Genomic DNA, 288358 nt, shown 5'->3' with positions numbered 1-288358 from the left:
ACATCTGCTAGAATGGTCAACATCCAGCACACTGACACCACCAAATGCTGACAAGAACGTGGAGCAACAGGAGAAACACTCATTCGCTTCTGGTGGGAATGCAAAATTACCCTAGTTTGGAAGACAGTTTTGGCAGTTTCTAGTAATACTCATAAAATCTAGCAATTGCGCTTTTTGGTATTTACCTAAAGGAGTAGAAACTTATGCACACAAAATATGCCTATGGATGTTTATAACAGCTTTACTCATAATTGACAAAACTTGGAAGCAATTAATGTGTTTTTGAATAGACAGACAAAAATCCTTAAATAATGTTAGTAAATTAAGTCTAACAACACATAAAAAGGATAAGACATCATGATCAAATAGAAATTTTCCCAGGAATGCAAGATTGACTAATATTAAAAAATAAATCAATAAAATTCACTATATTAATGGAAAAAATATCCCTTAATACATGCAGAAGAGGTATTTGACAATATTCAACCTACATTCATGATAGTCTCGCAAACTAGGCATGGTAGAGAGCTTTCTTAAATGAATAAAGGGTATCAACAAAAAAGCCTACAGCTAACATTGTATTTAATGATGAAAAATTGAATTATTTTTCTTGGCACTGGGGCAAATCAATATTTCTTGCCTTTATCACTCTGTTCAATGTTGAACTAAGAAGCTAGCCATTGAAAAAAGAGAGAATAAAGAAATGAAAGGCATAAAAAGAAGAAAAAATGTAAAACTCTCCCTATTTACAGATGCTTTATTTATGTAGAAAATTACTAGAAGTAACAAATTTTTTAGCAGTGTCACAGAATATGAGGTTCATGTACAAAAGTTAATTGTATTCTTATACACTTGCAGCAAAACTTGAAAACCAAAATTTTAAAAATCTACAAATCTGTTCTGAGTATCATCCCCCTTCAAAATAAACCCCATAAAATATCTGGGAATAAACATAAAAGAAAATATTCAAGACTACTACAACCATTTCTGAGGGAAATTAAAGAAATGCTACACAAATGAAGAGATATAATGAAGACTCAACATTCTTAACATGACTAATATCCTTAAGATCCCCAAATTGATCAGTAGAATCAATGCAATCCCCATAAAACTTGCAGTATGGTGCGTAGTAGAAATTGACATACTTTTCTTAAAGCTTCCGTGGACATGCAGAAGATCTAGTATAAACAAAGCAATTATAATAAATTAAACAATAAAGTTGAAAGATTTATTCTACTAAATTTTAAGACTTACTATTACAGTATCCTATTGGTGATAAAGTGAAAGATCTATAGAACTAAACAAGATGTCTAGAAACACAGGTATATATACACAATCAGTAGATTTATGACAAAGGTGCAAAGGCAATTCAGTGGGAAAGTCTTTTCTTTTCTTCTTCTTTTTTTTTTAGATTTTATTTATTTATTTGACGGAGAGAGAGAGATCACAAGTAGGCAGAGAAGCAGGCAGAGAGAGAGGGGAGAAGCAGGCTTCCCGCTGAGCAGAGAGCCTGATGTGGGGCTCGATCCCAGGACCCTGAGATCATGACCTGAGCCGAAGGCAGAGGCTTAACCCACTGAGCCACCCAGGCGCCCTGGGAAAGTCTTTTCAACTAATGGTGCTGGATTGTCTGAATGGGAAAAAAATAATCAACCTTACTATATACATCATACATAAATATTAGTTCAAAATCAATCTAAATATAAAATCTAAAATGATAAAATTTCTAGAAGAAAACATAGGAGAAAATGTGGACGATGCAAAAAAAATTTTTAGAAGATTTTATTTATTTATTGACACAGAGAGAGCAACACAAGCAGGGGGAGCAGCAGAGGGAAAGAGAGAATCAGGCTCTTTGCTGAGCAGGGAGGGGGCTCAGTCCCAGGACCCTGGGATCATGACCTGAGCCAAAGGAAGATGCTTAACCCACTGAGCCACCCACACACCCCAAGACAAATCTTTCTTTATTAAAACACAAGAACATAGCGCACATGGGTGGCTCAGTGGGTTGAACCTCTGCCTTCAGCTCAGGTTATGATCTCAGGGTCCTGGAATTGAGCCCCACATCGGGCTCTTTGCTCAGCGGGGAGCCTGCTCCCCTTACCCCTGCCTCCGCCCGCCTACTTGTGATCTCTCTCTGTGGAATAAATAAATAAAATCTTTAACAACAACAATAAAAAGAACACAAGAACTCGAGTCATAAAGGAAAAAAAATTGATACATTGGGCTTAATCACAATTCAAAACTTGCTCTTCAAAACACACAATTAAGAAAATCAAAAAGCAAACTATAAGCTAAATTAGAAATGCTAGGAATTATTGCCACACATATCAGATAAGAATTGTAATCAGCATATACAAAGAAATTTCACAAGTAAATAATGAAACAGCCTAACTGAAGATGGAAGAATGCTCGAAGTTATTAGTCATTACAGAAATGCAAATTAAAACCACAATGAGATACCACAGCCCACATATTAGAATGTCTAATGTTTAAAAACGGACTACATTAAGTGTTGGAAGGGTATGGGTCAACTGAAGTTCTCATCTACTTCAGCGGAGGGTGTAAAATGGTACAACCACTGAAACTGTTTGGCACTTTCCTTAAATGAACATAAACATGCCATATGACCTGGTTATTTGTTTGTTTGTTTGTATGTTTGTTTGTTTGTTTTAAAAGATTTTATTTCTTTATTTGACAGAGAGAGACACAGCGAGAAAGGAAACACCAGCAGGGGGAATGGGAGAGGGAGAAGCGGGCTCCCTGCTTGGCACCCCTGACTGACCTGGTCTTCTAATTCCTAAGACTACACTCAATAAAAAAGGAAGCATATGTCCATATAAAAACTTTTCCATAACTGTTCATAGCAACTTTATCTGTAAATACCCCAAACTGGAAATAACCTAAATGTTCATCAAAAGAATGGGTCCTTCTCTCTCTCTTTCTTGCTCGCTCACTCTCTCAAATAAATAAATAAAATCTTTTAGAAAAGGGGGGTGGTGCCTAGGTGGCTCAGCCAGTTAAGTGTCTGCCTTTTGGCTCAGGTCATGATCCCAGGGTCAGACACCACACACACCACTTTTATCTTTGCAATAAACGAAAAAGAACCATTAACATTTGCGTCTCTATCTTCCATTGGCCTTACAGTGGCAGTAATAGGCTCTTAATGCCTTTTTATAAAAACATTTTTTATTAGACTATAAAATCGTTGGGCGGATTACCCGTCTTTTCTGTTTAAGCTCTGTTGAAGGTTGCTTCAAAGAGTGAACATACTTAAAACACATTCTAAGATAATGTAGTTTTAAGCATTTAATGAGGAATTACCCAGAAACACCAATAAAACAAAAATATATCTCTGCTAAGAAGACCAAGAGTATAGAACATGAACTTATAAAAGCCTTTCAACTGAAACACACAGACACATGCACACAGACACACATAGACACACACACCCCACTTTTATCTTTGCAATAAACGAAAAAGAGAATCATAAATTGGCACCCCCTCACACTGTATTTAAAAGAAGCCTACAATTAGCTTTAGAACAAGTTACTTTATCCAGACTAACTGAAGGGTAAAAGCTTTGAAAAAACTCAGCTGTTCCAGTCAGTGCTTTCCTGCTCTTAAGTAATGGGACATGCTTCGAGATGCTCTATTTCCTGCCCTACCCCAAGAAAACCTGGTTATGCTGCTACCTGAAACCATCCCCCTACCCTCAGCGTATTTACCGAATTTGAATTCTAGTTGAGGCTCTCTGTGTCACTTGAAATTTTCCCCTAGATTTTTTTTTATTTTTTGGCTGATGGTTTGCATTTGGAAATACATCTAATCCTGAAGAAACCTTGTGGCAGAATAATTTCCTTTTAACGCTGACTCTGGAGAAATTTTCCCTGTTGGTTGTTTTCTAACTCCTCTGCGTGGCAATGGACTGACTGAAGCTACTGGGTTTGTCTCAAAACAGAGGGTATTTGTGTTTAGTTTTTATGGTACACAATACATCAGACACTTCACATTCCAAAGTGTTGTTATAATTTTTAAATAATACATTACTGAAATTTGGTCGTAGTGTAGAACATTCCAGTCCTCCACAAACATTTATGAGCTCCATTTTTTCCCGCTTATTAAACAGCCGTCTTCCTGGCAATACATAGTAATGTGCATCCTAGCCAAATAAACTACTGTCAGATGAAACTGGTTAAACTTAGTGCATAGTTCATGCAAGGTTGCAAACAACTTTAATACGCTCTTTCTGCAAATAAGATCATTTCATGTTAGCATGTGAAGTTTTGGTCATCTTGAATTTTTGAGTGGATTTGTAGATTTGTTAAGGTATTGTGCATTTGGATTGCCATGAGGTCTAGTGATATGATACACAGAGCCTTTTTTTTTTGCAGCTGTGGAAAGGATTACCAAGAATTTTCCCTGCCAACCGTTACCACTCTGAAAGAGCATGAAATACTGTAGTTCATTGCTCTGTGTGAACACAATCATGTTATACTGAGCTGCCTTGTAAAGAACTGTGATCTTTGAACTTTGGGAGTCACTCAGACTCTGCAGAAATGAAAGAGCAGTTAAAAGGGAAAGTTTTAAAATCAGCATTTTGAAATAATTTTTCTAAAATAATTACACTGAAAGAGAAAAAAGGGAGGAGGGGCATCCTTCCCATTCAATTCTCATTCTTTTGAGACTCCAAGAATGGGATGATACAATTAAAAACTTAATTTTTCTATCAAACTCTAAGCATCTGGGTTGGAGTTATTAACAGAGCTCTTGCTCATACTTTCTGTTTTCTTGGCTCCTCTCATTCATGTAGAAAGGATGCGTAAAGACAAGTAGTACGCTTGTGGATTTGCTGCCAAGCAGCTTCTGTGAACCAGAACAGAGAACTTTTGCGTCTCCAGCGAGGTCTCCTAGGTATCCGCATCATCTCCTGAAAATACACACTTTATATTCTGTGGAGTCCCAAGCTCACCTCGGAAATTCAGCTTAGTTACTAGAAGACGTTCTTATCTGCCGATGGGAAAATACCACCTCAGTTAGAATACTTGGAAGACGACAAGCCTGGCAGAAATTTGTCCGTTAAATCGATCTCATTTGTTCATAAAGAAGTAGTCTATTTATGCAAATCAAACAGTTCGAGACTATTTCATCCCGCTCCTCCCCTCCTTCTCCTTTAGATGCCTCCTGTTTCTGTTCATTTCCTTCATTTAAACCCCACTTTCATTTTTTATTTTGAAGTCATTTTCACGATGAATTACAGAACAAAGGATGTTCGAGTTGGAAGAGATCTTAAAGATCATCTAATCCAATATTCTCATTTCATAGTTGAAGAAATGAGGGTTCAAGACACGAGGTAACTCATCTATTATTACTACACCCTGTCAGAAACCAGGACTAGCTCTCAGTCTCCAACTTGTAGTTTAATGCTCGTTCTTTCATATACTACTTGCTCTCAAGACACATGACTTCCTCCTTTTTTTCTCTTTCTTCTTCTTCTTCTTCTTCTTCTTCTTTTTTTTTTTTTAATTTGAGCTAGCTCTTTACATAGGCAGTCTTATGTGATATAATTGAAAGTCCTCAGTAATCTTGCTTGAAGCAACATTTCTACACTGCTGGCCAGGATGCAGGGAATTTCCACCATTAGATCATCAAAAGAGAAGGTCTACTGTTACTTATGAATGGACACTGAGTCCAAAACAAAGGTTTGCCCTATTTGAAACTCCTACACTGATTTTGGCCAATGGATATTCCACCCCTTGATACTAACCCTCTGGCATTCCTTAATCCCAACTCATCTCATCAGATAGAAGGAAAATCGCAGTCACACTTTCTGAGGATACTAGTTGCCAATTTTGAAGAATGCACAAGGGAATTTCTTATATTATACTTCCTGAGTATGTAGATTACACAATGGTTCCAACAAAGAGATATTTATGGGATACTATTATTTATGGTTTAGAAATAATTACAGGGAAGGAAGAAAGGAAGGAAGGGAGGGAGGGAGGAAGGAAGGGGGAAGATGAAAAAGGAAGGAAGAACATTGCAGAAGAAGGAAGAACAAGAGAATAAGAAACCAAGTCTGAATACCATGAAATGTTATAGGCTTGAGTTTTTCCTAACCTATTATATAGCCAAGATGACAAGTTCTATGGGCAGATAGAGCCATATAAGATTTATCTGAACTAATACTTGAGCTCAGAACTGGAATGAAGGTTCATTAGATTATCAAATGTGACTCTCCTGAATCCATAAGGATAAAAGGACTGAAATAGGAGTTTTTCTAAAATAAGAATAATCACACAGAGTGAGTAGTGAATTTATGAGGCTTAATCTTTGCTAGAGGGTATGTTTATCTGGTCCATGGGTGTCTTTTGGTCATAGATGGTTTTATGATCCCGCATTATTCCACCTCTTTATGACAGGTTGAGTGACAGGCATAGATTCCTTTTAGGGCAATATTTACATAGGATGAAACCCTATGGAAGGATGTCTTTATTAATGCAAGTACTTTAAGACTGACTTCCTTTCCCCTAAACTGTACAGAGATAGACTCTGCTCATTTTCTCCTGAGACTTTCATCTTTAAACAGTGTCATGATTGATCAATCTTCCTTCAGTTTCATAAATTTCTTTTGCTTAATATAATTCAATGTAGTGCTTCTCTGTCTTCAAAATGTGGTAGAATCACTGAGAGATCTTGTTAAAAATAAACTGCATTGCATTATGTCTGTGTGGGAGCCCTAGATTCTGCATTTCTAACAAGCTTCCAGTTATGTCAGTAGAGCTGGTCCAGAGACCACTCTTTGAGTAACAATAAATGTAATACATTTAATCAGGTTACCCTTATCTCTGGTAGGCTAGGAGCCAGTTTATCTATTTGAAGTATGTGTAAATATCACTTTGATCTGGGACTAAATAAAAAGAATGTTAGGTTTTTCTAATCCCACCCACTTAATTCTCCCCTGATGCTTCCCCAACACCACCAAAGTTAAAGGTCAAAGACAGTCCAGAAAAATAGGTTATTGGCTATGACTGGAGATAGGCTCAAGATCTGGGACTGGATTTGGACATATCTATTGTGAACAATGGAAGTTTGATAAAAATACAAAATTATCTCTGCTTGGCAGGGAGCCTACTTCCTCCTCTCTCTCTCTCTCTGCCTGCCTCTCTGCCTACTTGTGATCTCTCTCTGTCAAATTAAAAAAAAAATCTTTAAAAAAAATACAGAATTAACAACTCTAGAATTACATCAATGCTATCATGAAGTGCACACTACCTACATTTTGAGTGTTGAAGAAGTAGATAACACATGCAGAGTCCACTCTAACAAGGTAAAATTTTGTAGATATACAACGAACTTTGTTGGGGGAAACTGCATGGCTCAGTCAGTTAAGAGGCTGCCTTCAGGGGCACCTGGGTTGCTCAGTGGATTAAACCTCTGCTTTGGCTCAGGTCATGATCCCAGGGTCCTGGGATTGAGCCCCGCATCAGGCTCTCTACTCATTGGGGAGCCTGCTTCCCCCTCTCTCTCTGTCTCTGTCTGCCTCTCTGCCTACTTGTGATCTCTCTCTGTCAAAAAAAAAAAAAAAAAAAAAAAAAGGCTGCTTTCAGTTTAGGTCATGATCCCAGGGTCCTGAGATCAAGCCCCACATCAGGTTCTCTGCTTAGTGGGGAGTCTCCTTCTCCCTCTCCCTCTGTTGCTCCCCCTGCTTGTGCTCTCTCTCTCTCTTTCTCTCTGTCAAATACATAGATAAAATCTTTAAAAATAATTTTAAAAAAGGACGAAGTTTGTTGGTGTTAACTGCTTTTTTTCTGTTTTCTCTAGATTGTGTACCATCTGGCAGATCTAAAACTCCATTGAATGTAGTAGATAAATCTGACTTTATGATGCTGGAAAAATAGAGTACACATGCCCAAACACCCTCTTCTGTCCATCACCCTTTACTCCTTGCACTCTGTAGTAATTTTTTGCTCAGCCAGAGAAACCAGAAGAAGCTGAAATCCATAGCCAAAGGATCCGTCTGATAAAATACATCTCTGACTTATAGTAAATAGAGCAAAAGTGTTTAGTGTAGATTAGATCAATGTCATTCTGTGATGCAGCAAGTCTCTTATCTGTGATGCAGCAAGTCTCTTATCAAAAATATGGACTGGTGGGTGTGAAAGTGTGCTAAAGAAATGACATATGAAATGTTAAAAACCCATGTTAGAGCTATTAAGTACATTGATGAATCGGGTGATCAAGCAGTGAAGAAATATTTTTGAAAGTGTACTGAGCCTCTACCTAGTACTTCCTGTGATCTAGGGCTCCCATGGTGCATGTATTCAAGGAGATAACTAATGAGATAGTCGTGAGATCGATAGGAAAAGAACTAGATGACCAGAATTGATGATGTCAGGAGAGGTGAAGAAGAGGAGGAAACCAGGTTCTCCAGTTTTGCTCCTGATAACTGGGTGGATGGTGATGACATTCACTAGACAGAGTACACTAAAGGAAAAGCATATGGGGAGAAGGATTCATTCAGATTTGGAGATGTTAAGTAGGACAGTTGTGGGAGATTTAGCACACATATGGGTCTGGAGCTCAAGTGAGGAGACTGGGTTGAAAATATAGATTTGGAGATCATTCATCTATTGATACATCTGGAATCATGAAAAAAGAAGCTACTCCCCATGGAGAGTATGAGGTTGAGAATTAATGAGGACTGAAGGCCGAAATCCAGAATACCTACATTAATGGGCTTGCCAGAGAAAAATGTGCATTTTATTTCTATAGCGATTTATTTTACATGTTTCACATGTTGAATCACAAAATATTGTAATTGGATATGGTTCATATACCCCTTGCTCCTGCATACTTTGATTCTTTTAAAACTAATGTGCTCTTAAATTAACACCAAGTGACTCCTGTTCTGTAAGTATATACAGCAGGAGTTTTACAAACAACAGAATCAAAGTTGGAAGGGCTAGACAGGGTGAACCTGGTTTGTCTCCCACCCCAGACTGGTGACATGTGTGGGCTGCTATCCCATTAGCCTTCACAACATTTCTGTAGCAGGTGTCAAAGCAGCAATCAGGCAAGTTGATATTTTTTACTCAAGCACTTGGGACTTACTCATTCTTCTTTCATTCTCCATTGATGCTTCTGTGTTTTCAAAAACTTAACAAAAATATTTTAAGGACATAAAACATTTGTAAGAAGTTACCAGCTCATATTTATTGACCAACAGCAACAATCAATGTTAAAAGTAATGAGGATGCCTATGAGTTAAAGCAACAATGCTCTTTCAGGGAATGTTAATGATGGAGAGAAACCGAGCTAGTATTAAATTCTTATGGGCAGTTTGTTTACAATAATTCAGAAGATAACGGAGAAATGGGGAAATGATAGGGAAAGTAGTTTAAAAGAGCTAGGAGTAAGAAAAGTTGCATTGTGTCAGCCATCAATTAATATGTGATTATACCCTGAGAGTTAAAATAAATTTTATTTTTCTCATGTTTTAGAAATACTTTTAGTGTGTGTTTGCTCTGTAAATTTAATGCAGTGGTAGAGGGCGGGTCTCTGCTATTGTTCTGGAAGCATGCCCACAAAACAGGATGTGATTTTAGGATTAGAAAGACATCTTGTTACCTATTTTACTTCCAAATTGGGAAGAATTACGCTGTAGCCTCTTACTCTCACAGACTGAGGATCATTGCCATACACAGAATTATAACCATTCACATCAATGTGGCAGATCTTAGGACAACTAAAGCAAAAGACATTCTTTCAAATTGGAAGCAAAAGTGAACAGTGTCCGCTAAATAAGCCCATGCCCCATATTTAATCTAAAAACTAAGTACTAGTTAATTCTGGATCCACTGGATAAGCAAATCATAGTCAACTTCATAAAATTTCTGTGGCTGGACAGCTCTTCACAATCTTTGGTAATAGCACGGCCAGTTTGAAAGTAATCCAGGCCATTTCCTCTTGTTCATGGCGTGACAGCTGCACCCCGTGTACCTCAAGCAAAGAGCAAAAGACTGAAAGAAAAGAGAACCGACTTCCTCACAAATGTCATGTTTTAAAGCTTAAGGGTTAGGACACAGTTGTACCAAACTTGCCATAGACCCATATGAATAATGGCACACACAACAATGCTCTATATTCCTTATGACATTGCCAGGATGACACTTCTGTCTCTCTTTTTTTTTTTTTTTTTAAGTTGGGATAAGTTTTCCTTTTATATCTCAGGATACCTAGTATGACCAGAACTTTTTATCTTCAAAGAAATTTTCTTTTCTTTTCAGAGAGGATTTATAATTATCAAATAATTGTTTTAAAAATTACTTACCTTGTTTCTTCAGTGTCAAGTGGGTCATTGTTGACTACTCTGAAACACTGAAAAATGTTTACCACTTTGAATGATTGCAAAATGGATATTCTCTGGAAATAAAACATTTTCTGCATGAATAAACCAGTCTTATCTAAAATGGTTTCAGTATGTATACTTTAATACTCAACTGTGAAAGAGAAATTGTAGATATAAATAAATACTGATAGTATCTTTAGTTCTGAACTTGAAGTACCTTCTCAGAGAATTTTGTTACTTTTTAAGTTGGGCAGATTTTTTCTGCAGTTACACTGTTACAGTCTGGCTAGCGCCAAGTGATTCCATCCATTTTACTGCACTGCCCAGAGCTCCTTGATGAGGAAGCAGCTGTTCTGCCCTAAGCTGGCGTGAGTAGCATTCTGGGGCCAAGCCATCCATGTTTTAAAGGAGATACAATGTGGTCTATTAAAAAAAAAAAAAAGAAAAGAAAAGAAAAGCTTTTTGTACTTGATACGATGTCTCTGTAAAGAGAAGATCCTCATTCACTCCTCTCTGAAATTCTGGGAGTATGTATATGGCACACTGAACATTCTTTTCCAAATCTTCTATGTGAACAAATGAAGAAGACATCCTCCATCATCCATGATTTGAGCTATTTGTCTATTATTTTAAATTCCACTCCATTTGGCATAGTATTTTTAGAACTACCTTATTGGTGTGTTTGGAAGATATAGGACTTGTTTAGCAAATCAGCTGAAATAAAAATGACTTTAGGGATATCTTGACTTTATGATTTAAAACAGAGACTGGTTATTTGCTTTAAAAATTGGCCATCACTCTATGGTGACATTATGCGTGCTTTCAGAATTAATTCTAACAAAGCTCTGCTTGGCTGTTCTTGCATATACAGATTGTTTTAGTTTTAAACACACCTGTAAACTCTATGCACATCAGAGCAATGGTGTGATGTGATTTGAAGAAATTATTAATTTGTCTTTGTGTCCTTTGTATGAAATACAAAAGAAGAAATGGTTTTACATTTAATGAAAAAAAAAAAAAGGAAATATAGATGTCCATAATCCAGGAGAAATCATATAAGGAAAACTGGGATTCCTAGTCATCATCTTCTCCTCCTCCCCTCTTCCCACTTTCTTTTTCTTTTTTTTTTTTTCTTTAACAATCTAATTGCCTTTTTAAGTGATACCTGAATAGGGCAACATCCCATCTAGCAAGTAGAACGGAGCTCAGCAGAGTTGTATAGAATAGAAGGTTTTTATAGGGAACAGGGTGGAGTAAGAATTTTATTAGCAAAAGAAAAGATAGGATTGTTCCAGGCAAGGTCACCTTCCCTTAGGCGGAAGGGCAGAGGGTTTTATCAGGTGTATTACCTCGTATTCCTTTGAGGGATGGAGGGGGCCCATATGACAGATTACCTGATTGGTGCTGATCAGAACATTTCTGGCTGACCAGTTAAGACTTAATCTCTGGGGGAGGCTAAAACTGCAATTGAGTTAGGTGTTGAGTTTGGTGGCTTGGGCTAAGCAATGCTGTTTTGGACCTGTAGTTTTCTTCTTAACAATTCCGCCCCTTTTGATCAGACTCTCAGCTTAACTGAGAGATGTAATACAAATCTAAGGCATTACTGTCACTCTCAGCTACCCTGTGGTTCTTGTAGCTTTTACTGGGTAGTCACGGGCCAAGATGGTTTTTTGTTAATCCCTGTTGATACACATCAGCCGTAACTTAAGGCCACAATCCTGTCAGTCTTTCCTGTTATTTCTCCTCTGTTCCAGTCTCAGGGAGATCATCAGCTTGGTAGTTAGTGGCTTCAAATCTGCATTTAAAGCTTTTGAGAGGATACAATGTAAGGGCCTATTTAGCCAGAGCGATTCCATCTCGGTTAAACAGTGATTTTGTTGTTTATGCAGTAAAATTTAAACTGACCCTTCCCCCCCCCCCCCCCCCCCCCCGGGAACTTACTTAAAAGCAAGTCCGGGAAGCCAGTAAAATATGGTTGATTAGTCCCTGATAACAGAGCCGAGAATACAAGGACAAGTCAGGGCAGGTGGAGACATCCAATCAGTAAAGCACACATACTATCACCCTAACTACCAAAGAATGTGGGCCCTGCCTTTTGGGCACCAATTCTGACCAAGGTGATAGGCTAGTTCAAATAGCTACTATAGGGTGAATTGTACAATTCAATTGGCCACCGTGTGTGACCTAGCATGACTATACAACTTTCTCTGTGTGTTACAATCTCATTGGCCACCTGTGTGTGGCCAGGCTCAACCACATGGCCTTTGCTCTATAAAAGTTAGTCTGTGAGGCTGGGAGGGGTGGCTCTCTCTGTAAGAGGTGGCCCCGACCGGTCGGGTTGATTCTCGATGCTTGGTGAGAAATAAAGCTTTGCTTGACCTTTGCTTTGTATCAGTCTCACTCCTTTGATCACGGAGCCTATCAACAACATACCAGGGATATTATTATGATAATTATAAGCAGGATAATTCCCAAAGTTTTAATGCACTTTAGAGCCATGGTCCCCAAGACCCAAACCAATCAAAGAAAGACTCCATTGAAGGAGTCACCCTTTCAAGCCAAACGTCTTGCTTAATGATTTTATGTAACTGAGTTTCAGCTTCTCCAGAAGTGTTAATCCAGATACGGCAGATGGTGTTAGCCACAACAGACTCCCCGCTTTTCTGCTAAAAGATAATCGAAGGCTGTTCTATTATAAAGAAACTTGGCCAGAGTCTAAGGAGTTTTATGGGGCAGCTATTGCTTTCCCAGTGGGTTCTGCAAATTTCAGGAATTAAGGAATTTCTGATCTTAGCCTCATTTATATTTATCCCTTACCAGGGTGGCAGGGACCTGCCAAAAGGCCTTCACCCCGAAGCCTGAAAGCCTCCTTGGTAGGTTTTTTGGGCGTTTTTTCCTAACTCAACAGGGTAAATTCAAGGGAGTCAACCAATGAGATCTCTTAGTTTTCTTGTGAAAAGTTAGAGGCACAGTTAGGTTTTTCTCTTAGCCAGAAACTAAAGGCTAATTTCCAGAGGCTCCTTCCAACCCCACCTTAGCAATGGTCCTAGACATGTAGATAAGGGTGTTATTTTTCCAGGCCAATTTCAGAATAAAAGAAATGAAAGAAAAAGGGTTTCCTGGTTAGTTAAAGTATGAAGTCTTAATTCACGGTCTTGGGAAGAAGCAGTTTATTGTCTATAGTCTATTTGGCTATTTCTTCTCTTCCTCATCAATTTGTTTTGGAGGTTTCCAGCATCTGTACAGGACCAGGTATGAGCTTTGATATGTGTATCCAAGCTTTTGTCATTTAATGAAAGAAAACAACTGAAACATAGATGTCCATAATCCAGGGGAAATCATATACAGAAAACTGGGATTCACAGTCTTCTTGATCCTACCTTTGTGTTGCCCTTCTGGACATGGCAAATATTACCCACCTTCTGATCTGTCGTAGTGTCCCAAGAGGGGACAACTAAATGACCCCTTTCTCATTTCCTTTTCCCTTTAGTATCTTTTTACTTCTATGTTAATTTTCTGTTTATATGTTCCAGATTATAATTATACTATAAAAGTATTTTGCCTAAATTGGGCAGCATAAATCTATAAAGAACAATATATGAAGTGTCTGTAAGCATCTTATTTTTGCTGTTTGTACCGGTGGGTAATTTAATTGTAAGAAACATCCTTCAAATATGAAGAACGATGGGTCCAAGGACATTCTGCATCTTACTTCCATCTGTACCCATGTACAAAAACTAAATCCCTGTTTCTCATCAGATATTCTTAATCATATTACCAGCTTTATAACCATATGAAATTATCTCACTTATTTTTGGTTTATTCTTTGTCTCCTATCATGACTATGTAAATTCCAGGAGAGTAGGAACTTCTGATGGTCTTGTCGATGATTATATCCCAAGAGGCTGTATCTCTAGCACCTGATACAGACAGAATAAATAGATATAAATATCATAAAAATAAGTATAAATAATAGCAAAGTTCAGTTGAATGGATACATAACAAGGAAATGAATGAGTCAAAGAGTGAATAATATCTAGATATCTAGATCGTCCTTACAACCATTTCATTTTATACTTGGGGAAGTGAAGTCTGAAGGAGGTAAAATAGTTCACAGCAAGCTACTTGGGTTATTAACAGTACAACTGGGACTAAAATACGGTCTCCTAATTCCTGGTCTAGTGTACTTTCAGATGTAATTCCATTAGTGATTTTTGATTTGGAGATGGTAGAAATTCCTTCTCACCTCATTGGTCTGACTAGAGATCCTAATGAGAATACATTAGAGTCATCGGCAATGACTGTGCATGAATATAAGTACACTGAGAAATAGTGAATAAAAATACAAGTTCGAATGTACAGACTAATAACAACTACATGCAATGTATTTATGACAATCAGTAGAAGCCAATGGATGTAAATAGTTTTAAGTTGAAATAGATTTGATTTTTTCTATAAAACTGAAATTAATAAAAGCTTATTCTGATTTTAACTCTCAGAAATCCTGACATTGGAATTTGAAAAATTCATGATCTCCTTTGCTCCTTTTCCTCCCTGCTTGGTAACATCCTGAAAATCAATATACTTAAGACTTGTATTCCTTCCTTCAATCCTCTTGCTTCTTTTTTGAGAGTGTTAGTTTCTGGGGTTGTTTTAAATATTATTGGGGATTATTTGTTATATATTCAAATATGTTGCATCACAACATAAACCTCCACATACAAATTTTCTTCTGCCATGTTCTAATGAATCAGTCCCTGGCCTCTCTGAAATTGTGAGTCCTTGTTTCTTCCGTCTTTTCTGTGCAGATGCTCCCCCTCATGCCAAAGAAATCTATTGTTCTTATACATTTTAAAATATTTATTTATATTTTTATAGGACTGAATCATTAAAAATGTTGTTTTATAGATAGCTTATAATTACTGATGAGGAATAAGCTGGAAGAAGATTCCTGAATCTTTTAGGTGTAAATCTCTCCACAGTATAATGGCAGAGAAAGAGAACCTTCATCCAGAAGGTGTATTCCATTCTGAGCTTACTCCCAGACTTCTATCAGCTAAAATTTCTTGACTTTGTACCTTTGTTACGTAGTTCCTTAGCAGATCTTTTTAATAGGCTCCAAATTGTTTGGAAACCTAGTATAATATTGTGGTGCCCAGGCTAAAATTCAAGAAGAGACATACACAGGAAAACATCCATTCTATACCATTTCATTTGATTTTCACTTTTTGAATTTTTGACCCAAGCCAATATTTGGAAAATAAATCCTTTAGAGGGTTCTGTTCGGAGAGGACAAACTCCAAATTCTTCCAAATGCCTTTCCAAGTTTACCTGGTGTGTTTGTTTGCTTCTGTTGCTAACGCCTCCACCCCAGGGCATCGTTTGTCTGAACATAGCGCATCTCATGGTCTTTCAGCTCCCCTGATACTGCTCATCGTGTTTTCTCTGCTTAAAATCCTCTTTGACTATTTCTGTCTGAGCCACTCTTTTAATACTCAATGAAAATATCACCTCCACAATACCGTTATTTTCTAATTTCTTTCTTTCTCTTCCATACAGAATATGTATTACTTCCTTTCTTACCATACAGTATTTTGTGTTTACTTCTGATCCCATTGTATGGTGATTGAAAAAATGTATGCCTGCCCCCGCAGTAGATTTAATAAATCTGTTAGAATCAGAAACTAAGACAAGTTTTTCCTCTATTTTTTTTTTTAAGATTTTACTTATTTATTTGAGAGAGAGAGAGAGAACAAGCAGTGGGAAGGGGCAGAAGGAGAGAGAAGCAGATTCCCAGCTGAGGAGGGAGCCTAATGCGGGACTCCATCCGAGGACCCTGAATCATGACCTGAGCCAAAAGTGGACGCTGAACTAACTGAGCCACCCAGAGCCTCCTAGAGACTTGTTTCTCTTTAGCCAGGGTCTAGAACAATACTTGGCACACAGTAGGATCTCAGCAATTATTTGGTGAGTAATGGGCACAATAGGGAATTCATTAGCAATATGGGTCAAATGATTTATTATTTGTATTAATTTGCTAAATTAGAAAAACATGGTAAATACAGAGATTCACCCCCTACTGAAATAGCCCTCTTTAGGAAAACAATAAAAAACATTTGGAGCATATGAAATGTCAGGAAAAATTAACATCCTTTCAACTTTGTGTGTTTAAGCGTAATAAACACATGTTATGATTTAACAGCTTAAAATAAGGTGAAAAATTAGACAATACAAGACCATATGTTCTTCCAAGAACCTCTGGAAAATTGTTAGAACTCACTATCCTCAAAAGCTTTAGAATTGTGTTTATAGTAGAAATAAGGGTCAAGGGCAGTTGATTTCAGTTTACTTGATGTCATATAGACTTTCTAAAATATCTGCTGGTAGATTCGAAATTGGGCTATGAATGAGATTTTGCAACAGTTAATTTAATGAGAGTGTCTGTTTTACTTCATGAACTTTTCTTCACCCAATATCTCTCTGCCTCTTTCACTCCATTTCCCATTTCTATATAGATGAGTCTCTTTCTTTCACATATGTGCTCAATATGGAAAGAGTAATTATTTTCTCCTGATGTAAGTAACAGATAATATATAAGGTTATGTATTCATACTCACATGGATGTTTGTACACATCCATGTTCACATATGTGTGAATCGAGTTTTATGAATAATATATAATGATAGCTTCTATTTACTGGATACTTAATATATGCTAAGTATGTGCCACAGGAACATTGTATTAAATGTCATTCATTTTTTTGAAATAGCCTTTTAAGAAAGGTATTACCCCAGTTTCACAAACTGAGGCTCAGAGAGGCTAATGAACCTCTGTGGGGAGGTGCATTGTGTAGGCAATAAAATGTCTGGTTGAACTTTTCAACTTATTCAATTAGAGAAGGATTCTTTAAAAGTCACACTTTTCTCTATCCAGAGGTGGGACTGTCAGTTCACTGGTGGAAGAGATTTTGGTTGGTGATGGATGCTGTGGGAATCACCAGAAGTGGAGCTTAAGTTTTGCCAGTGTAGGATAAATACTGATCTATTGTTTTTGGAGAAAACCATGACACAGCCATGAATTTGAAAGCAAATGCTTCAGATGAGATGTTAGAGGTTCTATTTAGTGATATATATTTGGTAATTTTTAGCAGGATCATCCAACACTGAAGACACAAACTCTCTCTTCCCCAAACCAAGTCTGATTTCAAGCTGCCAAATGTCTAAAAGCATTGATTATTCTTGGGAGGTGTGTGTGTGAGAGAGAGAGGAAAGAGAGAAGAGAGAGAGAATTTTCTTTTTGTCTAAACATCAGTGTTAGACAGTCGTGAGACTAGATAGCAGCAGGAAAAAAGTCAGACCTGATTGTTTCATCTTACTACAGGAAAAGCTAACAAAATAACCGGGCTACACATTGCACAAGATAACTTGATTTCATCTTGGCATCTCACAAGGGGTGTTATTTAAGACTCATTCCGCTGGTTTTGGAAATGTCTTAGGTTGACCACTGTTATTTATTTTGTTGTCTGGACCATGGGGCCCAAACCACACTTGACAGGTGCAGGGGGATATTTTCTCCCTGAAGGAATGTGTGTTCCCACTGTCATGTTCCCTTGGTGGCTTGGAGGAAGGAGCAGACATAGGCAGATATAGAAGCTGGATGTGGAGCTATGTGGAGGTAGGAATTTGAAATCTTCCTCCTTTCTCTAGACCAATGGGTGGCTGTTCTAGAAACTGAAGGTGACATTGACACCTAGTGTTTCCTGTTGGTGGGTGGAAGTAAAAGGAAGTGTGTTGACCTGGCCACTTCTTTTTTTCTTTTCTTTTTTTTTTTTTAGCACATTTATTTTTTTTTAAAGATTTTATTTATTTATTTGTCTCAGAGAGAGAGAGATGGAGAGAGCGAGCACAGGCAGACAAAGTGGCAGAGGGAGAAGCAGGCTCCCTGCGGAGCAAGGAGCCCGATGTGGGACTCGATCCCAGGACACTGGGATCATGACCTGAGCCGAAGGCAGCCGCTTAACCAACTGAGCCACCCAGGCGTCCCGGCCTGGCCACTTCTAGTGCTGTGTCCTACTTCCACCGCTCCCAGGTGTCCACAGTTTTAGTGGAGACTTAGCTATGCCTACCCTCCAAGTGGAAACAAGGTGATGTGAGTACTTTGCCCCCAACCTGGAAACATTCTGCACAGCTTTGCAGCAGGGGGGATCCTGAGTGAAGGGCAAACACAAATTTGCAGAGCATGTAAGTGTTACTTAATATGGTTGTTTATATTGTATCAACTCAGCTAATCAAAAGCTACATCTCCCAGATTTCCCCTTTCTGTACAGTTCTAGGTTACAATTGACAAAGGACAGATTTATGGGAGATTCGGGAGACATAAGTAAAGCAGCAGCAACTATGATCTGAAGGTCGAAGAGTTTCAGGCACCTTTGAAGTTTGGGTACATTGTAGCCAATCTGCTGGCCCAGTTTGTTGGGGCCTCCAGCTCCCCCATGTCTTCCTGCAGCTTCTTTAGGGTCCTGAGCAAGGCAAGTATGCTGCCCTATGGAGAAAAGATGACTCTTTTCTTCAGGTCATCTGCATCTCAAATTTGGAGATCCTGAGAGACAGATGCGGGGTCAAGTGTATTCATGGCTTTTGGTACCAGTTTGTCCTCAGACATCCCCTCTTCATGTGCAGATCACCAGAACCTTGACCTATAGTGACTTCGGGCCCACCACCAGAGGCAGAACCAATGGTCTTCTATTCTTTTTCATTAACTCCCAAAATATCATAAGGCCTAATCCCTATGATAGTTTACTTATTACAATTATTAATAGTGTTTCCTCTTCCCTGATCAAATTTAACTGATAAACTTGGGGAAACTGGAAGACCAGAGAGAGGCAGCTGGGTTGCACATGCCTCCAATAAAAATGTTTGAGGATGCCATGACTGTAATTAGAAAGAATGATTAATCAATTTATGAACTGTGTTTCTATTATTGTTCCCTTTGAAGGGTAATCATTTATCATCTTAAATAAGACTATGTATTACATGTGTGAGTCATGTCCAATGATAAAGTAGGGACATACTGCAAATTCAAATGACATTATAGCATAATTCTCAAGTTCAAATTCAGATATTATAATTTAGGGGGTCACTAATCACTCTGAAGATTTTAGTTCAAACCATAGATGAGGGTTCTGGTCTATTCAGTATTTTTAACACATTCTCTATCTAGTATAGAGAGGCACTGTGTCAGACGCTAAGAACGTAATTGTAGGTAAAAAAAGACAAATCCCCTGCCCCTAGGATGTTCACTCCCTGGAGGTATTGACTCCTCACAACCCTTTACACTTGCCAGCTTGGCGTTCCATCATTGTGACTGGCAGCTGAAAGTCAGACTCAGACTTGACACCTGTTGAGCTCATTTCCCCAGGCCTCTCTCTGGTTCTCAACTTCCAGGATTTCAAATCCGTGCCTTTACTCTCTGGATTCCAAACCTGTTTCTGCGACTTCCATCTCTGTAGAGGAGCTTTGATTCTCACCTTTTTGGATTTCAACTTTTCATTGAGCTTTGTTCCTTCTTTGCCCCGGACACCTTCTGAAGCCATTCCCAGTTCTGGTCTAAGGAATTCAAGGGGCAGGTCAGCCCCAGCCTCTCTCCTTGCTGAGAAGTGAGATTTAGGTAAGTGAGGAGACGGAGGTGAAATGCAGAATTGTGATGGAATGAAACAAGTGTTCTGCCATTCATGTATGAAGTGTTACACATTCATAGATGGTGATGTAAGCAGTACTGTAAAGTGTGCCCTCCCTCACCTTCCTGCCCTTATAGCTACATATCTATATCTGCACGCTGTTATTCTTCCATTCATCCTGCAAATATTTGTTATGCAACCACCCTGAGCCACCCATGCTTGTAGCTTTCCCTCCATATTACAGATGCCTCTTCTGCTGTTTCAGGCTACCACCCACGCTTTGGAGAAGCAAGATACAGCAGTGATTAAGCAAGTGGGGGTGATTTTCCTGGGTTCAAACCTTGACTCACACTGCTGAATGCTTTAGTTTCTTCATCCATAAAATGAGAATAATCGCAACACTCAAACACCTAAGAGTGTTGTTAAGGTTAATGCAAATAATGCATCAAAGCCTGACCCCAGTGCCTGGAACAGAGAGGTAAATACTTGCTGTGTGTGGTTTATTATCATTAGTGATCTCATCTTTTCAACTGCTCTCAGACCAATTTTTCATTTTACCATATTTTCAATCCCCCCCCTTCTTTTTTACTGGTTTCTTCCACATCATTTTCCGCAAAAATATGCTCATGTCTTATACATCGTTAAACATCCTAATTCTCAGTATCTCTTGACTTCTACCCTGATGATTCTTTTCTTTATATTTAGAATTAGTAATATTGACATTCACTATTTTTTATTTCCTTTCATCCAATTTCACTTTCTAGACCTTCTAATCATGCTGCTGCCCCTAAGAGCCCTGTTAATTTCCAAGTCCAAAGATCATGTTGGCCCTCATTTATTAGACTTCAACATTCCTGAGATTCCCCCCCCTTTGGCTTGGTATTCTGCTCTTTCTGGTTCTTCTTCCACATATTGAACCGTTTCTTCCTAGTTAATTTTGCAGATTCCTCCCATCGATATACAATTGGTTTTAGAGTTTCGTCATTTCTAAGTTCTTAACATACGTTATATCTTTCCTATCCAGTCTTCAGACCACAGTTGCCTTAGCTCAGATCTTTATTGTATCTTATCTGAATCATCGCAGACATCTTTAAGTTGGTTGTGCTGCTTGGTTTAGTGGCCTCACTCCCTATATTCTCTGCCATAGTGATCTTTCCAAAATACAAATGTAATACATTATACATTTCCCAGGCCAAGGCAGTGAGGAGGTAAAAATGGGCATAACTTCAATATCAAAATAGTGCCTCTCCTCCCCCAAACTTACAATGCAGTCTCATCAAATGAAAAACCCCAGAGAGAACCCACCTACTCTATTGGTGGGAATGCAAGCTGGTGCAGCCACTCTAGAAAACAACATGGAGGTTCCTCAAAAAAGTTGAGAAAAGCAGCAATGTCTGCAATAGCCAAATTATGGGAAGAGCCCAGATGTCCATTAACAGATGAATGGATAAAGAAGATGTGAGATATATACACAATGGAACACTACTCAGCCATCAAAAAATGAAATCTTGCCATTTGCAAAGACGTGGATAGAACTAGAGGGTATTATGCCAAATGAAATAGGTCAATCAGAGAAAGACAGTTATCATATAATCTCACTGATATGTGGAATTTAAGAAACAAAACAGTGGATCATAGAGGAAGAGAGGAAAAAATAAAACAAGAGGAAACCAAGAAGGAGACAGAATATAAGAGATTCTTAACTCTAGAAAAGAAACTGAGGGTTGCTGGAGGGACGAACGAAGGTGGAGGAATTGGCTAGTAAGGAGGGCATGTGATGTAATGAGCACTGGGTGTTATATAAGACTGATGAATCACTGATCTCTACCTCTGAAACCAATAATACATAATATGTTAATTAATTGAATTTAAATTTAAAAAATATTTTATTTTTTTAATTTTATATATTTATTTTTTAAAATATTTTATTTATTTATTTGACACAGAGACAGAGAGATCACAAGTAGGCAGAGAGGCAGGCAGACAGAGAGGGGGAAGCAGGCCCCCCGCCGAACAGGGAGCCCGATGTGGTGCTCGATCCCAGGACCCTGAGACCATGATCCGAGCCGAAGACAGAGGCCCAACCCTCTGAGCCACCCAGGCGCCCCTAAAAAATATTTTAAAAAACAAGAAAAAAATTTAAAAAGCAAGTTAAAAAAAAAAAAAAGAAAAGAAAAACCTCAGAGAATTCCAATAGCGGGGAATCCTACAATATACTTGGCCAGTCCTCCTTCAAACTATCAAGGTCATTGAAAATAAGGGAAGTCTGAGGAAATTCACAGCCAAGAGACCAAGGACACATGACAATTAAATGTAATGTGGTCTCCTGAGTGGAATCTTAGAGCAGAAAAAAGGACACTAGATAAATACTAAGGATATCCGAATAAACTATAGCATATATCATATTAATATTGTTTTGTTAATTATAAACAGATATGCCACAGTAACATAAGATATCAATTATCTTGGAAACTGCAGGGAGTGGGCATCTGGGAACATTGTACTATCTACTCAATTTTTCTGTAAGTCTAAACTAGTCTAAAGAATAAAGTTTAATAAAAAGTAGCATTACTCTTTTTTTTAATCTCCCTCCCCCACAATCCTGATCAAAGAAACTCTAGTTTCCTCAAATTCTCCTCCAGATTTGGGCACCTAGGGGGCCAGTGATGTTTCATGTGTGCTCTAAAGTAGTTCTGTTTTGTTTCTAGATTTTTGTTTTGCTGTCATTGTCGTCCACTATTTTTCTTCTCTCTTGTTCTAGCTCCTAAAAAAAAAAAAAAAAAAAAAGAAAGAAAGAAAGAAAAGAAAAGAGTAATGCCTACTGGAAGATCTGGAGTCCTTACCAGGGTGCTGTTGCCAATGCTGGTGTCCAGTATTTAAGATGCCAATGTCCTTGCAAAGCAGCCAGTACCTTTCTTCCTGCCAAATCTACTGACCACACTGCTGTTGATTTGATGGTATTGTCTTGGGATCTGAGTCCCATGGGAACCTTGTGAAATAGTCCTTTTAGATTCCCTGCTTATGACTGCAGTTCTTTCTTCTTGGGGCTCAAATATAAATCCGCAGAGGCTGGAATGAAGGCTAATCAGAGTGGCAGATACTGCACTGCTGCGTTTAGAATGACTTTTCATCTCTCACTGACTCTAAGGGTCCTAGGAATCCTTGTTTCTTGCCGATTGACTCATTTCCCAGGATATTCCTTGACGACTCACGTGAGCCAGTTACTGAGGGCCTGGGCCACTGGCCCTGAAAACCTGCCCAGACATGTCTGAATCTGAGGGTGAAAACAGCACAGGCGCAGGTTACATAAATATGATCATGTTTTTGTACTGTTTAGAAATCTTTAATGACTTCTTTTTGCCCCTTAACGTGGCCTTACAAGGCACTCTCCTATCCTGCTTTAGGACATCTTTCCAGGCCCAGCCAGAGACAAACCCTCCTCCAACTTTCTAGTTTAGCCACATTGAGTTATTTTATTTTATTTTTAAGATTTTATTTATTTATTTGACAGAGATCACAAGCAGGCAGAGACGCAGAAAGAGAAAGCAAGAAAGTGGGCTGGGGGGGAAGGGGAAGCAGACTCTCCGCAGAGCAGAAAGCCCGATGTGGGACTCAATCCCAGGACCATGAGATCATGACCTGAGCTGAAGGCAGAGGCCTAACCCACTGAGCCACCCAGGTACCCCTCACACTGAGTTATTTTAAATACCTGTATTTCATGAATTCGTCAAACTTCTGAAGTCTCCATGCTTTACCATGATGTTCAGATTGGGTTAGCCATCCATGCCTCACCACCTCCCCAAAGTATCACACTATCTTCGCATATTTTTATCACTGCCATACTCTATTATATGAGTTATCTATTGATGTTTAACAAGTTACTGTGAAACCCAGTGCCTTAAAATGACAAATATTTATTATTAGTTTTCTTATTAACATATAATGCATTATTTGTTTCAGGCGTACAAGTCTGTCATTCATCAGTTTTATATTTTACCCAGTGCTCATTACAACATATACCCTCAACAATGTCTGTCATCCAGCCATCCTATCCCTCCCACCCCTCTCCACTCCAGAAACCCTCAGTTTGTTTCCCGAGATTAAGAGTCTCTTATGGTTTGTCTCCCTCTCTGATTTCATCTTATTTCGTTTTTCCCTCCCTTCCCCTGTGATGCTATCTCTTGTGTCTCAAGTTCCTCTATCATTGAGATCATATGATAATTGTCTTTCTCTAATTGACTTATTTTCCTTAACATAATACCCTCTAGTTCCATCCACATCATTGCAAATGGCAAGATTTCATGTTTTTTGATGGCTGCATAATATTCCATTTTATATATATACCACATCTTCTTTATCCATTCATTTGCTGATAGACATCTAGGTTCGTTCTATAGTTTGGCTATTGCCGACATGATAAACATTTATTAAATCACACTTTATGTGGACCAGAAATCCAGGCATAGCTTAACTGGGTCCTTTATTTCAGGTATTTTTTACACGGTTACAATCAAGTTGCTGGTCAAAGCAGTGGTCTCATCTGAAGGTTCGACTGTGAGACTGTCCATTTCAGAACTCACTGACATTGCTGTTGGCAGGTTCAGTTTCATATAGGCTGGTGTCCTGAGGGCCTCTGTTCCTCCTTGACCATTGACCACAGGCCTCCCTCAGTTGCTTGATATGTGGACTTCCTAGGGTGACTCAAAACATCGTAGCTGGTTTCCATCAGACTGAGAAAGACAGCAATATAGCACAAGCAAGGAAGAAACCAGAGTCTTTGTAATCTAAATGCACAGGATTACTTTACTCCTATTACTTAAAAGTGATAGGATACGTCACTTTTGGTATATTCTATTTGTCATGCTCAGCCCACATTCAAATGGAGGGGATTACACAAGAACATAAACACCAGGAGGCTAGGATCCTTGGGGTTATTTTGTAGTTGCCCCGTGGAGGACAATAAACCCCTGCTCGCAACTGGTTCATGTGTTAAGACAGATGACACCACACATGCACCAAGATGGTTTATAAATATTTATTACTCACATAATAGGTCTTTCTGAAGAAAGTAGGGCAGGCACAAAAGCCAGTCTGGAATGTCTTGAAAGAAGAGAGAAGAAGACAGTGTCTTTGGTTTTTCTTGTGGTAGAGAGTGGAACCTTAGTGAGGATTCCCATAGGAATGGATTTAGGATGGTTTGAACTTTTCCATGAGAACTAATGATAGAGCCAGGGCTTCTTAGATCCTTGCCCTGTTATGGAGCAAAAGGGAAGGGAGGAGGTCAGGGCATGAAAGCTGTCAGGAATCAAGTATTGAATGAATTTGGAGTCATTCTCCCTATCACAGGGGGCTGTTTTAGAGGCTGTCTACCAAATTCTTTGTGATATAGTTGCTTATTTACTTGTTTGTCTTTCATAAGATAAAGAGTTATTTTATCTTTATGTTTTCAGTACCTAGTGCAGTGCCTGATATATCATGGTCACAAGAAATGCTGGTTGAATGGGTAACTGGATGAGTGAATAGACTCTTGATCATTGTTTATCCTCTGGACTTAGTGTTCTTTCAAAATTCAGCGCAAATATTATCTCCTCTTTGATGCCTTTCTTGATCCATTTCCCCTCCTCTCTGATAGAACTCACCACTCTTTTGTTTGTGCTCAATTGCACTGAGTTCTGTCTTAGAACTGACAAAAGTAACATTTATTTCTTTACAGATTGTATTCTTTACTAGTCTGCTCACTGAGGCTCAGATACTCAGATACTCAGAACTTGCCTCATGATAAATGTTTGTACTCTCAGTATCTGGTATGATATCACATGCACATATTTAGTTAATGTCTCACAGAGGATTCAATCAATTCTGTTATGGAAAAAGGAGTAGAGAAAGCTAAATATAGGAGGGGTGTTTAATCTGGATCTTGAAGAATAAATAAAAGCTTGACAGGAGAGGATACAGGGGTGAGGAGGCTTTGAAGACAGAATATTCTAGACACAATAAGTAGCACCACAAAAACATCATGGTGCATTCAAGTAATAGTGAGATTCAGCTGGTTGGAGATGAGGCTTAAAAAGTCAGGTTCATATTCACCTTGTAAAACTTTGTAGGCTGGTAATTGAAGATTAAAAAAAAAAACTTGGGTGCTGTTATTAATAGAAGTAAATCTATTCTAGAGAAACAGTTCTGATGGCAGAATAGAATAGAGTTGAGTAGGGAGTGGATTGGAATCAAGCGGGGATGGGAAAGGGGTGGTTTGGGACAATAGGAACTCTATCTGGAAGAAACCAGAATGTAGAGAGTAGGTAAGCTTTAGCATTCTGAACACTGCTGAGAGGGGTCCAGAGCTCTGAGATTTGGGAGCCACGGAAACCTGAGAAAAGTCCACCAAGCGGGTGATGAGGATATATAGACAATAGAGATAAAGACAGAAGATGAACAGACCAAAGAAAGAATTATCAATTATCTTAATAATTAACAGTTGCTATCCCTGATAAGGACTTTAGCCCACTTGGCAATTTGGGAGACATTTATTTTAATATAAGACTAATGAAAGAAAAAAAAGGGAAGAGAAAACCCATCATGTCTAAAGGATCACAATAGATACAGAAAATAGCTTTTCCTGTCTTTTTGGGACTAACTTTGTAGAAGTATTTTATTTCCCCAATACTTTTTTTTTTTTTAATTCTGAAAGAATAGAAATTTTTCATGTGGCCTCTCTAAACTATTTTCTAATATGGAATTTCACAGCTGAAGTTTTGCATTCAAAGAAGAACATTGGGGATATTATAGGCTAGACTATCTCCATGGGTAATTCTGGGGAAGAGAAAGAGACATGTTTCAAGGTCTTTGGTGTGCCTAGCTTAAGTTGGAGTCTGAAGGCATTCTGGTTAGAATCCATACTCCTACATGGTAATGGTCCCCATTGGCTAGTGAGGCAGAAAATGGGCCATGGAACAGAGAGGGGCCCACTAGCTCTATTTTAAAATTTCTATAGCCCTTCTATAATTTTGCATGGAATTTGTTTTCCAGGGATTTTTAGAATTTTAGAGGTGGCGATAATCTCAGATGTCACCAAACATTTTAGGGGGACTAGCTCCCATAATACCAGTTGTGATTTTACTATTGGATGATTAATAAAAATGCAAAGTAACGAAATGCTTTTCTGAATTTAGTAAGCTCTTTAAATGAACTTGTATTTTACTCACAGCGGTAGTACCTGCACACATTTGAAGACAGTGTGTTTGTGTGATAGTAGTATATACTCCATTATACATTTGATTTATCTGACCCTTTTTAGCAACTTCATGGCACTGAAGGGGTTTTTGACCCATAGGCTAGAAACTGATTTGGCCCAACTTCCTTATTTTACAAATGAGGGAACAAGGGATTTGGAACAGGTCATTTACATGAATTGCTCAAGGTCACCCAGATTCTAAGGATAAAGTAGAGCCCAGATCTTCTGGCCTATAGACCAATTAATACAATCCCCAAATAGCCAAAAGCATTAGACCTGCTAACACACAATCAAATGATAATCCTCATGCTAAACGGGGTGGTGTATCAGTGCTATGCTCCAGAAGGTACTCTCAGACTTGGAATTTTCTGGCATCTTGGCATATCCTGAGGCCTTCTATTGCTGCTGACAGTTAATCATTATTTGATAGTCATTATTTGAAGCAAACAATACAGAGAGTTTCCAGTCTGTGTATGCTAGATTCTCCTTGCTAGCCCGCACGCCCACGCACTCAGTACCGTGGTTCAGTTTCTTTCATATTAATTTTCTTTCTCTGAGAGTCAGAAAGATGCAAGGAGAATAAAAGCCAGAAGAGTGTGGCATGCAGGAAGAGGAACTAAGGAAGGGTCAGAAGGGTAGACGTTTGCGAGGCTGAACCTATGCGCGGATGGCTCTGTTCCTCCCATCTAGACCAAAGAGTGTATTTGAAGTGGCATAATAATTAGGCTCAAACGTTTACCCTCAGTGTGCCCTTCAAAGAAAAAGTTTGGGTTGAACCTTGGGGCAATTCATTTCAATGATTTTTAGACTTCTATAGAATACAGCTGCAGATGAGAAATCTCAAGAGGACTAGTTTTTTTTCCCCCTTTGAGAGCTAATACCACATATTTTCTGATTAATCACAGTGTGCGTGAGAGCAACCTTCTTAAAATTTCCTATCAGTTTTACTTATTCTTTGTGATTAGATGAGAACTTTCAAAACGGCAGGATAAAATGATAATTAGGCCTTTTTTTCCTGAACTTATATATTTTTTGATATTTTAAGATATACTGCCTGTAGACAGAAATTTTAACTTATCATACATAGATTCTAAATTTGGCATGCTGTTTGTTTCAAACAATGAAAACCAGGAAAAAGACAATCACACTGCAGAATTAAAATGTAGATAGTTGTTGCCTTTTTCATTAAATACATCAAGTATTTTTCTTTCCTTGATTTGTGCGTGAGTTTTACAGTTAATGTGAGTTTGATTCAGGTGAAATAAAAGTTTGGATACTATTCTTTGAGAACAAAGTTAACATATAATCTTATACATAACAGACACTCTGTATTGTCAATCGAAAAGACCTTAAATATTTTTAAGGGAGATGGGTTTAAACAAACAGCCATTTGCTGACACTTAAGATAAGCACTTTAGAAGTACATGAGAGAGTGTAATGTTATGTTCTGGCATGAAGCCAGAATGTTTTATTTTCTTACCAACATTTTATTTTCCTGAACTCTAAAAGAAGTGACAGGTTATTTTGTCTGTAATGGTGGTTATTTTCAACTTCAAAAACCTTTCTGTGATCTTAAAACCTTATAATTTGTTCACAGTTACAAGTTAATACAGGCACTGAGCAGCATCTGTATGTAATTTTAGCTGAGAGATATAGTGGGAACTTTTAGTCCTTCCAAACTTATTTTATTAGACATGCATTGTCTAGAACAAGTCTGCTGCACGCGTGGTACCTACCAAGTTAACTGAACTCCAATCTGTTGTTGGAAATGTGGACATTTATGCATCTTTTGGGGTCTGAGTGGCATCCCACGTCAGTCTTTTTCTCTGTTCCACGGAGAACCAGCAAGGAAGAGAGGAAGGAAGGAAATACTTGTACAAAACTTGGTGTGCCAGGCTCCGTAGTAGTGCTTTCTCATGTTATATCGCTTGAGTCTGAAGAACATTCCCCTCTTCTTTGACACGACACCTCTTAGTTATTCCTTTGCTGGGTGTTGCCACGATAGTTCCTTTCCTAGGCAGTCACTGGCCCGCTCCAGCTTTTCTCCTCCTCCTCTCTCTTTCAGGAATTTCCCTGCAGCATGACTGTGGCTTTCTAGAGATGTGGGACTTCATACAAACGAGTCTGAGGAGAAGAAAAATAAGCATGTGGGCAGGGCTTCTCCTCAGAACTCTTCAAATCACAGAGACTAGGACAGCCTTCACATCAGAAATAAATCCTATTTATGCGTACTGTTAAAGTGAGGGGTAGAAAATTAAAGACAAAAACAAAAAAACAAAGGAAGAGTGTCTCTGAAAGAGCATTTAATTTGTTTTTTTTTTGTTCATGTTGCAATTATTTAAAAAATGTATGGACTTATAAGGTATCAAACTTCGAAATGAAGTTAAAGTTGCAGAGAGTCTATCATTTCTGTGATCTTAGCCTAACTGTGGGCAATGTCAATGTAAAGATTTTAAGTTGAAGAAAAATCATGGGAATTTTATACATTTTCCAAAACTATCTACCTTACTATATCTAGTCTTTATATTTGCAATTATGCCTAACTGGGCTGGGGGGGGGCGCAGATAAAAGCAAGTCTTACCTGGTACATTATTACACAAATGGATTAGTTACAACTTAAATGGAATGTCTTCTTTGTAGAAACCTTAAGGTGTGTCTGTCGCTGAAAAATAAAACCAGGGACTCTGCTTGTTATTTTCCATGCAAGGTTCTTGCTGACTGGCAATGGGGACAGAGACTGGGGTGCTTTGTGGTGGCAGCAGAGGGCTAGAAGTGAAAAATATATAACAGTGCCTCTGTTATCTGTTTCCAATTCTTGCAGCATAGTGCTGGAATCCAGAAAATTTGCCGCCTTGAATAATTCAACTTTCAAATCTGTTGGTGTTTCATGACAATTTTGATTCGCTTTTCTTTAACATTTGAGACTTAGCTCAGTTTTCAACCACAGTTTTTCCCCCTCTGCCTTATGTTCTTTGATTTTAAGAATCCATGTGGTGATCGCCTTTAGAAATACTAAACAAGACCATCTAGTCAGAAACAGGATACACAGAGAAAGATATATGAGAAAAATCAAAAACAACTTCTAAAATAAGGAGAAGTCAGCCTGCATGTTACAAAGCTTTATGATTTTATAATGACTCTCTTACCCCATTCTAATAGGCTAAGGGAGCTTTGAGCTCACTTCTTGCCCAGAATCCCCTTTGTAGATAACAAGCTTGGCATGCTTTAAATATTTATGGGGGACTCCGGAGTGTTACAGAAAACAATGCAGCTCCTAGCACAGAGACTATGAAGCAAGAGTCTTCATTAGTGTCACACACGGTGACAGAGTTGAAACAAACAATCTCAAATAGGCAAGCCTGGTGAGGCTGAATCAGCTCCATGCTGATAGACATTCACATGTGTCTTCCCAGTATGTATTCTATTAGGTGTGTTTGTGTTTTCTCTTGATTTGTGAAAATAATTTTTGTCTAAACAGCATGAAAATGCTAATAAACAAAATTTAAACTGAAAAATGTAATTACTCCCTTCCTCATGAAACTTTTGTGCTTTTTCTCTCTCTCTCTGTCTGTCTCTCGCGCGAGTGTGAACACACACACGTAACCCTAAGCTGGTCTTTGCTGGCTTCCATTCTCCCCTTCAAACTGGCTTTCCCCACGTGACCGTGAACATGGCTGGTAGCCTCAGCTCTCAGGCTGAAAACATGATAGCTTCATGACTCCAAGGAAAGACAGGCTTCTTCTCTTCTGCTTCCGTATGTAACACTTCTGTGGAATAATGCTGATTAACCAGGTTTGAGTCTTGTGCCAATCCTTTGCACAATCCTCGTTGCTAAAACAATGGGACCCTTTGAATGCTGAGGCTGGTTCATGTGCCTGCGACCGGCAGCCTCGCTGATGTCAAAAAGTTTAAGCAGGGGAGGACCAGTTTCGCAAAAGAGGTTACATTTGCTGAAAGAAGGGAAACGAGGCATGTTTAGCAGAGGAAGATATAGATGTCTATTATACCAAAAAAGATGGAAAAAACAATTAGGAATGTAGTGAGAATTGCCAGACATGCAGTTTTGCAAGGACTGGTAATGAGAGACTCTGCAGATGCCAGTGTGTTAATTATTTATTCAACAGGCATTTATTAAGTGTCTCTAACCCTTGACATGCAGTTTCTCCTAGGCTGGGTTATAGGAGTGATAAGGAGCCAAAAGTAAAATCCAAACCCCTTTCCCTGATGAAGTGACTTACATATATGCTTCTTGTGGCTTTTAGAGTGTTTTCCGGCAGCCCCAAGAGGTAGTTTCTATAGTTCCTAATTAATTCTGGGATTCATCCAAGGCCACTGCTCAGGCTGACACTTCATAACATCACAGGCCGTCTGCCTTACTGATTTCGCTTCCTCTGTGCCTGTGCACACACTGATCCCACACGCTTCATTGTTTGGCCTCTCATCTCACTTCTGAACTACAGGTGGACCCCAAGCAGTCATTTTCTTTTCTTTCTTTCTTTCTTTTTTTTTTTTTTAGAGGGAGAGAGAGTGATGTGCAGGGTGGGGTAGAGGGAGAGGAAGAGAGAGAATCTTGAGCTGGCTCCATGCCAAGTGCTGAGCCTGACACAGGGCTCGATCTCATGACCCTGAGATCATGACCTGAGCCAAAATCAAGATTCGGACCCTGAACCGGCTGAGCCACCCAGGCGTTTCCCCAAACAATTTTTTCCTGCTGGGTCTTCTTCCTCCATCAGACAACTTTCTCAGGCAGGGGTTAGGTAGATGACTCTCCTAGGCTAAAATCTGACTTACTTCAATGACATTTGCTTGGCCCATCAGTACTCTGTGCAACTAAATTCTGCAAAATTCTGGAAGTGCAAGCTGGCCACTTCCACAACTGCCCTCTTTTCTCTACTCACTTAGCAGACAAATGCAACTGTAGCCACGCACCACCTCCACGCTGCTCCAGGCAAGAGTCAGATTCGTAGATTCTGCCCTCCGAAATCCAGGAGTTCATTTGATGTCTGTCCTCAGGGGCTTTCATATTTCATTCCTGTATTAGCCTAGGATGAGCCAGGGAATTTATGCAGTTGGGGAAGCATCTAGTCTGGCAATGAGATGCCAGTTGACTTTCCCTATGAATATGGCACCCCACAATTCTTTTTTTTTTAAAAGATTTTATTTATTTATTTGACAGACAGAGATCACAAGCAGGCAGAGAGGCAGGCAGAGAGAGAGGGAGAAGCAGGCTCCCCATGGAGCAGACAGCCTGATGTGGGGCTCGATCCCAGGACCCTGGGATCATGACCTGAGCCGAAGGCAGAGGCTTTAACCCACTGAGCCACCCAGGTGCCCCGGCACCCCACAATTATATCTAAAGATTTCTCCTTGCCTTCTATCACTAGGGAATCATCCTACAAATTGCCCTGGAAGGAATGTCTCTCTAATAAATCTCTAGCTTTATCTTCCATAGATTGTTCAAGAGGTGACAGTTTCTGGAACAGTTCGAAAACCTATCAATAAGTCCTGTGATGACGTATCCTTTAGATCGTAGAAGTGGCACTTTTTATCCACTAACCTCGGATCTGGGGCCTCAGCTGAAATTTAAAAAAAAAAAAAACACCTAGAAAAGTCCTATTTAACATTCTTTTATATTTGTAAATGGGAATATAAAGGAGAAGGTTCTCAGCAGGAGTGTGGGCGTGGATCTAGGAAGCCAAGATCCAAATACAGAGTCTGCCGCTTCCTAACTGCGTGAGAGGACCTCTCTGTACTTCATGTTTCCCAGCTGGAAAATGTGGATGCTAATTGTACCCATTTTCTGTGGTATGATTCTGTGAGTGTTAGATGAATTAATAAATTTGAAGGGCTTAGGTTAATGCTTTATCATAGTCATATTTAGCTACTATCGTTTTTTTCTATTTTGAGGATTCTCCCAAAAGCTTCTTATAGTGGCCTTTGCTTCTTGCTCCTTTTATATCACAGTGAGGGTGAATAGTGAGGGGTATTAAGACAAAATTTTTCTCAAATATTTTAATTGAAAATATATTCTCTATGTAATCAATGAATTAAAATAGATTCATTTCAGTTTGGTCAGAAGCGTTAGATGGACAGTGGATCCAGTCGCTTAACTGCATGAATTTGGTTCATTAAGTCAGTGGATTGCAGTGAAGTTTCAAATACTAGGAATTTATGTATCAGGACTTAGAGTTTTCAAGAATAGATAAGAGATTGTTGGGCTGCGGATGAACACATCCATGTTCAATTTATGGTTTGACAATTAAGAAAGTATACGGATACCCACGTTATTCCCTGGGCCTCTGTACCCACATTGGGCAAATGAAGGCGTTGCACTGGATGGGAGGACAGTGTGGAAAAGAGAGTGGATTCTGGTGACAGAGAACTGGAGTTATATCAGCTCTGCCACTAATGTGATCTGCTATCTCCAGCAAGTTGTTCCCCCTCTCCAAGAATCCTTCCCCCTTATGTGCAAACAGAGTACATGAGTAGGAGCTGCCTCTAAGGGTTGTTGTGAGGATTAGAAAATTCATCTAAGTGCTGATCCCTGAACATGGCACATAGTAAGCATCCCAGAATGTTACTGTTGATGTTAAATAACTACTCTCATTTCTTGTTTTATGACGAAGTTCATGGACCGTCAATGAAGACTGTGAAATTTGTACTTGGGTTCACTGCTTTACCTGAACTCAGCCCTCTGTTTGGCTACTAACTCCTTCTGCTGCTTACGAGATACATTAATTAACTACAATGATCTCCTTTTCATAGGTATACTGGGGTCTTATCTTAAAGCCTGGCAAAAGCTATGTAATTTCCATTAAGTGGCATGATCTCAGGAATCCTTAGAAGCACCGTTTTATTTTTCTCAATATCTTTTTTTATGGGGTGGTGGGGTTCTGTTGAGGAAAATGGCCTAAACAGCAGTCTAGTACCACTTCAAACTTCTCCAACCTTAGGAGACTTCTCCATACTTCCAGGCCATCCTTTAACATTTCCCTCTCTCTCTCCATCGGTGGCCTTAGCAGGACCAAAAGACCCTTCAAACCTTCTCAACTTACCCCAAACTTCTTACCCGCGTCCTGCCCTTCCTTTTTAGAAGGTAACTAGTTACTTACATCACAGGGAAACTTGAAGTCTAAGCGTAGAATTCCCTCAATTGCCTGCCTCCACACTGATGTATTTATTGAATTCTAACCCACCCTCCTACCAGCTGGTTATGTCTTCCTTCCCTAGGCCAAACCATCCACCACTTCCCAGAATCCCTTCCTTGGTCCCCTTTCTCCTCTCAGTCCTAACTACCTGCTCTCTAGCGGCTTCATCCCTCCAGGTGTTAAATAGTCTCATGACAATCTTAAATTTAAAAAGTTTAGAAAACACGAGCCCTTCTTCAACCGCGTACTTCTCAGAGACCATTCTCTCTTCATAATGCAGTGACTTGAAAGTACGTCTGAGGTCACTGTCTGTGCCTCCTCAGCCTCTATTCCACTTTCATCCACTCCAGTTTCATACCAATGGCCCTAGCGAGGTCATCAGTGATTTCCTTGTCATGAACGCTGATAACATATTTATCATTCCTCATTGTATTTGGCCCTCCCTCTTAGTTGACTACTCTCGTTCTTCTGGAGATACTTTGGCTCATAAATTTCAATTTTCTGTCCTAATTCTTTAAAACACTATCTTAAAATGAACCACCCTAAAACTTGTTTCCAATCCCAGTTGTAATAAACTAATCCCCAAAAGAGAGGATTTAAATAAGTTCACATGTGGGGCTTTATAATAATAATTGCAGACTCATGCCTACCAGTTCTCACTGATTGGCCATAGATGTGGTTTCCATGATGATTTCACACATAGCTCAGGGTCCCCACCCTGTTCCTCCTACCTTCATTGTAGTTTGCATTAAATGAGACAAAGAGCTAATAAGAATTATTAATAAATACTTCAATGTTATAAATTCTGATACAGATCCTGGAAAACCATTGTCAAAAATAGATAATTGGGGCACCTGGGTAGCTTGGTCAGTTGTGTCAAATTCTTGATTTCACCTCAGGTCATGATCTCAGAGTCATGAGATTCAGCCCTGCATCAGGCTTGGCACTAGGCATGGAGCCTACTCACGATTCTCTCTCCCTCCCCCTCTGCCCCTCCCCCACTCTCACTCAGGCACGCACTCTCTCTCTGTTTCTGAAAAAAGAAAAAAGGTAATTAGCCTACCATTTCTTATTTTCTATTTCTTCAAGGAAATGAATATCCAGGTATTTTCAAAGTTCCAAGTCCATAGGGTGCAGCTTTGTGCACTTACTAGAATTTTTGTTTCCTTCAAGAAGAATGGAGAAAGATGATGTTAAGAGATGATAATATATTACTTGCATTTCAGCAATGTTTCTAATTGGGTTTCACAATCTTTGTGTATTCTTAGCATCATCTCATAGGGAAGAGAAACTTAGGGTAGGACTTATGTGTATTTCTCTAAAACCATGTGAGTGAAGAAAGATTCCCGAGAGTTTGCTTAATTAGCTACGTCAGACTGAAAATCATTTCATCTTTTAATCATACACGTTGAATAATTTTGGTCAAGCAGATTATGTGATATATAGAGATATAGATAATAGATTATGTTCATAGTTTCAAAAAAGTGTATAATATTAATTCAACAAAACTACATTTTGTTTTTACTATGCTATGTGAAAGGGACCCTTGTTTTTCCTGAAAACAGTTTGAAATTTTCTTACAGAATATTAGCAAAACATTTTAAGATCCTCAATAGAGGCCTTGAGGTATTTTAAGTTTTGAATATATTCACTACTCAGTTGAAATTAAGTATGCAAATTGGGCAATGGGTTAAAAAATATGTGGTAATACAGTAGATAATGTGACTTACTGACACTGCTCATAATTGGGCTCTGAAATGTACACTTTTCCAACCATTTTTCCTGCACTTTTAAATAGAATTAGGAAAAAGCAAACAATTGGAAAACTCTACAGAATTATACTTATTTCATAAGATGTTTTTCTTACTTTAGCTTTCTGTAAAATTACACACCTTGACATGAAATGTATTATTGGTCTCAGTTTGCTTGTGTGCATAAATGAAGTCATGAAGACATTGTGTTTCTGTTAAGAGTTCATTTCAGTTTTCATCACCTTAATACTTTAAAAATTCTTTCTATCAGGGCACCTGGGTGGCTCAGTGGGTTAAGCCTCTGCCTTCAGTTCAGGTGATGCTCTCAGGGTCCTGGGATTGAGCCCCGCATTGGCTCTCTGCTCAGCAGGGAGCCTGCTTCCCTCTCTCTCTGTCTGCTGCTCTGCCTACTTGTGATCTCTCTGTCAAATAAATGAATAAAATCTTAAAAAAAAATTCTTTCTATATTTATATGCAGTGTAAAAGGATGGAACTGAATAAATTTTGTTTCTATAGAACATCTAAAAAAAAACTGTTCAATGCATATTTTTCTCTCTACCCTGTTTATGGAACTTGGTTGACTACATGTAATTCATCTGAGCTTCACTGGTCTCCTTTGGATGCAGGACTATTTATTTCAGCTTCTGACTCCCAATCATATCTTGTTTCATTAAAGAATAAAAAATTTCTTCAAGTTTCTGTATTATATCCCAAAGTGCAACATCTATTTTTACTACCTTCCCACTATAATGAAGAGTCAGTATTTACATTGACCTTCTTCTGCCCCACCGTTTCCTCCATTCTCGGGTGTATCTTGGCTATTTTATACTTTATCTTAAATTATAGAATTACAGACAAGTAAAATGTTAGGCTTGTAAATGGTTACAGAAGCTATCCAGTACAGTCTTGCAGTAACTAGGTAAGAAAACACTTTGAGACCTCAAGACTAAAATATTTGATGTACTTGTTCTTTGATGTGACAGTGTCCTTGAGCATCACTCTAAGCAGTCTGTAGTTTTAGAAAATACATGATTATATTTTTTTGAGAAATGAGGTAATATATATTGAAATGAAAAAGCCTGGATGAATTTTGCTTGGTGTCATATTCTCCTGAGTGCAGACATTTACTTGGCTCTTTGCAGACACCACGAGTCTTATATTTAAACCACTCAGTCATCATCATGTTAGTCTGATGGCTTTCCAGGCACCTCCCCAGCTAGAACATTGCTGTATTATTAGCTCCTCCCATTGCTTCCAGAGGTTTGTAATTCAAGCTGGACCTTGGAGAGAGCACTCCTTTCTTCTTTAGCCCTGGGAGTGATGCCACCCTTTCCTTCATTGGAATGCTAAAGGCTCCTTGCCTTATTTTCACCTCATATTGGTGATATTCCATTTTTATTTGGCAGTCAATCATGTCAAAGGAGTCAGCTTCAAGACTGGCTCCTGTGTTTTCTGATCTAACATTTATTTTTTCTTGGCAAAAAAATTCTCCGGGTTAAATGCCGTAGTGTCTATTTTCAATTTAACACCTTCTTAAAGTTATTTTTGTTTTTCCTAAATATAGCATATCTTTGCTTTAACATAGAATTTTAAAAAATGGTAATAATTCTTTTGACCTTTTTTTTATCCCTAATAGATTTCTAGAATTGTATCTTGTTAACAAAATGATATGCAAAATATATTCCGTATTAAGTACTTGCCTAGAAGGAAACATTTTATTAATATGGATTTTAGACCATAAACTATCAAGAACTTGTTTTCAAGAGTATTTGGCCAAAAGACCAATTTTCAGAATCAAGACACCTCAGTTTATTCTAATATAAAGACTTTTTAAGCAGATAAAAATTGTGTCAGTGTTTAGAAAAACTTATTTTCCTTTAGAGCAGTTGACTCTTAAAAACTCATTTTCTTTTAGAGCAGTTGACTCTTCCAATTATATTTCATCTTCATGAAATATTAACATCTGAATAGAAAGTCAATTGACGTATTCAATGAGAATCCACTGTGTCAGAAGAATACTTCTATCAAGGAATCCTATAATATTTGTAACAGCCAACAGGCTATGGACCTTAACATGCAGTATAATAGGAAAGGTCAAGAAGTTACAAATAAAACGTAAAATGATGATTAAATTCATCAGAATTATACATTCTCCTGAGTAGACTTAGCACTACATAGTTCAAAAGAAAACCAATGAATTATTCATGAATCCCTTAAAATCAAGAAAAATGTATTGAATTCTATTCCCCTCCCTTCCCTTCTTTTCCCATCCTTTCTTTTCTTCTTTTTCTAACTTGTGAGCTAAATATCATGTAGTTAGCAAGGTATTTTAATTAAATACAAGTATGTTCTTTGGATGAAAATATATACCTCTTTCTTTCCTTTTTTATTTTTATTTTTATCATTTTTTAAAGACTTATTTTTTTGAGAGAAAGAGAGAGAGAGAGAGAGAGAGCAGGCCAGAGGAGGAGGGGCAGAGAGTGGGGGGAGAGAATCTCAGGCAAACAGTACCCCCCTCCCAAGCACAGAGCCCAAAGTAGGGCTTGACCTTGCCACCCTGAGATCATGACCTGAGCCAAAATCAAGAGTCAGTCACTTATCCATCCGAGTCACCCAGGCACCCCTTTCCTTTTTTATTTTTAAAAGAAAAATTCAATATGTGGTTAAGTGACAGAAAATAGCCATGGAAGATACTTATTGTCAGAATTTTCCTGGTATTTTTGGCTCATGAGATTCTAGTTATAGGCTCTGGTTATTCGATTAATGTGGGTCTGGGTGGGGGAATTAAATATTTACTTCAAAAGATTATTTTAATATTTAATTACCTGAAATTCTTTTAAAGTTTTTCTACATAGGTTTTCTCTACAGTAAAATATTTTAATTAAAATGTTTAATATAGTATTATACATATACATATATATCAGATAAATGATACATAGCATTATGATATGAAAATATACATCATAAGAGTGCAGATATATGAACTTTCACAAACCAAATCTACCTGTACAACTAGAACCCAGGTCAAAAAACAGAATTTTACCAGCATCTTAGAAGTCCATTCATGTTTATTTCAATCTCTATTCTCTCCACCCTAAGGGTTAGGCACTATTTTGACTTCTAACGGCATTGAATAGTTTTGCCTGCTCTTGTATATTACATAGAGATCAAATCATGCAGTATGTACTCTTTTTGAGGGTGTGGCAGGGGATCTGGGTCTTTCTATAAAAATTATTTTTATGAGATTCATTTGTGTTGTTGCATGTTGTTGTAAGATTGTATATTCTCATTCTGGTTGGAATTCCATTGTGTACATATACCACAATTCACTGATCTGTTGTACTATTGATTGGCTTTTGGGTAGTTTCCAGGTTTTGGCTATTACGGAGATCGTGCTTCTGTGAACATTCTGGTACATCTCTCTCTCCAAACTTATGGATGCATTTCTTGTGGGGATATGCTCAGGAGTTGTACAGTATTTATATACTTAGCTGTTTCCAGAGTGGTGGTAGCTCTTTGTACCCCCACCTGCAATGTCTGGGAGCTCCAGTTACACCCAGTCCTTGTCACCATCTGAGAGTTTCTGTTCATTTTTTCCCTGTATCTTTAAGTGTATTTTCCTGGTGTGTGATAGCACTCACTGTGTTTTCTATTTGCATTTCCTTCTCAATCAATCATGTTGAACGCATTTTCCTGTGTGGGCTATTTTGAAATTTTCCTTTATCAAATATATTTTTAAGTCTTTTGACTCTTTTTCTGTTTGGTCATCTGTCTTTTCCTGATTTGATGGAGGATTTTCTAATGTGCTCCAGATACAAATTTTTTTCAGATAAATGTATGACAAATAATTTTCCTCACACTTCCTACTCTCTTCATTGTGTCTTCAAAAGTTCTTAATTTTACCATCATTCCAAGATGATTCTTATTTAGAAACTAGTCCTTTGATATATATGTATGACTTCCAAATAATTTTTTCTTATTTTTTATTTAAAAATTTTTAAAATTATGTTCAGTTAGCCACCATATAGTAAGTACATCACTAGTTTTTGATGTAGTGTTCAGCGATTCATTAGTCGCGTCTAACACCCAGTGCTCATCATCACATGTGCCCTCCTTAATACCCATCGCCCAGTGACCCCATCTCCCAACCCCTTCCCTTCTGAAACCCAGCAAATAATTTCTTCCACATTTTTTATTCTTCTAATAAATAACAAATAATAATAATGTCTTTTGATGAACAGAAGTTCCTAATGTTACTACAATCCAGTTTATCATTTTTGGTTGACATGTATTCTTCTAAAGAAAGTTTTACCTACTCCAAGGCCATAGATATGTTATCCTGTTTTCTTTAAAAGCACAATTGCTTTAGCTTTTACATTTAGATTTGCAATCCATCTGGAACTGATTTTTAGGTATGTTGTAAGGTAGGAAATCACATTTTAATTATTCTTACTTAAGGCATATGTGCTCATTGTAGAGAAACATGGAGAATAGACATTAGCTGTGATCTACTATCCAAGGATACCATCACTGTTACTGTGATGCATCTTTTCACACACAGCTTTTGTTATTATTTATTAATTTCATTACTTTTTGGTCTATCATAAAGCTTGCTGTTCATGTTTTTATTCCTTTCAGTTATATAAACTGAAAATAAGATGTCTAGTTCTTTTTATTGTAAATTCACTCTTATCACCCATGATGAAAAATGAAACAAATCACAAAAGTTTGTCCTTAGGATAATGTGAATATCTTTTTTGTTTTCAGCTTCACATATTACAGGTAAACTTCTCAAATGGACTTTAAATCTTCCTCCTCCTGTGGCAAATTTTCCCACCAAGGTAAGTTAAACATACTATCTTTAGTGTAATTTTAAGGCCTATAGGTTGTTTTCTAACTCTTTCATTTCTGTCAGTATCTTCATTAATTCCTTTATTCTGCTATCTTTTACTCTTTTGCCAATATTTGAATTATTTGAATTATTAATTTTTCATTCCTTTTTAAAAGTGATCTAAAATTTCTATCTCTATCCCATATGTTCAGATATATAGCTTTTTATTATTGATGATTTTTTTAAATTTTTATTTATTTATTTGAGAGAGAGAGATGACAAGAGAGGCAGGCAGAGAGAGAGGGGGAAGCAGGCTCCCCACTGAGCAGAGAGCCCGATGCGGGGCTTGATGCGGGGCTCGATTCCAGGACCCTGAGATCATGACCTGGGCCGAAGGCAGAGGCTTAACCCACTGAGCCACCCAGGCGCCCCTATTGATGATTTTCTAAACCAATTTTTCAATGTTTCCATTTTTCTACTTGACCCAAGTCTTTTAAAACTTTCTCTATAACAAACTTTGATTTTTCTGCTTTTGTATTTTTTATTTTTATTAAACTGTGATCAGAGAATGTTGTCTGACTACTTTTATTTTTTGGAATTTATGAATGTTAGACACTTATACAAAAGGTATATTTTCAAGACAGGACTATTTTATTAGTTATATTATATAGGTCTTCTGTATTCTCACTTAGGTTCTCGCCCTTTTACTCTGTTGTGAACTGATAGATGTGAATTAAAAACTCTTACTACTGAACTGTTCTTTCCTGTCTTCTTAGAATACTCAGTTTGTGCTACATGAGGCAGTTGCTGTGATATATAGTTACATATTTGTAACTGCCACTTATTTTTCTTTCTTTTTCATTTTACTCTAAATATTTGCATCCCATTCTGTTATTCAACATTTATATCAGTCTTAGTTCTAAGTTAAAATTATTCAAAGCTCATTTTCCATTATTTTGCCATAATTCACCCGTTCTTTGGCTGGCTGCATTTTGGTCACCAGAAAAATATTCTCTGAGTTCTTGCATATTCAAAACAATTTGTTTATAGTATGTACTTAAAGGACAGCTTGGCTGGATACACTCCTTGTCTCAAATTTTCTTTCCTTGAGTATATCTATCAAGAATTTCCTTTCTTTATCATTTGATGTAAAATGTTGCAGTGGAGAAATGTAAATAAAACGTACTTATTTTATGCCGATAAATAACATTTATTTTGCTTCACTGGGAAAAAAATGAAAACAAAAACTTCATTTAAAGCACAATAGCTTTACTAGGAAATGTCTTGATGTTGACCATTCTCAGTCAATTCTTTGTACTTATTGTGTCTTTATAATACACAGATTTAAGTCTTTAATTTCAACAAAGTCACTCTTGAATTATGACTTTAAAACATGTTCTGTTTATTTGTTCGATTCTTTTTTCTTCACAGGCTATTCCAAATATGTGTATGTGGCTCTCTCATGCATATCTTTTCTACTTTTTTCTCCCAAATCCACCTACCCTTCTTCCCTCCCTCCTTCCCGTCCTTCCTTTCTTCCTCCCATCCTTCCTCCATCCTTCCTTCCTTCCCTCTTTCCTCTCTTTATTTCCATTTCATTGTGGTCACTTTTCCCATTTTTTCCATATTCCCTCCCCCTACACACACACTGTCCATTCTCTCTAATGCTGTTTTCAATTTGGTTAAGATGCTTTTCCTCCTCTATTTCTTTTTTGGATTCTGCTAAATCATATTTCATTTCTTCCTTTGCCTTCCTGTATCTTCCCTGGGTTCCTATACTTCTGATTTAGGTCTGACTTCAAAAGTAATCTTTTCATTTTTTTTAAATAATCTATAACAAAATGTTTGGTCACACTTTTTATATGCTCCATTGCAAGATTTTTCTGGTGTGTTTTCTTCACCTGTAGATAAGTTTGATGCTCTTTCCCAATTTCTTTCTTATAATATACTGGATTTATTGTGTATAATCCTTTACAGAAAGAAACAAGAATCCACCTCATCCTTGAATTCACTTTATTTTCCTGGACCAGCTATTTGTCGGTCTGAGATGTAGAGTAGCCTTCTAGCTACTCTCTTTCTCTGCTGTCACAGAGACAGGATGCTTCCTCTAGCTCTGGCTCCTCTTTGCTATTATTTGCATGGCCTACTTCCTCTGTTTCTCTGGACCAAACATGGTCCAGGAGGACTTCTGCTAATGGACCTGCTCATGTACACAACCTTTGATGTTCCACACAAGGACTACTGTTTTTACAAAACAGAGTGACCCCTCACCTTCAGAAAGTTAGTTTTTTTTCTTTTCCTGTGTTACTTGACATGTGTCCCTGCTAAGCTCTCTTGCTCCTTTCTGAGTATTTTCTTTACTTCCTTTATGTGGCTTCTACCTTACTTGATTATCATGTTCAGTATATGACCTGGGAGTTATCATTCTCTTTTCTTAAAAGAAATTTCCAGGAGGAGGTGGTAAACCATCTTGATGTGTGCAGCAATATTTACCTTTTAAGTTGATTTTCTCACTATACTCTAATAATATGAAATAGTTCAGCCTTAAAATTAGTGCACATACATGTGAAAACATTCCACAAGAATAGGGAAAGAATCACCCAATGGAATTAGAAGTAACACTGCCTCTGGCTCTTACAGGAATGGGATTCATGCCCATTTCCACTAACCAGACTGGAAAATCTCTCCAATAATGAGCATTGGGTAAGGTACATAGAGCAGCCTTCCTTGGTAGTGGGGAATAATTATGCTTAGACTGACATTGCTTCATTCTTGCTTAATAAATTTTAAAAGAAAGATCAGGAAAGATCTATTTCCAAGAAATCTAACTGCATCTCAGCCCAAAACTCAAGAGGATTTGTAGGAACACAAATCTATCCAGCACCCACAAAGGTAAAATTCATCCAATCTAAAATTACCAGGCTTTAAAAGCAGTAAAGTATGACCAATACTGACGGGGAAAAAAATCAGTTAATCAAAATTGACCAAGAACTGACTTATATTTTATTTTATTTTTTAAAAAGATTTTATTTATTTATTTCACAGAGATCACAAGTAGGCGGAGAGGCAGGCAGAGAGAAAGAGAGAGAGAGAGAGAGAGAGGAGGAGGAGGAGGAAGCAGGCTCCCTGCAGAGCAGAGAGCCCAATGTGGGGCTCGATCCCAGGACCCTGGGATCATGACCTGAGCTGAAGGCAGAGGCTTTAACCCATGGAGCCACCCAGGTGCCCCTGACCTATATTTTAGAATAGACATCAAAAGAATGATTATAACTGCATTCCATATGTTCAAAAATTAAGTAGAGGCATGTAAGATACAAAAAGTCCCAAACTGAAGTTTTAGACATAAAAATGACAGTGTGTGACATGAAAGATACCATGAATACGATTAATTACAAATTAGGTATTGCAGTAGAAAAGAATAATGAATTTGAAGATGTCAATAAAAATTACCCATTTGAGACACAGAAAGGAAGAAGAGAATTTAAAGCAATAACAGAGCTTCAGAGAGTTGTGGGACAACTGTGTGCTGTCTCATGTATGCATAACTGGAGCCTTGAAGAAGAGAGGGAACAAAAACTTATATTTGAAAAATAAAAAACATACATAATTTTTATAAAAAATAATGCATTATATATTCACTAGCATATTTAAATAAAATTTGAAAAAAAGAAAAAATAATGACCCCAAATTTTACAAATTTGATGAGAATAATAAACTCATAGTCTCCCAAACTCCATGGACTCCAAGCATAAGAAATATTTAAAAAAACACATTAAGATTTACCATAAATAAATTAAATGAAACTAGTGTAGAAAATCTTAAAAGCAGTTATGACAAAAAGATATCATATACAGAAGATGAAGACTGATTTCTTGTTATAAAAAATGCAAAAGACAGTAGACCAACAGCTTTCAAAATGTAAAAAGAAAATAACCCTTTCAACCTAGAATTCTATACCCAGAAAAAATAGTTTTCAAAAATAAACTTGAAATAGGGAGGTGGGGAGATGGGTATCTGGGTAATGGACATTAAGGAGGGCATGTGATATAATGAGCACTTGGTATTATGTAAAACTGATGAATCACTAAACTCTACCTCTGAAACTAATAACATACTATGTTAATTAATTGAATTTAAATTAGAAAAATACAAAAAAATTAAAAAGAAAAGAAGCATGGTCAAGAAAGAAAGAAAGAAAGAAAGACAGAAAGAAAGAAAGAACTCATCTCCAGTAGAACCTGCACTACAAGAAATGTTAAAGAAAGCCTTTCAGGCAGAACAAAAATGATACCAGATGGAAATAGCTGTTTAAATAAAAATAACATCAATGCAAAGTGGGATTTGTAATATATGCAGAAGTTGAATGTATAATGACAACAACAGCACCAAAGTTGGGAGGGATGGAATTGAATGTGCATACTAGAAGGTAGTCAGAGATGAGTTAAAGATGTATGCTATAAATCCTAGATTAACCACCTAAATAAGGAAAGAGTTATAGCTAACACAGATTAAGTGACATGATAGAACACATTTAGTTAATCCAAAAGAAGGCAGAAAAAAGAATAGAACAATTAGAAAATAAATAGTAGGATGACAGACTTAAATATAAATGTGTTAATTATTATATTAAATTTAAATGGTATAAATATCCTAATTAAAAGCAGATGGTAAGATTGTCTGGTACTTTGGCTACTCTTTTAGGTTATATAAATTTTAGTATTAGTACTTACTTATATAATGAATAATAACTTTTTTTTCTATTCTAAGAGGACACATTTAGTGCTGGGGATACTGCCCTAAACAGCTTGTCTGTGGTCTCTCCTCACATGACCTCTACAATCTGGTGCTGAACGCAGGCGAGTACATAAAAAATTAGAACAGAGTATAATAATTGCTTGGGCAGAGGAGCTTGATTCTTCTCTGTATACCTGGAAATAACAATGCTTTAAAAATTGACATAATGAGGGCGCCTGGGTCTCTCAGTGGGTTAAGCCTCTGCCTTTGGCTCTGGTCGTGGTCTCAGAGGCCTGGGATTGAGCCCCACGTCAGGCTCTCTGCTCAACAGGGAGCCTGCTTCCCTGCCTACGTCCTGCCCCACCTGCCTCTCTGCCTACTTGTGATCTCTCTCTGTGTCAAATAAATAAAATCTTTTAAAAAAATTGACATAATGACCATAGCTTGTACTGTTTTAATTATAATGATGGATAACTTCCCATACCTGCTACAATATATAGCGTTTCTACTTAGCAACTGGCCATTTGTAATTAAGAATGGAGCAGGATCTGTGGGATTTCCTGCTAAAACCACTACTGTGCATTTGTCATTTTCCAATTCTATCCCCCTATTAGGTCAGTGGTTCTCAAGTGGGGCCAATTTTGCTCCCAGGGGATGCTGCTAAACATTCTATATTGAATAGGGCAGCTCCCCTCCCCCCATAACAAAGACCCACCTAACTCCAAAACTGCTTCTGTTGAAAAAACCTAAACTTGTGTGACCAGTTCATCCCAGTTTGCCCAGGACTTCCCAAGTTTTAGCACGGAAAGTCTTGCTTCTCAGGAAACTCCCAGTCTCAGGTACACAATGAAGACTGATTACCTACTTCCAACCTACTAGTATTAGAAAAGCAGTTTCTATTCAATTAGCTGTTCCTTTCGGTATGAACATCAGTCCCATATTATAATGTAATAAAAATCATAATCAGCATGAACATGCCAAGTGTGTAACCTGTATTATCTCTTTTAATCACCATAACAGTTGCATGAGATTACTATTTTTACCTCTATTTTACAATTGGTTTATAGAGTTTAGGTAAATTGTTGAACTTTACACAGATGGTTATGGTAGAATTAGTTATAAAAACAAGATCTATCTTGCTTATAGTGAGCATATTCCTGCTTTGCAAGATTGAAAATATTTTCTCTACACTGTGCCAACCTAACAGCGTAGCTTATATTCATAATGATGATTGTCACAATTACAAATCAAACAAAATTACATTTAATGTAACTATGGCTTTCATTTTCTGAGTTGCTGGTTACAACTGCAATACATCAGAATTGAACTGGTATGAAGAGTATAATTTTCTTATAAAAAGTATGGAATCTGAAACCAGGGGGATTTGAGTCTAACCTGATATATGATCTGGGTAAATTACTTAATTTCTGAGTTCTGTGGAGGGAATGTGTAAATTAAACAAGGACTTTCTAAAGTCCTTTGTATAGTACCTACATGTCAAAGAAATTCTGTAAGTGGTAGCTATAATTATCAATGTGAGGAAATTGTTTGACTGAAAAGGCATAGATTAGTTGACTCATGGCATTTTCATTGGCAGAGAAGGGGGAAGGAAGAGAGACAATATGAATATCGTAACAGTTAAGCCTAATATACTGAAAAGGCATTGAAACCAGAAAGGATTTGTGGAAACCCAGCTCAATTACTTAGATGCTATATGAAAATGTAACATTTATCTTCCGCAAAATGAGAGAAATAATACTCTTGACTGAGCATGGTAAAGGTTATAATACCAGGGCACCTGGGTGGCTCAGTGGGTTAAAGCCTCTGCCTTCCGCTCAGGTCATGATCCCAGGGTTCTGGGATCAAGCCCTGCATCTGGCTCCCTCCTCAGCGGGGATCCTGCTTCCCCCGCCCTTCTGCCTACTTGTGCTCTCTCTCTCTCTCTCTCTCTCTGTGTGTGTCAAATAAATAAATAAAATTTTAAAAAAGATTATAATACCATAGAATATGCACCTCATACAGCTTCCCATTTCTTTAATAAAAGGTGAAACAGTCCTATTTTTAAAACAGAATTTCCAAAAAACTAGAACAGGCTGAAAATCAAATATTCCATTGCAAAAACTACTTTGAGTGACAAATAGTAACGGAAATGAAGTATTTATTTTGCCTTCATTGTGTAGATAGCCAGTTACACAGGTGCAGCTCTATTTTCTGTTATTTTTATGAAGGAAGGCTTGGCTCCTGGTGTAAAGATACATTTAGAGCTGCAATGTAATTAAAATGACTCTAAATTACAATGTACTCAAGATAACCACTAAATAGACAGGTGTGGGTAAAGTCTGTTTTCATTTTGTTTAGAGGAACAGTATGGTTAACTGAGGGGGGAAAATTAGATACCTATAATTCTGTGATGGGTGAAATGACACTTGTGAGGAAGGGGTACAAAGGAAGAGGACTGATTGTGGAAGAGTTACCATCACGGAGCTGGGTGATTTCTAAAAGTAAAATTAAACTCTCCTTCCTCAAACAAGTTTGTTCACATCCACGGTCAACAACAATTGAACCAAATGTACCATATAAAAGTAAGGAGGCATGCCATGAGAGGTCAATTCAAAGCGAACAGAATTTTTATTGTTTAGAATTCAGAGGAGGAAGGGCAGTCAGGAACTAAATTGAGAGTCTATTCCTTTGTGTTTATGACTATTTACCCATATACTCCTTTACTTTTTCTTTCACAGTCTTTCTCCCCTTTGGTTGGATTTCAAGACAATCTGACCCCTTCCTCGTCCTTTGTTTTCATACAGGTGACAGAGAAGCAATATGGAACCTGCAAATCAAACAGGTGAATTTGAGAAATGAGAAAGTAGTTCTGGAATGACAACTGCTTTCTGCTGCTACTGAGGTTTATAGAATTTAACAGAAACCAGGTGACACAATGCGACCCAGCGCTACAATCATTGTTGAGGATGACATGGAGAATTGTGGATACATGGGGTCATTTGGATATCATAAAGAGAGGACAATTAATACTGCAAAACTGCCAGCAGAAAGTCTCATAAAATGACATGCAGATACAAGTTTTGTGGTGCTTGACGTTTCTATAATTTGGGGGTCCCTTTATACGAAAATAAGTACAAAGATGAATATTGGAAGGGAAAAAATCACAAGTACGGGAACTGTGGAGACTGAGATCCTTTTCACCTCAAATTTCCCTAGACAGCTGCCAGAAATTCAGCCCCAGAAGTGCTTGCTTGACTACAACCTCACATTCCCCTCTGCACCTACAATGCTCCTAAACTCGCAGCAACTCCTAGAACACACAGGGGCCCTCGCCAATGAGACCTGGTCATTCAGCTTCATTGGAGTCATCCCCTGCCTACAGAAACTTCCCGCTGTAGTTTATTTTAATCTAGCTTGATTGAGAAGTCTAAAATTACCGTGAAACATAAATAACAGAAACTTTCCAGCTGATGCTTTTCATTTCATTGTAAGAACTAAAAACCTCACACACCTATCACCTGTCTGGACCTCGACCTCGCACAGCTTGTAGCAGTCTTGGGTTTTCCAGGTCCCGGAATGATGTCCAGCTGGCCCTCGGACTAGACACACCACGCTGCTCTCTCAGCGCTGGAGCCGGCGGGGACCGCACTCCTCGGAGTTGGGGGCGGGCTGCACGCGCGAGGGCGAGCCCGGGCCGCGCCTCCTGCTGATTGGCCGGGTCCGGCCCTTAGAGGCGGGCTCTCCCCCGCGTTCGCCCGGCCTGGGGTGGCTATATTGGCACCGTTCCTGCTAGGTTGTGTTGCTTCCTCGCGTTGATCCGGACTTAGGGAGAAGGCGTCTGAGGGCAGTGCGGGCGCAGGAAGCGGAGCGAGGCTGCCGAGAGCGAGCCGGGAGCTGGGAGCTGTGGGGCTGCAGTGCGATGAAGCAGCGGCTCAGGGAGCGGAGGCTGGCGGTGTGGCGAGACGGTCCGGCCCGGGGCCGGGACTGCTGCTCCGGAGGCTGCTGAGGCGCCGCGGCGGCCGGCGCAGAGCACGGCGGGCGAGAGGGAGGAGAGGCTGCGGAGCGCGGGGAAGCCGGGCTGGGCGGCCGGCGGCTCGGGTTGGCCTCCCGGGTTGGGATCCCCCGGGTGGAACCATGCGGGTGGCCAAGTGGCTGACGGGGCTGCTCTACCAGCTCTCGCTTTTCATCACCAGGTCTTGGGAAATTCACTTCCATCCCAGGCAAGGTAAGGTCCCTGCGGGACGCCTCCAGCAGCGAGGTGGGGGCGAGGGGCCCGGGGTGGGGGGACAGGCGGGCGGAGTGGGGTGGGTGACTCAGCCCGGTTGTGAGGATCCTGGTCCTGCAGGGGCTCAGCCAGCCCCATGCATCCCGAGAGGTTGCGACTGCGCCGGGTTTCGAGGAATCGCGCGCGCCGGGACGAGTCTCGCTTCCCGGACCACGCGGTGGGGGCGCGTGGGGGCAGAGAGGCGCGTGCGCCAGGACCGCACCAGTTGGCGGCTGGGAAGCAAAGAGGTTTGGGAGAAAGAGGTGACTTGTTCCGGGCCGTGCGTGTCAGGGTCTTTGCTTGGGAAGGTTGGAGTAAGTCCGGGATGCGGGAAAGCAGAGCACGTGTGTGTGTATGTGTGTGCGCGCGCTCTCGCCCGCTTGTGTGCATTCGTCGTGCCCCCGGGTATATTGGGACCTGGGGCGTGTGGTTGAAGTTGGGGGTCGTGGAGTTGGAAACGCGTAGCGGGAGCTCAGTGGCCATGTTTCTCTGGTTGTAGAAGCCCTGGTTAGGACGCTGGTCTCCTACGAAGTGGTGACCCCCGCGCGGGTCAATGAGTTTGGTGAAGTGTTCCCTCAGAGCCACCACTTCAGCCGGAGGAAGCGCAGCTCGGAGGTTCTGGAGCCCGCGCCTTTCAGGACCCACTACCGGATAAGCGCCTACGGACAGCTCTTCCAGCTGAACCTGAGCGCGGACGCGGCTTTCCTGGCCGCTGGCTACACCGAGGTGCACCTGGGAGCCCCGGCGCCCGGGGCGGAGCGCGGCGTGGTGCCTCCAGATCTCCGTCACTGCTTCTATCGAGGCCAGGTCAATGCTCGGGAGGATCACACAGCGGTCTTCAGCCTCTGTGGAGGACTGGTAAGCGCCCACGGGCCCCTCGGCGTTTTTCCTTGGATCCAGTTACAGGCTGTGTTAACGGAGTTGGTCAGTTGGTTTTTTCCAAGTTGATGGTTGGTGACCCCAGAGATGGGACTGGGGTGGGGTTATCAGAGGGATTAATACCTCCATCAACCCAAGCTGGAGGCCACTCTTTCTTGCAATGGGGAGAGGGGTTTGGAGGATCCGTAGTCTACCTGCTGCAAAACAGACCCCTCTGTGCAAAGGTAGGGAGATTCCTGAAAATGTCAGATCTTGAGGGAGTGAATCAGGGCGTGGTCCTATGGGGCCTGTGCCACACGTGAAGTGTCTTTTTCAACAGGAGGTCAGTTGACTTCACTGACACACCAACTCCTGACCACTTAAGCAGACTCCCCTGAATTAAATCTGTTCCTTGAATTTAGAAGTAAATGAGTATACGTAAAACGAAAATCTCAAAAGGAAAAAGTTGGCTTTCTTGATAGTATGGGGATGGCCACAGAGACTGAATTGGCCCCTGTTCAAAAGGCACTACATCTGACAGTATCTGCAACGACCTGGTGCCAGCAAGTGAGAAATGTTCATTGGAGTGAAAGGAGTAAAAAAATGGAGATTCTGTGTAGGGGTGGGGGGGAGGGGACCTTATTGTGGAGAGAGAAAATGAAATAAAATAGTGGGTTCTTTGTGTTTTGTTCATCTCCCTTGAAGGCAGAGGTTCTAACCTTTTTTTCCCTCCTTAACCATAAACTTCTTCAGTCTGGGGAAACCTAAGACATTTTCTCAACATACTTTAAATGTGTAAAATGTTAATTTGCTTCCTGTTAAGGATTAACAGTAATCAAAATGTTACAAATACTACAACTTAAGGTTTCATTATACCCTTCATTAATGCACTAAGTGATTTGTTGGGGAGGGGTCTATTTACTGTGGTAGTGATAATGAGTATAAACTCTCCAGATAGCTATGTCACCTCTGATACAAAGGTATCTTACTGGTAACAAAGTCACAATGTCTGTGGTTTTTTACCTACAGTAATAATTGAAATCTTAAGTGTCAGAAGTTACTGAAAATAGATCTAACACTTTGCCATCCAAGATTATGAAACCCCCGGTTTTAATAGTTAAAATAGATACTTCGTTAACTCCTGATTAAGGACCTGTTCAAGAAGAAACAACTAGGTTGTTTCTGGGTTCTAACATTCAAATGCAGTGCTTCCTCTTAGGTTAATTGTTGTAGGAGGTCTTCCTGGGTGTGTTTTGGATTGTTACTAAGTACATTTGGAAGGTCTACTTGCTCTTTTTTTCATGCTACTTTGAACTATAGTTACAAGGAATGCCTTGAACAATTTCCTTCCTTTCTGCTGTGTTACATGTAGAAAGCCTGCAACACCAGAATGGCAGAAACACCATTATTTACACAGCCACTTATATCAAAGGAAAGAAAAATATTCTTTTCTAGAACCTTTCAGAATGGTTAGCTCATCTGGAAAAATCTAGATTTACTACCACAATTTGTCATGGTTAATGTTTTCTTGATTTAGTATTTCATGGCATGGAAAAACACTCCAGATGGAAAGCATTATTAGTGATATTTCTACTCATGTTGATGCATACTGCTGGTGTAGGTTAAATTATTCAGTGTCCCCTTTTTGAAATCAAGAAACAGTTGGGAATGTTTTTAGGTCTTGACTGGAGTTTATCCTCACCTGTTACTGTGACAATTTGGATATAGTTTTCTAAGGTATGCATTATTAATCTGACTCATGTATGCACTTTGCTTTCGAAAGATTTGTTGCCCTTATCAGACTGAATGTTTTGAAAACTTCTTTTATACCTGTGTGTTTTAATTTCTTTGTAAGGCTGCATTGAGGACATCCATCATTGTAGAGATAGAAAATTTCCAGTAATACAGCAAATACCAGGATCTAAGTATCTTTTAGTAGTGTGATCATGGCCAATCAGAAGTTTAAATTACTAATGAGATTAGTGACATTTCTTTGACTTTCTCACTTTTGATATTTCCACCAGAACTGATATTAGCTATATGTTTATAACTGTGTATCTTCTATCTACCGAATCAATCATTAACTTCCTTTAGAATAATGGTGTCCTCAAATAGCTGAACCTTTGCTAGGTTCTGCAGTCCATTTGTCATTATATGCAATTCTTCTCAGCCTCAGATTAGTCTTTAGATTTGGATAAAATTGTTGTACCAACAACCTGGACCAGCTGGATTGTTTGTAGATCACAGGCATCAATAATGCCTGTGAAGTTACTACTGCTAATCTTCTAGCCCTGCTCTTTCTTGCTTCCGGACTGATGTTTGACTTTGTGTATGTGACCGTGATCTAGCTTTGACCTCTGCCAGTCCATTTAACATGAAGATTGATGTTTACTGAAGGATTGTTAGAGCCAAACTTAAAATTTAGAGTAGTTCTTTTTTTGCTAGTTTCTTTTTCCCGCTCTCAGTTTGCTTTTAATTATAAATGCATATAATTGTACTTACTTTTCCTGAATATATTGAAATGAGGATGTGATTCCTCTTTTTTTTTTTTTTCCTGTTAATTGGTATTGTCCCCTACATTGCTAGATTCAAGCATATATTGACTACTGATGAAAACTGAACCCCTAGCAAGCCATGGTGTTTGTCCTGAGGTCATTGTTTGGGAGGAAGGTAGAGTGATGATCCTTCAGTTGCTCTAGCTGAATTCTAGGCTTGAGAACTTGTGGCCCCCTTTGCTCAGCTGAGGCTCCTGGACATCTGTCCTGGGATCTCACTGGTGTTGCCTCTCCCTGCGAGGTCTGGCTGCACCACCACAGCTGCTGCTGTGTTGTGCAGCCATTATCAGTTACTTTGCTTCTGCTGCTGTACCTTCACCATGCAAGGTGGTGTAGTGATGCTGTTGGTAACCTTCCAGAACCCTCTAAGGGTCTGAAACCCTCTGTGGTATTTGAAAGTCAAGGAGGACTTAGTTCTTCCCTTGACCACATTCTGCCACACCTCTATCTTTGTGGGGGTCCCTTTCAGAGGGTCCCTTCCCTGAATCCCACTTAGCATGCTGAAGCACTTTTCTTGGCAGTTCCCTTAAACTAGCATGTCTTCTGCCTCTAGGATTTTCATCCTCAGCGGAGAAGTTGGCTCATGGACATCTTGGCATCTGTTTCTTACATCTCCTGTGCCCCTTTTCTTCCGGAAATGCACCAAGTTCCCCTTCCACATCTTGTTTAGTTGATCAGTTCCTCTTCCACCTTCCACTTCAAGTAGCATCTACCTTCTCTCTGGTGGCTACTGAGGAATGTCTATGTTAGAGGAAGGGAATGAAAACCAAAATGTTTTTGAAATATCTCTATGCAACCATTTAAAAAAAAATGACACTCAACATCATTTGGATTTAGTGGAATGCTAGTGTTGCTTTAACCCTAAGTATGCAAACTTTAATTTCTATATAGTTATTTTTCCCCCCATTCTTAGAATTCTTGGTATTTACATATTTCAGTAAATCACTGAACTTTGATTATTAGCTTTCAGTGTTTTGGGCCCAAGAACCAGAAGGGGCTAAGGGTCTGCCAGAAGTCTTGTTTCATATGTGTATAACTTCTGCTTTTTTGTTTAATTTCTCATAAGTATAACATAATTCAAACAGGTCTAAACAGATTTATTCATTTTTAAAATCTACAGTAGATGTGAAATTGGAACTGAATCCTAAAGTTACCTGTAAGTCCTAACTTTTTTAGTCCATTGCTTCAACTGTCACAGAATGTATAGTTATCAGGCATTAATACCTCTATATCCAACTTTAAGCTTTGTTTTCATGGTCCTATTCTCTGTCTTCTCATAATGTTAGCACTGTTGCCAACGCAGAGGTCAGTATTTTAATGAGCTGAATTTTGGGTGTATACTTGTCAGGATGGCATGTATAAATTAGAGGCTTTTCCCCAACAGTGCCCACTAGCCCTCTTCTCCTATTACCCAGTGGGTTCTCTTCTTAGAAAGGCCCTCAGGGACTAACCCGACTGCCTAGACTGTTAACTTCACTATTTCTTGGTGGGATTTGAAGCAATGCAGTCTTTTTGGTTGAACGAAACCATTTCCAGATGTCATAAAACCAGACATTGCATCTGGCTAATACAGTGTTCTCATGCAGTCACTTGGAATGGTGCTGTGTACTTTTTTGGTTTCTCATAACCATTCTGCAGCACGTCAGGCACTGATGCTCTGATTACTGAATTGGTTTAGTGACTTCTTGTTCAGTCGCCATACGGTTATTTCCTATCTGTGTCTTTACTGGCTTTTGTCTGCTGTAGGAAAATTTTCTAAACTTCCTATTTGCCCACAACTAGCACAGCCCCAGGTCATTACATATGCCATTCTGATTCATAACTTTTTGTGGGAAAAAGTCATAAGGACCTCTTAGTTATTCATCTACTCCACCAAGTACTCTAATACGAGGGAGAATTTCTTATGTCTCTTAAAATTCTGGTCTTAGTCTAGGTCTCCAAGAAGCAGATGACAAAGATGGGATTGTGTGTGCAAGCATTTTATTTAGGAAAAGTGCCCATGACAGAGAAAATAGAGTGGTGAAATCTGAAACAGGGAGGACGAGAATGTTGGGTAGAGGCATCCAAGGCTGCTGGGGAGTCTAAGCAAGGTTCAGTAACGCTCGCTCCAAGCCAAATTGGGCTGGGAGAAGAGTCTCCTGCCTAAGGATGAGTATACCCTTAGTATTGTCACACTCCACTATTAAATGGAAGTAGCACTTGAGAGTGAGCTGGCTGGGCTGCAAACGATGGATTTCAAACCCCGATAGCTGGGGTTCTTGGCCAGTTATGCTTAGCATTCTCAAGACCACCATATACTGACACCAGGTCCACAGACATTTGAAGTCTGTTTGATGCTGTGAAGAGGAATATGGAAAATGCTGTGTGAAATTTGAGGAAGGAGTAAGGGCGTTGAGACCTGTGCTGGAAGTAGAACTTTTAACTGCACTTTTAAGGATGACTCCATGTGGATATGGGAAGTCGGGGGTTCCTTATGGTCCTGTGCAGCTGGAAAAGGGAGGGGATTGGGAGGGGAGGGTAAGGCAGACCTCACATTAAGGCGTGGACTCACTGTGAAAGAGCAAGGCTTCAGCGGGGACGGTGGGTTGGTTTCCCGTGCTGGGAGGCGCCTCCCCTAATGCAGTGCTGTGAAGGGAGTAGGGAAGGCTGAGAGTCACTGGACGGACCACTCTCTTAGTGTACCATGGGAAGGGAAGAAGAGGCCTTTGAAGTAAAGTGGTTGCAGCAGTGAAGGGGGAGAGTGGGTGCCTATGGAAGCTATGCTGCTGTAGACCAGAGGTTCTCAACTGGTGAAAGTATTGTCCCTTGGGATTCTTGGTGGTATTTGGAGACCATTTTGGGGATCACAATTGGGGGTGGGTGTGGTGGATGCTCTTAGCATATACCGGCTAGAGGAAATGGATGTTGCTAAACTTTCCCCAGTGCATAGAACAGCCAGGCCTATGCAAATAACAACATGTCGGGAGTTGAACAGCCTCATAGAAGCCTTGTAGAAAGCCCATTAGAATTTTGGACCCTAAAAGCAGATCAAAATGATTTTTGACTTACTTAAATGATTGTGTGATCCTGTGACCATTAACCAAGAAAGATAATGACAGAACAGGTGGCAAGTAAGAGCTAATTCTAGAAACATGTGTTTGGTTCCAGAATATATTATAATACTTTGGATTTATATTTACTTTGTCTAGAATGTCCTTTCTCTTAAACTCTTCATCATTCAGATGAATTTTAAGCCTTTCCTTTTTCCCTGATCTTCTCTAAACAGAGCTGACCAGGCCTGCCTTTGTTCCACTACTGGACGATTCCTTATACATCATATATTGAATTGTGGCTGCTCATACTTATATCTTATTTATAGATTTTAAGTGTGGGGATAATTGTAACACCCAATACAGAACATAGAAATGCTTGATACATGGATGAATGAGCTAAAGCAGCTTTTAATGTGCTAAGTAATTAGGCTAGTTCTTTTTATCAGTCATGCAATGCAAGAAAATTATTTTAGCAATTTCAGTTGAAATACTTGGGCATACTTTAAAAAATTGTGCATAGGTTAAATCTTAGATATCCAAGTAGTGTCATTCATATGGGGTTATATTGCACCTTGTTATCTGAAGCTTTATTGTTTGGCTCATACTTCCTGTTTTTTATAAAATATACTTAACTGCTCAATTCATACTACTATTCAGGGGAAGAAAGATTATTTTCCAACAAATACTTAGAAAGCATTTATTATATCCTAGTCACTGTTAGATACTGGTAGTACAGTAATGTCGTTATAAGAGCATTTGAATATTCATGAGCTACATGAATGCTTTATTACCACAGTAATTGCATGAAGTTATGCTGGCTCTTGACTACCTTAGTCCAAAAGTGACACACTAGTTCTATTTACATTATACTGAGGCCTGGTTCTACCCAGATGCAAAAGGCTGGAAAATGAGGCGCAAGTAATAGGACCAGGAAGAAGAGAGAATAGATAGTGTTGTTCACCACCAGTCTATACCACAGGCTGCCCTTTAATTCATGAATGTCCATTTGTTCTCTTCCCACACATCATAGTCATTTTGTCTCCGAGGAGACAACCTCACAGAGGCACTGTCTTTGTCCCCAACCCTATATACAACATGACTGCAACCCCAACCTTAAACTTCCTTTGAAAAGAGGCATCTCTTAGTAACTGATTTATAGCAACCTTGGACCTCTTCTGCAGCGGGGCTGTGGAGACCTACTGCTTTGGCAAGAGCATTCCTTGATTCCCTTCCTTGATTCCTCTTTCTGGGAAGTCCAGTCACCAAGGCCTCTGGTTTGCTCTCTGGGAGGGTCTAGCCTATCCTCCTCCATGGCTTCATCTAAGCTTCTGGGAGGATGCTCTCTGGCAGTGGGGATGGGGACAGTTTTCAGGAATGCTGAGGTAATTGAGGGTCTATGGATTATGTTACAACTAAAGCAGTCAAGGCTTCTTTAGGCCTATGGTTTCTTTGACAACTTAATACCTCAAAAACTTTGTTGACTTCTGATGGTAGATCGAGTTTTCTTAATTGCTTCAAGTTAGTTTTCTGCAGCAGTTGCCAGAGTCTAAAAGGCATTTATGTTAAATCTGAATGCTAAGAATCTCCTACTGCAAAGCAAAATAGTGGATTCTCACCTCACCGATAAGCTCAGTAGAAGTCCGGCTGTACTAAAGTAGAACAAAACCACAGTATATGCTGAACTTTAGGGAAAAATACCATGGGAGACATGAAAATGAAGAATATTTGCCTAAATAATCAAAGAGTACATATGTTAATTGTAAATTGTAAGAAACTAAAAACCATGCTGTAAATATGACATGGTCTGGCAGGTGTATGGCACATGTCCTTCTAGATGCTACATATTTTCAAGTAACCTTGACTTAGAGTATTTCAACAATAGATCATGAAAATATTTCCATTATGCACCTACAAAACTGTCCTGAATGATTCCTTTCAAGTTCTTAATTGTTATAGTGATCTTAGGTTTTATGTCTCCAGATATTTCAGTAGGAAATTGGGAGAGGGGGCGCCTGGGTGGCTCATTGTGTTAAAGCATCTGCCTTCAGCTCAGGTCATGGTCTCAGGGTCCTGGGATCGAGCCCCGCATTGGGCTCTCTGCTCAGCAGGGAGCTTGCTTCCCCCCCCCAACCCCCACCACCTGCGTCTCTTCCTTCTTGTGATCTCTATCAAATAAATAAATAAAATCTTAAAGAAATCAGGAGAGACTGTCCTGAGAACCACTCCCTACATCCCCAAGAGTGTTGACCATTCTCTCCTCTTTTAGTGAGTTCTTATAGCTTCAAAAACACCTCTCTTCCTTCAAGAAAGAGAAATATTACAGAATTTATTCCTTGTTATTGATGTTGCTGGGATACTAGTTGCATCAGACTCTCTTGGCTACCTATGGCTTAGGTGGATGACTTCACAGTCCTTTTCCTGATCCTTATGAGAAAGATTGGTGAGAGTGGTCTCTTCTGGGGGGGGGGGGGAGTATAGGCAATGCATTTTCTCTTTATTACCTCCTCTCACTTTCCTACTGGAGATCTGGAGTTGTCCTAGGGATAGGGGAATAAGGAATGCTGCTGGAGGAAAAGACTCCTCTTCTTGAAAACCTTAGAATTTTCCACTTCAGGCTTGTGGAAACAACTAGATTTTCTTCATACTGTTGATTCATTCAGTGCATGCTTACGTGTAATACACTATTTCCTAGGCTTGATCAGTGGTGTTGTAACAAACTGTCTGGGAGAAAAACCTTCTGCATCAAATGGAAAATCCCAAAGAAAAATGACTCTGCATTCCTCTTCATGATCTTTCATTACATAATAATCACAGTCTGCCTAGGGGAAAAGGGTGGTTGTCACCTCTGTGTTTTGGGGGAGAATTTTTCATCCCATTTCAAAATCATTGACATTTTAACATATTGCCTTTCTCAAGAAATTGGGTGGATTTATTTCTATTTTGTTCTACAAATCATGGAATTGAGGATCCGATGTGAAGTGACTGGCCCAAGTTTCTGTAAGTGCAAATACAGGACTCCTGTTCAGGTTCCTATTATAAATAAGATTAAACTGATTCTCAGTATATGACTAATGAATAACTACCACCATGAAGACTGAAATACTTAATTACTGGTGATCTACCCCTGAAATTAAAATCCAATTTTATTAATTGTTGAGAGTAATTTGTTACTAAAATTCTCAGTAGAGGCTCTAATTGCTTCACTCAGACATTTTTTAATGTTCTGTAGTTGCCAATATTGATGTGATAACTGTAAATGATTTGGGAAAAGCATCCAAACAGTTTATATATTTTACTTGTTTTTACTCTAATGAAATCTGAGTACATTATTGGTTGTGGTTACAGTACATGTGTTTGCCATGTATTTGGAAAAAAAGTATGTATAAATGCCACAATATGAAGTCACATTTTGGAAAAACAATTGCATATATAAAAATACTCAAAACATAAAAATTTTGACCTATGAGAATAAATTGGAACCAGTTGTATATATAATCACTTACTGCCTTTCAGTACAGCTCGGCAAATAGATCATTGCTCCAATAACTGGGAAACCCTTTCCCAAGTGAAAACTAGTTTTGCTGCTTTTAATAGTCCTCAAAAGAAAGTGTTTGGAATTTGATTGGCATTTCTCATGAATCAAATTGCAGTGGCCCTCTGCAGATAGGTTGCTAAAAATATGGCATCATCTAAATATAATTCTATGAACCACCTGTTTTAAGTCCTCGAATTTCTTACCAGGTTCCTTTCCAAGTTAAAAAAAGAAAAATGCATCCTTAAGAGCCTTTAGGCAAAGCTATAATACTTTTACTTGAACAGAAAGTCCTCTGCAACGCGGTGGATTATAGAAAAAATGATGGAAGTAACATAAGTTCTTCATTGATAAGTACAGAGGAGTCACTTTGAAGACAAATTATTCTTGAATTAAGTATTCTAAAACATAAGGTTCTTGTTGAAGAAAAGTCTTTCAGTTATAAAGGCCATATTCTTAGCAAGCTACAGTGTTCTAGCACAATGTAAAGGAGGTTCTGATAGACTCCAGATAGAGCTATTCTCACTGTCCATGTGGGAATTCAAGTTTGACCCCTGTGTAGTCTTACTGGAGTGTTATGATAGAAACCCCTCATTATTAGATTTTAATCCAAAAAGCATATAAAAATTTCCAAGATCTTCAGCATAGCGTGGGAAAAGTAGTTTTGTATTCAAAGTAGTTTTGTAGATGCATTTAGATAGGTAATAAGTTACCTCGTGTCTATCTTTTACCAAGATGCTATCACATTTCCCTTCTTCAGCATGCTTTTTTAAAAATGTAGAAAGCAATTTTTCCATGGGTTCATTTACTCAGGTTTCAAAAATGATCTCTTTGTTACTGGTAAGCATAATTGAAATTATTTTTTCTGGGAAGCCACAAGGAGGTAGAATTTCATTATATATTGAAAATAAGTGATTTTTAGTTATAGTTGGAAAACGGGAACTGGTAGTATTAGATACGCTAGAGCATAGACCACTGGAAGAGTATCCAAGAAATAATTGGAGGTCTTTTGTATACTACATGGAATGTTTATTCTTTGTAACCACAGAATAGTCTACTGCATGGCTGTATCATAGTTTATGGAAATAGACATGGTCAGTGGTCTTGGAATTGGGTCTGTCTACAGTTTTAACATTTCTGGAGTCATTTTGGTAAATCCTATTTTTACCAGAAAATTATCTCTCATAAATTCTCCCTCACTGTCTCTGTCTGTCTGCTTTCCTCAGACATTGGCATCTTGTCATCTGTCACTTCCAACAGATGTCATTGCTGTCACTATAAATCAGGTTCTGTTACCTCTCTTCAAGTTTCCAGCCTTTATCTTAGAACTGCTAGTATTTTGGGGGGGGGGCACCATCTAGAACACACAATATTACTAAATTAAACTTCCTACCTTTATAGTCTTTTTTAAAATAGTTGATCCTTAGTCTTATTCATTAATTTAGCATTTTACACCAACATCTGGTATGTGGCAGGCATGAGAGGTGTTCAGAGAAGAGTACAGGCAAAAGCTCTGCTCTCATGGAGCTTATATTTTAGTGGAGAGCATCAGACAAATATGAGGTAGTGATAAGTGCTTTGAAGAAAAATGAAACTGGGTAAAAGGGGTCTAGGAGGTGGGGTGACATTTTATATAGGGTGATGCAGAAACCTGAAGTAAGTGCTAGAGGAGCCAATGGGGAGAAGTGCCAGAGGCAGAAGTTTAAGTGCAGAGGTCCTGGGGTAGGCATTTCCTTGTCCTATCTGAGAAATATCTGAGGCATCAGGAGCTCTAGAATGAGCTAAGGCAGAAGTGGGAGAAGTCCCAGTTGTTGGTCACCTGTGTGTTTGGAGGGACAGTGGAGGAAGGGATGGGCACCTCAGGACATTATAGACTATTGTAAGGACTTTGGCTTTTACTGAATGACTTAGTCATGTTTGTTTTTTGAGTGACATGATCTAGACTTGAGAAATTACTGTGACTTCTCCATAGAGACTAGACTAGAGGGTTGTTGGTTCACACAGGAAACAGAATGTGAGGTTAGATCATGGATGCAGTAGTAAAACTTGGCAGAAGTGGTTGGATTTCAGTTTTCTTGAAGGTTGAGCCACCAGGATTTGCAGATGAACTGAATGTGGGATGTTAGTGTGGGCACAAGAGCCCATTCTTGATTTCTCTAAGATCTTTTGGCCTGAACCATTGGAATAATACTGTTGCCATTTACTGACGTAGGGACCATTGAAGAATGGGGTGGTTTGGACTGAAAATCAAGAGTTTGGCTTTGGATGTGTTCAGGTTGAGAATTCTACTAGTTGTGTAAATGGAGATGTTGAAAGGCAAGTTAGATAGTGGATTCTGGAATTCAGAAGGTAGGTCTTTGTGAAAACTCCTCACTGGCTCCTCATTGCTTCCAAATTCTAAATTGTTCACCTTTAAGATCTCTTATCTGACCCTAGACAACCTTAAGTTTTGTCTCTCATTCACCACTTTATATAGACCAAGCCAAACAGACTTTCTTATTACTAGAAGGAGCTTGATTTTTTGCCATTTTGATGTCGTTACCTATGCCATTATTTATACCTGGAATGCCAGACCTCTCAACTCTATTAGAACACTGTCTAGGCTTCATGACTCCATACCTAAGAGCATGAAAGGAATCATGGAAAGGAAATGGTCTAGTCAGTGGATGACATTTAGTGAACAGACTTCTGGAGGTCCTGCTTCTGTGTGCTCACTTTAACCTGTGGCACTGCATGCTTTCCCTTGGTGACCAAGTTAATTATTTTCTTTGTTTTCAGATGGGAACATTTAAAGCACACGATGGTGAATATTTCTTAGAACCTATAATGAAGGCAGATGGGAGCGAACATGAAGATGATCATAACAAGCCACATCTTATATACAGACAGGAATTAAAGAGCAATTATTTTCTGCAATCTCACAAGCCTTGTGAAGTTTCAGGTAAACTATGAAGTAAAAGTTTCTGGTAAAATTATATTATTTAAGTATTTCCATAAGTTATAATTTGACATATCTTCCTTAAATATTTAAGTACGCTATTTTAAACAAATTTTCTTGACCTGTAAGGACCCATTAGAAGTTAGTGTTTGTAGGCAATTTTGTAAACTAAATTCAGATCCAAAAAAGTGTGGTATGAGATTTGTAGCAAATAATCATAAACTTTTTACTTCAATCAGTTAGTCACACTAGTGTGCTTTTCCTTAGCAGAATTTTAGATAATTGGACAAGCTAAGTCACAATAACCCGTTGTTCAATTTTGTACCCTTTCATCTTTAAATGTAAAGAAACCCTTTTATAGTTGTCTCACTCTTGCTTAGCATTGTGTTTGAGGTTTACATTGGTGTGTACAGAAGTTCATTTTTCATTGCTCTGCAGCATTGAGTACATTACAGTTCATCTACCATTTTCCTATTGATCAACTTTTGGGTTATTTGTAGTTTGTCATTATTATAAACAATGCTGCTGTGAATTTTCTTGTCCCCATCCGCTGTGTTTGAGGTTCTCCCAAGTACACACATAGATAGTAGAGAATTCCACGTTGTTTTGTAAAATGGTTTTCATGAGTTTATACTTCTACCAGCACGATGTATATTTTTTATTTTTTTCCTACAAAATTCAAACTAAAGATTTATAATGGATTAGAAGGTAGGAATCCTAGGTATCTATAGAGTATAAATCTGTTGCTGGTAAAATATTTGTGCGTTGAAGTCCTAGTAAGAGTTGTGTCCATGTATGTACATGAATCTTCATATCCTTGTCATTCTCTGAAGAATGGAGAAAGGCACCTGCAGTTATCATCAAAGTACAAAATCTAGACAAAGGAGTGGGATTAGAAAGGATTTATTTGAGATTGTAGGTGTCCATAAACTATAGTTCCAAACACTGCAATGCCATCTGTTTTGGGATATAATGATATGTAGGCCTTTGAAGGTTTTCTCTGGGAATGCACTTCTTAACCTTTGCTATTATAAGAGTGCCATTTTGGAGTGGTTCTCACTGTGTCTAAGGCCGTGTTTTAAATCTATTGACATAATAGATGCCTTTCTTATGCTTTTAATATGAGCATAAGGGTTTCATTTTTATGGCTTCAAAGAAAACACAAATGGGTACAGCTTCACAATAGAATTCTACAGAAGGCAGCTTATGCTTGTTCTGATCTACCATTCGGGAGCAGCTTGTTTAATGAATTGTTTAGCTTCTTAAGAAGAAAGCCACCAAGTAGACACTCTGAATGCATAAATGTTTCACCTAATGATATGCAGGGTTTTGCATTCACACTCGGTGTTCATTATCAGAAGGAGAATGGTACAAGAAAAGCCAGAGTCTTTTGTTTAAAAAAATTTTTATACTAAAGATTTATTATAAAAAACACACAAAAAATAGAAAGCTATAGAATTTTGTTTTTTAATCACAATCTGCTTTTCCACAACATTTAATTACTGAAACATTGAAGGCAGTATCCATTCTTTTCAATTTTTAAAGTGCCTTCAATTTTAAGTATAATTAACATACATATCTTTAATCACAAAGCAATCAATTAATGGCCTAAATAATTAGCTGCTAATCATCATTTTGTTAGTAAAAATGGAGAGTTGTGAATGTAATTAGTAAAATGTTATCAAAGGCTTTTTCTTCCCCAATTCACACACTATTCAGAAATACTTGCAGGATCTTATATTCTATAGGTGAACATTCATGAGAACCTCTCCAGATGGGTTGGCTTAAAGATTTAGCATATGGACCAAAAAGGTTAAGTGGAAAAGGAAAAATCATTTTTTCCATACATCTGTTGATTGTCTTAATTCATTATGACCCTAAAATGTTGCCATTCACGGCAGTTTCAGCCTTGATGAATTAGGTTGTTTTCAACATCAGATTTCACCATGTGCCCCAAGGTCATACAAATTATATTTGGTGACCAAACCTGGCTGCTGTGGATACCAGGCTCCCAGGTAGACCTCAGACATAGTTTAAGTAAAATTGAGTAGAAATTGCAACGCACACAGAAAACCCACAAAATGAGCAAACAACCCCCACACCCCCACAACACTGCCACCATCTACCCTAACAAAACTAAAACCTCAAAATGGGGAACTTCTGAAAATGTTGACCGGAATGAAGAAATCTTCTGGATATGAAGCATAGTTCTAATGCTTATCCTTCAAAATAGAGCAGAACGGGTCTGTGTTTCTCAGACCCAGTAAGCCCTACTCCCTTTCTTCCACTGCAACTCTGTCCCTCTCGTCTCTGTGTCATGGGGTTAGGAACTTAAAACATGTGTTCTATTAAACAGGACTTGACATGAGTGAAAATGTAATGTCATTCAATGGGTTTTAGATGATGTTGGCCAGCTTTAAAGTTTCTGTGCTTTTCCTAGTTTTTTCTAAATTTATTCTTTCTTGGTCTTTGAGTCCCTAACATGTGCAAAGGATTGTACTGGGTAAGACTTGAGTGATTCTCTTCATTCAGGTTCTCAAAGCCCAGTGGGTGTAAAAGAGCACAAGAACAGAAATCACAAAACAACCAAGGCTGCCCTGTGTTAGAAGCAATATTGTATGCAGCTCAAGGGGCTGAGAACAACTGCTCTGGGTTTTTACCAAAGAGGTGATATTTAAAACCACTTAATCTCCATCCTGAAGGCTTTCTAAGCGTTTTCTAAGCAAAATAAAAAGGGTAATCATAGAGGGGAACTTGCATTAAAAAGGTACCCAGGATTTGTTTTGATCAAGGATGGAAAAGTGACAGACATGGAGATAACTGCCTTTGAAAGCATTTACTTATAATTTGCAAGCAATGGGGACATGCCCCACCACAAGCCATGGGGGGGAAGCATCTGGGTTGGTCAGGAGGCAGAAAGGAGTGTGGGGAAAGGATTAGGCAAAAGGCTTTTTTACTACAGTGGTGGGAAGTTGTTAGGTGGGCAAGGCCTCTGTTGGGCAGAAACTAAAACATACTGGGGTTTGTAGTTGGATGATTTTTAATGGTTTTAGTGTGCCTGTGAAGACGAGTGTGCTGGCAGACATAAGCACTGCGCTGTCTGGTCCTGCAGTTGAAGGTCAAATCAGGAATTATTTAATTCATAAACGTTAGAATGGGTCTGTAGAGAAGAGGCGGATGGCATGGGAATGCTCAGAGTCCTGACGGCTGTGAAGAGTGTGGGAAGTAGGGGAGATAGGGCTCTGAAGGCACACAGATGCGGAACTGAAGGGACTGTTGGATTTTGTAGGCTATCCTGCAGGCATTGAGGAGACAGTTTTAAAGCTGAGACATCTATGATCTTTTAAGGTATCGCTCAGTTGGCAGCTTTATTTTTTTTAAGATAATTTTGGATTTGAAGGAGAAGAGACCGAAGGCCAAGGGACTGAGTCACAGCAGCTGAATTGTCGACAGAGGATTTGAATGCCAAGTATAGTGCACATAAAAGGGTAAATTGAAGATAATTTCCTTAAAGCTTTTTCCTCAGCTTTGAGATGGTATAGCTTGTTCTGTGTGTAATCCATGTGGATAACATTCCTGTGAACATATGAGAATTCTTATAAATTTCATGTACATGCTGATTAAATCTTTAAATGGGAAATAATCCGTAATCGTTGGGGGGAATATGGACGTCTTTAGTGTCAGTGGGGGCCGCAGTTGACTTGGGAAGCTGGGAGTCAGGGAAAGCGTTCTTCTGGCTTTGAGACCTTACCTTTCTGGGTCTTAACCTAGGGTAGGTAGTAAATGGTTAATTTACTGTTGCAGTAAAGGTCAGATGTCTAGGTTTCTAACTTCAGTAGCTCACAGCTGTAGGGACCAGGCAGTTACAGGACATGAGTAAAGTGAGGTGTCATTAGGACACTGAGGTAGACACCAGGACACAGAGGCATGCTTCTGGCAAAAGATGCACAGGGAATGTGGAACCAGTATTAGCAGATCTTTTGTATTTTTATAATTTGAAAATCTAAGCTTTTTGTGTGGGGGGTGGGGATGGGGAAGAAACACAAGAGCTGCATTTGTGTATTGAAAAATTGCATTGATTGCATTGAAAAATGCATTGATGCATTTTTAGGGATTATTTCTCACTATTGATTGACTTTTTTAGATTTGAGAGAGTACTAAATGGGGGGAGGGGCAGAGGGAGAGACTCTCAAGCAGGTTTCCCCCTGAGCATGGAGCCTGATGTGGGTCTCAGTCTTACAACCCTGAGACCATGATGTGAGCTAAAATCTAGAGTCAGACACTCAACTGACTAAGCCACCCAGGCACCCCTATTGATCGACTCTTCATGTATTTGTCCTATACCTTTGGCTTCTCTGACCCAATTTGCTTCTACCGTGGCTTCTTTCTTCCCACATCTCTTCCTGCTGGTTACTACTCTCCCATCTTCTAAGTTAAGTAATTTTTAGCAGTGCTTTTCGTTGCCACCATCTTAGACCATTTTTAGCAGTCTTCATGATTTTTTTTTCTACTTCTCTAATTTTTCTACTTCTTTAATTAAAGGATACACCCTTTAAATGTTAACTCCAGCTTGTTAAGATTAAATCTCAGGCCTACAGTTGTCCATTCCTCCTGTTTTGTTGTCCATTCCTCCTGTTTTGTGGCACTTGGATTCAGTACATCTAAATCTTGAAGCCTCCACTCTCTTCCACCTCCCTCTCCATCTGTACCCATCCCCGCCAAAGAAGCCTTTTTTTTGGTGGTGGAGAGGTCCAAATTAATTTAAATTGAAACTCCTGCTATAATGGAAACCTAGCAAGTGTTACTTTTAAAAAAATTTTTTTAAAAAGATTTATTTATTTATTTGACACAGAGAGAGATCTCAAGTAGGCAGAGAGGCAAGCAGAGAGAGAGAGAGAGGAAGCAGGCTCCCTGCTGAGCAGAGAGCCCGATTCAGGGCTCGATCCCAGGATCCTGAGACCATGACCTGATCCGAAAGCAGAGGCTTTAACCCACTGAGCCACCCAGATGCCCTGCAAGTGTTACTTTTAAAGTCCTATTATCTAGAGAAGTAGTATATTGGGATAACAAATTATCTGCCTCAGCCATTCACATCTCCCTTTTGCTTTGTTAACTTTTGTATACCTTAGAATATTTTCTTAAGTAGTTATTCTTCAGTCTTATTAGTAATGTTCTCAAGTTTTGTCCCCAAAGAAAAATCCTGGATTATGAAATTTGACCCATTAAAGTTTTGATATTTGTGAATCTTCTGCAATATAGCTGCCTAATACGGATTATGAAAAATGCTTTTCATGGTCCTCTTATCCTCAAAGTAACTCTGAGCTACGATCATTCTTACAGATGTTTTCTCTGAGGGGGAAAACCTACTAGTGGTGTGACTATTGTTCCACGCACATAGGGTTCTTATTAGTGGACCTATTTTGCCAGTTGCATGCTCTGCCTATGTAACAAAATTTACATGTAGTAGTGTATTCCAAAAAGAAGAATTGATCTGCCATTTATGATACTTATTTTATGTTAGTCTGTGGTGGTGTCCCAGAGCTTTGAAGTTCTGTTTTGCCTGAAATCTTATATTATTCAGTATTTCTAATGAGGTGGTTAATTCCCACATCAGGTGAATTGTGTGTAATGGGTAAAGGAGGAAGGGAATCAGTATGTTAGGAACCAGAATTAGGTTCATTTTGAAAACTGAACATGGAAAGTAACTTGAATCCTTTACATTTTAGATGTAGTAACAATAGTTCTCTCTAGGAAGAACTTACCTTTCTGCTTTTTTTTTTTTTTTTTTTTAAGATTTATTTATTTGACAGAGATCACAAGTAGGCAGAGAGAGCGAGCGGGAAGCATGCTCCCTGCTGAGCAGAAAGCCCGATGCGGGACTTGATCCCAGGATCCCAAGATCATGACCTGAGCCAAAGGCAGTGGCTTAACCCACTGAGCCACCCAGGTGCCCTACCCGTCTGCTCTTAAGAATAAAGTTTTTCTAGGGGCACCTGGGTGGCTCAGTCATTAAGCATCTACCTTTGGCTCAGGTCATGATCCCAGGGTCCTGGGATTGAGCCCTACATCAGGCTCCTGCTCGGCTGGACGCCTTCTTCTCCCTCTCCCACCCCCCTGCTTGTGTTCCCTCTCTCTCTGTGTCTCTCTCTGTCAAATCAATAAAATCTGAAGAAAAACTTTTTCTAAATCTTTTCTTTATTCAAGGATTATTTATACTACATCATTAAACTAGAAAAATTGTGTAGAAATGATTCATTGTTTTGAGGGCAAGATTTTTTCCCTTGGTGATTTCTCTGTGCTAGCTTAGAAATGAATGGGAAATGGTTATGAATCTTAAGGTAAGAGGAAGCTATCCTAATTTCTGACCCTTAATTGGAGAGTAAGATCTGCCAGTGTCTTGAATATAATTGTGTCAGAGTACTTTAAATCAGTTAGAATTTTATTTCCTTCCATGGTTTGTAGAATAAGAGCTTCTCATTTGTTGCTAGTTTTAGTTCTTTTTTTTTTTATTAAAAAATTTTGGTTTTAATTCGCATATAATGTATTATTTGTTTCAGGGGTCCAGGTCTGTGAATCATCAGTCTTACACACTTCACAGCACTCACCATAGCACATACCCTCCCCAATGTCTATCACCCAGCCACCCCGTCCCTCCCATCCCCCTCTCCTCCAGCAACCCTCAGTTTCCTGATGTTAAGAGTTTCTTTAGTTTGTTTTTGTTTTGTTTTTACTCCTGTAACCTATTCTGATTCATCTGATTATCAGATCTGCTGAGGAGGGACTGAGACTATTAACCCTTTGAAATATACTGTGCATTTGTTTGTCTGTTCTACCTCCATGAAGAACTTTTCCATCTTGGCTTTAGGTTAGTGTACTTCCTCTTTTTGAAATTCCTAGGTAAGGTTTCTAGCCAACTTGGTAAAGTGCAGCTTGGTAGGTGACGTTCCTGTGAGTTTTCCCTTGACAGCAATGTAAGCCTCCCCTGCTTGAACTAGATCCATTTCCACTTACCCTCCTGGCAAGTGCTTGCCCTTCAGTGATCTACCACCTTGTATGTCCTTTGGCTTATTTCATATTTCGTCAGTTAGTCTTCAGCCAATTTTCCTTAATCTTTTCCTTCCATACCGTATCAAATTTATAAAAACAAAAAACAAAAAAACCCCTGCTTTAGTCTAAATAGTCGATTTAAATACTTAGGATGCTCTTCATTTATACAAATAAAAATGTGATTAAAAATGTGATTGGAGTCATTCATTTTTAGGTCTTTCACTAATAATGCATTCTTAGTCTCTTGCTTTATTGAAAATTGCTATTAAATTGTTTTATAATTAGCATCTTAATTATTTTCTTGTGGTTATGTATGTACCTGCTTATAATTTTGTAAGATTAAGAATGTGGTCTCTGGAATCTCGAGCTATGGAATGTCTCACAATTTAGGGGCTCTATTGTTCTGCATGTAATTAACACTGTCTTGCATTGTTCTTAAATTTGTTATATACCTCTGCTGTCCCACCTTTTTAAAGATTTTGTTTGTTCCTCAAAGTAAAAGGTGGCATTTTATTCCACTTTTTAACGTTCTTCACAGCAATTATACATTATGTATGTAATAACTGCTGCACAAACATGAGGAATTACTAGTACCCAAATAACCTTTCTGCTCAGTCAGGTGTGTAAGACGAGGTTCATTCAGAAGATGATGTGGGGTCTCATACGAAGATGTAATTCAGATGGGGAAGTCAGAGAAGGCTTACTTGAAAAAATACCTTCTTACCCGAGGCCCAAAAGTGGGCAGGAGTTGGTCAGGAGAAAGGGAGAGGGTGAAAAGTATTCCAGTTGGAAGGAACAGCATGTGAAAATGCCTGGAGAGGAGACAGTGCTTGAACCACTTAGGGAGCTAAAAGTAGTAAAGTGTGGGATGTCAGGAGATGGCAAGATGATACCCTGCTGCGAAGGGAAGGAGGAACAAGCTAATGAAGATATCTGTAAGCCTTCTTAAGGGATTTGGGTTTTAAACACAGCAATCCAGTGAGTACTGGGAGTCCTTTGACCCCAGTATTTAAAACTAAGGTCCTGGTATAGGGTCTGGTTACTTTGCTTGACCTGACTTGGCCTGGACCGTTTGCTGTTACTGGTAGCAGAGCTGTAATCAGCCGGACCTACCCTGCTTGTGGGGTCAGGACAATGCAACTGGAATCACAGGCTGAGTAGGGGGAAGGGGCAGGATTAGGTCCCCACACTGAAACTGGGGACTGTTAGAGGAATAGATGCTGGGTAGAGAAAACAAGAATGTGCACCAACAGGTGAATAGTTGTGATGATTGTTAGGAAAATTGAGCTACTTTGAGCACTACCAAAGGAGATACCTGAAACATGGGAAGTACAGAATGCAGGATATTCTTGACATCAATAGATCAACAGCTAAACTTCATTTGTGCTGAGAAGTGGAATGGATGGAGGACCGAGATATTCGTAACTAAAATATAGGCTATGTAAAAGGACCAGTAACGGTGTGAAACTGTTTAGAGTTTTACGTTAACTCACTTTTCTACTGCTGTATCCAGTAATTGTGTGTCTATTCTAGCAAATTGGGATTATTCCCTAGGCTTTTTGGGACATACATTCCTCAGCATTTTATTTGGGGGATGGGGACAACACAAACTGGAAGGCCAAGGGTAATACTCAGGTTATGGTTTTCAAAATCTGATCTTGCAACAGCAGATAGAAATTTCTGAATTCTCTTTAGTATATCCTCTACTAGTCCTGGAGCCCACAGTTCATAGCATTCAGCTGGGAAGAACATTGATGGTGTAGGGTCAACAGTCTGTCCTTTGTTTCCCACCTCCTGGTGGGCTGGGAGAAGAAGGAAAGCGAGAGGAGTGCAGTAGTAAGACATGCGCAGGTTTTCCCTGTTCCACGTGTATACGTGAAGACAGAAGCGAAGCAGAGATTCTTTTCTTGTTCTGCATTAATAACTCTGGAGGCTGAGACCTCAACCTTGCCCCAACATGGATTTGTTTATTCATTTGTTCCTTCATTTGTAAAATATTTATGGAGTATCTCCTTCACGGAAGCTCAAAGGTGCTGGGGCCTGTTCAACGTGTCCCACAACCAGTCTGTGCAAGTATGGGGGGGAGGGAGGTGGTAGGGGATGAAGTCACAGTGGTAGTGGGAGGCTAGACTGAGTAGTTAATGGGTGGATCCACGTTGTGGGGCCTGAAGACTGAACAGATGGGGGGGGGGGCGCTTTATGAAAAACTAGGAATGCAAAATCTCTAGGATTCTTTTCAAGGCCTTGGAAAGGGATTTTCTAAAGCAAGAGACCAGAAGTTTAAGCTGTTTTTGGTTCATGGTGAATCCACCCCAACACATAAGACATTGTAAATCATAACAAGGATTTTGTTCTAATACTGGAAAGATTTTGAACAGGAGAGGGACATGGATCAGCCTACATTTTAAAGGGATCACGCAGATTGGTAAATGGAGACAAGATCAGCAGAACAAGGAAAAGGCAGTGAGGGTTAGGATACTGCAGTAGTCATGCTGAGCAATGATGAGGTCTTGGATGTAGAGTGTAGCCATAAAGTTAGAAGTAGCCACATGCAGTGTACGTTTTTTTTTAATTAATTAATTTATTTTAATAAACATATGATGTATTTTTATCCCCAGGGGTACAGGTCTGTGAATCGCCAGGTTTACACATTTCACAGCACTCATCATAGCACATACGCTCCCCAATGTCCATATCCCCACCACCCTCTCCCGTCCCCCCTCCCCCCAGCAACCCTCAGTCTGTTTTTTGAGAATGAATCTTTTATGGTTTGTCTCCCTCCCAATCCCATCTTTTCATTTTTTCTTTTCCTACCTCCCCCCAACCCCCCCACATTGCATCTCCACTTCCTTATATCAAAGAGATCATATGATAGTTGTCTTTCTCCGACTGACTTATTTCACTAAGCATAATACCCTCTAGTTCCATCCACGTCATCACAAATGGCAAGATTTCATTTCTTTTGATGGCTGCATAGTATTCCATTGTGTATATATACCACGTCTTCTTTATCCATTCATCTGTTGATGGACATCTATGTTCTTTACATAGTTTGGCTATTGTGGACATTGCTGCTATAAATATTCAGGTGCAAGTGCCCCTTCGGAGCACCACGTTTGTATCTTTAGGATATATACCCAGTAGTGCAATCGCTGGGTCATAGGGTAGCTCTATTTTCAGTTTTTTGAGGAACCTCCACACCGTTTTCCAGAGTGGTTGTACCAGCTTGCATTCCCACCAACAGTGTAGGAGGGTTCCCCTCTCTCCGCATCCTCACCAGCATCTGTCATTTCTTGACTTGTTAATTTTAGCCATTCTGACTGGTGTGAGGTGGTATCTCATTGTGGTTTTGATTTGTATTTCCCTGATGCCGAGTGATGTGGAGCATTTTTTCATGTGTCTGTTGGCCATCTGGATGTCTTCTTTGCAGAAATGTCTGTTCATGTCCTCTGCCCATTTCTTGATTGGATTATTCTTTGGGTGTTGAGTTTGCTAAGCTTTTTATAGATGTTGGATACTAGCCCTTTATCTGATATGTTGTTTGCAAATATCTTCTCCCATTCTGTCAGTTGTCTTTTGGTTTTGTTAACTGTTTCCTTTGCTGTGCAAAAGCTTTTGATCTTGATGAAATCCCAATAGTTCATTTTTGCCCTTGCTTCTGTTGCCTTTGGCGATGTTCCTAGGAAGAAGTTGCTGAGGTTGAGGTCAAAGAGGTTGCTGCCTGCATTCTCCTCAAGGGATTTTGATGGATTCCTTTCTCACATTGAGGTCCTTCATCCATTTTGAGTCTATTTTCATGTGTGGCGTAAGGAAATAGTCCAATTTCATTTTTCTGCATGTGGCTGTCCAATTTTCCCAGCACCATTTGTTGAAGAGGCTGTCTTTTTTCCACTGGACATTCCTTCCTGCTTTGTCGAAGATTAGTTGACCATAGAGTTGAGAGTCTATTTCTGGGCTCTCTATTATGTTCCATTGATCTATGTGTCTGTTTTTGTGCCAGTACCATACTGTCTTGATGATGACAGCTTTGTAATAGAGCTTGAAGTCTGGAATTGTGATGCCACTGACTTTGGCTTTCTTTTTCAATATTCCTTTCGCTATTCGAGGTCTTTTCTGGTTCCATATAAATTTTAGGATTATTTGTTCTATTTCTTTAAAAAAAATGGATGGGATTTTGATAGGGATTGCATTAAACGTGTAGATTGCTTTAGGTAGAATAGACATTTTCACAATATTTGTTCTTCCAATCCATGAGCATGGAATATTTTTCCATTTCTTTGTGTCTTCCTCAATTTCTTTCATGAATACTTTATAGTTTTCTGAGTATAGATTCTTTGCCTCTTTGGTTAGATTTATTCCTAGGTATCTTATGGTTTTGGGTGCGATTGTAAATGGGACTGACTCCTCAATTTCTCTTTCTTCTGTCTTGTTGTTAGTGTAAAGAAATGCGACTGATTTCTGTGCATTGACTTTATATTCTGACACTTTACTGAATTCCTGTACAAGTTCTAGCAGTTTTGGAGTGGAGCCTTTTGGGTTTTCCACATATAGTATCATATCATCTGCAAAGAGTGATAGTTTGACTTCTTCTTTGCCAATTTGGATGCCTTTAATTTCTTTTTGTTGTCTGATTGCTGAGGCTAGGACTTCTATGTACAATGTTGAACAGCAGTGGTGATAACGGACATCCTTGCCGTGTTCCTGACCTTAGCGGAAAAGCTTTCAGTTTTTCTCCATTGAGAATGATATTTGCGGTGGGTTTTTCATAGATGGCTTTGATAATATTGAGGTATGTGCCCTCTATCCCTACACTTTGAAGAGTTTTAATCAGGAAGGGATGTTGCATTTTGTCAAATGCTTTTTCAGCATCTATCGAGAGTATCATATGGTTCTTATTCTTTCTTTTATTAATGTATTGTATCACATTGGTGGATTTGCGGATGTTGAACCAACCTTGCAGCCCTGGAATAAATCCCACTTGGTCGTGGTGAATAATCCTTTTAATGTACTGTTGGATCCTATTGGCCAGTATTTTGGTGAGAATTTTCGCATCTGTCTTTATCAAGGATATTAGTCTATGATTCTCTTTTTGGATGGGATCCTTGTCTGGTTTTGGGATCAAGGTGATGCTGGCCTCATAAAATGAGTTTGGAAGTTTTACTTCCATTTCTATTTTTTGGAACAGTTTCAGGAGAATAGGAATTAATTCTTTAAATGTTTGGTAGAATTCCCCTGGGAAGCCGTCTGGTCCTGGACTTTTGTTTGGAGATTTTTGATGACTGTTTCAATCTCCTTACTGGTTATGGGTCTGTTCAGGTTTTCTATTTCTTCCTGGTTCAGTTGTGATAGTTTATACATCTCTAGAAATGTATCCATTTCTTCCAGATTGTCAAATTTGTTGGCATAGAGTTGCTCGTACTCTGTTCTTATAATTGTTTGTATTTCTGTGGTGTTGGTTGTGATCTCTCCTCTTTCATTCATGATTTTATTTATTTGTGTCCTTTCTCTTTTCTTTTTGATAAGTCTGGCCAGTGGTTTGTCAATCTTATTAATTCTTTCAAAGAACCAGCTCCTAGTTTCGTTGATTTGTTCTATTGGTTTTTTAGTTTCTATTTCATTGATTTCTGCTCTGATCTTTATGATTTCTCTTCTTCTGCTGGGTTTAGGCTTTCTTTGTTGTTCTTTCTCCAGCTCCTTTAGGTGTAGGGTTAGGTTGCGTATTTGAGACCTTTCTTGTTTCTTGAGAAAGGCTTGTACCGCTATATATTTTCCTCTCAGGACTGCCTTTGTTGTGTCCCACAGATTTTGAACTGTTGTGTTTTCATTATCATTTGTTTCCATGAATTTTTTCAATTCTTCTTTAATTTCCTGGTTGACCCATTCATTTTTTAGAAGGATGCTGTTTAGTCTCCATGTATTTGCATTCTTTCCAAATTTCCTCTTGTGACTGAGTTCTAGCTTCAGAGCATTGTGGTCTGAAAATACCGGTTGAGACCTGATTTATGACCCAGGATGTGGTCTATTCTGGAGAATGTTCCATGTGCACTAGAGAAGAATGTATATTCTGTTGCTTTGGGATGGAATGTTCTGAATAAATCTGTGATGTCCATCTGGTCCAGTGTGTCATTTAAGGCCTTTATTTCCTTGTTGATCTTTTGCTTATATGATCTGTCCATTTCAGTGAGGGGAGTGTTAAAGTCCCCTACTATTATTGTATTACTGTCGATGTATTTCTTTGATTTTGTTATTAATTGGTTTATATAGTTGGCTGCTCCCATGTTAGGGGCATAGATATTTAAGATTGTTAGGTCTTCTTGTTGGACAGACCCTTTGAGTATGATATAGTGTCCTTCCTCATCTCTTATTCTAGTCTTTGGCTTAAAATCTAATTGATCTGATATAAGGATTGCCACCCCAGCTTTCTTCTGATGTCCATTAGCATGGTACATTGTTTTCCACCCCCTCACTTTAAATCTGGAGGTGTCTTCAGGTCTAAAATGAGTTTCTTGTAGGCAGCATATGGATGGGTTTTGTTTTTTTATCCATTCTGATACCCTGTGTCTTTTGGTTGGGGCATTTAGCCCATTAACATTCAGGGTAACTATTGAGAGATACGAATTTAGTGCCATTGTATTGCCTGTAAGGTGACTGTTACTGTATATTGTCTCTGTTTCTTTCTGATCTACTACTTTTAGGCTCTCTCTTTGCTTAGAGGACCCCTTTCAATATTTCCTGTAGAGCTGGTCTGGTGTTTGCAAATTCTTTCAGCTCTTTATCTCTCCTTCTATTTTCAACGATAGCCTAGCCGGATATTGTATTCGTGGCTGCATGTTTTTCTTGTTTAGTGCTCTGAATATATCATGCCAGTTCTTTCTGGCCTGCCGGGTCTCTGTGGATAGGTCCGCTGCCAATCTAATGTTTTTACCCTTGTATGTTACAGACTTCTTTTCCCGGGCTGCTTTCAGGATTTTCTCTTTGTCACTAAGACTTGTAAATTTTACTATCAGGTGACGAGGTGTGGACCTATTTTTATTGATTTTGAGGGGGCGTTCTTAGCATCTCCTTGATTTTGATGTTTGTTCCCTTTGCCATATTAGGGAAATTCTCTCCAATAATTGTCTCCAATATACCTTCTGCTCCCCTCTCTCTTTCTTCTTCTTCTGGAATCCCAATTATTCTAATGTTGTATCCTCTTATGGTGTCACTTATCTCTCGAATTCTCTCCTCGTGGTCCAGTATTTGTTTGTCTCTCTTTTGCTCAGCTTCTTTATTCTCTGTCATTTGGTCTTCTATGTCACTAATTCTTTCTTCTGCCTCATTTATCCTAGCCGTAAGAGCTTCCATTTTTTATTGTACCTCATTAATAGCTTTTTTGATTTCAACTTGGTTAGATTTTAGTTCTTTTATTTCTCCAGAAAAGGCTTTTATCTCTCCGGAGACGGTTTCTCTAATATTTTCTATGCCTTTTTCGAGCCCAGCTAGAACCTTGAGAATCATCATTCTGAACTCTAGATCTGTCATATTACCAATGTCTGTATTGATTAGGTCCCCAGCCTTCGGTACTGCCTCTTGCTCTTTTTTTTGTGGTGAGTTTTTCTGCCTTGTCATTTTGTCCAGATAAGATTTGCTTTCTCCTCCTCTAGAATTCCGCTGTTCTTGGTGAGTGAAGTTGGCCTTGGCTGGGTTTCTTGTTGATCTTCTGGGGGAGGGGCCTGTTGTAGTGATTCTCAAGTGTCTTTGCCGCAGGCGGAATTGCACCGCCCTTGCCAGGGGCTGGGCTAAGTAATCAGCTCGGGTTTGGTTTTGGGAGGTTTTGTTCCCTGAGCGCTTTCCGTAGAGTTCCGGAGGACGGAAATGAAGATGGCGGCCTCCCAATCTCTGGCCGGGAGGAGCCGAGAGCTTGGGGTCCCGCTCCTCAGTGCCCCCTTGGACAAAAGCGCTCAACCGCCCCGCCTCCCTGGCCTGTGGTTGCGCCTGGAGGAAAGCAGTCAATTGCTGGCACTTGGAGAAAAGCGCCTGGTCCCTTCTGTCTCCGTGGCCTCTGGCCGCGCTCTGAGCCCACCCAGCCTGCGACTGGCACAAGGTAACCCCGGGCTGAGAGGTCACTCCTCGGCTTTGTCGCTGTAGCCGGCTTCCCCACCCTATTACCTGTGAGCTCTGTGGCACTCAGACACCCCCGGTCCTTTTGTGACCCTGTGGGACCTGGGGTTACGCTGACCCTGCGTGGGCTTCCCCCCGGTTTAGCCCCTGGAGTGATGTCCCTCCATGGAGCAGACTTTTAAAAGTCCCGATTTTGTGCTCCGTTGCTCCACTGCTTGCCAGGAGCCGGCCCCTCCCCCCATGGTCTGTCTTCCCGTCTCTTTGGATTCACTTCTCCGCAGGTCCTACCTTTCAGAAAGTGATCGATTTTCTGTTTCTAGAATTGTTGCTCTTCTTCTCTTCGATTTCCCGTTGGATTTGTAGGTGTTCACAATGGTTAGATAAGCTGTCTAGCTGATCTCCTGCCACCCGATGTTGTCTCAACCTGCTACTTCTCCGCCATCTTGACTCCTCCCGCAGTGTACGTTTTGATGGTCAAGCCAACAACTGGGGTCGGGGGTGAGTGTTGAAAGTAAGAGTGGTCAGATTAAGTAGAGTTTTGGCTTTTTCTTTCTTTCTTTTTTTAAAAAATTTCTGCCTGAGCAAATGGAAGGATAGAGTTTTCATTTACTGAGAATGGGGAAGGCTGTGGGAACTACAGATTTAGGAAGGAATATGACGAGTTTTTGTTTGTTTGGTTGGTTGGTTGGTTTTTGGATATTTTGGGTTTGAGCTGCCAATTAGATGTCCAGAAGGAGACAGGGACAAGGTAAATTAGAAGGGTGGTAAGGGGGTCTGGACTTGAAAAAACAGGAATTAAGAGTGTCCTATATTCTAAGGCTAGATGAAAACATATGGGGAATAGACTAGAGTACAGAGGAGAGAGTCCAAGAACTGAACTGTGGGGCAAACCAATGTTCAGCACTTGGGGAGGGGAGTATTAAACTAGGAAAATTGAAAAGTCTAGTAAGATAGTAAGAGGACAGGAATGTGTGCCCCAAAACCATGTGAAGACTTCTCAAAAAGGTACAACAGATTAATTGGCTAAATGGTAGGAATTTAAAGAATATGAAGATTTGGAACTGATTATTGAATTTTGCAAAGTAGAGATGATTGGTGACCTCAAATGTGCTAATTGAAATGGATTCAAGAATCTTGGCATGAATTAAACTTACGTATTGTAAAGAGACTTAGATGAATTATTTTTAGTCTGCCTTTGGTGGGAACTACTCCTGTTGTGAAAACCTTCATTAAAAAAGTCACATGATAAACTTCGGGATATAGCATTAAATAAAAAGACCTATCTGAAAATAAGAGCTCAATCTGTCAATTTTTAATTTATTACTTTTGTCAAAACCTGAAAATAGTGGACTTAAAAAAAAAACTTTGAAAAGCAATAGTAAATAAAACCTTATTTTGTTAAAGTTAACAGATACTTCACAGGAACTTTAAAAATGTTTCAAATTTTTCAGAAAAGTATCCCTATATGCAGACATATTTTGGACTTCTGTTGGTCTATTCATTGTGCTACAACCATAGTATATTTAAAACAAACTCTAAGTTCTCAAATGTGGTAGAAGCAGCACTTAACGTGGTCAAGATTGTCTTGGTTATTTACCCTTTGCATTTACATATAAATTTTAGAATCAGGATGTTGTTTTCTGCAAAAGGAAAAAGAATTTTGGATTTTATTGATCAAGAGATCAGTTTGGTGAAGTGATATCTTTATAGTGTGTCTTCTAACCCATCAAAATGGTATATCCTCTGTTTCCCACATAATAGTTCATACATCTTTATAGTGGTGTTGTGTGTCTTTTTTTTTTTTTTTTAAGTTATTTATTTATTTATTTGATGGAGATCACAAGTAGGCAGAGAGGCACACAGAGAGAGAGAGAAAGGGAAGCAGGCTCCCCGCCGAGGAGAAAGCCCCATGCAGGGCTCGATGCGGGGCTCGATCCCAGGACCCTGGGATCATGACCTGAGCCGAAGGCAGAGGCTTTAACCCACTGAGCCACCCAGGCACCCCTATTGTGTGTCTTTTTGTTAGTGAGTATTGGGTGAGATTTTTTATTTTAATTGGTATAATTTTTAAAAATTCATTTTTTTCTACGTAAAAATGCAGGCAAATTTTGTTTTTAATATTCAGCAACCTTGATCATATATTCTAATAGCTTATCTGTTGACGATTTGGGTTTGTATGTGAACAATCATGTAGACAGCTATTTCTTTCCAATCTTTCAACCTTTTATTTTATTGTACTGGCTAGAATTTCTTGAACAAAGTTGACTAGATACGGCAGTTTGTTTTTACCATACTGGGTTTGGTAATTTCTTTAGAATTTTTGTATGTGTGTTCATGAGTCATTTTGGTTTGTAATTTTTCCCTTGCGCTGAAAGCAAGAAGATGGACTATTGAAAGGAATGATTAAAATGATGTATCATAGTATGTGAGCTATATAAGGATGTCATCATTTTTGTTTTGTTCACTTAATATTACAGATGTACTGACTAAAGTGAAAATAACTCAATAGACTTGTGGAGAGCAATAAATGTAAATTTTTCTATCTATAGTTTTAGATTACTAATCAACCATATAGCTCGTTTTACAGTTTTCCTTTGGTCTACCAAACACAATTTAATTGCAAATGCTTAGTAAAGTACATTTTAATCTTTGGCTCTCTACTGCTTACCCATGTGATAATTCCTCATGAAAAGGAAGTAAAGACTTTAATTATTTGCAATTAGAATCTGATTCAGTATTGCTGCCCTATTTAAAGACCTGGAGACATGAGATTGGGCTGTTCTCACAATGAGTACAAATGCAGGGGAAACTGCACAAGCATGGTCCATGCTCTTGGCCAGTCCCCGCCTGTGTTCTACTCTTTGTGAAGATCATTACTGCTGAAGTAAGATTTGGGCCCATTGCCAGGTCAGGCGACAGATACACTGTTTCATGTGGAGAATATCCAGACCTTTGGACCTACCCCAAGAAGGCTGCTTTCTTGGGCTTTTCTTTCTTGGAAGAGAGCCAGAAAACTGATGGGATAAAACTCTCTCATGGTGACCTGTTAGTCTGCAGTCTACAACTTTTTTTTGCATGTATATAAATATACCTAGATGTTAGATTAACATCCTGATATTAAGATTGACAAAAAAACCTTCTTTTTAAAATGCAATGATCGATTAAATTCTGAGATGTACCGTGAAATAAATACCTATTTGAAAATCAGAATTCAGTTTATCAATGACTTCAAAGTTTGATTTCCCCTGAACCAATGAAAATTAGCAGACTTAGTAAAAGCTGACAAAAGCTATATGAATAAAGGTTAATTCCGTAATACAGATATTAAGTACTATTATGATTAATACTTTTCAGTGACTGGCTCTAATTAGACCTAAGTTTTTTAATGTTAAAATTACTTTGAAAAATACCATTGGTATTTTCTTTTTAAAAACTCTTAAGCAAATATCAAAGATTAAAAGACTTTCACATGAGAATTCTATTTTTAGTCAAAAGCTATTTCAGTAAGGACAGATCTAGGAGGAATAAATTAAAATGGCCAGAGTAGCTGACAAGAATGAGTTAAAGTATAAAGTTAGATTACCTTTTAGATTTTTATGAGTTATAACTTTATTATAAAAAAATCAAAACAAACTAGTAGGAAATACTCAAATATTTTGAACAAGTTAGTACTAGTGTAGAAAAAAGTATTATATCAACACTTGAATTGTGGTAGAGCAAATAGAGGTTATAATATTTGCAAATGCCCACTTTAAATGCATTTTGGGAGGTATTAAAATAGTACTTAAAATGACCTCAGTGAATTTTTGGAATGATTCCACAGGCACAAGGCCGACTGTCCAATAATGTGGGAAATCTTGTAGTTCCAGAGTAACTCCTCTAAAGTTTGGACAACAGTTAATAGGTTATGTGTTAAATCATGGTAAGTAGTGGAGTGGCTAGGTGGCTCTCAGTCAGTTAAGCGTCTGACTCTTGATTTCAGCTCAGGTCATGACCTCAGGGTCATGAGGTTGAGCCCCACATTGGGCTCCATGTTGGGTGTGGATCCTACTTGGGATTCTTTCTCCCTCTTCTTCTTTACCCTCTCTCTCAGAAAAACAAAACAAAACATGGCAAGTGGATATGGGTTAGAATTGGATTGCTATGAAGGTTCATCTGAAGGTAGGAAGATAAGATTAATAAGGTAGAATTCTGTACTCTTGTCAGTCTTATTAGTGTTGTGCTATATTCTAACTTCAGCCACACTTGCGAAAAAACACACTAGAGATCAGTATTCAACGTGAGTTCTGAATAAGTGATTTTTCTTTAAGGAATGAAACATTTTATTTTATTTGCATCTTCAGATGCTAGGGTATAAATTTAACTTCCACGATATTCAAATATCCCTTCAAGAAGCCATAGGGTAGGAGTTTGGAATATCATATTGGCATGTGCATAGTTGTCCCTCTGTATTCTTACACTTGCATCATTTGGCTTATTTATCTTAGTCCCACTTGGCTTAGAATTTCTGATAAAGGACAGGATTTGAAGTTGTAGAAAAAGCACTCATAAAACGCAAAGGGTTACACAGTTTTTCTACACCATTCAAGTGTAAAGATTGGGATGCCAAAAGCTCAAAAGAGACCACTAGTGCGTGTTCCTTTCCAAGAAAAATAATCCTAAAGGTTTGGAATTTATGAATGAATGTGTACCTGTTTTCAGCTCCTGGTTCAGCTTGTTAGGGAAACCTGTCTTCTAAATCTTTGGAGTGAACTCATGGGGTGGCTTCTTGAGACTGTCGGTGAAGAAAAGGTATTTACTCTAATGCTTGACTTGTGTGCTCTTTGTCCTGTCAGCCCTCATAGCAGAAGGAACTAGAATTTCCTGGGTGTAGGATTAATAGGGAGTAGTTTGGGGGTTTCCAGTGTTCTTTTTTTCTTTCAGAGCCTCTAGAGTGAAAGGGCAGTACTGGATCTGTCACAGGTCTATGCACGGTAGAGCTGAATGACTATATTCAAATTTGACTCAGCTCTGATTCTGTAATTCAAGAAGGACTAGACCCCATATTTTCATGAATATGACTAGCTAGTTCCTCTTTTAGTTTTGTAGGAGACAGCATTTTCCATTATGACCCTGGTTACTAAATTCTTAGCATTCTACACGTATTACCACATATGACCTTTTGAAGAGACATGTGATCTGGAATTCTAATGTAATAATTGATATTGAGGAAATCTGAATTCATTTCTTTGTTATGCCACTTGATTGGTGGCTACTGAAATGGTGTGTAACCTGTGTCACATGTCTGTTTTAAAAATATGCACTGTAATAGAAACTGATTCAGGGATGCAGTGAGTCCTAGTGATGTAATGATTCTTTTATGTCTCAAGTTTCGACTGGTCATGGGCAAGTCCATAATCCGCATATTTGTTACTGGTAGGTGGGGTTCTAATTAACTGGGGAACCTCTTTGAAATAAAGCTTTATAAAATACTTTATAAGTTATGTGCTGTAATTCTATAAGGGTGGTGGTGATTTCTAAAATTGACAAATCATGGAGACTATAGATTTTCATGAGTCTTTGTATTGAAAACTAATGTTTTAAAAAATGTTTCAGAATTATATTTTATTACCTGTTACCTGGACAGTTGACTTTAACCTTCTTGTGTTCCCCTTTCTTCACATACAAAATGAGGATACTAATAGTATCTACCTTACAGAATTAATAATAAAGGGGATAACTTATGTGAAGTGTACCAGTATCTGGTACATGGTAAATTACTTCTTATTAGTGCTTACTAGGTTTATTACTGTTCATAGTTGGATTAATAACAAAACTCCATAGCATGGCACAATAGAACATATAATCCAGAAGAGTTTAAATCCTGAGGAAACAAGTTAGATTTCACAATATCTGATATGATCACTACTTAGGGCACACAGAATTATTTGAACTGGGAACCCTGTTGGCCATTGAACAAGTGGTTTAAATGCAGATAATCCAGAATAAGCTTCATTGGATTTTTATGCTCATTTTCAAAACAGTTACATGCTGTTGGAGAAGTAGAACATTTGTTCATGTGGCCAAATACAAAGCATTAGTATCAGTTCTAAGCTCTGTAGAGACCAGAGTGAATATTTCACTTGCTCTCAGGCAAATCAAAAGCAATCTCTCCATCTTTGAATTGCTGCTGTTGTACATCACAATTAGAGTTAATCATACCCTTGAATTTCTGGTCTCACAAACCTTTTGCCTCTCAGTGTGTTCCTTTCTTCCCTTTCTCTCCCAATTTTTTATCCATCCTTTTTCCTAATTTTTTTTTTCTCCATGAGCATTTGTTGACAACTTACACAAGGCATAACCTATTGCTCTGTAGTGTTCTTAGTGTTTAAAGAGCTTATAGCTTGCCGATAGTGCTGAACAACATTGTTTAGTGGCGGGCTGTGAGGAAGAGCTTGGACTTATGGTCAATGTGGATCAGTGGTAATTTGAGATAAATAGGATGCTCCTGAAAATGAATTTTTTGTATGTGAATGAAGGATAAAGGGGGTGGGACAGGGATTGAAGCTGGTGGGGCCATTTTTGGAGACTTTATTTTTGCATTCATGATTCTAATTTTTTTTTTTTTTTAATTTGACAGAGAGAGATCACAAGTAGGCAGAGGCAGGCAGAGAGAGAGGGGGAAGCAGGCTCCCCGCTGAGCAGAGAACCCAATGTGGGGCTCGATCCCAGGACCCTGAGATCATGACCTGAGCTGAAGGCAGAGGCTTAACTCACTGAGCCACCCAGGCACCCTCATGATTCTAATATTTTAAGGTGTGAAGGACCCAGAAGAGTTTAGAGACATGGACCCTGTTGACAGTAGGAACAAAACAAGGAAAATTTTGAAGGAGAAATGGCAAAGCTTGGTGACCAGATACAAAGGGTACAAGGACAAGAAGAACTCAATGGAAGGGCTTGGTTTAGCTTGAGTTGTGCATATTAGGAAGTTATTACTCATATTAATAGAGCAAACCTAGGAATAGGAAAAGAAAATGAATTATTTTATAGAATTTGAATACAAAGTGCCAGTAGGGTGTTTATGTAGAATTATGGGTTTCTAGTTACATTTCTTGTTTACTTTTAACAGTAAATTTTTTAGTAGTTTATGTTAGGGATTATTTTTAACAATTTCCTTGTATTCTACAATACACTATACTATTAAAAAAAAGTGTTATATTTACAGATATAGTTAAATATTTTATGTTCTAGTGGGCAAATAATCCATTGCATGATGTTCCTGATTTGATGGGTATGATTTGCCTTAAATTATTTTTGGGTCCTAATACACTTGCTATTAATAAAGGATGCACATCATTTTAGCATTTGACTTGGAACATAAATAAAAATAAGCATTTCCTAAAGATGATGTAATTGTCAAATGAGCTTTGGATGTTTGGAAAGGTCATTTTATCATTTGTTACACTGCTTGATTATGAATATCAAAATGTAATGAGATGAAGTGTTTTAGCCTGTAAAAGTTGTAGATGCTGTTTTTAAAACATGGTTAAAAGTTCCAGTAAAACAAGTTTATTGTAATGGTTTAATGGACACAGAGATGTGAAAGAATAAAATAATTCTATCCACCTTCTATGTTGAGGTGTTAGAAATTTGAGGTGTATAGTTACATACCTTTTTGTCTCATTATGTAAATTTGTATGGCTAAATACTTGTATCCTTGGAAGTTTCTACAAAAATAAGATTATACTGTACATATCACTGACACTTAAATTTTTTACTTAAAAACACATGGATATCCTTCTATATTAGACATGCAGAACTAATTCATTTCTTAACAGCTGAATAATGTCTCATTCAGTTATTCCTGTGTTGAGGTTAGTTTAAGAAGTCTTAAATTGAGTCTCTTGGGATTTTAGTTATACAAGCCATTTATATACTAAATAAACAGTGAAAACTTTCTTCCTAATATTCATACTGTGTATTTCATTTTATTGTCTTACTGCTTTAGGTAGCATTACCAAAACAATAGTACATGATAGTAGTGAGAGATGTTTTATTTTAATAGCTACTAGTTTGGTATATTACTATTTAAGAATTTAATTAAAAAATTGGGGTACCTGGGTGGCTCAGTCAATTGGGCATGTGCCTTTGGCTCAGGTCAGGATCCCAGGGTCCTGGGATTGAGTCCTGCATTGGGCTCCCTGGTCAGTAGGGTGTCTGCTTCTCCCTCGCCTGTTGCTCCCCCGCTTGTGCGCATACAGTCTTTATATTTTTTTAATTAAATTCTTTTTTAAAAATCTATGAATCAACATGAAATGCAGGACTTGGACAGCAACCCATATGCAGCCACATAATTCCACTCCTACCCACCCTCCCATTTTGTTCACCTGCCTCCCCTCACCTGAGGCACCCAGCATTTTAAATCCCATGTATGTCATCATCTTGCTTTCTGTATATCCATATGTATTTATAAAAGTGTATATTGAGTTTATAAGCCACCAAGAAGTAGGTTCTATTTAATTTTTCTCACTTTTTAAACTTAGTGACAAGATGCATTCATACTGTTGTGTGTTGATGGAATATGAAATTATATTTCTTCTGAATTCATTTGTTTTGACAAAGTATTAAGAATATTCCCATTTCATTTTTTTTTATTTATTTTCAGCATAATAGTATTGATTGTTTTTTCACCACACCCAGTGCTCCATGCAATCCGTGCCCTCCCTAATACCCACCACCTGGTTCCCCCAACCTTCCACCCCCCGCCCCTTCAAAACCCTCAGGTTGTTTTTCAGAGTCTGTAGTCTCTCATGGTTCACCTCCCCTTCCAATTTCCCTCAACTCCCTTCTCTTCTCCATCTCCCCTTGTCCTCTATATTATTTGTTATGCTCCACAAATAAGTGAAACCATATGATACTTGAATCTCTCTGCTTGACTTATTTCACTCAGCATAATCTCTTCCAGTCCTGTCCATGTTGCTACAAAAGTTGGGTATTCATCCTTTCTGATGGAGGCATAATACTCCATAGTGTATATGGACCACATCTTCCTTATCCATTCATCCGTTGAAGGGCATCTTGGTTCTTTCCACAGTTTGGCGACCGTGGCCATTGCTGCTATAAACATTGGGGGTACAGATGGCCCTTCTTTTCACTCCATCTGTATCTTTGGGGTAAATACCCAGTAGTGCAATTGCAGGGTCATAGGGAAGCTCTATTTTTTTTTTTTCATTTTAATTTTGTTTTTATTAAAGTTTATCGTAACTTTTTTTTCTTTCCCCGATGTGCCCGGGTAGAACAGAAGGGAGAGAAGAGGAGGTAACATAAATATACACAAACCCTCAAGCATTTGGTTAATAAAACTCTAATGGGCGGCACCACGTGGGGAGGAAGTGGCTGGAAGGCTGGGGACGACAGCAGGCTGACCAGGGCGTGCTGTGACAACACCGAAATGTGGCTGGCAGCTCGGAAGCTCCCCGTCCACCTCCAGCACACGCTTACTGCGGGGAGCTCAGGGCTTTCATTAAACAGAGAGCAAGTGCCCACGATTGTCTTATTCTCTCTTGGTTCTCAAGTGCCCGGATCCCGAAGCCATTTCTAGCTGAAGAAGTGTAAATTCACAGAGAACTAGAGAATTCTGTCAGACTCCTCTAAGCCCTTCCCATAACAATGAAATATCCGCACCCAGATCATCTGAAGACTTGCTTTCGGCCAAAACCTCTGACGTTGTGTGCCTGTGTTTTGTGAAACATCCGTAGTCTTGACTTTCTGAGTAGGAAAACTGTCCCATAAATTATGGTAAAACAGCATACGTAGGATCCTAGTTTTGCAGGCCTCCCGGCTCATTCTCCCTGTCGGGCAGTAAAGTAGGCTTGTTTCAAAGTGAATGCATTTGTCTGGCATCACCTGGGTGTGGATTGGAGACGCCACGGGCCCAGCGCTGTCTTCCCGTCCTCCGTGGCTCTGAAACTCGGCAGGAGCACGAGTGTTTGGAATCCTGGTGCTGAGACCCGCCAGGCCACGGCGTCCCTTGAGAATGATGAAATCGCATTCGCTGTTCTGTTCTCACAAAGGCTGGAAGCTTGACTCGCACACTTCAGCCGTTTTTTTAAGCAGCAGGATTAAAGCATTGTCATCTCGTTAAACCTGACTTAAGCAGGTAGTTCACTGAGCCCTAATATATACCGGTCTTGAAGTTTGGTCTGTGTTAGGGCTTTTCAGTACTTTGTCTGCTGTTTTTTATGGGGGAAATGGTTTGTTCATCAGCAGAGAAGCAGCTTTTTTAGGGACAGCAGCTATGATTCCAGTTCCTTGAACCAAGTAGAAACTGCATTGGGGGCTTCAGCCCAGCTGCTGGGTGAGCGTCCTGGCCCCTGCTAGGCAGGGCCATCAGTCATGTGGTCCATCAAAGTTCCCTTGGGATCTGGAGACCCACCAGGCTTCTGGGCTATGCCTGGCAGTGCTGGGGCTTCCATGAGGAGCTGTATTGGGTAGAAGGGGGAAGCTCTATTTTTAATTTCCTGAGGAATCTCCACACTGTTCTCCAAAGTGGCTGCACCAGTTTGCATTCCCACCAACAGTGTAAGAGGGTTCCCCTTTCTCCACATCCTCTCCAACACACGTTGTTTCCTGTCTTGCTGATTTTGGCCATTCTAACTGGTGTAAGGTGGTATCTCAATGTGGTTTTAATTTGAATCTCCCTGATGGCTAGTGATGATGAACATTTTTTCATGTGTCTGATAGCCATTTGTATGTCTTCATTGGAGAAGTGTCTGTTCATATCTTCTGCCCATTTTTTGATAGGATTATCTGTTTTGTGTGTGTTGAGTTTGAGAAGTTCTTTATAGATCCTGGATATCAACCTTTTGTCTGTACTGTCATTTGCAAATATCTTCTCCCATTCCGTGGGTTGCCTCTTTGTTTTGTTGACTGTTTCTTTTGCTGTGCAGAAGCTTTTGATCTTGATGAAGTCCCAAAAGTTCATTTTCGCTTTTGTTTCCTTCGCCTTTGGAGACATATCTTGAAAGAAGTTGCTGTGGCTGATATCAAAGAGGTTACTGCCTATGTTCTCCTCGAGGATTCTGATGGATTCCTGTCTCACGTTGAGGTCTTTTATCCATTTCGAGTTTATCTTTGTGTACGGTGTAAGAGAATGGTCGAGTTTCATTCTTCTACATATGGCTGTCCAGTTTTCCCAGCACCATTTATTGAAGAGACTGATTCCCAGCATTTGAATCCCAGATGTGCTATTTAACATACGACTGGATTTTATTGACCTAATTCTGTGAAACTTTTGTTTTTGATAGGCAAATCTAAACTGTTCACTGCTATTATGATAAATGTGCTATTATGATAAATGGTCTATTTAGTTTTGTTCCTTTTGTTTTTATTTGCAGCTCCATTGGTGATTGATTGTGGTTGTGAGTTTTTTAATCTCTATGTTGCAGATTCCTCATCTGTAATATGGAGTTAACAATACCTATCTCTTATGGTGCTGTTTAAGTGAACTAATATAAGTAAACTTACCAGAAGAGCACTTGACTGACAGTAAGCAGAAGGTGTTAGGTGTTGTTTGTGTTTCATATTGACATTCTGATTCTTTTTTCATATTTCTTTACTTACCATGGTTTTTTCCTTTTAAAATTGGAAATTCTGGTATCTGTTTCTCTTTGGTAATATGCTTATATTTAAATAGTTATATATACACTTATGTCTGATATTTAAAAGTAAACAATTTTATCTCTTTGGCACTAAGCTCTATGACCTATCCCAGTTCCCTGCTGCCCTGGGGAAATTTTTCCAAGTTGAATATGCCAATTTTCAGTGTCTTCAGCAGGATATGGGATGTTCAGGTGCCCCGCATTTTATTACCATGCCATGTCATTGCCAGTATTTTTCATTTTAGCCTTTTTGTTGGGGGGGGCATAAAATGTTTCATTGTGTTTTAATTTGTATTTTAATGAGTATCAATTTTGGGGGGCATCATTTCATATATCACCGTTGGATTTTATTTATTGTGAAGTATTTGTCTCCCTTATTTTTATTTCTTGTTGGTTTAAGATTAACTATATAATCTGTATATAAGCCCTTTGTTTACATATATTGCAAATATCTTCTTCCATAATGGTGTTTTTTAGTAAACACAAGTTCAGTCTTATCAAATGAATAGTTTTTATGCTTAGTATTGTGTGTGTCCTAAGGAATCCTTTTTAAAAATTTTAACCAAAATTATGAAGGTATTTTGTTACAGCATCTTCTAAGAACCTTATGAAGCAAATTTGGAATTGTTTTCTTTTTTGTAGTTCTTAGACTATTGGAAAAAGTAGTGCCTTTTAAAAAATATTTAGTAGTATTTAGTGATAAAGCCATTTGAGGTAGGATTTTTGGAAAAAATTGATTAGGACTCAATTTTTAAAAAAATTTTTTATTTTTCGAAGATTTTGTTTATTTGAGATAGATTGAGAGGAGAACATGATTGGTGGGGAGGGGGGGCAAAGGGAGAGGGAGAAGCAGACTCGATCCCTAGACTCTGAGATCATGACCGGAGTGGAAGACAGATGCTTAATGATTGAGCTCCCCAGGCACCCTAGGACTCAATTTTTTAAAAGTTATGTGGTTCTTTAGGCTTTTTAGTTCTTTATGGGTCAGTTTTGATAAGTTGTGTTTTTCCAAGAATTTTCTAGAAAACATTTATAAATTTGTTTCCATCAAGTTGCTTATAATAAATACTTGTTAATGTCTATGGGATCTTGATATGGGCTATTTTTTCCTTTTAAAAAAAACTCCTCCAGAATTGGATCTTTGGATTGGAAAGTTTGTAATTTTGTTGTAGGGACTCTTTTTCCCTCCCCCATTATCCTATCTTTTTCTTATTTTTGCATTTCCTATTAATAGTTGTATTGTTTCCTTTAATGTTTGCCTTCTAATTTGGAGTTGCTACTTTAGTCTACACAGAACCCTCTATGCTTGCTTACTCTCCTCCTCAGTCTGACTACTTCAGAGCACAGTGCTTCCTTAATTGGTTTGTGTTCCCATTTTACCTACTTATTGCTAGCCAGTGAAATACCTGGTTTCTTAGGTCCAAGCTTGGGCAGACTTTAGGAGATTTCTCAGGCAGTGAGAAACGGACAGGCCCTTCTAACCACCCATTCAACTTTTTATGATTTTAATTATTTTAGACCCCTCATGTAAGTAAAATCATATAGCTTTTTTTGTTTGTTTGCTCATTTTACTTAGCATAATAACATCTTCAAGATTCATCCCTATTGTAGCATGTAACAGAATTTCCTTTAAGGCTGAATAATCCATAGTATGTATATGCCACATTTCACTATCCATTTATCCATTGATGGACATTCGAGTTGCTTCTACCTTTTGGCTATTATGAATAATGCTGTAATGAACATTGGTGTGCATGTATCTCTTCATGACCCTGTTTTTTATATTTTTGAGTATATACTTAGAAGTAGTATTGCTAGATCATATGGTAGTTCTACTTGTAATCTTTTTAGGCACCTTTATATTTTCTGTAGTAGCTGTACCATTTTTATAATTCCAGCAGTAGTGTGCAGGGATTCTAATTTCTCCACATTTTTGCCAACATTTAAGTTAGAGTAGCTATCCTAATTGGTGTGGAGTGATATTTCACTATAGTTTTGATTTGAATTTTTCTAATTAGGTTGAATATACTGTCAACATGCTTATTGACTATTCATATATTATCTTTGGTGAAATATCTATTCACTTCTTTGGCCCATGTTTGAATAGGGCTCTTTTTGTGGAGTTGGAGGAGACTTTTGAAACCCCCTCCTGTGTGTATATATATATGCATATATATATTTATATCTCTACTTGTTCAGGGAGTTGGATTTATGATACCTACCATTCCTGTATTTCCAATAGAATGTAATTATCTTGCTCAGGGGAAAAAATAAAGAACAGTGGGTTCATGGAGCTTACATTTTTCAGTCCATAAATAGTATTATTTTTAAAGATTTTATTTATTTATTTGACAGACAGAGATCACAAGTAGGCAGATTCTGCTGCCAGTAATTTCCCTAATGAAAAAATGAAGGCTTTCCTGCTGGCCAAGTAGCCAAATAGGACCCTCAGCCTGAAAAAGCCTAATCAGTGCTTTCCCCTTGGGCTTCCCAAAGCATCAGCTAAGCAAATGATCTAGAACCTGGCACAGCAAGATTTATGAGAGTAGAAATATGCCTCAATAGCTACGGAAGGCCATTTGTCTTCAGTAAAAATAATAATAATAAACCCCAAAATATAATGCAGCTGCTGTTACAGATCACCATCACCCTAAAACTAAGGCTACCCATTTTATGAGATTTATCTGAAAAATTGTTTAAATCAGGGAATTATGGTACACGCAACTCAGCTCTAGGAATTGTGAAACACTTGTCAATTACTCCCCAAAAGTAGTGAGAATGAAAAACTTCGTTTTCCACTTGCTGCAGGCTTGGGTAACAATGCACTGTGATCGCCAAACAGAATCACACAGAGCTTCTGCCTCCAGAATTTCAGCCGCATCACAACACAACCGTATGAATAGGCATTTTTTAACTTTATAAACCTAGCAACAAAACAGCCAACTGTTTTTCCTAAACAAAGCAGTTACAGTCAATTTTTTAGAAGTGAACTTGAAGGGCATGTGTCCGTCAACAGCACATAATTTTTTAATATAATTAGTAATAACAAAAGTAATAACTACCATTTACTGAGTACTGATCTAGTAGCTTTCATTGGATTATCTAGTTTATTCCTTGGAAACCTTATGGTCTGTGATGGCAGAATATGCCAATCCAAGATCCATACCACTTTGGCAAAGGACTTACTTGAACTAAAAGCCCTTAAAACAGATGCAAGGAAGGCATTTTCCTTCTCCTCTTCAGGAAAAAAGGACTTTTAGATCTTTTCTCTCATTCAGTAGGTTGCCTTTTCACTCTGTTGTGTCCTTTGATACAATTTTAAAACGTGGGGTCGTCCTGTTTGTTTTGTTGACTGTGCTTTGGTGTCTTATCCAACCAAAAAATCCTTGTCAAATGTCATGAAACTGTTCTACCATGTTCTCTTTTAGGATTTATGGAGTTTGAGGTCGTTAATCCATTTGTTAGTTTTCATAAGATAAGGCTCCAATTTCATTCTTCTGCATGTGGATGTCCAGTTTTTCCGTCACCTCTTGTTGAGACCATTCTTTTCCCATAGAGTGGTCTTGGCACCCTTGCTGAAGATCATTTGACCATATATGTGGGTGTTCACTTCTGGGCTCTGTATTCTGTTCCATTGATTTATATGCCGGTCTTGCTATGCACAGTCTTATATAAATGTTTTTGTTGATGTACATTTTCCTTAGGTATGTATCTTGTAGACTTGCAGGGGTGGCATAGACATGTGTCTAACTTGGAAATTGCCAAGTAGTTTTCCAAAGTGGTTGTTCTAACACTTGGTATTATTGGTTTTTCAAATTTAAGCCATTTGGGTAGGTAGAATCACTTTTTTGCCTCTAGGTTGAATTGTTAATTCAAAGCACTTAAAATTATTCTGAAATTTATCTTTAAATATGTGTACTTGTTGTGTCTTCCTACTACAGTGTAACCTTTATGAGTTCTGTTGGCTCTTCAGTTTCTAAATGTTTAGAGTATGCATCAATGTTTACGTGAAATAGATGAACAAATCTGTATATTTACATTCTTCCTAATAACTCCGAGACTTGTATATAATTATATAACATATATATAGTATGTAATCATATATAATTATATAATTATACAATATATATAATTTATAATATACAAATTATGTCTGAGTTCTTTTCCAAGATCTATTAAGTGGTCATGGAGAAAGATTTTAGGACAAAATTTTAGGGCCATATACTCAGTTTGCCAAATTCAGAATTTCCCACTGAAGTGACTTTTAAAACCTAAGCACACAGTAATATTAAAAGGTAGGAGGGTTTGGGAATCTGTGGAAACAATGTTCTTGTTTCTTACAAGCATAGGGTCGCTGCTTACTTAAAAGGAAATTATTTTTGTAATAGTTTTTTATTTGTCTAATCTTTATAGTACAACTAAGTCTGAGTAATTTCCAGGGCCTTTGATTTTTTTCTTAACTGATTCTTTGGTGTACTCTTCCGTTGAAAATACTTCCACAAAACAGTTGTCTGAAAAAAAAGAGAAAAACGAGGAGAGGAAAAATGGAGAAGGACAAAGGACAAGCACCTATGCTGCTTATAATTTTTTTTCTAATAGCACAAATAATTAGTTTCTATGAATGCATAGGACTTAAATATCACCTCTGTAATAATCTCTAATGTTGAATAATTTGAATGCTGTATTTAAACATAAACATGTTATTGGGTATTTTATATAATCAAGTATTATAAAATTTATGTCTACATCTAACTTTCTGGATTCAAAAAGCCACCATTGTTCTATGGTTTGATTTTTCTGTCTATGGTGATATTCACTTAAGTCTAACAAAAGCTTCTCCATATTGTCTTCAAAATGTGATTACTTTGTAATGAGTTGATTTTTTTCTATGAACCCAGTGGTTAATAAATGGACTTGAACAGCCATAGCTGTTTAAAAAAAAAAAAAGACTTAGGGCACCTGGGTGGCTCAGTGCGTTAAGCTTCTGCCTTCAGCTCAGGTCATGATGTCGGGGTCCTGGGATCGAGCCCCACATCAAGCTCTCTGCTTAGCAGGGAACCTGCTTCCCCCTCTCTCTCTGCCTGCCTCTCTGCTGACTTGTGATCTCTGTCTGTCAAATAAATAAATTAAAAAAAAATTAAAAAAAAAAACTTAGAGTTTGGTTTTTCTTAGGGCAATCTATGAAAATGAACATTTTATTACTAGGAATAGTAATCCTCATGATACTGCTGCATAACACTGTTTAACTTCTTTTTATCCTTGTGTTTCACATTGGAAGCAGATGTGTATGTATTAAATTTTTGTGCAATATTTTTAGTCCCATCTAATTTAATGGCTCTGCATTATATTCTCTTTTCCCCCTAGAAAGTCAAATAAAGCAGACCACTTTACCCCTTCACAACAACAGCAACATGAACGAAGATCTTAATGTAAAGAAGGAAATGGCTCTAGGGTACCCTTCAAAAAATAAATCCTTGGAAGATGAAAGAAGTCCATTACATTCCAGGAAAAAACGTTTCTTATCCTATCCAAGATATGTGGAAGTCATGGTTACAGCTGATGCCAAAATGGTTCATCATCATGGACAGAATCTGCAGCACTATGTACTAACTCTAATGTCAATTGTAAGTAAACCTGTTGTTTAAACTTTCTAAGATGTTTAACGTTTTCTTCACATTTACTGAAAATCTCTGAAAACACTTACTGAAAACATGTGAATTATTCTTTATCACATGAATGCTTTCTATCCCTTGGTAAAGGGAAGATCCTGGTAGCACTGATCTTTTGCCCCTTGAATCTGATTTTTAAACCCTCTTATTTCTGCATAGAAGGAAGGGGATGCTATTTTGCTCCTGTTACACTTGCCAAATCAGAAATTGGGGCGAATGATACTTTGTTTTTTTAGTTTTTAATTCTGGTGTAGTTAATATAATGTTATATTAGCTTCAGGCGAATAAGTATAGTGATTCAACCATTTTATACATTGTTCAGTGTTCATTGTGATAAATGTACTCTTTGATCCCGATCCCCTGTTTCCTCCCCCTCCCCCTCTGGTAACTGTCAGTTTTCTACTGTTAAGGGTCCGTTTCTTGGTTTTTCTTTTTTTTTTTCCTTAGCTTGTTTTGTTAAATACAACATGTGAATGAGATCATATGACACATGTCTTTCTCTGACTTATTTTGCTTAGCATTATACTCTCTAGCTCCATCCATGTTGTTGTAAATGGCAAGGTTTCATTTTTTATGGCTGAGTAATTTTCCATTTGTATATGTATATATACTGCCTCTTCTTTATCCATTCGTTTATCAGTGGATTCCTGGGCTGCTTCTATAATCTGGCTATTGTAAATAATGCTTCAGTAAGCAGAGGTGCATGTATCCCTTTAAATTACTTTTTTTTTTTTTCTATTTTTGGGTAAATACCCAGTAGTGTGATTACTGCATTGTAGGGTAGTTCTATTAACATTTTGAGGAGCCTCCACACTATTTTTTACAGTGGCTACCCCAGTGTGCCTTCCCACGAACAGTGCAAGAGGGTTCCTTTTTCTCCACATCCTCACCAACGCTTATTTCTTGTGTTTTTGAGTTTAGCCATTCTGACAGGTATGAGATGATATCGCCTTGTTGTTCTGATTTGCATTTCCCTGATGATGAGTGAGGTTGAGCATCTTTTCATGTGTTGGCCATCTGGATGTCTTTGGAGAAATACTTTTCATATATTCTGCCAATTTTTAAATTGGATTATTTGTTTATAGGGTATTGAGTTGTATCAGTTCTTTATACTGAATATGCCATTTGCAGATATCTTCTCCCATTCCATAGGTTGCTTTTTAATTTTGTTGTTTCCTTTGCTATGCAGAAGCTTTGTAATTTTTTTTAGAAGCTTTGTGTTTTTTTTAGTGTGTGTGTGTGTGTGGTATATTTTTGCTTTGATTTCCCTTGCTTTAGGAGACAGCTCTAAAAAAAAACTTGTTGCTATGGCTGATGCCAGAGAAACGCTGTCTGTTTTCTAGGGTTTTTATGGTTTCAGGTCTCACGTTTAGGTCTTTAATCCATTTTGGGCTTATTTTTGTGCACGGTGTGAGAAAGTGATCCAGTTTCATTCTTTTGCATGTAGTCGTCCAGCTTTCCCAACACCATTTGTTGTAGAGACTGTTTTTTTCCCATTGGGAAAAATGGGAGAAATTCCCATTGGATATTCTTTCCTGCTTTGTTGAAGATTAATTGACCATATAGTTGTGGATGTATTTCTGGGTTTTCTATTTAGTTGATCTACATGTCTATTTTTATGCTTTAATTACTACAAGTTTGTAATATAACCTGAAGTCTGATATTGTGATGTCTTTAACTTTGCTTTTCTTTTTAAGATGCTTTGGTTATTCTTTTGTGGTTCCATGCAATTTTAGGATGCTTGTTCTAGCTCTGTGAAAAATGCCATTGGTATTTTGATAGGGATTGCATTAAATGTGTAGATTGCTTTGAGAAGTATTGACATTTTAACAATGTTCTTCCAACCCATGAGCATGGAATGCCTTGCATTTGTGTGGGTCTTCTTGAACTTTTTTCATCAATGTTTTAGTTTTTAGAGTATAAGCTTTTCACCTCTTTGGTTAAGCTTCCTAGATATTTTGTTTTTAGAACACTTATAAGTGGGATTCTTTTCTTTCTCTTTCTGCTTCTTCATTACTGGTATACAAAAATGGAACACATTTCTGTACATTGATTTTTGTATCCTGTGACTTTACTGAATTCATTTTTCAGTTCTAGTAGTATTTTGGAGTCTTTAGGGTTTTCTGTGTATAGTATCACCACATCTGCAAGTAGTGAAAGTTTTACTTCTTAACAATTTGGATGCTCATTATTTTGTTTGTTGTCTAATCAATGTGGTTAGGATTTCCAGTACTACATTGAATAAAGGGAATGAAAGTGTGATACCCTTGTCATGTTCCTGATCTTAGAGGAAAAGTTCTGTTTTTCCCATTGAGTATGATTTTGGCTGTGGGTTTTCTTTTTCTTTTTCTTTCTTTTTTTTTTTTTTTAAGATTTTATTTATTTATTTGAGAGAGAGCACACAAGCATGGGGAGGGGCAGAGAGAGAGAGATAAGTAGACTTTCCACTGAGTGGGGAGTCCAACATCGGGCTTGATCCCAGGACCCTGAGATCATGACCTGAGCTGAAGTGAGATGCTTAACCAACTGAACCACCCAGGTGTCCCAGCTGTGGGTTTTTCGTATAAGGCCTTTATTTATGTTGAGGTATGTTTTCTCTAAACCTACTTTATTAGGATGTTTTTGTGTTTTTTTTGTTGTTGTTGTTTTGTTTTTGTTATCATGAATGGATGTTTTACTTTGTCAAATGTTTTTTCTGGATGTATTCAAGTGATCATATAGTTTTTATTCTTATTAATATGGTGTATCACATTGATTGATTTGCGAATATTGAACCACCCTTGTATCCAGGGAGTAAATCCTGTTTGATTGTGGTGAATGATTTTTGTTGTTGTTGTTGGATTCCGTTTACTAGTATTTTGTTGAGGATTTTTGCATCTATGTTCATCAGAGACACTGGTCTGTAGTTCTCTTTTTGTGTGGTATCTTTATCTGGTTTTGATATCAGGATGATACTGACCTCATAGAGTGAATTTGCAAGTTTTCCTTCCTCTTCGATTTTCGGAATAGTTTGAGGAGACTAGGTATAAACTCTAAATATTTGGAATTCGCCCATGAAGCCTTCTGGTCCTGGACTTTTGTTTATTGGGAGGTGTTTTTTTTTTTTTTTTTAAGATTTTTAAAATTTATTTATTTGACAGAGATCACAAGTAGGCAGAGAGGCAGGCAGAGAGAGAGAGAAGGAAGCAGGCTCCCTGCTGAGCAGAGAGCCCCATGTGGGGCTTGATCCCAGGATCCTGGGATCATGACCTGACCTGAAGACAGAGGCTTTAACCCGCTGAGCCACCCAGGTGCCCCTATTGGGAGTTTTTTGATTACCGATTCAATTTCATTGCTGGGAATCATTCTGTTCAAAGTTTCTATTCCTGCTTCAGTTTTGGTAGGTTATATGTTTTTAGGAATTCATTTAAGTTGTCCAATTTGTTGGTATATAATTTTTTATAATCTCTTACAACTGTTAGTATTTCTGTGGTGTTGGTATTTCTTTCATTTGTGACATTTGTGACTTTGAGTCCTCTTTGTGATGAGTCTGGCTAGAGGTTTATCAATTTTGTGGATCCTTCAAAGAACTAACTCCTGGCTTCATTGATCTTTTCTGCTTTTTAAAAAAAATTTCTATACTTATGCTCTAATTTTTATTATTTCCTTCTTTCTGTTGGTTTTGGGTTTTGTTTCTTTCTCTGGCTCCTTTAGGTTTAAGGTTAGATTGTTCATTTGACATTTTTCTTGCCTCTTGAGGTAGGCCTATATTGCTATAAACTTCCCTCTTAGAACCACTTTTGCTGTATCCCAAAGTCTTTGGACCATTGTTTTCATTTTCATTGGGAGAAATGATATTTATTTATTTATTTATTTATTTAATTTCAGTGTAACAGTATTCATTGTTTTTGCACCACACCCAGTGCTCCATGCAATACGTGCCCTCCCCAATACCCACCACCTGGTTCCCCCAACCTCCCACCCCCTGCCCCTTCAAAACCCTCAGGTTGTTTTTCAGTGCCCATAGTCTCTCATGGTTCTCTTCTTCCAATTTCCCTCAACTCCCTTCTCCTTTCCATCTCCCCATGTCCTCCATGTTATTTGTTATGCTCCACAAATAAGTGAAACCTTATGATAATTCGCTCTCTCTGCTTGACTTATTTCACTCAGCATAATCTCTTCCAGTCCCGTCCACGTTGCTACAAAAGTTGGGTATTCATCCTTTCTGATGGAGGCATAATACTCCATAGTGTATATGGACCACATCTTCCTTATCCATTCGTCCGTTGAAGGGCATCTTGGTTCTTTCCACAGTTTGGCGACCGTGGCCATTGCTGCTATAAACATTGGGGTACAGATGGCCCTTCTTTTCACTAAATCTGTATCTTTGGGGTAAATACCCAGTAATGCAATTGCAGGGTCATAGGGAAGCTCTATTTTTAATTTCTTAAGGAATCTCCACACTGTTCTCCAAAGTGGCTGCACCAACTTGCATTCCCACCAACACTGTAAGAGGGTTCCCCTTTCTCCACATCCTCTCCAACACACGTTGTTTCCTGTCTTGCTAATTTTGGCCATTCTAACTGGTGTAAGGTGGTATCTCAATGTGGTTTTAATTTGAATCTCCCTAATGGCTGGTGATGATGAACATTTTTTCATGTGTCTGATAGCCATTTGTATGTCTTCATTGGAGAAGTGTCTGTTCATATCTTCTGCCCATTTTTTGATAGGATTATCAGTTTTGTGTGTGTTGAGTTTGAGAAGTTCTTTATAGATCCTGGATATCAACCTTTTGTCTGTACTGTCATTTGCAATATCTTCTCTCATTCCGTGGGTTGCCTCTTTGTTTTGTTGACTGATTCCTTTGCTGTGCAGAAGCTTTTGATCTTGATGAAGTCCCAAAAGTTCATTTTTGCTTTTGTTTCCTTTGCCTTTGGAGACATATCTTGAAAGAAGTTGCTGTGGCTGATATTTATTTTTTAAAAGATTTTATTTATTTATTTGACATAGATCACAAGTAGGCAGAGAGGCAGGCAGAGAGAGAGGGGGAAGCAGGCTCCCTGCTGAGCAGAGAGCCCGATGTGGGGCTGAATCCTGGGACCCTGGGATCATGACCTGAACTGAAGGCAGGGGCTTTAACCCACTGAGCCACCCAGGCGCCCCTGGGAGAAATGATATTTCAAGTTATAAATGTATTTATGGGGATAAAAGGATAAGGCTATTACCGAGAGAGAGCTGTTTTAGCAAATTTGGAATGTAAGATCACAGCTGTGAGAGTTACTGATCTGACATTAACATCCCTTTTGAGCAGGTGTGGTGGCAGTATCCATGGAACAGAATTCTAGACCTAGTGATGGATCTATACAAATATGTCCTATACATACACCTACTTAAATCTGTTGTCTGGTACATTTCTGGATTTAGGCCTGTTTTGGAGTAATTACTAAAAGCACCCACCTTTCATGCTCAGGAGTCTTCTGATTTAGTTAATGAATTATATAGTCACTTATTTATACAGATTTAGGGTATTGGAACACACACATTCACATGTAGGGAATTCAGGCCCACTTGATTGAACAGCTTGGCCAGCATACATCTATTGGCCATTGTAAAGTTTTCTTAGCTAGAAATGCCCACTTAAGTACATTTTGACTTGAAGACACTGAGACCCTATTGTTTTCCTTATATATAAAATATTTCACCTTAAATTCTTATGATTATATGTGCTAAGAATAAATAGCTTATGTTGCCTAAGTACAGTATTTGGTACAAAGTGGGCATTTATAGTTAATGAAAGATAGAATGAATAAGTGATTAATACTTTTTTCAGAATGCATGACATTGTAAAGTAGACCAAAAAAACAGATGATTCAAAATGATTTCTGAAATTGTACAAAATGGACACTTGTTGACTTGAAATTTTTAAAATGAAAACAGAGCTATACATAGAAATTTATCCTGATAACATGCTTTTACCTCTGAATCTGAAGTAATTAGATGTGTAATTTTCTAGATGTATAATTATCTACATGTGGGTGTGGCATGCTCGTTATGAGGAGAGTCTAATGACAGCACTGACACAGAGGATGTTCGTGAATAATGTAGGAAATTGAATCAATTATATGGAGCAGTATAGGGCAAACTTTGTAATTTTAAATGGTTAAAGGAGATATTCATTAAGAAAATTGTGGGGAGGAGGATAGAGATACTGAGGGGAAAATATTAGATTTTGTAAATGCAACAGATTATGAAGACTGGTTAATGATGGGCAACTTTGATACCTGTGCTGTGCAAATATGGACTAGAAGGAGGAAAGGAAAATAAGAATGTTCATCGGAAAAATTTTGGAAATAGCTACACGCAGTTTTGGTGACAACAGCATTCTCAGAAGAGTTTTGTTACCTGTATTTCACAGAAAAATCAATATAATTACTGTTTGGAAGATACTGTGACATAACCTGGAGATTACTGAAGTTGCCCATGGGAGTTTTAAAGCCACAATTCATCAAGGGCAAAACAGACCCTTTGACTTCATAGGAAGTAAATCAGCTTCTCAGGTTGCTTGAAACAGTAGCCCAATGTGTGCACTTTCTAGGTTCTTAGTTCCACTAGGAGAACCAATTTCAATTGAAGATTAGATGTTAATAGATCTAGTCAACTGGTTGTGTTGAGCTTTCATTCATAAGGAGACAGACCGCAGCAGGGTTAGGAAAAAGGGAGGCATTCCAAATGTAGATGGATGGGAGGAAAAATTTACTCTCTTTTGAGGTGGTTTGGGTTTTGTATATGCTTTCTTTCCTCTTCAGAGGTCAAATTTCAGATGATTTATAAATTACCGAGTTTAATGCTTTCTCCATTCTTTTTCATTAAAAGAATGTGTGGAATTTAAGAAACAAAAATAAGGATACAGATAAAGAGCCAAACCAAGGAACATTCCTGACTGTAGAGAACAAACTGCTGATTACTAGAGGGGAGGTGGGTGGAAGGATGGATGAAGCCGGTGATGGGTGTTAAGGAGGGCACTTGTGATGAGCACTGGGTATTGTATGGAAGTGTTGAATCACTATAATGTATACCTGAAACTAATATTACTATGATCACACTGTATGTGTAACTAATATTACACTGTATGATAACTACTGGAATGTAAATAAAAAGTTAAAGAATGTTCTCAGGAAAAACCATGATCACAACTATATGTGCAGATATAAACCATGCGAAAGGAAATTGTGACCGAGAGTGACAGACTCTCCTTGTATCGCCTGGGACTTTCCTAGTTTTAGTGTTAAGACTCCTGTCCCTGGAATCCCTGTAGTCCTAGGCAAACCGGGACAGTTAGGCACACCTTGTAGAGATGGTCAAATGTAGTTCAACTTGTTTTATCTCCATTCATGAGTTCCATTTCCAAAATTGCTCTGAAGAGGTAAGAGGAATGCTGTCTCCATGTAAGTATCTGCAGGTGTTTCCGGTTGAGGAAGGAGCCATTGAGATCTTGCACATTCTGTCCTGTTTTTTAAGAAAGACTTAACTGCATTTATTCAAACACACACAGGATATTGGTAATGTTCTTGGTGATAGTAATTTAGGAAAAAGACAGGAAAATGTGATTTAGACTTGAAGTATAATTGTGAACCACTTAGAGAAAAGTTCAAGGTCACAACAAAGTTTTTGTGTGTTGGCTCCAGGTAAAATAGGGAGAATAGCTGAATGCATCCCCACTGAGCCAAGTGGATTATATACACCACTTAGAGAATTACCTACTTTTAACCATCCTGTGCAAAGTACACATTTGTAGTGTCTTAAACTGTTTCTTTACTCAACAATTTAACAAAATGTATACAGTGATACAGAAATGTTGTGTGATTTAATTCACTAGAGTTGCTATACAAATAGCATAATGATCTTATTCAAAATGATTTCAGAATGAAAATTGGAAAGAATTGTGTATAGCGTATCTAATGAAATGAGTTTATGTTAGATGATCAGAGATATTGAGGTATATTCTATACAAAAGTATTTATCTCTAGAGAATTTGGGTGACAGTATTTGACTAAAATGGCATTTACATATAGTTAAACTACCAATGTATTTGTCAACTAGAGGAGTTACTTTCTTCAACAGACTTACTTTGATATTCAGTGACTTATTTAATAAACCTTGAAGATATTTACTAGATCAGAGGCTTCTATACTCCATTGGGTTCACAAAGGCTTGACTTTGTGATATTCACCTTCTTAGAGATTTAATCATGTAAATTTAAGGAGCACCATATGATCCTCAGGAATTAGCCCTGTTTATTAAAATATAGTTGCTGTTAGAGGCATTTATCAACAAAAACCCTCACTTGCATTATACTGACTTAATATACTTGCTTTCACTGATGTAATTCAGGGTAGACAATTTTCAACCACACTAAAATTAAAACTTAATAATGTACTTTTTATATTTCAGGTATGACCATTAATGTTTGCTTTTCCTTCAACTCTGTTCTAATTATTTAATTTTAATTTTTTTAATTGAAGTATAGTTGACCTATTATGTTTCAGTTTAATTCTCTGCGCATATATACTTTGAATGTAGTGGAATGTAATTTTCTAACTTTGAGCAAAAAGGTGTGTCAAGAGTAGAGATCCTTATAAACAAAATCTCTTCACTTTGTTAAAATCAGTTTTATATCAGTAATTTTGAAGGTGAAGGTGGTCAAAAGCTACAAACTTCAGTTACAAGTCCTAGGGGTGTAACACACAGCATGGTGAATGGTTGACATGGTGATTGTTTTATGTATGAAAGTTGTTTAGAGTAGGTCTGATAAGCTCTCATCACAAGAAAAAAAATTATAACTGTGTATGGTAAATGTTAACTTATTGTGGTGATCATTTCACAATACATACATTTATCAAATCATTGTTGAATATCTAAAAGTAGTATGTCTGTTATCTCAAAAATGGCTAAAATGATAAAAATGAAGATAGCCTGTAAGCGTATCATATATACATTTGCTGAAGCTCTATATACAGATTACTTCCAAATAGTTGGTCAGTTAATGGTGACAGTAACTTCATGATTTGCATGAAGTGTATTTTGCCTAGAATTTGCTTGAAACATTTAAACAATAGAATTTATACCATTTCTTCTCTACCTAATTTTAAAAAAAGATTTATTTATTTATTTGACAGACAGAGATACAAGTAGGCGGAGAGGCAGGCAGAGAGGGACAGGGGTGGGGGGAAGCAGGCTCCCTGTTGAGCAGAGAGCCCCATTCGGGACTTGATCCCAGGACCCTGGGATCATGACCTGAGCTGAAGACAGAGGCTTTAACCCACTGAGCCACCCAGGCGCCCCTCTTCTCTACCTTTTTTGATAAATGTCTGTGAATTACTGTTTTGTGAGACCTATCTGTAAAAGAAACATAAACCTGATATTCTAGGGGAACAAATGCTTAAAGAATAAAAGATTCAATACATTTTAACTAGATCAATAAAAATTCTAAAATGCAGCCCTCTAACGTGTGGTGATTATAGTTACATATATCAGTATTGCATGGCTCTGTAGAACAAGAGGTCACCTTAGATATCTGGTCTAACGTTTTCTAAGATGTAGTCTGTGGAATGGAGTCCTAGAACTGTGATATGCTCCATAGCAAGAAGGGGAAAAAATGTTCAAGCATGTGTGTGAAATAATACTTCTCAAGATGCTGAAGATACCTACTTAACTTTTTTACAAAACATTTCTCAAACTGTGGAATGATTTTTTTCCTTAAAACAAATGCTCTCCACACTCCTCCCCAAATAGCATGTGGTAAATACTAATTAAATGAGCTAGGGCCTTGTGACCAAGGGTGTTCTGTGCCTCAACATGGTTGCAGGTATTGAGACAAAAAGTAGATAGACCAAATTCCCGAGTTGAGAAGCTTCCTTGTAACTAGCAATAGAGCTAGAACTAAAACCAAGGTCTCCTGACAACCTAAGAGTTCTTTGAGGCCACGGTCAAGTGACTATAGCAGAGCAATGTCAGGAAACACATCAGGGTTCTAAAAGAAATTTTTGTACCAAGAGTTAATTAGAAGGGTTTAGGGTGGAATGCTGAAATTCCCTGAGATTCAATGGTTAGAGCTAAAGCCAATAAACTTATGAATGTATTCATGAAGAAATAGCAAACATGGTACCCTACCATTGTGGCAATCTAATACGGGGTGGTAGTTTGGGGATGAGAGAAACACGTTGTACATGCCAATTAGAAATGCCTCTGAGTAATGAAACGGGCCCCATAGTCATTCACCTGCCTGTTTCATAATTCCATTTAATTGAATAGTTACATCATTGCTTCTTAATAAATGTCCAAATATAGTAAAAGGAAAGTATATATTGAATATGAGCACATAGATGATGGTCAGCACATACAAGAAGAAATTCATACGATTAAATAGGATAACCTTAATTACTTCAGGATGCCATTTTAGTATAAAAGCAAAATATTAATCTGAGGGTTTTGGAGGGAGAAGTGTGTGTGAAGAATTAAGTTGAGCCCTCTGTATCTTCTACTTCTAGAAGAATGAGGTTTGGTTTTTTTTTAAGTTTTTATTTAAATTCCAGTTAATGTACAATGTAATATTAGTTTCAGGTGTACAATATAGTGATTCACCACTTCCGTATAACACCCAGTGCTCATTATAGCAAGTGTGCTCATTAATCCCCCCACCTACCTCCCCTCTGGATGTAGCATCAGTTTATTCTCTATGGTTAAAAGTCTGTTTCTTGGTGCCCCCACTTTGTTCCTTAAATTTCACATTTGAGGAAAACATATGGTATTTATATCTGATTGTTATATTTCACTTAGCATAATACTCTGTAGCTTCATCCATGTTATTATAAATGGCAAAATTTCATTCTTTTGTTTGGCTGAGTAATATTCCATTATAGATATATTTACTACATATTCCTTATAGATCTGTTACTTTTCAGGTGCAGTATCTGTTTCCTTCTGAAACTCAATATTTTTAAGACTATATATTTTGTAGCTGATGCTATAATATCTGGATTGTCATTTTTAGTCAACATCTTTGGGGCAATGAGTAGAGAAAGTAGCTGTGTAGATACTTCATAATACTTAAGCTTTTTTTCTATGTGGAGTAACTGGGAATGCATGGTTTCCTGTGACATAAAAGTCTTTACAACCTTCGTTTTTAAGGGGGAAAAGAGCCTTTGTGCATACCTTTGAGATGTATTATTTACTTTGTAATTTTACTTAGAAAAGCATCCACTTTTAAACTCACTGCATCAGAGGATAACTCTGTAGTTACGAGTATGTGTATATTTTGTTTTCAATGGGAGAGAAGTATTTTTTTTTAAGTAACATGGAAAATATCAGCTCAACAACTTTCCACAGCTCTCATTTTCAAGTGAGCAATACTGCAGTGTTAACAGACTTGAATGCTTGAAATTGCCAACCATTTGATTGTCCCTGTCTTAACTGACTCTCAACCCCTCTCCCAAGACCAATACTTTTGCCAAAAAATGCTATTGCCAGAGCTAAAGGCAACACTGTTGGTAAATATTTGTGGCTGTGCAGCTAAAACCACAGAAAAGGTGCTAGAATGTGTATTGAAATCCATGCTGACCCCACAGTGTCAGCATTTCTGGAGATGCTTTTGGCTCTGGTTCTGGTTGTACTCCATGTAGCAAAAGAAACAGAAACAGCAGCCGTGTATGTCACTCATTATATTGAAACCGCTTTGGCTGATGGAATGAAGGCTCCACTGCTAGTACTTCCGCAGATTTTAAGCTCCAGAAGGTCAGGGTCCGTGTCTTCTCTGAGTAGCTAGTCAACAAAGCAGGGCGTAGATGCTGAATATTTATCCAAAAGATGAGACAAGTAGGATCTCCTCAAGCAATGGCTTATCTTGGTTTGGGTAGTGGTCCAGAAGATGGTAGTCCAGGTTTCAGGAACTTTAAATTGAGGTATAGTTGACAAAGTATATAGCAGTGATTTGAGTGGTTCGACAACTCTGTGTTATGCTATGCTCTCTACCAGTTTAGCTACCTTTTGTCACCATCCAATGCTATTACAACGCCATAGACTGTATTCCCTATGCAGTACCTTTCATCCCTAGACTTCTTCTGTAACTGGAAACGTGTACCTTCTACTCTCTTTCACCCATTTTGCCCATCCCCTCTCCTCCAGCAACTACCAGTTTGTTCTTTGTATTTGAGTCTGTTAATGCTTTGTTTTGCTTTTTATATTCCATGTATAGTGAAATCATATTTGTCTCTTTTTTTTCGGTCTGACTTATTTCACTTAGCATTGTCTCTCTAGGTTTCCTCCATGTTGTCACAAATGGCAAGATCTCATTCTTATGGCTGAGTGATATTTTGTTACAAATACACTGTCTTAAGTATTCATATACCAGTGGACACTTAGATTGCTTCCGTACCTTGGCTAGTGTAAATAATGCTGTTGTAATAAATATAAGGGTGCATATAACTTTTTGAATTAGGGCTTTCTTTGGGTAAATACCCAGGAGTGGAATTACTAGATCATATGATATTCCTATTTTTATTGTTTGAGGAGCCTTCCTACTGTTTTCCATAGTGGTTGCAACCTCTTTACATTCCTATCCATGGTGCACAGGGGTTCCTTTTTCTCCACATCCTCACCAACACTTATTTCTTGTTTTTTGTTTTTTGTTTTTTGATACTAACCATTCCTGATAGGTGTAAAGTATTATCTTGTGGTTTTGGTTTGCATTTCACTGGCCAGTGATGTTGAGCAACTTTTCATATGTCTGTTGGCAAAGTGTATGTCATCTTTGGAAAGAGGTCTATTCAGGTCCTCTGCTCTATTTTAATTGGATTGTTTTTAAGAGATATATATTTTTTAAAACTTCATTTATTTTAAGTTCTTTATGTATTTTTGATACTAATCCCCATTGGATATATCGTTTGCAAATGTCTTATTTTGTAGGTTGCCTCTTATTTTTATTTTTTTTTAAGATTTTATTTATTTATTTGACAGAGAGAGATCACAAGTAGGCAGAGAAAGAGAGAGAGAGGAGGAAGCAGGCTCCCTGCTGAGCAGAGAGCACATTGTGGGACTCCATCCCAGGACTCTGGGATCATGACCTGAGCCGAAGGCAGAGGCTTAACCCACTGAGCCACCCAGGCACCCTGTAGGTTGCCTTTTAATTTTGATGTTGGTATCCTTGGTTGTGCAAAAGCTTTTTATTTTGGTGTCGTCCTTGTAGTTTAGCTTTGCTTTTTTCCCCTTGCCTGAGGATACCTATCAAGAAAGATGTTATTAAGGCCATTGTCAAAGAGACTACTGTCCATCTTTGGAAACTATTTTCATTGCACAGGTGGCCCAGGTCCTGAGGGGATTATGTCTCTGAAGGAGTGCAAGACAGAGGCATTGAATGTGGAAGAAACCACTACTGCATTGGAAACCTTTAGGATGGCCACAAGTAGGAGAGATGAATGTAGTGAATTAGCACCTTAACCAGGAATCACAAACTGAACCTATGTAGAGGGGCTCATAGAATTGCATTTTTCAGTCTTGAATAATTAAAGACCAGGTTATGACCTGTGACCTCTTTTAGGGTTCCTTATGTGATTTTGGATGAATCTGTTTCCATGGATTCCAGTAGTACTAACCATTAAAATTATAAGCACACTCAGTATTGGAAATATGCAGCCATTGTGGAAAATAGTAGGTAAAACTACCAGAAAAATAAGTAAAACTTATATATATATTTTATGGAGAATAATGGTTATGTAAATTATGGATTGTGACACAGAATGTAGTGAAATTCCTGCTGAATCATCTAAAATATTTTCCAAGCCATTAGTGTTTAGGTTACATGAGGACTTTGTTAAAATGCAGATTGATTGATTCACTAGTACAGGGTGGGGTCTGTAATTCTGCAGGTCTTTTTTTTTTTTTTTTTAGATTTTTAAATTTTAAATTTTTATTTTTTGTTATGTTCAATTAGCCAACATATAATACATTATTAGTTTTTGATGTAGTTGCAACTCTGCATTTCAGTCAGCTCTAGGGAATACGTACGCTGCTGATCCATAGACTGATCTCAGTAGGTTTAAAGATACTGGTTCTCAAAGTCAGGTTCACATTGGAATCATTAAAAAATACTGGGGAAATTTAAAAGATAATTGATGCCGAGGTCTCAACCCCAGAGATTCTGATTTAATTTATAAGAGATGTGGCTTGGGGGCACCTGGGTGGCTCAGTGGGTTAAAGCCTCTGCCTTCGGCTCAGGTCATGATCCCAGGGTTCTGGGATCGACCCCCGCATCGGGCTCTCTGCTCAGCAGGGAGCCTGCTTCCTCCTCTCTCTCTCTCTCTGCCTGCCTCTCTACTTGTGATCTCGGTCTGTCAAATAGATGAATAAAAATCTTTAAAAAAAAAAAAAAAAGAGAGATGTGGCTTGGGTGTCTGGGTTTGTGGAAAGGTCCATAAGAGATTCTGATGCACAGCTAAATCAGAAAGATGTTCTAGGACTGGTTTCAGTTTATATTTGAGAAGAAATAGCTCACTTAGGCACCTAATCCTATACTTTTTAATTAAAGTGTATATAATTAACAGTTTAAAAAAGTGATATAATTAGCAGTTACTATATCAACATTTACATTTACAACATCTAAAGGACTGTCTTAGAAAATCCTAGAACATATGTAATAAGACTTTAACACTAAGATAGAACATATTCTCTTATAACACAACATAATATTAATAATTAAGTGCAATTCTATTAAGAACTAGAAATGAACTCCGATGTTGCTTAACATTCTACAATGCAGATAATCCTACATTTTTTTCCATGCAGGTTGCAGCAATCTACAAGGACTCAAGTATTGGAAATCTCATCAACATAGTAATTGTAAAATTAGTTGTAATTCATAATGAACAGGTAAGAACTAGGCCTGAAGTTAGTAATTTTAATTGTAGTAAGCTCCTAGTAACATATATAGATACAAAATTGTTATTAAAAATGGGATACTTCTGAAATTTACATTTAAAAACTTGATTTGAAAAGGAGTGAGATTAACTTTTTATATTGTGATGGAAGTAAAAAGAAAGGCAATAATAAAAACAACTTAAAAACCTAAGGTTTAAAAACAATGAGGTTATTCCCTTTTGTAATTCTGTCATTGAAGAAATTAAAATACAGTTTTTTTAGAAGTTTTTTGATCTTCAGTATTGGGTGGTTACATTGAAAACGTCTTACTAGACCTCCTTTCGATCATGTTTTAAGTATTGCTAAAATGTTTTTGAATAAATATGAGGGAGAAATGCCACTTCACTTGCTTCTGAAAATGCTGTTTGATAAATTGCAAGGATGCTGCCCAGCTTGGAGAGAAAAAAAGGCTGTAGATGTTTTAATATAATATCGAATTGCTCTTTTTTTTTTTTTTTTGTATAGGAAGGACCAGTCATCAGTTACAATGCAGCTACCACATTGCGTAACTTCTGTTCATGGCAACAAACTCAGAATGTTCTTGATGATGCTCACCCTTCTCACCATGACACTGCTGTTCTTATCACTAGGTACAATTTTAGAAATAACCCTTCCCACTGCAGTTGTTTACCCTTTCTCTCCTGCATGATCACTGATACTTCTTGTTCACTTAATTCTTTATTGATAATACACTGTGGTGTTCTATGAGAACTTGTATTGGAAAATATACTATTGTATGAAAACATTTTTCTTGCAGACCAGAATGCTAGTTGATTCCTTAGGAAATTAGCAATGTTAGGTTGCTGAGTAATGGATTGACCCAAACAAAATAATTTCCTTATTTAGTGACAGAATTATGAAAAATAAGTGCAAAGGAACATAATTATGGAACTGAATATAAGTTATGTTCATTCCCCACTTGATATTTCAATCACTTGGAAAGAGGAGCTTTGAATGTAATTGGTTGTCCACTTTTGACTTCTTGTACTTTAAAAAAAAAATTTGTGTCTTGATGTTCAATCCATGTCTTAATTACTAGACTGCATTTACAAGGGTCTTTCTCAACCTGCTTAAGGAAAACAACTCCTGCTATTATAAAATGATTGTCCATTTTACAAGCGCCACTATATATTGTTAATTCATCCCTTCGCTTCAGCAACACTGATGGCAACCAGGATATTTAGATCTTAGGATTGGTTGGTTGACAAAAGGAAATAATTCTTCCACTTAGGGGTCAGACTCTGAATTCTCTGCTTTCTAGAACTCTGAAGTGAAACACTTAGTCCATGTAAAATAGCTGTAAAGTTTCAGAACTGAAGCAGAATTGACATAATTTTATACACCGTATTATATCATCAGTCCATGGTTCTTCCCTGGGTTGTAAGTAGAGGCCAAGCAACAAAGATTGAAGATAATGAATTAAAGATGGGAGGTAGACAAAGGAGGCTGGAAGAGGGATACCGTAAAGACAGACAAGAGAACTGTCAAATTGAATGCTTAGGGACTAAGTAATGCAGAAGAAAAAAAGAAATAAGTAATTTGGTAGTATATGAGAACATTATCTGTGATGGAGAATTATAGCTGAAGCTTATAATGATGTTGAAACATCTAGAAAAGCATAAGCTATATTACACATACAGCATAAGTAAAGGCAGAGGTGAAAAAGAGGTAAGAAAGAGTTGAAGCTTTAATCACGTTCAACAGCAAACTTTCTAAGGGTTTAGAAAGCTTCAACTCTTTTCAGCAGTCACCTTTACATAACACCTATTGCTTATTGGTATATACAAGTGGTGTGTTATCCTAGGTTTAAAATTATTGAGAGCTTAATAAGGTCTGGATTCAGAAGTGAGTTTGTGGTAATAATCACATCACAGATCAAGCTTCTTTATCTTTGTTTTGACTTGTAAAAAAATATTTTCTGAAAATGCTTCAAAATTTTTTGTTTTAAGGGAAGACATTTGTGGAGCTAGAGAGAAATGTGACACATTGGGTAAGTTACTTTGCAAATTAAATATAACTTATAGAGGTGGCACAGTTGCTTAAACATCTGACTCTTGGTTTTGGCTCAGGTTGTGATCTCAGAGTCGTGAGATAGAGCCTTCCAGCCAGCTCCAAGCTCAGCACAGATGGAGTCTGCTTACAACTTTCTCTGCCCCTCCCCCCAGCTTGTGTGTTCTTTCTCTCTCAAAGAAATCTTTAATATATAATTTACTGAATTGTTTAAAATGTTTATTTTCCTTTTACATTGTAATTATTTTGATTGTCTTGACTAATGATTGTCATTATTAGCTTTTGCTTCAATACATTTTAAAGAATAATAACTGATATTGTGCCAATTACTAGATACACATAAACTATATGCAGATTTAAGGCAAAATGATAAAATGAATAGCCATAAATCCACTACCACAGTTAAGAGCCAAAACTTAATATAGTCATATGACCTTTGCTAAGTCCTTATTCTCTCCCTTTGCATGTCGCCAAGAGGTAGCCAATGACATGAATTTTATATGTTCCAGTTCCTTTCATCCATATTGAAAAATAGTTCTATATATCTGTGTTCATAAAAGAAACTGATGTTGCTTCTTTTTGAGCATTGTAGTTATAGTTCTTGGATTTTCACTCCTATATAAAGATATTCATCTTCGATTTACATATCTATATGCTATTAGTGGATATTTAGGCCAATTCTAGGTTTTCATAATGAACTTCTCTTTAAAATCTAGGGTACAGGGGCGCCTCGGTGACTTAGTGGGTTAAAGCCTCTGCCTTCGGCTCAGGTCATGATCCCAGGGTCCTGGGATCAAGCCCCGCATTGGGCTCTCTGCTCAATGGGGAGCCTGCTTCCTCCTCTCTCTCTGCCTGCTTCTCTGCCTACTTGTGATCTCCGTCTGTCAAAAAAAAAAAAATCTAGGGTACATTCCTGCAGTTGAAATTGTTCTGTCATTAAATTTGCTGATGCTCAACTTTGGTATATCTTAAAGTAGTTTACATCTTTATCAATAATGTATAAATATAAATATTCCTTTTGATTTTGTCCTTCTCAACACAAGGTACCTTCAGATTTATCATTTTTGCCAATCTAAATGTAATGTATTTCATCACGGTAGTAATTTTCAGTTCTGTGATTGTTAATGAGTTTGAACATCTTTTCATATCTGCTGGCCGTTTATATTTCCTTTACTCTGAGGAATGAAAGAAATAGGACCTATTTTTCCACTATGGTATTTGTCATTTTCTTATTGCTTTTAATTTTTTTTAATTTTTTATTTTTTTTGTCCAAGTTTTCATTTAAATTACAGTTAACATACAGTGTAATATTAGTTGTAGGTGTAGAATTTAGTGATACAATAATTTCATACATCACCCAGTGCTCATCACAGCAAGTGCCCTTCTTAATCCCTATCAGCTGTTTAACCCAGCCCAGCCCGCCCCCCACCTCCTCTCTGCTAACCATCAGTTTGCTATCTGTAGTTAAAAATCTGTTTCTTGGTTTTCCTTCTCCCTGCCCCATGATTATTTGTTTTGTTTCTTAAATTCCACATGTGAGTGAGATAATATGGTGTTTGTCTTGCTCTGACTGATTTATTTTGTCTAGCACCATACCCTCTAGCTCCATCCATGTCATTACAAATGGCAAGATTTCATTCTTTTTATTCCATTACCTGCACACACACGCACACACACGCACACACACTACAACTTTTTTATCCACTCGTTATTCGAAGGACATTTGGGCTCTTTCCATAATTTGGCTACTGTAGATAATGCTCCTATAAACATCGGGGTACATGTATCCCTTTGAATTTGTATTTTCGTATCCTTTGGGTAAATACTTAGTAGGGCAATTGTTGGATCCTAGGATAGGTCTATTTTTAACTTTTTGAGGAACTTCCATACTGTTCTTTAGAGTAGCTGAACCAGCTTGCATTCCCACCAACAGTGCAAACGTGTTCCCCTTTTTTGTGTCTTTGCCAATACCTGTTGTTTCCTGTGTTGTTTAACTTTAGCCATTCTGACAGGTGTGAGGTGATATCTCATTGTAGTTCTGATTAGAAAAATCTTAAATAAATCTAACCTTACACCTAAAGGAGCTAGAAAAGCAATGAAGCATGGAGTTAATAGAAGAAAGTAAATACTTAGAACAGAAATAAATGATACAGAAACTAAAAAAAAACAATAGAACAGATCAGTGAAACCAGGAGCTGTTTCTTTGAAAAAATTAGTAAAATTGATAAACTCGTAGCAAGACTTACAAAAAGGACACAAATAAATCACAAATGGGAGAGGAGAAATAACACCACTACAGAAATACAGTAAGAAGATATGAAAAGCCATATGCCAACAAATTACTGCTTTTTAGATATTATTTATAACTTCATGATACTAAACCCATTTTAGTTTCTATGTATTGCAAATACCTTTCAATAATTTGTTGCTTAGTTTCATTCTATGTGAAATTGTATAAAAGAACTGAATTTATAATTATAGGCTAGCAATTTCATATTTTAAGAAACCCTTCTGTAACTCAAAGTCTAAACATATCCTGTTTCCTTATAAACATTTAAAAACTTGTCCTTTCACCTTTAAATTTCTAAATGATTTGGGATAAAACTAGATAAGTATCTAGTTTTGTTCCTTTTCTATTTTGATAACCAGTTTCCTCGGACCACACATTGAAAATTCACCTCCTTGACTTAGAATCTGCAGTGTCATAAAAAATTTGTATTTGTATGAGAGTCTGCAAATCATTCCTCCATTCCATTAGACAATTACTTTCCTAGTTAGCCCATGTATTAAGTCTACACTACCCGTTGACTTTGAACAACACACAGCTGCATAAGTCAAATTATACATAGATTATACATAGATTAATACATAGATTTTTCCCCTTCAGTACAGTATTATAAATTATTTATGATTTTTCTTAACATTTTCTCTAGCTTTATTGTACGAATACTACATATAATATATACGTAAAATGTGTTAGTAACTCTTGTCATTCTGGTAAGCAGTAGGCCATTAGTAGTTAAAGTTTTGGGAGGCAAAAATTATATGCAGATTTTCTACTGCACAGGGTTGGTGTCCCTAATTCCCATGTTCAAGAGTCCATTGTATTTTAATATTTATAGCGCTATAATAAATCCTACTAATTGGTAGAGTGTATAACTTCTTATTTTTCTCAAGAGTATTTTGACTATTCTTAGACCTTTGTTCTTTTAGATCAGCATTTCAACTCCTTATAAAACAATTCTCTGTCCATTTATGTAGGTCTTTTTCAATGTCTTTCAGTAACACATGTTTTCTTTTAGGCCAGTCATACACAAATTTTGTTATTTTTTTATTGTAAATGGCATAGAATATTGATAGAAATGCAATAGACTGTTTCATTTATTGATTTTAATTCCAGACACCTGATTGATCACTCAAAACCTCATAATTTATCTATTTTTTCAATGTGGACAATTATTATCATTTGAATTATGGCAGTTATCCTTCCTTTCAATCCTTTTTTTCTTACAAGTCAAAAACCTCTGTAAAATGGTGAAGAGATGATAGTAGTCTTTTCCCTTAGATTTTAAAGGGAATACTTACAAAGTTACACCATTAAGAATATCTGCCATGACACTTTATATGGACAACCCCAGAGACTCCACCCCCAAACTACTAGAACTCATACAGCAATTCAGTAATGTGGCAGGATACAAAGTCACTGTACAGAAATCAGTGGCTTTCTTATACATTAACAATGAAAACACAGAAAGTGAAATTAGAGAATCGATTCCATTTACTATAGCACCAAGAACCAAAAGATACCTGGGAATAAACCTAACCAAAGAGGTAAAGGATCTGTACTTGAGGAATTACAAAACATTCATGAAAGAAATTGAAGAAGACACAAAAAGATGGAAGACCGTTCCATGCTCTTGGATCGGAAGAATAAACATTGTTAAAATGTCTATACTACCTAGAGCAATCCATACTTTTAATGCCATTCCGATCAAAATTCCACCGGTATTTTTCAAAGAGCTGGAGCAAATAATCCTAAAATTTGTATGGAATCAGAAGAGACCCCGAATTGTTAGGGAAATGTTGAAAAAGAAAAACAAAACTGGGGGCATCACGTTACCTGACTTCAAGCTTTACTACAAAGCTGTGATCAGCAAGACAACATGGTACTGGCATAAAAACAGACACATAGACCAGTGGAACAGAGTAAAGAGCCCAGATATGGACCCTATGGTCAACTCTATGGTCAAACAATCTTCGACAAAGCAGGAAAAAATATACAGTGGAAAAAAGACAGTCTCTTCAAAAAAATGCTGCTCGGAAAATTGGACAGCTGTATGTAGAATAATGAAACTCGACCATTCTCTTACACCATACACAAAGATAAACTCAAAATGGATAAAAGACCTCAACGTGAGACAGGAATCCATCAGAATCCTAGAGGAGAACACAGAGAGTAACCTCTTCGATATCAGCCACAGCAACTTCTTTCAAGGTATGTCTCCAAAGGCAAAAGGAAACAAAAGCAAAAGTGAATTTTTGGGACTTCATCAAGATCAAAAGCTTCTGCACAGCAAAGGAATCAGTCAACAAAACAAAGAAGCAACCCATGGAATGGGAGAAGATATTTGCAAATGGCAGTACAGACAAAAGGCTTATATCCAGGATCTATAAAGAACTTCTCAAACTCAACACACACAAAACAGATAATCATGTCAAAAAATGGGCAGAAGACATGAACAAACAGTTCTCCAATGAAGACATACAAATGGCTATCAAACACATGAAAAAATGTTCATCATCACTAGCCCTCAGGGAGATTCAAATCAAAACCACATTGAGATACCACCTAACACCAGTTAGAATGGCCAAAATTAGCAAGACAAGAAACAACATGTGTTGGAGAGGATGTGGAGAAAGGGGAACCCTCTTACAGTGTTGGTGGGAATGCAAGTTGGTGCAGCCACTTTGGAGAACAGTGTGGAGATTCCTTAAGAAATTAAAAATAGAGCTTCCCTATGACCCTGCAATTGCACTGCTGGGTATTTACCCCAAAGATACAGATTTAGTGAAAAGAAGGGCCATCTGTACCCCAATGTTTATAGCAGCAATGGCCACGGTCGCCAAACTGTGGAAAGAACCAAGATGCCCTTCAACGGACGAATGGATAAGGAAGATGTGGTCCATATACACTATGGAGTATTATGCCTCCATCAGAAAGGATGAATACTCAACTTTTATATCACACGGACAGGACTGGAAGAGATTATGCTGAGTGAAATAAGTCAAGCAGAGAGAGCGAATTATCATAAGGTTTCACTTATTTGTGGAGCATAAGAAATAACATGGAGGACATGGGGAGATGGAGAGGAGAAGGGAGTTGAGGGAAATTGGAGGGGGAGGTGAACCATGAGAGACTATAGACTCTGGAAAACAATCTGAGGATTTTGAAGGGGTGGGGGGTGGGAAGTTGGGTGGGCCTGGTGGTGGGTATTATGGAGGGCATGTATTGCATGGAGCACTGGGTACGGTGCATAAACAATGAATTCTGGTACACTGAAAAGAAATTTAAAAAATTAAAAATTAAAAAATTAGTATGCAAAAAATAAAGGTAAATATGCTATTCTACATCTTAATCCTTGTGTAGAATTTTGGTAAACTATTTCTTTCACCACATGTTCTTTTCATAGTGAAAGCCCGTTATTTTTCTTTTTTGTATGTCTAAGCAGAATTTTAAAAGAATATCAAATACAATGCTTATGACAAGAAAAAAAATAGCTGCCATAGGTTCTTGGCAGAAACTTAATACTAGTTTTTTGAGGTCTAAAAAAATGCTTCCTTTTTTAAATTGAGTTATAATTGTCATACAATATTAGTTTTAGTTGTACACTACAGAGATTCAACATTTATGTTATGAAATGCTCACTATATAGTTGCTATACATCACCATAGTTATTACAGTTTTATTGAGTTTATTCCATATGCTGTACTTCACATTTCTGTGACTTATTTTATAAATGGAAGCTTGTACCTTTTAATGCCTTTCACCTATTTCACCCATCCCCTACCCCCAACCATCGTGGGCAACTACCAGGTTGTTCTCTGTATTTACCAGATTGGTTTGTTGATTTGTTTTATAGGTTCCACATATAGGTAAAATTAAATGGTATTTCTATTTCTCTGACTTAGTTAACATAAATATACTCTAGATTCATCTGTGTTGTCACAAATGGCAAGATTTCATTCTTCATGATCAAGTAATGTTCCATTGTATACTTACATACCATATCTTTATCCATTTGTCTATCAATGGTTTTAGCAATCAGATTGTTTCCACATCTTGGTTATTGTGAACATAGGAATGCATGTATCTTTTCAAATTAGTGTTTTTGTTTTCAGGTAAATACCCCAAAGTGGAATTGCTGGATCACATGATATTTCTATTTTTAGTTTTTTGAGGGAACCCTTCCATACTGTCTTCCATAGTGGCTGCACCAATTTACATTCTCACTGACAGTATATGAGTGTTCCCTTTTCTCTACATCTTTGTCAATACTTGTTTCTTGTCTTTTTGATATTAACCATTTCTGACTAGTGTGAGGTAATATCTCATTGTGGTTTTGATTTCCATTTCCCTAATGATTAGTGATGCTGAGCATCTTTTCATGTGTCTGGACATATGTATGTTGTCTTCGGAAAAATGTCTATTCAGGTCCTTTGCCCATTTTTTTTTTTTTTTTAGTTTTTTAAAGATTTTATTTATTTATTTGACAAAGAGATCACAAGTTGGCAGAGAGGCAGGTAGAGAGAGAGGGAGAAGCAGGCTCCCTGCTGAGCAGAGAGCCCGACGCGGGGCTCAATCCCCAGGACCCTGAGACCATGACCTGAGCCGACGGCAGAGGCTTAACCCACTGAGCCACCCAGGTGCCCCTACCCGTTCATTTTCTGAAGAACATTCAGGTTATTTCTAGTTTCAGACTATCATAAACAAGACTGTTCTGAACATTTGTATACATATACACATATATAACATATAATGTATTATTTGCTTCAGGGGTACAGGTCTGTGAATCATCAGGCTTACAAATTTCACATCACTCACCATAGCGCATACCCTCCCCAATGTCCATAACCCAGCCACCCTATCTTCCTCCAACCCCAGCAACCCTCAGCTTGTTTCCTGAGATTAAGAGTCTCTTACGGTTTGTTTCCCTCCCAATCCCAACTTGTTTCATTTTTTCCCCTCCTTAGCCCCCTGCTCTGCCTCTCAAATTCCTCATATCAGAGAGATCATATGAGAATTGTCTTTCTCTGATTAACTTATTTTTTTTTAAATTTCTTTTCAGCATAACAGTATTCATTGTTTTTGCACCACACTCAGTGCTCCATGCAATACATGCTCTCCTTAATACCCACCACCTGGCTCCCCCAACCTCCCACCCTTCAAAACCCTCAGGTTGTTTTTCAGTGTCCATAGTCTCTCATGGTTCTCCTCCCCTTCCACTTTCCCTTAACTCCTTTCTCCTCTCCATCTACCCTTGTCCTCCATATTATTTGTTATGCTCCACAAATAAGTGAAACCATATGATAATTTACTCTCTCTGCTTGACTTATTTCACTCAGCATAATCTCTTCCAGTCCCGTCCATGTTGCTACAAAAGTTGGGTATTCATCCTTTCTGATGGAGGTATAATACTCCATAGTGTATATGGACCACATCTTCCTTATCCATTCGTCCGTTGAAGGGCATCTTGGTTCTTTCCACAGTTTGGCGACCATTCCTCTGCCCATTCTTAATTGGACTGTTGTTTTGTTTGTAGGAGTTTGTTTATTTATTTTTTTATAGGAGTTTTAAAAAAATATTTTGGATATTAACCCCTTATTGATTCCACGTACTATTTGCAAATATCTTCTCCCATTCAGTAGGTTGCCTTTTCATTTTATTCATGGTGCTTTCACTATGCAAAAGCTTTGTAGTTTTGATGTAGCCCCAGTTGTTTTTGCTTTTCTTGTCTTTGCCTAAAGAGACAGATTCAAAAAAATAATGGACTGATTGATATTCCAGAATTTACTGCTTTTAGGAGTTTTATAGCTTCAGGTCTTAAACTTAGTTCTTTGTTCCATTTTGAGGTTGTATATATGGTGTGTGAAAGTGGTGTGGTTTCATTCTTTTGTGTGTAGCTGACCAGTTTTCCCAACAGCATTTATAGAAGAGACTCTCCTTTCCCATTATGTATTCTTGTCTTATTTTGTTAAAGATTGGCCATAAAAGTGTGGGTTTAATTCAGAGCTCTATGTGTCTGTTTTTGTGCCAGTACCATACTGTTTTGAATACTGTAGTTTTGGAATAGAGTTTGAAATCTGGGAGTGTGATACCTTCAGCTTTTTTTTTTTTTTTTTTCCCCTCAAGACTATTTTGGCTATTTGGGGTCTTTTGTGGTTTCATACAAATCTTAGGATTATTCTAGTTCTGTGAAAAATATTGATGTTTTGATAGGCATTGCATCAAATCTGTAGATTGTTTTGGGTAGTATGGATATCCTAACAATATTAATTTTGTCTAATCATGAGCATAGTATATGTTTCCATTTGTGTCATCTTCAATTTGTTTCATTGGTGCTTTATAGTTTTCAGAATACAGGTTTACTTGTTAAATTTCACCTCTTGGTTAAATGTATTTCTAGGTATTTTATTTTTCTTACAATTGTAGATGGGATCATTTTCTCAATTTCTCTGCTACTCTGCTAGTGTATAGAAACAAAGTAGATTTCTAGATGTTAATTTTGTATTCCACAACATTATCAAATTCAGTTAGTCTAATACTTTTTGGTGGAGTCTTTAGGGTATTCTGTGTATAACATCATGCCATCTTCAGATAGTGGCACTTTTTTTTTTTTCCTTACATTTTGGATGCCTTTTATTTCTTGAAATGACTGAGTGCTGTGGCTAGGAATTCTAGTACTGTGTTGAATAAAAGTGGACATCCTTGTCTTCTTCCTGATCTTACAGAAAAACCTTTCAGTTTTTCACCATTAAATGTAATATTAGCTGTGGATTTGTCATATGTGGCATATTTGAACATAATGCATTATGTTCCCTGTATATCCATTTGTTGAGTTTCTGTCATCAGTGCATGTTGAATTTTGCCAAATGATTTTCTGCATGTATCAAGTTGATTTTTTTTAAAAGATTTTATTTATTTATTTGACAGACAGAGATCACAAGTAGGCAGAGAGAGAGAGGAGGAAGCAGGCTCCCTGCCGAGCAGAGAGCCCAAAGTGGGGCTCGATCCCAGGATCCTGAGATCATGACCTGAGCCGAAAGCAGAGGCCCTAACCCCCTGAGCCACCCAGGCGCCCCTCAAGTTGATTTTTATCCTTTATTAAGATCAGATTGATTTGTTGATACTGAGCCATCTTTACATCTCTGGGAAAAAATCCCACTTGTGGTAAATGATCCTTTTTAATATATTGTTAAGTTTGGTTTGCTAATATTTTGTGGAGGATTTTTCCATCTATATGCATCAGGGATATTGGCCTGTAATTTATTTTTGTAGTGTCTTTGGTTTTGGTATTAGGGTAATTGTGGTCTCATAGAATGTACTTGGAAGTGTTCCTCCTTCTTCAATTTGTTCAGAATAGTTTGATAAAAGATAGGTGTTAACTTTGAATTATTTGTTTAATTTCATCTGTGAAGCGATCTGGTCCTGGTCTTCTGTTTGGGAGTTTTTTGATTACTCATTTTGTCTATTCAAATTTTCTGTTTCTTCCTGATTCAGTCTTGGTGGGTTTATTTCTAGGGATTTATACCGCTCATGCAGGTTATCAAGTTTATGGCCTATAATCTTTTTGTGGTAGTCTCTACAAGTCATTTGTATATCTGTGGTATTGATTGTAGCCTCTCTTGAATTTCTGATTGAGTCCTCTTTTTTTCTAACTGATTTCTGGCTAAAGGTTTATGAAATTTGTCTTTTCAAAGAACCAGCTCTTGGTTTCATTAACCTTTCCTATTTTTCTGTCTATTTCATTTATTTTCAGTCTGATTTTTATTTTATACCTTATAACTTTGAGCTTTGTTCTTTTCTAGTTTTTTAGGTATAAGATTGGATAGTTTGACTTCTTTGTTTTTTCATAAGGTGATAGGTCTGAATTGCTATGAAGTTCTGTTTTAGAACTGCTTTTGCTGTGTCCCAAAGAATTTCGACCATTGTGTTTTCATTTTTCTCCATGTATTTTTTACTTCCATTTTTATTTCTTTGGCCCGTTGATTATTTTGGTTGGTTAGTAGTGTGTTGATTAGCCTCCATTTTTATGTGTGTTTTTTTTTTTTAAGATTTTATTTATTTATTCATGAAAGACTGTGAAAGAAGCAGAGGCAGAGGGAGAAGCAGGCTCCCAGGACTCAAGCTCAGGACCCTGGGATCAGGACCTGAGCTGAAAGCAGGTGCTTAACTGACTGAGCTGCCCATGTGCCCCCATTTTTATGTTTTCTCCCAGATTTTTTTCTTGTAATTTAGTTCAGTAGTTCATACCATTATGCTGAGAAAAGATGCTTGATTATGATTTCAGGCTCCCTAAATTCGTTAAGACTTGTTTTGTGCCTTAGCATATGACCTATCCTGCAGAATGTGCCATGTGCACTTTAAAAGACTGTATATTCTGGTTTGGGATGTAATGTTCTGTGTATATCTGTTAGGTCCATCTGGTCTAATGTGCCATTAAAAGCTGCTTTTTACTGGTTTTTTGTCTGATCAGTCCATTGATGTAAGTAGTGGGTTGAAGTCTCCTATTAACGAATTACTGTCAGTTTCTCCCTCTAGGTCTGTTAATGTTTGCATTATGTATTAGATGTTCCCATGTTGGGTGCACAGATATTTACAAATATTATATCCTTTTGTTAGATCAACCCCTTTATCATTATGTAGTACTCTTCTTTGTCTTTTATTAGTCTTTGTTCTATTTAAATTCAGTTAGCCAATTTATAGTATGTCATTCGTTTCAGATGTATTACTCCATAATTTATCAGTTGCATATACACATCCATTGCTCACACCTCATGTGCCCTCTCCTTAATGTCCATCACCCAATTACACTATTCCCCACCTAACTCCCCTCCAGCAACCCTCAGTTTGTTTCCTATACTTAAGACTCTCTCATGGTTTTTCTTCCTCTCTGATGGCTTCCCATTCAGTTAGGCCTTGGGTTTTTTTTTTTTTTTTTTAAAGATTTTATTTATTTATTTGACAGACAGAGATCACAAGTAGGCAGAGAGGCAGAGAGAGAGGAAGGGAAGCAGGCTCCCCGCTGAGCAAAGAGTCTGATGTGGGGCTCGATCCCAGGACCCTGAGATCATGACCTGAGCTGAAGGCAGAGGCTTTAAACCACTGAGCCACCCAGGTGCCCCCAGTCAGGCCTTGTTTTAAAGTCTATTTTGTCTCATAAGTATTGCTACCCTAGCTTCCCCACACCCCCACAACTTTCAATTGCATGGAATATGTTTTTACATCTCCTCACTTTCAGTCTTATGTGTTTTTAGGTCTGAAGTGTCTTTTGTAGGCAACAAATAGATAGGTCTTATTTGTTAACCAGTCACCTGATGTCTTTGGAGCACTTAATCTATTTACATTTAAGGTAATTCTTGATAGGTATGTACTTATTGCCATTTTGTTAACTTCTTTTAGTTGTGTAGTAGTTCTTCTCTGTTCTTTTCTTGCTCTCTTCGCCTGTGATTTGATGACTTTCAGTGTTATGCTTGGATTTCTTTCTCTTTTTTGTGTGTCTGTCTAGTATAGGTTTTTGGTTTGTGGTTACTATGAGTTTTCTATATAACACCCTACATATATTTTAAGTTTTTACATATATTCTAAGTATTTTAAGTTGGTTTCTTAAATTCAAGGACATTCTAAACTCACTGCATTTTACTCCCACACACTCCATGTTTCATGTATTTGAGGTCATATTTTTTTAATCTTTCATTTTGTGTATCCCTTAACTATATATCAAGTTGATTTTACAACTTTTGTCTTTTAACCTTCAGAGCAGCTTTATAAGTGATTGCACTACTACTTTGTAAGGTCAGTTTAGTGGTGATGGACTTTTTTTGTTCTGGGTAATTGAAGGAGACTTCAATTCTAAATGATAACCTTGTTTGGTATCGGTTATTCTTGGTTGTAGATTTTTTTTCTCTTTCAGTGCTTTGACTATATCATGCTATTCCCTTCTTGACTGCAAAGTTTTTGCTGAAAAGTCAGCTGTTAATTTAATGGATGTCCCCTTGTATGTTAAGCAGTTTTTCTTTTGCTCTTCTTAAGATTCTTTAACTTTACACATTTTAATTATTTTGTGTTTGAGTGTAAACTTCTTTGGGTTCATCTTATTTGAGGCTATATGCTTCATGGACCTGGATGTGTTTCCTTCCTCAGTTAGGGAAGTTTTCTGCTATTTCTTTCAAATAAGTTTTCTGCCCCTTTCTCTTTCTGGGACTCCAAAATGCAAGCACTCGTGCACTTGATGTTTTCTTAGAGGACTCTTAACCTATCCTCAGTTTTTAAGTTCTGTTTTCTTTTACTCTTCAGCTTGGATGGTTTTCACTACCCTGTCTTCCAGATTGCTGATTCATTCTTCATCCTCTAATATGTTGAATCCCTTTACTGTATTTTTCATTTCAGTTATTCTTCAGTTTTGACTGGTTCCTTTTTATATTTTTATCTCTTTGTTGAAGTTCTGAGTTCATCTACTTTGAAGTCTGGTAACCATTACTTTGAGCTCTTTATATGGTAGATTGCTTATCTCCATTTCATTTGGTTCTTTTCCTGAGGTTTTGTCTTGTTCTCTTGCTTGGAAAATATTTTGTCTCTTCATTTTATCTGACTTTCTGTGTTTGTGTATTAGGTAGATCAGCTACATCTGCTGGTGTTAAAGGTATTGTCCCTTTGTAGAAGGCATCCTGTGCATCCCAAAAGTATAGTCCCCCTGGATAATAGAACTTGGTACTCTGGTGGTGTCCTTTGTGTGAAGTGCATGCACCCTACTGTTTAGTCTACAACTGCTGGGGGTCACCAGTGGGTGAGGCTAGCCTATAGCTTGATGGTTATAATGCCTGGTTTGGGACTGTGGGCACACAGTGGATGGGCTGGCCCCGGTATGGTTGGCTGATAGGAACCCATTGCTGTTTTGTGTGAGTCAGTATGGTTAGACCCCAGTGTGGTTGGTTCCAACTGGTGTAGGTGTGCTGTTGGAAAGGGCTGGCATCCTACATTGGCATGGGGGTCTCTTTGGAAGATCACTGGACCTTCAAGGCTGCCCACTGGGTGTGGTGGGATGGGAGCCACTTGGGGAGAGTACTTGTCAGGGTGAGTGGGTTAGGTCCACAGTGTAATGTGGGGGAGGGTGTGTGTATGTGGTATGGATGTTGCCAGCAAGATACATGGAGAGCAGAGCTGGTGCCTGCCAGGTTCAGGCTAGCTAGACTGAAGGAGGGCTATGAAATGTTGCCCACCAAAGCTTTTGTTCCTGGAGAAAGTTCCTACAGATTCCTGCCCATTTGGCACATGCTCTAAAGTTGGTAAACAAAATTTCCTTCATGTATGGCCCAGGTGCTTTTCAAACTGCTGCTTCTGTGCTGGGTCTTAGAGTGAGTAAGTGAGTTTGTGTGTGGGTCCTTTCAGAGCAGAGTCTCCATTTTCTATCACCCTATAGCTCTCCTGGAGTTAAGTCCTGCTGATTTTCAAAGCCAGACAAGGAGGCTCATCTTCCTGGTGCACATCTTCAAGGTGGGAGGGAGGGCCTGATACAGTGCTTGAAACCCTCACTCCTCAGGGAGGAGTCCTATACCTGTGATATGCCTCCTGCTTGTGGGTTGCCTTCCTAGGAATTTCGTTCCCAGTAAGCCTGTATTGATGCCCCTCCTACTCTTCTTAATGTGGCTGTTTCTTAATATCTTTGGCTTTGGAATTGCTATTTCAATAGTCTTCATTTGTTAGGGAGATCCTCTGCATGTAGCTGCAGCCTTGATGTGTCTGTGGAAGGAAATGAGCTCAGGATCTTCCTACTCCCCCTAGCCCAGGCATTTGCTTTCTTTTCTTAAATGGTTTTATTTTTGCAGACATTGATATGAATATTTACTTAAACTAGTAAGTTCCTTTTATAGATTTTCAAATGCTACACTGGTCTTGATGAGGATTTTTTTTTTTTTTTTTTTTAAACACAGTCAGGTTCCATTCCATGGATGTATTTTCAGAAGTGAAATGACCTTTTCTCATATTTATCTAATTTTGATACCAGGCTTTATTCATCTTATAGAACTGGTCAGAGTATACTATTTTTTTTAATTCTCTGGAAAACTTATGTAATATTTTAATGATCTATATCTTGAAAGCTTAAGTGATCCCACCTAGTGAACCATCTGTTTCATGGTTTTTTTGTTTTGTTTTGTGGGGTTTTTTTGGAAAATTTTTTAACTATCTGATTTTTCCAATGGTAATCAGACTATATTTTTTATCTTCTTAAATGTATTTTTTTTTTTTTTTTTAGATTTTATTTGTTTATTTGGCAGAGAACAAGCAGGGAGAGGGGCAGGCAGAGGGAGAAGCAGGCTCCCTGCTGAGCAAGGAGCTTGATGTAGGACTCGATCCCAGGACCCTGGGATCAGACCTGAGCTGAAGACAGACATTAACTACCTGAGCCACCCAGGCACCCCTTTTTGAATGTGTTTTTAAAAAGTACTACTTACTAGATATTTCACTGTTAGAGGTAAAATTTATTAGCTTGAATTTTCATACCATCAGTCCTTTATTTTTTATTGAAATATAACTGACAATGTTAGTTTCAGGTGTATAACATACTGACTTGACAATTCTATACAGTACTCAGTGCTTATCACAATAAGTGTAGTCACTGTCACCTTAAGATATTATTACAGTATTATTGACTTTATTCCCTGTACTGTGTACTTACCATCTCTGTGACTTATTTAATAACTAGAAGTTTGTACCTCTTAATCCTTCTTCATCTGTTTCACCCATTCCCTCATCTACCTCCCTTCTGGCAATTTCCGGTTTATTCTGTGTACTAAAGAGTATTTTGTTTTTCAGATTCCATATATTAGTGAAATCCTTTCATATTTCTCTTTCTCTGAGTTACTTAGCATAATACATTCTAGGTTCATCCATGTGTTTGCAAATGGCAAGATTTTATTTCTTATGACTGAGTAATATTCCATTGTGTGTATATATATATATACATATATATATCACAGCTTATTTATCCATTCACCTATCAGCAGATATGAATTGTTCCATATCTTGGTTATTGTAAATAATGCTGCAGTAAACATAGGGGTATGTATATCTTTTTGGATTAGTGTTTTTGTTTTCTTTGGGTAAATACCCAGTAATGCAATTACTAGGTCATATGGTATTTCTATTAATTTTTGGAGGACCCTCCATATTGTTTTCCACAGTCCACAGTGGTTATACTGGTTTATCTTTCCACCAGCAGTGCATGAGTGTTCCCTTTTCTTCACATTCTTGCCAACTCCTATCATTTTTTGTATTTTTGATACCAGCCATTTTGACTGAGGTGTGAGGTGATACTACATTATGGTTTTCAATTGCATTTCCCTGACGATTAGTGATGGTGAGCATATTTTCATGTATCTATTGGCCATCTTTATGTCTTCTTTGGAAGAATGTCTATTCAGGTCCTCTGCCCATTTTTTTATTGTATTGTTTTTTGAGTTAAGTTCTTTATATATTTTTGGTATTAATCCCTGTTGGATATATCATTTGCAAATATCTTATTCAGTAGGTTGCCTTTTCATTTTACTAATGGTGAGTCCATTGCTGAGCAAAAGCTTTATTTTGGTGTAGCCCCAATAGTTTACTTTCGCTTTTGTTTCCCTTGCCTCAGGAGACATGTCCATAAACATGTTGCTAAAGCCAATATTTAAGAGATTATTGCCTGTGTTTTCACTTAGAGGAGTTTTATGGTTTTCAAATCTCATATTTAGGTCTTTAATCCTTTTTGAATTTTTGTGTATAGTGTAAGGACATGGTCCAGTTTGATTCTTTTGCATGTAGCTTTCTGGTTTTCTTAGCACCATTTACTGAAGAGACTATCTTTTCCCCATTTCGTATTCTTGCCTCCTTATAGATTGCCCATAAGAGTGTGGGATTATTTCTGGGCTCTGTCCTGTTCTATTGATTTACATGTCTTGTGTGTGTGTGTGTGTGTGCATGCATGCGCATGCATGCCAATGCCATAGTTTTTTGATTACTGTGGTTTTGTAGTATAGTTTGAAATCTGGATTATGAAACCTCCAGCTTTGTTCTTCCTTTCCTGAAAGCATATCCCCCAGTCTGGGGAGGGAGAGCGAGGGAGGAGCAAAGGGAGAGAGAGAATCTTAATCAGGCACCATGCCCAGAGCAGAGCCCAACATGGGGCTTGATCTCATAACCCTGAGATCATGACCAGAGCCAAAATCAAAGTCAGGTGCTTAACTGACTGAACCACCTAGGGGCCCCATATCTCTGTTCTTTTTGATGACAGTGATTCTAACAGGTGTGGAGTGTGGTATTGATGTACATTTCCCTGATGATTAGTGATATAGAGCATTTTTTCCCTATATTTGTTGACCATTTGTATGTCTTCTTTTGAGATTTGTATCCTTAATAATATTGACGTGCCTATTAATATGTAATGTTAATGAATAATTTAACTTTTTGAAGTTAGACGCTTAACAGAGTGAGACACCCAGGCACCCCTGTAATCATTCATTAGGGTAATGATAATAGCTGACCTACCTGAGTGCTTACTGTGTATCTTACACTATTGTAAGGTTTTATGTGATTTAACTCATTTAATCTTCACAACAAACCTATAAAGTAAGAGCAACTTTAAGTTTCATAGATGAGAATAAATAATTTACCCAAGGCTGCACAACTTACATTACCACAAATATTAGTATTTTATTTTCCCTTTGAAAATCTGTAGTAAAATTACTGGGTATCTTGCTATATATTACCTCTTGTAGATATCATTGCCCAGTCTATGAGCCCTTTTTGCAAAGTATGTTGAAAAATGGTTTTCATTCTTTAAAATGGCTAGATTGGGTGTCTCTTTGCAGTTTCTTGAACTTCCAAACATAGGGAACCTGTATACTATATTCTTCTCTGACCGACCACTTGTATAGAACCCAATATCAGCTTGAGTGAATTTAGGCACAAACCATCAGTTAGCTGCCTGGTGCCATAATGTTATATATTCACTCGATTTGTTGTTCTTGCCTGTTTATGGGCGTATTTGAGTTGGGTCTCTAATCATATATAATACATATTTCCATGGATCTGTTATATGATTAAAACATTTAGCTTGGAATATATTCATCTGTAAGCATGAAACATAAAGTTTGTGTGAAAATAGAGTCAATATTTTGTTTGAAATATCTATGTGGTCCTGAAAATGAATATTTGGGAATTAAGCCATTTAACAGATTGAAAATATTAAAGAAGGCATGGGAATAGCAAGATATTTAAGAAAAATGTGTTTAGTTTAAATTCTACTAACAGAGAAATAAAAAATTGACCAAAATTGACTAAAAGATTGCACATATAAGTAGGAAGTCATACTTTAGGAAAATAATAATTCTTTCATACTTGGGACAGCATACCATTTAATAATCTTATTTTTTTCCTTGCTCCATTTTGGCCTTGATTCTAACTAAGAAAATGTTTTTTGGGAGGACCTTTGCCCAAGCCATCCCTTTGGCTGTGGGTTCAGAAAGGGAGCGGATTTTTTTTTGTTTGTTTATTTATTAGAATAAAAAAGTGTTGGTGATTGAACTTGTTAGTCTGAACTTTTCCATCATTTTTAGATTCCTCAGTTCAACATTTTTTTAAAACGCAACATTGTTAGGAAATTTACCTTAATGCTAGGAAATTGTCCATGCTTTTAAGTTCTACAAATGAAAGAATACAGGGGAGTATAGAGCTAAAGCACAGTAGTTAATACAAGTCTACTCTATATTAAGAAATTTCTAAATGCAAAAATTTTCTAGTAAGCAACTGGTTATATATGAAAAATTCTGCTTTTTTATGAAAGGAATTGTTCTAGGAGAGCAGATAATTTATAAGAAAATACTGAAGGATAATACTAACAAAAACTATGCTATTAAGGTAAATGAATGCCAACTGAGTTGATGGACTGTGGATTGTTGTAAAGAACATTTATTTTCAAAGTCTTATTCTGGATTGTTTTTAAGGACTCTATCAGCTGTAATTTTTGTCTTTGCTGTCTGGTCAGTTCATAGTATATCTTTCAGCAGCACAATGACATTGCATGACATTCTTTATATTAAAAAGTGAATAAATCTTAATAGGATACATTTTCTAAAATATTTACAAAATTATTGGGTGCCTTTATCATATCTCCCTGATATGAGTAAGTGGAGATGCAACATGGGGGACTTGGGGGGTAGGAAAAGAATAAATGAAACAAGATGGGATCGGGAGGGAGACAAACCATAAGAGACTCTTAATGTCATAAAACAAACTGAGGGTTGCCGGGGGGAGGGAGGTAGGGATGGGGTGGTTGGGTTATGGACATTGGGGAGGGTATGTGCTACGGTGAGTACTGTGAAGGTGTAAACCTGGCAATTCACAGAACTATACCCCTGAGGCTAATAATACATTATATGTTTATAAAAAAATAAAAAATATATAAAGAAATTAAATTCCAGTTAAAAAAATTATTAGGTGCCTTTAAATGTCAATCATTTTATTTAATATATATTAGATGCCAGGTGCTCTATGCAGTTAACATATAATCACTCAATTATAAGTGCATAATTATATACTGCCTCAAAACTTTATTAAAGCAAATTCATTAATTTATAGTATTCTGTGCTATTTTCTTCTATATTCTGTTACCAATTTAAACATTTATTTCCTTTTCTAGTATTCACACTAATGTTGCCTAAAATTTCATCCTTCCTATAACAAATACTTTTTTTCTCTTCCTTTTTTTAAACAATTATTCACCCCATATTTAGGGTTATTTTCTTCAGTAAAAGAATCCAAGAATTGGTAAAAAGTTTTCAACTGCAGATAAATCATTCTGTTCTTTTTTCTTTCACCTCATAAGATATTTGTGATACTAACAGCCAACTCTGCCTCTCTTTCTAAGTGGTAACACCAGTAGGAAATACTTTAAAATTTAGTTCTTTATGGATGTGGTCCATATATACAATGGAATATTACTCAGCCATCAGAAAGGATGAATACCCACCACTTACACTGACATGGATGGAACTGGAGGGGATTATGCTAAGTGAAATAAGTCAAGCAGAGAACGATAATTATCATACGGTTTCACTCATATGTGGAACATAAGGAATAAAATGGAGGACCATAGGGAAACAAAGGGAAAACTGAAGGGGAAGAGATCAGAGAGAGAGAGACAAACCATGAGAGACTCTGGACTCTGGCAAACAAATTGAGGGTTACAGAAGGGTGGTGGGTAGGGGGATGGGGTAAGGGGGTGATGGGCATTAAGGAGGGCCCGTGTGATGAGCCCTGGGTGTCATACACAACTAATGAATTGTTGAACATGACATCAGAAACGAATATGCTGGCTAACTCAACATAAATCTTAAAAATTTAGTCCTTTATGATTTGATGTTTCCCATTTTGAAATAAAATCATGAAATTTTTCAGGTTTAGCAGAATTAGGTACCCTGTGTGATCCTTTACGGAGCTGCTCTATTAGTGAAGAAAATGGACTCAGTGCTGCCTTTACCATAGCCCATGAGCTTGGGCATGTGTAAGTACCTTCTGCTGCTCAGTAATGTGCTTTCTCTTCATCGTTACCCAGAATGCCAACATTCCATCTTCAGTTGAGTAATTAGCGGCTTTATGTCTTTAAAAATACTGTTAGTGTAATTTTCATCCCTGAAATGCTAACTCTGGCTCTTTTGTGATCTATGTTAGGTCAGACAGGCTGCACAGATCAACAGACTAAGCAAAGAACTAGAACTTGGGAATTCTTTTATTTCATTTACTGTCTTGGATTACATGACAAGCACTTCTGGCCTCTGTCCCTTGTTATCCCATACATGAGCAGGTACTGTCCTCTTCCATCTTATGGGAGGGCCCGCAGGGCCTTCTGGTTCTGGGGAACTCCCGGTAATGTTTGTAATACCAGCTCACCCGTTGCTCTTACAGCTCAGAGCCCCAGCAGAGAATGTGGCATGTGGGAATTTCTTAATCATTAAAAGATTTTTTTAAAGTTATTTCTCCAGCTTCATAGTTGTTATTGTTTGGTTTGGTTTTTTTATTTTTTGTTTTTTTTTTGTTTTTTGTAAACATGAGGGGTTCTATCTGTTCCTGCATTATTAAAAATTCTACTGGGGTTCTATGCTCTAAGAATGGAGGCCATGATTCCCTGCGATAGCCTCGGAGCTCCCATGGAAAGTCAGAAACCCCTACGAACTCATCCTCTGACAGGGATTCCATATGTGTACCCCCAGCACTCCTGGGATTTCTTGTTTATATGCTAATAAGGAATTGAGGCTAGAGTTGCCTCTGTTAGTTGGACTACATTTTCTTCTCCTGGTCATGCCCTACTTCATTAAGAGCATTCAGCAGACATAATTTCAAGTGGAAATCATTCTTATGAAACTAGTGCATCTTCATTTCCCTTTGAGCATGGTTATGTTTCATGATTGTCAGCAAGGGGCACACTCAAATTGTTGACATGGGAATAGAATAGAATCAAGAGCTTACCTGAGGGCTCTAGATGCCTAGCAGCAACATCTGGAAAGCACTATTAGCTGGTTTCCAAGGCTACTAACTAATGGAAAACTGTTCTTGCAAAGACTGCCATCTTAGCCATTTATTTTCTTCCTGAAAAACTCTTTAGGTGTCTTTAGAATATGGGTAAGTAGTTTAATTAAAAGACTGATCTTTAAGTACACATCTCAGCAGAGAAAGAGCTGAGCCAGGTGGTTTCGGCGTTCCTTCTAAACACAAGTTCATACTTAGGTCCTCAAAAGAATGCATAGGCTGTGCTGCTGGCCAGCTGATTATTTAATAGCATTGCTCTTAGGAAGAGTTGGTTGCCCTTTAGGAACGTTTTTGTTATTCCAGTTCGATCAATAATCACTTACTGAGTGGAGACCAGAAACAGTCTTGAGGCTGTTTCATGTAAAACAGATGGATACTATAGAATGATAAGGAAGTAGGGATTAAAGAAGTTTTGATAGTGTAGTAAATAGTCTGTGATCTACAAACTAGTGTGGTATCACTTTTATGTAATCTACCTACACACATCTCTTAGGATACGCATGCTGAAACCTGCAAGTGTTTATGTGAACGCTGTATCTGTATCGTGATGAGGTGAGCCAGACTCCACATATTTTGGTTGGTTGGACTCACATACCAAATCAGCAGACTGTGCCACTGATCAACATTATAATCGACTGTTTCTCAGATCATGTGCTTCTAAACATGAAGATAATCTCGGCTTTATAATGCTTTATGGGAGGGATCAAGAGTATACATTTTGATGTGATTGGATTATCTGTATTTTACCTTATAAGGATAAGAGATCTGTTACTAATATATTCATATTTTCATATTCTTTAAGTGTTTATTTTTATTTTTAGATTTAACGTTCCACATGATGATAGTTTTAAATGTAAGGAAACTGGGATTAAACATCAATATCATGTAATGGCTCCAACTTTAAACTACCACACAAGTCCTTGGACCTGGTCAAAATGTAGTCAGAAATATATCACTGAATTCCTAGAGTAAGTCTTAAATTATATTACTTTAGTTAAACAATGGAACATTTATTAGACTATAGAATTTGAATTTATATGTTCTTCTAAAGTGGTTCGATTTCTGTTTAGTTTTTCTGTTTAAATGTAAGTGTACTTGATACAAATGCGTTTTTAAAAACAAGGAAAGAGTTCTATATACATGTTTACATGTTTCACTCCTAAAGTATTTTAGGAGTGAGGCAGGTCAGAGCTAGCTGTCTTTTTTCTTTTTCTCTTTCTTTCTTTCTTCCGTCCTTCCTTCCTTTCTCCCTTTCTTTCTTTTTTTTTTCCCCCCCAGTTTAGGCACTCTGTTAGGATCACTCCTTCCTGAGGGTCACCCTACTGAGATTCACAGCTTCCTTGTGTATGTTTGCATTTTTTCAGAAGATACTGGGTAATATATTGAGAGGAGTTTGAGTAGCTCATGATTAAGGTGTCTTTAAAGGACAGACAATAGCTGAAGTCAAACTATGCACATTCCAGAAAGCTCTGTACAGCCAGTGAGCAGTGGAGTCTATATGTTTACATAGACTTTTGGAGGATTTTCTTAGGTCTGAAGAAGGGAGGCAGATCCAGATTTTTCTTGCCTTGTCTCTCCATCTCCCACCAGGTTTCTTTACTTCCCACTTTTACTTAAATGGAATTTCTGTCCTCATTACTGAAAGTTGCCAAAAGGCAAGGCCAAGCTCTTTCTGGGGAATTTTTTTTTTTTTTTTGGTATTAATGTAATACTCATTTCTTTCGCATCTTATAATCTCCAATCTATGCAGTTTCTAGTTACCTCTCCTTATAAGAACTATGGGAATGAATGAAACCATTGTTTGGGATATATATTCATAAATACATCCCCAAATGATCAGTGATTACTTATCCTTCTATGGGGCATTGATTTAAAAGCATAATACACAGTTGCTGATCTATACATGACTGCATATAGCTTTGTTCAGTGGCTAACTGTGATACTGATTAACAGTATCAGTGGATGTGCTTATATTTGAAAGGGGTTAATGGGACTCTCTCCAATGGGAATTTAAAAAATATATGTTAGGGTTCTTTTAAGTTTATATGTTAATTTTTGGTCAAAACTTTATATCTTTTTAGCCAGTAAAAATTTCTAAATTTTTAAATTATGATAGTGCAACAAATTGTTCCTACTTTTTTAGAACAGTTTTTTTTTTTTTAAACCAATTGGAATGGTTGAACATTTTCAGTTTCCATACACTAGCTACTGCATTACAAACTAGGAGTAATAAACACACATTTCCCCTGCCATTTACCACTTTTCTATGTCCTTTATACATATACTCTAATAGAAACGTGCAAGGTGAATAGTATCACTGTTAATATAGATAAGGAGACTCAGGCCCAGGGAAGTTAAATTTAATATGCATCCTGGGAAGCAGAAAAACCAAAACGTAAACTCTACCTCTACCTCTTTAAAGTGGAGACAATGTAACTCTTACTGAAATTCCTTTGTTTAGTTGTTTAGAACTCATAATGTACTTTCTCAAATGATTTGAAAACTTTTTTTTTAGCATCTTGACAATTTGGGCATTAAATATAAGGCATTATTATTGGGCAACAAAATAGATCAAAAGTGTAGAGTGATTATAGGAATAGGTTTCATAAATTATATTATGATGAATTTGTCATTGTTCTTTTTAAGAATTGTATCATCAAAACAGTTGTGGGGCTCAAATGAGAACAAACACCTTAAAAGACCTTTGTGAATTGCGAGGTTTTCTTCCTGACTTTGATATGAACTGGTTTCTAAATTATGAAAAACAGTGATAACTCCTTTTGAAAGTGTAGGACACTGTAAATGTGATAAAGAATCTTACATCCACATATATTCACAATACTTTTCGGTCCTTGGTACAGTACTGGTCATGGGGAATGCCTTCTTGACAAACCAAATGGAAGAATATATGATCTGTCTTCACAACTTCCTGGATTAATATATGATGTAAACAAGCAATGTGAACTTATGTTTGGTCCTGGATCACAAGTATGTCCCTACTTGGTAAGAAAAACTGTCCCCTTTTTTTTTTTTTTTGAAAATTCTGAAGTTACAGTTAGAATATATTTCAAAAATGTACATTTATTCTCTTGAACAGAAGGTGAGCTAAATGTATCTTGGGAGTTTGTAAGTCTTAGAGAAATTTCTCTTTGCCAGAAAGGGGTTAAAAAAGGGGAAACTAAAATTTATCTAGTCTTATTATATGCCATGTACTGTGTTAGGTACTTAAAAATTATCTTCATTAACCCTCACAAAATCCTGGGTGAAGTATTCTGATTTAAAAAATAGACACCAAGAGGTTATTGAAAACTAAAAGCATTCAAATATATTCAAATAACTATTTTTTGGGTGGGGAGAGAAGATTTAAGTGTCTTGATAATGAGTTATATTAAAGGCTCCAGGAACCTAATAGAGTACACTACATTTTAATTTACATAGATTCGAATCTGTAGAAATGAAAGTTAGGGCCTGTTGTTATCACTAAACTCTTATTACTTTATAACTTTGAGGATTTTTCATAAGTTAGATACACTCCTAGGTCATGAGGATCATTGGACCAGGAGTGCAGCCTCATTCGCTCATTGAAATATGTATCCCCAGGTTTTAATTCAGGATCTGCCACAAACTAGGTGTCACAAACTAAATGCTCACTGAATGAATGAATGGATGGATGAATGAAAGTTACAAAACAGTGAGTGCAGAGATAGGCAAAGCACATTCCACATAGTAATATTGTTTTTAAAATCTTAAACTTACAATAAAAAATGTTACTAGGCTCTTAAATATCCAGTATGGAGGAGGGAAGATTTAACTTAATTTTTTTGTTAAAGATACATTTCTTTTTTACCTGACTTACCCACTAAATAAACTTTGAATTTAAATTCAGAAAGAAGAAGATAATTATCTTGGGTATAGCTCCTGTGAACCTCTGTTGGTTTTGTTTCTTGTGAAAACTAGAGAACCCTTTGTTCAAAAGTTGAAAGTATGCATTATATTCACAAAGTAGGAAACCGGTATATATTATACAGTATTTCTATGCACATTATTTATACATTCTGTCATCGTATCAAAAGAGGCTTTTGGAAACTCCTTGTGAATAACATTTAACAACAAAAAGTCCTTTAGAAAAATGTCTTGCAAAGAGAAAAAATGTCTCCCATAATTGTGAATATTTCCACTCTAATTTCTCTCTCCCATTGTTCAATGTATGATGAAAATCTAAAAAGTCTTAAAAATGAAACATTGCCATTTTATGTGTTTACGTTCTAGTTGTCAATTTACCTCTAAAGATTTTTTTTTTTTTGCCGATTATTTCTAGCTCTGACGGGAAACCATGAAATATGTAAGATGAATGTATAAACCAGTGCATTGCACTAAATCAGTTCCGTGGTCGTAGTGTTCTTTTACTCTTGTCTGCTTTCTGTTACTGTGCAGAAGCAATGCAGACGTCTCTGGTGCACAAGTGCAGAAGGAGTTCACAAGGGCTGTCGCACTCAGCACATGCCACTGGCAGATGGGACAAACTGTGGTCCTGGGATGGTAGGTTTTCCCCAAGGGTGAGTCTTGTATTAGGAGATTACCCAAGGATAAGAATTGCTCTGCATTTCAATGCTCTTCACTGTTCATCAGCTTTTGCTCTGCTAGTGAATCAATGTTGCTGTGTTGGTTTGAAGTAGTACACAGTCAAGTGAATTAAATTTTTGATTTTACCTTATTTTTTTCCCGTGAGATAGCAGGTGAATGTGTAAGTTATATAGGTAACTACATGGATAGTTATCTAAGTATATTATAGACTTGTTAACAATAAGGGTAGACATAAATGTCCTAACATTTCAGCAGTTTCCCCAAATTCAAGGATGTTACCATTGTATACATTTTTGCCCATAAAATTCAATTAAGTATAATTGATAGGTTTAAGTGGCTTCTTCAGATATTTATTGGTTGTCAGTGTCTTAAAACGTTTCCCTAAAATTGCCTGAACATCCTACATTTTCCCCATTCTAGCATTAGCCTGAATTAATCTAAATCTGCTGAGTGATAGGGTTCGCCACGATAAACGTGTAAGGGTGAAGTCAGGTTGTACTTGGTGCTTCAGGATGAAGGCAAGTTCCCTTGGTGTTGGTAGCCAGTGTTGTCTGCACTGAATAAGTTTTAGTCTGTTCGCACCTTCTCAGTTACCTCAGCACAAATGGAGCCCCTGGCTTGGGGATGGGGTGACTAGTGCTGCCTCCTTCCTTAGCTTCACAGGTAGAAACGTGAGTTGGGTTCCCTAGCTGACCTTGTGCTTCACCAGATGTTTATTGAAACATTTGTACTAGCTACTGCCCTTGTCTCTCATGCCTTCCATCAAAGTGCTTGTGTTTTCCGTGAATATAGCTTACATCACAAATTAATTGAATGGTGAAGTTGAATTTGGAACTTCAGCAATTTTTGCTGTAGCTGAAGTACTCTGAAGTGGTTGAGCACCCAAATTATTTTAGGGCCAGAATTCTAGTGGACTTCTGTTCACAGTTGGGAGCTACAACTGAATTTTAGAGTTTGATCTTTAATATGTGTATCATTTTATACATCTCGCAGACAATGTATGAAAGTTCCAGTTGCTCTGCATTTCTTGACAATTTTTGATGTTGCTAATCTTTTAACATAGTAATAGCCATTTTAGGTACAAAATGGAATATTGTTGTGGTTTTAGTTTGCATTATCCTGATTATTGTCAATCTTGAGCATCTTTTCATTTGCTCATTAGCCATTTGAATAATTCCCCAGTGAGGTGGTTTGAAGAGCTTGGATTTGTTGGAATTCAAGGTAAATGTGTTGAGATACTGGGACCTTCTTTAAAGCTTGTGTAGGTTAAAAGCAGAAATGGCATTTGGGGTAAAAACATGTGGGGATCATGATAGATATAAATTCCTTTTTTTTTTTAATTGAAAATGGTGAGCTCCTGAATTTTGAAGACTTGGCACTCCCAGAAAAGAATGTAAAATATTTCATTAGCTTTTTGTATTAGCTACATATTGAAATAATAGATGTACTGAGTTAAATAAAATTACTACAATTGAAAATAGTGAGCTCCTATGCATTAGCCATTTTCAGTATTCAATGGGCCTTTTATTCAAGAGAAATTTTAAATAAATTCCTATATTTTTTGCCTTAACACTCTCTTTTAGTCCCTTTATCTTGTGACTGTGTTACATGTAAGACTGTCTTTTAAATACTTGAAAGTGGTAGTAAATCCATTTGCATGAAAATATGATAAAACTTACCTGACACTGACTTAATTTAGTACATGGTGAACAATATAACATTATATCCTTTTCATTTGTGGATTTATCAGAAATAGTGCTCAGGGATTATTTGAAATGTTTCTGGAGGTGCCCCCAAAACTTACACGCACATAGCACATTCTATTCTGAGATTTTTCTTTTCACTTTTAATATGACTTTCTCATTTTGAATGATTTGTTCTAATGGAGGGCACAAAGCATTTTTTCTGCTAATAAACTTGGTTCTAGGATTCATTCATTCAACAAACATTTATCAAGGGCCCACTATATGTCAGACACTATTCTAAATGATGAGGACATATCAGTGAACAAAAGAGAAAAAATCCCTGCCTTCAGGAGCTTACATTTTAGGGGGAGACTACAGTATTACAAACAATATACTACTGATAAGTGCCATGAACAAGAAAAATAGAGCAAGAAAAGGACTGAAAGTTTTGTGGTAGGAGAGGGCAGATTGCAATTTAAAACATAGTGGTCAAAGTAGAGCTTACTGGAAGTTGCCTAATGAGCTGTCTTAAAGAAAATGAGGGAGCAGCTAAGGAGGATATTATGGAGTGAGCTCCAGGCAAAGGCACCAGGTAAGCTCCTAAATCCTGGGGTATTGGTGGAGTGTTCAAGGAAGACCAAGGAAAGACATTGTGGCTGGGGTGAAAAGAGATGTTCAGGAAGTAAGTGAAGGAGTATCATGTAGGGCGTTGTGAGCCAGTGTGAGAACTTTGCATTTATTCAAAGTGAAATAATTGAAGGATTTGAGCAGATGAGTCACCTAATGAGTTAATTTTTGAAATAAAAGTTGAAAAGGACCGTTTTGATAACTGTTGAGACTAAACTATAGGGGGCCAGAGTTGGAAGCAGATCTACTGAGAGAGGTATGGCAGTGATAGAGATGAAAGAAGATGATGGCTTACACCAGACTTGGGATCACTGGGGTGATGATTAAAAGTCAGTTTGTTTGTTTTTGAATGAACTAGATCACTTACTAACATATTAAATGTGAACCATTAGAAGTAGGATGACTGTTTTTAGCTAATCAAATCAACTCAGCAGAATTTTGAGGGGGAAGCAGTTTGATTTTGGGTATGATGTCTGCAATGTTTGTTAGACATAAGAAGATGCATAAGCAGCTTATGTATTGAGTCTGGAGCTCAGGAAAGGGACCTGGGCTGGGAGTGATTTTGATAGGGAAGAATAAAGGACCATGATCTGAGCCTAGGACGTTCTAGCATTAAGTGGAGCCCTAGAAACCAAGGAGTTGGGGGAAGAATGATACTGCTAAATCAAAGAAGAAGACTGAGAACTGGCCATTGGTGATGTACATAAGAGCATATAGATGGAGGGTGGGACCATGAGAGCACAGGCATTGAGCATTAGACAATGGGTACAGACAGCTCTTTCAAGGAGGAACAGGACAGTAGCTAGTGAGAAAAGTGAGATCTGAGAGTTTTGTTTTTAAAGAATGGAGATAGGGGCACTTAGGTGGCTCAGTTGGTTGAGCATCCTACTCTTGATTTCAAATCAGGTCATGATCTCAGGGTCCTGGGATAGAACCCGCACTACTTCTGTGCTTACTGGGGAGTCTGCTTGAGGATTTCTCTCCCTCTGCCCCTCCCCGTGTTTGTGCATATGCTCTCTCTCTAAATAAATATTTAAAAAATAAAGAGGGGAAATAAATATGTTTGTATATTGAGAGTGATCTAGTGGAGTACTTCTCAAATTATCTCTAGTAAAGGACCAGTCTTTTTTTCAAATTCCTAATAATTTAAGCTGATACCTTTATAAAATGTCAACAATGACTAGAAAAACAAAATGAAAAAAGACATTCAAAATGTAAGCCAAATTTTTCTATGGAAAACAGTGTGGCAGATCTTTAAATTAAAAATAGAATTATCTGATCCAGCAGTACCATGTTTGGCTGTATATCCCAAAGAACAGAAAACAGAGTCTTGAAGAGAACTCTGCACACTCCTGTTCATATCAGCATTATTCACAATAGCCAGGAGGTGGGAGACACCCAAGTGGCCATCCGAATAAACAAAACATGATCTACACATACAATGTAATATTATTCAGCCTTAAAAAGAAGGGAATTCTGACACAAGCTACAGCATGGATGAACTTTGAGGACATTACGCTGTATGCTAAGGGAAATAAGACCAAAAAAGACAAATGATGCATGATTTTATTTTTTTTAAAGATTTTATATATTTATTTGACAGAGGGAGACAGCAAAAATGGGAACACAAGCAGAGGGTGTGGCAGAGGGAGAAGCAGGCTCCCTGACAAGCAGGGAGTCCGATGCGGGGCTTGGTCCCAGGACCCTGGGATCATGACCTGAGCTGAAGGCAGACACTTAACAACTGAGCCATCCAGGTGCCCCATATGATGCATGATTTTAATTAGATATTTAGAGTAGTCCAGTACATACAAACAGAAAGTAGAATGGTGGTTTCCAGGGGCTGGGGGCCAAGGGAGGGGAGAATAGGGAGTTAATTGTTTCAAGGGTATAGAGTTTCAGTTGGAGAAGATGAAAAGTTATGTGAATGGATAGTTGTGATGGTTGGACAACAATGTGTGAATGCATTTTAATGCCACTGAACTGTACACTTAAAAACGGTTAAGATGGTACATTTTATGTTGTGTATTTTGCCACCATGAGAACAAATATAAGCCAACTTTTAAATTAATTTTGATAGGGGTGCATGGGTGGCTCAGTGGGTTGGGCCTCTGCCTTCGGCTCAGGTCATGATCTCAGGGGCCTGGGATCGAGCCCCGCATCCGGCTCTCTGCTGGGCGGAGAGCCTGCCTCCCCCTGTCTCTCTGCCTGCCTCTCTGTGATCTCTCTCTCTCTCTCTGTCAAATAAATAAATAAATAAAATCTTTAAAAAAATACATTAATTTTGATAAACATGGAATTACTGTCAAATCCTATGAACATTTTTAAGTGCTAACTTTTGACTTCTGTACTCCTTGCAATGACGGGCAACGGTGCATGGGCCACTTCTTGTTAGTTTTGATCTAGCGGAGACTGAAACAGTGATGATGTAGGAAAGATCGGAGAATTGTTGTAGTGCTGTGTTGAGCAGTGAGGGGTTGGGATTATGTGCACAGGTAGAGGGATTGACTTTCCCTAGGATCCTTGACTTTTCATGAATCCTAACAGGTGGGATGGCTGAGTACTGAGCACAGGTGCTGTTAGGTGGGGAACAGCAGGAGTACCGGGAGATTGTGAGCAGATTCTTTTGTACATTTCCATTTTCTTGATATGGATATATGAAAGCGATATATGAAAGTGATCATTGAGACTTTGGATGAGATGAAGTAAAAAGTTAGCTTAAAGAGTGGGAGAGTGGCCTATATCTTTGCACAGCAAACCAGAATCACAGATGTATATTATTCACTTAAATTTTCATTTTACTACACTTCCCCATACAACAGGTCTTCCCTTTGCCAATGGGACACAAAATCTCAAAGGCAAGGAAATTTCCTGTTCTTTCTTGATTCCACAAATCTTTTTACAGTTACTTAGCAAATATTCAGAAAATATTTATGAGGGTCAAAAGGAATCACATTTCTGGATTAATATTGTGCTTTCAGTTGTGTACATTTTCTTTATGGATATTTACGCTATTCTAATTACCGATATTCTAACTGGGTACGTACGAATCATTTTATGTTTTTGTTTTTGTTTTTAAAGCATTGCCACCATGGGCTGTGCGTAAACAAAGAAATGGAAGCACGTCCTGTAGACGGTGAATGGGGACCATGGGGACCATACAGCTCTTGTTCAAGAACATGTGGAGGTGGAATCAAGAGCACAACCAGGCTCTGTAATCGCCCCGAGTATGTCTTTTTTATGTCACTGTAAATTAAGATTATCTCAAGGCACCAGAAAGTAAACATCAGTTTCATTCACTTCTAAACTGGAGGTCAGTCTGTAAGTTTCTGAGACTTACAAAACTTCTGGAATATGTTAAACCATATTACCTTATCTCAGTAGCTTCAATCCTTGAAAAAAAAAATTAGCTAGAGTAATCTTTAGAATCTGAATTAAGATAGGATCATTTTCTTTTTTTTTAAAATCTGATTTAGTGTAAATTTGAGAAAGAGTTGTAAAGATGACAGTATTGTGATGGCATTTTTGCATTTACTGCGTTTCCGTTGGAATTCCTGGCTCCGTTAAATGTGTCTTGGCTCTTCTGCATAAAAAACGTATTTTCATTACCCATTTTTTACTGTTTTATGTAATTTGACATGTCATTGTTTCTTTCTCTGCTTCTCATGTTATAGATGCATCAGTGTGTTTAACTTGAATAAGTACTGAAACACAAAGAATGTAGGATTCCATAAGGTTTTGACATGTGTCTATTGTTATGATATATAAATTGGTAGGCAATAAAGAATTTTTAATGCATAGACAGGACACACTCTGAAATGACATAGTTCAGATCATCTAAATTATGCTTGAAGTCTTTATATTTAAAAAAATACCAGCAAGAAGAGTTTTTATTTTCCAGCATAAGTTGAAATAAGGAGATGGATGGATAGAAATTAATACCATGAAAGTCTTTGAAGTGAGTGATAAGTGGTCTATACACAACAAAGATGCCTTTATATTTCTTTAACATGGTATCATCTTCATCATCTGTGGTTCACTAGGTTTTGTTTTTGTTTTTGTTTTTAACCTCCCTGAATGAACAAACCCTAATTTGACATTTTGAAACAAAATCCCATCATTAGTTCCCTGTGAGTTAACCAAGTCATGAATAAGTTATCATTGCTGCCCTCCAGGCCACAGTGTCCACCCGAAAATGAGTATTTTTACAGTTTATTAGCCATTAAATTGCTTAAGAACCATGTAACGTACTTCTGTTAAACAAAAAGTATCAATGGGACATAGGTGGTTTTCCAGATCCTGGGACAGAACGGAACAGTTTTAGAAGTAAACGGCAGAAAGAATATTGTACTGATGTGCTTTAAAATGTAATGAATTTGACTAGGCCAAGAAACGGAGGAAAGTACTGTGTGGGCCGCAGGATGAAATTTCGATCATGTAACACTGATTCATGTCCAAAAGGCAAGCAAGACTTTCGAGAGAAGCAGTGCTCTGATTTTGATGGTAAACATTTCAACATCAACGGTCTTTCCCCTAATGTGAGGTGGCTTCCAAAATACAGTGGGAGTAAGTAGTTAGAATATTTTTTGATGTAAAAATTTCTTGAGACCTAGGAACACACAGCTGTCTTACTGTACACCCCAAATTGAACCTTTTCTTACAGTTGCCATAAAAGATCGCTGTAAACTCTATTGTCGGGTTGCCGGAACCACTAACTTCTACCAGTTGAAGGATAGGGTTGCTGATGGTACTCCTTGTGGGACCGAAACCAATGACATCTGTGTTCAAGGACTCTGTAGGGTAAGTAAACTTGTGTTTAATGTGCCTGTCAGAATAGTCTTTCTCTAACTACTTTATTACTTCTGTTACCTCAGAATCCGTGCCTGTGAATTCCAGTGCGGTACCCTTGGGGCTATCACCCTTTTGGTAGGAGTATGGTCAGGAGACCTTGTTACTAGGCAGCTCTCTGTCATCAAGAGTGATTCATGAAACATTAAAATAAATTTCTTGATTTTGTTTTGTGTACAGAGAATCAGCTTCTAAAAAAAAAATATTAGGACACAGGGTTGTAAAGTCCTTTTGACTGCTTCAAATGTGACCTTCCCTGGTGACCTCTTCCTGTTGGTTAGTGATGGTATTACCCCTTCCCTCTTTTCTTTCTTTCTCCCTCTCTCTTTTTTAAAATAACATCTATTTATTTGAGAGGGGGTAGGGAGAGGAAGAGAGAAACCTAAGCAAATGCCATGTGGAATCTGATGTTGGGCTCCATCTCGTGACCTGAGATCATGACCTGAGCTGAAACCAACAGTCAGGTGCTTAACTGACTGTGCCACCCGGGCACCCCTCCTTCCTCCCTCTTTTCATCCTTGTCTTTTACTTCCTGAGCATATTCAGACCTTCACTGAGCACCTACTGAAATGTTGGCTACTGTTCTAGTCTCCTGGATGAAAGACTGCAGCAGAGCATAAACTCCAAGGTGGTCACAGATTTGTAGGGGAGATAGACACGTGAACAATTTAAATGCAGAGCTATGGGGTCATCAGCAAGGTGGTATAGGGATAGTGAGGAAGGAGTGTTCTGTGGGGAAGTGTGTAAATGGTTCAGAGAATGCTCATGGACTGGTTGGACATAGGGACTAGTTGTTAAATGCACCTTTTTTCTGAAGTCCTGGAGGTCCCTAGAAGGATTTGGAGTTGAGTGAGAGATATGATTTGATCTGCATGTTAGAATCTTCAGAATATACTGGGTTAGGAGAGAATCAGAGATAGGTCAGCCACTTCAGATTCTAGGTGAGAAGCAGATGAGACCTGGAATTAAAGCACACACATTGCAGAAGGTGTTCTTAACAATGGTGAGTTTGAGAACTAGGATAATGAATTCTGTATAAAGAATATGAATGTAGTATTATGGACTTATTCCTTGGGTTAAGGTACCAATTTTCTCTTAGCCAAGCATCTATCTGGTGATGAAATGCTTTGCATTCAAAGGTCAATGAGGTGTTCAAAGGGAACCAGAGACTAGAAAAAGGGGACTCAGTGGCCTGAAAAATTAAAGTTTCATCTAAATTAACAGCACAAAATCCTACACAATGAAAAACAATGATTATCTGAACTTATAGATGCCTATTACTTTTGGAAAACACCTGCTTAAAATTCATTTTGGAAATATTTGCCTTGTGTATAAAAGAATGAGGCTTATGAAAGTTTCTCACCTGATCATGAAACTTCAGAGAAAGTATTTTAAAGAACTAAGAGTTACTGTAGTATATCTGCATGGAGAACTGTACTTGTTCTTTTAAACGCCTGAACCAAACAGTTCCCTGTCAACCTTTATCCAATTATTCATTCTTAACATAAACACAACTTACTTGGCTGTTTATTAGTTTTGGAGAAATAAATTTTCATATGGACTCCGTTTATTTCCAGAGTTCTAAGATCATGAGTTACAAAATCATGAAAGACATCTTTTGGAAGTTATTTTAAATGTGTTACTTACCTAATCATACTTTTTGTCTCTTTGAATTACAGTTCTTTAAAGAATGGCTTAAATAGACAGTGGACATAGCAATTGTTGTCCATGTTTGTTACAATGCAGATTCCTAGCTTTTTGTTTTTTGTTTTTTTTGAAAGATCATCTTTGAGAAAGAACACAAGAGAGCAGGGGAGGAGAGGGAGAAGCAGACTCCAAGCAGACTCCCCACTGAGCAGGGAGCCGAACTGGGGCTCGATCCGAGGACCCCAGGATCGTGACCTGAGCCAAAGGCAGAGGCTTTAACTGCCTGAGCCTCCCAGGTGTCCCAGATTCCTGGTTTTTCCTCTAAGGATTTTTAATTCAGAAAATCTGGGAACCTGCCTTTTTAAATGCCATCCCATGTGGTTTTGATGCAGGGGGGTATGTGGCTAACCCTTTGCAGAACACTTTTTTCAGCCATGTGATGAGAAGGTGTGTGAAAATGTTCATGTACAACAAAACCAGTAGATATTCTGAAAAATCCTGTTGTACGGAAGCTCCCATTAATTGAAAGAATATTTATGAAAAGTTTGTCAAAGCATCATACTTATAATTAGTCACTTTTATAATACTGATTATAATCATTGTTATTTTGAAGCAAGCTGGCTGTGATCATGTGTTAAACTCTAAGGCAAAGAGAGACAAATGTGGAGTGTGTGGTGGGGATAATTCTTCATGCAGGACAATGGCAGGTGTCTTCAATAGTGCTCATTATGGTAAGCTGTGTGTTTTCAATTTTCCCTTTTTTTGGATATCATAATAGAGTATATAATGAAGGCATAATAATGGTTTATTGTTTTTCCTTCTCTGTACCCTTAGTTCAAAATGATTAGTAAAACTTTCCTACATATAAAAATCATAAATATAAAAAACAAAATATTTTATATTCCTAAATATAAAAAAAATTATACAAGATGTATCCTTGAATTAATGAGTTCATCTGCTCAAGGCAAATCTGATTCTTGAAAATACAGTAGGTGTGTTTATTAGAGTAAATCCAGTGCTATTTAACAATGATGTTTGAATAGTCCCCCAATTAATAGTGTCTTTATTGATGTTCCTGTAATCTGAAATGTAATACTTATAATTTTTTCACGAAACTTGCTTTCAATTACTTTTCATCACTTAAACCACTTTTTACTATAAGCTGTCTTACCTGGTGTGTTTCTTATTGATATATTAAAAATGATTAAAGGTGAAGAAACCATTAATTTAAGTGTTGATTTGGGATTATTATGTTTGGTTTTTCGGGAAGTATCTGGATTATATATATAACTGATATTTGGCCATGATTTCATTTTTCTTTAAAAATTTTATGAGAATATAGTGGATATTTTCTGAGACTTTTCTAGGAAAACCTTGTGCTTTGTATGGTAACAAATGTAGTCCTTTAGAAGTTTCCTTGCAAAATGAAAAATGTATTTTTTAGTTTGAACACAGTTAAGTTAGTGTGAATTGCTTCAATTAAAGCAGTATAATTTAAAACACAAAATTTATATTTTAATCTGTATTTAAAGTATAGCACATCTTATACTCTGGTGATGCTTATGAATCTTAGTTGCTAGCCATGTCATTATTTTTGTAGTTAGGATTCATTATTTCGTGGGAGCCACACACATTTGATCTCTTGTATGTAATCAAAGTTTGGGCTCTAGTCACTGAAAACATTTTTTTCTATTTGAAGCCTCATGTGCCAAATTAGAATCAAATATATAACCTTGCCGGGGCACCTGGGTGGCTCAGTGGGTTAAAGCCTCTGCCTTCGGCTCGGGTCATGGTCTCAGGGTACTGGGATCGAGCCCCACATCGGGCTCTCTGCTCGGTGGGAGCCTGCTTCCCTTCCTCTCTCTCTCTGCCTTGCCTGCCTCTCTGCCTGCTTGTGATCTCTGTCAAATAAATAAAAATCTTAAAAAAATATATATATATATAACCTTGCCAAAATTGTATTATGAATTAATCAGTTTGCAAATGGAAAAAGATACTGAACTCATTTGTATGTAGCATTTGTCACATTTCTGCCCCCTGGTGGTGGCCTTTGTCTTTCACATTTGTGATGTCTAGGAATTGCTTTCTTCAAAAACCTTAACTGAGATGACATAAATAGGACATAGTAGGAATATTTTATTGTGAAAAAAATCACGAAATTCTTGTAGACTGATGACTTAAAACCAATGTGCATATAGTGTAGTCAGAATCAGCAGACCATGTATCACTTCATATTCAAAATGTTGATGCCTTAAATGGATATAAAGCACTCTAAAAACATACAAGGTAATCTCACATCAAAGCTACAAATGTAATCTTTTTTATAACTTCCTTTTAATTTCATTCCATATTTATCAAAGTTAGTGTACAAGAAAAACTCATGCAACTCCTTTTACTCATGTATTAAATAGAAGGAAAAACTAATAAGGAAAGGGAACAACTTAGAATACTCACTAGACCAAAATTGCAGACTTGAAAAATCAGAGTATTTGGAAAACTATGTAATGAGTGTAGTGTAGGGAAAACATTCCTTTTTTTAATATGAAGTATTTCCTCATCTTCTGAGCACCGCCAGTGTTGTTAAATTTGGTCTCATAAAATAGAAATATTGTTTTAATTTCCTTCCCATAAATGCTTAACTTTTCTCATGACAATTTGTTAGTAGACTTTTGAAAATAATGTAAAATTTTGGAATAGCTATAGGAATTCCTGCTTTCCCTGGAAACTAAAAGCTTAAAAAAATGTTACTTTCATTATTTTGCTGTTCACTGACTCTCTGTGTAAACATAGCACAATGACCAACTATTTTGGTATCTTCAGGATTGATGAATAATATTTGAAATCCTCTCTTTTTTCCCCCAGTGGAAAGTATACAATCTAAAAGTATTAGTGTGAAATTTAAAAATGAATGTGTTCTAAACATCTTGGGAACTATAATATTCACTCTGTCTCAATTCTGTTCTAGAATTTTAGAAGAAAAAATGGTTGTACCTTAAGGATCCCAAACTCTGTATTTCTTTCTTTTTTTTTTTTTTTTAAGATTTTAGTTTTTATTTATTTGACAGACAGAGATCACAAGTAGGCAGAGAGACAGGCAGAGAGAGAGGAAAGGAAGCAGGCTCCCAGCCAAGCAGAGAGCCCAATGCAGGGGCTCAATCCCAGGACCCTGGGATCATGACCTGAGCCAAAGGCAGAGGCTTTAACCCACTGAGCCACCCAGGTGCCCCCAAACTGTGTATTTTAAGACAACTATTTTTCCTTCAATCCTTAGTAATTGTGTAATGCATTGATGCAAAAAGAGTGAACACTATCATTTTTCAAAGATAAAATGAAATTAAGTCTGTGCTATTCAGTGTTTTCAGTCATCCAGCCTCTGGGCCATCAGCTTATGAAAGTTAACATGTATAAAATTATATTGCAGGTTATAATGTTGTTGTCAAGATTCCCCCAGGAGCAACAAACATTGATATTCTTCAGCACAGCTATTCTGGAAAACCAGAAGATGACAATTACCTTGGTAAACATTTCTAGTAAATGACCAATATGTGATTCGTGCAATTTCAAGGAGGTCTGTGGTTGATGTAAATTCTTAGAAGGCAAGAAGAGCCCTTTGAACAAACATGCAGTTCAGTTCATACTGAGCTTAAGTCCTCTGACTTCCTGTACATGTTTCCTCTTGAGTTATAAGCTGGATCTTCTTTTAAAAATACTAAACAAAATTCTGAAATTTTGGCTTTTCCCCATAAGAGTGTTTTAAATAACCAAAGGTTATATTCAGTTAAAGTTGCATGCATATTTAGAATAAAATTCTTTTCTTTTTATCTAAAATTAATTATAGACTTCTAAGGTATAGGCTCCATTATGTTTATTTTCAGAAATTAGCTTTTAGCCTTAAAGATGAAAAGAATGCTTTCTGTCTGGGAAATTCTGGAAAGCAGTCATTCAGGGTATGCCAATAATGACAGAGTGTCTCTCCATGAAAAAGATCCAGACATTTATATGAAGAATAGAATGGTCATTGCATGGTTCCTTAGAATATTGACCCCTAGAATTTTATAGCTTTGTATATTTGTATATTTTTTCCAAGAGAAGCAAAAATGGAATATTGCAGCTGTCTGGCTGATGTTCATTTCCTCACCATCGATGACCAGGACTGATTTAGCTGATGTGTCTTCTGGGTCTGTGACTTGTGTTTTTCCTCTTCCTATCTGTTCCTCCTGAAGCTGCAGGCCTCTTGAAAGATGACATTCTCAGAAAAGTATAGGGTAAATTTAATATCTTTAGCCGATATGCTGTAGTTTCCCTTCATATGGATTAGATCACACATGATAGTAAAATACAATTTATTTCCTCAAAAATAATTTACTTTAATTTCAGAAAAGATTTGCATTTTAAAAGTTAAAGTACTTTCTGTATTGTTGATTGTACTGTTTTATTATTTCATGAGTACTCTTCTTTTACAGCATTATCTGATACTCAAGGGAATTTTCTTTTGAATGGGAATTTTGTTGTAAGTATGTCAAAAAAAGAAATCAACATACAAGGAGCTATTTTTGAGTACAGTGGTTCAAACAGCTCAGTTGAAAGAATTAATAGTACTGATCGGCTGGAAGAAGAAGTTGTTTTGCAGGTAAATTCTCAGGAGTCATTAGTAAGACCTAGTTTTAATCCTATTCGTAAACTGATGGTTCAGGGCTTTGCATTTGTTAATCATAAAAATGATGTCTATCAAGAATATCTTTCTATGAATTAATTGTATGCTCCTGTGTATTTCTATTGAGGTTTTGTGTGTGGGTAATTTATACAACCCTGATGTACGATATTCCTTCAATATCCCTGTGGAAGAGAAGAGCGACCTATTCACATGGGATCCATATGGACCATGGCAAGATTGTACCAAGATGTGTCAAGGTACACTGGTATTAAGTAAGAGAGACTGAAGTTGGTCTGTGTGTGCTGGTATAACTTGGAGTACTTTTGGGGGTGTCTGCCTGTGGAGTCCCCCAACTGTCTACACACACACACACACACACATACACATGCATACATCACCACACCAACATACAAAGATTTCCTACCCTTTTCTTCTACTTTTCCCCCCATTCATTGTTTCTGATACTTAACAATCTCATTATTCTCTCCCCTTTTCAACATTCTCAGTTACTGCTTTTTTTTTTTTTCTCATTCTTTCTTGCATTTGGAAGAAGTTTCTCTTACTTACAATCTGTACACCCCATCCCCCAGCTTATTGGCAGGGGATACATTCCAAGACCCCCCAGTAGTTGCCTGAAACTGTGGATGCTATTGAACCTCATATGTACTGTGTTTTTTCCTATACATGTGTATTATCATTATACATTAGGCACAGGAAGAGATTAACAATAACTGATAATAAAATCAAACAATTATAACTATATACAGCTGATTCTTGAACAATACAGGAGTTAGGAGTACCAACGCCCTGCCCCTCCCCCCCCCCCCCCCCCCAATGCAGTTAAAAAATTTCACATATAGGGATGCCTGAGTGGCTCAGTCAGTTAAGTGTCTGTGTTTGGCTCAGGTCATGATCCCGGAGTCCCATATCAGGCTCCCTGCTCAGTGGGGAATCTGCTTCTCTCTCACTCTCACTCTCTCTGCTCCTCCCCCCGCTCATGCCCTCTCACTCGCTCACTCACTCAAATAAATAAATAAAAGAAATCTTTAAAAAAATTTGCATAAACTTTAAATTCCCCAAGAACTTAACTACTAATAGCCTACTGTTCACTAGAAGCCTTACCGATAATAAGCAGTTAACACATATTTTCTATGTTATATGTATTAAATGCTGTAGTTTTACAATAAAGCAAGCTCAAGGAAAAAAATAATAAAATCAGAAGACAAAATACATCTATGGTACTGTAGTTTATTTATCAGAAAACCATGTGTGGGGGCGCCTGGGTGGCTCAGTGGATAAATCCTCTGCCTTCGGCTCAGGTCATGATCTCAGTGTCCTGGGATCGAGCCCCATGTCAGGCTCTCTGCTCAGCAGGGTGCTTGCTTCCCCCTCTCTTTCTGCCTGCTGTTCTGCCTACTTGTGATCTCTCTCTCTGACAAATAAATAAATAAAATCTTAAAAAAAAAAAAAGAAAGAAAACCATGTGTGAGTGGACCTGCACAGTTCAAACCCATGTTGTTGAAGGGTCACCTGTACTTAATAAAAGGTCTGTGAGTGTGGTCTCTCTCAGTTTGTTGTCCTGTCCTCACCCTTCAAGTGGGGATATGCGCTGATAAGGATATGAGCCCACAGGGTGAGAGGAAGTGTGGTGAATTCAGTAGGCTTTGTGACAGTGTTAGGCTCTATTGACCTTCAGATGTACATTAGGGAGTGGATCATTTTCTGGACCTTGGCTGATGCAGGTAACTGAGACCACAGAAGAGGGGGTACTAAGGTATACTGTTTCCCAGTGAAATAAGTGTTCTCTCACCCACTCCCCTCCATACACCTTTCCAGTAACATAGCTCTTCCTTTCAGTGTTGGGGTATCGGACATCCTTTCATTCTTTTATGTTCCTTCTGTGACCACTAGAAAATACATTTGTCCTGTCAGCATGAATAACTGAAAGGAGTATAGTGGGAAGTGGAAAAGCAGGGAAGTTTACAGTAGAGAAAGAAAATGAAGAGACCAGAGTCTTTGGAAGAACTGTGATTATGGATACTTAATTGTGTAAGACTTTTCAGATCAGTAAGTTTGAGGGACTACTTTGTCTTGAATTAAGACCCCAATGTTGCATTCAGGTTTTAAGTTCTACTGGATAAAACCAGCAGGAATAGATTTTCTTGGCATAAGGTAGTAAGTGCAATGCTCCAGGGCTGCACAGAGAGAACCACAGAAAAGTTGGAGCAGTTTGTGAGAGATTGAATCTGAAGCTACAGAAGTTTGGTGCAATGGAAAGTAGTTCTCAGGGGGACTGGAGAAAAGTTTTGGGAATTAAGGGAGCAGTGGTCCAGAGGAGAAGGGGCTCAGGACCAAATGGAAATGAGCGAGATAAGGTGGGTAGCCAGAGGCAGTGACCATGCATGATGGGAATATGAGGGACAGACTAACAAACTGACCCCAAGGTCACAAAGAAGTTGTGGTGCCCCGTTCAGAAAACAACACGGGCTTGGTCCTGCGATGTTAGGATAGTGGTGCTCAGAATGATTGCGTGGTAACAGATGTTTTCATTGGGATGGTGTCTCTGGAGGGAGGCTGCCCTAGGTGGCGCAGGACTGACCCATAAATGCTGAAAGAAGGAGGAACAAAGCTTTGGTAATGGAGGAGAAATTCACTTGGCAGAAGGACCCTAGAGATTTGGGGAGCAGGGAGCAGTGTTCCAGCCCTGAGTGGGTACACTGGTCTGTGGCACTGGATGTGGGGAGCTGGGAACAAATCCAAACATCAGGTGAGTGAAGGAGCATGTGACAATGTGGGGAACACGCCAAGTAAAGAATAACAAGATCCAAATAGAAGGTTGGATAAGACCTGATGAAATGGTTTGGGAGTCTGAACCAGGAAGAGATGTCTTAAACAATTCTAGGCTGGAAGGGAAAAAAAACTATTAGGTCAGTTGCCACATAGTATACTCCCTCTTTGTGTGTAACTTTTTAGTTGCTCTAGAAGGAAATTCCCTCAGGAGCACCTGGGTGGCTCAGTTGGTTAAGTGTCTCAATCTTGATTTCAGCGCAGATCATGATCTCATGGGTCATGAGATCAAGCTCCAAATCAGGCTCTGCTGGGCATGAAGCCAGCTAAAAATTCTCTTTCCCTGTACCCTTCCCCATCCTGTGTGCATGCACATGTTCTCTCTCTCTCTCTAAAAAAAATTAAATAAAAAATGAAATTCCCTCAGTTTTGTTATTCTGTGTACTGAATGTAATGAGTTCCCAAACTTTGTTGTTGTTGTTTTTTAAGATTTTATTTACTTGAGAGAGGGAGAGACAGAGATACCAACAGAGAGCACAAGCAGGGAGAGAGAGAGGGAGGGGCAGGCTCCCTGCACCCTGGGGTCATGACCTGAGCCGAAGCGGATGCTTAACAGACTGAGCCACCTAGGTGCCCCATGAGTTCCCCAACTTTGTGAGAGCTATAAATTTTATCATAATATTTTCAAGCGCATTATCTATTGGTTTCAATTTTCCTTTACTTTTTAATCAGTCTTCTGTTAATATGACCCTCTTTTCTCTTGCTTTAATTTGGTTTTGTTACTTTTAGCCCTTTTACATGACTGTCATCTTGAACTTCCCCTTCATTATAGTTCTGGGGATTCTCTTCTGTGTTGGATTCCCTGTTTTTTAAATCTCATGAGTTCCTCTTTTTATTTCCCCCACTGGTGAAATATATCCCTCAGGATATTCCTGAGAAAGAAAAGTAGTTTTTTGAGACCTGTCGTATCTGAAAATGGCATTATTCTATTCTCACAGTGGATCAGTAGTTTGTAACAAATTCTAAGTTAGATAATTATGCTTTAGAGGGTTGAAAGTCTTGTTTTCTAGTTTCCTGTGTTTCCACATGACAGTTTCCATTGAGGAAGTTTTGTAGCTCCTGTCTTTAATTCTAGTGGTGTGAAATTTCAGGACAATTTGCCCTGATATTGGATATCTATTTTCCTAGGTCATTAGGATGCCATTCACATTTAGAAACAGATTCTTTGACTTGAGAAATTTTACTGTATGATTTCTTTAGTAATTTCCTCACATTGAACTTTCTTTTACCTCTTTCTGGAATTTGTATGTTTTAGACATTCAGCCTCCTGGACTGATCACTGTTTGCTAATTTCTGACTTCATATTAACATTTTTACTCCTAGCATCTTGCTTTTGTTTCATAGATGTGTAATATCTGTGTCTATGACAGTATTAATCATAGTCTTTAAATTTTCTTCTGATATAATCTGTTTCATTTTAGTTCTGTTTTGTTTTTGTTTATTTTGGTCTTGTGTTGTGTTAGTGAAGTTCCTGAAATGTCTGCTGATCCTTGGCTATTTGTTCATATTTAAGCCTAAAATGCTGATTGAAAGTTCTGTGTTGGTCAGACAAGTCAAGTAGGACCCCATTAAAGAGTAATTGGGGGCGCCTGGGTGGCTCAGGGGGTTAAAGCCTCTGCCTTCGGCTCAGGTCATGATCCTAGGGTCCTGGGATCGAGCCCCACATTGGGCTCTCTGCTCTGTGGGGAGCCTGCTTCCTCCTCTCTCTCTGCCTATCTCTCTGCCTACTTGTGATGTCTGTCTGTCAAATAAATAAATAAAATCTTTAAAAAAAAAAAAGAGTAATTGGATCATTCAGTAGCCCTTTCATGTATCATTGGAGGAGAAGCCCCACGTGTCATTGTCAGTTGATCTTTTGGGGATTAAAGAGCCTCTCAAGAAAGGAATCTTCTCATCTTCTAATGGTCATCAGGGAGACTTGGGAACCATAAAAACTAGGAGCCAGAGGGAAATGGAAAGAGAGTCCAGTAGGCCTGGTTCTCATCATTCAGAGTATGGAGACTTTTTCCTAATTCTCCTATTTTTGGAATCATGCTTCCCCAACTTCCCTGAGCTATGTCTGTGCCTTCAAGTTCAGTTTCTCTAGAGCTTTGCTGCCCAGTATGGTAGCTGCTAGCAAATATAACTAGCCCATTGAAATGTGGTATAAATGTGAAATGTACAATGGCTTTGAGAACTTGAAAAAAAAATCAATGTACAATGGTTTTGAGAACTTGAAAAAAATATCAATTTTTATATTGATATGTTCAAATGATACTTAAGGTTAAACATATTAAACAAAATACTTCATCTGTGTTTATTAACATGACTACTAGAAAATGTGAAATTATGTACATGGCTCACATTCTATTGGATAGTGCTGCTCTCAACTAGAAAGGTAAAACTCTGACGATTCTCAAGTACTTTTCAATCCATTATCCATTTTTTCAGGCCTACCCTTTACACATTCATCTCTTCATTGAACCTGGTGTTTTCAACCCTGGGATTTTCTTGGATTCTTTGGCATGAATGGTTTATTATTAACTTATTTCCTCCACAGGCTTATGTTTCAGCTTCCTTGGCTCTGTTAGTTATTTCCATCCACTTTTCATGTTCAAAATTTCCTTTTCTTGCCTACTGCGTTTCCTTTTTATTCTTTTTGTTCTTTTAGGTTTATTCCTTTTCAAAATCCCTCATGGTTTTTTCAGATGATATTTAGGAAGGAGCAAAGGTAAACATGCATGTTCATGTTTAGCTAACTGAAAGTATACAGTTGAACTTTGATGAAACAGAAACTTGATCATGTCACTGACTGCTTAAACTTTTTTCCCGTCTCCTCATTGCAGAAAGTGGAAAGTTCTGTCTGCTCTGGTCCATTATAATCACTTCTTAGTTTTACTTTCCCTATGGTTATGCTGCATATAGCCAACCAGGAAATCTCAATGGCTTTGAAAGACAAAGGTTTATTTCCTGGTCCTACTATGTTTTAGCTGCTAATTGGCTATGACTGTTCTCAGCTTGGTATCTGCATCCATGTCATTTAAAAAAAAATTAAGACTATTTTTTAGAGTAGTTTTGGATTTATAGAAAAACTGAGCAGAAGGTAGAGAAAATTCATACATTTTCTCAGTCACCCTCCCCTCCTGTTTCCCTTTTAACATCTTGAATGAGTGAGGCACATTTGTTACATTTGTTGCATTATTAACTACAGTCCATAGTTTAAGTTAGGATTCACTGTTTGTGTTATCCATCCTGTGGGTTTTGACAAATATGTAATTGCGCATATCTACTATTACAGTATCATGCAGAATACTTTCACTGCCCCAAAAAATCCCTCCCCTACCCTGCCCCCTCAAACCTGATCACCAACTATTTTCTCTGGGTCTTTTCCATTCATGATTCCAGGCTGAAAGATCAAACTCTTCTGGGAAAGGCTGTTTTAGAGATGAGGGAAAGGGAAGGTGAGGGGGACAGAAGTTTATAGTGGCTTTTAGAGCTTCTGCTTAGACATGGAAAGAGGCACACCCTTTTGGAGATGGTTGGCATAAGCCCAAAGTCAAAGAACAGGGAAAGTATATTCCCTTCAGGGGAAGTTATACATTGTAGCAAGTGGAGAGATGAACTCCTATTATGGGGAAAAGGAAAGCAAATAACAAGGAACAAATAATGTACCACGTAGCATCAGTGCCATCCCTGACCACTCAGTTCTCCACTAACGACTCCAGGCAGCTCTCATGAATTTCTTTCTATTCGCTATCTGGCCTGCCCTCCCTAAGTCTCTTTACTAAGCAGACTCCTCAGTCTTTCAGGATGCCTCTTGCTTGCTCCAGACAGTCATTCCTGACTAAATGAATATGCTAGTAGTATCCTGTATCCTGTGTTGGAATGTTTTTACTTTCTTAGCTGAATCCTTTAGGCTATTAGCAGAATTAAATAATTCTAGAACATCTACTTAAAGAACCTTCCTTTTAATTTTCATTTGACTTTGACCAAGGTCTTCACAGAAGAAAAATCACCTGCATTCGGAAGAGTGATCACATGGTAGTGTCTGATCAAAGATGTGACCACCTACCACTTCCATTGTTTGTGACTGAAAAGTGCAATACGGACTGTGAACTAAGGTAAAAGAAAAATGTATCATGTAACTAGTGTAAGTATAATGTAACCAGGTAAAAATCAGTAAGTGAGATAAGATGTAAACCATCTAGTCCAATCCCTGCTCAGATTGGACATGTAATTAATGTCTGTCCTGTGTCCCTACCAGTATAAAATTTCAGGCTCACTAATTTATTGTGAAACTTGGCAACTGACTTGAATTTTTTTTATAGTATTTGATGAATATCAGTATATAGGCCTCAAAATTTTGTGTAAGAAATGGAAACCAATCTGTAAAATATATGGGTAAACTCTAATCTTAAAATCTAAGGTTTTAAGATCTGAAACAGTAAGTTTTGTAGAATAACTGTGTAATTCCCTTTGAATTTATGAACCAATAAATTTTTGAAGTTTGAGGATTAAAGAATCAGTAGATTGGTTTCTCGATCTTATCCATATTTTGTCCATTACATTAAGAAACATCCTAGATTCTGGTACAGGGAACTATCCACTTCTAAATTTCCTGTCTTTTGGTGGGGGTCGTGTGGGGGGCGGGAATTGGTCGTAGGGCAAAGCTAAGAACAACCCTATCTAGCGAGTGATCATTAACATTCAGGGATGGCCAGAACCTGTCATTCCGCAGGGAAGATCACTTTTATATATTTATGTTGTTGTTCGAAGGCGTAGTGGGAGAGCTGCTTGAATAAGTCGCATCCACTTACTGCTATGGAGTGAAGCACAGTAAAATCCTCCAGATGCTGTTGGGAATTGAAATTGAACTCTGTGAATTCTATGCTCTGTTATACTGTTGCACTCGTGTTGTCTGATAGATTGCTACACTACAATTGGGATAATTTGGCTAAAACAAGCAGATTTTTACTTGCAGAAAAAAAAAGTTTTCTCTGAAAAGATGTCTAAAAATAGATTACAAGAGAAAATGTGATATGCTTTACAAAAACCTAGTTTGCCAACTTTTAAAACTTGGTCTTATTGATACAGTCAGATTCCCAGATATTTCCTGATCATGAAATACTTTAGTGTGGTTTTATAGAGAGAGACACTACCTGATTGTGATTCAGATATATTCAGTCTTAAATCTGCCGCTGAGTACTTAGGTAATCTTGATCTAAACCAGTTGTTTTTAAAGGCTTTTGGGAAAGCTTGGGGTTCCTTGGATACTTCCAAAAGCACCACCAGATGCCAGAGTGAAGTCGTGAGGTATAATGCTGCCTTCCCATCCCTGGCTTTAACCAGACCACCTCCATTTTTATATATTCAGAGAACAAGTTGAATTTTATTTTGGGGGGAAAACGATTTCAAACAGAAGTCAAGCATTTATATCATGTGGACACACAGATCTGGGCATCATTTTCTCATCTATAAAAATGAAAGTTTGGGCTTATGTCAGAATTTTTTATCTGATAATACATCAAGTATTTTCAAGTGGCTTGTCAATGAATTCTAACAGAATTTTCAAAATTGAATCATATGCATGAATTTCTCTGAATCCTTTTTTTTGTTTTTTTTTAATCTCATGAGTTGGTATCCCTAAGTGTAATAACATCTTTTTTTTCTAGGTGGCACATCATTGGCAAAAGTGAATGTTCATCCCATTGTGGTCAAGGATATAGGTCCTTGGATGTCCACTGCATGCGGTATTCCATTCATAAAGGACAGACTGTTCCAGTAGATGATCACTATTGTGGTGACCAACTTAAACCTACCACACGAGAGTCCTGCCATGGTGACTGTGTCTTAACAAGGTGGCATTATTCAGAATGGTCCCAGGTACAGATAACCAGTATTGCTTAAGAAAAATTGCCCCCCCTTTTTGTTAAATAATTGTTACTCTAAAGTATATTCTTGTTAAAATCTTATTTTTTTTTTCATTTGTCACCACTGGTTTTTGTTTTCGTCCTTTCAGTGTTCCAGGAGTTGTGGAGGAGGGGAACGGTCTCGAGAATCTTACTGTATAAATAACTTTGGCCACCGTCTTGCTAACAGAGAATGCCAAGAGCTTCCACGGGTGACAACTGAGAATTGCAATGAATTTTCCTGTCCCAGTTGGGCTACTAGTGAGTGGAGTGAGGTAACATTGAACAGATGAGGCTAAGAATTGTTACAGTATTTCATAGGAAAGCTTTGCAACTTAAGGCTTTAAAGAAGTCTAAAGTAATTTGTTCTTGCTTTGTAAAATAACTGTGTTATCAAGGCAATCACAAATTAATGGTTTGTTCTTCAACTGTTTATGCTGTCTGGCTATCAATAACATTGATTGTTGTTTAATCACTAACCATTTTCATAAAGTCCCCCTGTCCACAGTAGCCTGTAATACATACTTAAGGTTAGTTTTGTACCTTTGTTTCTAGGACAAATGGATGCTGCACTGGGATTTGGGCAGCAAATTGGGGTGGCTGATTTTACCTGGTGAATATCTCTGAAGGGCTGAAGGGAAAATGCTGTGAGGAATGGTCTTCCATTTAATGTGCATTTTAATGTGTGACTTGATTACTGTGTCTTTTTTTTAGGCATTTATATTGACTAATATTGAAAATAATGATCAGCTGTGTTCTTTCAGTGTCTTGTTACATGTGGAAAAGGAACAAAACAGCGGCAAGTGTGGTGTCAGCTGAACGAAGACCACTTGAGTGATGGTCTCTGTAATCCCAGTACCAAACCTGAATCTCTGAGACCATGTGAGCTTCATGCATGCGCTTCCTGGCAAGTAGGACCGTGGGGTTCTGTGAGTATATGAGAATGGTTTTCCTGATTTAATTCATCTCTATCGAATAGCACCAGAATTGCAGTGTGCTCACTCTCTTAATGGAGCCAGCTAAATTTGGGTTGTTTTTTTGGGGGGGGGGGTTCTTGAAATGTAAACTCTGATCTGTGAATTTTACCAGTGCAGCTAGTTTTGCTGTGGTAAATAGTTCAACTTTGCTTTTGAACTCATGTGTTAACCAAAATGCTGTGAATTTATTCTTCAGCTTTGTTTAAGCTATAAATGTTTTCATGGTCTTTGTCTAAATAAGCTTTATTGCATTTAGAGTAGGCATTGTTTAGAAGTTTCACCAACCAGGCAGCTAGGAATTTGTAGGATGAGCAGTGGTCAGGCTGGAGGAAGATGGACAGCATGTTAACCCATGGATGTTGCCGCTGTGGATGGGAAACCTTGTCTCATCTTCCTTTTAACTTTATGCTCTTCCTTCTTCCTCTCTTTGAAATGTACTTAGCATGTTAAACGACCTACATACACCAGGTAGATTTTGAAAAGTATTTAGTCCCTCTAAATAATGTTAGCTCCCCAAATATGAAGACTATAGTCACATTTTTACATAACTTCTTAAAGCTACGACAACTCTCATCCATTTTAACTTCGGTATTACCTGTCTACATTGGAACAAATGTATATTGATTCCATTTGCTAATTTTGTATGGAATCCAATGTAAAGAACTAATAAAAAGGTCTGAAAGTATATTAACTATATTAAGAAAATTAGGCTGGGGTGCCTGGGTGGCTCAGTGAGTTAAAGCCTCTGCCTTCAGCTCAGGTCATGATCCCAGGGTCCTGGGATTGAGTCCCACATCGGGCTCTCTGCTCAGCAGGGAACCCGCTTCCTTCTCTGCCTGCTTCTCTGCCTACTTGTGATCTCTGTCTGTCAAATAAATAAATAAAATCTTAAAAAAAAAAAAAAGAAAATTAGGCTGATACAATTTTTGAATAACGGTGTTCTATACATGCCTATACCCTTGCAGTGCACGGCCACTTGTGGACGTGGGTATCAGATGCGTGCTGTTAAATGTGTCAGTGAGCTCCTCAGTGCCGTGTTAGATGACAGAGTGTGCCGTGGGGCCAGCCGCCCAAGTGACAGGCAGGTAAGGGACACTTCTTTATGGATTAGGAACAAAAAGATTTGTTACAGGAGGATCAGTGTGTTAAACTTATTTCATACATATTTCTCCATGTTTGTGCACGTGTGTGTTGGAGAATTTACCTCTTTTAAAATGTTGCCAGCTTCACAGTTCTATTAATTTGTTTAGTCCTGCCACTGAATCACTCATTGAACTTTGCGGTTTTCATTCTTTGCACTGCAGAAGGATCGTATCTGTTGTGACTATGGTGTGATGAACTTTCTGAGGGTAGTGTTCTAGGGGACCCCCAGGATTTTTCAGCTTAGTGGTATTTTTGAAGGACTATTGCTCTGTTTCTTTTCAACCATCAGATATAATGATCCAGACCTTAGGATTCAGATCTGTACTCTCCACTTGTAGCCCTTGACAGTACCTTATACTTATGAAAAATTAAAATGCTTACATGACTAATTTGTAATTATGCAGTTCTTCTTGAGTTAGACATGTGGAAGAAATGAAGTATAGAATTTAATATAAATCAGCGTGATGAATTCATTGATGTTATGAGATGCATTTTTCTTTTGAACAGGACTGTATGGTCATACCCTGCCCTGTTATCCCTAAAATTGGGGCTACCTCATTGCCAGCAGTTCCCATAGGAAAGATTGCCCAGTGGCGACATGGTTCCTGGACCCCAGTAAGTGAATTCCTTTAAGAAATACAGTGTTTAGGGGTGCCTGGGTGGCTCAGTTGGTTAGGTGTCTGACTTCAGCTCAGGTCACGATCTTGGGGTACTGGGATTGAGCCCCACATCAGGCTCCCAACTCAACGGGGAATGTGGTTGGCCCTCTTCATCTCCCTCTGCCCATACCCACACTAGTGCCCTCTCTCCCCCAAAAAGATAAATAAAATCTTAAAAAAAAAAAAAGTACAGTGTTTGTATTATGGAGGTTTTTACATATCAACAAAATGATTGCTTCAGGTTAGCCAAATTAATGTTATGCATTCATTCCCAGGTAGCTTAACGGAGAAGTGGTATAAGGTTCAGAAATAGGTAATTTAATGGCTAAATGCTGCTCTATCCTGCTCTTACCCAGAGCTTTTTGTCTCTGGGCAAGAAATTGATGTTTTCTAGGTCTGTTTTCTCATCTATGAAATGGGGGTAATAATATTTAATCTCACAAGTGGTTATACAGAGTAGACGTGAAGTTGGGCTTTTATCAGCTTTTAATTTGGAGTATATGCTTTGCTTTGATCTTATATAGAAGCTATATTAGTAAGCTTCAGATATTCTCTGAATATTTTAATTATGGGATCATATTGACCCTATTAGATGTTTAAAGTTATTTAAAATAAGATTGTCTCACAAAGTGTTTCCTGAATCTTTTTAGCAAGTAATAATCAGTATTCCATGAAGTTGAGTAGTATCTTATTCTCATTGCAAATATACCATCTGAACTGAGTGGGGCATTCGTTGCCCTGTCTTTATTTGACTCAGAAGTGAAACCAAGTGATAGGATTTATTTATTTATTTATTTTTTAAGAAACTTCATGTTTTAGAAGAGAGAGGTGCCATATAAGACTTTGGTAAACTTTTTTTTTTTTTTTTTAAGTGCTCTGTGTCTTGTGGACAAGGCAACCAAGCGCGCTACGTAAGCTGTCGCGATGCTTACGATGCAATAGCAGATGAATCCCATTGTGCCCATTTACCCCGACCTGCAGAAGTGTCTGTTTGTTTTAACCCTTGTGGGGAGTGGCAAACTGGGAATTGGTCACCTGTAAGTATTTTTATGAGAAAAAAAAATGAAGAAGTTGAAATGTCATTGATATTTAGTATCATAATGTAACTTATTACATTATAAATGTTGGCTAAATTTGTGATCAGTGTTCAGCTTCCTGTGGCCATGGGAAAACAACGCGACAAGTTTTATGCATCAGCTACCATCAGCCAATTAATGAGAATTACTGTGACCCTGCAGTTCGCCCTTTGATAGAACAAGAATGTAACCTGGCAGCCTGCCCACCCATGTACAGTCACTTCCCAAGCTCCTCAGAGCAGCCGAGCCATTTTCCAGGCAGAAATTTTCCATTAACTCACAAACCAGAAGATCATCAAAATCAGGGGGTCCATCCGTCAATCAGAGGAAACCAGTGGAGAACAGGACCATGGGGATCAGTAAGTTGTCTTTATTGAGTTATATTAATTCTGTGATTTTGTGCGATTATAGCCTTTTAACAGATACCAAATACTTTTAATGCTAAATTTATCTGAAGATCAATAGTTTCAGTCTTAAAAGGATTAAGCGATTTTTGATGCAGATGAGAAGTCCCCAGAGTACTTATTGAAGTATACACTAATGTGATATTATGATTACAGAGGAATGCACTTAAAAACAATCTGATTAGAGCCCATTATAATCAAAACAGAAGAATTTTTTAAGAGGTTAAGAATGCAAATGTTTATAAAAAAACAAACCTAGAAATTACTATAATAGTGCAGCAAGTGGGTGTAAAACCATGAAGCTACAAAAGGTACAATTGTAGCTCTTACTTTATATAAAAGTTGAGACAAAGAAAAACAATATCAAAGTTAAGACTTCATTTTTTTTTTTTTTTAATTCTTTTCTGCTTAACCCTTAGGAGAGGGCTGCATTGGCCCTTGCAGACTTTACTGTTCCACCATTCATCAGCAAATTCTAATACACTAATGCTTGGGGCAGATTTTTCTCAACTCAGATTATTCCAGTGAGGGGAGTGTTAAAAGGAGGAGTTTTAATCTGAGTCCAGACCCTGACATTCTTCTCTATGTAATTTCATGACGCGGCACCCAGAGTTTGTGTTTTATCCTTGGCAGTGCTCTAGCAGCTGTGGTGGAGGTGTTCAGCACCGGGTTGTGGTCTGCCAGGACGAAAATGGACAGAGTGCCCGTTACTGTGATACGGCTTCCAGGCCCCCAGAGACCCGGCACTGCGACTCGGGTCCTTGTCCACGGTGGAACTACGGAAACTGGGGAGAAGTAAGTCATCATGCTTTCTAAACTTGTGGCGATGGTGAATTTCTGAAGACAAAGTTAAGTACTTCACACTGTTCCTGTGGGATAACCTTACTTCACAATACTACACAGAAGGGTTTTATTTCCAGGACAATCTTGTTCTTTTAATAGACCGTCATGGTATAAATCACTCCTATGTGGTAGGAAATACTCCAGATTTTTAAACAGAATCTAATATGCTAGCCAGTATGTCTATGGACCACTAATGCCTCTCTAAAATTAGTATATTCTTTCCTTCGAAGATTTGGTGGATATAAAGGTGGAAAATTAGATTAATATATAACCACGCTCATATCCTATTACAGAGCCACTCATGTGGTAAATTTTCTAAGCAGAGAGTTCTCAATCGGCATTCTTCTAGACTCTGGGGATTTGAAGATCATTTTTAAAGTAGTTCTCATGAATATTAATTCCACCTGTATTATGCGTGAGAAAGAATAAAAGATTTATATTGGCTTTACAGGGACAAAATAAACCAACTACTTTAGTCAAATATTTTTGTTTAATGATTTTTAGTATATATTTTCTCACAGAGCATTTGGAAATATTGTGTAAAGATACACTTCTGACCAGGTGCTAATAAATACCAAGTACATTTAAAAAGTGTTCTTTGACAATTTCTAAAATGAAAATGACATTTTTACTCCTGAGTTTAGGCATGCTCATTGTAAAAATTGAAATGATAGGAAAAATTATGAAAAGATAAGAACTTTCAACCTTTGATACATTTCCTTCCAGACTTTGGTCTTGTATGGATTCCACAAATAGATTTATATTACACAGGCTGCTTTGCCACCTGCTGCTTTCATGTAATACACACTGAACATCTTTCCCTGTTCATAAATTTAGGTTTAACTTACTAGCTTTCGTGGTTACCCAGTAATCTATTGATAGGCTATCATAAATTATGTAGTTAATACTTATTACTTAAGTGAATCAGTTTTATTCGACTTGTCTATTTTGCAGATCCTTGATATCTTACTGAAACATTCTAACCCTCAAAAATTTGTCTAGGTTTTTTGTTTTTGTTTTTTGGGTTTTTTTTTTGTTTGTTTTTTTTTTTGTTTTTTTTTATAATAGAACTAAAGCTTTTTTTACCCACGAAGAAAATTCTAGCATTAATACATTATGTGTTAAAGACTGAATAAAGCAATATAATACTGTCTTTAAAATGACATAGTTTTGAATTTTCTTATTTTTAGTGTACACAAACATGTGGAGGAGGAATAAAGTCAAGATTCGTAATATGTCAATTTCCTAATGGCCAAATGTCGCAAGAGCACAACTGTGAAATCTTAAACAAGCCACCTAGTGTGGTACAATGTCATGTGCATGCTTGCCCTGATGAGGTGACATGGCATCGGGGACCATGGAAATCGGTACGATAGTATTATTTTTTTTTGTCTGATTTGTTTTGTTTCACTGTGCCCCCTTTAATTGCTTGTTTATAAATTGTGGTACACGCTGTCTTCTGATGTTTTAAGCAGATTACTGGCCACCATGTCTTGTGGTATTAAAGTTGATAGTTTGGAAGAAGAATGCATTCAATTTCAAGTACTGTAATATAAATAATAGTTTTATATGTATTTATTTTTTATAAGGAATATTGAACCATAGCACTATTCTAATGGAAATATTTTCCTCCAGTACATCTTTGGCTTGCCCTCTAATTGTAAATGTTTGACTGTATACATATGTATATAATGTTAACATTGTGCTTGTTACAATGGCAAATTAAGGCTGTGTCTTGTTTAAGTGTATAACTATATGTGGCTTTTGTCTGTCAACGTCTAGTAACTGATCCTAAAGGAAATAACATTCTTTAAAACTTTTTTTTTACCATTGTTAAACTTAGTATTTTGTCTAGAAATGTGAAAATATTAAAAGATAGAGAAATTTAAAGTGAATTGTTTACAGTTTGTTACATACATCATGGAAAATATTTATATAGTAATTTATATGAATATTTCTTCACTGTGTGGAGTTACTTTGTTTTAGGGATGTTTTAATTTATTGTTTGGAGCCATAGACAAAATTCATAAGTATTGTTCATGACTGATTTATTTAGTATATTTCAAATATCCAGGCTTTGAAGAATAATTAATATATAAATATGTTGAAATTAGCATTTTGGTCACTTTCGGTATTATAAATCCTAAACAGCCAAGTACACTTTTTCCAGGTGAAAAATGGATGTCTAGTTATAATTTATAAGGTTAAACAGTTCTTTATTTGGAAAATAATTATAAGTCTGGCTTTATAACCAACGCTGATGCCTGCATTTGGTTTGCTTTACCCAAGTCGAAGCTTTATATTGTGATGTAAACCTAAGTTTCAAACTCTTGCTGTTTGGTGAGTAAGTCAAGTTCTAGTTCAGGCTGAAATGATCTCTATAGTCAGTGTGACTAATATAAAACAAAAGGAAATTTTAACTTTATAGGAGGATCTTAAATTGTTGCATGGCTTTGTTGGAACTAACAAAAACATACTTTGCCATAGAAAGCATTCACATATTTACTTAATAAAATATTGATCATGTATATTCTAGGCAGTGGGATACAGAAATTAAAAAAAAAAAAAAGAATTATTTCCTACTCCCATGGAGTTTACAGTCTCATTGGAGAGATTTGAGTAGGAATCAACTATAAAAAGATACCCTTTTTTTTGTTAGCCATCTTACACTGAAAATTCACTTTCTCTTTACTAGCTCTGTTACATTGTCTTGAATTTTTCTGGCTCTAGTTTGCAAGCCTAGTTCTTAATAAGGCTATGGATTGCTTTCTTGGAGTTTTGTCCCAATTAGGAAAGAAGCCTCCTGACCAGTTAATTAGAGGATTAAATTGTAATGACATTTGTTTCTGAGCACAACCAAGTTTTATTTTCCTACTCATTTGTCAATTCATTAATTCACAAAGCATTAAGCATTTGTGCTAGGTACTGAAATACCTAAAATTATTTCAATCATATTTTCTATTTCAAGGGTGAGCAGACTATGGCCCATGAACCAAATCTGGCCAATTGTCTATTTTTGTAAATAAGTTTCATTGGAACACAGTGATCCACATTTTTTTTTTAGTATTTTCTATGGCTGCTTTTGGTACAACAATTATTGCAATAGAGACTAGCTCTTAAAACCTGAAATATTTACTATTTGGCCCTTTCAGGAAAAGTTTGCTGACCCCTGTTCTATTTAATAAACATCATGATGCTTTTTAAATCTAGGATAAGATGTACTTAAAGTTATAGACTCTTAGCATTACAAATATTCATTTGGGGTCAATTTTAGGTGTTTTTAATTAATATTTTTAAACACCTTACAAGGTTTATCAACTTTCTCCAAATATTCACTAGGGTATTTAGACAATATTTTTTTCCAGTTTTGAGATATACTTGGCATGTAACATTGTGTAAGTTTAAGGTGTACAGTGTCACACAATGTTTATACATGGTGTTGGAAGATGTCTAGTACTATATTCCAATATATTTGTGTCATGCTCTTTGTATGTAAATGATATTGTAAGTGAAAAAAACCTGAATGTTCAGTAAAGTTCTGTGCATAGGTAACTTTTTCAGCCTCACAAAAACCAATAACCAAGAAAATGACCACAGTTACAAAATAGTACATAGCAGTACACAATTCTTCATTGTTTACTCATGCCTGTTCCGAAAGGAGTTCATTGAATAATTCAGTCTTTGCACTAGTGAGGAACTATAATGTCTTTTTTTTTTTTTTCATAAATTGAAGGTGAAATTTTAAAAATCACAATGTTTATATCAGAGTTTTTGCAAACTTATTTATTCACTTTTTATAGGTATAAAGTACATATATATTAAAGTGCCTGGATTTCTGTTACTATATGAAGAATTTTATTCCTTAAATTAGCCTTTTATATTAAAAGGGTTTAAGGAATCTGAATTTTTTTTTGTTTTTGTTAAAACTAGATATAACTTTTTACCTCTTTGTGTTGCTATATATTAGCCAAACTTCAGAATACCTCTTACTAACATATCAGATTAATATTCTTTTAAGGGTAACTTTAATTTCAGCAGATCCTACTTACTAGGTTAGAAAATTACAAATGTGTGTATATATGTATACATATACATATATGAACAACATGACATCTCAAACATTTCATTTTAAAGGAGAATTATAAAGTGTTACATCATTAAATGTAACTAGGAAGAAAGTTGAAAATATACATTTAAATTTTCTCCATCTTGTGGAAAATCTTGTAACAATTTATAAACATGATTAAGGAAATAAAACTTAACCTATGTCTGTTAATTTAATGACTGTATTTTTGTGATTAGTCAATGTGAAATGACTGTATTTTAACCCTTGTTTATTAATGACATGTGTTGTGGCTTTGTGCTTTGCATAATTCATATGTATGTTGTATTTTTACTACTTGGATCAATACCTAAAATGTTTTAAGTCCCTGGAAAGATACTGTATTGTAATGAATGCCTCTTTTCTCTTGGTGCTATTTTTCTTAAATTAACTAACTATTAATTTCTTATTAAACATTTAATTGCTGAATAGTGTATGTTTTCATAATTTGTGTATTTAAGCTATTATATTTTTAAATCCATTAGGAACATTGGTGATTAAAAACACAAGATCTATTGTTTAGCTATCAATTTTAAATACTAGAAAAATTTGTATTTTATAAACAATAAAAATCTATGATATAAACTTACTTATCGGTAAGGTAAAACCTCATGACCAAGATAGTCTTTAAAAGGTGAGTAAAAGTTTTATTTTTCTCTTGTCTCATATATACTATGGAACATTACTTATGTAATCAAACTGTTCTAGCAAATGCTCTTTAAGTAAATTTATAATAATTTCTCTATTTTCCCATTAAGTCTCATTTAGCTGATTCGTTTTCCTAAATACTTTTATTATCTACCTAGAATGCAATCATTTGTGTTCTGGGATTAATGATGATCCCAGAGAATTAAAGAGCATATTTTTTCTATTAAGGATTATTTTTTTCCTCCAAAAATGAGAAGATTCATTTTAAAAAATGAAAGCTTGATACTTGAATCTTCTAGATTCTAGTGCTTTCCCCCAAAGTGTTTCTTTTTAAAATGTATTTACATAGGCACTATACTAAATCTCTCACATGATACGATGGACTGCAACAAACAGAAGCTCTTTTAGCAATGAGCATGTGGTAGCAACATATACCCAGTAAATCCATAGTTTGTCACCTTCACAGTTTTGTGTAATGAAAGAACACTGAAGGGCTGAACTCGGGGGTTGGGAGCCTCCTTCCACTGTAGCTCTCACTGAGGATGAAATGCACTCAGGAAGAAACGTGATCCTGCCTCTGTTGCTCCTAACACCAGGAGTAGCCCAGGGGAAAGGTAATGTGTGGGGAAATGTTTTCAAGAAACTGTCAGTTCTTTGTGGAGAGTAGAACTCAGTGAAACTACTTATAGTCATAAATTTTCTTAAGTTTGGAAAAGTTATACATAGCCATAGTAAAAAGCTGGAAACCTATTCCTAGTTTATCATAGTTTCACATACCTTATTAGTAAGTATCAAACTCATGTTTCCATTGATCTGTTACTCTTTCTACAGTACAGTCATTGACTCTCCCAAAGGTGAGCCTTTCCTACATGTTAGGCATTGTGCCCTGGGACCTTAATGGGCTGTAATTATCCAAGAATTAGTAATGAGGATGGTACTTGACAACACAATAATTCTGCTGGTAGATTTTTCTAGAAGGGCTAAACTGGTAGAATCTATTCCATTTTAACCTAGCAAGAGATGAGTGGTGTTCTAAGTCCCTGTGCTAGAATAGTGTTGTGCATAATTACAGCATCTTCCTCCTTTGTGTAGGTGGATTTCATGTCTCACCAAAAAGAATGTGGACCAAGACATATGATGGAATGAAAATAATTTTGGAGATACAAATGGGCCTTGTAGGTTTGAAATGTAAAACCTAGGAAAAATTAAATAGATAATATACAGATGATATCCTAAAAGAGACTTGTGAGTGTGTTATATTGAATGAAGTTAGAATGTTAAATCTAAAACACTCAACATGAAATGGTGCTATGCCATGTTTTTCTTTATACATCTATATTAAAATGGACATGGTTCTATGGTAATTCTCTTTTCCCAGACATAATGCTTCATTCAGAATATGTGGTTATTCATTATTCATATTCAGGTCATCATCTGTACTCGATGATGATCCTATTTATGTAGGATATATAGGCATTATTATTAGCTCATCTAGATACCCTAGTTTTTCTGTTACCTTTCAGCAGTCTGAGAAGACCATTTTAGTTTCTATATAACCACAGGAACAGCAAAGACTTTGGCATTAAGCTTGTTAAAGAGTCTCTGACACTTTCTAGTTAGTTGATTTCTAATCCCTTGATCATAGATAACATTTCTCAGTAACATGTTTTGACCATGTCCCCTTTTTAATATTTAGACATTACAAGCTAATATATGATTTATGAAACATACAAATGTGAATTAGAATAAGAAATATTTTTAATGAATAATTTCTTACTGAACTGTGATAGTAATCTCATTTTTAAAAAGTGGTAGGATGATGGGGACCAAGGAGGGCACTTGCTGTGATGAGCACTGGGTGAGGTGTGGAAGTGTTGAATCACTATAGTGTACACCTGAAACTAATAGTACACTGTTAATTAGACTAGAATTAATTTTTTTTTAAAATTTGGGATGGTGTTTCATTCGTTTTGAAAATCTTGGTTCAACATTGTCCTAGCAGTTTACAAATCTGGTTTATCCCAGTTTGTCATTTCATTAGCTTACATAGCTGAAAAAATTACCACATGAAAATACATACCTCCATATAGGAAAATTTATCATGGGATGTTCCTATTGTAGGTTAGTAACTGATTTTTAAATCCAGTTATGAATTATGCAAAAAAATATTGAAAAATATTTTGAAAAATATTGAAAAATATTGAAACTTGTGTGACAAATTTCCATTTTCCCATGATGTTCATTTCCTGAAAATTACTAGAATAGATTCTGTATTTTCCTTTATTGCTGTATAGTTGACACACAATATTACATTAGTTTATGGTATACAACATAGTGATTCTAAAGCTCTCTACACTATGCTATGCTCTCCAGGAATATAGCTACCATCTGTCACCATACAGTGCTATTTCAGTACTACTGACTGTTACCTACTCTGTACTTATCATTCCTGTGACTTACTCATCCCATAACTGGGAGCCTCTACACCCATTTTGCACCATACACCATACAGTGCTATTTCAGTACTACTGACTGTTACCTACTCTGTACTTATCATTCCTGTGACTTACTCATCCCATCACTGGAAGCCTCTTCACCCATTTTGCCTCTCCCCACCACAGGCAACCACCAGTTTGTCCTCCATATTTATAGGTCTGTTTCTGTTAGTTCACTTTTAAGATTCCACATATAAGTGAAACCATTATTTGTCCTTGACTTATTTTACTTAGCATGATACCCATCTGGTCCCTCCATGTTGTCACAAATGGCAAGATCTCATCCTTTTTATGACTGAGTAATATTCCCTTGTGTATATATACCACCTCTTCTATATCCATCTGTCAATGGACACTTAGTTTGCTTCTACATATGGGTTATTGTAAATAACTCTGCAACAAAGATATGGGTACATATGACCTTTCAAACTAGTGTTTTCATTTTGGGGGGAATAAATATCAGTAGTGGGATAACCAGGTCCCATGGTAGTTCTCTTTTTAATTTCTTGAGGCCCCCCCAAACTGTTTCCCACAGTGGCTTCATCAGTTTACGTTCCCACCAGCAGTGGATGAGAGTTCCTTTTTCTCCATACACTTGCCAACACTTACTTCTTGTCTTTTTGATAAATGTAAGGTGATCTTTTTATTTTTTTGAAAAATGATTACTATGACTAGTGCTAGTGAACATCTTTTCATATGCCTGTTGGTCATCTGTGTGTCATCTTTGGAAAAATGTCTGTTCTGGTCCTCTGTCCATTTTTAATCAGATTATTTAGTTTTTTGGTGTTGTGTAACTTTGTATATTTATATATATATTTTAACAAATAGTGTTAAAACTCCATGAGACTTTGAAAGATTTGGAAGCCATTTAAACAAAATTTTGCCTCAAAGCTTTCAAAATACACATTTGAAAGTTTTGATAGTTGACATATTGTTGATGGTAACTAAATCACATAATACTAGAAACACTTCCAGAGTTTAAAAATGTTCTAAGAAAAAGTAGTTTCCAAAAATCATTGCTGTCCCATCCATTCTTTAGTGTCTCCTTTAATGGAGAAATTACGGGTCTGTTTTTTTTTAAAGTATTAGGTATTACACTCATAGAAAAAATCAAATTTGGAACAAACCTCCTTTTTGTAATGGAAAAGTGGAACAATTCATCTTCATGAGCTCATTTGATAATTTGAACACAACCAGCAAAACTGAGCCTAAAACTAAAAATGTTTGTTGTGTCACTCATTAGAGTATTGAGTCTATACTTACGATCCATTTATCTTCCTAAGTGGGCATGTATGAATGGCAGTTGGTACACAGAGTGGGATGGGAGAGTAATGATCTCTGTCAGGATGCCTAAGGTATGGTATGTGTCAGGTTAGCATATAAACCTCTATGGTGAAGCTTATTTTAGATAAAATATAAACAAATTCTTTTAAGAAATTTTGTTGTGCTCCCCTGAATCACCTTGCCACCTCCGAGAAAGACTTTTGAAAGACAGTGACTTAGATCCTCATAGTTTCCTATGAGGCATAAAAGTTTAGTCACCTCTCTAAAATGCCAAACAACAGTTGAGATTGGAATTACCTCATTTATTCTCATAGATACCATCTGCTTTCTGGTTATCAAGAGAACAAAGTTGAGAAAAGGGTGTTCTTAAAAGATTGTTCTTAAATTCCTGCACCAATCCTAAATCTAGTAGAATATGTTTAGGAAGGTATTTTATCACATTAGAGTGTAATATGACCATTGTAATAAGTCTCATATACTATGATATACATATATTTGTGAGAATTAAATGAAATATTGCAAAGTTTTTGGTAAATCACATAAATTCTTTACCAGTTGAATTCTAACGTGATCCTCTAAGACCATTCTGAACTTTTGATTTTCCCGGATTTTTGATATTTTGCGATTGTGACACAGGGAAACTCAGACTTTGGAAATAACTATGAAGGCAATGGTGGCCACTGAACTTCAAAAAAAAAAAAATCTTTGATCCATTCGAGATCATTAAGAGCCTATCTATATCAGGCACTGGGCTAGGAATGGTAGAAAACTAAAGATAAGAATGACATATTATCAAAAAAAAATGACATATTGCCCTCCAAGGACTCACGGTTCAGGGGAAATTAAATATACACACAAGTAATGAGGCAGAAACATGTCATGGAAAGTCCGAAAAAGTATACTTCAGTTGCCTGAACTTGAAAGGATTTATGGAGAAGGCTGCATTGGCCTTGGGACAGAACTTGAGTTGGGGTGGAAGACTATTCTGTAGCAAAGCCAGAGGCCAGAAAAAGTGGAAAAAGTGGTTCATTTTGATTAATAGATTGGTTTATGAGAGACACCGGGTGGGCATAAGGTTAGAAATATAACTTGGGCAGTCAGAGAAAGACAAATACCATATGATTTCACTCACCTGTGGAATTTAAGAAAGCGAATGAACATGGGGCAAGTGGGGAGAAAGGAAAATCAAGACACACTCTTAACTATAGAAAACAAACTGTTGGTTACCAGAGGGAAGGTGGGTAGGGGATGGGTTAAATAGGTGATGGGGATTAAGGAGGACACTTGTGATGAGCACTGGGTGTTGTAAGTGTTGAATCACTAAATTCTACACCTGAAATTAAAGTTACGCTGTATGTTAACTGAAATTTAAATAACTTGAAAAAGTTATGACAGGGTCATATCAAAGAAGATTAATAAGGATCATGCTTAAGAGTTTTTTAAAAATTTAAAAATTCTGAATATATAAACTACTAAATTTTTGAAGTGGGTGTTAAACTGAGTTTTAGGAAAATGATTAGGCAATTCTCATAAAGTATGAGCACATTGAAAATGACAGACTAGAGTTGGGGAGTCCAAAGGGGGCTCTACTTAAAAGTTAAGGGTGATGTTTTAGGGACCATTCAGTTATTTACATATTTCTAGTTACAACACAAATTATTGAGTAGAAGCAGCCAGGAGGGGTATTGATGGGACTATTTTTGGTCAAGAGGTGAAATGGCATTTGGAGATGAAAGAAAAAGATGTACAAGAGAACATCCTATCAAGAGCTTTATTGTCAAGAGAATAAAGTTGAGAAAAGTCACCATGGAAGCTTTTGAGATCAATTACATTTGCACAATGAGTCCAAAAGTTAATCTGGAGTACTAGGATTACAAACTACAATTCGATGGTGAATAAACTGATTTTACGCTAACTAGTCTCATGGAAGGGAGCATAATCTTGATTTTATCAAGAGAAATGTAAATGTAAGCTTTCACTTACCAGAAGAATTTGGAGAGAGATCATAATTCTTAAGCCTGTGTAATATACATATTAAGTTTATCCTGGATCTTGTGGTTAGGAGTAAATATTGAAGTAGAATGCCTAGGTTTGAGTTCATGGAAGGAACTTTGGCAAATTAATATTTCTAAGAATTTGTTTTCTTGAAATAAAAACAGTGACTACCTAAAGAGGATTTTTTTTTTTTTTTTTTTTTAGGGTTAAATGGAACAGTAGGTAAGGTGGTTAGCATTAGGGCCCATTATCTAGAAGCTCGATGTATTTTGCTTACTATCACTTATCCAATAATTCTCTTTCTTCAAGGAGCTAAAAACCCAAGTAGTATATAAGGCTGATAACACAGTGAACAATCGGAAACAAGATCTACTGAAGCAAATTATACTCTAGTATAAGAGAAATTAATTTGAACTGGACTTTTTTAAGTAAAATTTTTTGGAAATATGATATCCAGCCAAATAAAGTACAGTTCAGTGAATTTTCCAAAGTGAACACATCTGTGTAGTCAGCACCCAAACCAAGGCTATCAACACCCTAGAAATTCCCCATGTGCCCCATTATAGTCCTTATCCCCCTCCAAGGGTAACACCTATTCAGACATAAATATAGATGTTTGCCAGACTTTGAACTTTATATAAATAGAACTTAGATAATTTGAGAGTCACAATATTACGTCTGTGAGATTCATGTTGTAACTGTAGTTTGTCACTGCAACCTAGTGGGAACATACAATTGTATGACTTATGAGTATGCAAATATGTTTTACATGATTCTCCACTTGACAAGCATTTGGGATTGTTTTAAATTTGAAACTTAAAAATAATGCTGTTAAGAATATTTCTCACGTGTTTTTTGCATGGAGATCTTGTGGATATGTAGACAGAAGTTGAATCTTAGTGTATGCACAGGTTTGGGTTTAGTGAGTATCTGTTTTGTGAGGGTGGTTGAATGAGAATTCCAATTGTTTCACATCCTTGTCCATACTTGACATTATCAAGCTTTTGAATTTATAATCTTTGTGCATTTGTTAAACTTAGTAGATATTTACCTAGTAACTATGATGTGTTAGTGATATTTACAAAGCACTTTGTGGGACACCTGGGTGGCTCCGTTAAACATCTGCTCAGGTCATGATCCCAGAATCCTGGGATGGAGTCCCGAGCCCCACATCAGGCTCCCTGCTCAGTGGGGAGTCTGCTTCTCCTTCTGCCTGCCGTTCCCACTGCTTATGCACTCTTGTGCTCTCTCTTTCTCTCTGACAAATAAATAAATAAATAAAGTCTTAAAGCACTTGGTATGGAGAACAATAGGAATGGGTCAGGAGATAAGAAATATTACGTATTTTCAAAAAAGATTTTATATGTTGCAACTAGTAGATATGGAGGAAACTTACATGCATATTACATATGAAGCAATAGCCCCAGGAGCCAATAACCTTCCCTTGAATATTCCACCAAGCCTCTTTGTACTTCCACTCTAGCAGCTGGACTTGCCTGACATCCTGCCAGATCTGATATGTTAATACCAGGCATGGTTATTTTTTCTGATCCTTTTTACACTTCTCCTTCCTCATCTCTTCCCACAGTTGTGTAATGACTAATTCATGTGACACAGCTCGTATTTCATAATATTCATAGTGGTTTTCCTTTCTAGTTTGAAACCTTACAGATACAACATAATTTTAAAATTAGAAAAGCAAGGATATAATTAATACAAATTAAGGGTTGCAGTAGTCCCTGAAAAAGGGGGAGAAGGGTGCTATTGTGAGAGGGACATGGAAGATTTTGGACATAATATCCTCTGTCCTGACTTGAAAGGTGGATATTTTGTTTTATTGTTTTTAAAAAGCATACATTTTATATATCTTACTGCTTGCTGTTCAATATACTGATAGATGGACTGCTATTGCTTGCTATCTGGAAAAGATTTTAATGACCGAGTATGAAAGAACCAAGTATAAGCAAAAGCAATGAAAAAGCAAACAAACTAGGGGCTCCTGGGTGGCTCAGTGGGTTAAAGCCTCTGCCTTCGGCTCAGGTCATGATCCCAGGGTCCTGGGAACGAGCCCCACATCGGGCTCTCTGCTCAGCGGGGAGCCTGCTTCCTCCTCTCTCTCTCTCTCTCTCTGCCTGCCTTTCTGCCTACTTGTGATCTCTGTCTGTCAAATAAATAAAATCTTTTAAAAAAAAAGCAAACAAACTAAACGATATTAAGCAAATTGAAATTATTATTTTAGGATAAATATTGATTTTAATTGGTTCTTAATATGAAGATTTGAAATATAAATACATTTATTAACAATAATCAGTAATTACATAAGCTAAATATGAAAAAAGCCTTTGAGAATTTATTTTTTTTAAGATTTTATTTGTTTATTTGACAGACAGAGATCACAAGCCCAAATACAATATTTGATAGATAGAACCAGAAAGCATTTTCTATGATTAATAACATTCTATTTGGGATACCATCAATAATAGTGTAAGAATTAAAATGTAGATTATGCTCTGTAAATGATAATGTCCTATATTTTTAGAAGAATGAAAGAATAAAAAGTCAATTTATACAGCTACATTAATAAAAAAAGACTCCCTATTCTGCCACCAGAGAGACTCCCCATTCTTCCAACTGAGGGAAAGTTCTCTGGTGTTGATTCCTGGGCTTCTGGAGGACTTTCACACCTAGTGGTATGGAAATTAATCAGGCATGGTTCCTTCCTCACTCCCAAGCTTTTCTTTAGTGTTAGGGACCAGGCTCAAAAACGGTAGCTCATATGGGCTACTGTCTCCATGCCAGCATTACTTTGCTGAAATTGGCAAGATCTCAATTTTAGATGAATCCAGGAGGATGCCCTTGTCTCTGTTGATCCACAGGGCACCCCGTAGTATCAGAACAACAACAAAAATTTTGAAGAAAGATCTCTATTACATGAAGCTTTCCTTTCTGTGTTATTTTTGTAAAACAAAATTCACTATCTCATTCATATAAAACAGATTGCATATTTAAAAGATCTTTGTATATATTTTCTCATGTTTCATTCTACATGGCATATACTTACTTGTTCAGTAAACATAGATGTGGTTTCTGTTCTTAAGTTTAGAATTCTCATAATTCTTCAACATCTTTAATGTGTGGGTATATTTTGGTAGAAAGTCTAGCTGCTTTTCCTGCCACATAATTCATACAGGAAAATCATCCTAATATTCAATTTTGTTATGTTAAGCTATTCCCTTTATTTAGATATGGTAGAGTAAGTCATTTAAGATTATGGTTTATATATTGAGAGCTTTGGAGATTTTTTCCATTTTATGAAATTCAATATTGTCTTCAAATTTGGCACTCAAGCTATGAGAATATTTTATAGTTTGTAAGTCAAAACATGAAGAAAACTTGGGAGTAAATCTCACTTACACATTGGGAATCTTTTTATGTACTTTTCAATGCTTAGGAAAGCTCTAGAGAACTTTTTAAAAGAGAAATTGGTTGGAAAAATTTTAGCTGTGATTAAGATAATAAAAAGCAGATTCTTTGGGGGAGCCTATTTTCTCAGAAACTAAAATTTTGAAGTCCTGGTATTAACTTCAGGATTTCATTCAGGTAACTGACGTCATAATAAGAGAAGGCAATATATAAAACTGAGATGTATTCTATAATTCTAAAGAATTAAGAAATGACCTATTCGCCTTCTACCAAAGATGCCCCCATAATACAGGTATGCAGAAATTTGCATTTTCTCAGGGTGCTGGGTGACTCAGTTGAGCATCTGACTCTTGGTTTAGACTCAGGTCATAATCTCAGTGTTGTGAGATGGAGCCCCATGTCAGGCTCCCTGCTGAGCTTGGAACCTGCTTAAGATTCTCTCTCGCTCTCTCTTACTCTCTTCCTCTCTCTCCCTCTCCCTTTCCCTCTGCCCCTCTCCCCACACCCAAGCTTGCTCTCTCTTAAAAAAAAAAAAAAAAAAAAAAAAAAAGATTGTTGCATTTTCTCATTTGAGGAAACAAATAGAATTTTTTAAAGTCAACCTATTAAATACATATCTAAAGAGTTAAATTGTGATTCTTAAAATACTTGAAAAACACTGTGGTCTTTTCCTTCCTTCCTTCCTTCCTTCCTTCCTTCCTTCCTCCCTTCCTTCCTTCATCTTTTTCTTTTTTCTTTTCTCTTCTTTTCTTTCCTTTTTTCTTCTTTTCTTTTCTTTCCCTTTTCCTTCCTTCCTTCCTTCCTTCCTCTCTCTCTCTTTCTTTCTTTTCTGTATCCCATCTTTAAAATTGGGAGAGAATTTCAATTTTCATATCCTACACAAAGCATAAATTCAATTTTCTCCACTGAAGTATACAGTTTCCATGTCTAGCAAATCTTTCTGAAATTGGAGACCATACTACAGCACAATATAGCCTACTTCTTTTCAGGAAAACTATATGATTGTTCTTTGCTTTGAGCTGAAACCAGTATGTAGGAAAGATTCACCTGTAATTCTCATTCTGTACACTGAAGTAAGAATGTATTAAATTCCTCCTTCACAGGACAAATATTTAAGGACGGCTGTTCTTCTGTGTCCCTGGTTAAGTATATCTATTTTAATTCTTTAACCATCCCAATCTCCTTTGTTTTTGCTCTCAAAATGTGACATGTAGAATTTCATTTGTTAGCAAAATGGTCTAGCTGTAAAGAATATTGCAATCCTTGGTGCGAACGCTGCACCCAATATATTCAATATTGCATCAAATTTGTTTTTAGTAGTCACTCAGTTTTTCTTATACTGATCTTACCTCAGTATAAACCTAGATGTGATACTGTCATTAATCATTTTATTTATCCTTAGCAGTAGATAATATTTTTAAGCCAGCGTGTAGAATTTTGATTTCTATTCTATTTCTTTTTATTCTAGCCTCAACTCATTTACTTTTTATTCTCGTGCCTGACTTTTTTTCCTTAGTTTCAGGTTTTTATTTAGATCCCAGATGTGACTTTTACTTTTTTTTTTTTTTAAGATTTTATTTATTTATTTGACAGGCAGAGATTACAAGCAGGCAGAGAGGCAGGCAGAGAGAGAGAGAGGGAGAAGCAGGCTCCCTGCTGAGCAGAGAGCCCGATTCAGGGCTCGATCCCAGGATCCTGAGACCATGACCTGAGCCGAAGGCAGAGGCTTTAACCCACTGAGCCACCCAGGCACCCCCAGATGTGACTTTTAAATAAGTCTCTCAACTTTATGTCACAAGTAAATCAGGAAGCATACTTTACTTGCCTTCATAAAGTAGCTAATAACATCCTCCATGACAAGGTGGACCTAGGGTGGACCTAGGTGAAATATCATTGACTACAGTTTTTGAATAGTCTTATTGATGGGACACATGTACATAGTTAAGAGATGGTGCTAAAATATTGATAAAGAAAAAGCTATCTCCTGTTGGAGTCTTTCCTACCCCAGAAATAATCTTTAAATCCTTCCGTTTTCTGGTATTTGCCTCCATATTTCCAGTTAATAGGCTTTTCCTGCTATTTCTTGTTGCATCAAATAATGTTACCTATTGGCTTCATTTAATAGAGGTTGAGATTTTAATTCTCTTATGTAGGCTACTAATCCTATCTTCCAAATAAATTTCAGTTAATAGTGCTCCTTATGCCAGTGTCTATACTGTTGTGCACTGTTCCTTTCTTATACAACTCTTTAATTTTCCTGGAGTTAATAATAGCTTTGTTTAGGGATGCCTGAGTGGCTCAGTGGGTTAAACATCTGCCTTCAGCTGAGGTCATGATCCCAGGGTTCTGGGATCAAGTCCCACATCGGAATCCTTACTCAGCAGAGAGCCTGCTTCTCCCTCTCCCTCTGCCTGCCGCTCCCTCTGCTGGTGCCGCCTCTTTCTTGTTGTATCTCTCTCTGTCAAACAAATAAATAAAAAATTTTTTAAAAAAGCTTCATTTAAACTATTGCTTAGTTTTTTAAATGTCCAACCACTAGTGTTTTTCTCAGGTGCCTAAACAGGTATGTAAAATCTCCTTGAACATTTTTTCTTAAATGTCCAGATATTTCCTCTTTCCTAGACACCTGGCAGTCAGATACCCTCCTCCAAAATAAAATCTTCCTTCTCTGATCTGGCCTGGATGAACTTAACCTTGTTGTCCCATTCTCTCATCCTGTTGAAGTCTTTTTACTCATCTTCAATTTTGATGACATTTTCTTGCATCAGATAATTCTTTTTAAAATTTCCTCTCTCAAACACTTTTATGCATCTTTCTAAAAAAAGAAAAATGGGTGATAACATTTTTCCATCTTGCAAACATGGAAAGGTCTTCAATCAATCCTCGTATTTGACTAATAATTTCAATGGTTATAGAATTCTAGTTTGAGAATACTTTCCCTCAACTTTTTCCTACAATTTTTATTGAAGTATAATTAGCATACAGTGTTGTGCTAATTTCTGGTGTGCAATATAATTCAGTAATACCATACAATACTCAGTGCTCATAACAATAAGCTTTCTCTTAATCCTTTTTATCTATTTCACTCATCTCCCCACCCACTGCCCTTCTGGTAACCACCAGTTCTCTGTATTTGAGTGGGGTTTTTTGGTCTGTTTTTTCTTTCTTCATAAATTCCACATATGAGTGTAATCATATGGTATTTGTCTTTCTGTCTGACTTAATGCACTTAGCATTATACCCTCTAGGTTCATCCATGTTGCTGCAAATGCAAAATCTCATTCATTTTTATAGCTGAGTAACATTCCATTGTATAAATACACAACATCTTTATCCATTCATCTATGGATGGACACTTGGGTTGCTTCCATATCTTGGCTTGTAAATAATGCTGCAATAAACATATGAGTGCATACGTCTTTTCAAATTAGTGTGCTATACTTCTCTGTGACTTATTTTGTAATTGGAAGTTCGTACCTTTTAACCCCCTTTGTCTCTTTCACCCGTCTCCCACTCACTTCCCCTCTGGCAACTACCATTTTGTTCTGTGTATTTAAAAGTCTGGTGTGGCGGGTTTTTTCTTTGCATTTTTCTCTTTATCTTTTTTTCTTTGTTTTGTTTCTTAAATCCCACATAAGTGAAATAAAAAATTTCCCTACAATGTTTTAGACATTATCTTCCAGCATTCTGAACTACTTATTGAGAAGTCTGGTGATTCTGAATTCCGATCTGTGCTATGTGCCCATATCTTTCTCTCTATGCTGCTGAAGCTTTTGGTATCCTTATCCCTATCATTCCAATATTTCATGATGAGGCAACTTTGTGTTTAAAATTAAGTTTGCGGGGCGCCTGGGTGGCTCAGTGGGTTAAAGCCTCTGCCTTCGGCTCAGGTCATGATCCCAGGGTCCTGGGATCGAGCCCCGCATCGGGCTCTCTACTCTGTGGAGAGCCTGCTTTCTCCTCTCTCTCTGCCTGCCTCTCTGCCTACTTGTGATCTCTGTCTGTCAAATAAATAATCTTAAAAAAAAAAAATAAATAAATAAATAAATAAAATTAAGTTTGCTAGTCATTTTTTAGACCCTTTCATTAAGGAGACTTGTGTTCAGAATTTTTTTTATAATTTCTATGGAATGGTTTTCTTTACTGAATTCATTCTAGTTGGATATTGGGATTCTTGGATTGATCCTTTAATTCTCTTCATATTCTCCTATCTTTGTCATTTGGTTTTACTCAGTGGGAAACTGTCAATATCTAAACTATCTCCTGAGTTATTTTAGTTATGTTTTTAATTATCAGATGCTTTTTCTTGCCTTCTGATTGTTTTGAGGTCATAGTAACCTATTCTTATTTCATCAGACAATATTTGCTCTCATATTAATTACAGTTTTTGGAGGAGTGATTCTTGATTATCTCTTTAACTTTCATACCCTTTCTCTAAGGTGATGGTGGGCATGGTTTTCTGTTTTCCTACCAAAGATTTTCTTCAAAAGTTGATGATTTTCTGCAGCTCATTATTATTTAAAAATAAGGCACTGGAGAATTAACTGGAAACTCTGCATTTGCATAGAGTTTAGTAACTGGTTTTCCCTGTAAGTCAATACTTGAAGGTCTGTTCTTTTGGAGAACCAGTTTCTCGAGAAGGACCCTCTAATGCCTTGTGTACAAGCAAGAATAATATGGGCAGAGAGACTAAGTAAGGGTCAAGAGTTCAACGTGTGGAATTCCACAACTTTTCCTTCAGCATTCCCAATTCAAAAGCTCCCCCATGCACACATTTAATTTCTGCAGAGAATAAGCTGCTGATCTTGCTAATGTGTGGAAGAGGAGCTGTGCCCCCCCACCTTGCATCTGTTGCCGAGCCTCTTGGCTCTGCCGGTGCAAGTTTGTCTCCCTTCTCATTGGTCTTCTTCATTCCTTTTATCCTCTTTAGATCTTCCAAAGTTATTGAAATGTATTTGATTCACTCTGACTTTGTGGGATGAAAAAAGATGACGAAGAGGAAATGAATATATGTGGTCACTCTACCACTTTTAACTGAAACTGGTTAATTTTTTTAATCAGATGTCTATTTGCCTTCCCTTCCAATTTCTCTTCCTTATGCCCACTGTGACTATAATTTAAGGTGTACCCGCTGTGTTTTTCAGTATCTAGGTAAGCAGATTTTTTTTTCCCCCAGGGAGAACAAGATAGGCTTTTACTGGAATTCCACTGGGGTGATTACCCTTCTATCTCACCATTGAATGAAATCTGAATGTATGAGCCTTGCACAATCCCTATGTTCCATTCAAGCGTTTCATAGAGAAAGCCATGTCATTGACTGTATTTTCACCATTTTATATTTCCTCAGGATTAGGAAAGGAAGAAAAAGAAAGGGGAATGGAAGATTAATATGCATTTAGAGAATTGTGTCAAGCACTGTTTTAGGTTATTCATATGTTATCCTTTAATCTCACAACTACCTGAGGTAGGTCTTATTATTGCCAGTCTCTGATGACATAACTGAAGATCAGCAAGGTTAAGCACATAGGCCAAGGTTGCTCAACTAATGACAGCGGAGATTAAAATGCGGGTGCCCGATTCCAAACCCTGTGCTCTTTTATTCTGTCCTCTACTTCCAAAAATAAAAACCGTGAAACCCCACCTGCAACTTGACCCAAAGAATTCATTTTTAATCTAATTAAGATACTTCTGAAATCAGCTTAACTTCATTGAAATTAATCCCTAAAATATTCTTGCATCACACCTTTTATTACAGATAATAAGTAGACATAACACGTTCAATGGATGCTGTTCTTTTGATTTCAACTCTGACTTTGTCTTATGAAAGCATTCATAGATCTCATTTTTTACTTCTCATCTGAGAATTCTCTTTGTATATTCCTTTCCAGACCTTTATAACCCTACTTGAAAGCAAGCTTCTTGGCTTTATTTCTGTTCACTCACAAAGTCAGCACAAAAACACTTGGAGAAATTTGAAATGGTAAATCCTGCTATTCCGCTGGCACTTGATTTTAAGAATTTTGTAAAGGTTGCTATAGTAATGCCTTAAAAGTCAATATTTTTTTAAAGGCATGCTTTAGTCATTTTTCTGATCTTTTTACCTTTTTACGGTCCACCCACACTGAATAGTTTTGTACTTTGTTCCATCCAGGAAGGCAGGGCTCACGATTCTGGATGTAGGCTCCCAGGGGACAAGGGTGGGGTGTTCATCATGGAATGTGCCATAGTGTCTTACAAAAGGAACATCCCAGATGTTGTGAGTTGTATAAAGACATTAAGAAAAAGTAAACTTACAATAATGGCCCCTAAAGAATTATCAAAATTAGTCAAGATTTATATTCCTCATATTGACAGTAACATTTATCCTGTTACCTTATGACTGCAAAGATTTATGTTACTCAATGAGTCAATAAAAACTCTTAACAGGAACTCTTTAGATGAGTTCCACTTGCTAAACAGATTTTATAGAAGAATCTGAAATGTTCATTACCCCCAAACTATACTATACTATTATATACTACACTTGATCTTAGCCAAAATGTCGAGAAGCGATTGTACTATACCATTAGAAAGCTTAAAGAATAAATTACAAGACTTAAGCTAATGATAAATCTTCCTATTTCTTTTGCTATGGATAGTGCTTACATTTTGAATTAGAATTACGTTTACTATTTCATATAGCAAAATAAATTTTGGCTTGTCTGTAGTGATTCTTCATCAAATCTTATTATTGAAGAAAACTAATACAATAATTGAATATTTTAGTTATCTTTCACTGAGGTGACTTTTCGTTCTGATTTTCTAGTACTTTGTATATAGAAAATATTATTATATGGTAAATGAAAATTTCTGTAAAGTACTTGCATTAATTATTGCAACTTTACTTCAGGTTTTATATTTGAAAGTGAAAATAATCACAAAAATTTTCCAAAGTCATAATTTAGAAAATATTAACAATTATCTTTTTTATTTTTTTAAAGATTTTATTTATTTATTTGACAGAGATCACAAGTAGGCAGAGAGGCAGGCAGAGAGAGAGCAGAAGGCAAGCAGGCTCCCTGCTGAGCAGAGAGCCTGTTGCGGGGCTCAATCCCAGGACCCTGGGATCATGACCTAAACAAGAAGGCAGAGGCTTTAACCCACTGAGCCACCCAGGCGCCCCAACAATTATCTTATAATAAATTATCTTTAAGTAGTACTTCCAATTGAATTAACCAAATTAATTACACATGAGATACTCCTATTAGCTTTGAACCATAAATTCATTGTGTGCATAAATATATAAATATATACAATATATGTAAATATTTAGAAATAGTATTTTAGAACATGAAATAGAAATTAAAATGTTATTATTAGCCCAATGATGTGAATGTAAAGAAAGTTTGCTAGATATGTTTGTTAATAATATATTTCTTTGTCCTTTAAGTTAGGACTCAAAACATTTTTGCAAATGAATCTGACTTTAAAAAATGTTATATGTCTGAAGTTGCAAATTTTAAATTAGAGGCAAATAGAGTATGAACTGTTTCAGTAGTGATTATTTTTGGGACCAAATGCTGTCTTGGTTTATTAAAGCTGCATAGTCAAAGGATGTCTGTAACAGGTTAAAAAGAATTTTCAAACTCCATTTAACTTTAAAACTCTAGGTATAATCTTTCAGGAAATAGTATGAATAGGGTCCCTGTTGATAGATTTAGTATCTTACTTTTTAGTGCACATATGCATTGAATTAAAGGAACAGTAGCAGTACTATTTTGCAGAGTTGACATCCTACTCTTAATATGCATATTTTGTCATTTTTTGTTTAAACACAGTAATACCCTATTCTAGTATATTCTGGCTATTTATTCTAACTATGTTAATGTTTTACTTCTTTAATAACTGAGGAGAACTCCATTTAGGATAGTGTTCCACCAATGTGGGGCATGCTCCCAATTACTGAGTAATTGTATAAAACTCATATCTAAGATTTTACTATAATTGGGCTCTTCTCTCAGTTATGTAGGTGTTACTGGCTTGATGAAGATTTCAAAAACCATGCTGTTCCTGGGGTTCAGAGACAGCCTCTTTATTTTATTTAGAGAATGTTACAGGCTTCTTAAAAATCAAAAGGAATAGATAAAACATACGTGCATGGATGCATGCACACAAGTGATTTACTCCACAAAATATCTAATTTATGGTCTGTCTTGATCTGAAACTATCATTTCCTTATTATATCATTTCATAGATAAATCTTGTTTTGTGATACTGTTATAAAGACATTTAACATATAATCACCAAAGCATTAAAAAAAATTCTCTTGCAAAATAGCTATGTACAAGGCGCACCTGGGTGGCTCAGTCGTTAAGTGTAAGCATCTGCCTTCAGCTCAGGTCATGATCCCAGGGTCCTGGGATCCAGCCCTGCATCTAGGGCTCCCTCTTAGCGGGGAGCCTGCTTCTTTCTCTCCAACTCCCCCTACTTGCCCTCTCTCACTGTGTCTCTCTCTGTCAAATAAAATCCTAAAAAAAATAGCTATGGTCAAAATTTTCCATTAAAAAATTTAACTTTACTACAGAAGCATAACATAGTTCAGTTTTGAAAAAGATCAAACTAAAGATAAATAATACATGTCCCTATATTGAGAAATTCATTGATTATTTGGAATGCCACTTAAGGCAAAGGAAAACACAACTAATTTTCTTAAATTATTTCAAGAGACACTCCAATACCTGATTATATTTTAGCTATAATTGTGTTTAAATCAAAGCCACTCCATTTTGTACATTATAATTTGATGCTTCTCCAGTTGCACTTGAGGGAATGATTTCTGGATTTAGATTTGTAATGTGTAATGGTTGCATTTCTGTGTGTTTAGCTTTCCTAAAACAAAACAAAAAAAACTGTGTGAACACTTTTGTCACCTAGTAGTAGGAGTTCCTTGTTTGAGGAAATTAGCAAATATCACCTTACAATGAACAATTGGACAGATGTGACACCCAGCCATATGGTTGTGAGTGCTTACGTTTTCAGCAGATAACTAACTGATGATGTGATATCTAGAAATAAAGAAAAAATTCACTTCATCTAATTTTTTCCAGTTTTATTGGATATAATTGACATACATAACTGTGTAAGTTTAAGGTGTACAGCATAATGATTTAACATATTATGAATGATCATTGATATGTTTGGTTAGCATCTATCATCTCATACAGATATGATAAAAAAAAGCAAAAAAATTCCTTGTGATCTCTTAGAATTTACTCTCAACAATTTCCTATATATATTATGGCAGTGTTCACTGTAGTCACGCTATACCTAGTACTTATGAAGTGTGTACCTTTGATCACCTTTCTCCAATTCACCTCCCCCACCCACCTCTGGTAACCACAAATCTGATCTCTAAGTTGTTTCTTTTTTTAAGACTCCACATATAAGTGTGATCATATGGTATTTATCTTTCTCTGACTTGTTTCACTTAGCATAATTCCCCTGAGGTCCATCTATGTTGTTGCAAATAGCAGAATTTTCTCCAGGTTTATGATAGAATAATTTTCCATAGTATATATGTATACCACAGCTTCTTTATCCATTTATTCATTGATGGACCTACGTTGTTTCTATGTCTTGGCTTTTGTAAGTATTGCTGCTATGAATGTAGGGGTGCAGATATCTCTTCATTTTGTGTTTTCATTTCCTTTGGGTGAATTCTCAAAAGAATTGACTGGATCACATGGTAGTTCTATTTTTAATTTTTTGACATCCTCTGTACTATTTTCCATAGTGGTTGTAACAGTTTATAATCTCAGCAACAGTTCACAAGGTTCCCTTTCTTTACATCAACACCAGAGTAATTATCTCATTTTTTTTTTGATGATGATAACCCTAACAGATATGATGTGATAGCTCGTTGTGGTTTTGATTTGCCTTTCCCTGATGATTATGATGTTGAGTACCTTTTCATGCACCTGATGGTGATGTTTTCCATTTCCTAGAACTGGAGCTAAATAAAGTTCATTGCTCTATTTTGTTTTAACAATTTAAGTGTCTAGAATCAACATCTTAAACAAACTGTCAATTCACTCTTCTGTAATATTTTTAACAAAATAATCACACCTCAAATATCAAAAGTAATCTTATCCTGGAATTATGCACAACTTTAAAAACAGGAATAGACTTGTTCCAGGTTAATCCTATTAGAATGGTTAATTCCAAAATTCCATCTTGGAACTGAAAGTGCCATGCAAGGAGATTCTATTGCATTTTTAGAGCTTGCAAATTCTCCATTTGTTTCAAATGTTTTCTTTTCCATACATGGACATTTGTCTTTACCTAATTTACAGGAGTAGTCAGTTCAGGTTATCTATATTTGGTGTTGCTACTTCTGAAGTGGATTGTATCCTACATCTACTATATCACGGTACTCAGGAAAACATATCTCAGAATTTAAGCCTATGTCAACTAAGGACATTAGGGGTGATTTTTAAGAGCTCTCTTGACAAGAATGTTGGAAACTATATAGTGTTAATAAAATCTCAAGGGAATAGGACAGTATCCGGAATATAAAATAGAGGGGAAAAATTGCTGGGGTGCTAGAGAAAAAAACTGTCATGTTTGAGTATCCTATCAAGTGAGCTAATTTGTGGTATCTTTACAAATGAGAATGTATTGTGGTGTGAGAGAAAGAGGGTAGCATTTCACTAGTTATTTACTTTATGACTACCTCATTCCAACTAAAACTAAAATTATTCTTTACCTAAATGTTCTCTTTTACTTAAATCCTCATGTGGAACTCATCAGACATGATAAAATAATGTATTTACTCCTCTTCAAAGGAAGAGGAGTAAAGGAAGAGGAAAGGAAGCGCTTACTTTAAAAGTGTGACCAGGCATAATTTACTTTGCAGTTCCTTGATTTTGTACTTTTTGTCTAACTTTCCTAGAGAAACTTTGTGTTTATAAAGCAATAAATATATTTCAAGGAATTTTAAATGTTTTAATAAATTACTTTAGATTTTAACAAAAACAAATAAGAATTGCTTGCAACAAGGATCAACATCAATTAATCAGCCAATATTTATTGTACCTGCCATTTGTGGGTGATGTGGGTAATCTCTAAAAGGTCCTTGACCTCCAGAAGTCTGGGTAGATAAAGTGTGTGACCAAAGTAGAAAATGATGAAGTCCTAAAAAACAGTGAGACTCAGAAGAATTCAGAGAAGTGAAAGATTGATATGTATTTACCTTAGACATGGGACTGACTTAGAGCTTTAAGGATAAGTCACATTTAGAAAGCACCAGGGGAAGTGATTAGTTGAGGTAAAAGGAAATAACATAAATTAGGCGCTCTTATTGAGTGAACGTGAAATGCCTAAGTAGAGCAACACTGCATGTTGAAAAGTAACAGATAAAAGGTCAGAAAGATATGCTGACTGAAATTTAGAGGATCAAAAAAACAAGGAAGAATATAAGTTTTGATTTACTATTAAAGATCATAGAGAGCCATTGTCAGTTTTGGAGCAAAAAAATGTTTAAAATTATGTCTAATAATAGTCTTGGTTAAAGACTGGAATAATGAAGAAGAGAAAGATGATCTTGAGTTAGAGTAGGAGACGCTATTTGGTCTTGTGAAGAATAATTTTGACTTTGACAGTGTACTACAATGTGTAAGTTTACACTCCATTCATAGATATTGCTCAGAGAGGAAATATATTGCTCAATTCTAAAGGAGGATCTTCAGTGTCCCCTCTTATATAGTTTTGTAAAAGAATTGCTCATTCTTATCAGAAATATCAATAATTCACTGCATACTTACTGTGTGATTCTTGGATTCTTGGCACTGTTAGAACTCTGAGAATTTTACAAAACAGACACGTGGACAATGTCCATATAAGGATATTAAACAAATATATGACCACCCATTTTTTCCATCAGCAAGCCCACTTCTTCAAAACTGAGTTTAAATATCACCTTGAGTACTTATCAAACATCCCAGAAAAGAATGGCTACTTTTCAGAATTCCTTAAGTCCATACTTTTTATCGTATTATTTTAATGGTCCTTATGTCTTGTGTTTTTTTTTCCTGGTCTTTATTGGGTTTAATATTATCTATGCTCTACTTTGGTATTATTCATTTAATTGGTGGTATGTGTCATTTAAATTATAAGCCCTCTGAGAATAAATCAAGGGCAAAAGCAAGAGATGTTTAATGAATCTGTGTCTGCAACTCTTGGCATATGGTAGAAACTCAATAATCACAAAATGAAGAAGATTCTAATTATTTTTACATCTTCCATTAGAACAACTATGTTGATCTTAAATATTCACAGTGATGCTTACTTTTTAAAAGAGGCCAACGGGAAGAGTAGTGAATGTTCTTCTGTTCTAAAGATCACAAAGATTAGAAAAAATAATATATACCTAAGGGGAAAAACATTTCCATGTGTGAACATGTACATATATTTTGTGATGATATATGCCTGATACTAAATAATATGTGATTTTTTGGTATAAGTCATACCATACTCTGAAAAATAGACAGGGAAGACAAGAAACTGAAAAGTACTCAGGTCAGGAAGAGTAGAACAAGTGGGTAGATCCAGAAGAGAAGGTCGATAGGAAAGAATGCATACTTAACACAAATTATAAAGATCCCTCAGAAATTTTCACAGAATTAAGTATGTTCTAAGTAACATGTAAGGCTGTGTTAAAGAGAGCATTCTGAATATGGTAATAAGTCTTAATAATCAAGACACTGTATTAAATTAATTGCCTACACAAATGAGACACAGTATTGCAGATAATGTAAAAAGATAAATTACACCCCCACTATTTTTTTATTTGAAATATTTAAAGCATTTAATGGTCTGTATTAGATACTCTAACAGTCTTTGAACTGATAGATAAAATGTATAATATATTATCTCATGCTCTCTGAACTCAGTATATGTTTCTAAATGAAACCATATGTGAACAGCTGTCTCAGAGGTATGAGAGGAGTTGTCTGGAATCCATGTCTTTGCTTAACTTTTCCTTGGTACATATATCACATTGAAAATTTCCAACATCCTGAGATTATACAAAGGACAACAGTAGAAGAGGAAGCTAATATTTACTGAGGATGTACCACTTGTAATAGGACTGGATTTGACCTTTCATATTCTTGATCTCATCTGCATCCTGATCTCATCTGCTGTGATACTGGTCTTACTATCTCCATTTTACAAATGGGGAAGTGGAGTCTTGGACTGGTAACGAAATGTGCCTGGAGTTGTGCAAGTATTAAGATGCAGACATGGTATTCAATACCAGAGTTCAAGCTCTTCCCACTACATTGTTCTGGCTTCACTCATTAAATGGCAACTGGCTGAAAAATGAAGTCAAGTTATTACTTCACTTATACCTTTACAGAGAATTTCCTTTTTTTTTTTTTTAAGATTTTATTTATTTATTTGACACAGAGAGAGATCACAAGTAGGCAGAGAGGCAGGCAGAGAGAGAGGGAAGCAGGCTCCGTGCTGAGCAGAGAGCCTGATGCAGGGCTCGATCCCAGGACCCTGATATCATGACCTGAGCCGAAGGCAGAGGCTTCAACCCACTGAGCCACCCAGGCACCCCGAGAATTTCCTTTTTTAAAAAACTAAATATATTGGAGGGTTGCTAGTATAGAGAGACCTTTTCCCAGATTGATTTAAAAAAAAAAAAAGTTGAACTGAATTGCACTTAAAAATAATTTTTCTTCTTTCTCCATCCCTGCATAAAGAAATCACTGCATTTTTTTTAATCCAAAGTATACTTTGCAGTGTGGGAAACATGGGGTTAAAAATAAAATAGGTGGCGACCATACAAAATTAAAATTAAATCATGTGTGATAACAGGAGTTAGCTTCAGATAGTCTTTACCTTTAAAAGATCTAAAACATTTACATACTAGAAGAATACTTGCTATGCTGTAGACAATCAGTGCTTTTTATGGAATTAATGGATATCTTATGGTATCAACATCCATTGATGGTCCAGGGCAGATGGACAGATTTTAAATTCTAATCTGAGGAACCAAAGTTATATCTTAATGAAACATCAAAGCAATGATGTTTTGATTCTTCATTTTATACATTTTGAAGATAAATTAGTCAAGATAAAATTAAGTGTATTTGTTTATTTTCCAGTGCTCAGCTTCTTGTGGTAAAGGTTTAAAGTATCGTGAGGTGCTTTGCATTGACCAATTCCAAGGAAAAATAGAAGAAAAATATTGCAGTCACCTACAGAAACCTCGAACTCAAAAAGCTTGTAGATCTGTCAGATGCCCTTCATGGAAAGCCAATAGATGGAAGGAGGTATGAGATGTATTTTATAATTATAAACGTATTTTTGCATGTAAAAAGAAAATCTCAAGTCTGTTTCAATAACCTTGAAGGTTTTACTCTACTAAAATGTGTTTTATTCTGTTATACATTTTTTGCATTATGCTCTGAATTAATCTACAGTACACGTTTACTAAGTCTATAGTTAATAATGAGTTAGTTGATTTTTCTGTGACTGTGAACTTTTCTTTTTCTCCCTTTTTTAAAAAGATTTTATTTATTTATTTGACAGAGAGATAGAGAGAGCACAAGTAAGCAGAGAGGCAGGCAGAGGGAGAGGGAGAAGTAGGCTTCCCGCTGAGCAGGGAGCCTGATATGGGGTTCGATCTCAGGACTCTGGGATCATGACCTGAGCCGAAGGCAGACTCTTAACAACTGAGCCACCCAGGTGCCCCAGTGACTGTAAACTTTTCAAGAAATTCTGTTACTGAATATCAGGGATGGGGGGCTACTGATAATCATATTGTTCCAGATAGTCTAAAAGTAAAGTATAGATGATGATATATTTAGCGACTGCCCTGTTGCCACACCACAGTCTTGGATTTGAACCAAGGTCACATGTTGGAGAAGGGACTGGTAGGTTCTTAACAGGATCCTAACTGGAGTTGTTTAAGAGTTAGGGACACTTCAGAGCTAGGGAGCCTGAGCTGGTCTAAAGCTATAGTGGACACACTTGGAAAGACTTAGCCAAAATGAAGCTGATATATACATGAGATCCAGACTGAGAACTCGGTTAATAAGAGAAAGATGACTGATACCTACCCTGGCATCCTCGGGGAAGTAAGCCCAAAATCTAAATTGGGGGTTGCATGCATGTGATTGTGGTTGTCAAGTGAAGACCAGATTGGGAAGTAGCAAAGAGGTAAAAGCTATAAATGAAGTGGGAAATTTTCACCAGAGTAATTTCTGGGGGCCTGATTTCAATGGGGGTAGGCTCTCCACGCAATGGTCTGGCTGCTCTCAGCAGGACCTCAAGGGGCTTAGCCATTTCTTAAAGGGCAGAGTTCTAAGAAGGAAAGAAAACCTCGCTTCTGCTGATGCCGCTTCCTTGCATCTGTGTGATGTTGGAGCGATGTCTATTAAAGATAGGGGTTCGGAGAGGAGCTGGAAGAAGTGGGGTTCCCCTGGGTTCCTAAGTCATCATCATCATTTACTCTGTGAGGTTAGAGTCGTGGGGCAGGGCATCAGTTTTGTGTGGCACTGTGTCAGCACGTCATTGTTACTGAAGGAAAATCTCCCAAATTGAGTATCTCAGATTTCTCTGTAGAAGAGAGAGCCTATGTCAAGTGTTCACAGGCTGAGAACAGTGCTTCATATTTGGCTGAAAACTGGGAGCAAACATGTTTGTTCCTCATCCCCCGCACACAAAAAACCCCATATGTCTCGAGAATTTGCTTCAACATTGAATTTTGGTAAAGTAATAAAATTATTTTTTCATGCTTTAGGAAAGGCTGCGATTTAAAAGATTTCCCTTAACCTATTTTATTTTATAAATGCCACTACTACCTACTAAGTTGTTTAAGAAAGAAAGACTGGATCATTCGGTCTCTTTCTCTCTTGACCTTGAAGTCAGTCACTCAACAGGTTCTTCTGATTCTCTTTCAAAGTAACTCTTGAATCTCCTTGCAAACATTCCAGGCTAGTCCATCATCTGTTCCCGGGTGTACAATGGCCTCCGTATATGTATTTTTGCCATTATTTACTTGCATATAGTGTGAGCTCTAATATAACTCAAATATCCTTGTATGTCTTACTATCTTCTGTGCTTGGCGAGTCAACAACCTAACCCATGCCTACTTCTTCGGCATTGTCTCAGGCCACAGAATCTCAGGGACAATGGATAACTCGTTCACTAAGCACCTAACTCAGTATCTAGCTGAACACTTCTTATTTTGAATATTGTGATTTAGTTGCAAAAAACACTTTCCAACTCTTAATTTATATATTTGTCATATTGTGGTTTTTTGCTTCAGGTCAGGGTTTGCCTTATTTTATCTGGACCAAGATGTGAAAAGTGGTTTTCTCCCAAAGGGTTAAACACTAAAGTCACTGAAACCAGTGTGTGGCAGGGACTTCCTAATTCTGACATCAGCCAGGAACCAAGGGGGGATGGGTGTGGAAGTGGGAGAGGATTTTTGCTTCTTGGCCACCAGCATTCCTATTGATTCCCCAGGATTTCCTTGCTGCTATGGTCGGTATTCACAGGGGACGCTTTCTGACCCTTGACCTCCAGCCACACAACAGAGAATCAATCATCAGTGCTAACAAATTGGCCGTGGCTTACCACCAAGTATGAAATTATATAAGACTCACTTGCATGAACATGTTTAAGGGGTTTCTAAGATACAGATATGAATATTCAAAACTATAAAAAACACAGATGCTTTTGTACAGAGTCTGCTTTCTTCTCTTTGACTTGGTTTTCCTTGTCATAGAAATTAGTTTCATACACCCACACGGTCCTCAACTCTCTGCCAGAAACAAATGACCATTTGTGAAGTCGTTGGCTTTTGATTTATTCTATAAAAAGTACCCACATGAAGTTAACAATCGCAGGCTGTCACTGCACTACATGTAATAATATATTCAGCAGAAGTGTAATTTCAGAGGTAGTTACGAGATAATCACTGGTTGCTACTTTGTTCCGACTGTATAAATTGTAACATTGCTTTAGTATAATCACTCACTATAAAATTATTTCATTTTATTACTATTTTACATTATACCTCAAATGGAAAGACTCATTTAGAAAATTGTGACCACAGAGGTGCTCAAATGAGTTTTGAAGTAACACTCTTAATTTGGTATTTGATATCATTTTTCAATGAAAGGATTTAGTAATGCATTTTAGTGACTGCTGCTAAACAGAAACAAACATTGGTACAGAGGGCCATTTGTCCTCTGCCTCCAGATGTATACCTTTAGAGGCAAAGTAAATACTAGAATCATTTAAAAATTAAAATTAAAAAAAAAAAATTAAAATAAAAAAAACCTCTCTCCACTCTCTCAAACCAGAAAAGGTTTGTTTTCTTTTTAAACTTAATTTTACCTATTTGGGAATACTAGCTTCTCTCATATATTCAGGTCTTTAAGGCTAACATGGTGCTAGAGTCCTCATTTTCTCATACTCTGTCTATTTAGTTCAATACCATCCAAAAGTAGTTTTATGCTTAGGAAAAAAAAAAAAAGTCTAGAATTCTTGCCTCCTCTTGATCATGACAAATCTGCTGGACAACTTCGAAAGATGACCTAGAGAACCTCACTTTACCCTGTGGAATCTAGAGTCACCTGATACCAACAACTTGCCTGGCTCCTCTTCTCTGAGGCCCCGTCATTTTCTTTCTACTAGTTTAAGAGCAGAGCTGGAACCAAAGGTGACAGAAGTTCCAAAATCTTACAAATCTATTAGCTAGTGCCCCCTTCTCCCAAAGCCCCTGAAAAAAAATTTTTTTGACACTATATGCTAAATGTTAACATTTTAAGTGATTTTGTATTTCTATAATTCCATATTTTCTGTATTTCCAAAATACATAAATCCATATTTATATGTTTTCAGAAATTTCTGATGTATACATATATATCTCTTATAACCTAAAAAGGTAATAAATCTTAATTGAGTCCCCATAGCCACTGACCAAGAACCCAGAACCTCTTCTCTCTTCCCAAGCAATGTTTCTAGCTTTGGAGACAGACTGGAGCCCCAGGACAGGGAGTTGATCATATATCCTGTATGACATAGCTGCTGAAATTACTAGCAACATATCAGGCTGCTTAATGATGGATAGCATTCAGATCTTTGGCGCAGATCCTACTCACAGTTTGGAGCAGTGCCTATTCCAGAGGACCCACCCTTTAAGAAAAGCATTGAAAAATTTACCAAATCCCCAGAGAAGTACAGTCAAATGGTTACAACTGTTCTGTCAGTTCCATTGTGTTCTACTGCAAGTTGGAAAAGCCCTGAGGATTATTGGCTTAAACTTCAAGACATTTCCTCTTTCCATAACAAAACTATGTCACTGGTTTTAAGTTTGACTCAGCAGCCTTATAAGGTCGGAGTGCTGGACTGGCATATCTGTGATTTTATTGGTCAACTCCTATTGGTCAGAAAACAGCTCCCACTATTTTAGACCTTATACCTTCATACTTTCTCCCATGAAAGTTAATATGGATTTGCTCTGTGTTGGGAAGGAGGACAGATTCTGGACAATGGGTAAACGTTTAAAGAAGAATATTTCAGCTCAGAATAGCTGAGTATTCGCTAACCTTAGAGTCACCCAAAAATGGAATGACCACGTGGATTGAGGGTAGGAAAGTATGGGTAGGTTTGATGGTCTTTCATTTACTATTGCTGTAAAAGGAATTTCAAAACTGAAGAGAAATTGAAGTTATGTATTCCTAAAGTCTCTCCTAACTCCAAATGCCCTACTATTGCCAATACTACTGCTACACGATTGACTCTCTTGAAATAAGCCACAGTTACAAATAACTATGTGGAAATCAAGACCAAAATCTTTTTTTTAAGTAAGAAAAGTAGAATCTTATTTTAACTGGCTAAATTATATAAAACATGGAGAATATATAAGATCTTAAAATGCAGACTTTTTGTTTCAAATATTAATATTATCGGTTTCATTTCCTTAAATATGTCTAGAATTCAATCTAGATCTTCCCAGAATTTAAATGCTGAACCATTAAGAATGATGATTTTTGTCATACAATTTTAGGATTAATTTCTTTTTTTTTAATTATTTTTATTAACATATAATGTATTATTAGCCCCAGGGGTACAGGTTTGTGCATCATCAGGCTTAAACACTTCACAACATTCACCATATCACATACACTCCCCAATGTCAAGACCTAAATCTTTTTTTTTTTAATTTTATTTATTTATTTGACAGAGAGAGACACAGCAGGAGAGGGAACACAAGCAGAGGGAGTGGCAGAGGGAGAGGGAGAAGCAGGCGCCCTGATGAACAGGGAGCCCTATGCAGGGCTCGATCCCAGGACCTGGGATCATGACCTGAGCCGAGGGCAGACGCCCAATGACTGAGCCACCCAGGTGCCCCTCAAGACCTAAATCTTAATAAGAACTAATAAATAATGCACAAAGAGAGAACAATTCCCTTTTGCATTTTAAGTGACTCATGAAATAGCAGTTTGGTGAACTTATTTTTGCAACACACGTTCTAACATTTCTTTAAGTCTGCTCTGCAATAGCTAAAATGGCTACAGTACCTGTGGGTTGGCTAAAATTCACCTTCTCCAATTCTACTGTCCAGTCTTTAAAGGGCCAGTCTGTGCAGTGTTATAGTATATTACATATAAATAGGATATTTGGCTGATTATCCTGTCTGAATTAAATTATGCAGTATTGGTGCTTTACATTAGCTATCTGGATTTTTTTTAAAAGGATGATATAGAACATGCTTATAAGTATGTAGTTCTATGAAGCTGTTAAATAAGGGTGCATGTTTTAGACTTAGAGGTGTACCTTGAGAATTCATGCTAGTAAGTCACTCGACTAAGGAGTGAGTAATGCATACTCACAGCATCCACCGCTGTAAGGGGACCTGGCCAGGCAAAGGTTCTACTTTGGAAATATTGAATTTGAGGTGCCCTTGACACTATGTAGAAAATACATGAAATTTCTGTAAATACATAAAACATTTTTATAAACACATCCAAACATAAATGTCAAGGTCAAGATTTAGAAAATTTAGATTTAGAAAATTTAGAAAATTTTAGATTTAGAAAATTGGTTCATAGAAGAAACTGCTCAGAGCACTCACAGGGTACAAAGAGAAGCAGGTTAATGCTGTTGAATGTGTCCATGAGATTAAGAAAAGATTTGAAACATTTTTGTTGGATCTGGCAGTTAGCATTATTGATGACACTGGGTTAAGAAATATTTCACTTAAGCCATATGTTCTCTTTTTCATTCAAATCTAAAATTGTATCAGTTTACTTTTTTGTATTCTTAAAAAAAAAAAAAAAACAAACAACCTGAAAAACAAAAAGTTATTTGTTTTCTTCCAAGGAGTAGACCATTTTTTCTTTTTCATTTAGGGAAGAGATCCACAATAGTAGTCACCCATGGTCACAACAGATTTTTCTTTTCTTTTTTTTTTTGTTTTTAAAGATTTTATTTATTTATTTGACAGACAGAGATCACAAGTAGGCAGAGAAGCAGGCAGAGAGAGAGGAGGAAGCAGGTTCCCTGCCGCGCAGTGAGTCCGATGCGGGGCTCGATCCCAGGATGCTGGGATCATGACTTGAGCCGAAGGCAGAGGCTTTAAGCCACTGAGCCACCCAGGCGCCCCACAACAGATTTTTCTAAACATACGCTATTGCCAGAGGACCAATAAACCACTGTGGTTTATTGAATTTTAGAAAATTGTATTTGTCTGCTATAACTTCTTGCTAAGCTGTGTTTTGTGAATTATGTTTTTCCAGGAATTTTTTTTTCACATTTAGAGGCAGAAAGTTTTCCACATGTAGCTTATATTTCTGAAATTATCCCTGAAAACTATTTGCAAGAGCCTTATTCTATAGGCTAAACATTTTCACAAGAGGTTCAGATAAGCTAAACTATCTCCAGACATTTTAGTCTACTTAATATTATGCCCCGCATAAAACACCCACTAAAGTATTATTTTCTCCACACATGGAGCTGGGTTTTTTTTTGTGAAAATGCTCAATGGGGACAAAATTCAACTGCTTAAGCATAAAACGAAGGTAAGTATAAACTATGTAGGTAATACTGTTTTTCATAGGTTAAGAAATAGATATAAATTCTCTTTCAAGACAGTGATTACTCCTTATTCCCACTGCTTATACTGTTTATAATTCTAAATTTTCAAGTGTATTTAGAGTGAAAGGGTACAACAGTTTGTAGAAGGATTTCAAGTCTACAAGGTGAACCAAGTTCTTAGTTATTGTGGGGTCTAAATATTTTTTCATTCATGGTAAATTCATATTCTGTAGATATATATTTATTGTTGTAGAAAAATAAGTTCATCGTTCTGAGCTCCTGCAGAAATACAGAACGTGGTGAAGGACCTGATTTTTTTTTTTTTAAGATTTATTCATTTATTTTCAAGAGAGTCAGAGAAAGAGAGAGAGAACAAATGAGGGGAGGGGCAAAGAGAGGAGAGTCTTCAAACAGACTCACCGTTCAGTGCAGAGCCTGATGTGGGGCTCCATCTCACAACCCTGAGATCATGACTGGAGCAGAAATCAAGAATCAGATGCTTAACCAGCTGAGCCACCCAGATGCCTCAATGGACCTGATTTTTTACCCTTACAGTATCACAGGAAACAGTGATGAGACCACAGATATTCCTCAGTAGGACTTCCAATCCCTTCTGGAATCACAAGGAGCAGAGAAAACCAAACTTGCAAATTAAATAAATACCCCTGGGCATTCTCCACACTTTATTAGTGTTGACACCATAGCTCTTGGCTGTAGCCACCTTCTCTTGTAATATAACAGGACACGGCATTCTAGAGCTGCAAGAGCCCCGAGAGGTTACCAAACCCTTCCCCACCCCCTTCAGGGAGCACAGTGACAGCTCGGTGTCTGGAATCAGAAAGAACTGACCTTCATCTTGTAACTAGAGGCAGGAGCTCAGACAAGTGACTTACCATCTCTGAGCCTCAGGTCCTCAGCACTGGTTGTCAGAGACAGAGCTGTTATCAGGAATACATGTACGGAAGTGTCCTATGAAATTTTACAAATAATACAGAATCTTCTTTGTGCACATAAGGAAAATGAGACCTGGGGAGGCTAAGACAACAAGATGGTCTATGTTTACAGTTTATGCAACCAGCTTCCCAAGCACTTGTCCATTGGAAGATAATCATGAATCAACAGATTAGCAACTATTTGGATCCTCAAACTGTATAAAGTTTGTGCTGCAAGTATAAAGACGAGTATAACACAATCTTGGAAATTATTGTTCCTTGGAGGGAGATGATACAGAGAGTCTAAGGATTTAAATAATGTTTAAAAGCAACGTAGCAGAGTAGTTTCATTGTGCAGCGAGTTTAAAAGCTATTAAGAACGTTTAAGTCAGAATAGAGAGTTATCTGTTGGGATGGACTGACTGATAGAACTTGTCATGTAACTTGTCAATAGTTCCCATAAGGCTTGAGTAGATATTGCAAAATAAAGAAAATTTATTTGCACATTTGTATGGACGCTTCACACTAGACAGTCTTAAAAATACTAATTGCTTGTATTTTCTCTCTAGTGCCTGAAGTAATATCAGGCTACGTTGAAAGAAACAAGAAAATAGGCTATGGCACTATTTCGCCATCTTTACATAATTCGATATTTGTTAGCTAATTGTTCCAATCCTTTGGGCCTCTCTGCAGTGCTCTGTGACCTGCGGCTCTGGAGTTCAGCAAAGGGATGTGTACTGTAGACTCAGAGGCATTGGTCGGGTGGCTGATGAAATGTGTGATCCATCCACCCGGCCTTATTTTCAGCAGCGATGTTGGCAGCAGGACTGCATCCAGTACCAGTGGGTGGCAGGAGAGTGGCTGAATGTGAGTACTGACCCCTAAGGTTTCAAAGACACTGCCTGAAAGAATGCGGTGTTCATTTTGTCATTGCACTTCCAGTGTTCATCGTCATGTACCAAAAAAGAGACACATCGTCAAGTGAAGTGCACCAATGCGCAAAACATACAAGTGAATGAGAGTTTCTGTGATCCTTCAACCAGACCTCTTTCGATCAAAAAGTGTGAGAACCCTTCCTGCAGGTATATTGTGGTAACAGGAGACTCATCACAGGTAAGGCAAAGAAAGAAAGTTGAGAAATGTTGCCTCTGGAAAAAACAACCGAGTTTCAAATTTGATACAGTTGAAACTGTGTCTAAATTTGAATATGGGGTAGGGGGGTGGAGGGGTTGCAGCTGGGTAGCTCAGATGGTTAAACCTCTGCCTTGAGCTCAGGTCATGATCCCAGAGTCCTGGAATGGCACTTTGAGGGGTTCCCTGCTCAGTGGGGAGTCTGCTTCTCCCTCTGCCCCTCCCCCCTGCTCACTCTGTCTCAGCGCTCTCTCTGTCTCTTGAATAAATAAATGAAATCTTTTAAAAAAAATTGAAAATGGGGGCAGATAATGGTATGCATATCAATCTAGGGGATGGAACCACTGACAGGTGGATGGTGCAGAGACAGTAATAGCAACGTGTGTGTTAAACTCTAGTTCAGTTCTGAAGTGTGGGCTGGGGCAAGTGTGAAATCAATGAGCAGAACAGTTTAGCAAAATGGCCCTGAGGAGTTGCCTGTTTTTTTAAAAACAGCTGTTTTGATGTATAACTGACAAACAATACACCACACATATTGAAAGTGTATATATAACTTGCTAAGTTTTGACGGGTGCAAACACCTATAAAACCATTTCTATATTCAAAATCAAGAGCATCTCCATCACCCCCAAATGTTTCCTTGTGCTACCTTATACTTCCTTCCCGTCTCCCTCCTATCTATAGGTAAGCTAGTCTGTTTTCTATGTAAGGGACTCCTCACTATATTATTTTGCATTTTCTAGAGTTTTTCATAAATGAAATTACACAGTATATACTATTTTTTGACTGATTATTTTTTTTAAATATTTTATTTATTTATTTGTGAGAGAGAAAAAGAGAGAGAGCCTGCCAAGCAGGGTGCCCAATGTAGGGCTTGGTCCCGCATCTCTGGAATCATGACCTGACCTGAGCTGAAGATAGACACTTAACTGACTGAGCCACTCAGGTGGCTCCTAATTATTTTGATGAGTTTAAGTATTTTGAGATTCAGTCAGGTTGCAGTATGTATCATTAGCTTATTCATTTTGATTATTAAATATATGGATAGCTTCTAGTCCACTAATCTGTGATGTCTGATTTGCCATTAATTCCCATCCTGATTTTCTTAATCTCAGACAGTATAATATTTATCTTTAGAAGTTTGATTTCATTTTTTTTTAGTTCTTTCATGTCTCTACTTTTTGAATATACTACAATTAGTAATAACTTTTTAATGTCCTTCTCTGCTAATTCTAACATCTATGTATGTGTGTTTATAATTGAGAGAATTTTAGTGTGCTCTCAAGTTTATGCAACCATTATATCACCATGATGGTTTGTACAACCATTAGATCACCATGATCTGATGCTAGAACATTTTATCACCTCAAGAAGAAACTCCATACACATGAGTAGTCTCTCCTCATTGCCTTCTTCCTCTGAGCCCCAGACAACCACTTAACCTATATTATACATCTGTGGATATTCCAGCTCTGGGCATTTCATTTAAACTGAATCATACAATATGTGGTCTCCTGTATATGGCTTCTTTCACTCAGCATGGTATTTTTAAGGCTTATCCATGATGTAGTATAGAACCATCATTCATTTCTTTTTATGGATGAATACTATTGCGTTTTAGAGATAGGCTACATTTTGTTTATCCATCAGTTGATGGATATTTGGGTTGATTGGCTTTCTGACTATTCTGAATAATGTTGTTAAGAACATTTGTGTACAAGTTTTTTTTTTTTTATGAATGTTTTCATTTATCTTGGGCAAAATACCTAGAAGTAAAATTTCTGAGTATTATGGGAACTGTTTAATTTTTTGAGGAAATTCAAAACTGTTTTCCACTGTTGTTTCACCATTTTGCAATCCTACCTACCTAAATAAATCTGACTTGGTCATGGTACATAACCCTTTTTATTTGTTTCTGGAATTTTTTGATAGTGTTTTGTTGAGGATTTTTGTATTTACATTCATAAGAGTTTTCTTTTCTTGTAACATCTTTGCCTAGTTTTGGTATGAGGGATATAATGGCCTTGTAGGACGAATTAGGAAGTTTCCCTTACTCTTCTTTCTTTTGGAAGAGATTTAGAAAGGTTAATGCTAATTCCTATTCAAACATTTGATGGAATTTACCAACAAAGGCTGTGGTCCTGGGCTTTTGTTTGTGTGAAGTTTTTTTGATTATTAATTCAATCTCTTGGTTACAGTTCTATTCTTTCTCTCTCCATCCCAGAATGTATTGTTGTTGCTGTTTGCTTGTTTGGTGAGTTTTTTTAAGCTCACTGTAAAGTCTGTATCCTTTGTCACATGTAGTCACTGAAGTTTTGCTTGATGAATATAATTGTGAGCTAATAATTCTATACTGATTTCCTTAGCTACCTAGAAACAATCTCCAACCTTTGCCAAGAAGCTCTGTAAATGGAGGCACCTTTAACACTCAGCCAGGGAGTTGACAACTCTTCCATAAGTTTTGTTTTTGTTTTTTTTTTAAGATTTATTTATTTATTTGACAGACACAGATCACAAGTAGACAGAGGGGCAGGCAGAGAGAGAGAGAGAGAGAGAGAGGAGGAAGCAGGCTCCCTGCTGAGCAGAGAGCCTGATGCGGGACTCGATCCCAGGACCCTGGGATCATGACCAGAGCCGAAGGTGGAGGCTAACCCACTGAGCCACCCAGGCACCCCTCTTCCATAAGTTTAATGTCCTGCTTTTGTTCATAGCTTAGATATCAGTCAGAGATGAAAGTGTAGGCCCTTCCCAGGTGCTTCCTGCATATGTGTGGAGTCCTGGACTTGTGCACAACCTTATGCATGTCCACAGACTTTTAGTTTCCTATGAATATATTGGAACTTTTCAAAGCTGTTACAGACATTTCATTTCCCAGATTTTCCTTTTAAGCTTTTTTGACTATTCTATTTTTTGCTCCATCTGTTATCCCTGCTCTGGAAGCTGCAAAGTTAAACAGTAGCCTTTAATTGGGTTCAACAAATGCCCCTAGGGAAAAGGCTTTTAGCACTGGTGCAAGCAAGCTCTAAGTCAAGTCAAATAAAGACAGCCTTGCAAGCGGTATCTTCTAAAAAACCACCAAACAGTTCAAATTATGACAATTCTATGGGAAGGAGGCTTTGAAGGATGTCCAACCCAGTTCCACCTCTCTTGTGGTGGCCAGGCTGCTGGTTTTCACCATGTTTGCAGGACTATTCATTTTGAAGGCTACTATGGAGCTCAAGAGGGGAGAATGGGTATAGGGTAAGTCAAAACACTACAAAGTTCTGTCTTCATCCTGAGATTTAGCCTTATTTCTTGAATAAATGCTTCCTGGATTGCTGCAGGCCTTTGGTTAATTTTCAAGGCTCTGGGAAAGTTAATTATGACAAATTTTGCCAGTTTCCTCATTGCTTTTATGGAGGACAGAATTTTCACTTGTCCTTACTTAGTTGTTTTCACTCATCCTCTTGGTCTGTGTTGATAGATGGATTTTTCTTCGCATTATAGGTTATATTTTCCTGCTTCTTTGCATGCCAGCTAATTGCATGTTAGACATGAATTTTACCTTTTTTGACTATTGGATATTTTTTATTCTATGTATATATTATGAGCTTCATTCTAGAATGAAGTTATTTTGTGTGGAAACAGTGCAATCCTTTCTTGTCTTACTCTTAAGATTTGTTAGGCCAGACCAGTGCATTATTGGTCTAAGGTTAATTATTTCCCCTCTACTCTGTCAAGACCCCTCTGAGTACTCTACCTATTATCCCATGTATATGAAGTTTTCCAGTCTGACTGGAGGGAACTCTATTTAGTCCCATGTGAGTACCAGATCCAGTAAGTTCTATCTTTTGGTTGGTTCATTCTTTGGCCTCACTTGGTGTCTTCACATATGTATGTGCACTGGTCAGAACTCTGCTTTCCCATTGTGTTTCTAGCAGACTAGAGCAGTTATAGGATCACTTTTTTATTTCTATCTCCCAGGTATCACTTCATTGCCTAATGTCCAGTGTCTGAAAAGCCATTGTTTGTTATATTTTTTCCAGATGTTTTTATTGCTTCAGGTTAGAAGGTAACTTATTTCTTGCCACTCCATTATTGCTGGAAGCAAAAATCTGTTCGCCCTTTTTTGGATCTTTATGTCTATATCACTTATTTATTCTAGTCAAATGGTATTATACATCACATTATATGTTTTAAGATAAATGTATGCTAACTTATATAGTTACTAGTAAGTTAAGGCTAATAACTATTCTTTATTTCAGGTAAGAACTCCTAATATGTTCCATTTCTCTGAAGTTGTGCCTACTGGGAGATAAAGCTTCATCCAATTAAACTGTTCTTAGCAGTGTAATGGAAAACAGAACCAAAAAACATAGGCACTACAAATAGACAGTCAAGCATGAATCTGCATCCTTTCCATTTATTGGCTTAACTCTGGAAATGTTACCTAATGTCTCTGAACAGTTGTTTATTCATCTGCAAATTAAGCTAATAAATAAGATTATTGTGGGGAGTATATAGCCTAGTATATATTAAGCACCTGGCAAATAGTAGGCCCTAGTTAAGTTTAAGGACATCTTTTTCTCCTCTTATAATTGTGTATTTTTCAGTGTGCAGGTAACTGTGGATTTAGTTACCGACAAAGGATTACAGATTGCATCGCAATCTGGCCTACTGAGAAATATAAGCTTCATCAACTTTGGCCTATAGACTATCGAGAATGTCCTGTGCTGCCTTCCCCTCAGGTTTACAAATGCAATTTTAGGAGCTGTTTGCATGTGGCCACTTGGAAAGTGGGGAAATGGAGCAAGGTCAGTATGTAATTATGAACTGAAAGTCTTTTGAATGAGATTTTCTAGGTGTAGGATACCTGGTAATCTGCATGTCTAACTAGATCTCAGAGCTGTCTCCTACCCCTTTTGTCTATAAAAACCACTATCAGTTACTTGTATAAATATTTCTTTTTCTATGCTTGCTATAATCTGCTTATAAGCAGGGACTATAACTAATGACTTATTTCTGTTCCTCTGAGAGTCTTGCACAGTGGCTTGCATTTTGAGTAGATGCTTAAGATTTATTGGTTAATTAAAGAAGTAAATCTGATGTGTGAGTAATGAAAGTCATTGGCACTATATTCCATTTCCAATTTGATAGAAAGCAAGTGAATGTTGCTTTGCAATCTTAGCATATAAAAATGAAAGAAGCTCTGTAGTCTTAATAATCAACAATCAATTATTAATTAATGCATTATTAATAATCATGATTATTTATTAATAATAATTAATTAATGCATATCAAGGGACACCTGGGTGACTCAGTCAGTTAAGTATCTGCCTTCAGCTCAGGTCATGATCCCAGTATCCTTTTATCCATTATATACTTCACCACCAAACTGTACTCTTCACAGTGCTCAGTGACTTGTGGAGCTGGAACAATGGAGAGAAGAGTAGAATGCATGGCTGCAAGTGGTTTGTCCAGTAACTTATGTTTAAAGCGTTTAAAACCAGATGCTCAAAAGAAATGTTACATCAATGACTGTAAGTAATAGACTTTAAAAATCTACCTAATACCTAAGTGTTCCTAGGGAGTTTTAATTAAAATTTGAAAGTATTTGTAGCAGTCATATGTTCCACAAAACAAGATGTTTGTTTTTTCAGAGTATATTAATATTTGTGTGATTGAGCTAAATTCATGATCTGTTTGTAATTTGTTCATTGTTGATAAGTTGTATTCACTTGTCCTTGAAGGTAAAACATTTACCAGCTGCAAAGAAATCCAAGTAAAAAACAACATTACCAAGGATGGTGACTATTACCTTAACATTAATGGAAGAATAATAAAGGTATTTTGAAAACAGTTTGCATTTGATTTTAACATTGGCTGTTGACTGGAAAAAGCATTTCTAAATGTTTGCATTTTCCCTTTAGATCTATTGTGCAGACATGCACTTGGTGAACCCCAAGGAATATATTTCATTGGCCAAAGGTGAAGAAGACAACTTTTCTGAAGTGTATGGTGTTAGGTATGAGATTTTTTGGCTTATCTGTGCATTTTTATGTTCTATCAAGAGAATTACAACTTCCAGCTTTCAGAGTGACACTTGAGTATCTCACAAGTGGGACAAGTAATTTAGGAGCAGGTAGACAAAAGACCTAAGCCAGGTGTTGTCCATGCCTGTTGAATACTAAAGACTTGAGTATTAACTAAGAAGAATACTGAGGGTGAGCTGTGGAAAACAGAGAAGAGTTTAAGAGCTAGGTGTATTTTAATAGAAATGAAATTAATACCAGTAATAAAAACTAGTAATAAAAACTAGGAGAACTATAGTGAATTATTTTCCATAAACCATTCTTGAACATCCCATTGAGAATATAAATTAATCTTGAGTGACTTTTACTTCTTTCTCATTTAACTTACTGACACTATAATATTGAGGAGTATATCTTCCCATTTCCAAAGTTTACTATTTATCTACATGATGGGAGAATTACTGCATCTAATACTAAAAGTACTCTAATGTTGTTTCAGACTACAAAATCCATATGAATGCCCTTTTAATGGAAGTAGGAGGCAAGACTGTGCATGTAAAAATGACTACCTGGCTGCTGGATACACTGTTTTCAGCAAAATAAGAATTGATCTCAATTCCATGCAAATTAAAAGTAAGTGCTGGGACGCCTGGGTGACTCAGTCATTAAGTGTCTGCCTTCAGCTCAGGTCATGATCCCAGAGTCCTGGGATTGAGTCCCACGTTGGTCTCCTTGCTCGGTGGGGAGCCTGCTTCTCCCTCTGCCTGCCATTCTCCCTGCTTGTGCTCTCTCTCTCTGACAAATACAATCTTTAAAAAGAAAAAAAAAGTAAGTACCAAATCTCTAAAACAGAAAGTCTCTGTTTGCTAATGACATTCTAACAATATTCTGACATATGTGGTAGCCAGAGTATAGAGAAAGGCCTGGCACTGTGCAATAATTACTTAATTTTTTAAAAAGAACTTAATAAGTACATAATTCCTTTGCAATAGCATGAACCATGGGGACCCTCTACCTTAAAATCCCCAATTACATTAGGGACAAGGAAGTTAATATCCTCAACATAATTGTATAAGTCTTTTGCAGGGCTTAAGGTAATAATTAACATTAATTTCTGCTCACAATTTGTCAAGTATCTTCCCATAAATTTTCTCATTTTATCTTTTTTATAACTCTATACTAGTTAAGGCAGAATTGCCTCACACTGTTGCTAGTGATGAAATTCAGATGTACTTATAAATTTAAGTGACTTGTCTGAAATCGTACAGTTAGTAATTGGTGTTGAGGGGTAAAGTCCCACACACAGATCCCAGCTTCTGTACCTGCTGCCTTTCTGGGAAGTAATTCAGAGATTTAGTAAAATCAAAACATATTTATAGAACCTAATATACACTGAACATGAGACAGCCTTCCATCCTAGAACTTGCATACCTACAGAAAAAGGCAAAGAAGTTCATTTTGGAAGTAGAAACTCTAAACTGCAATTGAATCACCAGTACCTATCATGGTGCATAGACTATAGAAAGAAACAAAAAAATTATTGAGACATGGAATGCGTGAGTACATAATCTCTACATCACAGTCACATAATGATGAATTATTATTGTTAGTAATAATAGCTACCGTTTACTGCACCCACTGTTACTGCACTGGGGAAGTATTATATTGTTATGTTTATGACTCTGGAGTTAGACTGTCTGGGAGTAAATTCTTTGCATCCATTTACCAGTTGCATGACCTTGGAAATATCTCTTTAAGCCCAAATTCCCTTGTCTGTAAAGTGAGAAGCTGGCTCTAAGATGTTTTTCCTTTCTTCTTTCATTCCTCCCCCCTCCCCCTGCTTTTTGGTGAGACTAAAAGATAATACTCGTAACATACCTAATAAGTGCCTTGCATATAGTAAATGCTCAATAAATGCTGGTTGTTATTTAATACTGTATGTTGTAACATTGCTAAGTAAGTACACAGGGAGAACTTGGTAACTTATTTGCTATTTATTAAGCTGTTATATATCGTTATTTTATCAAACAAGTCTGCCATTTGCCAGGCATTTGGCTGGGCCCTGAGAGTACAATGAGAATACAACTCAATACAACTCAATACAACTCAATACAGTACAATACAATACAATACAATACATTTTCAACTCCCTGATCTCTCTTTTTTTTCTTCCAGTTTGGATGGCAAAAACCCAGTCTTGATTAAACATTTCCCCTGTGCTCCAGTTGCAACATGCGACATGAGTGTGGCCCCCTATGTACTGCCCTTCTGACTGATCTCCCCTTAAATGCATGACTACTAAGCTACATGCTGTTTGAGTAATCCTGTTGCCCTTCCCTAGTTCATTTCCAACCCCACACCCTTGCAATAGCCTCTCTTCCTATCTAAATTTTTATCATTTCAGGAAATGGCACATATAATCTAGATACTCCAGCTAAAATCTAGCAACATCTTAGCTCCATTTCTCTCACACCAACATGCAGTCCATCATCAAATTTTGTGAGGTGAATCTCTAACATACATGTTACTGTGGACTGAATCATGTCTCCCAACATTCATATGATAAAACCCTAATCTCCAATGTGATGATATTTGGTTATGGGGAGATAATTAGGTTTAGGTATGATCATGAAGGTGGAACCCTCATGATGGGACTAATGCCCTTATAAAAAGAGGAAAAGACACTAGAGCTCTCTCTGCCAAAAGAGGACACAGTGAAAAGGATGACCATCTGCAAGCGAGGAAGAGGACCCTCATCAGAACATGACCATACTGACCCACTGATCTCCCCCTTCCAGCCTCCAGATGTTAGAGAAATGTATTTATGTTGGTTAAGCCACAGCTCATGGTGGTTTGTTGGGGCAGCCTAAGCTATCAGATATCTTAAATATCTAAAAATATCTAAAGGTGATATCAAATATCACTTTCTCACTACCTCATTGCTACCACCTTCATCTGAGTCCACACCATTTTCCCCTGGATTATTATGCCTACTAAAATTGTAGTATTCCTACAATTCAGTATTGTAACACTCTCCACTCCTAAAATCCCTTCTCTCCTTCTTTTAACTGTTTGTTTTTTTTTTTTTTTTGCTATAACAAGTACCACCCCTAATATAATGTAATATTTACTTTATTACCTGTCTCACTCTGGTAAGATTCAGATTCCATCAGCCTCTCCTTCTTCCACCGATGTGTTCTTAGAGTACGTAAAATAATATCATATTCACAATAGATTCTAAATAAATATTTGTTGAGTAAAAAGTCTTTAACTTTCCTCAAGAAACTGTCTTGAGGAAATCTTGACAAATTTGAACTAACTGAAGTAGAGAAAAGGAGTTTCAGGAGAAGGGACCAGCATGAACAGAAGCCTGGAAAGGTGAATTATCTTGGTTCCATTAAAAAATAAAAAGTCTATTTTTCTCTAAACAAAAATTAAATGAAGGTTGGGAGATGACAGCTTGTTAGAGAAGTTCCCAGAGAGCAGATCATAAAGAACAATGTGTACTAACTACACAACTGAATTTTATAAGTTATGAGAACCTGTGTGGGAAAGTTTTAGCAGGGAAAGGACCAGACTTGGTATCCATGAAAGTAGTTAAGAAGCTAATATAATAATCCAGATAGAAAATGATGTGGTCTTAAAATAGGGGTATGGTTCAAAATAGGGAGAATATTAAAGAGGTACACTCTGTAGGATTTCAGACAGAAGGAATATGGGGATTAGCAACATAGAATATTTGGAAAATTTTCCAAAATAACAGGGTGGATGGTGACATAGTTCAGTGAGATGAGAAACACAGCAGAGGAAATAAGTCTGGAGAAAAAGATAATGCATTTAGTTTGGGGGTGTTGAGTTAGAGCTATCTGTGGGTTATCCAGGTAATGATGGGGGAGATAGTAGCAAAGGATGCTTGATTTGAAATTTGTGTCTGCTCTGCCTTAGCCTAATCCATAAGTTCCAGTGGAAGCAGTGATGTGTGGATACTTGTTTAATAACCAGCATTTAACAACCAGTAAACAAAGTCTGACTTATGGCATTTACCAACGTCCTTGGTTATATATATCCCCACCATGCCAACTTCAAGCTACAAACAACGAGCTTATTGTACATGATGTTGAAAAAGACACACCCAACTGGTCCTCAGGATTTGGTACAAGCTGACTCTGGCACATAACTGAAAACCTCCTAGTCTTGAAAACATGTCCTTGGTGATATGATATTTCTAGGAATGCTAACTTTGAAGATTACCTGTAGGGAGCTGGTGTCATCATGGGGGCATGCAGTGATCTTTCAGTCTTGTTGAAAGGTGAAGTGATTTGAAACAACATTAGTGGAGGTGAGAGTCCCTGACTAGAAAATTGTTGGTTAGAATATTATTTGATTCAAGCATGAATAAGTGAATGGGCCAGTTGACTTTTAGGGTTCCTTCCAACCTGTCTTTGATCCTATATCTCTATTTTTGATACTTCATATAGAATCTCCAGCATTATTGCCAGTCGGGAAATTTTGCTAATGATGTTGGCAAAAGTAGGGTTCAAAAGAAAATAATAATATAATGCAGTAATATTAGAAATCAAAATAGCAAATATTTTGGTTGGATGTTTTTGTTTTTGAGTTGCCTAAATGAATTCATATATATACATCATATATATGGTCTATAAGCACTCATGTGTGGCTTTGTCATGATGTATTAACCTTTAATGTTTCTCCTTCTATAATTTGCTCCTGACCCCACTTTATTTTAGATATTCCCTATAATGTAAAATATAACAAGGCATTTAGTTTCTTAAAACCTCTGGATTAATTTATTCATGTACCTGCCATTTATAGGGCAATTTTTGAGATAAACATTTTTTATTAAAAAATATTTATCAAAAACCTGATGTGTACTATAATTGCATAGCATATTCACTTAAAATTTTGAATTAATTATATAAATATATTTAAGAATATAGTATGAAGACTGCATGTTTTACAGTGAAGATTGGAAAATATGCAATTCTTCAGTGCTAAAAAGTTTCATTTATTTTTTTAGCCACAGATCTTCTTTTTGCCCAAACAATATTTGGAAAAGCAGTGCCATTTGCCACAGCTGGAGATTGTTATAGTGCTGCCAGATGCCCACAGGTATTTCATATTTGTTTATTTTTCCCTCACTGTGAAAAAAAAATGGATGCTCTTTCTCTGAATTTTCTTGACCAGAGTACTGCAAAAAGCATAAGTAAATAGAAAAATGTAAATTTCCTATATGGAATTTTATTTCAAAGATTATAGATAAATTTAGGGGGGAAAACATCTCTGCCAATTTTAGGTTTGTTTGAAAGGTGTGATAACACGGATTACAAATTGTTCAGAGCCTATTTTTCCTTCCATCACGCATTTTCATTTTTAATCTTTCCAACTGGTCCCTGGAAACAAATGGTTGTACATAACAAAGTGAAGGAATGAATCACAAGCATGTGGCCTCCATACACTGCTGCTAGCATTGGTTATATTAGCTGTCTGGGTCCGTACCAGTGCCAGGATAACTTATTTGTGAAATAGTGTATTTCCATGACTTTGCTCTTGTTTTATTTTTTTATTTTCAGAGTTCTCTTCACACACCCTTTATGCCATCTCTGTGATTTCCAGTATAGAGTGTGCTTTCTAGGAGAAATTTACTCTCATCAAGAGATTTTATAAAGTCTATGTGAACATCAGCGTTTTAAGATGGAGACATGTAAGCTAGATTAATATAGCATGGTTAGGAAGATTCATCACCAATTGAAAAAATCATGTGCAAGAAGTAATAATTATAATATTGATATTTCAAGAGAAGTAGCTGATGGTTTGCCAGAGCCCTCTCTTGGGATTTCCTGTTCACTACTTTCATCATAGGACAGAGAAGTTATGCTTATGTCGAAAAGAGAGGGCATTTTCTATACTACACAAAGATACTTAAAGGAGACCAAATGCATTAGAACTATGGGCTCAAATGAATAAGAAAAAAATTAACTGGAATGAATTTATAAATTTTATGTCCAGAAATGCAAATAGAAGCTGGTGATGTCATATGAAAAAGACCTAGGTGTTTTATTCAACCATCATGAGTTCAATATGACTCATGTAGATTATGGAGTAATTTCTAAACCACCCCCATATAATCATAAAGTACCTAAACATAACATTAACACCAAAAGATTTTAAATTTCTGTTTGAAAATCGTAAGTTTTTAATCTATATAGGAGTAGGAGGCAAAAACCAGGGGGGAAAACAGAGCATTTAAATCATGTCACACAAAGAAAATGAAGGTAGCTAGGAAAAGAATGTGAAGTTACGGTAACTATCTTTAAATATTTAAAGAGCTCCATGAAAGAGGAATGAGGTCAGTGTGTTATTCCAGGAGGCATTAATAGAGTAGCAGATTCCAGCTCAAGATAAAGAAGGTTTCTGACAAGGGGGAGTTGTCCAGTAAAAGATCCCCCAGATGTGGAACCCAAATAAATCACTAATTTTTGCCTGTAGTTTTTATAAATTGGTCTTGTATCCTGCAACCCTGTTTAATTCATTTATTAGTTATAATAGTTTTTTTATGGGATTCTTTGGGACTTTCTATATACACTGTGATGTCATCTACAAATAAACATAGTTTTACTTCTTCCTTGGCAATATGGATGCTGTTTATTTCTTTATCTTGCCTCATTACCCTGTCTAAAACTTCTAGAGCAATATTAAATAAAAGTGACGAGAGTAAAAAAAAAAAAAAAAAGTGATGAGAGTAGATACACTTGTCTTATTCCTGATTTTAGGGGGAAAGCATTCAGTCCATCATTAAGTGTGTTAGCTGTGAATATGTTATAGATGCCTTCAGTCAAGTTAAGGAAGTGCCCTTCTAGTCCTAATTTAAGTGGTTTTATCATGAAAGGGTGTTGGTTTTTGAAATGTTTCTGCATGTGCTGAGGTGATCCTGGGGCTCTTGTCCATTACTGTAGTGATGTGGTGTATCACACTGGTTGACTATTGTATGTTGAAACAACCTTACATTCCTGGGAGAAATCCCATTTGGCCAGGTAGTATCAGTCTTTTTATATGTTGCTAGATTTGACTCGATTTGTTGGGAATTTCTTATCTATTTTCATAAGAGATAATTGACCTAATCATTTTCTTGTGAGGTCCTTATCCAGTTTTGATATCAGGGAAATACTGGCCTTGTAAAGTGAATTGGGAAGTATTCCCTCCTCTTTTACTTTCTTGGAAGAGTTTGTGAAGAACTAGTCCTTTTTTTTCTTTTTATCAAATTTTAATTCCAGTATAGTTAAATTGCAGTGTTATTTTTCAGGTGTACAATATAGTGATTCAAAAATTCTATACATTACCCAGTGCTCATCATGAGAAAAGTTTTTTTTTTTTTTTTTTTAAGATTTATTTATTTATTTATTTGACAGAGAGAGATCACAAGTAGGCAGAGAGGCAGGCAAAGAGAGAGAGGGAAGCAGGCTCCCTGCCGAGCAGAGAGCCCGATGCGGGACTGGATCCCAGGACCCTGAGATCATGACCTGAGCCGAAGGCAGCGGCTTAACCCACTGAGCCACCCAGGTGCCCCATGAGAAAAGTTTTCTTAATCCCCATCACCTATTTCACCCATTCTCCCCACCGACCTCCCCTCTGGTAACCATCAGTTTGTTCTCTATAGTTAAAAGCCTCTTTTTCTGTTTGTCTCTTTTTTCCTATGTGTCTTAAATTCCACATATGCATAAAATCATATTAATTTCTTTCTGACTTATTTCACTCAGCATTATACTCTCTGGATCTATCCATGTTGTTGTAAATGACAAGATTTCATTCTTTTTTATGGCTGGGTAAAATTCCGTTGTGTTATATGTTTATGTACATGACTTCCTCTTTATCCATTCATCTCATTGTTAGCCCCAGGGGTACAAGTCTGTGAATTGTCAGGCTTATAAACTTCACAGCATTCATCATAGCACATACCCTCCCCAATGTCCATAACCCCACCACCCTCTCTCTCCCCCCCTCCCCCCAGCAACCCTCAGTTTGCTTTGTGAGATTAAGAATCTCTTATGGTTTGTCTCCCGCCCAATCCCATCTTGTTTCATTTGTTGTTTTCCTACCCCCCAAACCCCCCACATTGCATCTCTACTTCCTCATGTCAGGGAGATCATATGATAGTTGTCTTTCTCTGATTGACTTATTTCATTCAGAATAATATCCTCTAGTTCCATCCACATCTTTGCAAATGGCAAGATTTCATTTCTTTTGACAGCTGCATAGTATTCTAATATATATGTATACCACATCTTCTTTAACCATTCATCTGTTGATGGACATCTAGGTTCTTTCCATAGTTTGGCTATTGTGGACATTGCTGCTATAAACATTTGGGTGCACATGCCCTTCGGATCACTACATTTGTATCTTTAGGGTAAATACCCAGTAGTGTGATTGCTGGGCCATAGGGTAGCTCTATTTTCAACTTTTTGAGGAACCTCCATGCTGTTTTCCAGAGTGACTGCACCAGCTTGCTTCCCACCAACAGTGTAGGAGGGTTCCCCTTTCTCTGCATCCTCTCCAGCATCTGTCATTTCCTGACTTGTTAACTTTAGCCATTCTGACTGGCACAAAGTGGTATCTCATTGTGGTTTTGATTTGTATTTCCCTGAGGCCAAGTGATGTGGAGCACTTTCTCATGTGTCTGTTGGCCATCTGGGTGTCTTCTTTGCAGAAATGTCTGTTCATGTCTTCTGCCCATTTCTTGATTGGATTATTTGTTCTTTGGGTGTTGAGTTTGATAAGTTCTTTATAGATTTTGGATCCTAGCCCTTTATCTGATATGTCGTTTGCAAATATCCTTTCCCATTCTGTCAGTTGTCTTTTGGTTTTGTTGACTGTTTCCTTTGCTGTGCAAAAGCTTTTGGTCTTGATGAAGTCCCAATAGTTCATTGTTGCCCTTGCTTCCCTTGCCTTTAGCGATGTTTCTAGGAAGAAGTTGCTGTGGCTGAGGTCAAAGAGGTTGCTGCCTATGTTCTCCTCAAGGATTTGGATGGATTCCTTTCTCACATTGAGGTCCTTCATCCATTTGGAGGCTATTTTCATGTGTGGTGTAAGGAAATGGTCCAGTTTCATTTTTTTGCATGTAGCTGTCCAATCATCCAAACACCATTTGTTGAAGAGACTGTCTTTTTTCCATTGGACATTCTTTCCTGCTTTGTTAAAGATTAGTTGACCATAGAGTTGAGGGTCCATTTCTGGGCTCTCTATTCTGTTCTATTGATCTATGTGTCTGTTTTTGTGCCAGTATCATACTGTCTTGATGATGACAGCTTTGTAATAGAGCTTGAAGTCTGGAATTGTGATGCCACCAACTTTGGCTTTCTATTTCAACATTCCTCTGGCTATTCGAGGTCTTTTCTGGTTCCATATAAATTTTAGGATTATTTGTTCCATTTCTTTGAAAATAGTTGATGGGATTTTGATAGGGATTGCATTAAATATATAGATTGCTTTAGGTAGCATAGACATTTTCACAAATATTTGTTCTTCCAATCCATGAGCATGGAACATTTTTCCATTTCTTTGTGTCTTCCTCCATTTCTTTCATGAGGACTTTATAGTTTTCTGAGTACAGATGATTTGTCTCTTTGGTTAGGTTTATTCCTAGGTATCTTATGGTTTTGGGTGCAATTGTTAATGGGATCGACTCCTTAATTTCTCTTTCTTCTGTCTTGTTTTTGGTGTATAGAAAGGCAACTGATTTCTGTGCCTTGATTTTATAACCTGACACTTTACTGAATTCCTGTACAAGTTCTAGCAGATTTGGAGTGGAGCTTTTAGGTTTTCCACATAAAGTGTCATATCACCTGCAAGGAGTGAGAGTTTGATGACTTCGTTGCCAATTTGGATGCCTTTTACTTCTTTTTGTTGTCTGATTGCTGAGCCTAGGACTTCTAGTACTATGTTGAATAGCAGTGGTGATAGTGGACATCTCTGCAGTGTTCTTGACCTTAGGGGAAAAGATCTCAGATTTTCCCCTTGAGAATGATATTCGCTGTGGGTTTTTCATAGATGGCTTTGATGATATTGAGGTATGTACCCTCTATCCCTACACTGTGAAGAGTTTTGATCAAGAAAGGATCCTGTACTTAGTCAAATGCTTTTTCAGCATCTATTGAGAGTATCATATAGTCCTTGTTCTTTCTTTTATTAACGTATTATATCACATTGATTGAACCAACCTTGCAGCCCAGGAATAAATCCCACTTGGTCATGGTGAATCATCCTTTTAATGTACTGTTGGATCCTATTGGCCAGTATTTTGGTGAGAATTTTTGCATCTGTGTTCATCAAGGATAGTAGTTTGTACTTCTTCTTTTTGATGGGGTCTTTGTCTGGTTTTGGGATCAAGGTAATGCTGGCCTCATAAAATGAGTTTGGAAGTCCTCCTTCCATTTCTATTTTTTGGAACAGTTTCAGGAGAATAGGAATTAATTCTTCTTTAAATGTTTGGTAGAATTCCCCTGGGAAGTCATCTGGTCCTGGACTCTTGTTTATTGGGAGACTTTTGATGACTGCTTTAATCTCCTTATTGGTTATGGATCTGTTCAGGTTTTCTATCTCTTCCTGGTTCAGTTGTGGTAGTTTATACGTCTCTACGAATGCATCCATTTCTTCTGGAATGTCGAATTTGCTGCAGTATAGTTGCTCATAGTATGTTCTTATAATTGTTTGTATTTCTTTGTTGTTGGTTGTTATCTCTCCTCTTTCATTCATGATGTTATTAATTTGGCACCTTTTTCTTTTCTTTTTGTTAAGTTTGGCCAGGGGTTTATCATTCTTATTAATTCTTTCAAAGAATCAGCTCCTAGTTTCGTTGCTTTGTTCTGCTGTTCTTTTGGTTTCTATTTCATTGATTTCTGCTCTGATCTTTATTATTTCTCTTCTCTTGCTGGGTTTAGGCTTTCTTTGCTGTTCTTTCTCCTGCTGCTTTAGGTGTAGGGTTAGGTTGTGTATTTGAGACCTTTCTTGTTTCTTGAGAAAGGCTTGTATTGCTATATATTTCCTCTCAAGACTGCCTTTCCTACATCCCACAGAATTTGAACCATTGTGTTTTCATTATCATTTGTTTCCATGAATTTTTTCAATTCTTCTTTAATTTCCTGGTTGATCCATTCATTCTTTAGAAGGATGCTCTTTAGCCTCCATGTATTTGAGTTCTTTCCAACTTTCCTCTTGTGATTGAGTTTTAGCTACAGAGCATTGTGGTCTGAAAATATGCAGGGAATGATCCCAATGTTTTGGTATCAGTTGAGACCTGATTTGTGACCCAGGATGTGATCTAGTCTGGAGAATGTTCCATGTGCACTAGAGAAGAATGTTTATTCTGTTGCTTTGGGATGGAATGTTCCGAACATATCTGTGATGTCCATCTGGTCCAGTGTGTCATTTAAGGCCTTTATTTCCTTGTTGATGTTTTGCTTGGATGATCTGTCCATTTCAGTGAGGGGAGTATTAAAGTTCTCTACTATTATTGTATTACTGTCAATGTGTTTCTTTGATTCTGTTATTAATTGGTTTATATAGTTGGCTGCTCCCATGTTAGGGGCATAGATATTTCAAATTGTTAGATCTTCTTGTTGGACAGCACCTTTGAGTATGATATAGTGCCTTCCTCATCTCTTATTATATTTTTTGGCTTAAAATCTAATTTATCTGATATAAGGATTGCCACCCCAGCTTTCTTTTGATGTCCATTAGCATAGTAGATTGTTTTCCACTCCATCACTTTAAATCTGGAGGTGGGTCTAAAATGAGTTTCTTGTAGCCATCATATTGATGGATTTTGTATTTTTACCCATTCTGATACCCTGTGTCTTTTGATTGGGGCATTTAGCCCATTTACATTCAGGGTAACTATTGAGAGATATGAATTTAGTGCCATTGTATTGCCTGTAAGGTGACTGTTACTGTATATTGTCTCTGTTCCTTTCTAGTCTACTACTTTTAGGCTTTCTCTTTGCTAAGAGGACCCCTTTCAACATTTCCTGTAGGACTGGCTTGGTGTTTACAAATTCTTTTAGTTTTTGTTTGTCCTGGAAACTTTTATTCTCTCCTTCTATTTTCAATGACAGCCTAGCTGGATATAGTATTTTTGGCTGCATGTTTTTCTCATTTAGTGCTCTGAATATATCATGCCAGTCCTTTTTGGCCTGCCAGGTCTCTGTGGATAAGTCTGTTGCCAATCTAATATTTTTACCATTGTATGTTGTCCCGGGCTGCTTTCAGGATTTTCTCTTTGTCGCTAAGACTTGTAAGTGTTACTATTAGATGACTGGGTATGGACCTACTCTTATTGATTTTGAGGGGAGTTCTCTGTGCCTCCTGGATTTTGATGCTTGTTCTCTTTGCCATATTAGGAAAGTTCTCTACAATAATTTGCTCCAATATACCTTCTGCCCCCCCTCTCTTTCTTCTTCTGGAATCCCTATTATTCTAATGTTGTTTCGTCTTATGGTATCACTTATCTTTTGAATTCTCCCCTCGTGGTTCAGTAGTTGTTTGTCTCTCTTTAGCTCAGCTTCTTTATTCTCTGTCATTTGGTCTTCTATATCACTAATTCTCTCTTCTCCTTCATTTATCCTAGCAGTAAGAGTCTCCATTTTTTATTGTACCTCATTAATAGGTTTTTGATTTCAGATTGGTTATATTTTAGCTCTTTTATTTCTCCAGAAAGGGCTTTTATTTCTCCAAACAGTTTTTCTCTAACATCTTCTATGTCTTTTTTGAGCCCAGCTAGCACCTTGAGAATCATCATTCTGAACTCTAGATCTGACATATTACCACTGTCCATACTGATTATGTCTCTAGATCTGACATATTACCACTGTCCATACTGATTATGTCCCTAGCCTTTGGTATTGCCTCTTGTTCTTTTTTTTTTTTTTTTGTGGCAAGTTTTTCTGCCTTTTCATTTTATCCAGATAAGAAAATATGAACAAGAGAATAAAATACTAGAAGGGTGGCAAAGACCCCAGGAAAATGTACGCTAACCAAATCAGAAGAGACCCCAAATCAGAAGGAAAAGAAAGGGGTTAAAAAGAAGTTTAAAAATTTTTTTAAAAATTAAAAATATATATATATTATGCTGGTGGATAGAACAGAGGCAACGACTTGATTTTGCTTTGGTCTCTTAGAAGAAAATAGCTTCCAAAATTTTAAAGAAAGAAAAAGTTAAATATATATAAAAATAAGGGTTAAACATGATGAAGGGATGGAATATGACTGTAAAGATGAAAATTTAAAAAAAATACTAAAAAAGGAATTGATAATATATGTTGGTTGGAAAAAGAAGGAAAAAGGAAGTGGAGAGAATTTGCTCAGGCTGGAGACTAGAACAAAGCCCTGTCCTAGATTTAGGGTATAATTTGATCTATTAGAAGAAATTGTATTCCAAAATTTTCTAGAAGAAAAAACCCTATATGTATACAAAAAATAAAGTTAGATACAATGAAGTCATAAGATGAGTATAATAAAAATATAAATAAAATAAAAATATGACTATAATAGATATGACTATAATATAATATGACTATAATAGTCATAAATATGACTATAATAATGGAGGTTTAAAAAGATTTTTTTAGAAAGGTATTGTCAAGTTAAACCAGTTAAAAAATGTTAAAAGAAGGAAGAGTAAAAGTTAAAAAAATTAGAATAAGAAAAAATAAAATTAAAAAAATTAATTAACTTTGCAAGACTAAAGAATCAGGGGAAGGAAGCCATGAATTTCATGCTTTGCTTTCCCCTCCTCTGGAATTCCACTGTTCTCCTTGATCAGTGAGTTTGGTCTTGGCTGGATTTCTTGCTGGATTTCTTTCTTCTGGGGGAGGGGCCTGTTTGTAGTGATTCTCAAATGTCTTTGCCCAAGGCAGAATTGCACCCTGCCCTTGCCTGGGGCCCCTCTAAGTAATCTGCTCAGGTTCTCTCTGGGGAGCTTTTGTTCCCTGAATGCTTTCCATAGAGCTCCGGAGGATGGGAATGATAATGGCAGTCTCCCAGTCTCCAGCCCGGAGGAGCCCAGACCTCGGGGCGTGGCACGCTTCAGTGTGTCTTTGGAGAAAAGCGCTCAATCACTCCTGTCTCCCTGGTCTCCAGCCATGCTCCAAGTTCAACCAGCCTGTGACTGAGCATTTCTGTCTCTAGTGCACAGCCCTGTTTGGAGTCTCCAAACCCAGCAGATTCCTGCCTCCAGAGAAGGAAGGTGAGTCTCTCCGGATCTGCCACTTGTGGGGTCTCTGCTCAAAGAGCAGTGGCTTAACTGTGCCTCAGATCATGGTTTAAGGTAACCTTGAGCTGAGAGCTTACTCCTCCACTCCATCTCAGTAGCTGGCATCTCCACTCTGATGCCTGTGAGCTTTGCTACACTCAGACACCCTCGATCCTTCTGTGACCCCATGGGACCTGAGAACACACCATCCCTGAGAGAGCTCCACCCCGCTTAGCCTCTGGAGCAATGTCCCTCAGTGGAGCAGATTTTTAAAAAGTTCGAATGTTGTGCTTCATTGCTCCACCGCTTGTTGGGAGCTGGCTCCTCCCCCCCCCCACCCCCACCATGGTCTATCTTCCCATCTCTTTGGATGCACTTCTCCACATCTCCTACCTTTCAGAAAGTGGTTGATTTTCTGTTTCTAGAATTGCTGCTCTTCTCTTCGGTCTCCTGTTGGGTTTGTAGGTGTTCTGAATGGTGTGATAACTGTCTAGCCAAACTCCTGAGACCTGATGTCATCTCAGTCTGCTACTCCTCCACCATCTTCTCTCTCTCCAGCTATCCATTCATCTCTTGATGAACATTTGGGCTGCTTCCATAATTTAGCTATTGTAAATAATTCTACAATAAACATAGGGGTGCATGTATCCCTTTGAATTAATGTTTTAGTATTTTAGGGATTAAAAACCCACTAATGTGATTACTGGATCATATGGTGGTTCTTTTTTTAATTTTTTGAGGAATCTCTATATGTTTTCCATAATGGTTGAACCGGTTTGGCTTTTCACCAACAGTGCACAAGGGTTCCTTTCTCTCCACGTCCTCACCAACACCTGTTGCATCTTTTGTTGTTGATCTTAGCTATTCTGATAGGTATGAGGTGATATGTCATTATGGTTTTGATTTGCATTTCCCTGATGATGAGTGATGATTAGCATCTTTTCATGTGTCTGTTGGCCATCTATACCTCTTCTTTGGAGAAATGTCTGTACATGTTTTTTGCCCATTTTGTAGTTGGATTATTTGGAGTTTATGGTGTTGCGTTATACGTTCTCTCTTTTTTTTTTAAAGAATTTATTTATTTGAAATTGAGAAAGAGAATGAGCAGAGGGGAGGGGCAGAAGAGAGAGAGAAGCAGACTCCCCACCGAGCAGGAAGCAAGATGCAGAACTCAATCCCAGGACCCTGATGTCATGACCTGAGCCAAAGGCAGACACTTAACTGACTGAGCCACCCAGGTGCCCTATATAAGTTCTTTTTTTTTTTTTTTTTTTAAGATTTGGATACTAGGGGCGCCTGGGTGGCTCAGTGGGTTAAGCCTCTGCCTTCGGCTCAGGTCATGATCTCAGGGTCCTGGGATCAAGCCCTGCATCGGGCTCTCTGCTCAGCAGGGAGCCTGCTTCCCCCTCTCTCTCTCTGCCTGCCTCTCTGCCTACTTGTGAACTCTCTGTCTTTGTCAAATAAATAAATAATAAAATCTTTAAAAAAAAAAAGATTTGGATACTAATCCTTTATCAGATACATCATTTGCAATTACCTTCTTCAATTCAGTAGGTTGCCTTTTAGTTTTCTTGACTCTTTCCTATGCTGTGCAGAATCTTTTTATTTTGATGTAGTCCCAATAGTTTATTTTTGCTTTTTTTTTCCCCCTCTTGGCTTAGGAGACATATCTAGAAAAATGTTGCTATGGCCAGTGTCAGAGAAACTACTGTCTAGGCTCTCTTCAAGGATTTTTATGGTTTCAGGTCTCACATTTAGGTAATTAATCCATTTTTAGTTTATTTTCGTGTATGGTGCAAGGAAGTGGTCCAGGCTTCACTCTTTTGCATGTAGCTGTCCTGTTTCCCCAATACCATTTGTTGAAGAGACTGTCTTTTTCCCATTGAATATCCATTCCTCCTCTGTCAAAGATTAATTGAATATATAATCTTGGGTTCATTTCTGAATGAATTGGGTTTTCTGTTTTGTTCTAGTGATATATGTATTTTTTGTGTCAGTATCATACTGTTATGACTCCTACAGCTTTATGATATAACTTAAAGTCTAGAATTGTGATACCTCCAGTTCTGTTTCTCTTTTTCAAGATTGCTTTGGCTATTCAAAATTTCTTATGGCTTCATACAAATTTTAAGATTGTTTGTTCTAGTTCTGTGAAAAATACTGTTGGTATTTTGATAGGGATTGCATTAGATCTGTAGATTGCTTTGAGTAGTATAGACATTTTAACAATATTTCTTTTCCCAACCCTTGAGTGTGTATTGTCTTCAATATCTTTCATCAATGTTTTATAGTTTCCAGTATTTAGGTCTTTTACCTCTTTGTTTAAGTTCATTCCTAGATATTCTATTGTTTTTTGGTATACTCATAATTCGGATTGTTTTCTTAATTTCACTTTTGCTGCTTCATTATTAGTATGTGGGAATGCAACAGTTTCTGTACATTGATTTTGTATTCTATGACTTTACTGAACTCATTTATCAGTTCTCGTATATTTTTGGAGGTTATTTAGGCTTTTCTATCATCTCATGTCATCTGCAGATAATGAGAGTTTTGCTTCTTCTTTACCAATTTGGGTGTCTTTTATTTCTTTTTGTTGTCTGATTGTTGTGGCTAGGACTTCCAGTACTATGTTGAGTAAAAGTGGTGAGAGTGGACGTCCTTGTCATGTTCCTGGTCTTAAGAGAAAAGCTATTTTTTCACTGTTAAGTATAATGTTGGCTGTGTATTTTTCACATAAGGTCTTTATTATGTTGAAGTATATTCCCTCTAGACTTAATTTGCTGAGGGTTTTTTTTTTTTTATCATGAGTGGATGTTGTACTTTGTCAAATGCTTTTTCTGCATCTATTAAAATAATCATATGGTTTTTATCCTTTTTCTTGTTGATGTATCACATTGATTATTTTATGAATATTGAGCCACCATGGCATCCTAGGAACAAATCCCACTTGATTATGGTGAATAATTTTTTTTTTAAATATTGTTGGATTCAGTTTGCTAGTATTTTGTTGAGGATTTTTGCATCTGTGTTTATCAGAGATATTGATCTTTTGTTCTGTGTGTGTGTGTGTGTGTGCATGTGTGTGTATTTGGTGTCCATTTAGTTTTTGGTATCAGGGTGATACTGGCCTCATAGAATGAACTTAGAAGTTTTCCTTCCTTTTGTATTTTTTGGAACAGTTTAGGAAGAATTGGTATTAACTCTTTCAATATTTGGTAGGATTTAACTCTTAAAACATTTGGTAGAATTCACCTGTGAAGCTACCTGGTCCTGGCCTTTTGTTATGGGGGAGGTTTTTTGTTTTTTGTTTTTAATTGATTCCATTTTATTGCCAGTAATTGGTCTATTCAAATATTCTAATTCTTCCTGCTTTAACTTCGCTGGGTTATATGTAGGAATAAAGAGACCAACACTTGATTTTGTTGATTTTCTCTATTTTTTATTTGTTTAATCAATTTTCAGACTATTCTTTATCATTTCTTTATTTCTGCTTGCTTTAGATTTAATCTGCTCTTTTCCCAATGTCTTAAGGTGGAAAGTTAGGTTATTGATACGTCTTTGTTCTTTTTTAATATAAACATTTCCTGATTTAAATTTCCTTTTATGTATTTATTTTGCTGCATCCTCTGAGTTTTGGTGTGTGGTGTGTTCATTTTCATCCATCATAAAGTATTTTCCATTATTACCTGGGAGGTCTTCTTTGACTTACTGATTCTTTGAGAGTGCAGTGTTTGATTCCTACATATTTCTGAATTTCCCAGATTTCCTTCTGTTACTGAGTTCTTTCCATTGTGATTGAAAAATACACTTTGTTTTCTATATACATACTCTTAAATGCATTGAGTCTTGTCTTATGGAATAGCATATGGCTATTCTGGAAAATGTTCAATATTGCTTGGAAAGAATGTGTATTCTGTTGTTGATGAATTAGTCTATAGATGTTTGTCAGGCCCAATTGGTTTGAAGTATTGCTCAGCTTTTCCATTTCTTGTTGATCTTCTGCATAGCTGTTCTATTCACTGAAACATTGCAATTATTATTGAATTGTCTATTTCTCACTTTAATCTTATTGTTTCATTTTTATTTGTTTTATTCACCTACTTTGGAATTTTTGTATATGATTATGATTATAGTTGCCATAATTTCATGATATATCAACACTTTTATCATTATAAAATGTACTTCTTTATCTGAAAGTAGCATTTTTTGTTTGTTTTGAAAGTCTAATTTATCTGACATTAGAATGGTCACTCAGCTTACAGATAATTCATGATATATGATTTTATCCCATTTACTTTTAGCCTGTTTGCATCTTTGGATCTTAAGAGTATCTCCTATAGAGGGCACTTCATTGGATCTCTGCCTTTGATGACTTGTTTAATGATATTGATATGTCTTGATTTATATTTGCCATTTTACTTTGTTTTCTATACGTCTTATGTTGTTTTTGATCCCCCATTTCTTCTTTACTTCTTTCTTTTTTATCAACTGAATGTTTTTGAGTATAGCATTTTAATTTCCTTAATAATTTTTTCATTATTTTTTTTAATTTCATTAAATTAAGAAAGAATTTTCATTAATTGCTTTCTTAATTGCTGCTTAAGAGTTTACAACATACATCTTAACTTATCAGAATTGGTTTCAGATTTATACTACCTAATTCTAGTGAAATATAGAAAGTTTACTCCTTTATGTGCTCTATTTCCTATTCCTTTTGTGGTGTTATGTTTGTTATACAATCTACATATGTAGCAAACCCACAATACATTTTTATAATAATTTTATATAATTTTATGGTTTTTAGAAAATATGAGAGAAATTATGTATTTATAGGTTTTTATGTAAACTTTTACGTTAGCATTTCTAGGTTTCTTTTCTTCCTGTGGTTTTGAGTTATTAGCTGGTGTCATTTCCTTACTCCCAAACAGCTTTGCTTCCATCTACCTCATTTTTGTCACTATTATCAAATATATTACATTTCTAAACATTATAGTTCATTAATATAATCATTTACTTAATGGCTTATACAATTGTTTTAAAATAAGTTATGGAAAGAAAAGAAATGTGCAACTACAGCATCTTTTATAATTACCTACAAAATTACCTTTATAAATACTATTTGGTAGTTTTGTATTAATGTCTGGTATTAGTTGATTTCATGAAAAAGGCTTGTGTCGCTATGTACTTTCCTCTCAGGACCACCTTTGCTGTGTCCCAAAGATTTTGAAAAGTTATGTTTTCATTTTCATTTGTTTCCATGAATTTTTTCAATCTCTCTTTAATGTCCTGGTTGGCCCATTGGTATTACTTGATTTCAGCTTGAAGAACTTCCTTTAACATATCTTATAAAACAGGACTATTAATAAACAAATCTTCTCTGTTTTGTTTATTTGGAAATGTCTTCATTTTGCCTTCATTCTTGAAAAATCAATTTGCTTGTTATAAAATTCTCAACTTACAGTTTTTATTTTTCAGTACTTTAAATATGTCACCCCGTTGTCTTCTGGATTCTAGATAAAAACATGGAAGTCAGCTATTTATCTTATTGGGGTTCTTATGTATGTGGTCATTTATCTCTTGATACTTTCAGATTTTCTTTGCCTTTGACTTTCATCATCTTTAGTATCACATATTTGGATGTGGATCTCTGTGTATCTGCCAAACTTAAAACCTATTGAGTTTCTTGGAAGTATAGATTAAGCATTTCACCAAATTTGGAAATTTTTCAGGCATTATTTATTTAAACATATCCTTTACTCCTTTCTCCTTTCCTTCTGGTATTCCCATTATGCATACATTGGTGCATTTAGTGGTGTACTCTTGTTTCTCTGAAGCTCTGTTCATTTTTCTTAATTCTTTTTTCTCTCTGTTCTTCAGATTGTATCTTCATTATTGATATCTGTTCAATTCTTTCTTCTGTCTGCTCCAATCTACTGTTTGAGCCCCTCTACTGATGTTTGTCTTTTTGGTTATTGTACATTTCAGCTCTGAAATTGTCCTTCTTTTTCTAAATGTAACTGCTATCTCTGTATTGATATTCTCTATTTGATGAGGCATTATTATCATACCTTTCTTTAAAACATGGTTTTCTTTAGTTCTTTGAACATATTTATAATAGCTGCTTTGAAGTCTTTATCTGCTCAGCCAGACATCTGAAACCTCTCACAGGCAGTTTCTAATGCCTTTCCCCCTAAATATGAGTCATCCTTTCCAGTTTCTTTGCATATCTCAGTTTTTTGTTGAAAACTGTGCATTTTAGATCATGTATTTTAGTAGCTATGGACACTAAATCTCAGCCTCCCCCCACCAAAGTCTTGCTTGCTTGCTTATTTATTTGCTTAGTTCCTTGGCTGGACTATTTCAGTGACATCTGTTTTCCCTGTACAGTCTTTGATGTCACTCCTTGGAGGGCACAGCCTTGGACATATACACAGTCACTCTGATCCTCCTGGAATGATGGTGTTTTTAGCTGGGATCTCTGTCTCTTTCCCAACTCCCCATTAAGTTTTTAAGTTGGTCTCAATCTCCTGATACCATGCTCAGCTCTTAGTTTCACCTAATTGCTAGATGATTGGTCTATTCTTTCAATAACATCATGGAGGAGTAAATTACTCCATGGTCTGAATCAACTAAATTTAAGCCCTTTGGCCAGGGTGGTATTACAGGTCACTCTTTGAGGTCAGGTAAGACCTCAAAAGGAGCCCTTCTTAGCTGTCTCTTTCCTTGATTCCCTCTGTTAAATTCCAGTTTGATCTACCATTTTGTTTTTTGCTCTCATTGAGTTGTCACCACTTTCCTCTTAGCTGCACACCATTAAAATCTCATTTTCAATAACATCTATAGGCTTGAAATTCTCCCATATTCTTTCTCAAATAAGCTCATATCCCTTAGAAAAGGCTATGGTATTTTTGTCCTTACATCTTGACTCTCTTCTAAGGAAGAAACATTGCACCAATTCTGTGGATCTAGGGATAGGGCCAACTTCTCAGAGTAACATTACCACTTTTTAAGCAGGATGCTGAGTCATAGCATTAGGCCCCAGTCTTCTTGGCTTGCCCTTCTCTGCATGGAACCTCTCTGCATAGAACCTCTGCCTTAGCAGTGACTTTGAATGGGGATGATTTTGTTATGCCCCAATAACAGGTCCGTGATTAAAGGAGCGAGACTGATACAAAGTGAAGGTCAAGCAAAGCTTTATTTCGTGCCAAGCATCAAGAATCAGACCGAACGTTCGGGGCCGCACCTCTTACAAGAGAGGGCGACCCTTCTCTGTTTCACAGTCTAGCTTTTAAGGGCAAAGGCCATGCGGTTGAGCCTGGCCACGCACAAGTGACCAACTGAATTATAATTTACCCTAGTAGCCATTTGAATCAGCCTATTACACCTTGATTAGGATTGGCGCCAAAAGGATTCCCAAAGGGTGGGGGCCCATACTCCTTGGTAGCTAGGGAGACAGTATGCAACCCCCTACTGATCGGATGTCTCCACCTGGCCTGACCCACCTTTGTGTCTGGGCTTTGTTACCTGGAGCTGGTTTCCAGGACTTGTTTTTAAGTGAATCCCCTGGGGGAAGGGGAGCAGGGACAGTTTAAGGGTTAAACAACAAGGTTTTTGTTTAACCTCAATGAAAGCCTCTTCCTAAAATATAAAAATATAAAATAGGTCCTTACAACTTGAGTCTTGTGTTCTTAGTCTACCATGCCTGGGTTAGATCTTCTGTTCTATGAGTAGGGACTGAGTGGCAGAGCCTCAGCCATTCTTACTTGTAATAGAGCTTTTGTGAACTGGGTGAGATGAGAATTGCTGGTGGTTTGTCCCTCCCAAGAGAAAACCTAACCCCAGTAGGGAGCTGGGGAAATAGAATCTTGTGTTCCCATCAAGAGTAAAACTGTCATCTTACTGAGGTAGGAGGAGAGGGCAGGTCATGATTTGAATGCCACAGACACTCACTCTTTTTACCTAGATATAGATTTTTGTGAATTAATGTTTTCCATTTGTTGTATAACCTTGGGGTATTTTTTCAGAGACCTTAAATGGCTGTTATATTTTATAATTTTTACCAGTTATGGTTGTTTTGCTGGAGAGTGAGAGCACAGGGGTCCTCAAGTTGCCATTTCAGAAATGTTTCCTCTCTTAGCTATATTTTTAAAGGTAAGCTGGCAGGAGAGGCTTAAGTTATCATTTGCTCTTTGAAGCTGGTTAGCTCTATCTCTGTCCATTCTTCCCCTTTCCCACCTCGCTCATATTGGTCTGACAGATGATTGGTCTGCTTCCCAGAATGTGACTCTCTGACCCACATCTTCTATTCAATTACCTTCTTATCAACTCTGAAGTCTTAAACATTGTCTCTTCAGACATTTCTTCTAAAATCAAGGATGTGAAATTTAAACTCTTTAACATTCTCAGCAAAATTTTTTAAAAGATTTATTTATTTATTTATTTATTTATTTATTTATTTGAGAGAGAGAGAGTAGAGTGCACAAAAGGGGGAGAGGTAGACAAGGAGAGAAGCTGACTCCCTGCTATGTTGAGAGCCAGACTTGGGGCTTGATCTTACAACCCAAGATCATGCCCTGAGCCAAAATCAGGAGTTCAATGTTTAACTGACTGAGCCACCCAGGTGTCCCTCTCAGCAAAATTTTACTCATATTTGGATTTTTAAAAATAACACTTCCATTTAAATAGGGATTTAGTAGAGATTAAATAGGCAGTATTCATTCTTCAGTGATCAACCCATGTCAAGACTGATCAACTTTGTCCAGCAACCCATCCTTCCTGTAAGCTGTGCCTTCTCATCAAATACTTGATGTGATTAGAGAGAAGTAAACTGAGAATGCCACATGGAGTTGTGGAAAGTCTGATACAAGGTCTCAAAGATGCCATTACTTCAGAAAGGTTGCAAAGTTCTGGGAATCCAGTCCTTTTTATTACATGTTGAATTGAGTAAGGTATTGTCAATGAGACCTCAACAAAATTCACAAGAGAGCTGATATTCAAGTAAATCATATACCTGTCAAGTGGAATCAAAACTTTTATCTTGTTTAACTTTACTAATGGGAAAGAACAGAAAATTAATTATTATAAATGGAATATTTCTTGATGAGCATGGAATTGGAATAAGAAGTGTTAGCACAGTTGGGGTTTTAAAAGGTAAGAGAGCTATTTCCATTAATTTCTTACTCTTTTTCTTCAGTTTCAATATAGCCCCTTTTTCCTCCCTATAATATCTTGTGAAAGATGTCAACTAGGTAGCCCCACTTTATACTTAGGAGAAACAGACATTACATGTTAATAACCTACCCAAGATCCTTGAGAAAGTCACAGAAAGAACAAGTACAGTAATAAAATATTCCTCTCTACTCATCAAGGTGAGATGCCTCCCTCACATAGCTCTCCAGATATTTCTGGAATGCAGAGTTTTATTTCCCAAGTTAGATGTTATTGGGCATAGATAAGTATGTATTGTCAATAGGAACTTTGCCAATCTATATTCATTCTCTATTCCAGTGACTGAGGTTTCTGTTACCAAAAATACAGAATGTCTAGTATTCTTAGAGATGTTCCGTCAAATATATAAACCAGATCCTGTGTTAAGTTATACAACATCTGCATGAATACTCTCCAGATGTTTGATGTCACAAAAAGAACTTATTTTGTTTGGGATTCATCAAAACCACATCCTCTGTGTTTGCATATGACAGGGCACTCTGGGACATGAATGCTAAAAAGAGAATGGATACATATGGCACTCCTTAGGGAAAATAAACTTTGCCACATTGCAATATAAGATGAAGTTAAGGAGTGTGATGTGACTTTAGAATACATACATCAAAAGTGAAGTAAAGTAAAATGTTTGGTACTTTTCAAAGAGCCACAAAAATTTGACAATAAAACCTAGCATGTATCTCTTCAGCTGTTTTGTGATTAAAACTGATCACATAAGAGCAAGAGAAATAACCACATTCAGCCAATGTCAATAGATCATGCCCAGCATTATTTTAAATATTCAGAGCCAGTTAAATGTTTTGAACATGTATTTTTTTACTATAAGAATGTAGAGTTTGATATATATCCATAAGGTTTACCTTTTTTATTATATTGTTTAGATGATCCCTCTCCTTATTTTTCCCTGCTTGATCTGTCTTGTTACTAAAAGTAGTATATTAAAAATTCCTATTGGGGGTTTCTGCCTATGTCTACTTGCATCTCCTGTGGTTTTCCTTCATACAAGTTGCTGTGTTATTCAATTCATAATGTTTACACGTTATTTCTTCATTGTAAATTATGGCTTCTAGTACTTATTTGTCATGTTTTCCTGATTTAAGGCTTGAATTCTACTTTGTCTCTTAGGATTGCTGCCCCTCTTCTTTATGTTCATTTTCCTTGCGAATTTTCTTGCTTATCCTTTCACTTTTAGCCTTTATGAATCACTTTAAGTGTGTCTCTTCCATGTAACATGTTGTTGGGTTTTATTTGCAAGGGAATTGAAAAATTTATTCTTTAAATAAAATGTTACACCCATTCACATTTAAAAAATTTTTGTAACATACAGAAAAAATTGCCTTTTTTAGTATACAGTTTTAACATATGTACAGATAATTTTTTTATTTTTAATATTTTTTATATTTAATTTTTTGTGTGGAATTCCAGTTTTTCTTCTTTTTTAAAATAACATATAATTTATTATTTGTCCCGTGTTATAGGTCTGTGGATCATCAGGCTTACACATTTCATCACACTCACCATAGCACATACCCTCCCCAATGTCCGTAACCTACCAACCCTATCCCTGCCCCCCACAACCAAGCAACCATCAATTTGTTTCATGAGGTTAAGAGTCTTTTATGGTTTGTCTCCCTCCAATCCCATCTTGTTTCATTTTTTTTCCTTCCCTATACCCTATAACCCCCCACACTGTCTCTCAAATTCCTCATATCAGAGAGATCATATGATAATTGTCTTTCTCTGATTGACTTTATTTGCTAAGCATAATACCCTCTAGTTCCACCTACATTGTTGCAAATGGCAAGATTTCATTTTTGATGGCTTCACAGTATTCCATTATATATATATATATATATATATATATATATATATATATATACACACATGATATCTTCTTTATCCATTCATCTGTTGATGGACATCGAGGTTCTTTCATATATGGCTATTGTGGACATTGCTGCTATAAACATGCAGTTACAAGTGCCCCTTTGATTCACTACATTTATACCTTTAGGATAAATACCCAGTAGTGCAATTGCTGGGTCATAGGGTAGCTCTATTTTCAACTTTTTGAGGCACCTCCATGCTGTTTTCTAGAGTGGCTGCACCGGCTTGCATTCCTACCAACAGTGTAGGAGGGTTCCCCTTTCTCGGCATCCTCGCCAGCCTCTGTTGTTTCCTGACTTATTAACTTTAGCCATTCTGACTAGTGTGTTGATAATCTCACTGTGGTTTTGATTTGTTTTTCCCTGATGCCAAGTGATGTGGAGCACTTTCTCATGTGTCTGTTGGCTGTCTGGAAGTCTTCTAGGCAGAAATGTCTGCTCATGTCATCTGCCCATTTCCTGATTGGATCATTTGTTTGGGTGTTGAGTTTGGGTGTTGATCATTTGTTTGGGTGTTGAGTTTAATAAGTTCTTTATAGATTTTGGATCCTAGCCCTTTATCTGATTTGTCATTTGCAAATATCCTCTCCCATTCTGTCAGTTGTCTGTTGGTTTTGTTGACTGTTTCCTTTGCTGTGCAAAAGCTTTTGATCTTGGTGAAGTCCCAATAGTTCATTGTTGCCCTTGCTTCCCTTGCCTTTAGCGATGTTCCTAGGAAGAAGTTGCTGTGGCTGAGGTCGAAGAGGTTGCTGCCTGAGTTCTCCTCAAGGATTTGGATGGATTCCTTTCTCACATTGAGGTCCTTCATCTATTTGGAGTCTATTTTCATGTGTGGTGTAAGGAAATGGTCCAGTTTCATTTTTCTGCATGTGGCTGTCCAGTCTTCCCAACACCATTTGTTGAAGAGACTGTCTTTTTTCCATTGGACATTCTTTCCTGCTTTGTCAAAGATTAGTTGACTGTAGAGTTGAGGGTCCATTTCTGGGCTCTCTATTATGTTCCATTGATCTATGTGTCTGTTTTTGTGCCAGTACCACACTGTCTTGATGATGACAGCTTTGTAATAGAGCTTGAAGTCTGGAATTGTGATGCCACCAACTTTGGCTTTCTAATTTTTTTTAAATTTATTTATTTGTTAGAGAGACAGAGCAAGCAAGCACAGGCAGAGTGGTAGGCAGAGGCAGAGGGAGAAGCAGCCTCCCCGCTGAGCAAGGAGCCCGATGTGGGACTCGATCCCAGGATGCTAGGATCATGACCTGAGCCGAAGGCAGCCACTTAACCAACTGAGCCACCCAGGTGTCCCAACTTTGGCTTTCTATTTCAACATTCCTCTGGCTATTCGAGGTCTTTTCTGGTTCCATATAAATTTTAGGATTATTTGTTCCATTTCTTTGAAAATAGTTGATGGGATTTTGATAGGGATTGCATTAAATATATAGATTGCTTTAGGTAGCATAGACATTTTCACAAATATTTGTTCTTCCAATCCATGAGCATGGAACATTTTTCCATTTCTTTGTGTCTTCCTCCATTTCTTTCATGAGGACTTTATAATTTTCTGAGTACAGATGATTTGCCTCTTTGGTTAGGTTTATTCCTAGGTATCTTATGGTTTTGGGTGCATTGTAAATGGGATCGACTCCTTAATTTCTCTTTCTTCTGTCTTGTTATTGGTGTATAGAAATGCAACTGATTTCGGTGCCTTGATTTTATAACCTGACACTTTACTGAATTCCTGTACAAGTTCTAGCAGGTTTGGAGTGGAGTCTTTGGGGTTTCCACATAAAGTATCATATCACCTGCAAGGAGTAAGAGTTTGATGACTTCATTGCCAATTTGGATGCCTTTTACTTCTTTTTGTTGTCTGATTGCTGAGCCTAGGACTTCTAGTACTATGTTGAATAGCAGTGGTGATAGTGGACATCTCTGCAGTGTTCTTGACCTTAGGGGAAAAGATCTCAGATTTTCCCCTTGAGAATGATATTCACTGTGGGTTTTTCATAGATGGCTTTGATGATATTGAGGTATGTACCCTCTATCCCTACACTGTGAAGAGTTTTGATCAAGAAAGGATCCTGTACTTAGTCAAATGCTTTTTCAGCATCTATTGAGAGTATCATATAGTCCTTGTTCTTTCTTTTATTAACGTATTATATCACATTGATTGAACCAACCTTGCAGCCCAGGAATAAATCCCACTTGGTCATGGTGAATCATCCTTTTAATGTACTGTTGGATCCTATTGGCCAGTATTTTGGTGAGAATTTTTGCATCTGTGTTCATCAAGGATAGTGGTCTGTACTTCTTCTTTTTGATGGGGTCTTTGTCTGGTTTTGGGATCAAGGTAATGCTGGCCTCATAAAATGAGTTTGGAAGTCCTCCTTCCATTTCTATTTTTTGGAACAGTTTCAGGAGAATAGGAATTAATTCTTCTTTAAATGTTTGGTAGAATTCCCCTGGGAAGACGCCTGGCCCTGGGCTCTTGTTTATTGGGAGATTTTTGATGACTGCTTTAATCTCCTTACTGGTTATGAGTCTGTTCAGGTTTTCTATCTCTTCCTGGTTCAGTTGTGGTAGTTTATACATCTCTAGGAATGCATCCATTTCTTCCAGAATGTCGAATTTGCTGCAGTATAGTTGCTCATAGTATGTTCTTATAATTGTTTGTATTTCTTTGTTGTTGGTTGTTATCTCTCCTCTTTCATTCATGATGTTATTAATTTGGCACCTTTTTCTTTTCTTTTTGTTAGGTTTGGCCAGGGGTTTATCATTCTTATTAATTCTTTCAAAGAACCAGCTCCTAGTTTCATTGATTTGTTATGCTGTTCTTTTTGTTTCTATTTCATTGATTTCTCCTCTGGTCTTTATTATTTCTCTTCTCCTGCTGGGTTTAGGCTTTCTTTGCTGTTCTTTCTCCAGCTCCTTTAGGTGTAGGGTTAGTTTGTGTACTTGAGACCTTTCTTGTTTCTTGAGAAAGGCTTGTAGCACTATATATGTTCCTCTCAGGATGCATTTGCTGCATCTCAAAGTTTTTGAATAGTTCTGTTTTCATTTTAATTTGATTCCATGAATTTTTTTCAATTCTTCTTTAATTTCCTGATTGAACTGAAAAGAACTTCCTTCTTAGAAGAATGCTTTTTAGCCTCCAGGTATTTGAGTTCTTTCCAACTTTCCTCTTGTGATTGAGTTCTAGTTTCAGAGCATTGTGGCCTGAAAATATGCAGGGAATGATCCCAGTCTTTCAGTATCGGTTGTGACCTGATTTGTGACCCAGGTTGTGATCTATTCTGGAGTGTTCCATATGCACTAGAGAAGAATGTTTATTCTGTTGCTTTGGGATGGAATGTTCTGAACATATCTGTGATGTCCATCTGGTCCAGTGTGTCATTTAAGGCCTTTATTTCTTTGTTAATGTTTTGCTTGGATGATCTGCCCATTTCAGTGAGAGGGGTGTTAAAGTCCCCTACTATTGTTTTGTTATTGTCAATTTGTTTCTTTGATTTTGTTATTAATTGGGTTATATAGTTGGCTGTTGCTATGTTAGGGGTATAGATATTTAAAATTGTTAGATCTTCTTGTTGGACGGCCCTTTTGAGTATGATATAGTGTCTTCCTCATCTCTTATTATATTTTTTTGGCTTAAAATCTAATTTATCTGATATGAGGATTGCCACCCCAGCTTTCTTTTGATGTCCATTAACATGGTATATTGTTTTACACCCCTTTACTTTAAATATGGATGTGGCTTTGGTTCTAAAATGAGTTTCTTGTAGACTGCATATTGATGGGCTTTTGTTGTTGTTGTTTGTTTGTTTGTTTGTTTCTTTTTATCCATTCTGAAAACCCGTGTCTTTTGATTGGGGCATTTAGCCCATTTACATTCAGGGTAACTATTGAGAGATATGAATTTAGTACCATTGTATTTTCTGTCAGGTGACTGTTACTGTATATTGTCTCTGTTCCTTTCTGGTCTACTACTTTTAGGCTCTCTCTTTGCCTACAGGCCCCCTTTCAATATTTCCTATAGGGCTGGTTTGGTGTTTGCAAATTCTTTTAGTTTTTGTTTGTCCTGGAAACTTTTTAGCTCTCCTTCTATTTTCAGTGACAGCCTAGGTGGATATAGTATTCTTGGTTGCATATTATTCTTGTTTAATGCTCTGAATATATCATGCCAGTCCTTTCTGGCCTGCCAGGTCTCTGTTGATAGGTCTGCTGCCAATCTAATATTTCTACCATTGTATGTTGCAGACCTCTTGTCCCAAGCTGCTTTCAGGATTTTCTCTTTGTCACTGAGACTTGTAAGTTTTACTATTAGATCATGGGGTGTGGACCTATTTTTCTTGATTTTGAGGGGAATTCTCTGTGTCTCCTGAATTCTGATGCTTGTTCCCTTCACCTAATTAGGGAAATTCTCTACAATAATTTGCTCCAATATACCTTTTGCCCCTTTCTTTTTTTCTTCTTCTGCAATCCCAATTAGTCTAATATTATTTTGTCCTATGGTATCACTTATCTCTCGAATTCTCCCCTTGTGGTCTAGTAGTTGCTTGTCTCTCTTTTGCTCAACTTCTTTATTCTCCATCATTTGGTCTTCTATATCACTAATTCTCTCTTCTCCCTCATTTATCCTAGCAGTAAGAGCCTCCATTTTTTATTACACCTCATTAATAGCTTTTTTTTTTTTTAATTTCAGCTTGGTTAGATTTTAGTTCTTTTGTTTCTCCAGAAAGAGATTTTATTTCTCCAGAAAGGGATTCTCTAATATCTTTCATGGGTTTTTTTGAGCCCAGCTAGCACCTTGATAATCGTCATTCTGAACTCTAGTTCTAAAATATTAATAATGTCCATATTGATTAGGTCCCCAGCTGTCAGTACAGCCTCTTTTTCTTTTTCTTTTTCTTTTTCTTTTTTTTTTTTTTTTTGGTGAGATTTCCACCTTTTCATTTTATCCAAATAAGAATAGATGAATGAGAGAACAAAATACTAAAAGGGTAGGAACAACCCCAGAAAAATATATACTAACCAAATCAGAAGAGACCCAAAACTAGGGGTAGAAGGGGAAAGAAAAAAAAAACATATATATATGTATACACACACACACACACACACACACATATATTAGACCAGTGAATATAGCCACACAGTTGATTTTGGGTGTATTTTGGTCTGTTAGAAGAAACTATCTCCCAGAATTTTAAAGAAAGGAAAACTAATATATATACAAGAATAAGGGAAAACACAATGAAGGGATGAAATATGACTGTAATGAAAATTAAAAAAGATTCTAAAAAAGGACTTGATAAGATAAGGTGGTTAAAAGAAAGGAAAGAATGTGATCAGGCTGGGGATTAGAACAAAGCCATGTGCTAGATTTAGAGTATACTTTGATCTATTAGAAGAAATTGTATCCCAAAATTTTAAAGGAAAAAAAACCCTATATGTATACAAAAAAATAAGGTTAGATACAATGAAGGGATAAAATATGACTATAACAATGAAAATTTAAAAAGATTTTTTAAAAAGTATTGATAAGATAAAATAAAATAAAGTTAAAGTAGGAGAGGAAATTTTTTAAAAAATAGAATAAAAAAATAAAATTAAAAAAATTTAACTTTAAAAAACCAAAGGATCATGGAACGAAGCCCTGAGTTCTATTTGTTGCTTTCCCTAAGTCTGGAATTCCACAGTTCTCATTGATTGTTGAACTTGGTCTTGGCTGAATGGTCTTGCTGATCTTCTGGAGGGGCAGGGCTGTTGCAGTGATTCTCAAATGTCTTTGCCTGAGGCAGAACTATACTGCCCTTGTCAGGGGCCGGGCTATGTAATCTGCTTGGTTTTGGTCTCTGGAACTTTCGTTCCCTGAATGCTTTCTGTACAGTTTTGGAGGACGGGAATGAAAATGGCCTCCCACTCTCTGGCCCATAGGAGCCAAGAGCTTGGGGACCCACTCCTTAGTGTACCCTCAGAGAGAAGCAGTCAATCCCTCCCATCTCCCTGGTCTCCGGCTACACTCCAAGCTCACCTGGCCTGTGACCGAACGTTTCTATCTCTCGTGCCCAGCCCCATTTGGAGTTTCCAAACTCAGCTGATTCCTGCAGTGTGCACCCACACTGCTCCTCCCAGAAGAGAAAAGTGAATCTCCCCAGATCTGCTGCTTGTTGCGTTCCTGCCCGAAGAGCAGTGGCCCGGCTGTGACTTGGATCATGGTTTAAGTTTACCCCAACCTAAAAGCCCTCTGCTCCATCTCTGCAGCTGGTTTCCCTGCTCCAAAACCTGGGAGCTCTGCCACACTCAGGCACCCTTGGTCTTTTTGTGACCCTGCAGATCCTGAGACCACACTGTCTCCATGCGGGTTCCACCACCCACTTAGCCTCTGGAGAGAGGTCCATCAGGGGAGCCAACTTCTAAAAGTTATGATTTTGTGCTCCACTGCTCTCTCACTTTCCAGGACCTGGCCACTCCCCCCGCGGTCTATCTTCCCAAATGTTGCTTTGGATTCACTTCTCCGCACGTCCTACCTTCCAGAAAGTGGTCAATTTTCTGTTTGTAGAATTGCTGCTCTTCTTCTCTTCTCTCTTTTGTTGAGTTTGTAGCTGTTCAGAATGGTTTGACAACTATCAAGCTGAACTCCTGGGACCTGATGATATTTAGGTCTCCTACTCCTCCACCATCTTGCTTTTCTCCTGTACAGATTCATTTTATCATCATCATAACTAGCATATAGGATGGTTCCCTCATACGCCCTTCATGGAGTCAGTTTCTCCTTTGGACCGACCTCCTGGTAAACACTGATCAAGATCTTATCTGTGCTATAGTTTTGTCTTTTCTGAAATGTCATACAAATGTCATATAAATGGAATCATACAGTATATAACCTTTGAAGATTGGCTTTCTTCACTCAACATAATGCCTTTGAGATTCATTCATCTGTGTTGTTTCAGATGTCAGCAATTTGTTTCTTTTTTATTGCTGAGAAAATTACTCCATCATACAGATGTTGTACAGTTGTCCTATAGTTTGTCCATTCATTCATTGGAAGAATATGGGTTGATTAAAGTTTGAGAGTTTGTGAACAGAACTGATATGCACATTTGTGTACAGGTATTCATGTGAACATAAATTTTAATTTTTCTTGGATAAATATGTTATGAATGGGATTATGGGGTCACATATATGTTTAACTTATACAAAACTACCAAACCGTTTTATAGAGTGAAGATATATAAGTTCTAGTGGCTTTGTATTCCCACTAGTGAAGATTTAAGTTCCAGTCTTTGCTTCCCTGTTAGCACTTAGGATTGTCAAGTTTTCTGTCTCCCCTCCCCATGTTCTGTGAAATTTTACTGTGGCTTTAATTTGCATTTCCCTAATGGTTAAAGATGTTAAATATCTTTCATGTGCTTATTGGTCATCTGCATATCCATTTTGATGAAGTGTATTTTAGAATCTTTTGCTCATTTTAAATATTGGACTGTTCATTTCCTACTGTTTATTTTGAGAGTTCTTTACATATTCTGGATACAAGTCTTATATATGACATTTGCGAATATTTTTTTTCCTGGTATGAACTGTATCTTTCTTTTAAGTATCTTTCACACAGCAAAAATCTTAAGTTTTAATGACACAAAATGTATTATTTTTTCCTGTATGGCTTGTGCAATTAGTTTCATACTGAAGAACTCTTTGACTAATTCCAAGTTACAAACATTTTCTCCTATGTTTCCTTGAAAAATCTGTATAGTTTTATAGTTGTACACTTAGACCCATGATTGATTTTGAACTAATTTTGTGTGAAGTCTGATGGTTTTTACATGTAGACATCCAATTGTCCAAAAACCATTTGTTGAAAAGACTGTATTTTCTCCATTTAATTAACTTTCTACCTTTATCAAAAACCAAGTAGACTTATTAATATGGGTCTATTTCTGAACTGTTCTGTTCCATTGATCTACCTCCCTCTCACAGCAGTGTCCTGGTTATGATAGCTTTTTAATAAGCACTAAAATAAGGTAGTGTGAGTCCTACAAGTTTTTTCTTTTTAAAAATTGTTTCAACTATTTTAATTTCTTTGTCATTTTATATAATTTTTAGAATCAGTTCTCTAGAGTTACAGAAACTCCCAATGGAATTCTTATTAGAATTACCTTACATTACAATTGTACCCAAAACCATAAGATACCTAGGAATAAACCTAACCAAAGAGGCAAATCATCTGTACTCAGAAAACTATAAAGTCCTCATGAAAGAAATGGAGGAAGACACAAAGAAATGGAAAAATGTTCCATGCTCATGGATTGGAAGAACAAATATTTGTGAAAATGTCTATGCTACCTAAAGCAATCTACATGTTTAATGTAATCCCTATCAAAATCCCATCAACTATTTTCAAAGAAATGGAACAAATAATCCTAAAATTTATATGGAACCAGAAAAGACCTTGAATAGCCAGGGGAATGTTGAAATAGAAAGCCAAAGTTGGTGGCATCACAATTCCAGACTTCAAGCTCTATTACAAAGCTGTCATCATCAAGACAGTGTGGTACTGGCACAAAAACAGACACATAGATCAATGGAACATAATAGAGAGCCCAGAAATGGACCCTCAACTCTACAGTCAACTAATCTTTGACAAAGCAGGAAAGAATGTCCAATGGAAAAAAGACAGTCTCTTCAACAAATGGTGTTGGGAAGACTGGACAGCCACATGCAGAAAAATGAAACTGGACCATTTCCTTACACCACACATGAAAATAGACTCCAAATAGATGAAGGACCTCAATGTGAGAAAGGAATCCATCCAAATCCTTGAGGAGAACTCAGGCAGCAACCTCTTTGACCTCAGCCACAGCAACTTCTTCCTAGGAACATCACCAAAGGCAAGGGAAGCAAGGGCAACAGTGAACTATTGGGACTTCACCAAGATCAAAAGCTTTTGCACAGCAAAGGAAACAGTCAACAAAACCAACAGACAACTGACAGAATGGGAAAGGATATTTGCAAATGACAAATCAGATAAAGGGCTAGGATCCAAAATCTATAAAGAACTTATCAAACTCAACACCCAAAGAACAAATGATCCAATCAGGAAATGGGCAGATGACATAAACAGACATTTCTGCAAAGAAGACACCCAGATGGCCAACAGACACATGAGAAAGTGCTCCACATCACTTGGCCTCAGGGAAATACAAATCAAAACCACAACGAGATACCACTTTGTGCCAGTCAGAATGGCTAAAGTTAACAAGTCAGGAAATGACAGATGCTGGAGAGGATGCAGAGAAAGGGGAACCCTCCTACACTGTTGGTGGGAAGCAAGCTGGTGCAGTCACTCTGGAAAACAGCATGGAGGTTCCTCAAAAAGTTGAAAATAGAGCTACCCTATGACCCAGCAATTGCACCACTGGGTATTTACCCTAAAGATACAAATGTAGTGATCCAAAGGGGCATGTGCACCCAAATGTTTATAGCAGCAATGTCCACAATAGTCAAACTATGGAAAGAACCTAAATGTCCATCAACAGATGTATGGATAAAGAAGATGTGGTATACATATACAGTGGAATACTATGCAGCTGTCAAAAGAAATGAAATCTTGCCATTTGCGATGACATGGATGAAACTACAGGGTATTATGCTGAGCGAAATAAGTTAATCAGAGAAAGACAATTATCATATGATCTCCCTGATGTGAGGAATTTGAGAGGCAAAGTGCAGGGTTTGGGGGATAGGGAAGGAAAAAAGGAAACAAGATGGGATTGGGAGGGAGACAAACCATAAGAGACTTTTAATCTCACAAAACAAACTGAAGGTTGCTGGGGGTAGGGGGGTAGGGAGAGGGTGGTTGGTTTATGGCCATTGGGGAGGGTATGTGTTATGGTACGTACTGTGAAGTGTGTAAACCTGGCGATTCACATACCTGTACCCCTGGGGCTAATAATACATTTTATGTTAATAAAAAATTAAAAATTTAAAAAAAGAATTGCATTAGATTATAGATCCCATTCATAATAATATATGTACAGCATATTTTAACATTATAAAAGCATGATGGTGTAATGAGCACCCATGAACCAGTCGGTCAATAAGAGAAGTAGAACATTGAGACTTGTATCTACCACTATGTTTCTTCTCTTATACCTATAAGTACTTTTTTTCTTTGATTCAGTTATTAAGCCAAGGACAGATATTCTAATTTATTGAATTATTGGATCTTTGGGTCACCTTCCACTTGTGATTTTGCTATTAGAATTTTACTCCTTATGTTTGCCTAATCTGAAAAAATGTTGAGAGTAGAAGAGGTGGTAAACTTCATCTACTTTTTTAAAAAACAAATTTTTAGTAGCTATATTGAACTAATTTTAAGTTCAAGATTAGGTTTAAGGAGGTTTGTGTTTTAATCTTAAATAAAATATGGAACCAAAATAATTTATTCTATCATTTATTACTTTTGAAGTTCCATAGGAATATACCAGTACATTTTTTATGTTATAAATATGTCCTATAATTCTCTACAGTTCATTACATGTATTTATATACATATGTTATTTTACTTATTTATTTTTCCCCAGTTTCAGTGAAATATAATTGTCATATAACATTGCATTAGTGTAAAGTGTTCAAGACAATGATTTGATTATGTATACATTGCAAAATGATCACCATAGGATGCTTAATCAACATCCATCACCTCACATAGTTATGAAATCTTTTTCGTGGGATAAGAGCTTTTAAGAACTGCTCTCTTAACAACTTTCAAATATACAGTGCAGTACTGTTAACTATAATCACCAGGCTGCACATTACTTTCCCAGTATTTATCTCATAACTGGAAGTTTGTATCTTCTGACCATGTGTGAGGACCTATTCTCCTGAACCCTCCTGGCAACTACCAATCTGTTCTTCACTTAAAAGATTTAGAAATTGGCGATGCCTGGGTGGCTCAGTGGGTTAAGGCCTCTGCCTTCGGCTCAGATCATAATCCCAAGTTACTGGGATCAAGCCCTGCATTGGGCTCTCTGCTCCGCAGGGAGTCTGCTTCCTCCTCTCTCTCTCTCTCTGCCTGCCTCTCTGCCTGCCTGTGATCTCTGTCAAATGGATAAATAGAATCTTTAAAAAAAAAAAAAAAAGATTTAGAAATCAGAGGGGGAGATAAACCATGAGAGACTGTGGACTCTGAGAAACAAACTGAGGGTTTTGGGGGTGGGGTGGGGGGTGGGGTGAGCCTGGTGGTGGGTATTATGGAAGGCACGTATTGCATGGAGCACTGGGTGTGGTACATAAACAATGAATTTTGGAACACTGAAAAAAAATAAAATTAAAAAAAAAAAGATTTAGATTGAGGTACGTCTCGGTACTGCCATGATACTTGACACTATGTCTGTCACTCAGGTAATTTTGAATGAGTAAGTGAAATGTATTTTTATATTATCAATACTATCTCAAATTTCAGATGAATTGTTTTACCATTTCTTGGAGATTATATTATGTTGCTTTTAAAAAAATTTTTTTTTAATATTTATTTATTTGACAGACAGAGATCACAAGTAGGCAGAGAGGCAGACGGGGAGGGGGGAAGCAGGCTCCCCACAGAGCAGAGAGCCTGATGCCGGGCTCAAATGTTGCTTTTTAATGAGGTCTAAGGACGTAAATAAAGCTCATGAAAGTTTGTCTGCAGAAATGGAGCTATAGGTATTTCTAGCCCAACCAATTGTGTTAATGACCACCTGAGTCTCTGAATAGTCAGTTGGATTTTTTTCCTTTCACTTTCAGTGTATGTACATTTGAATGCTTCCAAGGAAACTTGAGTATTGCTTGAGTGAAAGTATAGAATGTTATGTTGTAAAAACACTCTACGGGGGTATTCAATAAGTGTCTAGTTATAGGAAACCTACATCACAGAATATATTTCTATTCTAAAGAAATTTTATTTGTTGAGAAACCTACTTAATGAGTTAATGTAGGATGAAGATATTCAATGCAAAACTTGTATCAGGTTGATTATCAAGTATTAGAGAAGTAGTTAGAATTATTTTTCAAGTATTTAGCAATATAAAATATCATTGTTTCTAGTGTTAATGTTATTCATTATCATGATGTGTGAAAGATTTAGATGTGTATTTGTGTATTTATGTGTATGTAATATGAAAATTCAATACTTGTAATGCTGTACTTAATTCATTCAAAAACACTGAATATCCAAATCCTATTCTGGACTTTGAAAATGCATCAATGAAACATCTAGGTCATATTCTAAATTTATAATTAAATGATGTATGTAATAAGAAAATTTTATTTGGAATTTATCTAAACATTATTTCTCTTACAGGGAAAATTCTCCATATATTAAAATTGTATTATAAATGTATTTGAATTTATTTTGATTTTAATTAAGAAATAACTTAGATTTCTTAGCAATAAACTAAGTCAATATATAATTATTTTAACAATAGTAATAATTTACTATATATATATTTGAAATCTATTTCACTTTTGCTTTTATGACTAGGTAATATTTTCTTTCAGGTAATGTAATGTAATCCCTTATATTTTATTACAGTCTTGCTCAAGATTCATGAAGCTCAGTCTATGGGATATAGTGATGTCATCCAAGATTATCACTCTGAATCTATGTATATTTGAACATTGGCAATAGGCTTAATTAGCATTTGTTAATTATTTTTTCAGTGTGTAATTCTGTACTGCAAGATCATATAAATGTGTCAGAATTTTACCTACTTTAGTCACACATGTTCTCAATTAACAGACATTTAAAGTTTAATTTTTAACAGAGATAGTCTGAAATATTTTGACATGAAAATGGTTCTTGTGTCTTAAAAAGAATTAGATCATAAAGCCACTAGGGGGCTCACACACTGTGTGTAAATCATGTGGTATCACACATCCCATATACACTTCTGCGTACTTTAAAAAGAATGCAGTAGCTGGGATAATAAACGATACATTCTGGAGTTTTGTGTGTGGGGTTAAGAAGTAGTATTTTTATGGCACCAGAGAAGGGCACATTGACAGGAGACTCAAGAAAATACATTAAACAGGGGAATTATTATCAGGGAAGTTAACAAGAAGGGTCAAAAATAGAAATTGGAGAAATGTTAAGTTTGGTATTAGTCCCTATGAGCACCCCTTCTGTTAAGACTTGCCTACTGCTCTAGGAACACTAACTGTAGCCGGTCAAGCCTAGAGTCCTAGGGTTAGACGGATTTATTTTTGCACAAATCACATTATATGATATTGATTCAGGTATCTCATATTGAGAAGACATATTTGTAATAAATTTTTTAAAAACATTAGCTGGTCCTTTCCCTTTAGAGTAAAGTTGTATCAATATTCTTTCATTTTGGGCACCTGGTGACTCAGTCGGCTAAGCATCTGACTCTTGATTTTGGCACAGGTCTTGATCTCGGGGTCAGGAGATTGAGCTCTTCCTCCTGCTCTGCCCTGGGCATGGAACCTGCTTAAGATTCTTTCTCCCTCTCCCTCTGCCCCTCCTCTGTGCGCACTCTCTCTCCCTCTCTCAAAAAAAATTTTTTTTTCATTTTTTTAAAGGAAGACCCTTGAAAACCAATTTGGGACCTACCTACCTACCTTTCTTTCTTTCTTTCTTTTTCTTTCTTTCTTTCTTTCTTTCTTTCTTTCTTTTTTTTAAGATTTTATTTATTTATTTGACAGAGATCACAAGCAGGCAGAGAAGCAGGCAGAGAGAGAGAGAGAGGGAAGCAGGCTCCCCGCTGAGCAGAGAGCCCAATGCGGGGCTTGATCCCAGGACCCTGAGATCATGACCGGAGCTGAAGGCAGAGGCTTTAACTCACCAAGCCACCCAGGCGCCCCGGACCTTTCTTATATAATTCAAATTCAGGTGTTTCTTTTGAGCATTCTTAAATATTTTATGAATTTCGTCTGTTTTGTTTTGTTTACAATCTAGGGACAGTTCAGCATTAACTTGGCAGGAACTGGAATGAAGATATCCAGCACAGCAAAGTGGCTTGCTCAGGGGAGTTATGCCTCTGTCATCATACACAGATCACAAGTAAGTCCTGCTGGACCAAAATGCTTGTTTGAAATACTTCTGTGCTGTGAACTAGAATTAAAGGTCCTTTACCTTAACTTTAGAGTTATAAAGTTAATGCCTAATGAGTTATTGCATAGATGAGGCATATTACATATAATGGGGCATAATAGTAATCTATGAAATCATGAAACCAGGGTCATTTTGATTAATGTACATATGTGGCCTTAGTTGCATATAAACTCATGTATAGGTTACCAATATTTGAACCAGAACTATCAAATACCAGGGCATATAGAGTCTATGTAGCTCAAGTTTGGAGCTAATGATTTGAAATGCATATACTTCAAGAAGAGGTGGTACTGTTAGCTGTATTTTAATTATTAAAGATTTGTTGGTTTTACTGTTTCAAAATGAGGAGTAGGTTTTTGGTTTATTTATCTCACTGCCTTGATTTAGCGATGGGGGGTGGCCATTTTCCAGTTGGCATATATTCTTTATAGTTTCTATAAAAGTCAGGACTAGTTTTATGGTTGTATGCGTATTTTCCTCCGCCTTTATGCAGACAACATCGTACTGGGCTTTTACAGGTAGGACACGTGCAATTTTGGTAGTATAGGGTACTGGCACATATGTCTCATGAGACGGCGCCTGTTACTCACAGGGACCATGTCTCAGACAGCTTGACTCTGTCTCTAGTAAATCAGGATCGACGTTCTGAATGTTCTCCCCTATGTTGCTCATCAATCAGTGCCATCCATGGCTCCTGCCCCTTCTGTTTTTTTTCTTTCTTTGGATAAAAGTGGCTTTTTTTTTTATACTTGTATCAATATTATTTGTAATGAAATTCAATTTTCTGATAGTCATAGACGAAAACATTCTATTTCTGAAGACTGCAAAACCAAGTTTTAATTAAGGAAGCATTTACATTTTTTATTATTTCTCTCATTTGGGTAAGAAGTCAGCTTTTAGAACAAACAGCTATTTTTAAGCTCTTGGCATATGAGGTCTAATCCCTTTTGGTAGAAGAATGGGAATAAGTAAATTAAAGTATATTCTGAGCAGGTCTCTGTGTAAAAGAGAAACATTTTTACCTTATTTATCCAGCTTTTCTATATTTTTTGGTTAATTGTAAAGAGATCACCAGTAGATATGAATATTTAGTATAATCTCCTTTTACTTCTATTTAAGTTCCATTCTAAAGGTTAATTAATGATTTAATCTACTGAGAATGTCTACCTTGATCAAAAATATTGCACATGAAAGTATTTCCTGAAACCTGTGGCCTCATATGAAGCTATGACTGGTGGGATCCAGGTTTACATATGGAAATGCAAGCTTCTTTTCACTTGCCAGGACATTTAATCAAGATTAGGTTTTTACTTAAGCAATCTGGGAATAGGAATATACATAAATGGGAGTTTTTGCTGCCATTCCCTTCTTCTCTCTTTACTTAGATTCTTGAGAGCTAAGAAAAATTTCTGAAAGAAAAGGCAACTTCAAAAGCCCCTAATCTCAAAACACTCTTTATCCCAATTGTTCTAGGAACTCAGTTTCCTTCTCTGCCCGCCCTCTTTAGATTAAAAATGAAACAAGCCCCCCCCCAAAACAAACAAACAAACAAACAAAAAACCCCTTACTTTCTTCAGAAGCTCATATATGAGCTCAAACTGTTTTTGTTTCATCCTATAAAACTGTCTTCAGTCTTTTGACTTTTGGACCAAGGATGGAAAGGAATCAAGAGAGAATTTCTGTCCCACCCCTCTCACCAGCTTCTCAACCTATTCCTCAGTGAACAGCTTTGCTTTTCTTAAAAAAACAAAACAAAGCAAAACAAAAAAAAAACCCCAAAAGACAAAAACAAAAACACACACACACACACACACACACAAAAACTCCCTTCTTAGTTCTTTTCTAATTACAATTACTGCTTTCAGTCCAGTTTTCTCCCCTCATTTGATCACAGACTATATTTCAAGCTGTGTTTCTAAGGCTTCCATGAGATGTTTGAGGTTAACGGGGGAGAATATGACTTGTATACAGTTAAGGGCAAGTTTGTATATTTCTTATTTAGCTTATGAGAATCTTACATAAAATCATATAAATATTGGACAGCAAATTGGGAGAGGTTTTAACAACCTCACTGAAGCAAATACACCTTGATGAAAAATACGTGGATTGAGATGAGTTGTCTAAGTTATAATGTGGTTTATAATTGTCAGTAGCTAATCTGAATCTCAGATTATCTGATTCCCATGACCACCAATTTCAACTAAACCTGAAGCGGTATTATCTTTGACCTCCAATGTAATTGTTAGAGGAAACTTTGGCTAATGATTTCTGCTGCATGATTTAAAGCATTTGCTTTTTCTGCCTATGTACACAGATACCAGCTTTTGCCCAATTCTCCTATATTTCTGCCTCTTTCTATTTTCAGGATGGAACCAAAGTCTACGGCAGATGTGGAGGATTCTGTGGGAAGTGTGTTCCTCACATGACTACTGGTCTCCCAATTCAAGTAGTCTGAACATTCAGAAGTGGGAAGTATGAGGAGATGGTCTTTGGAATATCTGCAAATAACTGGTGCTCATTTCTGTCCTCCTCCCTTCCTGAGATTTACATGTCCAAAATGTCCGTGCTTTTTTTTCTTTTCAGGGTGTTCATCAGGGAATCAAATCACTGCTTACTTTTTCCGAAGCCTTCAAAATAGACTTAACAGATATATGACTCTAGTTAGGAACTTTTTAAAAGGACAAAATAATTTATGGTATAATATACAGAGATATTTAAATGAATTATGCCAAAATAATGTTGTTGTTAACAAACAGCTTGCACTGGATCACAGTTACATTATGCCTATAAACACACATATAAATCGTTACTCAGTATTGTACTGTACAGCGAATGTTTATTCTACTTGTTAAAATGGAGCAAGTAAAAATTAGGAAAATGAATCTATTTAAAATGCCTAGAAACATTATTGAATCTGGCAGGTAAATAGCAAATCCATAGTCACATCAAAAGAGTACATAGCCATTATACTTTCTACTGATACAGCATAGATACCTGTTTTATATTTCCTTCAATTTTAAATCGTGGGTTATGGTGCTTCTAATAAAAAAAAATCATACTAAAAATGCAGTACATTTTATGTTAAAAATATATGCTTGGGTTAAATACTAAATATGAATATTTGTAGATATAACACAGAAAAAGATATAATATAGTTGAATTTTACTTAAAACACCTACCTCTAATTTGATTGTACTTATAAGAGCAATACATTGTTTTTATAATGTTTATATTCTGTCTCTATAACTCATATATGTATATATTTACTCTTAAAAATCTATTTTCTCAAAGTTATGTACTGTATTTATTAATCAAGTAAAGGGAATTTTTGAAATTTTGAAAATCCTATTTTGGTAGGCAAAATTATGTTTACATAAGGAAAATTTTTATTAGAGATGCTCAAGTTATTTTGTATTTGAGGTTTCTCTAAGCCAAAACATAAAAAAAATTAACTTTCATGGGCAAATTCTCAGGTAGTAAGAGATTTTTTCAGGTGACTAATTTGTGTATTACATAATAATGTGATTTTAAAATGAATCATAGACAATATTTTTCTATGGCAACTTACTCTGTAAACCAAAAAATGAATCTACTAATAGATTTTTGCCAGTAAATAGTAGTAACTAGTTTTACCCACAAAGTTTTTTCCCATCTATTATTATTTATTTTTTCCCCAAACATTTTTTCCCCAAACATACATTGTACCATATAAGGTACTAAAGCAATTTTGTGCCAATGTGGTTAGATAAGCATTTAGGGATCTCTGTATCAGAAATGAAGTATTTTGCACTATGTGCCTTAAACCAGTTACAACCATTAATACAAAATGTGTAGCATTTTCTAGAAGTGTTTTCATTTATAAAATCTTATGAACATTTGAACATATGAACATCATAAAAGCTTATGAACATTTAAATAATAAACATACTTGTGTGATACGTTAGCATTTTGTTTTCATTTTCCTTATGTTAAAAAAAAAAAGAATCCTTCACCAAAAAATTCTATAACCCTAAAGCCACTCCAGAAATTCAAAGAGTTTTTTATTCAAATTGTTACAGTTGGAATGGAAATGGCTCGTGTCTGCTGTACACTCTTCACATGGCAGAGGGAATATGGGCAGGAGGCTGACAAAAACTTGCAATGCTTTTGAAAGCTTCTGTTTATATCAGGGATACTCATGTCATTGAATATATTCTCATAGTCAATTGGCCAAATGAAATCACACGACCAAATCCTAGTCATTGGGTCAGGGAAATATACTCTTCCTACAGGGGAGGATTGCTGGGCACAGGGAACTGGGTGAAGACTTAGAATTCTTTCTTAAGGGGAGGGAGCAGATTCTGGTAAACAATAATATGTTTTACCCTTCATCTTCAGCTTCCCCAGAAATTGTCAAAGTACTATCCAAAGCAATTAAATCAATTTAAATTACCACTGGTGAGGTATAAAATTTTTTAGTATATCCACATATTCAATGGTACATGAATTTTCAAAAAATCTGATCTGCTGGGGTATAACATAGTATTGCATTGTTTGAATATTTGTATTTATCTGATTACTAGATCGGATGAGGACTCTTATGTATATTTTGCTATTAGGTTTCTTTTTATGAGGATTGCTTGACCATTTTTTATTCTCTTTGCCTCTCTTCTCCCCCATCTTTCTCATACCCCCTTTCTCATACCCCCCCCAACTCCTCATTTCATTAAAAAAAAAAAAAAAAGAAAGAAACAGGAGGGAGCAAAGAATTTTATGTGAATGCAATTTAAAACATTTAAGCATCTCTTATCAAAAAGCATGCTTTTGATTCTACCTTAAATTAGTTGTAAATATTAATATGCAGCATATAATAATTTTCTATACTTGTTATTTAAGATGAAGCATTCTCTACATGTATTTTATCTATTCTCTCCACTCTTTAGTGAGAAAGGTTTCCCTGCTCATGCTGAAGGCAAGTCCCTCAACTTCTGCTCTTGATTTCTTTTCACTCTGAATTCTCCAGAACCTTTCCCCAGAGATTATTCTCTCTCCTTCCCTTTCCTTTTTCTCTCCACTGGCTCCTTCTCTTCATCCAAAAGATCACCGTGTTCAAGTTTCTCTATTTTACTTTATTTTGTATTATTTTTTTAAAAAAATTATTGAAGTATAGTTAACTTACAATGTTTTATTAGTTTCAGGTGCACACCATAGGGATTCCACAATTTCAAACATTACCCAGCGCTAGCCATGATAAGTGTAGTCACCACCTGTCACCGTATAATCTTATTACAATACTATTGACTGTATTTCCTAAATTGTATTTTTCACCCCGTGACTTTCTTATTTTATAACTAGAAGTTATAAAATATATTTCACCCATTCCCCTCCCTCTTCCTCCCCTCTGGAGACCAACAGTTTGTTCTCTGTTTATGAGTCTCTTTCTGCTTGTTTGTTCTGTTTCTTAGATTCCACATATAAGTGAAATCAAATGGTATTTGTCTTTCTCTGTCTGAAGTATTTCACTTAGCATGATACACTATTTTATTTTCCTCTTCTATTTTAAAACAAAAATATATCTCTCTCCCATCACCCATCACTAATCACTCTTCTTCCTCTTATTTTCTGAGAGAAACTTCCTGAGAGAAACTGCTATCCTCATGGTCTCTTCATCTTCACCTTTCATTCAAGCATTGGTCCATGATAACATGACTTGCAACCCTCAATATTTCATTGATACTGCTTTCACTAAAATCGCAATGGACTCCTAGTTGCCAAGCACAATTACATGTTCTGAATTGGTTTTTTTTTTTCCCGTTTAACATCTGAATAACATTTGACAAGGGAGTGGAAGAGTTCTATGAGATGCTGTGATTTGTTTAATGGTCTAGTGTATGACCTAGCAAATAATGCATATTGTGCAATAATTTTGGGCAGATTTATTTAAGTAAGTAATGTCATTAGTTTATTCTACTGTTCAAATTTTTCTGTATTACTTTTCTAATTGCTGTATCAATTATTAAGATACAATTTTTAAGATTGTTGTGTCAATTATATTATTGAGATTTTTTCCAATTGAAATATTGATTACTCTTTTAACTATAATACTAATCATTATTATTCTATTAATATAATGCTAATATTGATGTTCTAGTATATTAACGTTAAATTCTTCAACTATAATTGTCCCTTTAGTTCTGCCAAATTTTGTCATGAATTTAGAATCTCTATTATTAGGTATCTATATGCTTATAAGTGTTATGCCTTTTTGATGAATTGACACTCTTCTCCTTATGAAATGTTCCTATATATCTCTAATAATACTCCTTCCCTTAAAGTACATTGGTAGTGAAATATCTACATCAGCTTTCTTTTAATTAGCCTTTGCATGATACATCTCTTGCGGTCCTTTATTCCTAACCAATACATATCTTTATATTTAAAATGTATTTCATAAATGGCTTATAATTGTTCTGTGCTTTTTAAATTTTTGAATCCAACCTGAAAATTTGGTTTTTTCTTGAATATAAGTCCATTTACATTTAATGCAACTATTAATATAGTTGGACTTAATTCTACCATTTTCTTATTTGTATTTGTCTCATATATTGTCTCATACATTCTTTCTTCTATTATTCCTCCCTTTCTGCCCTCTTTTGGATTAATTTATTATTTTTGTACTCAATTTTATATTTCTTTTCATGTATCCCCCCTTTTCTTTTTTTTTGGTGTTTGGAACTCCAATATATACCCTTAACCTATCACAATCTACTTCAAATGTTATAAACAATCTACTTCAAATGTTATAAACCCAAAATACATTTTTATATAAAATTATGTTTTAGCCAAGTGTCTTTTAAAATAAATAAGGTATTACAAAATTATTCTTTATATATATCCACATATTTATTACTTCCTGCTCTTTATTCTTTCATATAGATGTGAGTTTCTTTCTATTATAATTTCTCTCCAGCTTGAAGAACGTTCTCCATAATTTCTTACAGTTTGAGTCTGCTGGCACAGTTAGCTTTCATTTACCTGGATGTCTTTAATTCATCTTCATAGTTTTAAACTATAAATTTATAAACTATAAATGTTGACATAATTTAAAACATACAAACGCAAGAATAGTACAAATACTTCCCATATGTCTTTTAACTGGATTCACTTATTTTTAACATTTTGCCACATTTGCTCCATCATTCTTCCTCTTTTAATATACACACACAGACATACATATACATAATATTATGTATTCTTGGTAAGTTGAGAGTAGATTGAGTATCTCATGACTTTTTATTCTATAATACTTCAGTAGGTATTAGTTAAGAAAACAGGTAATCTCTAAAATAACCTCATATAGTTATGAAATTCAGAAATTTCACCACTTGATTTCTAAACAGACTTTAAAATACACTATTTTGGATCTGTTAATAGGAATGATGATTGGGTTGAGTGCCATGCTTCATTGGTTCTTCTCTTGTATTCTGCTCTTTATCTTAAATGAAGTTATCTCACATTATTCTGCACTTTAAATGTTTGATTTTCTCTCGAGTATGAGCTCAATGTGACCTTCTCCATAAAAGTTCCTGGACTATTCTGTCTGGAATATTTATTTTACTTTATTTTATTAATATTTACTTATTCACTTTGAGAGAGAGAGAGAGAGGAAAGACAGAGTTAGACAATGGCAGGGGTAGGGCAGAGGGAAAGGGAGTCTTAAACAGACTACGCCCACCCCCAGCTGAGCACCGAGCCCAACTCAGGGCTTGGCCTCACACTGAGATCACAACCTGAGCTGAAACTAAGAGTCGGATGCTTAGCCGACTGACCACCCAGGTGTTCCTGGAATATTTTAACTTAATTTTGCATGTATTCTTTCCCTTTTCTCCCTTATTATTTGCTCCTTTTTGTATATGATTAAGGTTTTGACCACTCATCCTACTCATTCTCTGAAATTGTTATTTGAGTAAAAATGAGCACTTATTTATCTACTATTTTGTGCCAGATATTGAGAGACACTTTACAGCCTTACCTAATTCAGTCTTTACAACAACTGTATGCAACATCACCATCTTACAGATCATTTCATATGATGACCGAAACTTTAGCAAAGTGCAGATCTGTCCAAACACAAAGCCTTTCTTTCACTCCACCTTATTATTTGCTTAAGGACAGAAACTATCTTTGCTCTATTTTGAATCCTTATAGCAACTATCAGAGTGTTGACTTTACAGCATAGATTTGATATTTCACTGTGAATAAATTAAAATACTCAAGAATTCAATTTCATATGAAAATATATGAGAAAATCTATATGAACCATAATTTACAGATATTTAGTGTGATTGATATTTTAAAATAATGATGAAAAGGCGTCCCAAGAATATGTTCAGTAAAATACAGTTATTCCTAGAGAGTTTAATCAGGCTCCACTGTGAAATTTGTGAGATCATCCTAGAAGTAAACATTGGCCACCAGGAATACTTTGCCCTCAAGGAATAAACTATGTAGGTCTGCCTTAATTTATATGTTTTAAATTATTTTAAAAAGACTTAGTACCTACAAACATTGGTGGAAATAGAAGATAGTAACATAGTAATAAATTTGCAGTAACAACTCATTTACAATTGAGTGTAGGTTTGATGAATACAAAACTGTTTTACGATGCAGAGTAACAACAGTTCTTTTTTTTTTTTTAATTTGACATTTCTTTATTGTCCCTCATCAGGATACAGTATATCTCTGCTCTTAGATATAGTTATTAGTCAACATGGGTCATACCAGCAACTTCTAATTTTTAAGCATAAACATTTTTTTCAAACAGAGAAGACTGACTGTTTTCCTTAATTTTTTTCTAATAGTTCAGTTCATGTCTTTTAGTTGCCAAGTGTCTAACTAAAGGTAAATGAAAAGATTCCATTATGCATTACTTTTGTCACTTGTTTTTTTTTTTTAAGATAACATGCTTATTTTTGTTACTTAACCTATTTCTTTTTTTCTGTAATGACTCATCTCCTTAATTTGAGATGTAAAAATTATTTACAACTGACAACAGTGGCATCTGCTGGCCGCTTTTAACTATTTCTCGGTTTCATGGTGAAGACCTAAGTTTTTGACATCCTCTGCACGTTTCTAGGGGTGGGATCTCCTAACAAAGCATGTGATACAAACCTCTATATTGTGAATTGTAAAATGGATAGAAAAAAAAATTGCCTTGCTTATTCTCCTAACATAAAGATTATGAGATCAAGTGAACTATTGTTTGTGAATGTGTTTTAAATAGTAGAATGTACTAAATTAGCTTCACCCTCTCATTTTAAATAGAGAAGATAGCTCTGAAAGTACTGTAGTGACTAGAAGGCAACTTGGGATGGGGTGGGTATCAACTCCAGCTCTGGCTATGTATGCTCTGTGACATTGGGAAAAATCACTCAGTCTTTCCAAATTTCATGGTTGTAGCTACAAATTTGAGATATTAATAGTATTTTTCTCTTTTTTGCTGAAAATATTAATCTGTAAAATATTACTAGGTCATGCACTTAAGTTTTTTTCTTTTTTTTATTTATATATATTTTTTAATTTTAATAAACATATAATGTATTTTTATCCCCAGGGGTACAGGTCTGTGAATCGCCAGGTTTACACATTTCACAGCACTCATCATAGCACATACCCTCCCCAATGTCCATTTCCCCACCACCCTCTCCCGTCCCCCCTCCCCCCAGCAACCCTCAGTCTGTTTCTTGAGATTGAGTCTTTTATGGTTTGTCTCCCTCCCAATCCCATCTTTTCATTTTTTCTTTTCCTACCTCCCCCCAAACCCCCCGCCTTGCATCTCCACTTCCTCATATCAAAGAGATCATATGATAGTTGTCTTTCTCCGATTGACTTATTTCGCTAAGCATGATACCCTCTAGTTCCATCCACGTCATCGCAAATGGCAAGATTTCACGTCTTTTGATGGCTGCGTAGTATTCCATTGTGTATATATACCACATCATCTTTATCCATTCATCTGTTGATGGACATCTAGGCTCTTTCCACAGTTTGGCTATTGTGGACATTGCTGCTATAAACATTCGGGTGCACGTGCCCCTTCAGAGCACCACGTTTGTATCTTTAGGATATATACCCAGTAGTGCAATTGCTGGGTCATAGGGTAGCTCTATTTTCAGTTTTTTGAGGAACCTCCACACTGTTTTCCAGAGTGGTTGCACCAGCTTGCATTCCCACCAGCAGTGTAGGAGGGTTCCCCTCTCTCCGCATCCTTGCCAGCATCTGTCATTTCTTGACTTGTTAATTTTAGCCATTCTGACTGGTATGAGGTGGTATCTCATTGTGGTTTTGATTTGTATTTCCCTGATGCCAAGTGATGTGGAGCATTTTTTCATGTGTCTGTTGGCCATCTGGATGTCTTCTTTGCAGAAATGTCTGTTCATGTCCTCTGCCCATTTCTTGACTGGATTATTTGTTCTTTGGGTATTGAGTTTGCTAAGCTCTTCATAGATTTTGGATACTAGCCCTTTATCTGATATGTCGTTTGCAAATATCTTCTCCCATTCTGTCAGTTGTCTTTTAGTTTTGTTGACTGTTTCCTTTGCTGTGCAAAAGCTTTTGATCTTGATGAAATCCCAATAGTTCATTTTTGCCCTTGCTTCCCTTGCCTTTGGTGATGTTCCTAGGAAGAAGTTGCTGCGGTTGAGGTCAAAGAGGTTGCTGCCTGCATTCTCCTCAAGGATTCTACACTTGATCTTAGCCAAAAGGCCGAGAAGTGATCTCTCCTCAAGGATTTTGATAGATTCCTTTCTCACATTGAGGTCCTTCATCCATTTGGAGTCTATTTTCGTGTGTGGTGTAAGGAAATATTCCAATTTCAATTTTGTGCATGTAGCTGTCCAATTTTCCCAGCACCCTTTGTTGAAGAGGCTGTCTTTTCCATTGGATATTCTTTCCTGCTTTGTAGAAGATTAGTTGACCATAGAGTTGAGGGTCTATTTCTGGTCTCTCTATTCTGTTCCATTGATCTATACGTCTGTTTTTGTGCCAGTACCATACTGTCTTTTTTTTTTAATTATTTATTTGACAGAGAGAGAGAGAGAGATCACAAGTAGGCAGAGAGAGAGGGGGAAGCAGGCTCCCCGCCAAGCAGAGAGCCCGATGCGGGGCTCGATCCCAGGACCCTGAGATCATGACCTGAGCCGAAGGCAGTGGCTTAATCCACTGAGCCACCCAGGTGCCCCCCAGTACTATACTGTCTTGATGATGACAGCTTTGTAGTAGAGCTTGAAGTCTGGAATTGTGATGCCACCGACTTTGGCTTTCTTTTTCAATATTCCTTTGGCTATTCGAGGTCTTTTCTGGTTCCATATAAATTTTAGGATTATTTGTTCTATTTCTTTAAAAAAAATGGATGGGATTTTGATAGGGATTGCATTAAATGTGTAGATTGCTTTAGGTAGAATAGACATTTTCACAATATTTGTTCTTCCAATCCATGAGCATGGAATATTTTTCCATTTCTTTGTGTCTTCCTCAATTTCTTTCATGAGTACTTTATAGTTTTCTGAGTATAGATTCTTTGCCTCTTTGGTTAGATTTATTCCTAGGTATCTTATGGTTTTGGGTGCAATTATAAATGGGAATGACTCCTTAATTTCTCTTTCTTCTGTCTTGTTGTTAGTGTAAAGAAATGCGACTGATTTCTGTGCATTGACTTTATATCCTGACACTTTACTGAATTCCTGTACAAGTTCTAGCAGTTTTGGAGTGGAGCCTTTTGGGTTTTCCACATACAGTATCATATCATCTGCAAAGAGTGATAGTTTGACTTCTTCTTTGCCAATTTGGATGCCTTTAATTTCTTTTTGTTGTCTGATTGCTGAGGCTAGGACTTCTAGTACTATGTGGAACAGCAGTGGTGATAACGGACATCCCTGCCGTGTTCCTGACCTTAGCGGAAAAGTTCTCAGTTTTTCTCCATTGAGAATGATATTTGTGGTGGGATTTTCATAGGTGGCTTTGATAATATTGAGGTATGTGCCTTCTATCCCTACACTTTGAAGAGTTTTAATCAGGAAGGGATGCTGCACTTTGTCAAATGCTTTTTCAGCATCTATTGAGAGTATCATATGGTTCTTACTCTTTCTTTTATTAATGTATTGTATCACATTGTTGGATTTGTGGATGTTGAACCAACCTTGCAGCCCTGGAATAAATCCCACTTGGTCGTGGTGAATCATCCTTTTAATGTACTGTTGGATCCTATTGGCCAGTATTTTGGTGAGAATTTTCACATCTGTGTTCATCAAAGATATTGGTCTGTAATTCTCTTTTTTGGTGGGATCCTTGTCTGGTTTTGGGATCAAGGTCATGCTGGCCTCATAGAATGAGTTTGGAAGTTTTCCTTCCATTTCTATTTTTTGGAATAGTTTCAGGAGAATAGGAGTTAATTCTTCTTTAAATGTTTGGTAGAATTCCCCTGGGAAGCCGTCTGGTCCTGGACTTTTGTTTGTTTGGAGATTTTTGATGACTGTTTCAGTCATTTTTGATGACTGTTATGGGTCTGTTCAGGTTATCTATTTCTTCCTGGTTCAGTTGTGGTAGTTTATATGTCTCTAGAAATGTATCCATTTCTTCCAGATTGTCAAGTTTGTTGGCGTAGAGTTGCTCGTAGTATGTTCTTATAATTGTTTGTATTTCTTTGGTGTTGGTGGTGATCTCTCCTCTTTCATTCATGATTTTATTTATTTGTGTCCTTTCTCTTTTCTTTTGGATAAGTCTGGCCAGGGGTTTGTCAATCTTATTAATTCTTTCAAAGAACCAGCTCCTAGTTTTGTTGATTTGTTCTATTGTTTTTTTAGTTTCTATTTCATTGATTTCTGCTCTGATCTTTATGATTTCTCTTCTCCTGCTGGGTTTAGGCTTTCTTTGTTGTTCTCTCTCCAGCTCCTTTAGGTGTAGGGTTAGGTTGTGTATTTGAGACCTTTCTTGTTTCTTGAGAAAAGCTTGCACCGCTATATATTTTCCTCTTAGGACTGCCTTTGTTGTGTCCCACAGATTTTGAACCGTTGTGTTTTCATTATCATTTGTTTCCATGAATTTTTTCAATTCTTCTTTAATTTCCTGGTTGACCCATTCATTTTTTAGAAGGATGCTGTTTAGTCTCCATGTATTTGCATTCTTTCCAAATTTCCTCTTGTGATTGAGTTTTAGCTTCAGAGCATTGTGGTCTGAAAATATGCAGGGAATGATCTCAATCTTTTGGTACCGATTGAGACCTGATTTGTGACCCAGGATGTGGTCTATTCTGGAGAATGTTCCATGTGCACTAGAGAAGAATGTATATTCTGTTGCTTTGGGATGGAATGTTCTGAACATATCTGTGATGTCCATCTGGTCCAGTGTGTCATTTAAGGCCTTTATTTCCTTGTTGGTCTTTTGCTTAGATGATCTGTCCATTTCAGTGAGGGGAGTATTAAAGTCCCCTGCTATTATTGTATGACTGTCAATGTATTTCTTTGATTTTGTTATTAATTGGTTTATATAGTTGGGTGCTCCCATGTTAGGGGCATAGATATTTAAGATTGTTAGGTCTTCTTGTTGGAAAGACCCTTTGAGTATGATATAGTGTCCTTCCTCATCTCTTATTATAGCCTTTGGCTTAAAATCTAATTGATCTGATATAAGGATTGCCACCCCAGCTTTCTTCTGATGTCCATTAGCATGGTACATTGTTTTCCACCCCCTCACTTTAAATCTGGAGGTGTCTTCGGGTCTAAAATGAGTTTCTTGTAGGCAGCATATTGATGGGTTTTGTTTTTTTATCCATTCTGATACCCTGTGTCTTTTGATTGGGGCATTGAGCCCATTAACATTCAGGGTAACTCTTGAGAGATATGAATTTAGTGCCATTGTATTGCCTGTAAGGTGACTGTTACTGTATATTGTCTCTGTTTTTTTCTGATCTACTACTTTTAGGGTCTCTCTTTGCTTAGAGGACCCCTTTCAATATTTCCTGTAGAGCTGGTTTGGTGTTTGCAAATTCTTTCAGCTTTTGTTTGTCCTGGAAGCTCTTTATCTCTCCTTCTATTTTCAATGATAGCCTAGCTGGATATAGTATTCGTGGCTGCATGTTTTTCTCGTTTAGTGCTCTGAATACATCATGCCAGTTTTTTCTGGCCTGTCAGTTCTCTGTGGATAGGTCCGCTGCCAATCTAATGTTTTTACCCTTGTATGTTATAGACTTCTTTTCCCGGGCTGCTTTCAGGATTTTCTCTTTGTCGCTAAGACTTGTAAATTTTACTATCAGGTGATGAGTTTTGGACCTATTTTTATTGATTTTGAGGGGCGTTCTTAGCATCTCCTGGATTTTGATGTTTGTTCCCTTTGCCATATTAGGGAAATTCTCTCCAATAGTTGTCTCCAATATACCTTCTGCTCCCCTCTCTCTTTCTTCTTCTTCTGGAATCCCAATTATTCTAATGTTGTGTCATCTTATGGTGTCACTTATCTCTCGAATTCTCTCCTCATGGTCCAGTATTTGTTTGTCTCTCTTTTGCTCAGCTTCTTTATTCTCTGTCATTTGGTCTTCTATGTCACTAATTCTTTCTTCTGCCTCATTTGTCCTAGCAGTGAGAGTTTCCATTTTTGATTGCACCTCATGAATAGCTTTTTTGATTTCAACTTGGTTAGATTTTAGTTCTTTTATTTCTCCAGAAAGGGCTTTTATCTCTCTGGAGAGGGTTTCTCTAATATCTTCTATGCCTTTTTTGAGCCCTGCTAGAACCTTGAGAATTGTCATTCTGAACTCTAGATCTGTCATGTTACCAATGTCCGTATTGATTAGGTCTCCAGCCTTCGGTACGGCCTCTTGTTCTTTTTTTTTGCTTTGAGTTTTTCCGCCTTGTCATTTTGTCCAGATAAGATTTGCTTTCTCCTGCTGTGGAATTCCACTGTTCTTGGTGAGCGAAGTTGGTTTTGTCAGGGTTTCTTGTTGATCTTCTGGGGGAGGGGCCTGTTGTGGTGATTCTCAAGTGTCTTTGCTGCAGGCGGAATTGCACTGCCCTTGCCAGGGGCCGGGCTAAGTAATCCGCTCAGATTTGCTTTCGGGAGCGTTTGTTCCCTGAGCGCTTTCCGTAGAGTTCCGGAGGACAGGAATGAAGATGGCGGCCTCCCAATCTCTCAGCCTGGAGGAGCCGAGAGCTTGGGGTCCCGCTCCTCAGCGCGCCCTCAGAGCAAAGCGCCCAACCACCCCGACTCCCTGGCCTGCGGTCGTGCTGATAGGAAAGCAATCAGTTGCTGGAACCTGGCGAAAAGCGCCCAGTTGCTTCTGTCTCCATGGCCTCTGGCTGCGCTCTGAGCCCACCCAGCCTGCGACTGGCACAAGGTAACCCCGGGCTTAGAGCTCACTCCTTGGCTTTGTCACTGTAGCCGGCTTCCCCGCTCTAATACCTGCGAGCTCTGTGGCACTCAGACACCCCCAGTCCTTCTGTGACCCCGCCTGGGTTTCCCCCCGGTTTAGCCTCTGGAGTGATGTCTCCCAGTGGAGCCGACTTTTAAAAGTCCCGATTTTGTGCTCCGTTGCTCCACCGCTTGCCAGGAGCTGGCCCCTCCCCCCATGGTTTGTCTTCCCGTGGCTTTGGATTCACTTCTCCGCAGGTCCTACCTTTGAGAAGGTGATCGATTTTCTGTTTCTATAATTGTTGCTCTTCTTCTCTTCGATTTTCCGTTGGATTTGTAGGTGTTCACAATGGTTAGATAAGCTATCTAGCTGATCTCCTGCTACCCGATGTTGTCTCAGCCTGCTACTTCTCCGCCATCTTGACTCCTCCCCTTTTTTTTTCCTTTAGATTTTTGTTTGGTAAAATACACATAATATTTACCACCTTAACTATTTTTTTTAAGATTGTATTTATTTATTTGAGAGAGAGAGAGAAAGTGAGAGCATGAGAGGGGGAAAAGGTCAGAGGAAGAAGCAGACTCTCTGCAGAGCTGGGAGCCCGATGCAGGACTCAGTCCCAGGACTCCCAGGATCATGACCTGAGCCAAAGGCAGTTGCTTAACCAACTGAGCCACCCAGGCACCCACCTTAGCCATTTTTTTAAAAATATACAGTTTAGGGGCACCTGGGTGGCTCAGTGGGTTAAAGCCTCTGCCTTCGGCTCAGATCATGATCCCAGAGTCCTGGGATCAAGCCCCACATGGGGCTCTCTGTTCACTGGGGAGCCTGCTTCCCTTCCTCTCTCTGCCTGCCTCTCTGCCTACTTGTGATCTCTGTCAAATAAATAAATAAAATCTTAAAAATATTGTTTAAAAATATACAGTTTAGTAGTGTTCAGGATATTCATATTTGTGCAACCATCCATCTTCACAACTCTCCATCTGATAAAACAGAAACACTATCTGTTAATTAATAATGCCCTATTTAAGTTTCATCCACGTTGTAGCACATATCAGAATATCCTTCCCTTTTTTAAGGCTAATAATATTTCATTTCATGAATATACCACGTTGTGCTTATCCATTCATCTGTTAATGGACACTTAGGTTACTTCTATGTTTTAGCTGCTGTGAGTAATCCTGCTATGGACATTGGTGTACAAATATTTCTTTGAGACCCAGATTTCATTTCTTTTGAGTGTGTACCTAGAAGGGCAACTGATGGCTCATATGGTAGTTCTGTGTTTAATTTTTTGAGAACCCACCATACTCTTTTCCATAGTGGTTGTTCCATTTCATAATCCCACCAATAGTGCAAAAGGGATCCAATTTCTCTTCATCAACATTTCTTTATTTTTGATAGTAGCCATAGACTCTGGTGGTTTTTCATTGTGGTTTTGATTTGTATTTCCCTAATGATTAGTAATTTTGAATATTTTTGTGTAATTATTGGTCATTTGTATATCTTCTTTGGAGAAATGTCTATTCAATACTTTGCCCATATTTTAATTAGGTTGTTTGCTTTTTGTTGTTGTTGAATTGTAGGAATTCTCTGTATATTCTGGATATTTGTCCCTTATCAAAAAGGCTGCATCAGTGTTCATAAGCTATTGGTTTATAGTTTTCTTGTAGCATTATTGCTTGGTTTCAGTATCAGAGCAGTGTTGGCTTCAAAGGGGGAATTAGGAGTTAGGAAGTGCTCTCTCCTCCTCAATTTTTTGGGGAAAGTTTGGGAAGGATTGGTGTTAGTTCTTCTTTCAATGTTTGGTGGAATTCACAAGAGAAGTCCTCGGGTCTGGGACTTTTCCTTGTTGAGTTGTGTTTGATTACTGATTCAATCTACTTATTAGTTTTGTCTAATCAGGTTTTCTATGTCTTTGTGACTCTGTCTTGATAAGGTTTTGTGTTTCTAAGAATTTGTTTACTTCATCTAGGTTATCCAATTTGTTGGTATACAGTTGTTCATATTTTTCTCTTATAATCCTTTTTATTTCTATAGAATGGTAGTAATGTCTCCATTTTCATTTCTGATCTTAGTAATTTGAGTCTTTCTCTTTTTTTCCCATTAATCTGGCTAAAGGTTTTCAATTTCATTGACATTTTTGAAGAAGCAACTTTTTGCTTTATTGATTTTTCCCTGTTTTTCTATTACCTATTTTATGTATTTGTTCTCTGATCTTTATTTTATTCCTCCTGCTAGTTATAATTTTAGTTTGTACTTTTTCTCATTTTGTAAATTGTAAAGATAAATTGTTGATATTCTTTTTTTTTTAAGATTTTACTTATTTATTTGACAGACAGAGATCACAAGTAGGCAGAGAGGTAGACAGAGAGAGAGGAGGAAGCAGGCTCCCCGCTGAGCAGAGAGCCTGATACGGGGCTCAATCCCAGGACCCTGAGATCATGACCTGAGCCGAAGGCAAAGGCTTTAACCCACTGAACCACCCAGGTGCCCCGCTATTCTTTTTTAATGTAAGTGTTTTAAGTGTAAATTTCCCTCTTAACACTATTTTTGCTATGTCCCATAAATTCTGGCATGTCCTATTTTCATTTTCATTTATCTCAAATTATTTTCTTATTTTTCTTGTGATTTCTTCTTTTCTCCATTGATTGTTTAAGAGAATATTGTTTAATTACCACAAATTTGTGTTTTCCAGTTTTATTTCTGTTTTTGATTTCTAACTCCATCTCATTGCAGTCAGAGAAGATATTCCATATGATATATGTCTTCTAAAACATAATAAGACTAAGTCTGTGGCCTAACACATTGTCTTTGCTAGGAAGTGTCCCATGTGCACTTGAGAAGAATGTATATTCTGTTGTTAGGTAGTGTGTTCCATGTATGTCTGTTATACCTAGTTGGTCCTCAAGTATCTTTTGTCTGGTTTTTCTATCCATTATTGAGAGTGGAGTATTAAAATCTCTAGCTATTATTGTAGAAATGTTTATTTTTCCTTTCAATTTTGCCAGTATGTGCTTTATGTATATCAATGGTCTATTATTAGGTGCATAAATGTTTCTAATAATTATGTCTTGCTGTTGAAGCTCTTATTACTTATAATGTCATTTTTGGTCTCATGTACTTTTTTATTTAAAATTCACTTTGTCTGATATTAGTATAGTCTCTTCTATTCTTTTTTTAATTACTGTTTCCATGAAATATCTTTTCCCATCACTTCACTTTAAACCAGTTGGTGTCTTTGGAGCTAAAATGATTCTCCTATAGATAGTAGTTGACATGAAAACAAGACAACATTTTTTTTTTATCTATTCTTCCAATCTCAGTCTTTTGACTGGAGAGTTTAATCTACTTACATTTAGAGTAATTACTGATAAGGACTTTTATTTGTTATTTTTTCTATATACCTCATAGCATTTTTGTCCCTAATTTCCTGTGTTACTATTGTATTTTGTATTAAGTTGATTTTTTTTTTTTTGTAGTGAACATTTTAATTCTTCTCATTTTCTTCTGTGGTATTCTATAACTATTCTCTTTGAAGTTACTGTGAGGATTAAATTTAACATCCTAAAGTTATAACACTCTAATTTGAATTATACTTAACTTCAAATAACATACAAAAACCTGTTCTTTTATAGCTCCTTCCCACTACTTTCAGCTACTGAGGTCAGAAAATTATATCCTTATTCATTGTGTGCCTTGAAACATGACCTGATAATTCGTTTTTATGTGGTAGGCCCTTAAATCATGTAGAAAATAATTGGAGTTACAAATGATTCTTACAATAATACTAGCTTTTATAATATATCATTTATTTACATTTACTGAAATCTTTATCACTTCTTATGGCTTTGAATTACTAGCTAGTGTCTTTATTTCAACCTTTAGGGGTCCTGTTAGTTTTTTGTCTTGTTTTGTTTTGTTTTGTTTGTTTTTTGCAGGCAGGTCTAATGGTAACAAGCTCCCTCAGCTTTCATATATCTGGGAATGTCTTAATCTCCCTCACTTTAGAAGATAGTTTTTGCCAGATGTAAGCTTCTTGGCTGACAGGTCTTTTTTCTTTTAGCACTTTGAATACATCAGCCCATTGCCTCTGGCTTCCAAAGCTTCTGATGAGAAATCTGCTCATAATCTTATTGAGGATTATTGTACATTATGAATTGCTTCTCTCTTCCACTTTTGATATTATCTCTTTGATTTTAGCTTTGAACAGTTTGATTATAGTGTATGTCAGTGTGGATTGTTTTAATTCACCTGGGAGTTTATTGAGCTTCTTGTTTTTTTAATGCTTTTCATCAAATTTGGGAATTTTTCTGGCCCTTATTTCTCTGTCACTTTCTCTTCTCCTTCTGGGATTCCACAATCTATATGTTAGTACACTTCATGGCATCCCACAGGTTCTTTAGGCTCCATTAACGTTTTTTGTCTCTTTTTTGTTTGGTTTGGTTTTTCAGACTCAATTTTAATTGTCCTGTCTCCAAGTTCATAGATTCTTCTGCCTAGTCAAACCTACCATTGAATCCCTCCAGTGAATTGTGGTTTCATAAGTAGTATTTTTCAGTTCTAGAATTTCTTTTTTATTTATTTTAAGGTTTTCTCTTTAATAATATTTCCACTTTGTTTATACTTTGTTTTCTTGACTTTGTGTCACCCTTTAGTTCTTTTTTTTTTTTTAAGATTTTATTTATTTATTTGGCAGATGGAGATCACAAATAGGCAGAGAAGCAGGCAGAGAGAGAGAGGACAAAGCAGGCTCCCTGCTGAGCAGAGAGCCTGATGCGGGGCTCAATCCCAGGACCCTGAGATCATGACCTGAGCTGAAGGCAGAGGCTTTAACCCACTGAGCCCCCCAGGCGCTCCCATCCTTTAGTTCTTTGAGCATTTTTTTTTTCTGAAGATTTTATTTATTTATTTGACAGAGAAAGAGAGAGCACAACCAGGGCGTAGTTGCAGCAGGTGAGGGAGAAGTAAGCTCCCCACTGAGCAGGGACATGGGGCTTGATCCCAGGACCCCAGGATCCTGACCTGATCCAAAAAGTCTTTTAACCCACTGAGCCACCCAGGTACCCCTCTTTGAGCATTTTTAAGAGAACTATTCTAAAGTCTTTATCTAGTGGGTCTACCATCTGGTCTTTTTCAGGGGCAATTTCATGGGTTTATTTTTTTCCTTTGAATGGTCCATACCATCCTATGTTTTTTGTATGTCTTTTTGTATGTCTTATGATTTTTTTGTTGTTGTTGAAAACTAGGCATTCAAATTATGTGACATTTGTTATTTATTTTTTTCTGTTTTGATTTTGATTGACCTAGGCTGTCTCTGTGCCAAGGATCAGCCTGGGTGTAAATTTAAAGTCTTCTCGGGTCTTTTCTGAGTCTGTGCCTTTCCCTGAATGTGCACACTAGCTTTGTAATTCAAAAGCGGTGCTTTTTTTTTTTTTTTTTAAATTATCCTGCTCTTTAATGTCTACTTCCCAAAAGGAGAAATGAACTGGTTTTTTAAATCTCCTGGAAATTGCTTTGCCTGAGAATGAAGGGCTTGAAATAATGGGTGTGTATGTAAGGGTGTGTGCAACAATGGGTTCCTCTCTCTCTGTATCTCTGTGATCAGACGCAGCTCATATGCAAATGTGTAGGGAGGTGGTAGGAGTCCTTCTTCAGTAACCTCAGGCCTCAGGGTAGTGGAGAGGCTTTTTTTTTCTTCATATGTTGTTTCTAGTTAGATCTCCACGGGCAATCTGACCTAAATCTGATGCTTTCAACTACTCAACACCACTGCTTGTATTCCTGACCTGTTCTAAATTAGGCACCACTGCTCACTTTGGAAATAATTACCACAGTCCAGTTTGTAGATTAGATTGGTCTCACTTAGCACTTGACATTTCTGTCCCTTCTGACTCTACGCTTTCTCCTATTCATCTATTCTTTTCCCTTGTCTGATTTCTATTCCCTTTCAACATACCACATAGTGAATGCAACGGTGTGACCTATTATAACACCATCTTAGAAGGTAATGCTGAGTGATTTCTTAGCAGCTTCATCCAACCTGGATGACAGAAAAGGATGATCTCAGGATGATGTCTGTTAAAGTGCCAGCCAAGCCAGAAGGTAGTCAACTTCTTTTACATTAGCATAAAGTCTACTTTTAGAAGGAGACACTTATCTATCCCATGTTAGTATTCATCTTCCCTTTTGGTTCTGTCTTTCCATCATTTTATAAAAGGGGTCTTTTGAAGAAACCCTATTTTTCTTTGAACTAATAAAATATAAAATAATAATAATCTCTCTATATCTATGCCAGAGATGGCAGATACCAGGAAGTGTGCCAGGATTCTTCCATTGGGTACACCAAGTGAGCATTAATCATTCAAGACATTTCTACTAATCAGTCCAGATGTATCCTCAAAATTCTCCTTGGTATAGTTCCATGAGTAACCACTACCAATTTATCACATTTGCCATATAATGGGATACTGCTCTGCTGTCTCTAAATAAGGTGTAGCTAGCCAGGAAGAACTGAATTTTCCAGAGCCTAGCTTTGTGGTCTAATTAGGGAGAGAAAAATTTCCCGAAGCCATTATGCATATATTTATAGAAACCGGCTCTGCCCAGACACTATGCTAAGAATGGTTATGCAAGTAGACACAGTTCCTGCCATCACACAGTATGTAATTTGGTACAAAGATTTTCAGAACCTTCTAATAAGGTAAGTAGTAGAGGTATTTTTGCCTGTGTTTCCTTCTGCTTCCTTTTTTAGTTGGGATTCACCATAAAATACATATAATATGTAATATATATTATATATAGTATTATATATAGAATAATATATAGTAGTATATTTTATATATATATATATTTTTATATATATATATATATATAGGCATTGTGTCTTTGGAGTATAAGGAGGGCAAATCCTAGACTTGGGATTTTGGGTGAGATATGAGAGGAAGAAACTAAAAAGGAAAGTTGCACAGAATCTAGAATAAAGATTGTAACTGTCCCTCAGAACAATGTACTGCTTAATATATAACCTATGAGAAAGTATACTAGTTCCAAGCATGCTTAGGTATAGCCTCAAGAAAAACATGTACTGGCAACAGGCCTCTGGGGGAGAAGACCATAGACGTCCTTAAAGCCGAGCCGCTGGGGATGCCTGGACCACTCAGGACAGAAGCCGCCTGCTTCATTTCTCCATTATCTCCTCTTCCCCGGAGAGCACCAGCAGTTAGTCAGACAACCCTTTCCTTCGAGCTTGCTCACTGTAGGTCATGTACTACGTGACCAGACATATTTTGCCTTTCTTCTTATGTATCTACAAGACTCATGGTCAATGTGTAACCTACTCTGGCTTCTTTGTCAGTTGTTACCCACTTTCTAATAAATATGGGACTGAGAAGTTGTTCGGAGTGACAGTCTTTTCTACTGTCGTCCCCTGCTCTCTTTTTCTTGCATCTGACTTGTCTGTGCCTCATTCTTCTCCCATGTGCTGTCAGGAGGTGGCAAAAGATAGTTTACCTTAAAATCTTGCTGGAGACAGACTCTGGGGGACAGTCATCATTTATTTTGGTGCACAGCCTCTAAACTAACATTTCTATGTTCCATGAATGCCCCCATTTTATCAGGTGGACAATGTTTCCCTGTGTAGAGACTGAGAATATCAGATATTTTATTTCCTGACCTTTCTTGCAGCTAAGACTCAGTCATATGACTCTTACTGTACTGATCAGAAGCACCATCTCTGATTTTAGTCAGAAGTTAGTGACTCCAGGAAGTAGAGGCAGTGCAGAATCCAGAATAGTAACAAATGGAGATATTGGCAATGGCTACCATCAAGGCCCAGAGGCAGCAGTGGGAGCTCTTGTGGGAGCACCCTGTATCGGTAGAACAAGCTGAGGAGACCAGGGCTGTGCTATTACATCAGTGAGTCTTCAATACACCAGCTATTGGAATGATTTTGGCCCTTTTTCTTGGCTTCAACCAGATACACTTTCTTTTGTCTTGAATAAATCAGAACCAGTTTCTGAAGCAAGGAGGGACAAAACACAAAATGACTATTACACAGGCCTATTTAGTATCAATCTGTGTCCAGTGTTGCTAGAGGTAGTTCTCTGAACAGTGTTGAGAGAGAGACAGCTCTGTTTCTAATTCTAAGCTTATGTCAAATCACAATCCACCAAAATAGTTAAATTTATTTTCTTGGTCATCATGGTTTTCCTGAGTCTTTTATATTTTTTCTTAAATAAAATTTGAGGATAGAGATAGGAGTTTCACAGTTAGGCAAGATAAAAGGCCTGAGTCTCTGAAAGATTGCAGCGAAGTTAAAGATACATGAGTCTTATTTAAAAATTAAAAAACATGAGGGGCACCTGGGTGGCTCAGTGGGTTAAGCCTCTGCCTTTGGCTCAGGTCGTTTACTTGGGGTCCTGGGATGGAGCCCTGCATTGGGCTCTCTGCTTGGTGGGGGCCTGCTTCCTCCTCTCTCTCTCTCTCTCTCTGCCTGCCTCTCTGCCTACTTCGGATCTCTGTCTGTCAAATAAATAAAATCTTTAAAAAAAATAAAAAAAAATTTAGAAAATAAAATAAAAATAAAAAACACGATGTCCAATTGAAGATTGTTAGAGGGACATACCCACTGCCAATCTTGTCAGTTCCAAAGATAGCTTTTCTATAGCTACATTTGAGGATGCATATCAAATGTAAACTCAATATAAATGTTCTTCATAAAGTGCTACAATAATGGTTATACTATTACTACTGTTATCAAGAAGGTTATAAATAGTTTCTCTTTATTGGGGTGCCTGGGTGGCTCAGTGGGTTAAGGCCTCTGCCCTTGGCTCAGGTCATGATCTCAGGGTCCTGGGATCGAGCCCCGCATTGGGCTCTCTGCTCAGCAGAGAGCCTGCTTCCCCCCTCTCTCTGCCTGCCTCTCTGCCTGCTTGTAATCTCTGTCTGTCAAATAAATAAATAAAATCTTTTAAAAAAATAGTTTCTCTTTATTGGGTTAAACATATATTTGCGATGACAGAGCTCTATTTTATTGAGATTCTATTCTAACGCACCTTATTAAGGAAGTCTGGGAAATGTCTAAACTATAATTAAATTTCAAAAGTAGACCTAAGATTTCCACTCTGAAAACATGTCATTTATTCAATGATTCTCCCATTCAAGGAACACTGCTTACATACTTACTATGCTGTAGGTGCTATGTGAGTTTACTTTGGCCCTTACACTAGGTTCTGTGACCGTCTGAGATCTCCGAATGGATCCCAGAGTAGAGAAAGCCGGGCAGGTAACAGTGCCACTTGGGCCATGTGATCCGACAGACGCTGTAGTGGTGGGGGAATATATGTGAATTATGTAACAAGACTTAGTGGAAGAATCACAGTGCAAGGCCCTGAGGTTCTGGAGCAAGATTATGCCATCTGGAGAGAACTGTGTGCTTTTTAAAACCATCGGTATGCTATTCTGCTGAAAACCATTACATTTCACTGTTCAAAAGCACTCTCCTTTTCAGATGGTCTGTTGCTGGTGTATAGCAATAGAATTACTTTTCTTTTTTTTTTTTTAAGATTTTATTTATTTATTTGACAGACAGAGATCACAAGCAGGCAGAAAGGCAGGCAGAGAGAGGGGGGAAAGCACGTTCTCCACTGAGCAGAGACCCCAATGCGGGGCTCGATCCCAGGACCCTGAGATCATGACCTGAGCCGAAGGTAGAGGCTTACCCCACTGAGCCACCCAGGTAACCCAGAACTACTTTTCTATGTTGATTTTTGTATCCTGCAACTTTCCTGAATTGATTTATTAGTTCTAGCCATTTCTTGGAGGAGTAGTTAGGATTTTCTATATATAAAATGTCATTTTCTTTTCTTTCTTGTTTTTTTTTTTTTTAAGATTTTATTTATTTATTTGACAGAAAGAGAGATCACAAGTAGGCGGAGAGGCAGGCAGGGAGAGAGAGGAGGAAGCAGGCTCCCTGCTGAGCAGAGAGCCCGATGTGGGGCTCGATCCCAGGACCCTGAGATCATGACCTGAGCCGAAGGTAGAGGCTTACCCCACTGAGCCACCCAGGTGCCCCTAAAATGTCATTTTCAAATGGATACTTTTACTTCTTCCTTTCCAATTTGGGTATCTTTTATTTTCTTGACAATTCTAAGACCTCTAGTACTATGCTGAATAGAAGTGATGAGAGTGGGCATCCTTGCCTCGTTTCAGATCTTAGAAGAAAAGTTTTCAGTGTTTACCTTTGACTATGATGTTATCTGTGGGTTTGTCATATGTAGATTTTATTATGTTGAGATATGTTCCTTCTATACCCAGTTTGTTAAGCGTTTGCATCATGAAAGGGTATTAAATTTTGCCAGGTGCTTTTTCTGCATCTATTGAAATGATCAAGTGATTTTTAACCTTTCTGTTACTGTGGTGTATCCGACTGATTTGTGCACATTGAACTATTCTTGAATCCCAGGAATAAATCCCACTTGATAATGGTGTTTGGTTCTTTTAATGGGCTGTTAAATTTGACTAGCTAATATTTTCTTAAGGAATTTTGCATACATGTTCATCAAGGATATTTGCATGCAGTGTTTTTGTGGTGTCTTTTTCTGGGTTTGATAGCAGGGTGATATTGGCTTCAGGAAATGAGTTTAGAAATGTTTCCTCTTTTTTTTTTTTTTTTTTTTTGAAGAGTATGAGAACAATGGGCATTCATTCTTTAAACGTTTAGTAGAATTCACCAGTGAGGCCATCTGGTTCACTGCAACATTATTCATAGTAGTTAAGATATAGAAGCAACCCCAACGTATGTTGACAGATAAATGGGAAAAAAAAAAGATGTGGTATATAATACAATGGAATATTATTCAATCTTGAAAAAGAAGGACATCATGCTATTTGCAACAATATGGATAAACCTGGAGTGTATTGTGTTAAGTGATATAAGCCAGATACAAGACAAATACTACATGATGTTACTTATATGAGGAATCTAAAGTAGTCATAGAAGCAGAGAGTATACTGGTGATTGCCAAGGGCTGGAGGAGGGGGAAATGGGGAGGCAATAGTAAAAGGGTACAAAGTTTTAGGTATGCAAGATAACTAAATCCTAGGGATTTATTTATACAGCATTGAGCCCATAGTTAACAATATTGTGCACTTAGGAGAGCCTGGGTGGCTCAGTGGGTTAAGCCTCTGCCTTCGGCTCAGGTTATGATCTCAGGGTCCTGGGATCAAGCCCTGCATCGGGCTCTCTGCTCAGCAGGGAGCCTGCCACCCCACCTCTCTCTCTGCCTGCCTCTCCACCTACTTGTGATATCTCTGTCAAATAAATAAATAAAATCTTAAAAAAAAATATTGTGCACTTAAAAATTTCCTAGGAGGGCAGATAATATGTTAAGTATTCCTATCAATAATGACAATAATAATAATAAATAGGACAGAAGGATACTTTTGGGTGTGATGGGTATATTTATGGTGTAGACTGTGGTGATGGTCTCTTGGATGTATACTTATCTCCAAACTAATCAAATTGCATACATTGAATATATACAACTTTTCGTATGTGAGTCATACCTCAGTAAAGTGGTTCAAAAGATTAAATACCAAAATTTCATTTTCAATCAAAAACCCCATAAAATAAGAAAATAAAAACTACTAATAAATGCACTAAAGAAAGAATGATCCAAACTACACTCAAATACTAAAGTGAGTTAGTGCCCCTTGTTGACACTTTGAACCACTGTCAGTAGAGGATGCTGTTGCATCTTTTATAAAATGTTCTTTCAAAGAAAGTTTCCAGGGCTGTGACCCTCTAGGAAGGGCAGGAAGGAAAAAATGAAAGTGAGTTGCAGAGCTGGGGACTGCCTGGTGAAAATGATTCATGCAATTTGACTTCCTGCTGAGCAAACAGCAAGGACTGAAAAAGCCATGAAAACACTCGGGAAATTATAAGCAGATGGAGGCTTTGGTGCCAAAACTGTCCCGAGAATAATACTCTAAGATGATTTTAAAGACAAGGAAACTACATAATTGAGGTACTTGCACACTGCTATCTCCTTCAATATATGATTGAGTCATCATAAGAGTTGACCATTCCTGGTTTTCTGGAAGCTTGAACTTAATTAAACAAAGTTGTTTGAACATGGGTTAGGACAAGTTTTGATTTACTCCACCGCTTTTTGACTTTTGGGGAAGGTCAAGTGTGTGTAGTCAAATTTGCAGCATTTTGCCTAGTGGCCCAGATTATATATTTCACTTATGCAGGAGATGAGTCTTGGACTATGTTTGCAAAAAAAGAAGACAAGTCATTGACACAGGTACTTGAATAGGGCTGGAAGACCCTCAAGGTGGCACAGTTATGATTATAAGGTGTGTAGGAGCAGGCACCTATTGGCGGGGACTGAACTCCAGTTCTGCCCTTCTCTAGCTCGTTATGTGAATTTGAATAAGTTGTTTCACCTCTCAGAACCTCTATTTGTTTGTAAATTATTCACCATTATGGTTTACATGGAGTAAATCCTCAATACGTGTTAGCTATTATTTCTAAATTGTTTCTGTGATCTCATTTGATTTTCCTAACAGTTAGAAGGTGGATGGAGAAAGTACTTTTGTCCCCACTTTAAAGATGAAGAAAAGGAGCCTTGGAGGGCTTGAAATTGCATGCTGAGAATCCCACACCTAGTAAGGAAGACTGAGTTTCCAATTCATTTTTGTCTGAAGTCAAAAGCCATGCCTTTTTTTTTTTTTTTTTATTTACTCCAGTGCTTCTGGTGTAATCATTAATGAGCATGAAAATCATCTGTGGATCCTGGTGAAATGCAGCTTCAGATTTAGTGGGACTGCAGTAGGGTCCGAGGTTCTGCATTTCAAACTGTTTCTGTTGTGACCATTAAGTCAGCAGCCTCTCCTAAGAGCTAATTAGAAATAAGAATCTTGACGCGAGACCCACTGAATCTGAATCTGCATTTTTTTTAAAGACTTATGGGGGGGGGGTTGGATTACGTGCATATATGAGTGGGAGGAGGAGCAGAAGGTAAGAATCTTCAAACAGACTCCCTACTGCGCTCAGAGCCTGACCAGCTGGGGCTCCGTTTCAGGACCCTGAGATCATGACCTGAGCCAAAGCCAAGAGTCAGTCTGGTGCTTAATCTACTGAGCCAGCCAGGAGCCCCTCGAATCTGCATTTTAACAAGATCCCTGGAAGATTAATTTGTTGAAGTTTAAAAAGCACTGATCTGGAACAGGAGTCGGTAAACTTCTTCTGTCAATGGTCAGTGGTAATATTTTAGCTTTTGCAGTCTCTGGTGATTCCCTTTCACAAGCAAATCTTACATGTTCAGGTTTAATCCACACTTCCTGCTCTATGAGGGCAGAGTGGTGTTTGATGAGTTAAGGTCTCAGCACGGGTACTTCGTTATTCCCTGAACAAGCCCTGTAAACTTCAAGGTTCTCAATATTTGCCTGACAAGTTACCTACTAGTGGCAAAAACACCTAAGTCTGTGGCAACTGAGATTCTGAGTGGAAATGTCTGATATCATATGAGTTTTAATGATCATTTTATGATGCCTCTTTGTAAATTTAAGTACACCACAAATATACTAAAATGAGAATCTTAAGCAGCAGTGTTCATAAGAACACTATGGAACTCTTGATAGAACACAGAGGGGGTCTACCCCAAGAGCTGGTTGGGAGTCCTGGGGTAGACCCAAGATTCCTCCTCTGAAGCCTTCTCCACAAGTGATCCTGAAGCATCTTGAGAGATGCTGGCCTTGGCCAATCTAGCTGAAACTGGATTTGGCATCCCTGATAGAAGAGTTTGAATGAGGTCTCAGGAAAAATTGGCAGTGGAATTCCGAATGATGACCTTTTATTTTGGTGATTGAATCAGTCCATTTATCTCACAATTGCTGGATGTATCCACTAGGGGTCACAATTGAGTCCATAGCAAAGCCAAATTACTATTGGAGCAGTGGTTCTCATACTTTTTGGGTTGATCTCTTTAAAATCTTAAAGATTAGTGAAGACCCCAAACAGCATTGGTTTAGGTGGGTTTATATCTACTGACATATATGATACCAATATATCTACTGATATATGTATGTGTGTGTATATAATTATATATGTAATATAATTATAAGTATATATATTATAACAATTATATATTAAACATATAATTATATATATAATTAGTAAAAGTGACAACTTAAAATATATTTATTGTCAATTATAGTAAACCATTACATGTTAATATAAATAATTTTTTTATGAAAAATAACTATATGCTCCAAAAATATTATTGGGAAGAATGGTATGTGTTTATGTTTCTTTAAATCTCCTTAATGTCTGGCTTAAGAAAAGACACCTAGATCCTATATCTACTTCTGCATTCAATCTTTTGTGATGTCACACATTGTGGAAAACTCCACAGTAAACTTGTGAGACGATGAGAGTGACAGTGGCTATTAAAGTCGTAGTATTGTAATGAAAATAATTTTGACATGTAGATTCTCTGAAAGTCTCGCAGGGCCCCCAGGGTTCCCTAGACCACACTGAGAATATAACAAAGATAATGCCAGGATTTCACAGGCTGGGGAACAAAAGTCCAGCCTGTGTATTTTAGCATTCTCAGACCTTCACAATCTGTTTGCAACCATCCTAATACTTACCTCCCATTTCTCTACTACCTGAACTGTGTAGACCAATTCTATTAATCTTCCTGCTCTTGAGTCTCTGCTCTTGTATTCTTGTGTCTCTTCTTATTTTAGTTCCTCTCACTGAATTACCTTTTGTCAAATCTATATCCTTACTTTATTAAATATAAGATTTTCAAACTTGAACTTTCTCTATATAGAACAAATCTGAAAAATATTTTTCAGAAATATCTTTCTTGCTTTGCTCCCACTGTTCTTGGGTTAAATGATGTCCTCAATACTGATTTCTATTATAGTCACTTCAGGATAAACTCTATTTCCCTTTGCAACTCAAAGTTCTTTGAGTTGCTATACAAAGGCATCCTTTGTATAGCAACCACACTTAGTGCATGTTTTTGTTTTTGTTTTTTTTTCTGAATGTGGTTGCTAGTCTACTTTAATGAGTGAATAAAAGAAACACATTGACTTTTTTAATATGAAGATGCTGATACTTAAGTATTTTAAATGAGGTTCCAAAAGAATAGTCAAACCATTTACATAATTTCTTTAAAATGTCAGAATTTGGGGCCGCCTGGGTGGCTCAGTGGGTTAAGCCTCCGCCTTCGGCTCAGGTCATGATCTCAGGGTCCTGAGATCGAGCCCCACATCGGGCTCTCTGCTCAGCAGGGAGCCTGCTTCCCCCTCTCTCTCCGCCTGCCTCTGCCTACTTGTGATCTCTTTCTCTCTCTCTCTCTCTCTCTCTCTCTGTTAAATAAATAAATAAATAAATAAAAATTTTTTTAAAAAGTCAGAATTTCAAAAATCAGAATGAATTGTAAGATATGAATGGATTTATAATATTTACATTGAATCAAAGCTGATGATTTGTTTAAAATTAATTTAATTCTCAAGATCACGTTCATATGGCAAAAGGTAATCAGCTAAAAAGTGGAACTAAATTCAACTGTGATTTAGCAGAAATGTGGGAACATTTTTTATAGAAATATTTGATATAGGAAAAATTTAGGTGAATATTTCATAACCTACAAATATCACTTGGAAATAGGTTCCCCTAGGCAAATAATATAATAGTTCATGGTGGTTTTCTTTTTATTCAAACCATAAAAGCAACATGTTTGCAGCCAATTCCCTGTTTATGTATATTTCACCATGTTGAAGGAAGACATCCACAAAGTATCTTTATCTGTTTTGTAATATCATCCATTAGTCTGTCAGTCTGAAAGTCACCAGTCTAAACATATTGAAAGAACAAAATATTCCCTTAGTAGCTAACAGAAAGAAAGGTGGAAGTTTCCATCTTCCATAATGTAACCATCCCTCTCTATTATACCCTGTTAAAAGGTTTCAATTGCAAACTTTCAAATTCGAACTTTCTGTGAACAGAATATTTCTAACTAAAACATTTGAATCATTTGAAAGCCACAAGGAAAGAATAGGATCTGCACTAAACTGTTCATTCATTCCAGCTGAATTTCCTTTAAAAAGTCCATCCTAATTCTCCTTTAGACTGAAGAAGACTTTGGCATTTAACAGATCAGGATTTAAAGCTCAACTTCAAATCTTTGGCAAGGTAGTGCACATTTCTGAGACTGTTTCCTCATTTGTTTAAAGTGGAAAAAAGGGAATATTTACCTTGCAAATTTTTGATCACTTATTCAAATGATACTAGTTATGATTTCTGGGGCATTTTATATGCATTATCTTATTTAATCTATACAACAAATGTGTAATAATGATTACAATTTTTCCCTTCCTACAGGTATGCTGAGTTTTAACTTTTTTTTTAATTGAGATAAAATTTATATTAGATAAAATCCACAGATCTTAAGTGTTCAGTTAAACGGGTTTTAATAAATGTATACACCCAGTAGCCAACACCCCAATCAAGGTAAGCAGTAAATAGAAACCTTGATTCTAATTAACTTGCTGAAGCCTGCATAACTAATTGTTGAGCTGGGAGTTTGAACCGAGGCAGTCCTGTTTTAACGTCCACACTCCTGACCCTTCTGCTCACCCTCAGCTGCTTTTCAATTTAATCCTGGAGTTTAGAGATAAAGGAAATTGGTTTAAAATTATACAAAATATGGAACATATGTCTTGTTTTATTTACATGATTTACATTGGTAAGTATAGGCTGCATAGCTTCTATTATCTCTTTATTTGTCTATTTTTAAACCAAGTTACTGAATTAAGTAGTTTTATTTTTTCTTATGTAGACACAACCAAAATAGGTTATACCAAATTAAGCAATGATAGGAAAGAACTCTCCTTTTGTAATCTTTCTCAACGATGTTATTAATCATTTCAAGCTTGAGATCCTTGTGCTTATTTCCCCCAAGTCCAAGTCCACATAGGCTGATGACGGGCAATGATAAGCACTTGCTGGCAACTCATAACTCACGGTTTTAGAGAACATGACAGTTGATACTCTGCAGGCGATAGACAAAGGAGTTCAGCTGATACACAAGTAAGTGTTTCTCTGCTTCATTTATAAAGTTTCTCATTGATGTTCCTTTGTTCCGAGTGGAGTTTAATGGGTCATTTTACCGGGTTTCATCATTTATTTATTTTTACTTTAAAACTAAGGATCTTCACTTTTAACAGTTTTATGTAGGGTGGGACTATTTCTGGGAAGGATTTGTAGAAATGTGAAGTATCCAACTTCATGAGTAATAGGCATGACCTCATAAACTGGGAAGCTGAAGATAACAACATAATGGCACTTTGTATTTGGATTATGTTACTCCTCTGAGGTGCTGAAAGCACTTTGCGGACAAATACTGAATTTTTCAACTTTGACTTTTAAATTAAGACAAACATATTATGCTGCTTAGACCAATATTTTGTACTTGTTCCAAAGCATGCTTCTCTCCAACAATGGCTTGAAGGTGATCAAGCTAAAAGGAAAGTCAAGCAGGTTTACCTTGGTCCAAGCATCCACAGCCAATAATCTGAATATTCCTCACACCCAGTATCACAGAGATACGGTGAAAAACAAAATGAAAAAAGGCGGGGAATGGGCTCCCACATCAGAAAATCTCTCTATGTAATTAGACACCAGCTTATTTTTGATCACCTGTGAGACTCTCTTTTTCCTTTACAAATGTTAGTTATTCTTCATTACACGAAATGTGCTTAATTAATGTGCATTTTATAAAACATAGTACAAATATGTCCCTAACCTTGAAATTTTACATTTTAGTCATGGAGATACACAAATATAAGGTAGGGTAGATTTAGTAAGCACCGAGGAACAAGTTAAAACTAGATAAAAGGAAGATTTATAGGAAGACAAAATCAGGAGAACTTGTTGGTGCATAAACGAAGATTTCATGGGTGAAGCAGCATTAAAACAGTGACTTGAGGGGCACCTGGGTGGCTCAGTGGGTTAAAGCCTCTGCCTTCGGCTCAGGTCATGATCCCAGGGTCCTGGGATTGAGCCCTGGGTCACGTCGGGCTCTCTGCTCGGTGGGGAGCCTGCTTCCCCCACTCTCCCTCTGCCTGCCTCTCTGCCTACTTGTGATCTCTGTCTGTCAAATAAATAAATAAAATCTTAAAAAAAAAAAAAACAGTAACTTGAATCACAGGGAGGATTTCTATAAGCAGATGTTTAGAGGGGAAATGATTAAAAATAACTCGCCAAGTAGAGAAAGTAACTCAGACAAAGAGCAAACAGTGGTAGTTTGTGGAGCATGGTAATGGAACCCTAAGTAGTCTGGTTTGAGTGAAGCATGCACAATAGGAACGATAAAACAAGAGAGAACTTAGGACAAAATTCTAGCTGGAAATCAAAATCATTAAATCTGTATTCAACAATGCTTATGTACAGAGGAGTCTAGTGAGGCATGTAGGAGAAACTGGTGTCATTGGTAACCATCCAGGAAAGACCAAACTAAAGTGGTGGTCACAGAAAGAAAAAGACAGGACAAGATTCAAGCAACCTTGGAGAAAGACCCAATGAGACTTGGCAGTGGAATGGATCGAGAAGGAAGATGATGATACTAAGATTGATCGGTAACTGGGACTTCCAATTTGAGTAGGCTGTAGGAGGTCGCAGCAAAATGACAGTCCCACTGTAACAACTAGAGAAGCTGGATAATTTTTCATCATCGTTAGCCATCAGGGAGATTCAAATCAAAACCACACTGAGATACCACCTTACACCAGTTAGAATGGCCAAAATTAACAAGACAGTAAATAACAAGTGTTGGAGAGGATGTGGAGAAAGGGGAACCCTCTTACACTGTTGGTGGGAATGCAAGTTGGTGCAGCCACTTTGGAAAACAGTGTAGAGATTCCTTAAGAAATTAAAAATAGAGCTACCCTATGACCTTGCAATTGCACTACTGGGTATTTAGCCCAAGATACTCATATAGTGAAAAGAAGGTCCCTCTGTACCCCAATGTTCATAGCAGCAACGGCCACAGTCGCCAAACTGTGGAAAGAGCCAAGATGCCCTTCAACAGACAAATGGATAAAGAAGATGTGGTCCATATACACTATGGAGTATTATGCCTCCATCAGAAAGGATGAATGCCCAACTTTTGCATCAACCTGAATGAGACTGGAGGAAATTATGCTGAGTGAAATAAGTCAAGCAGAGAGAGTCAATTATCATATGGTTTCACTTACTTGTGAAGCATAAGGAATAACACAGAGGACATGGGGGTAATGGAGAGGAGAAGTGAGTTGGGGGAAATTGGAGGGGGAGACGAACCATGAGAGACTGTGGACTCTGAGAAACAAACTGAGGGTTTTGGAGGGGAGGTGGGTGGGAGGTTGGGTGAGCCCAGTGGTGGGTATTGTGGAGGGCACGTATTGCATGGAGGACTGGGTGTGGTGTATAAACAATGAATTCTGGAACACTGAAAAGAAATAAAATAAAATAAAATAAAATGGAAAAAAAATCCTATTTCTAAAGTCATCAGACAGCTGTATAAGTACAGATTATTCAAAGAACTGGAATTCCAAAGAGAAAGAACCTTCCTCAGGTAAGCAGATGATCCCTCTCTATTTTCTTTTTTCCCTGCTTGGAGATTTTGCTGATTGTGAATATGAGCATAGGCCAACTTTGGGCTTACCTAAGCAGAAAGAATCTCTGCTCGGAGAATAGAAATCAGCAAAACTTGTACTAGTTTAGGGGTCTGGTGTGATGACTTACATTCACTGCTTTCCCCCTCCCACCACAGATTTGCAGAATTCTGCTGTGTGCAGGAGGCCAGGAGTTAAGTATGCAAGTATTTGTAGGTAGAATAACTGTACTATAGTTTGTAGTACTTAGGAAACACAGACCCATCTCAAAGCATTCCATAGTCCCTCCCTTTCAAGAAATTTGACAGATTTGAGCTCCTTTGCACAGAGGTTAGAAACTCTGAAGAAGAGAGCTCTATCTCCAATAGATGGGATGGAGGTGACAGAGATCTGTCAAGTTTCCATCACAGGCCATGGCTTAGGAACAGGGGACACTCACAGGTAGGTGAATAGGGCAAGGGGAGAGGATGAATAAAATTCAGGGCCAACAAATTATCTGCCAACTGGCAGGGGGCACTGGAGCAGATATTGCCAACAGACCTGTCCAGTGTCAGATTGAAATGGCCCCAGCCTTTAGAACTTGCTCAATCACCAGACGCAGGTGGCACTAGAAAGAGCAAAGGACTTGGGGCAAGTTCTTCTCTGCAGCTGAGGCTGGCACTGAGGGAGCTGATGGCAGGAGGCTCTCTGCTGATGATGCTCCCTGCAGCAGGCCAGCAAGGCCTGCCCTGAAGATCTATGTGTTCACCAGCAAAGGGATTAAATAGCTTGAGTAAAAACTATAAGATTGACATGGGGTGCCTGGCTGGCTCAGTTGGTAGAGCATGAGACAGTTGATCTTGGGGGCATGAGTTCAAGCCCCACACTGGGTATAGAGAGTACTTTAAAAAAAAAAAAAGACTGTCAGACTGGATAGAGAACCAAAAGGTAATTACTGGCAACTTACAGGAGACCTCTTAAATATAAGTGCACAAAAAAAGCTCAAGAAGAAAATGATGGGAAAAAACAATATCATACAAATAAGAACCAAAGAAAGCTGGTGTGTCTATACTTACAGAGAAAATGTAGACCTGAAGGCACAAAGCATTATTAGAGATTAAGAGGAACATTTCATAGTGATAGCTTCCAGCAGAAAGATACCACAATCATAAATCTGTATGTATCCAAAATACGAATAACACAAACTTACAGTCTTATGGGAGACTTTAACTCATCTTTCTCAGTTGGATATAGAAAGTACAGAAGACTTAATTAGCACACATGTAAAACATAATCACATTGTTTTTCAAGTACACACGGTACATTTATCAAGATAAAATCAGGTAGAAGTGCTAGGGGTAACAGGGATGGTAACAGAAAGGGAGAATGCCTTTGTTATGGCCCATTAGTACACTCAATAAGCTAAGGAAAGCATGAGTGAACTTGAAGACAGGTTAAAAGATATTGCCCAAACTGAAACACAAAGACAGAAAAGATTGAAACAAAGAGAACAGAGCATTCAAAAGCTGTGGGACAACATCAGTCAGCTTAATAAACATAAGACTGTTACACCAGGAGAAGAGAGAAAAAATAGAACTAATGTTATATTCCTTAACCATTCTTCATCATAATATGTTAATTTTTTCAGTTACTAATCAGATTTTTTAAAACGAATATTGTATTTATAAATTGTGCTATGTATTAGAAAATGAACTTGGCCTATAGTTTTTTCTCTCTCCCCTTTACTCTCTTTATCTCTCTGTCCCTCCCTCCCTCCCCCTCTTCTCTTTCAGTCTGCCTCTTTCTTTTCTTTTTTTTTTTTTTAAGATTTTATTTATTCATTTGACAGAGAGAGATCACAAGCAGGCAGAGAGGCAGGCAGAGAGAGGGAGGGAAGCAGGCTCCCCGCCGAGCAGAGAGTCCGATGCGGGGTCCAATCCCAGGACCCTGAAAGCATGACCCCAGCCGAAGGCAGTGGCCCAACCCACTGAGCCACCCAGGTGCCCTGCCTCTTTCTTTTTCCCTCTTTCTTTGTTACTATAGCAGTTTTTGGTATTAAGGTGTCTGGTTTGATAAAATGAACTAAGAAGCTTTACATTCTTTTACTATGTTCTAGGAAAGATCCAATTTATCCTGGAATTATCTGTATCTAAGATTAGGAAAAATCCTCTGTGAAACCTTGTACTTGTGTCCTTTATGATGAAAGAACTGCAAAAAAAAGTGAACACTGGTACATGTTCACTTTCACTCAGCAATGCTTGCAGAGCGCACCAAGCCTACACTTGGAAACTTCACGGTGTTTTATTCTCAGAGGTCTGCGTGTCATCTGAGGCGGCGCTGCTTAGCCCAGCCGATCTTGCTTATTCATCTACACATGGGCTGGAGATCACTGCTGTCTACTGGGCTTGGCTGGCTCCCCGTCTCCTGTGTCCTTCACATCCCCCCTAGAGACATGGTTGGCGAGGCCATATCCTTTTTGTGGCTGTGTCAGAGGCAAATAGAGAGAGAGCAGAAACACCTCCAACCTCTGAAGGGCTAGGCTCAGGGTGCCATGTTTTCCTTTCACCCGCATATTTGTGGTTAAAGAAAGTCTTGTTGCCAGGCCTAAAGTCAAAAGGTGAAAAAATTCACAATGACCAGGGTGTGGATGTTAGATACATGAGGAATCTACCACACATTGTAAATCCCTTCTCTTATAATCAGTTTATATAAGCATTCTACTCCTCCTTGGGTCCATTTTTATCTTTTGCAAAGAAATCAGTTTCCTCTGGGTCTTGAAAATGCCTATCATAATTTGCAGACAGCATTCTTTTTTAATTCATATGTTACCAATTGCATGATATCTCTTCTCATTTCTAAACTTTGTATCATTTTTTTTTTCTGTATTTTTCCCTTAATCAATCTTCCCAGGAATTGTTTTCTTATTGGCCTTTTCAAATAATGTAATTTGGGTGTATCTATACTTTCTTAAATATTTTGTTTTCTATTTCTGCTTTTCCAACTTTTTAAAATTAACTTTGTTTATGTATTTTCTTTTGGTTAATTTTGGTGGTCTTTTTCTAATTTTACACTGTGTAACTTCTTTAAATTTGAAAGTATTCCTGCTTTAGCTATACCTTATATTTTGGTATAATGTTATCTTTTTTTAACTCTATCTGGCTTTGAAATTTTAGGGTTTAGTTTGTGATTTAAAGTTTCTTTAGAAAGGTAATTCTTACTTTCCAGCTAGTTCTATGTAAATAAGTTTCCCCATTACCTTTTTATATCTTATTGATTTATGATCAGTACATTTATGATTTGTGATCTGTAAAATCTCTACTATTTTGATTTCATCTAGGTTTCCTTTGTAGCAAAATAATTGATTTTTCATTTATATCAGTACCATTATTTCAGTTGAGGGGTTGCAGGATGAGACACTCAGAATGTGCCAGTTGGGCACAATGATTATTTTGAATTAAAAGTAATAAAAACCCAGCAAATGCAGGAAAAGTTCTCTGCCTCTTCCTCAAGGCCTAAATTTATATGAGAAGCAAGAGCCTGTACCAGGAAGAGGGTCCCCTCTACCTAAGGGACTTACCTGCATAAGAGGATAACCTTTGTTCTTCCAAACACTTCCTTTTACCTTCCTCCTAATGGCCATTCTCCCCTTTGAATCTGCAAGCCCTGCCCCTCTCCATAGCCCATATAAGCTTCATGTTTCCTCATTGTCTTTGGAATCTCATGTCTGTGTGGAATCCCTGAGCATTAGCCTATTAAATTTCATTTTCTCCTGTTTATCTCTTTCATGTCAATTAGATTCTAAGTCCAGCTAGAAGGACCCTATGGCAGAGAAAGATCTTCCTCCCCAATACAAATAATGTATATGATTTTATTTTTGCCCTCTGTATGTTGCTGTGTATTTGACTTAGCTATTGAAACATTTTTTTCCACTTGCTAATTTAGAATTTAATTCTGGCATCCACTCTGCTTGTCAATAAACTGTATCACGTTTGTTACAATGAGGTGACGGGTGTTATTGATGGAAAGATGCTGACAGAAGCTGCAAAATATTTTTAATGACAAAGGATGTGGAATGTGACTATCACTGACAAGGAATGAGGATTCCACTAGACAGAGGAGCTTCTTTTGTAATTCTCATGAAAGGCTTTATTTCCTGATCTCCCTCACATCTGACTTTTCCGAAGACTGGCCTGGTCATGAGAAACAAGTGGCTGATGTGAACAATTCTAGCACATTCCAGAAGGTTTACTGAGATCCTGGGTAAAACAAAGATCAATTTCCCTACAATCCAGAACATTCCTTAGTGGATTCAGGCTTCAGTTTGTATGCAGTCAGCTGCTGCCCTCCATTTCAGTACCTAAAATTTCAATGGTGTCAGCTCAACAGACTTCATCTTCTCTTTTCCTTCTTCTTTCTTGCTTTTTTGGGTCATTTCCTTAATATTTTTCATGTCACAGCCAGAGTATAAGGAAGAGAGTGTAATTTATCACTTAAATGTATCAAAGTACAGTTGACCCTTGAACATCATGGGTTTGAACTGCATAGGTCCCCTTATTTATGGATTTTTTTTTTCAATAATACTGTATGGTACTATAAATGTACTTTTTCTTCCTTATGGTTTCTTAACATTTTTTCTCTAGCTTGCTTTATTATAAGGATACAGTATATGATATATATATATGTGTGAATCACCTCTGTTATCAGTAAGGCTTCTAGTCAATAGTAAGCTATTAGTAATTAAGATTTTGGGGAGTAGGGGCTCCTGGGTGGGTCCATCATTAAGCATCTGCCTTTGGCTCAGGTCATGGTCCCAGGTTCCTGGGATTGAGCCCCACATCAGGCTCTCTGCTGAGTGGGATGCCTGCTTCTCCCTCTCCTGCTCCCCCTGCTTGTATTCCCTCTCTCACTGTCTCTCTCTCTTTCTGTCAAATAAATAAATAAAATCTTTTTTAGAAAAAGATTTTGGAGAGTCAAATTATACCCAGATTTTTGGCTGTGTTGGAGGTTGGTGCCCCCATGTTGTTCAGGGGTTAACTATATTTGATCATTGTCATTAATGGAATGATTTATCTTCTCTGAACCTGCTCCATTTTTAGTGGAAATTGATCACTGACCACTTGACTTCCATCAGTAGGTATGACTTTTTTTCTAACATACTTTATATTTTTTGTCTTTTTCAAGCATCCTCATGGATATATAGCCTATGGCAGATTTCAATTAGTCTCCTTTTCCCAGAAGTTCGTAAATCATATTACTACTCCTGATTCAAGTAACTCTCTTTTTTACTCTGTTTTAATATGAGTTTATTAATATACTTCCTTCTCTTTTCATTAGATTTGGTATGCCATGCTAGAATAAACATATCTAACAGTGTGTTCAAATTAGTATTTTCCCGGGATGCCTGGTTGGCTCAGTCGGTTAGGCATTTGCCTTTGGCTCGGGTTGTGATCCCAGAGTCCTGGGATCGAGTCCCACATTGGGCTCCATGTTCAGCAGGAAGTCTGTTGTCCCTCTGCCTCTACTCCCCCTGCTTGTGTGCTCTCTCTCTCTCTCTGACAAATAAATAAAATAAAAACTTTTTAAAAAATAGTATTTTTAGGAGCACCTGGGTGGCTCAGTTGGTTAAGCAACTGCCTTCGGCTCAGGTCATGATCCTGGAGTCCCAGGATCAAGTCCCACATCAGGCCCTCTGCTC

At 37.2% G+C, this 288358-nt stretch overlaps 1 protein-coding gene across 1 annotated transcript; it reads left to right on the top strand.

Moving 5' to 3' along the window:
• Positions 1–49856: 49856 nt before the first annotated feature.
• Positions 49857–251567, top strand: ADAMTS20 (ADAM metallopeptidase with thrombospondin type 1 motif 20; the record flags this gene model as incomplete). The annotated part of the gene is made up of 39 exons (XM_080811885.1): positions 49857–49947; positions 50486–50844; positions 62742–62904; positions 95052–95311; positions 110171–110254; positions 110768–110892; positions 112252–112292; positions 132024–132129; positions 133973–134119; positions 136013–136154; positions 137586–137690; positions 143129–143274; positions 144432–144613; positions 144711–144847; positions 147156–147273; positions 149964–150059; positions 151006–151172; positions 151324–151453; positions 158017–158143; positions 159695–159905; positions 160042–160206; positions 160696–160860; positions 161874–161993; positions 162559–162666; positions 163583–163747; positions 163855–164145; positions 164824–164985; positions 166224–166400; positions 193134–193301; positions 201708–201881; positions 201957–202127; positions 206738–206938; positions 207535–207664; positions 207875–207969; positions 208055–208149; positions 208656–208789; positions 213195–213286; positions 247476–247580; positions 249997–251567. The coding sequence occupies 39 exons, from the start codon at positions 49857–49859 to the stop codon at positions 250084–250086; spliced, it is 5745 nt and encodes a 1914-aa protein (XP_080668011.1). The 3' UTR covers positions 250087–251567.
• Between the last annotated feature and the right edge of the window lie 36791 nt (positions 251568–288358).

The sequence above is a fragment of the Martes martes genome (assembly GCF_963455335.1).
Source record: "Martes martes genome assembly, chromosome: 8".
Taxonomy (NCBI): Eukaryota; Metazoa; Chordata; class Mammalia; order Carnivora; family Mustelidae; genus Martes; species Martes martes.
The sequence above is the reverse complement of the archived record's forward strand: the minus strand, read 5'-3'. Positions and strand labels throughout refer to the sequence as shown.